Genomic DNA, 288,358 nt, shown 5'->3' with positions numbered 1-288,358 from the left:
CCGACTTGAGGGTTGGGGAGGGGGGGTTGCCGTGGTCTATAGGAATTCAATCTCCCTCTCCAGGCTTCCTGCTCATTCGAGTGCAGATCTTGAGTGTCTGTACCTTGTGTTGGGTACCCGGGACAGATTAGGGATTCTGTTGGTGTACCGCCCACCCCGCTGCCCATCGGACTCCCTGCCTGAGCTGACGGAGATGGTCTTGGACTTGGCGTTGAGGACCCCCAGGATGATGGTCCTGGGGGATCTCAACTTCCATGCCGAGGCCGCTGTATCCGGGGCGGCTCAGGACTTCATGGCCGCCATGACAACCATGGGGCTGTCCCAACATGTCATCGGCCCAACGCATATAAAAGGACACACGCTTGATCTGGTTTTCTCGACTGGGCAGGAGGATGGTGATCTGAAAGTGGAGGAATTAACATCTGTCCCTTTGTCATGGTCAGATCACTTCCTGCTGAGGTTTAGACTTCTGGCGGCCTTCCCCCTCTGCAAGGGTGGGGGACCTATTAAAATGGTCCGCCCCCGGAGATTAATGGATTCCGATGGATTCCAGAGGGCTCTGGGGGATTTTCCTGCTGGTATGGCTGGTGCTCCTGTCGAAGCCCAGGTCGCTCTGTGGAATGCAGAGATGACTCGGGCGGTTGACACGATCGCGCCCAAGCGCCCTCTCCCTCTGAGCAGAGCCCGGCCAGCTCCTTGGTATACACCTGAGCTGAGGGCAATGAAGCAAGAGGGGAGACGGCTAGAATGAAGGTGGAGGAAAACTGGTGCTGAGTCTGACCGAACACAGGTAAGAGCCCACTATCGAGCCTACTCTGTGGCGGTGAGGGTGGCAAAGAGGCAGTTCTTTTCCACCAGCATTGCATCTTCTCAGTGTCGTCCGGCGGAGCTTTTCCGAGTGGTTCGCGGCCTGTTACATTCTGGGCCAGGGAGAGAGACGGTGGAACCCTCGGTAGCACGCTGTGACGAGTTTGCGCGGCACTTTGAGGATAAAGTCGCTCAGATTCGTCATGAATTGGACACCACCATTAATGCAGTTCCATTGGTAGAGGCGTTCAGAGCACCGTCTGGTCCAGTTTTATTGGATGAGTTTCAGTTACTGAGGCCTGAGGATGCGGACAAGGTGCTTGGCCAAGTCCGATCGACCACTTGTGTGCTTGACCCTTGCCCTTCATGGCTTATTAAATCAAACAAGGAGGGGTTGTCTGGCTGGGTCCAGGAGGTTGTAAATTCCTCCTTGAGAGAGGGAGTGGTGCCTGCTGCTTTAAAAGAGGCAGTAATTAGACCACTCCTGAAAAAGCCTAACCTGGACCCAGAGGATGTTAACAATTATAGGCCAGTGGCCAACATCCCCTTCCTGGGCAAGGTGCTTGAGCGGGTGGTTGTAGGACAGCTCCAGGCACTCTTGAATGAAACGGATTATCTAGATCCATTTCAATCGGGCTTCAGGCCTGGTTTTGGAATGGAAACTGCCTTGGTCGCCCTGTGGGATGACCTCTGCCAGGAGAGGGACAGGGGGAGTGCGACCCTGTTGATTCTCCTGGACCTCTCAGCGGCTTTCGATACCATCGACCATGGTATCCTTCTGGATAGGTTGTCTGGGTTGGGAGTTGGAGGCACTGCACTACAGTGGTTCCGCTCCTACTTGGATGGCCGATTCCAGAAGGTGGTGCTGGGGGATTATTGCTCTGTGCCATGGCAATTGTGCCATGGGGTTCCGAAGGGCTCTATTCTATCCCCCATGCTGTTTAACATCTACATGAAACCGCTGGGGGAGGTTATCCGGAGGTGTGGGCTGAGGTGCCATCAATATGTGGATGACACCCAGCTCTACCTCTCTTTCTCATCAAAACCAGGTGAGGCAGTGGCTGTTCTGAACCAGTGCCTGGGCACGGTAATGGACTGGATGAGGGCTAATAAACTGAAACTCAATCCAGACAAGACGGAGGTACTGTTAGTGGGTGGTTCGTCTGCCCGGCTAGGTGATACTCAACCTGTTCTGGAGGGGGTTGCACTCCCCCTAAAGGATCAGGTTCGTAGTTTGGGGGTGCTCTTGGATCCAGAACTGTCACTTGAGGCACAGGTGAACTCAGTGGCACGGAGCACTTTTTATCAGCTTAGGCTGGTATACCAACTACGCCCTTATCTGGACAGAGATAGCCTAGCTACAGTTATCCATGCTCTGATAACTTCTCGTCTGGATTACTGCAATGCGTTATATGTGGGGCTGCCTTTGAAAACGGTCCGGAAACTTCAGCTGGTCCAAAATAGGGCAGCAAGATTGTTAACAGGGACTGGCCTGCGAGCTCATATTACGCCAGTACTTTTCCAGCTGCACTGGCTGCCAGTCCATTTCCGGGCCCGATTCAAAGTGCTGGTGTTAACATTCAAAGCCATTAACGGCTTGGGGCCAGGTTACCTGAAGGATCGCCTCCTCCCATATGTGCCTGCCCGGACCTTAAGATCATCATCAGCGGCCCTTCTCCGTGAGCCCCTGCCAAAGGAAGTGAGGCGGCTGGCTACTAGGAGGAGGGCTTTTTCTGTTGTGGCACCCCGGCTCTGGAATGAGCTCCCTAGTGAGGTTCGCCTGGCGCCTACATTGTACTCCTTTCGGCACCAGGTGAAGACCTTTTTATTTTCCCAGGCATTTTAGCATTTTAGCTTTCTAAATTTTTAGCTTTGCTGTTTTAAATCTGTATTTTAAACTCCTGTACTGCTGCTAGGTTTTATTGTGGTTGTATTGTTATATTGTGGTTTTAATGTTCTATATATTTTAAATTGTTTTATTGTGTGTTGTTTGTTTTTAGTTTTTGTGAACCGCCCAGAGAGCTTCGGCTATTGGGCGGTATAGAAATGAAATAAATAAATAAAGAAAGAAAGAAAGAAAGAAAGAAAGAAAGATAAAGAAAACCTATCCACCAGCCCCAACCTCCAGTCTGCAAGCCATTTTAGGTTCAGAAGCCATCTTCAGTCATGTGCACACATAGCTGTGTGTGTTACAATGCTTAGGAATGCGATAATTCTGAAGTCATTGCCAGTTTTGATACCAAAAGAGCAAGAGCCAAGTTTGACACTAGCAGAGAAGGAATATCTCAACTTGGCTCATTCCACCCAGGGATAAATTTATTTTATCAAGAATAAAATATTACTCCAGTTGATGGACTATTGATCAAAGGGCTCTCCATAGATGAGATAAAGTCATCGACATGAACAACGTGACGCCTTATACAACGTTGGTTCCCTGTGTATCAGCAAAAACGAAAATATATGTGGATTTTATTGGATTTTTATTTGCTTTATCTGAGGACAATTTGTTGTAGGACAACTAATACATTGAATAAATAAACAGCTAAAATAAAATGTCCCTTTAGTTTTGGGAAAGCAACATCAATAGCTGTTTATTTCTACTGATATGGTCTCACTAGGTCACTCCACACCATGTGCCTGTCCAAAGTGATCCAAAGTTCAGCTGTATGAGCTAAAATGCCTTTATTCGGCCATATTTATAAATTATACATATTTTTTGTCAACACATTCCCATATTCTTTCTCTTTTCAAGAATTTCATTTTACAACTAGTGGTAGCACTTGGAGTTTGTGTGTGGGGTTCCCCCCCCCTCTTTTAGGGGACATATACAAATAGATACACACAGAAGCAATGGCCCTGATCTAAAGATACTCATGTGCAGCAGCCTACTTTCTCAGGAGAGGGAAGAGGGATGGGAGGAGTTGCTCATACTGAGTGTCCACCCCTCCCAATTTTGCCATGAACATTATCTGTGAAAGAACTTTGAATTTTGGACAGAATTTTACTGTCTATATTGGCCCCAGGAGTGTAGCCAAGTCATTTATAGTGTTAGAGGGGCCTAGAGATCCATAATGCTTGCTTAAGTTCATTATTAGTGCAATTCCCTTGCTAGTAAGCCTCTGAGCATGTGAAGATGATTCAAAGTTCAAAGAGAAGTTGGGGACTTTTCAAGTTTCTCTGGAATTAGTTAAGACATCAGTAATTATGTTTGTAAGAGGGAGGCACTTAGATTTAGAGTAAATGGCTTAAACAAAGCCAGACGACCTTATAATACCCAATAAGTAACCCTATAGCATAATTGATACTAAGTATGGTATTAGATATAGGGCTGGAATAGGACTTATGGATATAAAATAATTTTTTACTTGATGGGCAAGGTTCCTCCCTTCTATCTCAACTCCTAAAGAACTTCTTTTTACGGCTGACTTTGGAAATCTAGCCGTGATAGGCTACGTAAATCGTTACGTAGCCTATCACGGGTGTGTGTTGTTGTTTTTTTACTTTACTTTTTTTGCAATGGCGCCAGCGGCAGCCGGTCGGGAGACCGGCCACCGCCCCCACCCCCGCTGAAACGCCGCCGAACTGCCGCCGGGACCTGCCGCTGAGAGGGACATTCGGCCACGGTAAGTCCCATCCCGGGGGGGGCGGGGGGCTGGCGGAGAATTTCCCCACCAATTTCGGGGGGCCAAATGCGTTGGCATTCGGCCTCCCAGAGATTCGTGGAGAAATTCTCCGCCATCCCTAATTACAGATTCTTGAATTTCTGATTTATGAGCCAAGCCAAAAAAATGGTATGTCTGTAAAACTAAACATTCACTGCAGTGAAATTTATTTTTGTCCTGAAGAGAATGCCTGAGAGCATCTAGAAATCTGCCATTCTCATGCCCACTTGTATGTAGCTCTCTTTTTGGTTCGATGACTGTAGCATCATTTCAAAGGAAAAGTTTAAAAGAAAAATCAATATTAAAAAGACTTTCTACATGCTTTTCCTGCCTTACTAAGCATAAATGACACTACTCTACCTCCTCCTAAATTCTCTGGAAGATATTTACCAAGCAACCACTGGGCTGCCTTTTAGTCATTACTTTCCAAAACATCCCTGTGTTTTCATTTAGAACGAACCAGATCTACAAATAATAAATCTAGCCTCCCTTTGGGCATTCAGTTGGGCAAACACTGTAACATATACATAAAGCAGGTGCGGTTTTGCCTAATTAACAGTATTCATTTCAGTTTCCAAATATGGGATGTTTTTCAGATTTGAGGGTTGGAAGGGCAGAATAACTGACTTTGTGATATGTAGAGCAGGTAGTTTACAACTAACTGGTAAAAATAATAGGTACATGTACTTAACAGTTTGCCTAACTTCATTCTGAGATGTGCCAGTTAGGGCAGGGATGGGCAACTTTGGGGGCTCTGGGGGCTGGAAATCCTCCTGGGGGGTACACACCTGCTGCTGAACATTACTAAATTTCAGTGGCAGCATTATCAAAGCACTTGGTAGCCTTAAAAGGCCAAATTTAGCTTTTAACCAAGGCTTTAAAGCTAGATTTAATGTTTTTAGGCTACCATTGCAGTTTGCCACAGAAATCTGGTGACAAACCACTGACTGTTTTGCTTCTGCTGCTGCCACAGCAGCAAATTCGGGGGTGGCACAAAGCCAGGGGGGCCACGTGCAACTTGTGGGTCATGTGTTGCCCACTCCTGCTTTAGGGAATTCCAGTCTCCTAATCATAGATATGCAGCATCTGTTCGTTTTTACTCAAAAGTGACAAGTTGCTCTGCACACATTCAGGACAATCACTTCTTTCTTATAAGTTCATTTGTTCCATTGGTTGAGCCTTTGAAAATCGATACATATTCTCAGGGTGCTTCCAAATGAAGCTATTTTTTTTTTTTTTTTTGCAATCTCACTGTCTTATTTGTGGATTTTTATAGGGGGTCCAGATGATAGCGGCTTCCAATTCCCTGTCATCCCATTGCTTCTTCCATCCTTTTTCTTACCAGAAATATCTGTTCAAGAGGGAAAAGACAGAAAAGGTATGCAAAAAGCCTTTTGATTGATAATGTTAGGAGGCCTCCATGTGAAAGCCCCCTAAGACTGAGCTCTGGTGCAAATGAAGCCCTAATGTTCAATGTAAGGTAATGTACAAGAGGATCTTCACTTATGTAATTTTGAAACTATGGTACCTTTGAAAAATTGGATATGGCCTTTTCTGTGGCTATTGGAAGATTCCTAATTAGTCACAATCATTTCCAAGTGCAGCGTTTCCATTTTTGATGCAAAAAACTTACACTGTGAGAGATGAACATAAACATTCTTGCTCTAAAATAGACTATCAGTTGCCTGGTTCTTAACACTCACCATGACTGCCTAGAGGAGGGTATTTAATTTTGTTTTCGGGCACAGCCCAGTGAACAAAGGAATACAGAAAGACTCCTGTGAATTGTCACACAACAGGCTGAAAATCCTTCCTTTGAGCTAAAAGGATTAATTGTGCCCGGAGGAACTTATCTGCCTCCTAGTTTGTTGGGACTCCTGCCATCTAATGAACACCACAAAATCCACAACCATAAATTGAATCAGCAGGGTGTTGCTCTTGTTGCTTAATTTTACCCCAACCAAATCCACATATGATTTCTCCAAGGATGCATTGAGGAACAATCATGCCTAAACACATTTGAGTAGCCACATTTAAGGATGATCCAGAAGCAATCACAAAGCATTTAGGCTAAAACTAACAAGGATGTGGTATTAAAATGGGCATTCTAAATTATAAACCAATTGTTCGAGTTATTTGAAAAGGTAATACAAAACTTAAGCATTTCTGTAAAAACAGACGAAGAAGATGCTTGCCACAATGCCACGTAGAGCGAGGCATGCTCAGGCCAATCGAAATCAATGGACTTAAGCATGCTTGACTCTGTTGAATTATGGCCCCCATTCTTCTTACATTCAGGTCTTGAACTTCTTTTGGCTTGAGAGCCAAATTCCATTTCAGAGATGTTCTCGGGGGCCATATTCCAATGGTGGGTGTAGCTGAGGGCAAAAGGGGTGGAGTCAAAGGGAAAAAGGGCAGGGGCAAAAATACCAGCATATTTTAACTGAAAGCTCTTCCAGTGAGTAATAAGCCTTAGGAGAGGCATTTCAACCTTTTACAATGGGGAAAAATTGCACAAAAGCTGGGAAACCACCAAATACTCGGTGTTTGGGAGAAAGAGGACAGAGCATCTAGGGAACCCTAGAGGTCTGGACTGGGACCCCAGGAGAGCTGAATTTGACCCTGGTATAAAGTAATAACGTGGAAAGAAATGAAAAAGAAAACCTGGAATATGGACCTTAACAAATAAGAGCAGGTTGGAATTGTAGGTTAATTTCTGCACACAGTTCCCTGTTCCAAATAGTAGTTCTTTGTTGAACGAGGAATGACTGCAGTAGTAGTAAATCTTAACCCAGCAGAAAGCAAAACTGTCCTGTTCATGATTCAAGCCCTTTTCATACTGTCTCCATGCATACCCTACAACAGCTTTCCCCCTTTTTTGGACTACAACTCCCAGCCTTCCTAATCGTTGGCCATACTGGCTGGGGCTGATGGGAAATGGTCCAAAACAACTGGAGGGCAGCAGATTAGGGAATGCTGTACTAACCTCCTGGGAAAGGATGGGGGGAAGTGGGACCATGTCATTGCCTCTACCTCCACACCCCTTTCTGGTCTTGTCCCTGACCTTTGTCTGTCGAGCTGACTGAGGGCTGACAAGGGCCACATACAGCTGAACTTGTGTGGGTGCTCTGTATGATCAGGAACCCTGTGTCCTGCAGGGTTTCTAATCCTGTGGAAGATGTATGTCTACACACTTTGCAGAGGACAGTCCTCTATTTGAAGGTGTCTGCTATTTGATGGGCCGTCCAGTCCAAGTCTGGGTAACAGTCAAAGAACCATAAGGAGGGAGTGCAGTGGGGGCCTTGAAGTTACCCACAGCAGTAAGCACCTGGACAGCAGACTGAGCAGGCACACAGGTCACCCAGTCAGTCTTCTCCACTATGGTGAGATGTCTTATATTTCTACTGAAATTAGTTATCCTTTCTAAATCTGCATACATTTGCATATGCAATGTATGCAAATTGGTGTCCTCTTTTTTGGTGCTATATCCCCCCTCCTTTTTTTGATGATGCATATGTGGCCACCCTAATGCATACAGCTATACACATAGCTTCCCCCTTTTAGGCCCTCCAGTCTGTGCACAAAGATTGGCGGCAGGGCTAGCACTTCAGTCCCGCTCCTCATTTCTCCACTTGTTAGCTGTATCTGTCCAGAATATCTGAGCAGAGCTATGCTTCTTTCACATACCCGCATCAAAAGTACATAGGCTGGCGCCTTAGCTGTCAAGCCTTATCACACATACAAGACTGTATTATTAGTCGAATATATCTCAGCAAGCCTTCGTTAGATTTCACCCAACCTGACACTTTTCCTGCATTTGTGCTCTAGTGAACACAAGCCGGCGCATAGTTTCCTGCGTGATGGCGATAACATATGTCTGGCTTTGTTCTCGGCTGCTGAAGTGTAGGAGAAGACATTCCCCTCTGACCTAGGTGAAGCTGTGTGGTCTTATCAGATCCTCTCCAGATATTGCTGAAGGAAATTGACAACGAGGGCTGGTCCTAGCTAGGAAACATATTTTTGTTATGTCAGTAATAATCTGTTTTATAATGTCGTTAGATAAGCACTTTTGTACACTCCAGCCAGGTCCCTCTAGACAATGCACTTGATAGCATGCAAACTGAAGAAAAATAGCAAGACAAATACTTTACTCAGCACATTGCATATCGTTTTACATCTTCTCTGGTGACAAGTTGCATCATACTGACATTTATTTCACTATATGGTGCCAAAATAAATGGTTGTTAGCTATTATTTCCGCCCTCTCCCCACTTATTCCAAAACTTGATAAAGCATTTTAAAAGGTCAAACATTTTGCAAACCATTTTAGTCACTGGGACTTTCTTCTGGGTACATAGACAGAGGATCAGGCTGTTCATCTTTATTAGCAAATTGAAAGATAGAGAGATGGAGAGATGAAAATCTGGCTTTCATTCAAGGTCACGTCAGTAATGCTGAGAGAAACACCCTGAAGCAACCAATAGGACAATCTGTGATTTCGGGACTACCTAGGGGCTATTCATCTTCTAAACTGGCAAAAATTCTAATATTTAAAATCAATTAAACATCCAACTTGTATGCACTTTGCTTATCTTAAGGAAATTATGTAGTAGTAACAAGTCTCCGTATTTTTCTCATGAGGAATGCTTCTGATAAAAATAATACAATGGAATAGGATTCTATTTTTAACTTTGTTGCCTGCATAACACCTAGTCACTTTCACCATTTCCTCTTTGAGTAGCCTCATAAAACTGACATTACTGGAAATAAAACTAGTAATTTTGTGAACTGCCCAGAGAGCTTCGGCTATTGGGCGGTATAGAAATGATTTTTTTTAAAGTAATTTCAATGAAAATTGGAAGGGAATGGATACAGGATACAGTTAGAGAGGCATAAAATGCATGGCACAATCTCTCTCTCTCTCTCTCTCTCCTGTTTTGTCTGTTGTAACCAGAAGAAACTCCTAAATCCTTCTTGTTCTGTGATATAACTCTAAGTGGAACTCACAGAACATCCCAATGTCTCAAATGGCAGTGATTTAAGCCCCTCCCCACCAAGGGATTCCAGTTAATAGCAGAAAAATTGAGAGCCAATCTACATATTCAAAGTATTCATTTGGTAGAGCAGCCTTCCCCAACCTGGTGCCTTATAGATGTTTTGGACTTCAACTCCCATCAGTCCCAGCCAGCATGGCCAATGGTCAGGAATGCTGGAGTTGTAGTCTAAAACATCGAGAGGGCACCAGGTTGGGTAAGGCTGTGGTAGAACACTGTTAAGACTGTATCAGTTTGAAATGCAAATGAGCACTGAATTATTAAATTGTTGTTGTTCAGTCATTCAGTCGTGTCCGACTCTTCGTGACCCCATGGACCATAGCACGCCAGGCCTTCCTGTCCTGCGCTCTCTCCCGGAGTGTGCTCAAATTCATATTCATTGCATCGGTGATGCTATCTAGCCATCTCATCCTCTGCCGTCCCCTTCTCTTGTTGCCTTCAGTATTTCCCAGCATCAGGGTCTTTTCCAGAGAGTTTTCTCTTCGCATTAGGTGGCCAAAATATTTCAGCTTCAGCTTCAGTATCTGTCCTTCCAATGAGCACTCAGGGTTGATTTCCTTTAAGATTGACTGATTTGATCTCCTTGCAGTCCAGGGGACTCGTAAGAGTCTTCTCCAGCATCACAGTTCAAGCATCAATTCTTCGGTGCTCAGCCTTCCTTATAGTCCAGCTCTCACAGCCATACACTACTACTGGGAAAACCATAGCTTTGATTAGATGGACCTTTGTCGGCAAGGTGATGTCTCTGCTTCTTACTATGCTGTCTAGGTTGGCCATAGCTTTCCTCCCAAGGAGCAAGCGTCTTTTAATTTCATGGCTACAGTCACCGTCTGCGGTGATCTTGGAGCCCAAGAAAGTAAAATCTGTCACTGCTTCCATTTCTTCCCCTTCCATATGCCAGGAAGTGATGGGGCCAGATGCCATGACCTTAGTTTTCTTAATGTTGAGTTTCAAACCAGCTTTTGCACTCTCCTCTTTCACCCTCAACAAGAGGCTCTTTAGGTCCTCTTCGCTTTCTGCCATTAGGGTGGTATCGTCTGCATATCGGAGGTTGTTGATAATTCTCCCGGCAATCTTAATTCCGACCTGTGATTCATCCAACCTGGCATTTCTCATGATGTACTCTGCATATACGTTAAATAAGCAGGGTGACAACATGCAGCCTTGTCGTACTCCTTTCCCAATTTTGAACCACTCGGTTGTTCCATGTCTGGTTCTTACTGTTGCTTCTTGACCCTCGTACAGGTTTCTTAGGAGACAGGTAAGGTGGTCTGGTACTCCCATCACTCTTTGATCCACACAATCAAAGGCTTTAGCGTAGTCAATGAAGCAGAAATAGACGTTTTTCTGGATTTCTCTTGCTTTCTCCATGATCCAGCGAATGTTGGCGATTTGATCTCTAGTTCCTCTGCCAGTTCGAAACCCAGCTTGTACTTCCGGTAGTTCTCGATTCGCATACTGCTGAAGCCTAGCTTGTAGGATTTTGAGCATCACCTTGCTGGCATGTGAAATGAGTGCAATTGTGCGGTAGTTTGAACACTCTTTGGTGTTGCCCTTCTTTGGAATTGGAATGTAAACTGACCTTTTCCAGTCTTGCGGCCATTGTTGAGTGTTCCAAATTTGTTGGCATATTGAATGCAGCACTTTAACAGCATCATCTTTTAGGATTTTAAATAGCTCAGCTGGAATACTGTCATCTCCGCTAGCTTTGTTGTTACTAACGCTTCCTAAGGCCCACTTGACTTCACTCTCGAGGATGTCCGGCTCAAGTTCAGTGACCCCACTATCATGGCTATCAAGGACATTCAGATCTTTCCTGTATAGTTCTTCTGTGTATTCTTTCCACCTCTTCTTAATCTCATCTGCTTCTGTTAGGTCCCTGCCTTCTTTGTCCTTTATCATGCCCGTCTTTGCACAAAAAGTTCCCTTGATGTCTCCGATTTTCTTGAAGAGATCTCTAGTCTTTCCCATTCTGTTGTTTTCCTCGATTTCTTTGCATTGTTCATTAAAGAAGGCCTACTTGTCTCTCCTTGCTATTCTCTGGAACTCTGCATTCAGTTGGATATATCTTCCCCTTTCTCCCTTGCTTTTCGCTTCCCTTCTTTCCTCAGCTACTTGTAAAGTCTCATCAGAAAGCCACTTGGCTTTCTTGCATTTCTTTTTCTTTGGGATGGATTTCATTGCTGCCTCCTGAACAATGTTACGGACCTCCGTCCATAGTTCCTCAGGCACTCTGTCTATCAGGTCTAATCCCTTAAATCTATTCCTCACCTCCACTGTATATTCATAAGGGATATGATTTAGGTCATACCTGAATGGTTTAGTGGTTTTCCCTACATTCTTCAATTTAAGACGAAATTTTGCAACAAGAAGCTCATGATCTGAGCCACAGTCAGCTCCAAGTCTTGTTTTTACTGACTGTATAGAGCTTCTCCATCTTTGGCTGCAAAGGACAAAGTCAATCTGATTTCAATATTGACCATCTGGTGGTGTCCATGTGTAGAGTTGTCTCTTGTGCTGTTGGAAAAGAGTGTTTGCTACGATCAGCGTGTTCTCTTGGCAAAACTCTATTAGCTTTTGTCCTGCTTCATTTTGTACACCAAGGCCATGCTTGCCTGTTATCCCGGTGATTTCTTGACTTCCTACTTTAGCATTCCAATCCCCTATAATGAAGAGGACATCTTTTTTTGGTGTTAGTTCTAGAAGGTGTTGTAGGTCTTCATAGAACCCATCAACCTCAGCTTCTTCGGCATCAGTGGTTGGGGCATAGACTTGAATTACTGTGATGTTGAATGGTTTGCCTTGGATTCGTACCGAGATCATTCTATTGTTTTTAAGATTGTACCCCAGTACTGCTTTTCCCACCCTTTTGTTGACTATGAGTGCTACTCCATTTCTTCTAAGGGATTCTTGCCCACATTAGTAGATATGATGGTCACCTGAATTAAATTCGCCCATGCCTGTCCATTTTAGTTCGCTGATTCCCAAGATATCGATGTTCAATCTTGCCATCTCATGTTTGACCACCTCCAGCTTACCTTGATTCATTGATCTGACATTCCAGGTTCCTAAACAATATTGTTCTTTACAGCATCGGACTTTCTTTTCACCACCAGACACATCCACAACTGAGTGTCCTTTCAGCTTTGGCCCAGCCGCTTCACTCTTTCTGGAGCTACTTGGAAATACCCTCTGCTCTTCCCCAGTAGTATATTGGACACCTTCCGACCTGAGGGGCTCATCTTCCGGCGTCATATCTTTTAGCCTTGTGATACGTTCCATGGGGTTTTCTTGGCAAGAATACTGGAGTGGGTTGCCATTTCCTTCTCCAGTGGACCACATTTTGTCAGAACCTCTGCCATGACCTGTCCGTCTTGGGTGTCCCTGCATGGCATAGCTTATGGCTTCACTGAGTTATGCAAGCCCCTTCGCCACAACAAGGCAGTGATCCATGAAGGGGGAATTATTAAATGCTTTCCTTTAAAAAAAAAATCTGATTGTACATACTGAAAGGCTACCCTAGTTTTCTCGGTGGGCCAAACTAAACGTTCCAGTAATCACACATAAGTGTAGCTTTGCATGATAGTTTCTCTTACTCTTGTGTAAGCTCATGTGGCCTGATTCAGACTGGGATCATTATGTTCCTGGGGGGCAGGTTAAACCTTCCCCATTTCCCCCCTAAATTCTACCCTCCTGTGTGTGTGGGGAGGTGTTAAGAAAAAACAGAGGGTCTTCATTGACTCCAATAGAGACATTCTTCCTCCCCCCCCCCTCCGGGTATGTGGAATTTTAAGGAAAAATGGGTAGGGGAAAGATTTAAACCCCTCTCCTGGAGTGCCAGAGTCCTGATCCAAATTGGGACCACACACACTTACACAAGAGTAAGTAAAACGATCATGCCTAGCTGTGTTAAGCATGATTAGCAGAACATTTAGTCTGGCCCTGAGATATGCTAGTTTTCTGTATGCAAGGAGGTATATTCAACTATGCAATCCATAACATGGTGTGAAGTGGTATAGCCTCAGCAACGCTATACCAAACAACAGATCCAATTGTACAGTAAACTGGCTCTAATATGAATGGTCTGACTTGACATTGTTCATGGCAGAAATCTAGAACTTGATGCTGATACTGGAAGCTAGCAGCAGCAGCTCCTACAACACTGCTGCAAGCTGGAGAAATAAAATGGCGCAATAAATTAAGTTCACATAAACTGATATAGACAATCCTACTTGCTTGTCTACTTTCCTTACATTTAGGGCGCAATCCTATGCATGTTTAGACAGAGAAAAGGCCTACAACTCCCAGCATTCCCCAGCCAGCTATGCTGGGAGTTGTAGGCCTTTTCTCTGTCTAAACATGCATAGAATTGCGCCCTTAAAGTGCAGTTCTACAAATGCAGATTCCTTGAGTTCAATGGTGTTCACTTTCAGGTAAGTAGGTACAGCATTGCTGGCTTAAGGCGCAATCCTATGACGTTTAGACAGATAAAAGTCCTACAACTCCCAGCATGCTGGGAGTTGTAGGACTCTTTTCTGTCTAAACATGCATAGGATTGCACCCTTAGCTACTTTTCAGCTTCTTCTAGATCTCAAGCCATGAATTTCCGTATTCAGAGTGCTTATAGTGAGCATCATTTAATCCAAATAATATTTTAAGTAACGGCACATTTTTTCATACATTCTTCATTGTATCAAAACATCCAGTCTTGTTTGCTTGTTTTCAGACTTCTGGGCATTTGTTTTGTGCTGCAACTAAAACAAAATAGTATAAATTACTGCTGTACTGAACATTTTGAGTCTTCCGTTTTCAGCATTTTTTGGGGGGGTGTAAAACAAAAACTCTGGCAAAAGAGGCTGGGGAGGTGAGAATTTTGAATAATGATCCTCTTGGAGAGGAGGACAAGATTTCCGCTTACCTTTTAAAGTGTAGCTGGCATCTGAGGATTGTCTTCTTCTTCTTTTTATTTAAGCACCCCCTCCCTGCACTTGCAGCCACCCAGGACTCTTTATAGAGTGGCTTTTCCAGCCCGGCAGCTCTTTCTGAACTCCCATGAGACAGCATGACCTCACCGTCTTCTATAGGCATTCAGGAACTGCTTCCCGGCTGCAGAAGCTTCTTTGCAAAGCAAGAGCAAATGGGGCTTTTAGGGCTTTAGAAAAATTCTGTTCTTCCTTGCAGCAACACGGAGCAAGCAAGATAAAGAGTGTTGCTAAAGCTCCGAAAGTCTTGTCTGCAGCATCCCAGGACTCTTTGCAAAGAGGCTTCTGCAGCCCAGGAGTTCTTCCTGAATGCCTATTGGAGAGGGTGAGGTCTCATGGGAGTTCAAACGCTGCTGGGCTGGAGAAGCCTGTCTTTAAAGAGCCTTATGCCAGGGGCATTTTTCAAGTTAAAATAAATAAAAAAATAGGAAGGAGATCCTTCATAGAATCATAGAATAGTAGGGTTGGAAGGGGCCTACAAAGCCATTGAGTCCAATCCCCTGCTCAATGCAGACTTTTCAGCCGTCTCCCAAACTTTAAAAGGTATGTAGAAACCCGGTCCTTCTCCACAAGGAGAAAATTATTCAAAATTCTCCCCCTCCCTGCAAAAGAGGCAGAAAAAACAATACGTCTTTCGCAGGGAGAGAAAAAATTCTTGAAAATAGGGGGCAGGATTCGGCACAGCACTAGTATAAATCCATTTTCGTTTTCTCTGCATCCTTTCAAAGACATCTCAGCCATCTCTTTCATCTCTGGAACTAGATTAATAATTAGCTCTAATAACTTATCAATGTGTTCCTTCTGTAAAGCTGAAAACAACTGCCCCAATTCCACATGGAAAACCCAGGTTTTGGACCCACTAAACAGAGAGAAGCCCTACTATATGTCTCCAGAGATGAACACAATGTGAACCCAACAAATATAACATCATAATTCATATTTAGTTTTATCTGCCAGACTGTCAAAGGTGATTGCATTAAGAAGACTGAAAACATGTGGATGACAAGGAAAAGTTAGATCTTCTACAGAACACTTCCAGAGCTGAGATCTCTTAAAATAGCTGGAAATGTTGATGAATTCTGCCAAAAATAGAAAATCTGTTTAGTGTTCTAGTACATTTACCCATTTAGATTTGGTTTAGACGCACGGTCGGATTCCTCTCACTGCATACCGTATTAATAATGCTCCAGTGAAAGCGGCAACATTGAACTAGAGCCACCTTTTAACTAGAATACAATTTTAAACATGCCATGAGGATAGTTAAGTGAAACTTGAAGTTGTTTGTAATAGCTTTGGATCACAAGATAACTGGGGGAAGTTTATGGAAGGAGAGTTTCTCATCCCCTCCTCCCACCCGCAGTCATTTGTGACTCCTGAAAAGCCTCTTCAGAGGATTGAGGCACCCTCCTGAACAATGTGGGATGTGGCTTGGGGGGATGCTGTAGGAGGGCAAGGATCACCCAACATTGGGCTTGGATCCTAAGATAACTTAAGGAAGAAGGAAAGTTTCCTGTCCTCCACCCAGCAGTTCCACTGTGCCACACCTCACATTGTTCAGGACCCACCCACCCCCATCCTTCAGAGCAGCTTTTCAGGGATCACAGAGGCCTAGGGGGAGGAGGAGATGGAAACTTTCCTTCCATGAACTTCCTTAAGTGAACTTGTCTTAGGATCCAAGCCTTATTTCCAGTCTCCTCCCCACCTCCACCCAACACTATTCTGAATGCCCGTCTTCCCCAACCTGGTGCCCTCCAGATCTTTTGGACTACAAGTCCCCTCATCTCCAGCCAGCTGGCTGGGGATGAAGGGAGTTGCACTTCAACCCATCTGGTTGGGGAAGGCTGCTATAGACACACATACTCCTTCAGTAATCTAAAGCAAAAAGCTGCCTTTGGGGACTTTTATAGAAGAGCTCTGCTGATTCACACCAAAGGTCCATCTAGTTTAGCATCTTGTTTTAGATTGTGTATATCAGGTGCTTCTGGGTAGTAGCCCTCCACCACTGTTGCTCTTTGGCAACTAGTATTCAGTGGCGTACTGCTGCTGAACACGGAGGGTTTATTTAACTATCATATACTAATAACGATCTCGGTTCTCTGAGCAGTGTTGCCTATGTATCCAAAATGGCACCCCACACACACACGTTAACAGAATGACCAAAATATCTTTAGAGAGGAAAAACCTGGAGAAAAACTCAGAAACAGCCCAGTGAAGACAGAGAGTTCAGTGGCTACGGAATGCTGACTGTTGTGGGGAATGGAAAACAGGGTGAGAGTGGAATGGGATGAAGTATCCTGAAGAGCAGCATTCTACACTGCAACATTCTGTTGCAGGTCACCCTAAAAGCCATTGATGGACGAATATGTCCAATCCCCTTGTAAAGCCATCTGATCCAGTGGTCATCACCACATCTTGTGGCACTGAATTCCATAAACTAATTGGGTGCTGCTGGGTGATGTTTCTTTTTTCTGCCCTGTATGTACAGCCACTTAGTTTTATTGGATGATTTTGAGTTAACATATTATGGGAGAGGCAGAAGACGTCTCTTACTGCACATCATTCATAATTTTATAAACCTTTATCATGCCCTCTGTTAGTTGCCTTCTTTTCTACAATAAAAATTATCCCGATGCTTTATCCTGGCCTTGCCCAACCTGGTGCCCTCCAGATGTTTTGGGACTGCAACTCCCAGCATCCCTGACCATTGGCCATGCTGGCTGGGGCTGATGGGAGTTGGCCCAAAACACTTTTGCAAGCACCCAGTCTTTTGCCCACACAATAGGCTTTCTGGATTGCTGCCAAGGCCTGTGATTTTCAGAAAATTACCCTAATAACATCATCAATCCTGCTGGGGACTTTAATAGTATTACTTCCTACTAGTCTGTGACTGGATGGTTGCAACAAATGGCTAAATCTGATCGGAGGACAGGAAGGCCTGGCGTGCCGTGGTCCATGGGGTCACGAAGAGTCGGACACGGCTGAACGACCGAACAACAATAGAATTGTTCCATTACTACATCACACCATCCGTTTCCGACAGGGGCCACAACCCTAAGCACGTTTTCTTGGGAGTAAATCCCATTGAACACTTTGGGACTTACTTCTAAGTAAACATGCTTATGAAGGCTACTCCATAATTATGGAGTAGCCTTCATAATTAATAATGAAGTGGCTAAAGCAGTGCTTGGATACAATCCAAAAAAATGACAGAATGATCTCAGCTCGAATTCAGGGCAAGCCATTGAACATCACAGTGATCCAAGTATACGCCCCGACCACAGGTGCTGAAGAAGCAGCAGGAGATCAGTTCTGTGAGGATCTGCAGCACCTACTGGATAGTACGCCAAAAAAAGATGTTATTTTCATTACAGGAAGTCAAACGACACCTGGAATTACAGGCAAGCGTGGTCTGGGAGAACAAAACGAAGCGCGACAGAGGCGGGGGCGGGGGCTTCGTGCCACTTAGCGGCGCGCGCGCTGCTGCCGTCGTCTCCATGGGAACCGGCACCCGCGCGCAGCAGGGGCCGAAGCCGGCTGAAATTCAGAGAGAGACGGTTGGGCCGCGGCGGCGGCCATGTCGCGGCGGCGGGTCTCCGCCAGCCCGGAGCTGAGCTGGCGGCAGGACCAAGCGCTGGGCAGCACCATGCGCGTCGTGCGGGAGTTGGGGCCCACCGCTTTCGTCCTGCAGGAGGAAGAGCAGCGGGCGGCGCAGCACAGGGTAGGCTAGGCCGCCATGAGGAGGAAGAGGAGCGCTCTCCATTTCCACGCACACCCCGCCCAAGTCGGGGCGGGTCGAAGCGGGGGCGCCGCTTGTGAAGCGCCTTTGCTATTAAAGCAGCCGCTCAAGCCCTTTCAAAACGCTTTGCCGCCTCCCGGCCCCTTTCATCTTTGTCACGGCTCCGCCCGGAATCTCCCTGTTCAACGCGGGGGACATCGCGTACAGCGAGACCTGCCCCCGACGCGGCACTTTATTTCTTCGCCTTTCTGCCCTGCCTTTCCTGCCGAGGAGTTCAAGGCGGCGGCAGAGTTCTCGCGCCCCCACCCACGCACCCCCCTTTCATCCCCACAGCAACTCCGCGAGGTATGCGGAGAGAATAACGAAGACAGCTAGTGCTGGCCCATGAGAGGGGAAAACAAACCAAAGTCCAGAGTTGGGTCATCCCGTGATTAGCACCAACCGAAGTGGCACAAACGTGTGTGAGCTTTTGAGTTTTCCAGAACTCTTCATCAGGCCAGTTGGCACAAAAAACGGGGGATGGGGGAAGGAGAAACAGAACAATTGGCCAGATGTTGTGGCTATGAGGTCCGCAGTTCAGATCCAGTCTCAAAGTGGAGATTTGCAGACTGAACGCATTGCTGGTAGGCGTGGCAGGTATCAGGTTACAGCTAGAAATACATTCAGAGACAGGGAGGCCATGGCTAATCTCCATTTCTGAGATCAGATGATCTCTGAGGTGTTAGGCTGAGACGGAGCGTGACTGACCCAAGGTCGGATAATGAACTTCATAGCTGAGCAACAAACTTGAGTCCAGGTCTTCCCAGTCTTGGTTTGATACTCTACCACTACTTTACACTGACTCTTACATTCCTTGTAGCTTGCTTGAAGAGAGGAGGATGCCTCTGAACACATGCAAAGAATCCTTCCCCACCACGGAGTTATAACCACAGCTACTTTCCCCTCCTTGGCTGAATATGGGCCTGGGCTTCTTAGAAAGGCAAAGTGCTAATGAAGTGGTCTCTTTTCCAATATGTGGCACATAATTTGTTTGCATTTTATGATTGCAAAAAAAAATTCCCGCAGTATCCCTCATCTGTGGTTTGGGTAACAGGTCCTACTTTAAACAAACTCACTCTACAATGCATGAGTTAGAACATTTTCACATGTGAGGCAGAAATAATCTCTGAGCCTCTCTCACACTCTTTATGTGAACTTGTCATTATCCTTAAGCATTTGTAATGCAAATGAACATTCTGGTCAACAGTTTTACATTCATGTTTTGAATGAAGTGAAGAAAGAAATGCTTTAAAGCTTGTGTGTGAAAACATTTTAAACCTGCAATACTATAACTAAGCCTCACTGAATACAAAAAGACTTCCAAATAAACATGCATAGGATTCAGCTGCTAGCCTCTAATGTGCAGCAGCACTGATGGGTTTTTTAATTTTCTAAATACATTTCTCTCCATGGATTTGCCACTTAATTCACCCCTTTGCTCTCTACACCTATTCCTCCCCAGAAGTCTTCTGCTCATCTATTGCAGCATCTCTATACAGCTCTGCTCTCACAAAGCCCTTCCTTTTCACCCAGCCTGCCACCCTCCAAAAACCCAGATGTATGGCTTGTGACACTCCACAATCACTGAAGCATATTATCCTCTGTTTTATAGACTTTCATTATGCCAGCCATAAGCAGATATTCATCAGCCTTGGCCTTTCCTCAACTGTCACCTAATGGGAGCTGAATTCCGTTAGGCTACAGAGCAGAGAGGAGAAGCAGGGCTATTCCATCACCTTTCCTGAGACAAGCTGCCTTTGGTTCTCCCCATCTGTCGCCGAACTGGTAACCATTCCATCAGGCCAACTGAACTATTTTCATCCCAACTGTTTGTGATAAAAATTGTAACTTTTAGAACTTGTGGCTGCACTTGCTCCACCCCACACACACTTTTTTCCACTTTTTCTTGTGTGTCATGTCTTTCTGATTATAAGTCCAAGGGAACAGACTGTCTTGCTACTGATATTTGTAAGCTGCTCTGGGATCTGTTTTAGCTAGAGAACAGGGTAAAAATGTTTTAAATCATCATCTTCTGTCTGCCCCTACGTAGCTATGGGTTACTGCTACTTGCCCAGAAAAAAAAAAAAATTGCACATAAAGTTCCATGTTGTATTTATGCTGTCATTGTACTGTTTGCCAATAACACTTCTTAGTGGTGTCTACATTTCAGAGGCTTTTTCCCTCTTGTGAGCCCAAGCTGCAGCTGTCTACCCATGCTGCTGTCAAAAACCACATTATGACCCTATCTCAGTTCTATTTCCCCACTTCTGTAAATATACAGTCTTCTGCTGCCAACCTCTCTTCCCCTCAGGCGCTATATCAGCCCTTCCACCACCCATATACACAAAGGGGCAAAGCCACAAATCCTACGTCATAAACTCCAATCATGAATCAGATTTCTCAAGTACAGCCATATGATTGACTTAAAGAGTTCATAAAATAAAAATAGCATTTGCATTTTTTCCATTAGTCATCTTCTGGTTTCCTAGCACTTGAGTAAGCTCAAGCCAGTTAAGCTTTTCAAATTTTAGATAAAAGCTTAGCTACAGAGTAACAAATCAGTGCCATAATTATAGTATTACAGGATGTAATGCTTGCAAGAGAAGTAGGGATGGTTGCACACCCACTTCTGTGTCCACAGAGCATAATAGGCCAGGGCATAAGCAGCATTGCTTATCTTGTAGTTGTATATGTATGACACTGCGTAACATTGCCCCAATCCAGAAAGGAAATCTACACGTGAGAAAACCACGTATGGATGGTCTTTCTTGATATGCTTCACTTGTACAAAAAAAAGTTTTTAAAAAATGCTTCCACTGTCTGGAGTGTGCCTGGTGGACCTAGTTAAAGCAGGTTTACGTATGCATCCCCCAGTAGGTTCTCAGGGAAGTTCATTCTAATGTTGGTAGTCATCTAGCTGAATCTATTTCCCCATTTACTACTGCTGCCCCAGCAGGTGCTAACAGCATAAGCCTATCCTGAAGGTACACATGCAGAGATCCACCCACACAGTCAGCTGTTACACAGTTTGTAAACTCAGGGCATATTTTTGTAGAGATGTTGTGTAAACAGAACTACAAGAAGAATAAAAAAGTTTTAGTAAACACATTAGTTACATCTTCATTGCAACCTTAGCCTTCATTTATCTCCATTTTGTAATATCTGTATTAGAATTTTAAAAGGTATTTTCTGTTGCTTTGGTATAAGGTGTCCCTGGGGAACCCCCACTCATGCAGCTGTTCAATATTTGTGAAAGAGAAGGACCTCTGTAAACATATCTGCTGGTAAATTGATTTTTAAATATGAAGTCATATAAATATATTATTCTGTCTCAAGGGCACAGTTATTCAGGGTTTTTTTTTAATCAGGTAATTATTCTGATATCACAAAGGGACTGGGGAGGAAGAGTGGCTGCAAAAAGGAGGGATAGGGGGAAACGGGCTTAGGAAAGGAGCAAGGGCCAAAGAGTTAAAAAAGAGGGAATGATACAGAGGGATGAGAAGATGACTGAGGGCAGGGGGATGGAAAATTGTAAGGCTACTATTCTGAACATCCTTAAGTAGATATGATGCACTGAAATCAGAGAGAGTTACTTTTAAATAAGAGGGCAGGTGTAGCAGACGTCTTCAACCTTTTCAGATCCAGAACCCACCTTTACCTGAAACCTGTATTTGGGGACTGACATATATTTATATAGTGGTAGTGCTGCTTTTGTGACCAGTATGGGTCCTGACCCACCAGTTGAAGTCAATGGCATAGTGGCAAAGAGACTAACTTATGTATTAGGAAGTCCCTAGTTGAGTCTAACCTCTTCCATGAACTAAACAGGTGATGTTAGGCAAGATACTCCCACTCATTCTCCTCCTATCTGCAATGTAGGGGTAATAATGCCTATTTTTCTTACAGGGCTGTTGTAAAGATTACAACATGATAATGCATATGGAGAGGTGCTTGTATTAAGTAAATGTCTTGTCTGGGGATTGGTTAAGAGGTAGAAAAAGAAGTGTGAATGATAGTCATAGCAAGTCATGACTTTTTTAGTATCAAAGCCAAATGTGGTGCAGATGAAACAGACAAGTATAGAATTGTAGCTTTAAGTGGTTAGAATGTTGGACTGGGACTCAAGGAGATCCATGTTCTAGTCCCCACTCAGCTATGAAGCTCACTGGGTGATTTTGGGTCAGTCACTGAGGATGCAATCCTATTGCCTCTAGACAGTGTCTAGATGGCCAGAGGATTTTTTGGTTTATGGGAACCAAGCTTGGAGCCAGTTCCCTGAGCTCGGTTCCCAGAAATCCGACTCCCTGTTCTTTCCCCTGCTGCCTTGTAGGAGGCATGGTTTGTCCCTGGTTTCACGCTCAGAACAGTGTGGAGTGGCTGAAAAGGGGAGGAGGGGAGGGGACCGTGGAAGCGCTGGTATGACGCTTCCTATGCGCAGTCTGGCACCCTCCCTCCCACTCCAAGATGCCCTAGTTAGACAGCTGAAATCAGCCATCTAGCTGCAAATGCAGGGCGGCTGGAATGTGGAGGAAAAGATCCTCTCCGTGCTCCACCCAGATTGGATAGTCACCTGCCTCCGAGTTAGGAGGCGGCCAACTATCCCCATAGGATTGTGCCCTGAGTCTCAGCTTAACTCACCTCACAGAGTTGTTGTGAGAATACAATGGAGATTAGGAGGATCATGTAAGCTGCCTTCAGTACCTTGGAGGAAAAAAGACCGGATACAGATGTAATAATAATAATAAATAAAAATAAAAATACAGCAGTTTTATAACCAAAATAGTTGTGCTTATTCTCCTTCAAATTTAAAATTGAATATCCAGCTCAACTAGGACTTCCTAATTCACAAGTCAGTCTCTTAGCCACTATACCATTGTCCTCAACTGATGGGGCAAGACCCATACTGGGTCACAACCTGACTTAAGGTGAGTCACAACGGCAGCACTACCACTATGCAAATACATGTGGGTCCCCCTTAAGGTTCTACCCTTAAAGGCAGCCTAGAAATAGTCTGAGATAGGAATAGATAGCTACATTGTCAAGTTACTGAATAACTATATTGCTTTTGCTGTTTTAGGTTACTACTGAAAAAATTCAAACTTCCAAGGGACCATGAATGTAAGTAGAAGCTAGTCTTGTATTTATTTCTTTGTTGTGGATCAATACATGAAGTGCTAATATTATATCACAGTTTTTGACTTTTCCTTTAAAAGATCACTTTCAGTTAACATGGGGCCTGTTCTTCTGATTGGTTTGCCACATGAATCACAAACAATATCTCCACAAAGGTTCATGCCTTCATCAACCCCAAGATACGTTCTCAATGTGTGGGAAATGCTGTTTCCGAATGAGCATGGAGCGGGCTACTTCTTCGATTATGAATTCATTTGAAAACCAAGTAGAATGGTATTTTATCAGAAATCTTCAATTTTGAACTTTTCTATAGATGCTTTACAATTGGGTCTTGTGGAAAGAGAAATTAACTACGTGCTTCAGGGTCCACAAGTCGCTCCCCAACCAAGAGTAACTGCAGATTCTGTGAAAGAGTTGCAGACAGCTGACGATGGGTACATTAAACAAAAAGAAATTGATAATGAGGATGTATGCCCTGTTTGCCAGGACACGCTACTCAAGAAAATGCTTCCTGTTACTTACTGCAGGTGAGTAACCTCTGTTACTGAAAAAAGGTAAATTGCTATGAAACACGAGCATCTTCACGAACGTTTTGTTTGATTGTCAGAAGACAAAAGCCTAGAAGAAAATGTATTCTTACTATTCTTACAAAAATATGCATCTTTAGTGCAGGGCTCCCCAAGCTTTTTGGATCCATGGGGACATTTGGGAGTTTGCGAAACTGCTGGGACCACCACAAACCGACTCCCACTGAGGATGTCGCTAGTCACATAATGGCTGCCATGGGGGCCTGGCTAGTCAAAAGAAACTAATTCACCCCAGAAACTAAGTACAAGCAGAGGAAGAGTCTGAACTGCAAAGCCACTCCACAGACTTGATCCCGTAGAAGCACAACAAAATACCCATTTAAAGTGGTAATCCTATGCATGCTTACATGAAACACAATGGGAATTACTTCTGAGTAGACCTACATAGGATTGCTCTGCTCATCTTCTCCACACAGACACACCTTTCCCCAGCCCCAAAAGGGAAGAAAAAGTTTCCCCTACCTCAACACCAGGTTCAGCTACTCTGTTCCTACCTGCCGCTCCTAACTTCTTCTCTGCTATCAGAGCCCCCACTTGGGAAGGTGCTGTGTGTGTGTGTGTGTGTGTGTCTGTCTGCGCGCGCGCGTGCACGTGAAGACCAATTGAAGGGTCTGGGAAGGAAGAGAAAAAGTAGGGCTGAGAGGGAGGGGGAAAGAAAGAGGCGAGGAGGGGGAGAAACAGGAGAGAAATAGCAAGGCTATATGCTGGGAGGGGAAATAGCAAGGTAAAGGGGGGGAGAGTGACGCTAGAAGGGGGAGAAACAGCATAGTAAAGAGGTGGGGGAGTGAAGAGAGAGACAGGAATGGGGAAAGGTCTGCGTGGGCAGAAAATTGGGTGGGGCCAGTAAACAACTCTTTCATTCTCTTCTTGCCTGTGGAACAGCTGATCAGCAGCAGGTTCAGGAATAGGAAGGAGAACCTGGTGCCCTAAGGGTTTTCAAGGTTTTTATGAAAAATATGTTTTTGAAGGGGGCAGGGAGTGGAAAGCTTCGCGGGCGCCATTGGAGGTCCACGTGGAGACCTTTGCTTTAGTGTCTTCGGGGGAGGTAACAGCTTTTCAGAGACCTGGGAGGTGGATGGGTACTGAGGTGCAGATGTTCATAATTTTATTTCCGCTGTGGTCTCTGGTTATTCTAGTTTTTATATTGGTTCAAGCTGTATTATGACTAATTAAGGGCTAGTTTCTAAATGGGGTTATATTTGGATGATCCACGTGCAAGGGAAGATAGGACTTCTAGAAATTCTGGTAGGCACAACTTGTGATTCAGGCAGGATGCTCTAATTTAGTCAGCATAGGATGGTAGAAGCAGAAAAACCTCTGAACTTCTACCCAGTTGTTAAGGTTGAGCATTTTATATTCTTACCCTTCCAGACCTTTAAAAACCTGAAACTCCACCCGATGGTTAATAGGTAAGATTGGGTGTATTCCCTCTTGTCTTAAACTGGGGCCTGGTGTACTCAGGACCCACACACTAAACAGATTGGAGGATACCAATATGACTCAAGTCCACTTAGTGAAAGAATGGCAGACAGGCCCCAGTTGAAGACACCTCTATACCGGTGCTATTTAGCTGCACGTGTACCTCCTGATGTACTGTGAAGTACCAAGTTGAAAAGTACTTCTCTGTACCAACACTCATCATAGTTATTATATTTTATATTGTTTTACTGTGCTTTTTAGTTTCAATTTTTGTGAACCGCCTAGAGAGCTTCGGCTATTGGGTGGTATAGAAATGAAATAAATAAATTAAATGGTTTTCAAAATTGCTAGTAATATACTACAAATGTTTCTTATATTACATAGCCCTGAACAGCTTATTAATTTAGAGAGCAATCCTATGTCCTGTAGACAGCATCTGTGGGGGCCATAGGATAGTTCAGATTCCTGGATTTGAGGTCGGAGTCCTTGCAGCTGGAGTGGAGAGAACTGCACCGGCTGCCTCTCTGAGGTTGCAAAAATGACCTTGGTAAGGTAAAGGGGGCATTCCCATGGGCAGAGAGGGGGCTGGGGGGGGAAGCGTCCAAGGAATCCTCCAGCCTCCCCAGCCTCCTTCCCTCCCGCTAGCTGAAATGCAGAGGAGGAGGAGTGTGGAGGTGAAGATCGCCTCCACCACTGCTCCTGCTCTGCATTGGATGGCCATAAGCCTCTGAGTTCGGAGGCTTATGGCCATCCTCGTAGGATTGCGTCCTTAATTTCTGTACAAATTACATTTCGTTCAGGGGTGATCTTATTCACAACCACAACCCTGTGTGGATGTACAGCTCTGCCTGCCTAAGGGGTGCAATATTGGCTGTATGGGAATTCCAGAGACAGAGCAGCATGCACAGGAAGGAAAGCAAGGGATGCGGCAAACAGTAGATGTATCCCCCGAAAACAGCTATTTAAACAATGCATACTCTGTTAACAGTAAAACAAACAGTAAGGATGACTCTCTTTTTTCACCAACCTATAGGAAAATTTCCCTCTCTGTACCTGGAATTCATTTAGCATTTTGCACTAGGAGCAGGCTACTACAGCATAGTTATGTGGTAGGCTCAAGTGCCAACGAATGGACCAGATTCCTCTCAACCTCTGTGATAGCACTGTGTTGCCACTTCTTCGCTTACATATAGAATAAGATGGATTTTTAAAAATAAACCTAAGGCTGCAATCCTATACCAATTTACCTGGGAGTATGCCCCATTGAGTTCAGTGGTACTTACTTCTGAGTAGACATGCATAGGATTGTACTGTTAAATTTTTTTAAATGATCACAACTGTGTTAGATCATGTTACACAGTTTAGTCAGAGATAATTGAGGGGTAGACTTAAAATTACAATGCATTGGCATTAGTGTCTAGTACTTCAAGTAAATTGAGGAAAGTTATCTATGTGCTAACAAAAGTGTACGTACTATTAGGCAGCGAGGCATTTTCTTATCCTTATGGTTTTGAATCTAGACTATTATATATTTGTAACAGCTTCTATAGTTTCATAGAACCCTTTGTATATGAATTTCCTCAGGGAAATAATTAATACCTAATTTTCTATAGGTTTGGTTGTGGCAACAACATACACATAGTATGTATGAAGATCTGGGCTGATCATCAGAGAGAATTAGAGAAGGACTCTTTGGTGAAGTGCCCTCTGTGTAGGGAAGATTTTGCACCACTGAAGCTCATCTTGGAAGAATTCAGAAACTGCAAAAGACTCATGACTGTAGCAGAGAAACAGCGTCTTGACAAACATCTTGGAATCCCTTGCAATAATTGCAGATTATGCCCCATTGAGGGAAATTGCTACAAGTAAACATTTTAGGCAGTTAAATAATTATATCCTTACTAATGTGTTGGTGATATTTTTTAACTTTTCCTCAGTCAAATTAAACAAACCTAATACACACAGATGCAGCCTTTGAAATTAACATCTTGTTGATGTATGTCAGTTATTTGCGTGATAAATCCATTATGCTGTCTACTAAATTATGTACGTAGGTAATTCCATTCTTCAGAATTTCCTCATGAAAATACTTTTTATTAGTAGTCTAGGTCTGCAAATCTAACCCACAGCAGGGAGTAAGTCCCACTGAACACATTGGGACTTGTTTCTCCATAAATATGCATAGGATTGAGCTGTTAGAGGAAAAGCTCTCTCTCATTGAAGTCAATAGCAAAGTTCCCATTTACATGTGGTTATGTATCTTGGAGCATAGAGTCTAATACAGTAAAACCTTGCTCACATTAATAATGTCTCTTACATAAGTGGCTAGATTAGAGTTCTCTATGTAGACCTTAAAACATGAAATTGTAGATTGAAGTTCAGTTCGTAGCTGCTTTTCCTTTCGATCTCTTGTAATTGAAACTGACCAGTTTTAGTTTAAAATATCACTAAAGCCCAATTTTAAAACACATTTATGTGCAAGTAAATCAAAGTAAAAGAAAATTATGATCACTGAAAGCAAACAATATTTTCCCCAAGGAATCAAGAGAAGCAATCAAAATTTAGAAATGGTACTGGTGAAAGACTATTGCTCCACCTAGTGTCCATTTGAGGAGAATGACTTTTTCCAGCTTCTCTCTTTTCATGTTAACAAAGACAAGTTGTACTTTCTTCCTCATGCTGCTTATCTCTTCATTTTACCTGCCCAGCTCTGTTTCCAGGGACAGGCAGGTTTGTATTAAATGAAGCCTGCAATATGTGCTTTGCAAATGATTAGTTTTGAGCTCTGAGATAAAGGAGAGCAGGACTCTTTTGAAAAGAGTCTGCACACTCATTCTGTGCGTGTCTAATGTTTTATTGATAGGATTCAAAAGCATCAAAGATGTCTAGGTAGCTGAAAGTATTTTACTCTTTCACCTAAAAATGTAATATGTAATGCAGGCTTATATGTAGTGTGCAGCTAGAATTCTGAACTGCTGACATATTCAGCCTAAGTCAGTCAGTTTTATTTTAAGATAATAAACTTGTTTATATTGAAGCAAAAATTTTTAACAATAATTTTTGTGAAATTGGGAAACTGCTGACATTATTATTTTGTTTCAAGGTGTACTGAATGCACTGAATACTACCTATGCCATAGATGTTATAGAAGCTTATGCCATCCTTCGCATACTTTTGCTTTTCGAGAGGTACAGTACAAAGCTCTCCCTTTTAAAAAATTATCTTAATCCAAGCATTTAACAAGCAAACATTAATACAATAACTGTTAATTCATCTTGTCAAAAGGGTCTGTCTACAAATCAGTTCTATGGAAGAAAAATCTATGGTGGTGTTTTCTCTTGTCTTCTTTAGACATTGCCAAAGGTCTTCCATAGATCCAATGGTCACAATAGCAGCTCCCATTCAGAGCAGTTACTGCTGCAGTTCCTGTGAAAAGGAGCTGCAAAGTGGGGTGGGGGAGCCAAGATCTCCCCTTTCTTGAGTAGCTGGAAACTCAGAGAAGTGTTGTATAGAAGCAGGACACTGACAAGTGTCAGTTCAACACTTAAAGCCCAGAGGATCACCGTGCCAAATGGGCGATCTTCTCCCCTCCCCTCATTTGGTGCACCCACTTCACCCGACTTTCCCTCCTTTTTTGGAGCTGTCAATGGCAAGTGTGCGCAATTAGCCTATATGCAGTCTTGCCTTGTCAGTTTCCTTGTATATACCCAACTGCGCTTTGTTCCCTTTGACAGCTGAAACTTAAAAGGCAAGGCTGTACATATCGGGTATAATAATAAAATAACAACAACAACAATAATAAATTTATGACCCCCATTTTTGCAAATTTCTGGGGCTGAAAAAATAATTTAAAGGGGATGGTGAATGAGTGACAGCCCCTCTAAAGTGCCTTTTGGGAGGCATTGGAAGGGCAGTCACTGGCAAGAGAGGATTGAGGTGGCACGGGCAGGTACGATTGCCAAGACCAGCAGAGTTTTTTGCTGTTTTTGGTGAGCAGCTCACTAGCTGCTTGCTGCAGCCCACAATGAAATTACTGTCCTGGGTTCAGACGACACGCCAATCCATTGTGAGTTGAACAACCTGTAGAACAAGACATGGGTTGTCAGGGTGGCTTGTTGCCAAAAATTAAGCCACCCTGTAGAAAGTGGTCTGGGTTCAGACAGCATGACAACCCACTATGGCTAGTTACTCATGGAGAACCCAGTCACTGTTTCTTTTTTTGTCTTTCAATTTTAACTGTCTGTAAGACGGATAGTCTTAATTTGCTGTGCTACATAGTTTAGTGCAGGGATGGGGAATGAATAACCATCTAGATGATGCTGGACTGCAACTCCCATCATTCCTCACCATTAGCTATGCTAGCTAAGGCTGATGGGAGCTGTAAGTCAACACATCTGGAGGGCTACAGGTTCCTCACTTTGGCTTAGTGTAATACTTTTGCAAATCACTTATCAAGAATATTGAGACCCACATGGACCCAGGCTTTTGAACACAGCTCCAAGCTACAGATACACAACCAGAACCAGGATTGTTTGAACAAACTGGACACTGCCTTGTTACCTGCAGTGCTTGTAATAACACAGTTCTTCAAGGGGCAGTGTTGTATTTAAGGACCACAGTCTGACCTATTCAGTACATGACAGCTGTGAGGAAATTTGGATCAAATCAGGAACACTCCTATTTTCTCTTCCTCTCAGGTTTAGGCCATGAGGCAGGACTCTATACCACAGTTTCATTGCATTGTTTTTGATGCTAAAGAGCAAAAATATTAATTATTCTGCTGTCAATGTCTTTGAAATACCAAATGCTGACAATTTTCCACAAGCAATTACTATTGTTGCTTAGTTTTCATTAGCTCTTTGGCCATTTTCTAGAAAAGAAATCAGAGATGGAGATCCATTGAACCAATAGCGCAACTACTCACTTCAGGAGAAAATCTGCAGAGCATTAATCCAGAGGAGCATTCTAAAGAGGAAAAGGACAAGGAGAAGTAAGATGAAAGATCTAATGCAGTTCATTTGAATCCTATTAATTAAAAGAAATGACACTTGAGAAGAGTAACTATAAATAGTTTTGGGGGAAATAGTAATTTCACATCTTTTAACCCTATCTTAAGTATAACACCTTACAGTATAAGGGATTGGCATTTATATGTATTTAAAGGGATGCTACCCAGTCCTATGGTCCTGCTGAAATTAGCAGCACTGTACTATTACACTGATTGGTATCCCAGTTATTCTGTGTAAGATTGTAGGATGTGTAAGAAATTGATTGTAAACCTTACCTTCTGATTTCAAAAGCATTTATTCAAACTATAACAATACTGCTTGCACTAATTCTTAGAGATAAGTTCGCGGGGGTTGGGGGGAAGCACAGACAAACCAATGAGACATTATATTATTTACTTTTCAGGTTCAGTTGCATACCAGAGCACATAGTAAACTCATTACCTACTGTACTGGTTAGGAAATGCAGCAGTTTACTTGATCCAGGTTTGCAATGTAGACTGTGTTTGAAGATATTTTGCCTTGGTCAAGTTACAAGATTCCTACCATGTAATCACAAGGTAAATAAAAGATGCATCCAATTAAGCAGCTGCCCACTGAGAAGTGCCTCATATGGATTTTGGAGGTGCTGTGTCTCCCAATAGATACCTCCCATGAAATGCATTACCATTACTTGGTACAACACTTGTCAAGTTAACACCACAGTGACAGGTAGCCAAGAGCTTGATTGAAAGGATGGAAAATAAAAGGAATGCATTGGCCTGTAAACCAAGAGTTCATATGAGCATCGGCAGTGGATTTTGGAAACCATCAATTCAATCATGGAATTTATCTTGATTTAAGAACTTCATGGCTATTTAAGTGTATTGATTTACAGCAGTCAATCCCATTTGAGCTAATGCATTTTCCACAGTAAATTAGTGTGCTTGAGCCTAACACTCCTGAGATAACTAGATTTGGATCAGTATTATTCTAATGAGATCATTTATGTTATGCCTGATTTTTTTCTAACGTAGAAGGAGAATCTGGCCTCTAAGCAAGTAATTTGTTGGCTTTGATAAGATTTTATTCAGTTGGGAAATGAATAGTCTTTTGGTGGAAAATTACTAAGATACAGTTCCTTATATGTTTTGTTTTGTTTGTTAGTTCCACAGGAAATGCATCGACCATTGGTTACACAAAGAAAATGCATGCCCTATTGATGGCCACATTGTGTATAATCCATTAACTTGGGAGACTGTACCAAGCAAAGGAAAAGTCAACCCATTAGGATCTCAAGCAAAGCCCTACCTTGCAAAGCGGATTGATCAGGAACTTTTTATACCAGGGACTGGATTGTTAGTCAAGCAAATGAAACCTAGCCATATCCCTGAGAACTCTCAAAGTAGCCTTCAAGGATGTAGTAACACGAAAAGTCCTTCAGAGCTTGAACAGAATTTAACACTGAATGGCTTCAGCTACACTTGTACAAGAGACTCTGGTCCTAGCCTGCATAGCACGCAGAAGATCAGAAACCTGAAGTTTTCTAGATATGTTAAGGGACTGGCTCTTATTTCAAAGCCTCATGCTGACACGTTTACTGAAAAAGCAATAGGCACCGGCCTCAGAGGTTTATCTATAAATGGAAATACAGATTAAAATTGCAATGCTGTACACATTTACTTGGCAGTAAGCCCCATTGCACTCATTTGGATTTATTTCTGAGTAAACGTGCATAGGATCAGGATGCAAGAGGTGGTTCAGTTTAATACATTTCAAGAGAAATCACAGTTTATAATCATCCTCTTTACTTTGATATTGGGAGCAGGTCCTCATGAAATAGGTTATGTTTTTCAACATTTTAAAAGTCTCAGCTACTCATACCTTTAAACTTATCTTAAATTAGTATTTTACCTTGTACCAAATTACATTAGGCTACATGACATTTGCACAAATCTGAAATATATATTTAATTCCATTAATATATAAAATAGAAAGGAAAAAAATTGACATTTAAGGTCTTTGACATTCTGTTAAGCCATTTGCCCTGATCCTGCTTTTGCAGTGCATATCCTAAGTTATACAGGGAATCATGTGCACACATGGCTGCTGTGCAGATGGTTTCCCAGCCTTATTCAGCAACTGGAGCTGCACATGTGTAACCCTTTTTTAAAAAAAAAAGTTTTGAAATCTCAGAAAAGTTGTTCAGGCAAGGGAAACAAAGAGTTGGATTCGTTCTCCCACCCCACCCCCACTAATCAGCTTTTCTAAAAGGTTTACATAGGCACTGTGTTGAATTGGAGCCATTAAAATATAATATGTACATAAATAATTTAATCAGTATTTTCTTGTACTAATCAAAAGCATGTAATACACTGTGGATAAATGAATTAAGAAATCTGCCATGGATGAGAACCAGGATGTTTCAAGCAAAGATGCAGAGCTTATAAAGAATCTGTAATTGCCGAATAAAAGATATTGGTGAAGACCTATATGGTTTTGAGTGCCTTACCTTCAATTGTGGTAGGTGAGTTTCTTGTGCAAACTTGTAGGAAAGTTGCAAGTAGAAGAGCTGCTGGACAACATTCCTGGGAATGGAAATTAAGCTTAGCATATTTATTAACTTGTTCTATTTGTATCTGTTTTATTGATTGTTTATTTATTTATTAAATTTATTAATCGCCCATCTGGCTGGTCACCCAGCCACTCTGGGCGATGTACATCATATAATAAAACAGTTTAAAATAACAACATTCTACAATAAAAACATTTTCTAAAATACCCTAACCCACCCCAAATGCCTGCCTGAACAACCACGTTTTTAATGCACAGCGGGAGCTCATTAAAGAGGGGGCATGAGTTCCCTAGGGAGGGAGTTCCACAGAGTGGAGGCCACCACAGAAAAGGCCCTCTCCCTCGTCCCCACCAGTCTAGCTGTCCTGGCTGATGGGACAGAGAGAAGGCCATCCGAGGCTGATCTTGTTAAGTGGCCTGTCTGGTGTTGCTGGAGGCGCTCCTTAAGATGCAGTTGTTACTGAGCAATGTTCATTTAAAACAAGTTTACACTTAACGTCATTTGCATCTTTAAATTCGTATGCATTTGTACCAATAAATGCAATCCCTGAAGAGATATAAAGCCTCTTCATAAAAACATGAATCTTCTTTGTTTATAGAAGTGGAAACAAAATGAATTAAAATTTTATCCCTTGCAAAGAGAGTAGCTCTTGTAATTTATAGCATAGATACAATGGCACTATAGTAAAAGGCATGTGTTTTGATTATGGATGGTAATCTTCATATGAACCAACAGAGAAACTACACATACGTGCCAATAGGAAACCTCCCTGTGTCTTGACATTACTGTAACAGTGATGAGCAATGAACAGAAAATTAGGTATGGACCAATCAATCTGGATGTACAGAGTTCAAAGGAATAGAAATTCCAAACACACAGGGGAAGAGCCAGGCTCCTAGTATATTATGAATACTGGGGTATTCAACATGGGAGCTCTATGCATAGGGCTAAACATCCTCACATTGTTTTATACAACTGGTTGGTGTTTTTATACAGCTGGCTCCTGCAGAAGAGCATTTCCACAATTAGTGCCTCCAAATTGGACCCATTGAAGAACCATCAGTATTATCGCAAGTATTGGGCTGTAAATGGACCCAAAGGGATATCTTCTTGTTGGTTTCAGGATTGTGTTGAAGGTACTCTAAATCTCAATATCTACTCTAAATCTCAAGAGTAGATACAAACTTCTAGTAGGCTAAATCTTACGCTTTTTAAGCTTCATCATGGTTTCCCTCAATTATTTCCGCCTGATTAACTGCTTAATATTACAGAGTCCCGGGTTTTCCTATTCATCTAGTGAGCAATGCCTTTTATTATTAGAAGTCTACTCATGCTACTGGATTGGTCAGGTGCACTCATTAGAAAAAAGAACCACTAACATTTGGGGGTAGAGGAGGAGCTGAAGGCAAGGGTTACAATGTAGCTGGAAACTGGATGCAGTACCTGAATTGATATTGTTATTGACTCAACAGCTGTCATGTACTGTGCACTGACCACAAGATTCAGTTCAGACCCTGGTTTGGCAATTCTGAAAACAGCCCAATTCAACTCAGTCTGATTCCGAGGCTGCATGACTACAAATGACTAGACTTTTCTTTTTTTGCTGTTCAACAGAATTGGATAAAATTTGCCAGCACAGAAGCCCCTTCTGAGGGGATGAAACCAGCCAAACGTCAGACAAATAGGTACAGGAGATTTTGTGTTAAATGCCTTTGAAATTTGATTTTTAATTTTTTTTTAAAGAGGACTGCCAATAACTCTATTTCTTGGCAGAATTCAATGGCAATTGAAAGCATAGTTGCCCCTTCAGAGGGGATCATGCCTGCCAAGGTTCAGATGCATAGGTGCAGGGGGGTTCTGGAACAGCAGCCTTTATAATTTAGGGATTTTCAAAAGGATGTATTCATCCTCCTATGTCGTTTTAGGAAATTGTTTGGTGACCATAGCTAAGAAACCTGAAAGATTTCAGAATAGATGCAGTGGTTTTTGTGGAAGAGGGGTGATTACTTTCCCCCACTCTGTGGGTTGTTTTGCAATTTGTATGAAAACTTTATTTACAATTATTTTAGGTTGCCTTTAAGGGTAGAACCCTCTCATAATGGCTGTATGTCACTGATGTCCCTAGGCAAGAAACCTGCAAAATTTCAGGGCAGGCACAGGGCCTAGAGAGTTAATGATGAATAGACAGTTACAGGGTGTTTTTTTTTTCTGCTCAGTTGTCACCAGCGTCACAGAAAGTGCAACAGGACAGGGGTGGATGATGGATGTGGAACATACAGTGGCAGAAGCAGAACTTGAAAATCTAGCTTTTTCCAAACAAGCACCCAATGCTACACCCTCCCAGGTCCCACAGACTCCACCAAACTTCGTCTTGTGCTCCTCCTCCTGGGAGAGAGAACTAGGAAAGATCACTGAACATTGGAACACTCCTGTGATATATTACTTCAACTTCCCTCCCCCAAAGCCCTGGGATTGGTAAAGCCATTCACTGTGATAAGAAACTAGAGCTGCCAGTCACAAAACAACCCCCCATCTCTTCTCCCCACCCTGGTACTTCCCTTATATGACAAGATTGGGGATAAATGCATCATTTTTTGCAGAAACACAGGGCCAGTTCACACGATCAAGTAAGCCATAGTGGTTTATTTAAGCCATGGTGGGCTGCAGCACATGCAGGCGGTTTTTGAATATTTAAGCTGTGGCTTGTCACGTTGTCTGAAAGCAGGTGGCAGGGGTTGTGCAAGAGTTATACAACCCTCACATAATCTTGCCTGTTCTAGGGTTATACAAGGATTGTTTAACCCTTGCACAACTGCCGCTGCCTGGGTTTAGGCAACATTACAAGCCGCAGCTTGAATACACAAAAACCGCCTGGTACATGCCGCAGCCCACTGTGGCTTAAACAAGCCATGTTGGGCTGCAGTGATTATGCAAACCATATCACTGAATCTCTGTGTCCCTCCAAATCTGAATTGCTTCAGGAGGGTTCAGATTTGGATTCAGTCAAATTGGAGCCCTGCTTTCAGTGATCTTTGATTTGAATCAGCCATCTTTGATTCTGGATTTGGCTGAATCTGATGTCCACCCCTACATCGATTTGTAAGGAGGCAATGGGACTCGGCTCCCTGCTCCTCCGTGGCTCGGGGAATCCCCTTACGGCTGGTGGCATCAAGAACCAGTCCAGCATGGGGCTGCAAAATTGCCATGCCCCAAGGCAGCAGAAAAGGGCTGTTAGCTCTCTGTGCTGTGGTATGAGCCCATGACTCCTGCCTCCCTACTAAGGCTTCTGGCACATGGGCCAGCATGACAGAATCAAGACAGCAGGCTGGCTGCCTGATGACCGGCTCCATGCCCTATGCCCCTGCCAAATTCCATTCCAAGCTGAAATTGATGATGTTGTGGCCAGTTGTTTTAACCCATCCAGATCTACATTTCTGTTGGTTCCCCTCTCTGCCCACTGCAACAGGACCCAGCTACTTGCTGCCCCACATGAAGTCAACAGTTGCCAGCGAGAACTTAAGGAGTTTAGAGAACCAATATGGCTGTGGCCATAGGGCTTGCCCTTGCAAGTATCCCTTTGTGCTGTCATGTCAGTGAACTTACTGAATGAATTTATTCACTCACTTGCCAATTTAGTATCAGTATGCCCACCTGGGTCACCAATTGCTGGCATGTGAATGCAATGGGCTGACTCAGAAGTGTGCTTACATGGGATGGGGGAGGAGGTACTTGGAACGCTTACATGGGAAAGCTCTTTATGTGTAGTTGCCGTCATCAATTTCAGGCCCTCAAAACTTTATTTGATGAATTTTTTCATAAACACATTACATTTCCTCCTGAAGAGGCATGCATAAGTGTAACCAAAGATGTAAGCTGGAAAAAATGTCTAATTAGATTCGTGTTTCAGATTACATGAAGTTATAGGCCCCATATCTCCCTTTTTACAGGCATTGGCGATTCAAACTCTCTCAGACGTTATTGAAAAGCTTTAAGATGAAAGTAGTTCAGTCCACTATGGGAGAGTGCCCCCCCTCCTCTGCCACAAATGCACACAATTTTCCTTCAGAGCAGAGAAAGGGATTTGCTGATTTAGAGCCATTTCACACTGCTGCATACTTCCACTGAATCATGTACACAGGCACATAATTGTATGGGGAAAAATTAGCATGAACTCTGCTGTACACATGGGGAATTGGCAGCCATCTCTGATAGCAGATGCTAGGAAAACTGCAAGTAGTCAGAGAAAAGGTTATCAGCTCCTGCTGCTGTCTAGGAATTCAGTAAAAAGGGATCAAGAATCACAAAAGCTATCAGTAAGTTTTAAAAAGTATTTTATTATATTTCATGAACTCTTTTAACATCTTATAAATTTTAAGATACACTATAGCAATAGATTCATTAGTACCATGGTAATTACACAAACATCATAAGCCCCCCCAACAGAAGAATAGAAAAATGCAGAAACGGTTTTTTAAAGGGTGGGCAACATTGGAATGAAAATTAAATAGAATTCTAAAGTGTGTGTCAAGGAATCAACGCTGTGGCAAGAGTGCTCATTCTCTATATTTACGGCTTAAATCTGATCAGCAGCGACCAGTATTGTCTTGGGAACACTTGGGCTGTAACTAGCATTTATGAGAGCCATGTGGCTTGATGCTGAAAGCAATGGCTCAGCATTATTCCTTCCATAACATGTCAAGGGCTGCCACTTTCAATGCCAGCAATGTAGGTCCCATAACATTTAGTTCCTGCCTCAGTTTCCAACAACTGCAGATCACAGAACTGGGTTCTTGATGCAATTTGTGCTCATACACTGAAGTCCTGTATGCACTAACCTGGGAGTAAGTCCAATTGAAGTAAATAGGGCTTCCTTCTGAGCAGAGATGTATAGGACTGCACCATCAGCACTGACAGAATAGAAAAGCTTCCCAGCTTCCCAGCTAACATGTAAAAATACGTTTTCTTTTTTTTAATAAAGATTCTGCTTTTGTTGAAGTACAATAAACAGTTGTGCTTTAAAGTTGAGGAATAGTATATCACCAAATGGAAAATGTACAAATCTTTGATGATTCTTTTATTATCTGCAAAGTTACTTTAAATTTCAGTTGGTAAAACTGATATAAAATTTTAAAATGCTAAGAACCATCAGAATCACTTCAGAAATACTGATTATGAAATAACTGATTATAAAGGGATGAAATGGCTTCAGTTGCTCATCAGCAATAATGCCTTTAGGGCGCAATCCTATCTGCATAGGCGTCCGCCTATCCAAAGCAAGGCAGGAGAAGCACGGGGAATCGTTCCTTCCACGCCTCTCCTGCTTTTTCTGCTAGACAGCCATTTTCGGGGAGGCTGAGTGGGAGAGGAGGCTGCTGTACGACACACAGGCACATCCACTTTCCCACCCCAGAACTCTCCCAGCCCAGCCCCCTTTCAGCCGCTCTATGCTCCTCTTCCAAGCGTGGATGGGGCTTCTCCACACTGCCTCGGAGGCAGCGCAGACATGGGGGGACGTCAGTTTTCCAGGAACTGAGCTTGGTGCGTGGGCTCCGAGGTCGGTTCCCGGAAAACAGCATATCCTATGGCCGCCTAGCTGCTGCCTAGTAGCCATAGGATTGCTCCCTCCATGTTCTTAAAAATATTAAACAGCAAAGTTTAAATAAAAATGTTTTTGCTTGAAAAATATTTCAGTATTCCAAACGTTTTCAGTGTTCGGTATAACTATACCTAACAAATCTAAAATTTGAGGGAAAGCATTAGTATTTTCTAGGCTGCAATCCCAATATTACCTGGATATAAATTCCATTTATGTCACTAGGATCTCCCCCCCCCCCCCGAAAATGTGCTTACAATAAAGTTGACATTGTCTGGGTCTTAACGTTTTGTGCATACTCCAAAGTCAATGGCCAAGAATTAATTTATATATCCAACAATTTATATATCCAAAGCTTTCTCTGGATTGTTCTATCAGGCTGCAGGGGGTGATAGTCATATATTCGAATGCTAAAACAGACCAAAAGCCCCTCTGTGCATGTAAAAAAACCCCACAACCCTATCATGTCAAAAGAGAAAATGTTCAGCCTAATCTTTCTATGTTTTTTAATTAACAGGGAAGTTTTATTATAGGGGAACTTTCAAGTATGATTACTGCCACCTGCAGCCTGAAGTGGCACAGTCCAGGAACTTTACAATTCTAATAGTGCAACCCTGTGCATTTTTTCTCATAAGTCCCACCAGGTTGGATCCAGAGATTTATTCTATCAGGAGGAGTGTCCCCAAGCAGAGTTCTACTGAGAACAAGAGGGTGGGAGATACAGTCTTTGCTGACTGCCTCACCCCTCTGCAGCCCACAGTACCACGTCCCTCACTGTTCTGAAGGGCACTTGCAGCATGGGCCTGTTACTGTGATTTGCTTATACTGTTTCATGCAAGCCAGATAAGCGAGGGTTAACTGTGTTAGGAGTGAGTGAACGGTGGGAGGGTGCCTGCAGGTTTCTGAAGTTACAAAAGGAATGAACTGACAGTTAGAAATTGAACAGGGATTGTGCAAGCAACATCCAGTAAGGGGGTTTTTGTATAGGATTTTAGAAGGGCTAGAGTAGGTAGGGAAGTTAGGACCAAGCATTAATGAATAACAACATATAACTCTTTGTTTACAAATACCTCTTTTTTGCTTTTTTTTTTAAATACGGACTCCCACTGAAGTGTTACACCACCATTATTAAATCTATTTCCTTTTTGCTTCTCCTGTAGTGGGGGTGAGAACCAATTGGGCATATTGAGTTTCTCTGGAATCCAGAAAAAGTGAAAGGTCTGAGGCTTGGGTGTTAGCGGGAACAATTGATTCAGGTGAAAGCAGATGTTTCCTGAGGGTTTTGTTTCTCAGTTTTGGGGGGGGGGGGAGGAGGCAGGAATGCCACAGTTCTCTGTAGCAGATTTTGAGGGACAAAAACCAGGCTGCAGGGAGCAGGGAAGTACAAAGATAGTCTCCTCCCCTGTTCAGTCAGCAGAAAAGCTCTGCTGGATCAAAATCCTCCCACTAACATAAAGAACCCTTCCATCCATAGGAGGAGGCTCTTGCTGAATCCAATCCAGTGTGTCCAATTGGACTTACTCCCTAGTGGGTATAGGATTGCAACCTAAATGTATAAACTACCTTTGTGAAATAAAAAAGGAAGGCTTTGGGTATGTTATCATTGTAGGATCAAACCCAAGAATGGGTAGTAAGTTATGAGTTTCCTATCTTCATACGGCCAATTAACTCTGGCCCGGTTTAACACCAATCCCGAGAGAGAATCCATATCTCGACTAAGTTACACTCCATAAGTACATGCATATTTCCATTAAACATACTGCTCCAGATTTTGATGAATGCATTATTGTCCTGGTCCAATAAGAGTAACCCAAGTGTACAAACAGTGCTCTGCATGTGCATAAGCTTTTACTCCAATTTATTTCCAATGGACTGCACGTAAGCAGGGTTCCAAAAAGCTAGTTTTGGTATGCCCAAGAGCTTGAAGCAAGCCAAGTTGGAATTTTATTTTTTTCCTTGGAATGAAGATCCGTCATTCCTCATCATGCACTGCTTTCAAAGCTCCATCTCAAAAGAGGTTTGCCATGTGATAATGAATGCTGCTGTTTAATAAATAGAAGTGCAAAACTCTCTTGGGCACATGGAACTAGTTGTAACATTTCTCTGGATCCAGGCTGTAATGTTTTAATAAAAGATACGTTGTTCAGACATATCATTCCATCTTACTTCCGGCAAATGTTCGTCATCAGTTAAAAGTGTTGTTTCTGGGGGTTTGGTTTTTGTTTTTTTTTTAAAGTTAAGAGTAAATGGACTTTTACTATCACCTACATGCAATATTCCAACAATGAAATGAATATGGTTCTACCCTTCCCCAAAACAAAAACAACAAAATCTATGTTTTCTAACAATCCTTTTTGGCTAACAGGAAACATGCATTTCTTTTTTGGGTAATTTAAGCTAACTGGTTTAAACATCTCTTCATCAAAAATTAATGGCAGCTGCACAATTATGAAGATCGGTTTCAAATTTTCCCAATTTTTACTCCTGTAACTCATATCATTCCAAAAATACAAAGGAAATGCATCCATGTGCCAAAAACTGTACTTCCAGAAATATGTCATAATGTGAAAAGGAATAATCTTTCTGATCCCGGACATTTGAGAGCGATTCTCTCTGCAATGTGTAAACCTAAACTTTCTAATCTTTAATGCTAGTCATTCAACAAGGTAAGATATTGTCTATTTGCATTCTGCAGGACCAAGGGTGGGCAACTTCGGAGGATCTGAGGGCCAATTTTCACCCACTGGACCCCACACCACTGCACACCACTCCCTGCCACTGAAATTATCAGCATGGCGGCAAAAAAAAGCCACATTTCCACTTTAAAACAAGGCGCATGGTGCAGTGACACACCTTTTAAAGGCAAATCGCACTCCCAGAAGACCTGGAAGATTTGGAGGGGTGTGTGCAAAACAGGCCAGGGGCAGTATGCATTCCGCATATCGCCCATCCCTATACCATTGCTGCCTTTGCTATAAGTCCAGGCATGTTCTTTAAAGCCTATGTACGTTTTTTCCATATGAGACATCCCTTGAATTTATAAAATGTAGCTCTCAGTGTCCCATTTGGAGTGTGTCAATTTTAACATAAAATTGAGACAAAGGAGTTTTAGATTGAAAAATATTTTCAATTAACAGCCCAATCTCCTTGCATTTTTACTTGGAAGTAAGTCCAACTGTGTTCTGTGGGGCTTACTCCTCAATAAGTGTGCACTGGATTGCAGCCTTTAAATAATCTCAAATAATGGTAAGAAAAACCTGAACGCCCAGACTTCAAATGATTGTGACCTGACTGAAAACGACTGTACAACAAACTTCCCAGCCTATAGAACAGCCTTCTCCAACCTGGTGCCCTCCAGATGTTTTGGACTACAGCTCCTAGCATTCCTGATCATGGGCCAGGCTGGTTGAGGCTGATGGGAGTTGAAATCGAAAACATCTGGAGGTCACAAGATTGGGGCAGGCTACCGGAGAGTATGGTTTTAATTTTACTTTGAGTATAGGTAATTGTTCTGAAAAAGAAAACTGACATTATTAGATTAAGTTAGATTTACTTAGAGAGCATCATCATTGCTTTCTAATTAAATTGCAAAAGTCAAAATGTTGTGAAATATGTCATCAGATAAGACTGTATGGCAAGAGTGAAATACTTCACATACACGTAGCTACTTTTCTGTTAGCCAAAGCTCGATCTATCACTGACAAAATGACCATTTAAAAACAGAAGGTATGCCTTTATGGACTTTCCTTTCCTTTATACATTTTCTTAATTACATTTCATGCAATCATTTATTTTGGTAATTCTTTTCAGTTCTGCAATAAATTCTACCCCAAGGATGGCTGTTGTCCTATAGGCCAGATCCACAGCTTGCCTTCTTCATATTCAGAAGTGCCAACAGGTAGTCCCTGAACATGTTCATAGTGCACAAGTTATGTTAGGACACACTTAGGGCGCATACAGACAAACAGAATGTGACTGGTGAGCCAGCTGGGGGAAGCACACTCCCCATGTTTTGCAGAAATGTACCATTTTCTTTTCAGGAGTGAGCTCACAAGAAACCAGTTCTTCCAGTTTCATCCTGTTTGCAGCAGAAGCTGGACATGCAGAACACTTATTCGCTAGTCCCTGTGACATCATGAGGACATGCCCCCTGCACCTCTGGCTTCCCAGAGCAGCTTTTCAACTCATAAAAAAGTTGACTTAATAATGTTGAGAGGATGAAGTTCTATACCGAGTTAAAAAAAATACAACCCACCTGAAACATGGGCGGTTAAGTGACAGACCCATTTGCGTTCAAATTGCTGATGCACTAGAAAGTACACAGTCCTTTGCACTGCAAACCTGGAGGGAAGCTGAGGAAACATGTTGTGACTCCTGATTTCAGGCGAGTCTGTATGCACCCTTAGGCCTTAATCCTGGGCAGTGGGCACACTCCCTTGGAAGCAAGTTCCACAGAAATCAACCGGATCTACTTCCAGATAAATGTGTTTAGGGTAGTTATGTCAGATATTTTACAGAGACGGCTCAGCAGTGAACAAGCCCAATACAAGTTTCCTGCAAGACCAATTCTGTGCCATCAGGATAACCCCATCCCAGCCTTGCAGCAAGTCAGACCCCTGGCCCACCAAGCTCAGTATTGCTGACAGTGCCAGCCTTTCCCAAACCTGGATCCCCAGATGTTGTTGGGACTATCAGCCCTATCATCTCTGACCATTGGCCATACTGGCTGAGGATGATGGGAATTGTAGTCCATCATGATCAGGGGCTGGCGGTTGGGAAAGGCTGGTTCTCCCTGATCGGCAGTGATTCTTTAAGGGAGCGATTCTATGTATGTTCAGACAGAAAAGAATCCTTCAACTCCCAGCATTCCTCGGGCAGCATGGCTGGCTGGAGAAAGCTGGGAGTTGTAGGACTTTTTCCTGTCTGAGAATGCATAGGATTGCACCTTAAGGCAGCCTTCCCCAACCTGGTGCCCTCCGGATGTTTTGAACTACAACTCCCAGCATTCTTGACCATTCACCATGCTGGCTGGGGCTGATGGGAACTGAAGTCCAAAACATGGAGGGCACCAGGTTAGGAAAGGCTGTGCTTGGGTTTCAGAGAGGTACAGGTATCTTTCCCAGCCCTACCTGGAAATGCTGGGACCTTTTGCATACAAATCATGGGCTCTACCACTGAGCTATGGCCCTTCTCCATCACTTTGCCATTTTTACAGGTTTGCTGCCAGATTAGGAAACTAGCGTGCTACCAAATTGGCCCCATAAAGCCAATGTTCCAATGCAAAAAGTACCTTTGTAGAGACGACTAAGCTTATTCAGATCACAGCTGAGTCCAAAAGATGGCAAATGGAGCTTTTCATAAGTAACAATGGACCTGGAGCCGAAGCTAAGGAGGCACACAATCCAATTGCTTACGTACTACTCTTTTTTCTATTCTTTTTTAAGGCTACAAAGTAGCACAGGGTGTTGTTTCTCGACAAAACGTCTTCCACAAAGTTATCCTTTTGGCCATGTTTACAATAATATGTATCTTGGACACTGAGGGCCAAACTCTGCCCTAATTATATTAGTACAAATCTAGTTATCCTAAAAAAGGAGCACAATTTGGCTCAATACATCCTGGAATAGCACATGAAAAACAAAAGTGTGCACACCTGAAATACCATTCGGATAACAAGTCCCTGATTCTCCCCCACCCTCCTTTCACAAAGTATACACAGAGAACAATGTGGTGGAATGTTATACAAAGTATCAAAGACGAGGGTCTAGACCGTGCATTTCATATGACAAATGCCAGTTTCCATCTTGCTACCTTCAGGAAACAAGATACAGTAAAATACCCATTATCTGACACCAGCTGTAAAAATAACAATAACGATCTTGTTATTCACTGTGTGTCCCTTCCCCATGGCGATGCAACTTAGCATGAGCAATGCTTCTTCCTTGACCAGTGTCCAATCCTGTATCAGATAAACAAGATTGCATTTTGGCTTTTTCTATAGGATGCATATGCACCCCAACAGATGTATCCCAGAATTTTTTTGTACATTAAAATAACAACAACACCCGATGCTTCGCTCCAAGCAAGAAGAGCTGGTTTCCAAGAAATATCTCATCGCACTCTTATGAACGTGTCATCTGTGCTGCGTTTCAAAAAAATGCAGCTTTACCTGATTCAGGTTGAACACCGTTTACAAATAAGAAGCAAAGAGCAGGGAAAGAATATGAAGCACCATACAGGCAAAAGGCGGGCAAAACTGCAATTTTAATTGATTGGAATGAGTGGCCTCTCTTCTCTCTTCTTCCAGATATTGGTTTTGCTTTCTCTCTTAGTCAGAGGTGGCCTTCCCCGTTTCTTAGCTGGAGGAGGGCTGGCCTCATGCTCTTCAGCTGTGTTTCTCCTCCTAGGCACTTCTTCCGTGTGCTGTCCTATGACAGGATCACTCCCTCCATCGGGCATATGCTTCACAGCCTGATCCTCAGGGGTACAAACTGTGGTCCCACTCTCACTGCTGCTCAGATCCAAGTCTTCCAGGTAAAGGATCTTAGAATGTTGCATGCTCTTAATGAAAGTTTTCTCCCTCTCCAGTTTTCGACTGGGATGATGCTCATTCATATCCACACCAGAATCCAAGCTAGTATCATTACTCTCAGTCTTCCTGCCCTTCTTGAGATCAATGAATGAATGCCTCACTTGAGCTATTGGCTTGCCATCCAACGAGACAAACCATGCCCTTGGATGCGGAGACTGTTTGCCTTTTGAAAGCTCGAGTAAGGTTTGCTCTGAAATGCCTTGAAGTTCTGATGAAAACGGTGTCATTACCACAGCTTCATTTAGCGTTCCTGGGACAGAAACTGACTCTAGCAAGCTATTGGTGTAGCGCCCCCAATTTGCAGCTTGAGGAGACAAGGACTGTTGCCTGTCTAACGCAGTCGCTTCATCTCTGGACGTTGGTGCTTGCAGGTGAGAGTGCACTGGCATTTTTGGTAATGTCTGGGTATAATTTTCCCGACTCATAGGCTCCATCATTGGGCTGTAGACTACCTGTCCTTTTCTTGGCAAAGTAGCTGACTTGGCTGCATGCAGCTGCTCCGGGGAGTGGAAAAGCTCAGACGTTTGAAGGATAGCAACAGGTTGGCTATAAAGATGCATTAATTGTTCTGGGAGGGGAGAGAGCCCATATATTTCCTCATTCATAGGGAGATATTGGTTCTGTTCTTGTGAGTCTCTAGAAGGGGAAATACTTCCGTTGATGTGCTTAGTTGGCTGCAAATGCCTTACTCCCATGTTAGGTTCCAAAGGCTGGGGTGAGCTCCTACAGGGAGTATTCTTGCTGGAGGACTGGTACAAAGCACCTTCTGTGTAGATTTTAAAACTGTCATGGACTTTCCTCTCTTCACCTTCTGCAGGAGCGCCTCTCTGGGGGCTATAAGATGCTAACCTGGACGAATACAACTGAGATTTGTCCTCTGGCTTCAGCGACACCTTGGCAATGCCAAGGTGATTTATGTGAGTTGTTGATGTTGTCTGGTCCTTTTTTAAGATGTCCAGTTTAGTCGTATTTTTCCTTGTATTTTTTGACTGACCACATTTATCCCTAAGAAAGGAGGAGAAAAAAACCAACCAATATTCAAGCTGTACCTTGTATATCAGCAGAAATCCTGACTACAGTTAAATTCTGATGAAATGTAAGCTGTCTGTGCTCAGGATCACAGCCTAGCTATATAAAGCATCCATTTTGTTTTCGATTTGACTAAATGACATGTGTGCTATATGTATCTGCGTATCTTTTATCTATGTATAAATCAGATTGCTCAGAAAACAAATATAAAGGACCAGCACTACACAGTCCTAGAACTAGTGAGCATCTTTTACATGTGTGCAACTGTGTGCATAGGCCTCAGCTTAACTATCCTTCAAAAGCAAAACAAAACTGAACAGTAATTCCAAGGGCAGTATCCTACATTTCTGCTCATTCTGTTGTGCCAGCAGGACCCCCTGCTAGCACAATGGGGAACTAGCACTTCCTAAAGCAACCCCACAAATGAGCAGAAATGCTTGTTTCCAGATCAGGACAAGTCAGCAGAGCTCGCTTCTGCAAGCTCTGCTTACCTGCCCCATTTCAGAAACAAGTGTTTCCATGCATTTCCAATAGTTTGAAGACCTGCAAGCTCCCCATTGTGCTAGCGGGATACTCCAGTGCTGCAAGGAAGGACTCCAAGCAGCAAGGACTGAGCATATTCACCAGTTCTTCCATAATTGCACATCACTACTACTGTCCCCCTTACCTGCAGTAGCAAAGGAGAACTACAAAGAACCCAATGATAATGACGACGGTGCCTCCCAATATGGCTGTGAGGAACACTGTGTGGTATGCAGTTATATCCTTAGTAACTGTTGTAATGATGGAGTCTATATTTTTAATCATGAAAAGAAAGAGAAAGGGGAGAGAAAGTGATTTCTTGTGCAGTAACATATTGTGTCTTCCTGTCTTTCACTTACTCTTCTCCTCCTTTACATTTTGACACGTGATATTTCAGCAAATATCCATGTTCTGATTCAAATGAAATAGAGAGGTCTCATACGGGTGGGAATGATTTTTGTAGGTAAGTTTTTTGGACTACAACTCCCATTGGCATGGCCAATAGTCAAGGCTTTATGAGAGTTGTGGTCCGTAACATCTGGAGGGCACCAGGTTTCCGAACCCGTGATGGGTATGCATTGGCCTTAGGCCCAACAGTCTTACTGCAATATAAACCTTGTATAGGTTTGTGGTACAAAGACACAAACAATATCGATAGGATTCCATCTCAGCCAAGACATCTAACAGATGCCTGGACTGGTTGTGTACAAAAGAGGAAAGAGAATGACAAAGAAAGAAAACTTTCCTTGAGCATCAAGTTGATCTTGGGGTGGGGTGGGGGAGACACCTTGTTCCTTTTCAGGAAGGAATCCCATTAGAAACAGCACCCATTCCAAGTAATGGTGATATGTAATCATGAGAAGTATTCAAAGAAATTCAAGAAAAGGGGTGGAAATGTGCACAAAAGTATTGTACACACTATAAGAGTATTTTTCCCCACCAAAAAGCCCCTTCTGAAGAGACAACTTCCCTAAAAACTGGAACAGTGCAAGAGTATTGACTCGGTCTTTTGAATTAATTCTGTGCACACACCACAGCTATTGCACACCTGAAATGTCACGAGACCCTATTTTATTATGCTATAGAATAACACACAAATTTCCTCATGCCTAAAAACAACAACACAACCACAAACTCCATCCCCACAATGAGCAGGAGCCCAAGGCTGTAATCCCAATTAAAACTGCGATGGAGCCATTTTTCTCTATCCAATGTTCTAACCTCTGACTTGCATATAACGACTGCCCTGAAAACAGTAGCAACTAAGGGCACACCTGTATACTGTTTAAACAGAAAAAAGTCTTACAACTTCCAGCATCCCTTCAGCCAGCCATGCTGGCTAGGGCATGCTGGGAACTGTAGGACTTTTTCCTGTCTCAACAAGCATAGGATTATGCCCTAAGTTGCATTCCAAGTAACTACATGTTCCTGTGGTATACCTCTAGTTCCAGGTAGTGGGGCTGCTATCCAATAGCCCAGACTTGGAGCGGTGTACGTCCACACCAGATGATCACCTGCGTCCTTTACCATGCCCAACCCACGGTTTACCCAAGCACCTGAAAAAAAGAAGGTTACATGCTTTCTTTTAGAACGGAAAAGTCCTTTAAACCAAACTACAAGCAGCCCAATGCAAAACCCTACAGAGTTCCGATGATGTTCCTGGCTGGATTAGACTAGTCCAGCATTCTGTTTCAAACAGCAGGCAGCGAGGGGTCTTTTCCCTAATGTTCATCGCCAACAACACCCGGAGCTTAGAAGTTTATGCCGAAGAACAAGGAAGTTCCGTTTAGATATCGTGCATAGGGCTTTTGGTCCCTCCCAGCCCTATGCAGCCTTTCAAAGAATGCATGTGGACATAAAGCATGGACGGGGTGTGGGCCTACACACTAGCCTTGCCCCCAGTGCCCTGGCTCCATCCTGGCCTCTGGTGTTAAGCACGAAGGTCTGAACAGGGATTCTGAGCATGATAGGCTGAGCGTGCTTACAATCCTCCCCATGATCAGGAACACCGCCACGGGGAGGATTCTAAGAGTGTTCAGCCAAACCGTGGAATCCCCCTTCAGACCTTCCCACACAATGTGGGAAGGGCGAGGCATGCACAGGACATTGGGGGTGGGGCTGGCGTGCCTGGCTCCCCATCCACCCATGATTTATCCCCACACATGTTCTTTAAACGCGTGCACAGGGCTCAAGAGTGTGTCTAATCCTTTCTAAATGCCACCTAAGCTAGTGGCCATCCCTACATGACAAGGCCTTCTGCATCCACATCTATGTTTAAATCAGAGCTGTGCACAAATGGCCTCTCAAAATTCTCCAGCCTATTTGCGGGCAAAGAAACTGGGGGGACAATTTCACCAAATTTCTCCTAGGAGAGGAGAAATACTCCAACAGTTTCTCACAGGCAGGGCTCACTATCATCAGGGACTGTAGCTAGGGATGGCAGAGAATTCCGCCACGGATCTCGGTGAGGCCGAATGCCAGTGCATTCGGCCCCCTGAAATCTGTGGCGGAACGGCCTGCCACCCCCCTGCGGATCCCCCCGGGACGAGACTTACCTGGGGCAGATCTTCCGGGCGGCGACGGCTCCGGCGGCTGGTCTTCTGACCGGCTGCTGCCGCCGCCATTTGCAGTTTTGTTTTGTTTTTTACAGAGATGCGATAGGCTACGTAAGTTTTTACGTAGCCTAAAACGTCTGGGTAAAAAAAAAAAAAAAAGGCGTACGCAAATGGTGGTGGCTACAGCCGCCATTTGTGTACGCAGTTTTTTTTTTTTTTTTTACCCAGACGTGATAGGCTACGTAAGTTTTTACGTAGGGGAATAAATAAGGGGAACGCAAATAGCATCCGCTACGCTATTTGCGTTCCCCTTATTTTCGCAGTCTTAGTCTACGTAAATATTTACGTAGATTAAGACAGCAAAAATAAGGGGAACGCAAATGGCGGCGCCTGTAGCCGCCACCATTTGCGTACGCTGTGTGTCCCCCCCCCCCGAGCCCTCCGCAGCCGAAAATCCAGCTGCAGACGGCTCTGGCCTGGCCGGCTGCTCCGCGGAGCTACCGTGGAGCACAGCCGGCCGCGGAGGATTCCGGGGGGAGGGACGGAATGCCTCCCCCCCCCACCATCAACATAATCCGCAAAAGGTAAGTGACTTTCGTACATCCCTAGCTGTAGCACAGGTTCTTTCTTCTTTTCTCAGGGTTTTTGGTTTACTGCACTGCTTCCGTAGGTGGCAACGGCATCAACTGTGTTGAGGCTTCCACTCTTCTGAGGCAGAATTTTGCATTTCTTTTGGTGGTCTTTTTGAGCTTGTGGACATTCATTGCGAGGTGGCCGAGGTGTGTGTTTTCTCTCTCTACTGTACACATTTCCATTGCTCTGCAGCCTCTCCGGCCACCTGAACTTCCTGAACTGAAAAACCGCCATGAGAGGACTTGCCTCATGACGCCTTCCTCAGGGTGGCTTTAATTGACGTGTGGGAAGCTGAGGAGGCTGCAGGCTGCCACAGCGATTACTGTACGATGACTCACAGGACACTCATGCACACTCCTCAGCCACCTCATAACATAAGTAAGGTAAGCCCAAGAACCCCAAACCCAACCCATGAGATTGTCTCTGAAATTCCTCTTCCTTTGAATTTATTTTTGGAAGTAATTTCATTTCTATCAAATTGAATGAAAATGGTTGAAAAAGTGTGGGAGAAAAGTTCAGCACAGCACTACTTTAAATGCTTGAATTGCCCTTCAGAGTCTTCATGTGAATGAAGTAGCTGTTAGATTTCAGAAACAACATGCAGTATGAAGTATGCCAATTGACATTTAGTTTCTAGGTCAGCCTTGGACAATTTTTAAAGTATATTTTTTTAAGCATCACTTGGCACAAGAGCCTGTTTTGTGTTCAGGACTGGATTAAGCACTCACCCTGAGCATAAAGTTCAGCACAACTCTATATATACCTGCTCAGAAATAAGCCCATGAACTTCAATAGAATGTGTTCCCAGGTAAGTTTGTGTAGGTTTGCAAGCCTAAATTAGGGATGTCGGAGGAATCTGTTTGGGGGGTGGTGGAGCTTGGTGAGCTTTCACCAGCTCAGCACCCCCAGACTCCAACCTGACATCTGCCAGCTGGCATGTCAAGGCCCACGCCAAGTCGGACCAGCTGGTGGATTTTCCGCCTTTATGTAGCGGTGGAGGGTGGGGCAGGAGCTTTATCGCCTATGAAGCTCCCCTCTCACCCTCCCACTGCTGCCGCCACCACACAACTATCCCTCTCTCTCTGCTGGGGCCAACCCCGACAGAGAGGGAGGGATGATGGTTGTGTGGTAGGGGCTGTGTAGTGAGTGGTGTGGCAGCAGCGATGGGAGGGTGCGAGGGGCTCATTCTGCCACTGCTTTGCTGCCACTGCTGTGCAACCACTGTCCCTCTCTCTCTGCCGGGGTTGGTAGGGATAACAGTTGCGTGCCACAGCAGCAGCAGGAGTGCTGATCGGAAGCGTTCCCCACCCACTCTTCCACTTCTGCGGTGCAACCCCTCCATCCCTGCCACTGTCTGAGACAAAGGGAACGCTGTGCCATGGTGGTGGGGCTTGGGTTCTTTATTCCCCCTAACTCGGAATGTGCGCACATTCCAGGTTGGGGGGGGGGGAGAACCCAGGCAAGTTCCCAGATTTCGGGGGTGGACTCCTGGCTCAGCTCACAAGGGCAAGTCAAATCCGGGGGCAACGTGGGAATCTGCAGGCCCTAAAAGGGCCAGATTCCTGCACGACAGGCATCTCTGGCCTAAGTGCACGTAAGCCTCCGAGTGGAACTACAAGCAACATTGTTTGCATGTGGGGACTCATCATGGAGTTAATGTTGGCAATGCTGACGTCTGTTTATTTTATGGTCAAGAGCTAGGCTCTTGCTTACAGATGTCGATGCCACAAAAAATCAGTTAGGTTGCGATCCTCTGCACACATACAGGATCGCAACCTGTTTGTTGTGGCATGCACTCATACACCCACCAACCAGACAGTAAGCCCCACTGAACTCAATTGGACTTACTTCCAAGAAAGCTGGAAGTTGCTGAGACGCCGCAGCGCTGTATGTCTCTGTGCTAATAAGTGTGAACCTTAAAGCTAACTGTGCTTCATTGTCTGTGGTAATGCAGAACAGGAAATACCTACCAGTTTTCATGTCAAAGGTCCATGCTGGGATAGGATCTCCTGCTCTTAGACCGCTTGTAGGCAGAAGAGGCAATGTAACATGAATGGGGCCATCCACTTTCAATTCTTTCCCAGCCGAAAATAGGTTTACACATATTGCAGCAAGAGGGGTTAGTTCAATAGTTTTGAAACCTAAATATATATATATATAAAAGGAGATCTTTAAAAAACAGTAAAAAAATTAAGCATATGGAATATAGGCCGAGTGCAGACATAGCACTTTTGGAGCAACCTGATAGCACCCCTGCTACCTGCAATTCATGCACAGATTTATTCCATCCCCTTGTGGGCTCTAATCAAATTGGTTTCATAGTTTTTCAAGCTTAACCCCAGAAAATTCAGTTCCTTTTCCCAGAAGAGAAATGTACACTGATTCCACAGATATGCAGAGCTATTGAAAATACGTGCTTTTATTTTATTTTTAATTAAAATGGTGGAAGATAGGTGCATTTACACATCAATGCATATGGTTCTTTAAAAAAATACAGTGCGAGGCTACCTTCTCTCTCCTCCACAGCAAGGTTCTACAATTCCATGATAATTGATTAAAGACAATTTTCTGTGAACAGCTTGCACTCGCCCTTTCCAAGTGCTAAATCTAACACCTCTAGGACTTTAAAATCTTTTAAGGAGGAGCAAATAGGCATTCTTCCCTGTAGCCAAACCACCCCACAGAAGCAAACATCCCCCCTCTTCTCTGTTAGATCTTCCCAATCATCCAGTTGCTGTTATAGACTGGAATTAGAGCTACTACCGTAATAGTGAAAGAACCCCGAAAACATGTCTCTACACAAGCTCAGTTTCAAGAGCCGTTAGCAGTGGAGGCAGTGCAGAAAGGAACCACTAGATGGAGATAAAGAGCACCAACAAGATCCTTGCATTTCCAATGTGTTAATAATAATTAAACAGCATAGCACAACCTGGTGTCCTCCAGATGTGCTGGACTATATCTCCCCTCATCCCCACACAATGGCCTTGCTAGGTGGGGATGATGGGAGTTGTAGTCTAGCACATCTAGAGGTTGCTGGGCTGGGGGAAGGCTCGTATCGGAGTATTTAGGAACAAAGGGAGTTGCCTTATAGCGAGTTAGACCCTTGGTTCGGTAGCTCAGCAGTGATGGAGTGATCTACAGCAACAGTGATCTACACTGGTTCTCCAGGGTTTCAGACAAGGGTCTTTGTCAAAGGCAAATATTTTACTGGATAAAACTGCCCTAGTCCCTATTCAAAAACTATCATGGCATTTGTATTACTGATTTTGTATATTTGAGCACACATAATGAGGAAAGTCCACAATCTAATAGTACAGTGAGCAAGATAAAGAAATAAATTCACTGTGCAGAATCCTCTGAAGGCTACTAAATACCAATGTGCAACACAATGCTGTATATATCTACTCAGAAGTAAGCCCCATTGATCTTGTTTGGATGACACAGCAACCGAGAAACTATGGGTTGTGAACAAGCAGGAAGGAGCGAGCGAGCGAGTGAGCAGGGTCCCAAGCACTTGCTCACACCCACTGTGCTAAACAACCCAAGCATGCTTTGTCCCTGGGCTGTTTAGCACAACATGCAAACATAGAATTGTGGGTTGCTGATGGAGGAAGAAACCCCAGACATGGAACCCAAGAATATCCCTGGGTTGTTCAATGCAGTAGGAGTGGTTGAGTGCCTGGGAGTCAGCATGCTTGCTAACTCCTGAACAACTCAGTTTGTTTAACCATGGGCTGTTGTGTCGTCCAAACCAGAACACTGAGTTTAACTGGATATACTCCCAGGTAAGTGTGCATAGGATTGCAGGCTTAAAGGACTTGCAAAGCTGTGTAGATAGAACAGTTTTTTTCATTTTGGCAAATAAAAGCAACAGAGGAATGCTCTCACTAATTACTTTTCTGTCTGAAACTGGAATGGATGCATCAACGTAACCAGGTTAGCACAAAAAGAACATACCACAATCTCCAGGAGGCTAAGCATTGCTCACCACTCTCTAATCTAACTATATAAGGCTACAATGGAGTAAGTCCCATTGAACTGAATGCGTGTAAAAAATATATACCAGGCATCTGTATTTAAATATACAATACATGGTGAAGACTTGCACATTATTCCATTTGTCCTTTTCCTTTTCTAGAAGCTTGCAACACCTGTGTAAAATGACTAATTCTTGCACAGCTTGTAGAGAGAGGTTGCCAAAGAAAGGCTAAAAACAGAATTATTAAGTACCTGAATCCTTCTTAAGATTTGCAGATGGTTAGATGTGGGTCGCAAGAGAACTGTCAAATATCACATATCAATTAACTTCCAACTGCCCCTAGGATAGAAGCTGTTTTCTCACAAACACATAAATAATTTAAAAGAACACATCAGAGAAGTTTCAGGAGAATCAAGGGGAAAAAAATAAAAAGTTGCTTTGTTTGCCGATTCTTCAAATGCAAAAGGTGTAAGCATACATTATTCATCTCCGTATCTCAGCATGCCTGCATTGGTCCATGGGAGAGATGGAAGAATTGGGCCACCGCATTTAAACAAACCAACATGCACCGCTGTAATGGCTGACAATAAAGCTGTGCTCAGTGAACATATGAGTACTGCTTATTAATGAAATAATAATGCTATGGGTACTGTGCACACAGACTGATTTACGACAAGGGAGAATCCACTGAAACTTTTATGAGAGTGTTCCAGTAACAAAGCTGATTTAGAACAGATTATTCTGTATTGACATTATTACTCTTTCATTCTGTACATTATTTGGGGAGCTTGAATTTGTAAGGATATGTACAATTGCACTGTAGCTGACGCAAAAGGAGATTTTGAAAATTCCATATATTGGCTAATTGAATAGAAGGCAAGAGGTGGGAGACAAATCACTCCCTCTTCTCCACAAGATGAGTCTCAGCCAGCAACAAATCTGTAAGAAATGCAGTCAGACCATGGAACATGGCTTCCAATGTATAATTTCCTCCAGCCATACTTTTTAGTCTAGAGGCAAGAGTTTCAACGATGATACTGCAGCAGAAGCTTCTAATTCTCCAGGACAAGGCACAGAACACCTGCAGTGTCTCTTCTGTGGTAGGACAACACTGCCAGGTTTAGCTTCTGACACACCCAAAAAGCTCAGTGGCAGAGCACCTGCTTTGCATACAGAAGGTCCTAGGTTTGATCCCTGGCAACTCTAAGTAGGGCTAGGAAAGAAACCTGCCTGAAACCCTGGAGAGCTGCTTCCAGTCAGTGTTGACAATATTGGGCTAGATGGACCAATGGTTGGACTCAGTATAAGGCAGCTTCCTATGTTCCTAAAATGATATTTATTATTATTATCCCCAAATGTAAGGCCATTGGTTTGGTGATGGTTTCTCTATAACTTGACCATTTGACATTTCTAAAATGATGTTGCCCTAGCTAAACATGAGTAGATTTTATATGGTTAGTAAACTAAAAAAATTCAATGAACAACTGCATCTTGCAGCAAATTAAAGTAAATTATCACAAGAGATGACTGGTTGGGAACATCTACGTGACGGACTTAATAGGAATTCCAAGAAACCCTGTTCTGTCATGCGGGCTAGGAATCTCTAATACAGAATTCTGGACACCTTCAAGATTCTTTGGTGAAAGCAATGGCAGCTAAACCGGCATAAATGGGTATATGTTATGTCATTCTTTATTTTTATGCTGCTTTTGGCACAAAGGCCCCTAAGGTGGTTTACAAACGTTAATTCAAACAATACAAGAAAATACAGCTTATACATTTAAGGCAGCAATATCTCAATAACTTATTTAAAACTAAAAAGCCCTAAAAAGCCAAACACATCCTTCCTCATGCCTAAAAGGAAAAACCAGTCTTCCAACATTCCAAAACCTCTTGTAAGGTTTCCCAGATAGGGGAGAGGAAAAGAACAGATGGAAAAGCTTGCCCCTGATGTTAACAACAGTGTCTCCCCTGCAGCGTTGATTTCTGGTGTGATACAGTCCCTTGGAGAACTGCATCCCATGCCCTGGTGAACATTGGGATCAATCATTACTCATCTGCACCATTACATTTCCAGGTCTAACCTGTGCCTACAGGCTTGAAAACAAGGGTGCATAACCAGCAAGGAATGAGTTATATATATCAGGATCACTGGGACCGGGGATTCAGCTACGAGATGTGTGTACGAGGGTACCCATCAAGGTGAGCAGAAAAAGCTCTGGGAGTCTGCATGCAACCCATGGGCCATGGGTTGTGCAACCCTGCTTTAAAGAGACCCTCTTTAGATCCCCATAGTTAGGGGATGAAGTAAGAATTAGAAATCCTCAAAAGTTTATGGCAAATCTGACATACCTGACTTGTTTAAAAGAATTCCCGTTGTATAGAGGAAATGGTCCACTTTCAGAAACTGTTGTGGCACTGTAAGGTAGGCTGTTACATTTGTGATATGATGGTTTACAGGAAGTTTAATTAAATTTTTTGGAAACTGAACACTTGGTTGTGATTTGGCATCTGAAAAAGAGGAAGAATCCAAAGTCAGCAATTTAGTAAGGCTTCATTCAAATAATTATCACTTTTGATTGCTAGCACCACCCAAGAACCCATGTTCAAACAAAACACACTTCTTTCCACTTCCTAACTAGCATTTATAGTAGTAAATGTTCAGGTTTTGGCTGAATGTTTGAAAGATAATCTATAACAGGGCTGGACACACTGCAGCCCTAGGCCTAATTTTATGCAGCCCTCTGCATGTGATCAGTTCAGACCTCTGGCAAGAGCAATCAGTCCCTTCCCTGGTAGCCTGCTGGGTAGGATGGAAAAGGGAGCAAGTGAAAAAAGTTGGAGGCAGAAAGAGAAAAAGAGTGACCCACTCACTTTTGGCTCTGGCTCTGCCCACTGCCAACATGCAGCCCCCAACAGATTATCCACAAGGGAATGTGGCCCTTGACAGAAAAAAAACATTTGTCTACCCCTGATCTACAAGATGACAAATTAATTCAAGGAAATCATGTAAGAGCTATATGACTATTAACCTGATGCAGACACAAATGTTTTCTCATCACTTCACCAAGGTTAAAAGAACAGGAGTGGGCCACGGGCTCCCTCCTGATACAAAGTTCTCCTTTTGCCCTTGTCAGCCTTAACCATAGTTCAGAATGCTAACCAGGATTCCTCCCTTAACTCTGACTTCAAGTAGGTTTTCAAACCCTGGTTAAAAAAGAACATGCTTACTGTTGGTGCAGATATAAAGCTGCATCACAGTTAACATCAACTGGAAAAGGGAGGGAGCCTGTGACCCTGTGGCCTCCTTTAATCACGGTTAAGAGATTGGCAGCATTATCTGGTTACAAGGAAGTCACTCTCACACAAACACAAACACACACCATACCATCTTTCACATTAGTGACTTCCCTATAAATGCATTCACTATAAATTTATTTATTTAAAATATTTCTTGGCCAACTTTCAGGGGAAGAGTCCTCCCAAGTTAGCATATAATAGTAAAATTCACATAATAAAAACGGATGGAGTGATAAAAACAGCAAACATTCTAAAAAAACCAAAATACACCAGCATAAGACAAAACCTATAATACACAATTCCAGCTACAACCCAGTCTGATAAAACATAATCAGCAGAAGGCCAAAGTAAAGTAGTAAGTTTTCAGGGCCTTCCTAAAAGCCTGCAATGATGGGGCCTGGTGGACCCCCAACAGCAACATATTCCAGAGATATTGGGCCACAGTGGAAAAGGCCCTCTCTCATGTACTCACTCACCTAACTTCCCTCAAAGGTGGGCAAATGAGAAGGGCCTCTCTTGCTTATCATAAAGTGTGGGTAGGCTGATATGGGTGAAGGCAGTCCTTCAAGTAATTTGGGCCCAAACCATTTAAGGCTTTAATTGTCAAAAGCTGCACCTTAAATTAGGCTCAGAAACACACCAGTAACCAGTGCAGCTGGTGCTGTATAGGTGTTATATGATCTGATTGTCTCACTCCCACCTACACTCAGGCAGCCCCATGTATAGCACATTATAGTATTCCAGCTTGGACAACACTAGATAACCAAGGCAAGCATAAGCTGACAAAAGGCACTCCTGGACACTGCAGCCACCTGGCCTTTCCCAGTTAGCGCAGAGTCCAGGAGGACTCTCAAACTACAGCCAGTTGTAACCTCCATCCAGAGTAGTTGGTTTCCCAGCCCACAGTATCTCCATCTCGTCTGGATTCAATCTGAGCTTGTTAACTCTCATCCACCCCAAAACAGCCACCAGACACTGGTTCAAGAGTTCAACAGCCTCCCTGGGACGTGTAGATGGGAACAAGAGGTAGAGCTGAGTATCATTCGCATACTAACGACACTTCAGCCAGATGGTGTCTCCCAGTGAAGAACAAAGGGGAAAACTTTCATCCAATGCATCCACTAGTAGGAACAGCAAATCAGGCATTTAATAAAAGGCTGAAATGTCTCTTACAAAATAGAAATACCCAATGGATGGGTTTACATGACACACTAAGGCACCCCGGTGAACAAGCTACGCAATGAGGGTTGTTAATGGAACAACCCACGATGCGCCCAACAGACGATTGAGCTTGCCATGGCTTATTTCCCGCGCCTTCCCCCTGCAGTCCTCCTGCCTGCTCTGGCACATTTCCCAGCTGCCTTGGAGACAGAATCCATATCCTGGAATCCCTTGCTATGTCAGCAGCCTTTTTTCTATCGGTCTGTTGCATGTTCAGGGCACGTTCTGCCTCTGCTGGTTCCTCTCAGGGAGGTTTCCCTCTCCCACCCCCGTGCCCGCTGATACCTGCCCACACTTGTCTTTTGAAATGAACGCTGTAAACCCTTTCATGTCCGCCTGTGTTTTCTATTACCATGCTGCTTTCTTCCCCTCCCCACGCCACCCCCCATGCAGCATGACTTCCCAAGGAGTTGTTCTGCCGTAGCTGCCCTCCTCCATCACTCCCTCCTTCCTCCCTCTTCTGTACCAGCCTACATTCTCCACGAGTCTTTTAACTCCAAAGGAGATCTTCACTGAGACACAAACTTTATTTGCGGCTTCTTTGCCTGCTATACAAGCTACAAATCTGTTATCTTCTCAAGGTACCATAAGGCCTCACTTGGATGAGGGGTGCTGATGACTGCAGAGGGAGCTCACACAGAGAATGATATGCTTCTACAGATGCTTAGAGGGGAGCCATGCTTATATGGTGGGTGGAAGAGATGCTTGTACTGGTGGTGGAAGGGATGCTTATATAGGGCGGGGGCTTCATCTACGTTACTCCTGCAAAAATAGCATTTACTGATGGGAAAGGCAGATCTGCGGCTTTAAGTCCTTAATGGCACTACACTCACGAGTAATGGGTTCAGATCCGCTTAGAGATTGCAGAGCTGACATTTCTGGCTTCCTCCCAAGTTGCTGATTCGGATGATGGATTCAGGAGAAGTGGTGGGGGGCTCATTCGCATGCCCATTGATGGCAATGATGTTGTTTTCAGCCCCTGATTCTGAGATGTTGGGGTTGTCCTGAAGGACCACATCGTCCCTTGACTTGCAGATCTTCTGCAGGATGCAGCAGACAACCATCGCATCTGGTGCGAGGTTTTCATCCACATCCAGAAATGTGTAAAAGGAGCACCACCACACCTTAAATGGTCAAACAGCAAGTCAGGCATGGCTGTGGTAGTAGTTGACGTTCTTCTGTTTAGTTGTTCTAGGAGCATGGTAGGGTGCCATAAGCCACAGTTGACGTGCAAAAGCCTGGTCAATGAGAATGAGGGGGTGCATGGACACGCCATTTACCATTGCTGGGGGCTGCTGAAGAATCTTCCCATGGCAAGCTTGTCTACCAAAGGTGAATTCCAAAAGATAGTTGTGTCATGGCTTCTCCCCAACACCCCAGTGTAAACATCTATAAATCTCTCTTTTGAGTCCACAAGTGCTTGTAGGACCATGCTGTCACCCCTCCATGGTGGGGATAGGATCCACATGTGTGACCCCCACAACCCAAGGGAACCCCAGATCACAAAGCCCCCTCATGTTCATACTCTCATCCCCACCTTTGTGACATGAGCAAAGTAGAGCTCGTTAAGAACATGCGTCGTTCTGAACCCACGATGGATTGTCATGTAGTGCAAACCCAGTCAATAACTCTTTCTACCTACCAATCCCCGTTATAATTAAACATGTGGTGAAACTGTGTGTACTCAATTTAGCACCAGACATAATCTTAAGAGAAAATGCTTTACAATCTTGTATATGTACTTCTATTACTTACCAGATAGTTTCCCAGTAATTAAAACTGTATCATCAAACAGCCATATGTTTGCCTGGCTTTGGGGGAACAGTGAAAGTGTAACAGATGAATATACTGTGGGAGACAAAACATCAAGAATAGGTTACTACATATGTATTATTGCAAAAGAAAACTAAAAAGAAGGTTAGCTTTCCCCAGAGCTCTAGAGTCTGGGGAAACGGTAGACATGATAGAGAGAGGAAGAAAGCATTTCAACTGGAAAAAGAATTGCTTGCAGTGATCTGGATTAAGTGTAGGATCCTGTTGCTTTCACAGAACAATTTTCAAAGGCACAGAGTGCACAATTATTTTATTAGATCTATAACTTTTTTTAAGTAATTTCACTGATGTTAAAACAGTATTGAAAATGAAATGAATGCTTTTGTTTAAAAGTTACAAAATATCAATTTTTTATAGAAGACTTATCTATGGTACTACATATGTGCTTAAATTCAGGAAATCATTATGAAATAACTTCAGACATATTTTAGCAATGTGGAAATGCTGGTGAGAATTTGATTTATACGTGGATGAAGTTATGGTTTAGGGATGTTGTTGTTTTGGAAACAGATGCTTAAAGTTATTCAAAGATAATAATTTACACCATGTCTTAGGCTCCCTTTGTATGTATTTTGGGTTTGCAAGAAAGTATTGTTACTCAAAATTATACCGTACATGTTGGGAATGTATTAATTACCCTTAGATTAATTACAGTAGAACACTGGAAAATAGGTGCCATATCAAGCATGGTGGTGGTCCTTCTTGGATGAAACGCATGCAGTACTGGCATGGTTTAGCATTAGCAGCAGTAAGCCTCAGGCTTCAAGAGCTTCCCTCTCTGGTCCCATCTTAGGCACGAACACGAGGAAGAAATCAGAAGCTTTAGAGTTTCCTCAGTTTAGATGTCAAGAGAAACTCTGGTTAGGTTAAAAGCAGGAGTGAGTGTTTCTGAGGTCATTCTTGTGGCTGCTCTGGGAGAGAAGAATGGGGAGCGCATGAGCCTGAGGCTTACTGCTACTCAAGCACAGAACATTGAACTGTGGTTTAGTGTTATCTGAAATGGGACATTATATGTATATTTGTTTGTGTATTTACATCCTGCCTTTTTTCCTCTTGCAAGGAACCCAAGGCGGCTTACACGATGCTCCTCCTCTCCATTTTCATATATATATGAATTATATAATTTGATGCAGGTATCTTCACTAGACGGTGTTCACTGTTCATTCACAGCTGGGGTATTATTATTATTATATTTATTTATACCCCGTCTTTTTCCCAGTACTGGGACATAAGGTGGCTTACAAAAATTAAAACATATACAATTAAAACATATGAAAATATACAAAGGTTAAAATATAAATTTGACAATACAATTAAAATTTTATTAAAACATTAAAATAGCATTTAAAACAGCATTTTAGCAGCTTACCCCCAGGTTCCAACTATGTCCCAAAGGCCTGCTGGAACAAGAATGTTTTAGTCTGCCTCTGGAAACACATCAAGGAGGGAGCCATCCTAGCCTCCCTGGGAAGGGTGTTCCACAGCCTTGGGGCAGCCACCGAGAAGGCCTTCTCCTGGGTTCCAACCAAACGTGCCAGTGATAGTGGTGGGACTGAGAGAAGGGCCTCCCCAGAAGATCTCAGGACACAGGCAGGTTCATAAGGGAGGATTTGATCTTTCGGATAACCTGGACCGGAGCCATATAGGGCTTTATAGGTCATAGCCAGCACTTTGAATTGTGCCCGGAAACAGACTGGAAGCTACTGAAGCTGTTTTAAGAAGGGAGTTGTATGCTCCCTGTAACCAGCCCCAGTCAACGGTGTGACAGCAGCTCTTTAAACCAACTACAGTTTCCTAACACTCTTCATAGGAAGCCCCACGTAGAGCGTGTTGCAGTAATCCAAACGGGATGTAACTAAGGCATGTGTCACCGTGGCCGGATCAGACATCTCCAGGAACAGGCGCAGTTGGCACACTAGTTTTAATTGTGCAAAAGCACTCCCGGCCACCGCTGAAACCTGAGCATCCAGGCTTAGGGCTGAATCCAGGCGCACCCCCAAACTGCGAACCTGAGTCTTCAGGGGGAGTGTAACCCCATCCAACACAGGCTGAATCCCTATTCAGGGGTAGGCGATTTCTAGGGGGCAGGGAGCAGCAATCCCTCCCCCAACCCACTAGGGGCCACACCCCACTCCTGCTGAAATGGCAGCCGCTATCTGAATTCCTGCTGAACTTGCTGCCTTGGTAGCGGAGGCAAAAAACAGCGATTTTGCAAGGAAACAGAGTCATGCTCCTGGGAGGTTTCCGGGAGTGTGATTCTGCTTGCAAACAAGGTGCGTACTTGCACAAGATTTATTTCCTTGAAAAATTGCGGGGGGAGGGGGGGCTGCCACCACCACTGTAACAGCAAATCCAACAGCAGGGGCAGCAAAGATGGCTGGGGGGGGGAACTACATGCAGCCCACAGACTGCACTGTAAAACCATGACAAAACAGAAAAGAGGCATACAACATTTTTCTTCCAAAACAACGAAAAAAAGATAACACACAGTTTACAAAAATAAGAAAAAAGTAAGTAGTAATACAAAGATTCTAGGGCAGAAGTACAAGGATGACAATTTTAGCCTCCCTGGCTCATCTGGAAAACGCATTATCATAATTTGAGATAATGACCCAGTTCACACATCATGACAACACACCATGTTTTAAGATTGTGGATTTTCATGAACAGGGCAGCTTGCCTGGTCGGTCCCACTACAAGCCTAGAACAAACCATGGGTTCTTTCTCTGGCATTTCAGGGGACGGACAAGCCAGAGGTCTAGGTTCGGATGCAACGCTAAACAACTCAGGGACAGAGTGTCTCTGGGTTGTTTGAGCTGCTCCCGTTTGCAGCAGGAGTGACTGGGTAGTGCACAGCAGCACGTTGTCTTATTCATGACAACCCACAATTTAAAATAATTGTGATTGCCACGATGCGTCAACCGGGCCAATATGTTGTCCACCCTCCTTCCAACTTTCAAAATACTGAAGAGGTTTTCAGCTTTCTTCCACATAACGTGCATATTATTCAGTGAAGAACTTCAATAATTACAATTTCATGGATTCATTTGGTATCTATTTTATATCTGTTCCAAGAGAGTGCCATTTACCTTTTCGGTTACATTCAGGCATGACCTACTTCATTAAGTCACACTCATTTGGTGACAATGAGATGGATTACCCAAGGGAAGAAAGGAAGTTCAAGTGCATTTCATTAAAAAAAGACTTTTAAAAGTGTCTTACTTACTTGGCATTCTCCCAGTCTTCCAAGGCAAAGGTGTTAACATATAACCATCTTTGTAAGATGCAATAGTTAAACTCAGACCTAGTTGATAGGGAACTCGTATCAATACTGCTCCATTATTACCAGTTAGAGTGGAATTCGTTTTTGTGTAGTTGACAAAGACTTCCACAACTGCTTGGCGTAGATATTGATGGCTGATGATGTCACTGACTTGCACTTTCAGGGTAAACATAGATCCTAAATGGGAGGAAAGGAAAAAGGTGGCCCAAACATTACAATGGTATTTGTTATATTCCAACACATGCTGTAAGAAGGTGAGCCTCTCACTTGTTAGAGATGGATTTCCCTGATTCAAGAGAAATATTTGCTTGAATTCCAGATTTAATTGTTTCACTGAGGGAAAAGAAAGCACACTACTGGGCTGCAGAGTTCCTTCCTGTGGAGGATCGCGCATGCGCCTGTCCATTCCACCACATACCTCCTGTAGGTGGTACACTGGTTTTGCACATAAACATAGGCCCTCATTCATGCAATTCCGCCCCTCCGCCCCCAATCAAACAAAGAGGGAGAGAAGTGGGGAGGAGATGTGAACTGGGCCAGTGCACATTCCCATAGCACTGCATCGGTGTCACATATTACGGGAAGTGCTTGGCGGAGGGGAAGGGAATGTATCCACTCTACTGCCATGCAAGGTGGACTAATTGCAAGAAAGCTTCCCATTTCAAAATTCCTACATATTTTTTAATAAGTACGCAGTCTTACTGGTTTCTATAACAATTAAAACATACGGGTTTGCTACAAAATCTTACCTTTATACTAGCCTTCCCCAACAACTCCCATCATCCCCAGCCAGTATGGCCAAAGAGGGAGATGCTGCTTTATACAATTTAGGGGCTTAATCCAAAACCATTGATCACACTGCCTACATGCTCTGTAGAATGATATCTGCTTAGAGAGAAGAGAGATTTCTGTTTGCTTCTTTCTGTGTACATGAGAGGACATGAAGCAAAATAAATTAAACCTCGAACATACATTTGCTATGTGATAGTCTTTTCCAGGCTTGACCCTTTCCCCTGTAACATTTTCCCACTGAAATCTCCTCCCACGAAATCTAATTGCCCCTGAATGCAGCATTTGCTGCAAGGGCTAATGCTGCAATTTGTGCCTTCAAATTTAGATGTATGCCCCACTGAACAAAGAAATATTTCCTTCTGACTAAAAGCGCATAGTTTCATGCTGCAAGCATTTAGGATGCTCCATGAGCATAGACTGATAGCAAGAGGACAAAATAGCATTTCTTTGTGACATGGAAAGGATTTCTCCATGCTGCTTTGCTTATTAGAGTCACAAGCATTCATAATTTGAGAACTGAAAACAGTATGAGGGCAAGATGAGTCTGTGGATGATCCTGATATGATACAGGATGGCATTTTCTGGATCCTAACACCTCTGATAATTGATAGTCCCTGGATCCAGTAGGAAGTCCACAGTACCTGGCTTATTTTGTCATTTATAATATCTAACTACAGAAGATATATTTTCCTCATGCTTTTCTGTTTTATGGATGTGTTTGATAGGTGATCATGACTCAGTGGGTGGGTTCATGCATCACTTTAAGCCACAGTGGCTTATAAGCTACTGTATCCTCCAAACGATCAGACAAATATGCTATGGTGTGTAGCTTAGTTTCCCTGCCCTTGCCCCTCTTCCCTCTACAGTCCTCCCACTCTGCCAGGATGGTATCTCAGCTTCCTCTGCACTGGATACCACTCCCAGACCTTATGCCACAGCTACATCACATTCCTCTCTCCAAGCCGCCCAAAGGAGCGAAAATCCCATTTGCATCAAAAAGGGTGGTGGTGTCTATAAACCCTTGGAAGTTGGCAGGATAAGGACAAAACTCCATACACAGCTTTCCCTAGTAGGGAGGCACCGAATGCTCCATCAAAACCCTGCGCGATTACACACAGAGGAGCGAAAACCCTGTGTGCACCAAAAAGGGGTGGTGTCTATAAACCCTTGGAAGTTGGCAGGATTGGGACAAAACTCCATACACAGCTTCCCTTAGTAGGGAGGCACCCGATGCTCCATCAAAACCCTGAGGCCATTTTTTTAAAAAAAAAAACCCATTCTTTTCATTTCCCCCACTGTCAGTAGTGCACTTTTGACACAGGCTTCTATTTCCAGTGTGCACTATGTCACAGTAGCAGTATTTTGCAGCAGCGCTGTTTCACCCGTTCACGACTTTGCAGTTGCACACTTGGGATATAGGGCAATTGGTGATACCTGATGCTACTCTTTATTTTTACTTTCCGCCGTTGCACTAATGCAGTAGCACTATTTTGCAGTTGTGCACTTAAGATATAGGGCAATTGGCACTATATGACGCTGCTCTTTATTTTTACTTTCCACTATGTTGCGGTAGCACAGTAGCACTTATTTGCAGTTGCGCACTTGGGATATAGGGCCATTGGTGCTATATGATGCTGCTTTTTATTTTTTACTTTGCACTATGTTGGGGTAGTGTAGAAGCGCTCTTTCGGTGTTTCAGGGGCAGTTTAGAGCTTTTCTCATTGGCTATCTATACCTGGCTGCCAGGCAGATCTCAGAAACAGAGATCTGCCACCCGGAGCAGAGTGGTGGCAGCACTTTTTTGGCCAGTCTTGCCAAGCAACTCTGTAGGTGATCTTTAAGCCACTGTGGAGCGCCAGACAACACAAGAAGCCACAATGATTTAAATAAACCTCACTGCAGTCCATGGCTGATAAAAGTGGCTTATTTTGGCTTAATAAGCCACTGTGGCAGGGGAAATCCGCTTGCAGATGACATGATAAGCCATGGTGGCAGCTTATACACCATGGCTTATCATGATGTGTGAACCCAGTCAGTTTTAAGAGATCATGGGCTGGGAAACCCATTGTGCCTGTGTACACTATTGGCGTTGTGTTAGAGGTTGCTTATGCTAGCACTACATCAATTGTGTAAATGCAGCAGCCACCATTAGATGCTGCTTTGTATGTATGTGTGTTTGTGTTTCACGCAACAGCAATTAAATTTTCCAAAGTATCAAAGTTTCTGATCATTGTGGTTCACTATATTGGAGCCATAGAGTTTTAATTGGAATTCTTGAAGAAATACATTCTTTCACTTCGGTGGTTTAATTTGAAATACGTGAATACAGCTGCTTGAAATAGTTTAGAGTATGCCATATGCTTCCCTGGCAAAACCTCAGAATGAGAAACAGAGGTTCTCATCAGAAAATTCTAGCCAACTTAAAATGCCAGTGTGGTTATTTAAAAGCCTATGTGTAGATCAAAGCAGAATAGAGAAGACTGGAAAAAGTAAAAGTCCAGAATAGAAAGGGGAAGGGTTCACTTTCCTTTTACCCTTTTCCAAGACGAAAGCAGAAAACCATGGTGACAAGTGCCAAAAGGTAAACAAACTCAGAGGGAGAAGGTTTCTCTTTAATGTGGCACCCCCACGCAAACAGACACACTTTCTCATGTTACATTTTAAAAGGAGCAGATAAAGGTTACAGGAAGAAGTCTATATAACACCAAGTGGGAGACTAAAAACGTAGGATGTAGAACTGTGATTTACTTCTCACAGGTTCACATCTACTGAAAGCAGCTTTAACAATCCTCAACACATTACCTCTTCCTTCTACATAAAAGGCAGATTTTCACTGCAACAGTCACAAAATGCATTGGCTTAGATCCAGCATTTCCTCCCATCAGTGGGAGCACTCCCTAAGTGAAGTTTTGCTCAGGACATTCTGGCTGGCGTGTGTGTGTGATCTTGGCCAATTCCCCCCTCTCACTGCAGCCTTCAACACCATTTTCTATGTCCCCTACCCCACACTCCACAGAGCAGATTTTCAGGGGAAGTCAACAAAGATTGGCTCCCCCCCCTGCCTCCCCACATTCTGCCAACAGAAACACTTCACTTAATCAGAAGCCTTCTGTGGACAGGAAGGGCAGATTCTGGATCTACACCATTTGTTTTTTGTGGGGGGGGGGCAGATGGGAAATGAGCATGGATTACTGATAAATTTTGTAAATTCAATGCATATGTAAATTCAATGCAATGTATGAAGCTAAGGACTGCGTCATACATTACAGATTAGTGGATGCACCATTAATAACCCATGTGAAGCAGGTACAGCCTTTTTTCTTTTCTCTTCAGTGGATGCTGTTGTAGCAACATTACATATTTATTCAGTAAACTTTTAAAAGGAGAATAATCCAGTTTATGAGATTTTTTTTAATTTGCTGCTATCTGAAAATGGCTAAACACCATACTACATAAAAGAGGAGGGAGAAAAACCTTCCTGCCTTGTAACTGAGGTAAATATTTTAAGCTGCTTTTCCGCAAAAAAAAGAGAAAAAAAGAAAAGGCCTTCAAAACAGCACAGAGGATAATATCAAAATCAAGTAATCCATGAAAAATACTAAAAGCATCACTTGATATACATTTAAAGAAAGAACAGCAGGAAAAAATTAAAAACCATGGTGACAGATTTTCAAAACAGAGCAGGAGAAAGAATGACTCTAAACCAAAAGTATTATGAAACAAAATACTTTTCAAGGAATGTTGGAAGGCCTATAAAATGCAGGTCCAGGTGGATCTCTTGGGGAGGGAATTCCAAGCCAAGGCATCACTACCAACCAGGCCCTGCGTCATATCACTACCAGTCACATTTCTAATGGTGGCAATATGGGACATGGAGCATTGATGATTTCAATGAGCGAGCATTCATGCAGCAGAAGGCGGCCCTTTAAATACCATGGTTTCAAACTGTATAAGGCTGTATAGGTCACAATCAGTGCTGTGAATTATGTTTAGAAACTAACCAGAAACAAGTGCAGATGAAGTAGCAATGGAATTACAAGATCCATACCATGGGCTTCTGACAGCAGCCTGGTTGCAGCATTCGGTACTAGCTGCAAATGCCAAACGCTTTTCAAAGGCAGCCCCAGACCGAGTATTTACAATAGTTCAGTCTCAATGTGACCAAGCCACGTGTGACATTGGCTAGATCTGCTTTCCTTGGAAAAGGGCACAGCTGACACCAGCCAAAGCTGCTCAGAGCTGTTCCTGTCCTGGCCACAGTTGCCACCTGAGCCTGCAGGAGGAAAACCAGTCCAGCAGCATGCCCAAGCCACAAATCTGCCTGTTCAGGGGAGGCGCAACCTCATCCAGAACAAGCTGTACCCCTAAATCTGGATCAGTTTTCCTGCTGATTAAAGGTTCTATCAGTTTGCTGGGAACTTAATTGAAGTAGTTATACTACTCCAATTATATAATAAGATGCTAGGGGGAAGCCAGGAAAAGTGGATATAAATAAATAAAATCCTAAGTGCCTTGTTACTTAACAAGGGATGCATATGCCTAGGAATTCTAAATATTTTAACTAGTTCATTGCTTTAAAAAAAACTGATGAGGGCACCAAGAATCTGAGGTGTTTGTATTTATTTATGAGATTTATTTTTTTACTCTGCCACATGATTCCACAGAGCCCACAGGATAGCTGGAAAATATGCTTCCAGCCTTGCAGCCATCTGTTCTATTGTTGTTGTTCAGTTGTTAAGTCGTGTCTGACTCTTCGTGACCCCATGAACCACAGCACACCAGGCCTTCCTGTCCTCTGCTCTCTCCCGGAGTGTGCTCAAGTTCATTCTGTTCTATACTTGCCATCAATGGTAAAATTATTTCTTTAGTTTTGGTAAAGTAACATAACCTTTGCACCTTACTCCAGTGCCCCAATTTCCAAAGGTAAAATGGCTCGGTTAGCAATGAACAGCAAGCAAGAATACATGAAGACATATTGCTATGTCAATATCCATTATTCTCTCTCCGCTCTACAGATTTTCCTTGAGGCAGGTTGGTTATGTTTAATGCACTGTATTCAGCACAAGTAACATAGTCAGCCATAAAAGGGACTGCGAGAATGTCATAACAACAAGTGACTGAATACAGACTTGTAAATGCATGCAAACATCTTCTCTTCCCCATCAACACATACATTTGAATTATATCTAATTCCACACTCTGCAACAGAAACATAAAAGTCTTCAGTTAACTATCATTGAAGGGTCATTTTGAATTAGCAAAAACTGGGTGCTTTGACTAGACAAGGTATTTTTAAATGAATAAGAATATTCATTCTGATTTTTGAGCAGTTATTTCCTTTACATATTCCTTTATATACAACACTAAATGAAGCAGACAGAAATCCTACAGCTGGAAAGATAAGTGAATTTAGCAGCTTTAGTTTGCCATAATTCACCATTCTACCTATCAAGAGACAGCAAGTGGGGATAGTCTAGCTCAGCATATTACAGCATGCAAACAATGAATCTTGGCTTTCCCAACAGGTAGCTGGGAGAAGCAACATTTGGGAAAGATAAATTCAACCTGAGTCAGCTAATACTTGATCAGAGCTCTAGGGGAAGGGAGCAGGTGGTGGAATGAAGATTGGACCAATACTAAATACCTGTCTAAGGACACAATTTTAGAAACTATTTGTAGGTTTAGTTCTTAGCTGAGCCTGAAGTATGAGGCTATGTTTTAAATCTGAATTGTAGGCTAAGACTGCAATCCCACACCCGCTTACCTGACAGCTCCACTGAACTCCATCGGACTTAATTCTGGGGTAGGATTGCACTGTTACGGTGCAACCTTATACATGTCTACTCAGATGTAAGTCCCACAGAGTTCAGTGGTGGTTATATATAGCAGAACTTGGCAATGTCACAAACCAAGTCAATAAACATAAGCTGGATATATTACCTAATTTGAGGAAATAATGGAAACAAAGAATAAGGGCACTGAAATGTTGCCAAGTACTTAGACAAAAGAAGCAATGCCATTTACAAAAATTAAAGAGCTGCATGAATAGTGCAAACCAGGCCTTTTTATTTAAGTCTGAAGTTGTTTTTACCCTACGCTATTTGATCTTTTATATCTTACTACGTTTTAATGTTTTTTTATTGTCACTGAATTTAATTTTTTTTTATTCCTTGTTATAAGCCATCCTGAGAACTTTGTTATAATCCAGCCTACAAACACAGAAAAACAAATGTTTTGGTGTAATTAAACTGTTAAATTAAGCTTCAAATTGGGTCAGATTTCTGACATCATTATTACCTGAGCTACCAACTTGACCTTTATTCTTCAACAGAGCATTTGTCAACCCTGAGCTGTCAACCCTGTGGCAGCAACCATCTTGTTTAACTGAATGGCAAGGTTTCTTCACACCATTTTAAGAAGCTAGGTCTAATTACCTACAGCTCACTGGGAGCTAGCTACCTACAGCTATAAGTCTGGAGATTCCCAGAAGACTCCTTCATTGCCCAGGAGGAACATCACATGGTGGAGTGTAGCAGGAAATCTAGACTGCTATTAGAAAACACAAATGGGAATGGAACAAAACACTGCAGTGTGAAGTGATCCTGTTCAGTGTTCTGGCTAATTATCCATACCTTCACCCAAGATTCCCCATCCCACCCCAGTCAATCCTCATTGGATTGTTTGGAGTTTTCCTCCTCACTTCAGGTATTTTTTCTATTTATTTTGGTCTTTCCACAAACCTCAGGGTTCCCCCAGTGCACTGATGCCTCCCTCCTGCTGTTGGTGGTGCCATTTTGGCTTACATAAGGACAGGCACTTAGAAGAATGAATTCACTATCAGTGTATTCATAATATTTGGCCTGAAAGACTAATTCAACATTTAGATATTCTTCTGCAACAGCCTTCCCCAATAGCTATGCTGGCTGGGGATGATGGGAGTTGTAGTCCTATCACCTCCGGAGAGCGCCAGGTTGGGGAAGGCTGTTCTACAGTAAGTAAAACGAGTGCAACACTATAATAAGCTATTCTTCTCTCCTTGAGATTAATACAACCATCTCTTTTCCTCCCTCATTTTCTTTCTACCCCTGACCCAGTCCCTAGTGACTGACTGTATTAACACCATAATCTCCTACATGTCTACTCAGAAGCAGTGCTGTAGCGGTGAATTTTTGCGATAGTCCCCACAGCCACATTCCCAAGGAGAGTACAAAAATGCAGGCACCTGTATTGATCCATATCAACAAACCAGCTCTAGCAGTTCTTATCTCCACAAGGAGCAGGTCCTTTCTAAGGCTAATGGGTCTTAATTGCCCACTGAAGGCCACCAACCACAAAAATACTTTGCATTACAACAGGAAACAATATATTGTTGCTGGGAAAATTCCCCCCCCCCCAAACTACTGTGAAGATTGCAACTGAGCTCAGAGGAAACAAGTTTGAGGGCAGTGGCAAATGATGTCAGCATCTCTGCTAATAAAAAAAGTGCGGACACAGTGTCCCTGTGAGTCCTGACTCCGCTGCATCACTGCTGGATTATAGCCTAAGGCAGTAACCCTATGAACACATGTTTAGAGTAAGTGCAACTTAACTAGATGGGGCTTATTTAGAAGTTAAGTATGTAGATGGCTGGACTGTACAGTACTTAAGGTTTGTAATCCAAATGCAGGAAAAGTGAGAGGGGGTCCAGGTGCACAGAGGAAGCTTACTGCACCCAGTGCATTTTGAATATACATCCTTTCTCAGGAGCACTCTTTATGCCCAATTTGAGTCTTGAATCAACAAACCTGACCTTGTTTGTTTCAGTCCTGGGAAATCTCTGGGAAATGCACTTCTCCTTACTACTAGTGATGGATCCTGACTGGGTTCAGTTGCACCCAGCAATGTTTTTATTTGGGGAGGAGGCGGTTATCTGCCCTTATTGGTCCCCACTCCAAAACAGGCCCCCAAAGGCATCTGAGCTCAACAATCCTCCTCCACTCTCCTCTTGGGAAATCGAACAGAGGGAAACACCAGCTGCAAAGGCCTCAGGCTTCACAAGGGTTTCAGGTGCTGCCACACGTGTGCACCTGCAGTATCTACAGCTACCACAGTTCCTGGATGGCTAAGAGGTTGTTGTTGTTCAGTCGTTCTCAAACCTGAAAGGTGCCCCTCCACTTCAGCTTTAGCAGCCAGTAACATGAAATATCTTCAGCTATTGGTCGGTGTAGAAATGTAATAAATGAAATAAAAAAGTGGTGTGCGTGCATGCATAGAAATGGTTCCATCTAGGCTGGGAGGGACAGAGCTCAAACCCCCATCATGCTTCCAGTAACATTCTTGGGAACATGACGGAGACTAAAAGCCCAGTTCCATAGTTAAGCCTTTTTAAAAAAGGACTTAATACAAAACAGCTGCCATATTGTCTTAACAGGGTGGTGTTATTTTTTAAAGAGTGATGTTGAGTCATATTTGTGTATGTTTACTCATCAGAACACTACTTTCTTAGTGTTGCTTTAGTATTAGTCTTACTTTGCTAGCAGCGATTATTATGAATGCTTGATTTGCCAGTTCTTGGTACCAAAGGCAGTACTGCTTAGATAGTTACTTCACTGGAGTTGACAGAGTAAGAATGAGCCAATGACTGTTGGGTTCATATTTTTAACCCAAGTCATTCCATTCAGGGACTGAAGACAGACTGTAAACAGAAAAGTTGGCTATTGATTATAGTCATCTTAGAAGCAAAAATGGAGCTCTCACAAGAAATGTTTTCTCTTTTACATAACTGGAGTCCCATCATGAATAAAAAAGTAACTTGTTCATTTCAAATTTTCTCTTGGATTAACTAAGAACATACCTGCACTCACCACTACATAAGATAGTGTTTAGATCTTTAAAGCAAGCAAACAAACAAACAAACAAACAAACCTACTAGTACCTGGATACACAACTGGAAAGTAGATCCAGTACAGGACAACTCCTTTAGGCTGCAATTCTACTTGCACTTGGGAGTAAGCCCTATTGAACTCAGAGGGATTTACTTCTGAGTAAACACATATAGGATTGTCCTGTTATTCTCCTAAAAGCCTTTGGGCCAAAATGCACATTTCACACAAATGCATTTATTAAAAATCCCAGTGGCTCCTTTTAGGAAAAAACAGCTCTAGGAGGAGAAATCTGTGTCAGAAAAGAGGTGTGTAGGGTGGGGGGCTCCAATATTTTGGCCACCTAATGCGAAGAGAAAACTCCCTGGAAAAGACCCTGATGCTGGGAAAGACTGAAGGCAAAAGGAGAAGGGGACGGCAGAGGATGAGATGGCTAGATAGCATTACTGATGCAATGAATATGAACTTGAGCACGCTCCGGGAGAGAGCGCAGGACAGGAAGGCCTGGCGTGCTATGGTCCATGGGGTCACGAAGAGTCGGACATGACTGAACGACTGAACAACAACAACAACAAGGGTGGGGGGAAGAGAGGGGAGAGTTGTTTCACCCTTTCCCCATTTCCAGCTTTTCTGATGCATCTTCTCGCCATGCCAAGCTGCTATCCTTCTTCATATATAAATTCCATGTGTCTGGAAACCTGCAGGGATGGGAAACTGGAGGGGTATTTGCAGTAGAAAAATGGCAGGCAAGGAAGGGTTAAGCAACTCTCGATTCTTCTCTGCTCCAAAATTGAAATTGCATGAAATTGCTTTTCTATACCACAGCCTGTTATTGCGGTTTGGACACACATATTTGCATGTACTGTTTAGTTTGGCCCTTTATCCCACCTCTCCTTCTCTGCATTTGAGATTGACATAAATCAGTGTGGATCGTTTTTCTTTTATAATAACCTGCCCTATTTTGTAAATGCCAGGCATATGCCTAAGATTTATTTTCCAGAGGCTGCCTCCAACATGTATTTCCATCTCTCATGCTAAGCAGCTGTGAGGCCCCCTGCTGGGTGATTTGTTTGGTCTTAGCTGAATGAACAACCACCATTTTCCACAATTCGCTCTTGCTTTTGTAGAACATGCTATTTCCTGCTTGGCCTTATTAGAGATATGAAAGGTGCAGTGACCTATAAAGAAGAAATCAGTTGTCCTGGAGATATCAGTCCTTCTTGCTATATTAACCCAGCATGCATAGTTATCATGTAGGGACCTCAAGGAGGTGGCTAATACTCTGTAAAGTCAACATCCTGAGTAACTCAACGGATGGTGTGGATTTAAGAAAACACCCCTGAAGTTTCCCAAATGTACAGGAGTAACTAGAATAGAATGAGGCAGCATAACTTGGAATGCACAATGCATCTTCAAAGCAGGCTTTCTTTTCATAGTCTGAAAGGTGATGTGAAAATCACAAGGTTAGAAATAAACGGAGTGACTAATATTTAACAAGTGTTACTCAGTCTCTGCAGCACATTGCTGGCCAGCTGCTATTCTACATTATTTACCACATGTGAATCTGAGAGTTTCCCGCTGTTCAGATTTTTTTAGTTGACATGCTTCTCAATAAAAAGAAATCAATTACCTGTCAACTCGCAGAACTAAAGTAAAAGTCAATTACTCCTTGATACAGGGGAAGTGTGTGAAGTTGTGTGTGTTTTAACTGACATTTGCATTTAAGTGCTCTGTACATGTTACATAGTCTTCTTCAGTTATATCATCACAAGATACATTCAAGAGAGAAACATTCTGAACTGATCACATATTCATATAGATGCAATTTGTGATTCTTGGATATATGGGCTGGTTTGATCTTTATGTTGTACACATCCTATTTTAAATCAAGAGTGAGGTGGCGGGGGAGCTTGTCAGGGCTTCCTCACTCTAAAAATGCCATGAGCAAACCACCACACAGTAAAAAAAAGAAGAAGGACTTAAGGTAAAAATCCTATGCGTGTTTAGACAGAAAAAAGTCCTACGACTCCCAGCATTCCCCAGCTAACATGGCTGCCTGGGACATGCTGGGAATTGTAGGACTTTTTTCTGTCTAAACATGCATAGAATTGTACCCTTGGTCAATCAGATGCGGTTCATAGGCTATGGACCTGCTTAAAATTATTTAATTCATAATTTAGAGCAGGTATTCTCATATTCTTATTCTACTTGAGATCCCTGAAGTAAAAATCAAAACAAAAATCAAAACAAAAATCAAGCCTCAACCCAATAGTGAGAATAAAGAACCGATGGACACCAGCTGGCACACTCAATTAATGCTACCGTTCAATATTTATTGAGCACAAAGTATGCTTGGCGCTGCATATAAGTGTCCTGGTCCCTACAGAGGGAGAGCTTACAGATTACATAAAATGGGTCTCATATTAAGTTTGGTGACAGTGAAGAAGCTGGTCCCATTTTATTCTTTAAGGTGCTTTCTACCATTACATTATCATTAGAAACAGAAGTCCAAACAGTGCATCAGCAGATCGGTACAATATTATTCACCACAGTCATGTCTGTTTTGGACTCTGCTTCCCATGCTAATTCTGCTAGATCCAAAGCCTGCCATATGGAAATGTAGGAATTGGCCCAGGGATCGGCATCATCCTTATGTGGCTTGTAGGTACTGAGCGCCTAAATCTACATGTGCCTGATATTGAAACAATCCTCTGTCTGAAGCAGCCGGAGGTAACTTGCAGTGCATAAGCAGAAAGGAAGGGAAATTCTTCCTAAGATGGCATATGGAGAGTATACAACACAATCACTGTAAGATAGATAAGTAGTAACTTTTGTCAGCAGGATACTACCAAAAATAAAGCTGTTAGAAGAATTTGTGAATAAAAGAAACAGCTTAATTCCAGCAGAAGCAGCAACACATTTATCCCATTTCTTTCAGATCAGAACACATCTCCTGGGTTAGTATAGTAATAGATGCCATTTGTGTAGGCTTTTACTACTGGAATTGGACAAATCCCGTAAAGCAGCAAGGGCTCAGTCCTGAGTGATAATGCCATTCCCTGCAACATCCTGTCATGCAGTTAGAAACAATTACCTTCAAGGGCTGATCAATGCAGATGTTTTGTGACCATTTGTTGTTGGTTGACAATACATTCTGCAAATATGCAGAAAACAAGAAGAGATAAGGATTTTGAACAAGCAGGCGCTAAATGGTGAAACTAGAGTTCGTATGATATGCAAACACCTAGCAGTTTCTAATTATTTACAAGATACATGGATTTTTAGCAGAAAATCCACTTTTGAAAGCTAGAAAAACCCACCAGCAACCCATATACACAGGTAGACACATGCACCCCAGGAAACGTGTGTATCAATAGGAAAGCCTAGGTTTCAGATTGCTTCTTTTTCTTCAAATGATCCAAATTCCATTCAGCCCTTTGCAAAAAATACTACTTCCATCCTAGGTTTGGTTTGAGGAGGTAGAAGAAACCCTACACTTCCTTAACTGTTAAGTGCTTTTATACTTTGTTGCAAGAAAATAATTTCAATTGTCCTTTAAGCTCTAAGGTAGATCTGAAAATGCAACTTTTATTTATTTATAGAAACGTTTTTGTCCTGCCTTTCCATTTTAACATAACCACCCAAGGCAGCTAACATTCATAAATTAAGAGGAAATCAATCAAGAAGTTTAAAACTTCTATAAATGAACAAGTTAAAAAATACAAAATTCTAATAGCAGACAGCCAGGGATGATAGGTTTTTGGTCACCCATATAAAATCATCTTTGGGGGGGGCGGGGGGGATTCCATAACCTGGGTGCTGCCATGGAGAATAAGTTTTGATGTGTCCCCCATCAAGATGATGGTAAGCTGTCCAGAAGGGTCTTCCCATTTGATTTTAGTGGATGGGAAGGATTATACAGGAGGATCTGGCCTTTATCCCACACCACTAGGGGTTTAAAGGTAAACAACCATCCATTGGATTTCCATAGTATCTTTGATATGCATAGGAACATTATGTGACACAACTGAAAGAAAAACAACAACATTGCCACGAATAATATAGACGTGGCATTTCTTAGTCCGTTAGGTATACCAAAACTTTATTTGTGTTTAAAGTTTTAATCTATTTTTTCCACGGGCTTTGTCTTTGTATTCCCACAGATTTCAACTTTCTCAAAACAGTGTATTATTCCAGAAATTGAACGCTGCTCTAATTGCACACTTTTCTTACATATCTGTGACTGAAAAGATTTAGATAGCAGAGGGTTGGGAACAAACACTACGGAATGTTCTAGTCCTCCAAGTTAAATTCAAGCACATTTGGGGAAAGTGTTCACAAATGGAACTCTTATCCTTACATGATTAAAAAAAAAAAGTTACTGGAAGTTTTAACTTAGCCATACATTCCCAAGAGATCATATGTCAAAAATATCACTTCATCTCACCATTCCTACTCAACCCAATTTCAATTTTACTTTGGGCGATACTACTCTTTAAAACCATCAGCTGGATAGCCCTTTTTTGAGAGCTAATTCTACAAATTTGGGATTCTACTCAAAGCTCAGTGTGGGAGGAAAAATACCTCCTACAGCAAGGTTTTACTCCTTGTTGTGTGGGCAGAAAACCACATCTCCTTGCAGGAATGTGTCTCTTTTACGAAACCCCAAGTTTCGTAAAACAACACCTGGAAGTATGGCACTTCCTTTTCTTGCCACTTCCACATCTCTCAAGATTCTAACTTTTTATTTATTTAGTTATATCCTCCTCCTTCAGCCCAAGGGCTCCCAAAGCAGTTCACCAATAAGGTAAAACAATTTAAAAAATAGCATAGTAACATAGTAAAAACACAACAGGACAGCAGCAATTAAAGCAACATATAAGCTATAAACAGAAAGATTGAAATGCCTCAGCAAATAAAAATATCCAGAAAAGACATCCAACCCAGCACCAATTAAGTCACTCTGGGGAGAATGTTCCCAAGTAGGGGCACCACAACCAAACAGGCCCTGTGTCTAGTCACCACCCAGCTCATGTATAATGTTAGAGGGTCTCAGAGCCTCTGAAGATGATCTCAGTATTCAGGCAGAGTCCCAAGGCATTTAGAGATATAAAAATCAGAATCAGCACCTTGAATGATTCTCAGAAACAGACCAGAAGCCAATGCAGACCTTTTAAGACTGGTGAGACATGTTCCACACACCCTGTCTCAGTTAGTAGTCTAACTGCTATATTTTGAATCAAATTTCCAATCAGTCTTCAAGGGCAGCTCTACATACAATGTATTACAGTAGCCCAAATGGGATGTTACCAGAGCAGAGGTAACTGAGGCCACGCTATCTCTATCTAGGAAGGGGTGCAGCTGGTGCAATAGTCACAAATGGTGAAAGTTTGTGCCACAAATGCCACTTGGGCCCCCAAATACAAGATCAGATCTAATAGCACTTCCAGACCGTTAACTTGATCACTTAAGGTGAGCACAACCCAACCACAGCAGACTAAATGTTTTCTCCCAAGTCAAATGAACCACCCATCAACTGCATCTTGGTCTTTTCTGGATTAAGCGTCATCTTTTTGTTGGCTTTCATCTAGTCCACTTCTAATTACTGATTTAGCACTTCCACAACTTCATATGAATCTGATGAAAAAGAAGAGTTGGGTACCAATGGCATACCTGAGGACAGAACAGTGCCCTGCTGAATACCATAGCATAATTGTCATGGGATAGATCAATAGTCCCCCAACATCACTTTCTGAAGCACCCAGCCAAGTAGGAGTAGAGCCACCACAGTGCCTCAAATCCTCATCCCAGACCATTGCTTCAGAAGAATGCTATGCTTGATAGTTTTGAAAGCCACTGAAAGTCCAGAAGAAATAGAAAGTTCACACTTGACTTCTGTCCTTCTCTTGAATCCATCAGGGCAACCAATGCTGTTTCTGTGCCAAAACCAGGCATGAAACCAGACTGAATGGATCCAGATAATCATTGTCATCACAGTAACCACTGACTTGCGCACTTCAAAAAAGGTGATTTCCAATCAGCGGATAGTTTGAAAAATCAGTGAGCTCCAAAGATGTCTTTCTTTTTTTTAAGGAGTGGCTGCATGACCACCTCCTTCAAGACAGTCAGGACTATCACTTATTACCTCTAGGATCCAACTGGGCAACCCTCTCCTGCTAGTTCTTATAAGCCAAGATGGGTAAGGTAGAAAAACAGGTGGCAAGCTGTACCCCTACAAGCACCTTGTCCACATCCCAGGACCTCAGTAATTGAAATTCATCTAGAAACACTTGACAAGACATTTGAAGACCATGTGCTGCACTGTACATCCATGCACACACAAAAAGACTGCATTCCAGCTCTAGCTAAGGGGTTGCACGTGAGTAGTGACCACTATGCCACAATGGGATAAGCGTTGTTTGTCCGGACTATGCTTATATAAGGACTAAATGGACCCACAATTACTTCTGAATTATTTTTTATCTCAACCATTACAATAGCTAATGCGTTAGTGTAATATACTCTCTGAACTAATTTATTCGGGAGAAATGAAATGGTTTGGAAGTCTTCCAAGATTTAAGAATATATTTGTACACTATGAATACTGCACAACCACCAAAATTGTACTGAACATCTTGACATATATAAAAGACAGGTCCAGGACTCAATCATGGCTATATAAAAGAACTTTTTTAAAAAAACTGGCATCATTTTAGTGACCTAAAAGCCAATTAATTTTTCTAACTTCTAAACTACCAATTTAACAGCAAGCACTGAAGGAAAAGACGGCAGCAGAAATAAAACAAGGAATATTTCTTCAAAACCCAGAAGCAACAACTCCTAACAATAAGATGTGCTGCACTAGGCCTGTGGCGGTTTGCTTCCCCCACACCCCTACTAGGATCTCCCGTGGTCCCCTGATATGTTTTACATTACAAAGGAAGTGCACATACTCAAGATCTCATAATAAATAGCAAGGCATAAATAATCTGTGCAGTGTGATCCTGAGAATGCATTCTTGTGTAAGAACATAACCAGGGCTGGCTCCAAGTTTTGAGGGCCCTTTGACAAGACAGACTCACTGAGGGAATGGGCCCATTGAGGGTATCTTCCTACCATTGTCACTACTAGCTGCTATTGCTCTTCATTCTCTTGTGTTATCATTGCTACCACTTGCTTGCTTGACAGGCAGAGAGCCAGTGAGTAAGTAGGCAGTGGCACCTACTGCTCCTCCTTCTCACCACCACCATTGCCTGGGCCACAGTGAAAGGCAGGTGAACAAGCAGGTTGCAATTAGGAGGAGCAACTACTAGGGGGCCCTTGCCAGTGGGCCCCTGCTGGGGTGTGGGCCCTTGGCAGGTGCCCAACCATACCTACCCTTGGTGCCAGTCCTGGACATAACAACTGCCTTGGTGGATCCACTGACAGTCCAATCTAGTCCAGCATTCTTTGAATGAATCCCAGTAACTATGAGGCTGAATGTGGTCCATCAGAAACTGGACAGTGGTCCACCAGTGGACCACAACTGACCCTCTGCCAGGAGTCTGGACAAAGTAATGGCAATTCATATCTATTTATTTTCCACAAAACAAAAGGAACCAGACACAACACTAGTGCCTTTGCATTCCTACTTCATGTTGCATGTGTTTAAGTAAGAAAAGCCCAGTGCGCGGTATTCCTAGGGGTTTAGAAGAGAAGGTACCATGTGCGCGCGCATGCACAGGTGTACACTTAATGCTTTTCTGGAAAAAGCAGTTGTTTAGGTTCTCTTCTATGCAGCTGTATTCCAATACATAGTTATGGCTCTTTAGATGCAGCTCTTAGAAGGGGAGGAGACAACACTCACTGATGGCTGGCTGGGGAATGCTGGGAGTTCTAGGACTTTTTCTGTCTAAACATGCATAGGATTGCACCCTAAATAAAATGAAATGTGTGCACGTTTTTAGAAATAAGACTTCCAAGCCAAACATTGGCATGAATGCTGGAGAGGAACAGGGATGTTTTTCTATAAATCTCCCAGCCAAGACTGAGTGCTATTTACAAGCCAGTTTAAACTCTTGAGATTGTATACACACACACACACACCTTCTGAAGAAAGAATTCTAGGCACTAGCTTTGAATGTTTAAGTGCTGGCTGGAAAAGACCAGTATGCATGAGCCTGCAGCCCTTATTACATTTTTCAACAGAAACAGATGATCACCCTACAATTGCCATTTTAATATGTCCCTTGGGCACATTTTGGCCATCTGTCGATGTCGCAGGAGTGCAGTAATGTTCAAAGCCATGTATGACTGGAACCTACCAACTGGCTCTCCATGCGGTGAGAACCACCATACAGGACATGATGCTAGGCAGCCATAACTATTACTGGAGAAAAACAGAAGGTAAAGCACTGATTAGGAACAAGCGACGAAACATGTGATGAGGTATGAACTCTTCCAGCTCCTCCTCTTTCTTTCAGTGTGACGTTGATATGAAAGAGCTGCAGCAGACATAACCTTGGTGCCCAAAGAAGCTGGGACCAGATATATTTCCAGACTCAATCAGAATTGCTCACGTGCTTGCACCAAGGCATTTGGCATATGTATTGCCATTTATTAGATCTGAAGATCATATAATATATCACTTTATACTGTGCTATTCATAACCAGAGTCAATTGCAGTGTATATATGCACAAAGTGTGCTGTCCCTTTAAAAAATGGCCATTTCCTGACATTCTTTTTTTGTCTCAGAATGTACGAGGCACCCGCTGTCAAATTAATTCACGCACTGCCCATGAAACTTAAAAGCTACATCCACTATAATAAATAATATATGTCTGATAAAATATTTAGAGGCCAAAGTTGGTATTTACATGAAAGCAGGCTAATTTGTGGAAACAGTGTTTTCTTTCAATGTTGTTCTCTAAATTTTTCATAGAAGAATAATCAATGAAGACAAATATAGAAGCATGAGTAAAGAAGAGGGCAGGCAACCAATAAGCTTCTCAAAAGAGCTAAGATAATTCATCAGCTTTACTCCTTATGTACAATCCTCATGAAACAGACTCTGTTAAAAAATAATTCAAGACAAAATATGAATTATGCTCTCGTTTCAAGGCTGCCTTGAGAAAGTTTGTGTAATATCTGAACAAAAACAAGATTAAAACAGTAAGTTTTATCAGATCATGTTTTCAGATAAATAATCAAGAAATTCCCCACACAAATCATTTTTTTCACACAATAAAGACATAGTGATGACTTATTTGTTCTGACAGATTCAGGCATCTTCCATCAAGGTATTATAGCACCTCAGTTGTAGAGCTATCTCTTTTTTTGACTATTTATATATAATGTTCTGTACTTGGGAAAATGTGAGTGCTAGTATGGTGTACTGGTTAGGCTTCAACAGGATTAGGCAACCCAAAACCCTCCAGATGTTTTAGACTACAACTCCCATCAGCCAAGCCAGCAAGGCCAAGGACCAGGGAATATGGGAGTCTTGGACACTGACCAGGGAAAGCTTGGTTCAAATATCTCCTAAACCATGGACGTCATTGTGTGGGCCATGGGTTATCTCTCAGGGCTGTCAGATAATAAAATGGGTTAAGCTCCTTGGAGGTACAGCAGGGCACAAATACAAATGCCATATAACCACTGGCATTGTTACTGCAACTGCAGTGTAGAATGAAAGTGTCACAGGCTAGCACACGTTTAGCTAATCCTATGCTTTGCGCTGCTGCATATGCAAAAAGAGTCCGGAGGACCCAATTCAGAAACCCTCCATTCCTCTTTCTTGGTTAAAACTTGGTTAAAACTGTGCTTCATGCTCTAGTCCGGGGGTGACCTTAGGCTTATGGGACCTAATTTGTTTTTCACTAGAACTCTGGTCCACTAACTGGGTAGAAAATAGTGCCTCAAGGAGACAGACCCAGAATTGCAGAACAAGGTGCCTCTCAGTACATTCTCAGCCCAGGAATTAGTTTCCACTACCAGAACTGGTAGTGGAAACTACCACTTCTATCCCCTTCATGGATACTATCCCCTTCATGGATCACTGCCTTGTTGTGGCGAAGGGGCTTGCGTAACTCAGTGAAGCCATAAGCTATGCCGTGCAGGGCCACCCAAGACAGACAGGTCGTGGCAGAGAGTTCTGACAAAATGTGGTCCACCGGAGAAGGAAATGGCAACCCACTCCAGTATTCTTGCCAAGAAAACCCCATGGAACGTATCACAAGGCTAAAAGATATGACGCCGGAAGATGAGCCCCTCAGGTCGGAAGGTGTCCAATATACTACTGGGGAAGAGCAGAGGGTATTTCCAAGTAGCGCCAGAAAGAGTGCCTGGGCCAAAGCCGAAAGGACATTCAGTTGTGGATGTGTCTGGTGGTGAAAAGAAAATCCGATGCTGTAAAGAACAATACTGTTTAGGAACCTGGAATGTTAGATCAATGAATCAAGGTAAGCTGGAGGTGGTCAAACATGAGATGGCAAGATTGAACATCGACATCTTGGGAATCAGCGAACTAAAATGGACAGGAATGGGCGAATTTAATTCAGGTGACCATCATATCTACTATTGTGGCCAAGAATCCCTTAGAAGAAATGGAGTAGCACTCATAGTCAACAAAAGGGTGGGAAAAGCAGTACTGGGGTACAATCTTAAAAATGATAGAATGATCTTAGTATGAATCCAAGGCAAACCATTCAACATCACAGTAATTCAAGTCTATGCCCCAACCACTGATGCCGAAGAAGCTGAGGTTGATCGGTTCTATGAAGACCTCCAACACCTTCTAGAACTAACACCAAAAAAAGATGTCCTCTTCATCATAGGGGACTGGAATGCTAAAGTAAGAAGTCAAGAAATCACCGGGATAACAGGCAGGCATGGCCTTGGTGTACAAAATGAAGCCGGACAAAAGCTAATAGAGTTTTGCCAAGAGAACACGCTGATCGTAGCAAACACTCTTTTCCAACAGCACAAGAGACGACTCTACACATGGACATCACCAGATGGTCAATATCGAAATCAGAGTGATTATGTACTTTGCAGCCAAAGATGGAGTAGCTCCATACAGTCAGTAAAAACAAGACCTGGAGCTGACTGTGGCTCAGATCATGAGCTGCTTCTTGCAAAATTTCGGCTTAAATTGAAGAACGTCGGGAAAACCACTAAACCATTCAGGTATGACCTAAATCATATCCCTTATGAATATACAATGGAGGTGAGGAATAGATTTCAGGGATTAGACCTGATAGACAGAGTGCCTGAGGAACTATGGACGGAGGTCCGTAACATTGTTCAGGAGGCAGCAACGAAATCCATCCCAAAGAAAAAGAAATGCAAGAAAGCCAAGTGGCTGTCTGATGAGGCTTTACAAGTAGCTGAGGAAAGAAGGGAAGCAAAAAGCAAGGGAGAAAGGGGAAGATATATCCAACTGAATGCAGAGTTCCAGAGAATAGCAAGGAGAGACAAGAAGGCCTTCTTAAATGAACAATGCAAAGAAATCGAGGAAAACAACAGAATGGGAAAGACTAGAGATCTCTTCAAGAAAATTGGAGATCTCAAGGGAACGTTTTGTGCAAAGACGGGCATGATAAAGGACAAAGGCAGGGACCTCACAGAAGCAGATGAGATTAAGAAGAGGTGGAAAGAATACACAGAAGAACTATACAAGAAAGATCTTAATGTCCTTGATAGGCATGATAGTAATGTCCTTGATAGCCATGATAGTGCGGTCACTGAACTTGAGCCGGACATCCTCGAGAGTGAAGTCAAGTGGGCCTTAGGAAGCATTAGTAACAACAAAGCTAGCGGAGATGACAGTATTCCAGCTGAGCTATTTAAAATCCTAAAAGATGATGCTGTTAAAGTGCTGCATTCAATATGCCAACAAATTTGGAACACTCAGCAATGGCCGCAAGACTGGAAAAGGTCAGTTTACATTCCAATTCCAAAGAAGGGCAACGCCAAAGAGTGTTCAAACTACCGCACAATTGCACTCATTTCACATGCCAGCAAGGTGATGCTCAAAATCCTACAAGCTAGGCTTCAGCAGTATGCGAACCGAGAACTACCGGAAGTACAAGCTGGGTTTCGAAGAGGCAGAGGAACTAGAGATCAAATCGCCAACATTCGCTGTATCATGGAGAAAGCAAGAGAATTCCAGAAAAACGTCTATTTCTGCTTCATTGACTACGCTAAAGCCTTTGATTGTGTGGATCACAACAAACTGTGGCAAATTCTGAAAGTGATGGGAGTACCAGACCACCTTACCTGTCTCCTGAGAAACCTGTACGAGGGTCAAGAAGCAACAGTAAGAACCGGACATGGAACAACCGAGTGGTTCAAAATTGGGAAAGGAGTACGACAAGGCTGCATATTGTCACCCTGCTTATTTAACTTATATGCAGAGTACATCATGAGAAATGCCGGGTTGGATGAATCAGAGGTCGGAATTAAGATTGCCGGGAGAATTATCAACAACCTCCGATATGCAGATGATACCACCCTAATGGCAGAAAGTGAAGAGGATCTAAAGAGCCTCTTGTTGAGGGTGAAAGAGGAAAGTGCAAAAGCTGGTTTGAAACTCAACATTAAAAAAACGAAGATCATGGCATCTGGCCCTATCACTTCCTGGCATATAGAAGGGGAAGAAATGGAAGCAGTGACAGATTTTACTTTCTTGGGCTCCAAGATCACCGCAGACGGTGACTGTAGCCATGAAATTAAAAGACGCTTGCTCCTTGGGAGGAAAGCTATGGCAAACCTAGACAGCATAGTAAGAAGCAGAGACATCACCTTGCCAACAAAGGTCCGTCTAATCAAAGCTATGGTTTTCCCAGTAGTAACGTATGGCTGTGAGAGCTGGACTATAAGGAAGGCTGAGTGCCGAAGAATTGATGCTTTCGAACTGTGGTGCTGGAGAAGACTCTTACGAGTCCCCTGGACTGCAAGGAGGTCCAATCAGTCCATCCTAAAGGAAATCAACCGTGAGTGCTCATTGGAAGGACAGATACTGAAGCTGAAGCTCAAATATTTTGGCCACCTAATGCGAAGAGAAAACTCTCTGGAAAAGACCCTGATGCTGGGAAAGACTGAAGGCAAAAGGAGAAGGGGACGGCAGAGGATGAGATGGCTAGATAGCATCACCAATGCAATGAATATGAACCTGAGCACACTCCGGGAGAGTGCGCAGGACAGGAAGGCCTGGCGTGCTATGGTCCATGGGGTCACGAAGAGTCGGACACGACTGAACGACTGAACAACAACAACCAGAACTAGAGCTTGCACAAACATTCTTTTAACACAAATTTATTCCTATTTTCCCCACGCTTTCTTGATTTCAGCAGCCTATTTTAGCTGGGGGTGGGGAGGGCTTTTTGTTGTTGCTATTGTTAAACCATTGGGAGTTGGAAACTCCTGGTGACTTACTCCAAATCACCTAGAAATCTACCAGTAGATCCCAATCTGCCCACTCCTGCTCTAGTCATCTCCTACCTTGACTACCACACTTCTTTTCTTTGGTCTTCCCGTCACACCTCAGCCCTCTCACCTCTATCAGAAACCCCATTGCCAAAGTCTTTCACCAGTTTCTACCGTCAGAAGCCTTTCACCAGTTTCTACCGTTAGACGCCATGGCCCCTCCTCATCAAATTCCATCACTTATCTTTAAAGTTCTTTGTGTTCCATTTAGTTAGGTGCTATGTAATGGCAATACATTGTTAAAGTACCCTTAGGGTCTTTGCAAGGGAGGAGGAGAACACTATATCTAGTTGGTGCCACCTTCCGCAACCCCTTGGCTCTGCCTATCATTAGCTTCCCTGCCCTTCACCCCACCAGCCCCAATGGACACCAGCTGTCCCTGGACAGAGACCTGCCTAATTTTGTTTATGAAATTCTGTAAAGCCTCATGCATAACCTAAAAGAATAAATAACAAAACAAACCAAGATGGAGTGCAGAAATCTTGTTAAATTGTAGGTACCTGGGCAATGGGAATCATTGCCCAAGTATCCTAGTTGCCATAGCAGCTTTTGATGAAATTCTAAAATGCAAGTGTTCTATAGCCAGATGACGGATGATTAATTCTTTTTGTTATGACAGCCAGAAGATTTTCACTGCTGAGGACAAATGCCATAAACAAAAGGGCATGACTGGAACATCAGTTCAGAGAACTTTTAAAGCTCTGCAGAGGATAAATTTATTTAGCCCAGAAAAACATTTTCTGTTACCTTAAATGACTCCACATTTCTGATGCAAGCAATTTTCAGTATTCCATTAATACTAGTGAAGACAGAATCATGTGAAAGACAAGTTAATTTCATGGCTGGCTGAGTGAGATTTTTAAATGTTATTTTAATGAGCAAGGTTTGGTATGAGAATCTGTGAAATAGGTTGGAAGTAAATTTAAACATTAACTGCGGACACTGGAGGTTTTAAACAGAAATTTACCTTATTTAGGCTGCAATTCTATACAAACGTCTTCGGGAATACACTGCTAGAATTCAGTGGGGCTTACTTCTGAGTAGACTTGCATAGGATTGTATCTTAAAAGCTGTTAGTAAAGGTGTATGTGTCTTGATTTTGAAGCAATTAGTTTCAAAGGTGGCTACTGATGCAGATGAGAAAAAGGAAGGACACAAACATTTTCTTTATTAATTACATTTCTGTAGTAGCTAATAGACAAAGCTCTCTAGGCGGTTCACAAAACAGATCTTAAAACCACAAAATAAAATAACATAATAAAACCTAACATAAAACCCTACAATAATTAAGAAGAGCTACAGAATAAAATCTGAATAGAAGAAAGTTAAAGTGCTTTGGCCCAATTCCAAGATGCTAAAAACATCAGGCTGATTTCTTCCAAATATTGGAAGATACTGTCATGGAAAAGGTTTGCCTAACATGCCATGCAGCAAACTCCACTTGAAATGGGGGTGGGGGGAGGTTGCTAGGGTGCTTTCAATAGCAGGTTGTCATGTGGCATGAGGGTTTACTCTTCAAAGAAGGGTTTTGAAAAATCCCACTAATCATGCCCAAGCCTCTGGGCGCAATTCTTTGGATCCCAAGCAGCATATTTTTTTTAGGTGTCAGTGCCAGTAATTTCACTGGAGTGTACTTCCAAATCAAGCCTGCTTAGAATTTCATTTTCTAGCGTGTTTTTAAAGCCGTTACTTGTTTTCTTTCTTATGACCTTTTAAGAACCAGAAAGCATTATAATCTGAATGAGCCTATTAAAATAACTAGTTACAAACAATAATGGGGGGAAATACAGGCCGGATAAAACCGTATTAGTGTGGACTACAGTGATCAACGAGAAGAATGAGAAAGCAACTCCTTAATGGGATAGTACGTTTTCTTCATCTATTTTAAATGCTTCATCTTTAAATGCTTCATGCCTTGAGGCAAGTTGTAAAATCTGGAAGCAGAACACACACACACACACACCAAAAGTAGTATGAGAACTTAAGAAGAGTCCTGCTGGATGAGACCAAGGGTCCATCTAGCCAAGCATCCTCCTTCCTGCAGTGGCCAACCACATGTCTCTGGGAAGCCTATAAGCAGGGCTGTTGCTCCCCAAGTATTAAAATATTGAAATGAAACCAACCAGAATCACCCCCAAAACTCACAAAATCCAATATCTTTAAAATGGAAAAATACCACTTGCATTGCTAGCATGGGGATGTGCGGCTGAGGTGTGGAGCATCATGGAGGACATAGCGATTGGATTAGTTCTAGAGGATGGTGGCTGATTAACTTACTGCACATGAGTCACAATGCCTAGCAGGGCCCTTGCCTCTGGAAAGTGGAAAACTTCTTCTGAAGGAAGTTTGTAGCCCCTTGACTCAGTGCTGCACCAAATACTGACCAAAGCTTATGTCATGTGCCTTGTTTACTTGTTTGTATAAGCACCAAAGTTGCCTATTGTTCTGGGTCCAGTCCCTAGGGGCCACATTGGCAACTCTTGACTGCACCACACCTTGGTATTCTGGTAATAAACACCTGCTCAAACAAAAGTTGGTGTCTGTTCTCTGGCCAAGCCTGGCAGAAGGGTAAAATTCTGCAATATCCTTCATCAAGATATCATACTTACTCAAAAATAACTGAAAAAGACCTTGGGTGCTATTTTGCTGAAAGCCAGCAGACATGTTACAGCAGACAAGGGGACGCCACTAAAACAGGGGCACAGAACCTCAGACCCAGGGGCCAAATGTAGCCCTTCTCAAGTCCAAATTTGGCTCTCTGTGGGTCCCCAGGTGGCCACACCTTCTTTCCCCTGACCCCACACCCGTTTCCCTCAACCTCTGATCATTTGGTGGTTTCCCGGCTTTTCTGCAGTTTTTTCCATATTCTAAAAGTCTGACATGCCTCTCCTAAGGCTTAACCGCTAGCAGTAAGAGCTTAAACTAAAATATGCTGGTATTTTTGGCCCAGCCCCTTTCGCCTTCGGCCCCACCCACCACTGGAATGCAGCCCCCGAAAACTTCTAAATGGAATTTGGACCTTGGGATGAAAGAGGTTTTGCACTTCAGCACTAAAAACTGCCTCCCCTGTTCCCCCCCGCCCCCCGGGATGTGTCAGCCATCAGAAAATGGAAGTTTACAATGTAGTGGAGGAAAGAAAGTTGTGAGGCCAGTACTTGCAATTGACAACCTCCAACCCACTAGGGGGTGATTTTTTTTATTTTATTTTTTACAATAATCAGTCACTAACAGCAACACTTATAGTGTCTGGCTCATACATAGCACAACCAGAAAGAACATACTGCTGATTTGAGAATGCATGAGAGAGGAAGAAGTGTCTTGGGTATGTGGAGTTCAAGTTGACTCATACCTTGAACTGATACACAATGGGAACCACCACTGGAAACCATGGAGCACCAGAGATGAGCTGTCGTGCTTGTCAACAGCTAAAGTATCTGAAAAACCTTTGAAGACTGTCCCCACAAACACTTGCCAGTGACCAAGCGGCTCAGGTACTTACAACCATGCTAATACAGATGCAATGTTTGCACAAACCACTTCTTCCACATCATGGTTGTATATGCAGCTGCCATGGTTTGTAGCAGCAGCACTTTTCGGTCTGCCAGGATCATGCAGGTTTGCAGAGGTCATAGTACCCACATGGAAGCTCTGTTCTGTTCTCTTTTCTGTTCCACACAAAAAGTTCCTTTGTATGAACCCTGCCTAGCCAAAAGCTTGGAAACAGTCCTGTACACAACCAAGGTATGTGAATGGGGGCTTCTGGCAAGAACCAGTCAAGCCTCAAGTTTTCAATGACATGAATAAAGGCTGACAGGCCAGAATCTGGAAGAATGGGTCACAGGTTTGTTTAACAGGTAGAATCTTCAGTTCAACCGGTGAAAAGTGTTTCTTGTTGCCACAGTAACCCAAACATCCAAAGAAAGAAGAAGTGTACTGCACCTCTGGCACCAAGCTGGAGTTTATAATGTAGAGAAAGCAGATTGGGATAAAAATATTTGTCCCATTACACCGGGGTGGACAACTTGTGACCCTTCAGATGTTTTGGCCTACAACTTCCATCATGCCTCACCAGTGGACATGCTGGCTAGGGCTGACAAGAGTTGTAGGCGAAAACTTCTGGACGGTCAAAGGTTACCTACGCCTGCATTACACAGTTCTCCTCCCCAAAGGATAAAAAATATTAAATCTGTATAGCACATATAATACTTAAATCGTCTGTATAGCACATTTGAAGTGTTCAACTTGAACCCTCCCTTTCCTTACCACTTCCCTGTATTGCAAAGTGACAGTACTAGATAGCAGTTCTTTCACAAGTTCTATTGCCTTTGACAAATATAACAACCGTGTTATTGACCGTGTTATTTCTGCCAAGATGAGCTGCCACAACATAGTGAACTAGTTGTTGTGGTGTAGAGCCCATAAATTTCCAAATAGACTGAAGGGGGGTCCTGCCTAGTTATTTTGAAGTGGAAACAAACCTTCCAAAGAGCACAGGCTTGTGAATCCCCAGTGTAAACAAGCTTGCTAGAGTTATATTTTCATTGACTTGTATAGATTAATGTTCTTACTCTTGTAATGGCTGCGAGAGGCAAGTACTCACTTCTCATGAAAAAGAATACACACCCACACAGTGTATTATCCTTTACAACAGGAAACTATTCCATATTCTCTCCATCATTCCCTTGGGCCACTCCTCAGTTTCTCTTTCTTTATGTGGCTTTTATAATACCTTGCCTTATTTCTTTACTGCACTAATCTCCTCTCTTCACCAGGGTTTCGTGTTCTTTTCTTACTAATAGTCTGACTTGACTAATTTTCTGACTAATAGCGAACCTTATCTTCCATTTCTGATACCGAAGCATTCTTTAAATGGGTTTCAATTATTAATGAGGTCATACAAAGACCACCACTAAAATCTCTGCTGCAGATATCCATCAAGCTGAACAGTTTGAAAAACTTACAATTACAGCTTCTCATGAAGGAGGAATCTGGTATCATGTCAGACACAGTGACCCAATTCCACCGTCTCACCAGGTGACATGAGATGTATGAAGCTTAGTCTGAGGCAACATGGGCCTAGGATTCCACCCCTTCCCCTTCTTTTATAAAGAATAATATCTATGGAAGGAGTCACTGAAAGTTCAATTTTCTGGATCCTTAACTGATCTCAGAAACTCAGCTGTGCTCATGAACAAACACTTAAAGCCAAACTGTGAGTGGCTTTATGTGAGTGGCTGTGAGCATCATCACCATAGTGCTTCCGCATATAATGCTTAACAATACTTGGCATTTATATAGCGCTTAAGAGGGTTCAAAGTGCTGAACATACATTATGTTGCTATTCTCATAGTCCTCCAAGGTAGGTGATTATTAACATCTCCTAATTGCAGATTGGGGGGTGAAGGGTGTTAGAGAGAGTGGAGTGTGTGTGCGTTTTATAAACACATCTATAAAAGCATGGCTTCGGTCCCTGGTTCACACTGGGCTTCCAGTGCACGGTGCGCTCCTGTCTTCTAGGGGGCATGCCCATAACGTGGATCAGCATGGCCAAGAGACAATGAAGGCAATGCAATGCCTCCACAGAAGGCCAAAAAGAAAAGAAAAGCAGGTCTTCTCCTTGCACAGGTCTATATAGTGTAACTATGACACCAGCTATCAAAATCTATGTCCTCACACCCACCAGGCTTTACAAGCGAAGCCTCTTGAGAAGGTAATGGTGCAGCTGACCATGTTACCACATTATTTTATTTTTTCCAGAAAAGGCACAAAACTTCCCTATCGTTGCTCACTCATTTTGTTCTCATGCAGTATGTAGCGAACACAAACACAGCAGGCAGTATGCCATACTGCATCCATGCGCAAATTACAACTCCTCTTTTTATATGTCATAGCCTCTTCAACCACAGACTGAGGCTTTAAGAAACTGACCCCTATCTGTGAATCATCTCCAAAATATGAACCAAGCAGGGCAGGAAAGAAACACGTCCAACTGAAGTAAGTGTTCCAGGAAAAAAGAAAGAACCTTTTCTTACAGGAGACAATGAGCGTATATAGCCAGCTCTGCCCTGCATCTGGCTATCAATCACATCGATAAGAACCTAGGAATCTAGCTGGCTCAGACTGAAGGCCCATCTTTTACTGCAGTCTTCCAGATGTGTAGGACTAGAACTCTAATCATCCCCAGCCAGCACAGCCTGCTCTCTGGGAATGATGGGAGTTGTAGATACATCTGGATGGTGCCAGGTTGGGGAAGGCTGTTCTACTCCAACCACATGTGTCTGGGAACCCCCAGACACGGCATGAAGCCAAGAGCTCTACCCAGCTGCTGCCCCCACTTCCAGCAACTGATATTCACTGGTATACTGCCTCTGAACATGGAGATGCCTAATAGCCATTGACAGATCTATCCTCCATGGATTTGCCCAGCATCCCTTTAAAGTCATCTATGTTAGTGGCCATCATCACACCTGGTATCAGTGAATTCTAGATATTACAGGTTGTGTGAAGATATACTTTCTTTGTCTGCCCTGAATCTATTGCCCTTCAATTTCACTGAGTGACCAATAGTATCAGGAGAGGATTCAACCCGAACTGGATGCTTCACAGCTTGCTCGCTTCCCCCCAGGGTTGAGTTTAAAAGCTGCTCTGCCATCTTTTTTACATTAAGCGCCAGCAGTCTGGTTCCATTCTGGTTCAAGTACAGCCTATCCCTTTTGTACAGACCCATATGTCCCAAAACATTCCCCAGTGCCTAACGAATCTAACCCCCTTCTCACTACTCCACCACCTCATCCACATATGCCTTGTCTAGCTGACCGTGTACATGGAGCAGCTAGCATTTCAGAGAAAGCTACCTTGGAGGTCTTGGCTTTCAACCTCTTAGCTAACAACCTAAACTTGGATTCCAGGGCCTCACAACTGCATTTCCCCCGTCATTGGTACTGAAATACAACACAACACCAGCACTATCTCCAAAGCATGACATCCACAACCTTCACACCAGGCAGGCTACATGCCCATCACAAACCCTGCTGTCTATGTCTCTGATGATCGAATCTTTTACTACCACAAGCCCCTCATCTCCACACTGCAAGAGGATATCTGCTCATCCCCCAAGGAATGAGTCTCTTGTAAGGAATCATTCCTCTCTTCCTTGCAATGACACCCTCCTTCCCTGAGACCCACATTCTCTGTGACCACAGGGAAGCTGTCACCGAGGGATTGGGGAGCTGCTATCAGGTCTCTGAAGGTCTCATCATGAACCCTCTGTCTCTCTCACCTTGAGAACATACCCATAACTTCTGTCGAGCAGACAGATAGTCATACATTTGTCATTCAGTGAAATACACTGGATAACCCACAAACTCCCTGTTTGCTTTCTACCTGCATAGCTGCTTCTTTTATTGTTATTATTGGGTTTGTTTACCTGAAAACCCAAGTTATTTACAAGGAGAGAGTGAGGAAAGGTTGACTGCTCTGACCTTGTCACCGTACTGCTAAACCTGTACAGGTGCTTAACTTGTGTGGGTACTTCACTTCTTTTTACCTTGATACTTTGTCACTGGGGCTCTCCCTCACGCTCTGTGACTCAGGCTCCCTCTCAAGCCAGTTTACTTTTATAGCCCTGGCTAGCTTCCTGCAATTGCTGCTCCAGCCAATTAGATTAGAAGGCCTCATTTAAAATAAATAAGGGAGCATGTAGCTCAACTTCTGGTCTGCACTAGCCTCCGATGCAAGGAAATCTATGTCAATTTAGTCCGTTGGGAATCAAGATTTTTTATTAGGGGAGGACAATGGTAAGGGATTAACTCTCTTCTCTTTAGCCAGTTACAAGTCTATAAGAGGACTCGCCCTCTTATCACATGACCACTAACTTAATTCAAGAGTCTTTGATGAAGCACTTTGTTAAAAGCTTAATGGACAAGTATATAAAGTCTGCTGGATCACCCCTATAAACATCCTTATTGATACTCCCAAAGAACTCCAGAAGGCCAGTGGCGGAGGCCTTTTCTTCGAAGTATTTAATAATGCCCACTTCGGGGTGCAATCCTATGAGTTGTGGCCTCAATGACTGTAATCCCCCAACTTGGAGGCTTATGATCATGCTATGCAGGGTGGGAGGAGCAGCGGAGGCAATCGTCGCCTCCCTGTCCTCCCCCCCCCCTGCATTTTTCGCTAGAAGAGCTGTTTTGTGCTTTGGAGGGGGAGGAAATGAGGCTGGTAAGGCCTCAGCATAACTCGTATCCTGGCCTCTTCAGTCTCCTCCCCTCCCCGCCCACCTTCTCCCCTTCTCCAGGGTCAAGCCCCTAACCTTGGAGAGCAGCCAGCATGGTTCTTTCTGCACCGGCTGCAAGGCAGAGGGGGGTTGGTGCTCCAATTCCCCCCTCCAAGGCCGGAGCACTGTCTCCGACTTCAGATCGGGGAATCTGAAATATCCTATGGCCCCTCAGACACTGTCTAGGAGCCATAAGATTGCTCCCTTAAGCAACGCTTTTCACCATTTTACACATCTGGGCCCAGTGTGAGGCTAACAGATCTGTAATTGCCTGGATCCATCTGAATCCCCGTTTAAAAATTGGTGATAACATTGGCTACCTTCCAATCCTATGATAAGGAGTGGAAGTTGTATGTTTTTGTTAGAAAATAAATAATTTCATATTTGAATACTTTAGCAGTGCTCAAAGGGCTAGATGCGTCTGATCTTGTAAGCTAAGCAGGGTTGGCCCTGATTAGTACTTGGATGGGAGACTGCCTGGGAATCAGGCTTCCTGCATTGAGCAGGGGGTTGGACTCGATCATCTTGTAGGCCCCTTCCAACCTATGATTCTATGTCTATGCCATCTAAACCGGGTAAATTATTTTTTTAATTTGTTGGCAAGCTACTGAACATCTAATCTTGTCCATTTGACTTAGTTTTTTCAGTATCCCCTGCTTAGCAGAGATGGAACAACCATTGCTCAGCTGAACTCGAAAACCTTTAAGGTCCCTTCTTTCTATGAATATTTCATATACTGAAGACAGGTTGCAATGAATCCATTCACCTTCTCTGCAATCTCTCTAGCCTCCTTCATTAATCCTTTCACACCTTTGTAGTCCAGGGGCCTAATTACCTATCTGCCTGGTTTCTCACATACTGAAATAAGTTATTGTCTGTCTTAATGTTTTTAGAAATATGTTCCTCATTTTTAACATGCCTTATTTTAAGTCTACATTTTTTCCAGAGTTTGTGCTCCTTTTTATTCTCCTCATTTGGGCAAGCTTTCTATTAAAGGAACACTTCTTGCATATGATACTTTATAATGATTAACCATTCTGGGATCCTCTTGGAATTGTTTCCTAATATGGGGTATACATTCAATCGAAGCTTCCATTATTATGATTTAAAATAATTTCCAAGCACCAGGCTGTTCTGAGTTCACTTTTAAAAAAAAAAACTTTAAAAATAATTTATGTGGTTTATAAACCAAGCAGATGTTCGGGAAAGGCCTTTAAATAACCTCTCTTTTGTTGTCCACTGTAATTTATTTGGCATCCAGGGTGCCAAATGTGATATCACGAGCAAATAGGCTTGGTCCCCTCCTCTATTTTAGCCATATTATCCTTAAATTTGCTTTACAGAAAAGAAAAACAAACTTCCCACTATTAAAAGCAGAATTATTTTTCTCAAGTTCAGCATAACTCAAATCACTCCATTTTATCTGGAATAAAGTTGGATAGGTTTTGGAATAAAACATATCTTAGTTTGAGATGGACAAATCAGTCTATTTCCAGTCTGTGTCGGTTTTAAAATGTTCAGCCATAAGGCCCTTCTATCCAATTTCTACCTCAGTCTGCAAAAATTGTTTAGACTTTACAAAATTTTGCATTTGTTTTCATATGCAATTTCCCCTAATATATGCTGTTTTGTTCCAAACTTTCCTTATTTTATGTATTTCTGCATGCAATGTTTGAGCTGTGAACTGTATCGCGAAATTTAAAAAAGTGTGCAGTCTGAAAGACAACTGTGTTCCAATCCCCATATTAAGTCCAGGAAGTATGAATTAGGTTGGTTTGCTTAAAAATAGGGACCAAAGTTCTCTCCCTCCCTAATCTTAGTTTTAATGATAATGGCTCCATTTAGTCAACCCAATGGGGCTGACTTCTGAATAGACACGAATAGGACTGCAGCCTAAGGAAACCAGTATCCCCGTGAAACATGTAATCAAAAAACTTAGGTTGCAATCCTAATTTTCTTTAGACAGAAAAGAGTCCTACAATTCTCAGTATGCCTCAGCAATCATGGCTGGCTAGACAGACGAAAGTCCTACAACTCCCAGCCTCCCTCCCTCTAGCCAGCCATGATTGCTGAGGCATACTGAGAATTGAGAATCTTTTTTGTCTAAAGATGCACAGGATTGCAACCTAAGTCTTTTGATTACATGTTTCACGGGGATACTGGTTTCCTTAGGCTGCAATCCTATTTGTGTCTATTCAGAAGTCAGCCCCATTGGGTTCAACAGGACTTCCTCCTGGGTAAGCATGGATATGATTGTGGCCTTAAACATTTAAAGATAGAACCAGCTCCTTGAGCCTCTTGTCCAAGAGATTTAAGACTCTGCTTATGTGCTCTGTTCAATTAGGACTATGGTGCCTCAAGGCTTAAATAACGATTGTCTGAAAGAAGTCTGAATCTACTAAAAAGTATTTTATGTTAACATCAGCTACTCCTGATCACAAACATTAACAATAAGGGTTCACAACACAGCTTCAAGCATCAAGTCTTACACAGCACTCCTGTAATGAGGGAGCACTTGCGATGCAAGGCTGATTCTAGAATCAAGTCTGAAACATTGCCACATTTTTGGATATGCTACTGCCTGGAGGGGGGAGGGATGACACATTTTCTTGCTCAACAGAGTGTGCCGAAAAACAAGTGAGCTCATAGATTTTGCCAGTCACCAAAACGGTTTGGACATGCACTAGCCATTACATTCTAGATGCAAGCATAAATTTGTTGAGCTTCCCAGGTATCATTACCTTATGGGAAAAAGACCACCCACCTCCCCACCTACAAAATAACCTTCCAGTTCTTGACCTATTCCCCCCTGAAAAATGCACTACAGAATCGGAATAGTTGAAAGACTGAGAGAGGCCAGCAGTGAATTAAAAAATGAATTCTGATTAGAAATTAAAACAATTATTTGGCATTAGATGATGAAGACAGATGTGCAGAAGCTAGCATTTCATCTCTGCAAATTAGATCACCAATGATGCATCACGGATCACCTGATGCGTAAGTTCCGTACTGGATGTGTCATACACTGCCTATATTTGGGTCCATGCCAAATAAGAGCACAAGAGCAGTTTTTTTTTTTTCAATTTAAACTCCAACATTTCTCCGGACATACAGTGCTAAAATAAAAATCCAGGTAAAGAAAAAAAAGGTAACATGAAATTATACACAATGCATTTTTGAGCTGCAGAACATTCAAGCCCTTTCCCTGCTTAAACACCACTCCATCCTTAAAACCAGAGGCATCTTCCATGAGTAAAATAAGATATTTTCCTTTCCGTGGTTTCAGGGGAATTGTGAAGGAAGGTCTAGTCACAATATACCAATGAAGCCACTTTCATATCAGCTTTAAAGTATAGCAGCTGCTGCTCTAGGGGAGCTATTAAATCCCATAGTGGGGAAAGAAGAGCAACCAGAGGGCTAATTCACATCCCCAAGAGACTAGAAAGCCGCTTCATTAAACACACAGTAGCCAAGACCCTTCCCCAGCAACGCTATCCATAAATAACAAGCAGCACATGCATGTCTAGGGCACTCCACTGGGAAAAGGGGAGAGACTGCAAGATTTAAAGGCACAGAGAGCAATAAGGGAGTCTACCAACGGAGGAAAGCAGCAGTATACAGGTGCAGCGTCCGTGGGAAAAGGGGTGATGATGATGCAACCCACGGGGGCACATACAAACAAGGCGGCAATTAAATAAGATGAAATTAATGGTGCAGCTAATCAAGGAAGGGACTGCGTTCTCGCGGTGGGGAGGGAAGCATACGGCAATACTGGGTGGGGAGAAGGCTTGTGCAGGCGCACCGCTAGATTCCTCCCACTGAAACTGTACCCCCGTTTCCCTGGAGAGAGAACGCAGCCCCTTTGCCTTCTCGTGATCCATAATCATTTCCCCCTTTTACAGCATGCAAAATGTGTTTCACCATTCTGACCTCACTCATCCAAGAGACGGATCTGATGGTAAAAGTCGTGAAAGAGGGGGAAGAGAGGGTGGTGTGTATGGGGGGGGGGTAGAAGGAGGAAGGAAGGAAGGAAGGGGATCTGGGGTTGCTGCGAACTCTGCGAGAAAAACAAGGAGACCGTGGACACAAATTGGGGCAATGTAGCGCTGCAACTCTCGAGCATTCCCAGAGAAACGGCGGGCTCTCTCTCGCTCTCTGCAAACCACGCATTCATCCAGTCGAGGGGCATGCTGCGACAAACCGCCCGAGAGCTCAAAAGGTTGCAACAAGCCATCGACGCGAGGCTGTAACCGCGCAAATCTTCCGTGTGCATTAACGATGCGAGCGCAAGGCTACCAAGCGGGCTACTCCCGATGAATGCAGAGGGAAGCACGTTGCTAAGTCATAAACCAGAAGCAAACGGGCATGGTTTCTTGGAGGAGGAGGAGGAGGAGGAGGTGGGAGCAGGGGGCGCATTGCAAGCGCCGTGGGCATCTAAGCCAACCTTAGCCCATCTTAGAATAGACCCACTGAAATGAATGGGGCTGAAGTTGGACGAACACTGCATACAACCCTATGGATGCAAGCCCTCCAGTGGGGGAGAAATGGGGCACGATGCAATAGGAAAGCGTTGGCGGGGCTGTTCCAACAGGGCGCGTTTGGGTCTAAGCTGCAAATGTTTGCACGCTGCGCGGCGCGAAAGGAAGAGACGTACCTGGCGCAGCCACGGAGGAGGGAAGAGGTGCCCCCGGCGGCGCGGCTCGCTGCTGCTGCGGAGAGCGCCTGCCTAGGCTCCGGTCGGCGGCGGCGCCCGGCCGGCCCTTCAGCCACAGCACCAGCAGCAGCCAAAGCGACGCGGCGGCCAGCCGCCCCGGGAGCGAGGAGGACGGCCGCAAGCGCCCGCAAGTCCCCGCCATGGCGACCAGCCAGGGGGCAGCGGAGGCATATTGCGGGTGAGGAAGAGCGGCCGAGAGGAGGGAGCGCGCAGGCTCCCGGCGGCCGCTGAGGAGCCGCCGCGGCGAGAGCGGGTCTCTCTGAAGCCCGCGCGCGCGCGCCCGCCCGCGCGGGCTCCCGCTCACCGCGGGGCAGCGGGAGGCGGCTCCCTACGCCCACGTGACGGAGAGGGGAGGAGGAGGAAGAAGAGGGAGCCGCCGGCCCGGCCAAGGGCCCCCCTCGCGACCCTCGCCTGGGTTTACTTGCCGAAGGTGCCCCGCGGAGCCCACGCCCGGACTGGCCGTCGCGGGGCGCTTGCTGGCGGAACGCGGGAAGTCCCCGGAATGTTGCTCTTCTGTGCCCCCTGGACTTTTCTTCCCAAAGCACCAAATGGCTTTCCCCGAGGGGCGTCTTGCCCCGAGTTCTCTTGGCCTCGGCAAAGTAGCTGGGGACGACTTTTGGGGTGGCTGCCGTCTTTCCCGGCAGGGCTCCTGCGCGTCTGTTGATTTATGGATGGCACGGCTTACCCGCTTTTCATTCTGAAACAATCCCGAAGGTACAAGCAACAGAATACGGGAAGGACGCAATCCTGTGCATGTTTAGACAGAAGAAAGCCCTTCAATTCCCAGCATTCACCCTAAGATGCCCGAAACCTGTCTCTTCCTCTCCTTCCCTCTTTGTGTGGGTAATAGTGGTCTATTATTTTAGGGCGCAATCCTGTGCATGTTTAGACAGAAAAAAATCCTACAACTCCTAGCATGCCCCAGCCAGCAAGGTTTTTGTGGACCGTTTGTGTCTTACTACATCACCCCCATCTAATCGTGTGTGTCTGGTGAATTTGGTTGATTTGGCTCACTTGGAAGTTGGCGTTCTAGCCATTTTCTGGAATAGGGATTATAGCCTGGAACAAGTATCCGAATGTGGTTTTTGTGAAACTTTTGTGGCTTGTTGCATCCCTGCCATACAGTCATGTGTGACTGGTGAATTTGGTTGGCTTGGCTTGGCTTGGCTTGCTTGGCATTCCGGGCCATTCTGTTCTGGATGGGTTCTCGGCATCATGGGGTAAAATATAATTTTGCAAGGGTTTTAGTCCTAAAATATTGTTCTCAAGTGTCTGTAACACATGCCATTGATATGGTTTCTTTTTAAATAAAGGGCCTGTTCTGTTCTGACTTTTATACCATCCGGCAATCCTATGCATGTTGAGAAAAAAGTCCTACAACTCCCAGCAACTTCCATCCAGCCATGTTGTCTGGGGAATGCTAGGACTTGTAGGAGTTTTTTTCTGCCTAAACACGCATAATACTGCTACCTTACAGGCGGAGTGGTGCCCCCTTCCCCCACCCTTAGTCAAGGTGCAGAGCACCCAGGTACCTGAAACAGAGAATCTCATGAGCAGTATGCCTATATATGCCAGTTGCTGGGGGACACAAGCAGGAGAGTTCTGTTTCCCTCATGTCCTACTTGTTGGCTTCCCACAGACAGCTGGTTGGCCACTGTGTGAACAGAACGCTGAACTAGATAGAACTTTAGTCTGATTCAGCACAGATCTTCTTATGTAAGCAACTTTCACCCTCCCTGGCAGTACAAATATAACAGTCACAAATGAAATGATTACCAATTTGCTGCCCTTTCATGCATGACACACCAAATCAGCCCCCCCCCCCCTCTGCCTAAAAGTGATTTTATCACCCTAATGTTTGTATTACCTCAATATGGATTTTGGAATTTCCAGCTGTATGAGTCTGTTGAAGCAAAAACAGCAAAGAGTCTGGGAACGAGTATTTAAGATGCCACAAGACTTTTCATGGATTTTGGAATATTTGTTGTGGGCCTACATGTCATCAGGTGTATTAAGTGTCATCATGCATCTGATGAAGTGGGCTCTAGTCCACAAAACTTATGCCACAATAATTTGGCTAGTCTTTAAGATGCCATAAGATTAATTCACATAATGCTTCTTTGACACAATAATCAGATCCAGAACATATAATTAATATGATGGATTTCTGGAACCCATTCGTTACTTTTTAAAACAATAATCAGTTTATTACATATAATCAAGCATCAAAATTCATTAAGCACATTTTAACAGTAATCAGTTAATTACATATGATCTGGATAATCAAAATACATTAATGGAGCAATCCTGTGGCCACTAGATACTGTCTAGAGGGCCATAGTATTTTCAGTTTCTGGGAACTGAGGTCGGAGCCAGGTCTCTGAATGTGGTTCCCAGAAACCGTGCTCCCGTCCTCTATCACTTCTCTCCGCGGTGGTTACGTCTCCTCGCTCAGAAATGGAGCGCGGAGACAGGGCACGGGGGGCGGTCGAGGGCGGGGGGGGGGAAGACCACAGAAGCCACTTTATGCAGCTTCCTATGTGCTGTGCAGCCTCCTTCCCTCCCCCTCCCCAAAGCTGAGGCTAGACAGCCAAAACTGTCCATCTGGCCAAAAATGCAGGGCGGCCGGAGCACTGAGGCGAGAGCAATCCAGGCAGAGTCCAGGAGGTCATAGGATAGTTTGGATTTCTGGATCCAAGGCTGGAGACAGCGCTCAGACCCAGGAGTCCGAGCTCCCCACCCCCTCACAGCTGGTGCAGAGAGAACTGCACGAGCTGCCTCTCTCATGTCGCAATAGTGACCTTGGAGGGTAGGTAAAGGGGGCATTCCTGTGGGCGGGGAGAGGATGGGGAGGCCAGCTTATACCATTTCCAGAGGCCCCCACAGCCTCCTTTCTTTCCCCTCTGATGTCTCAGCTAGATGGGTAAAAATGCAGAGTGGGAGGAGCGTGGAGGTGAAGATCTCCTCGCCGCTCCTCCTGTTCCACATTGGATGGCCATAAGCCTCCAAATACTGAGGCTTACGGCCATCCCAATAGAATTGCACCCTAGGTTCATTTTAAAACAATAATTCATTGAGTATAATGGAAACAAAGTACTCAAAATTTGTTATGTATCAAAGATAGCTTCATACCCCAGTGAAATGTATTAACTAAAATTGAGAAACAAATGTAGTTAGTTGTTTCACCTAGATATACAAAATGTTCACGCTATAATTGGGTAGATATATTAACTTCAGATATATTCTTAATGCGACCAAATTTCTGAAGCCACAGCCACAAAAAAGAAAACAGACCCTAGTAGCTTCTGTCCTTGCTCCCTTCTCAAGTGGCATTTTCAAAGTGGCGGGCCCCCTCTGTGTTGAGCATTGCATCCAAGTCCAGAGTAGATCTTTAACCAGTTCACACAAAGGTCCCGTGCACTTGCAAAGAAGCCTAGAGAAGCAGCAGCAACAAAACACATATCTCCTGAGTTCCAGGTAAGGCAGTGATTTGCCTGGAGCGGCAAACTAGAGGGTCAGATATCCTCTGTGAGGCTACAAGTTGACAGTGGAGATTTCTCTTCCACCTGCTCTTCTCTCTCTCTCTCTGGCAGAAAAATGTCTTTGGCACAAGAGAAGTGCAAACCTGAAAACACCAACCTGCTTCCTACTAGCAACTTCTCTTCCCGCAACACTTTGCATTCATTGTTTTGACTAATACTGTTGTACTGGAGTGCAAAAGACATCGAGTTTTAATGCAGAAGCTTTTCAAACAACTTTCCAGCACTAAAGCAGGTGTAAGAAAATGTAGAATGCAAAGAACAAGCAAACTAGAGCAGGAGTCTGCCACATGGCATTAAACATTGCAGATCTAGTCCAACCTCCTGCTCAGAAGCATGAACATCCCAAACAATTATGAGAGAATACTTGTTCAGTATTACTAGTGGTGTAGGGAGCTGTGACAACAGGCAGCAGGTCCCAGCAGCTCACCTCACAGAACAATCTAAGTAGTCCAGGTCTAGATCAGCCTTCCCCAACCGCTGGCTGGGGATGATCAGCATTATAGTACAACACATTTTAGAGGGCACCAGGTTGCAGAAAACTGTTCTAGACAATATTAAGAGCCTTCAGTGTGTCTGTATTAGAATTCACTTGACAGTGATGGAATTATGGCATAAGCACTTACATTGCTCAGTCCTTTTTGTCTGGCACTTAATGGTTTAGGATGCTCTGAGCAAAGGATGAATCTTTCAAACCATCTGGCTGTGAAGACACTAATGGCTCTATAAGCCAGGCATTTTCTTTAAGCATTTTGAGCCAGTTTCCCCTACAGAATCTGGTGATTCGAACTTCTCAAACATGCAGTTTTAAGTTGAAAGAGGCAACAAAATGTTCCCTCAAAGCAAGCATTTGTTTTAAGCTTCAGGCACAGAAGCAAATCAAAAAGGAAGACTACAATCCAACTGCTTTAGGACACCAGGATTTTGAAAAGATGCAAATGATACTGTGCACACAGCCTAGAGCTCTGCATCATCTTGACAAACTGAGCAAATTTTCCATACTTCTAATAAAATTCCCTTTGCTAGTATAGGACAGTACTGTAAACAACTGGGTTAGCAAGGGCTACATGCAAGCTGTGTCTATTACACTCCGATCCAACCTTTCTTCCAAGGAAGCTGTGGCCTACATGGTTCTCTCCCATTTTATTCCTGCAACAACCCTGTGAGGTAAGTGAGGCTGGGAGACTGACTGGCCCAAAGTCATCCAGTGAACTTCATAACTGAGGGGGATTTGACCCTGGGTCTCCCCAGTCATAATCTGAAACTCTAATCACTTGCTACTCTTCAACTGACTGTAGAAATTTACCACTCCGTAAAAGGTTGTCTGTATTTATCCATCTATCCACACATACTGTCTCACACACATTTGAAAGAACAGTAGGGATCAGTAGTGTAGGGATCTGGGACAAGAGACAATGGATCCCACCAGTAGCAGATAGTGGTACAGCTAGGGATGGACCTTGGGGCTAAAGTCCAGACCTCCTAACTGCCTCTCCCCTCACCCCCATGAGCACCCAAAGAGTGGCAGCTGATGAGGGCATCAGCAGAGCAGAAATCAACACCATTTTGTTCCTGTAGTCAAGATGGTGGTAATAATTTAAGTGAGTTTAAAATGCAAACTGCACGTGCACAGAGTATTGTTTTAAAAATATCAGGGTTGGCAAACGGTTTTGTTATTATTTTCCTACCATAACAGGAATGTAGAAGCTGTTAAAAAACATGGGGAGTTGGAGGTGGGAAGAGAAAGGTTAGCTGTGTGTTTCCTTGACAAGGCCTTCTGCAGGCAGGACGACATCAGTGGGGGTGGCCATTCCATTGACATCATTGCAATGCCCTACCCATTTTTACTCTCTCTGTGCTGAGAGAGGCTCAGAATTCCATGCTTTTCTCTCAGCACAGGCAAAGGGACCCAGCCAGTGCTATGCATGCGTCGTACCCATGGAAGTGTACATGTATTACCTCATGGGGCTGGAGAGGAAGAACATGTTGGAATTGGGTCATGTGTGGAATCAACACACATAGGCTTGCATGATAGTGAGCAGCGCATCCTTTTTTCCAGCTACTTACCAGTCTGACTTTCTAAACTAATTTCATGAATTTGTTCCGGGCACTCCCACATTTTACAGATCCAAAGCGAGTTTTATCTTGGGTAAAAATACAAAGCATTGTTGTGAGCTTGAAATCATATCCTGAAATTTTGTGCTTTGCAGAATATGGACCCATTAAATAAATCCAAATAATAGACTGTGAGAGGTATTTTATTCACCATTTAAAAACTTTAGTTAAGCTACTATTTACAATAACAAATGGTTAATTGATTTATGTGAACAATTTAAAAATATATCTGATTTTCTTTTCCAAAATAATAAAAGTTTTAACATCAATGGATTTGCAGGATTAAAGAACGACCAATTTAGAAAGACAAATAATAAATTGTATCTGCCATAGACTATTTTGATTGCTGCTGTGTGCTACAACATAGATTTTTATTATTTGTTAACAGTTAAAAACTATCCATTCACACAGCTTTATATAAGGCTTACGTTGTAAGTGCTGGTGGATTTTGCTTGTTGTCTCTCCTATATGTTTATTCCAGAGCATTACCAGTGTGACCATGCTGTTCATGCTAAATCAAACCCAAATGAACATATCTGAGGTCTCAGTGTATTGTTCCTTACATACCCTTTTAATTTCTAAGAAATTGAGGGTATAAAGTGCATTGAAGACTTCACAGCCAAAATGAGTGAACACAAAATGTTTTAGGATGTACCTGCTACAGACTTAAACTGGGTTAACAGTCATTCCATCTTCACAGGGAACCATGGAAATTGGAGTTTTGGGGAGGGAGAACTAGGGATTTGTAAGATCATTCTCAGTACCCTAAACAAACACACCAACAATAACAATTCCCAGGGTTCTTTGGGGGCAGTCATGACAGATAAACTGATATAACTAAAAACAGGTTTTCAGCGTAGGTGTATCCTTTCAGTTCATGTACTGTACAACCTCATGTATCAAAATAGTTTGGGAGACATCTGAAATGTTTGGATAAACCAAAGGATGTATTATTGTACACAATACACAGTCAAAAAAGGGCACAGGATAATCAGGAAATGCATATTATCAAAGTGTGTCCATCATATGGATGACGGGGTGGGTGGGGAAACAGTTCCACAAACGTGTAGCAGTTACTTTGTCAGTTACCAGCTTGTGTATACTATGCTATAGGTGTTTAACAAATAAGCACTACCTATGCATAAAACAAATACTAGGGAATGATCGAATAAAATATACGTACTAAATATCAAGATTACAAACTTAGGCCGGGGTCTAAAAGTTCTTTTGGACTGGCTTGTACCCACCCATTTGGATTTTTTACTGTATTTTTGAACTACAGACCTCCTGCTTCATAAAATATCTAAGCTGCTTTTCCTACTTACTGGAGGATTTGTCAAGACATTACAGGAAATTCCCTGTCTCCTTTCTTCTTATGTCTAGGTAAACACAATACAGTGCTGTCTTGCCGTGTGTTGTGCCACCGCCAGCTCACATAACTAGCTATTGGCAAGCTGGGGTGAGGCAACGCACAGCGCAATAGATTATGTCATGTGTTTATTCCAACATTATGAGGAAGAGGGGAAAGGTAGACACTGAACTCCAACAGCTCTATGTCTATTGTAATTACCAATTCCTCCCCAAGTTCAAAAAGTTTTTTTTACCATGCAGCATGGACAACCGGTTAAAAAAATTAAAGTCCAAAGCAAACATGCTTAGGCACACAAAACTACTTGAGTGAATATTTGGATTCAGTCCATAGTCTCTCACATTAGAAAGGATCACTGTTAGCGTTAGGTGATAGTGTTAATGTTAAGCAAAACTTGTCTTGCTTTTTTAAATGATGGGTTAATTTATGCTGAAATGACACGGAAAATCATTTTACAAGGACAATATATTTAGAGATATATTCATTTGAGACAATAGTAGCTCTGTTGGATCAGCTTAGTTTCTGTACAGTCATGAGTCCACTTGCAAAGTTTACAAACTAAATCGTAACAGTGGCAACTAGCAAACTTTAGAACGTACATGGTGCCTTACCCAATGTGGGCAATCAGAACATTTACTGGAACAATTGCATATGGACACTGAGTCTACAATCCTAAGCACTCTTACTAGTAAGTTCCATTGAAATCAGTCACATTTACTTCTGAGTAAACTTGCTTAGGCTCACGCTGTTATTTTTTGCTCTCTGCCGAACAAGTCTTGACCTCTGGGAGATAATATATGCTACATCCATTTCAAGCCAACTTGAGTAGGCTGTACCAGATTTTATGCTTTTCCTGGACTTGGCTTTGGCATAATATGTCACACTGGTACCGTTTCACAGGGCGAGACTCTTGCACTATACTAGTACAGAGTGTCCTGTGGCAGGGAGAAGTAAGGAAAGGGAAAGTGGATGAGACTGATCTACAATCAAAAGGGTTTGTCTCAGAGCTCCAAGAAGCCCATGAGGGGCATTAAAGTGCAATCACCTCCTCTCTGGGATCCTGGAAGTCTTTACGCTCACAAAAAATCATTGGTAGAGTGAATTCACACATTCACATTCAACGTCAGTGATGAGTTGCATGACCAAACCGGGTTTCACATATTGAAGAATACAAAAAAGAGCTTTCTTTGCAGAATTGTTTTGGTTAAAAATCAACACTACACAGTAATTTTCATCTGAGTCAGTTCATACATTCAGGGTGTAGTTCATACATTTAGAGATTGCACATGTGTGCTTATTGGATGTGTTCATATATGGATACATTCCACATCAAGTTCACATCAGCAACATTAATATTGAGCAAATGACTTGGTATTGTCTTTGGAATTGCCATCACAGATCAAACAGAATAAAGGCTTTCATATGACCTCAGACACAATGCTTTTTTAATGGATTCCCTGTGGCACTGAACAATGAACCTGCATGTATGAATCAGTTTTTAAGTGACTGGAAATTATTCATAACAGCCACTTCCATAGGAGAGAGTGCCCCAGCAGAATTACAGGATCAGGCTTCTCATTACTTGGGCCTGTGTTGATAATTTGGCAAGTAATTAATTAAAACCAGTTATAAAAGATGTATTGCACTTAAGTTCTATCGAAGTCAAAGAGAACTGAATTAACTGAGTACCTTTAAGACTCTCCTTTGAAAATGAAGCAATAGTGGACCAATATTAAAGTATAAACTCATCATCAACAAATAGATACCACCCCTATCTATAAAATTGTGACGATGTCTTAGGGAGACTGGGTAGCACTGATTACTGGAGGAGTTTATGAAGAGATCATACAGTCTAAATACAGTATTTAGACTACTGGGGTAGTCTACAGCTGTGTACCGATTTTAGCTTGCAAGAAATGTGAAGGAAGTATCACACAACCACAGTTGCCCACAGAACACACACTTTCATTTTTTCCCCATCCTGCTGTTGTTTTTGGTTAAACAGATTTTGCAGGTTTTTAAACTGCTTCAAAAGTCAACAAAACTTGTTTAACCAGAGATGCTAGCAGGACAAAAATAATGATTCAGCAAGAACGGCTGTCATACTGAATAACTACCACCTATGCAAAGTTCATTTGATTATTAAGTAGTCCATTATTAGCATCAGCTATATTTTGGCACAAAGCACTGATTTTACAAAATAATGGCTTTCAAAATGCAAAACCTCTCTCATATCTCATATTAACAGCCAGGATTGAAAATAGTGTGCAGCCACATTTGCTACCTAACTTAATCCCTTTAATGCACTTTTGTTGGTTTCCTAATTCTTGCCATTTTCAGGGATTTAAAGTAACAAAACTCCCCAAACCCATCAGGTTATAGGTGTTAAGTACTAGTAGTAGATAGCCAGGAAGATTCATGTCAACAAGAAGGGGGTTCACATGAACCCCCCTCATGCACTGAAAGCATGCATAATGGGATCGCACTGTTGCACTGACTAGCCCCATTCCTTGCTGCCATTTGCTAGCCGTGCCCCACTGCCAACCACATATTCAGCAGCTGTGCGAAGCAGCACCTTGCACATACCCTCCATGTGAGGGGGAATCCAGGGCCAATCAGGATTCCACCTGCATGGAAGAGCCCTATGTGCATACATAGGAACCCAGGAAGATGCCCTTATACTGAGTCAGATCACTGGTCTGTCTAGCCCAGTACTGCCAACACTGACTGGCAGCAGGTCTCCAGGATTTCAGGAAAGATTCTTTCCTAGCTCTACCTGGAGATGCCAGGGATCAAGCCAGGGACCTTCTGCTTGCAAAGCAGGTGCTCTACCACTGAACTACAGACCCTCCCTTATTACATCTGTTTGTGCTTAGGGCTGCTGCCCATGGCTACTAAATGTGCCGCCAACAAGGAACAGCGTTAGCCAGCAGGACTCTCTGACCCCCTCATGCATACTTTCAACAAGTGAGGAGGATCGTGCAAACTGCCCTATAGTCACAAAGTCTCGACACAAATGCAGACACGTTCTCATCTTACCTCACCTCTGCATGGTCACTTGAATGGAATAAAACTGTTCTGTGAAACAAACTTGTTAACAAAAGTTTCTCAAGTGTTTCCAAAGTACCAAGATCCTTGAGCCACCTTTCTAAGATGCAGGAGGGACAGGGGAAAGAAGTAAACTCAAGGTCCAAAGAAGCACCCAGCCATTGTTTCATGAACAGCCACCACCATGCCACACGGCAAACTTGGGAGAATTCCAAATGTACACCTAGAAGAGCTCTCTGGATTGTAGCATTTCAGTATTTGACTTTTGGGGGCTTGAACGGTGGATGTTGCCAGTGAATCAGGTATTACATCTTATATTTAACCTATAATATTCACAGAGGCCATTGTGTATATCACATGATCTTATAATTATTTCTACTACATCTTTTAAGCCCTCCCCCCCCAAGCAGACTTAAAGGAATACGATTTTTGCTGCCGAAGTAATTTCAGGATTATCTATTAGATGGGAGGCAACTGCATCAATTTAAGTTTATCCACTGAGTACATTAAACTGTGGGTAAAACAAATGCATGTCTACATTCACCTAACAGTTACTAATATAAAATGGATAACAGACTGCTACTTAATATACCATGTGGAAATATATGCATTTGCTTTTTGAAATATACTGCATAATGCTGAATACAGTTAACAACAAACTCCCAATCTGATTGAGAACTCAGTTTAGGCTGCAGTTCTATGCACACTCTGGCAGAAAGCCCACTCAACAAGACAGGACTTACTTCGGAGTAGACTTGCATACAACTTTACTGTTGAGAGGGAGGATAACTTCACTGACAGCTATGTTTAAATATGGGGCAAAATAATATTTTTTATTTGAAGGGGTCCTGTTCTTTGCACCTTTTGATGGATTGGGTTCTATTTTGTACAAAATATATATTCTTTATGAAAACATGTTAACTGGAAAGGACTTATCACTGTAAAGGAACATTTTCTTTTGCCTAATGTGGTGAACTTTTTTCCCTTTAAAAATATTTACATACAGTACAAGCTCATTCCCCTGAATGGCCTGGGAGATATCCAAGAAAGAGGACCTTTAAGTAAACTAGAGTGCTATTTACATAGAGTTACAGTGTCATTGGCCTATATGGAAGAACACAGTGTGAATGTGGTAGGCCAAAAGTATTAAATAACTCAAAACAGAAAGTGATAGATTCTACTGCATTTTGCAATGGAAGTTTATGCCTATAAAACAGGATCTTTCTTTAGTACCGTATCTGTAAGAAAAGTGCTACGCTGAGCCACAACAGTTCTCCTTATTGTCTTGAAGCTGTTCACACATGTATACTCATCACCTGATAAACTGCAGTGTCAAGTGACAGTCTGAATGCAGATAGAGCTTTATCATCTCTTCACACCACTTCAAACCCAATGTTTTTCAGTGCCAGTTCATACATTCAGCTACTGGTTATCAAGTATACAAGTATACAGTAATCAGCAGCAGAAAAATAAAGTGATGTATGTGCATGTGTGAACTAGGCCCAAGAACAACACTGGAATTCAGTCATTTTATAATTCTCCTCTTATGCAAAATACAGAAGAATATTAGGAAAGCAGGTAAAAGTTCTCAGTGATATAGAAACACATAAATTTGATAAATGGCCTTTGATAACTGTGGCACACAGTGCTTTTATAGTCCCGATCGATAGCTGTTTTATTTCTATACAAAGGCATACCCTTACAATTTCCTAGTAAATAACCATATGACACTTGGAAGAAAAAACCAAGTGCTTAAGTCCAAACCTTAGAACTCAGCTTTTCAGTCACCCTTTTGTGCTTGGCCTCAATGGTCTCTCTTCTCCATAAAAGCTCTTCGTGAGAGCTCTTGAATTCCTGGACAACTTTCTCCCCTGAGCTTTAGGCTTCCTTGCATAGAGCAAACCCTGGCAACATTCCCAGAAAACTTAAGGTTACGCTTCACAGCCTCTGAAGTCCATGGCAACACACTCATTCATTGTCATGTTATAAATCAGCCTCTAAGGCTCTTTATTGGTAGGCAATTCAATGGGCTACATACCTACACATTTCCTGCAAGCTATTCTGGAAGAAAGTTCATTCCCTCCGTTACTCCACTGCTTTCAGCTAGAGAGGATTTGTAAAATGCACACTGCAATTTTTTTTTTCAGAGTTTTACTTTCTGATGACACTATTTAGAACTTGGCAAATCTCCTGGCATAAAAGCCATGGAGTGGGAACAATGTGCAGTCACAATGTCCAAGAGAGAGTTCCAATAGAAACAGCATCACGCTGACCCTTTGTATCCCCCAATGGGTCACAGTTAGGACTGTGTGACCATTACCATCACCTGTCTACTCCCTTCTTCCCTTTGTTCTAAACTGGGATTTATTTATTTACATATCTGCCAATGTAAAATCCAGTATCTGGTTAGTACAGGATGTATCCTCTTCAGCTTTATTTTGAAGGAGGAGAATTCTATTCCTAAGGTTGTGGAGAAGAACAGACAATTGTGGGACATGTCTGATGAAGGGTCATAGTTTAGAGTGGGGCAGAGCTGGATGGTAAAAGGGTGGCCTTTACTGCTCTGTACAGCTTCCTAACGCTTTCAATAGTTACAATTACATCTCATTCAAGCATCTTCTTCCTTCCATCTATTCCTCTTGTTTGTCCTCTGATAAACTTAGTTTGGCTAGAAAGAATTGCATTCTGTTTGAAAACCTGGATTTTGAAAAGCAGAATTAAATTATGCAAAGTAAAGACAAAGCAAACATATAATTTGCATAATTTATTCTGAATTCAGAACCTGGGTTTACATGCACAGAGTTTGAAATGTCTTAAGTGCAGAAGACACAAGAAAGACTAGAAATGGTATCAAAAAATTGTGTGAATCAATCAGTTCCTGACGCTACATAGAACTGGGATATTAGTGCCTAGAAAATGGGCTAATGATCTCCCATAAAAATCTGGAAGCCAAAGTGCATCTTCCATATGAAAGACTCTATGAAGTGGACAGCAATTCCTTACATGGATACCATACTACAGGACACCATAGTCCTCTTCTATGATAGGCTTACTGACAACTGAAGCAGATCTGTGCAGTAATCCATTGTACGTTTTGTACAATTAGGTATTTCTAGAATGAAAATGTAGTGCCAGGTAAGTACTTCAAAGAGCAGGTGAGTACCTTGGAAAAGTCCAGCTGGGAAGGTTCAACAGCAGGTCTTCAATTAGTGTCCATGTAGTTCATTAAACAGATGTAGTAGCTGCAGGTTTGCGAACTCTGTAGCATTTCAAGTTCTACCAATCAATAAACTTAAAAAACAACAACAAAGGCTTTTGCCTTCTGGAGCTGGATATGCAAAATTGTGGCACTAAAGTATGCTCATCAGTGCACATGTATTAGTCACATATGTGAACATGATTAATAGGAGGGAAGCTAAAATATATTGCTCTCATTTTGCAGTTAACCGTAGACTATTGTCAATGCCACAAGACATTTGCAGTGCAGTTCTGGACTGTCTGCCCCTCACGGGCGAAAATACACATTTTAAAAGGTATTAAAAGACCACTCTAAACCTTTTGGTAAATGACACAGCTAAAACACTGCTTAAGCCTCTGATGTCCCTTCTCCATTTTCATGGGGTTGCAGCTGTTCCCTTTCTTGTTCTTCCTGAGGTGGCCGCACACGTTTGAAGAAACCCACCTGTAGTACAGAGAAAATATAGTGCATATTGGGAACAAAATCACATCATCATCACCACCCCACCACCACCACCACCACCACAGAAAATCCCAATGTGCAAAACCAGTTCTTTGGTTTGATCTCTAATATGAACAAGAAATGGAATGGAACCATGAAATTGGAGGGATTGTTCCATTTGCTAGACAGTTCTGAAATTGGAGATTACATTTTTATGCAAGCTGTAGAAATGCCTTAACTATTTTGATACCTCCACTAGTCAGCCAGTGAGTTAGTGAGGCCCAGGGATATTTATACAAAGAGATATTTAACTTCTGATTTAGTATTGAATTAGAACTGTGGCTAAAAAAACATGAACAAGAATTAATTAAATACACAACTTACCTTGTGCATTAGAAAGACTAGAAGGCCCAAAAGTAATAATCCTGCTAAGACAGCTAGTGCAATTACCCATGCTTGCACTGGCATAGGTGCTGGCTGAATACCCCACAAGATATTTGTGGTAACCTACAGACAAAAAATATATATATATATAACATATTTTACAGAGAAACAATGTAGAATTGTATCAGGAATATGCTTTAGAAATTCATCATGATCCAATGCAAGGTTTGTAAGTCACATGGCATACTGGTAGTTTGAAACAAAAACTATAATGAAGGGCAGGAAGGGAGGTTTTACAGGCCTATGACTGAGGCAGTGTGTAAGTTGCAATTCCTCAGGAGCAGAATCTGGTATTCTCTGCAGAATTCAAATTTCTGGGAATGTCAGCTTTCATGTTAAAAAAAAAAAAAAAGAGTAAGTTTCTAGTCCTTAAGGTGGAGAAGATATGGTTGACAGCCTGTGGATAATGCCTGATGAAGTCTCAAGGTGGCTGACATTTTTTTCTAGTGGTTGGAAGCAGGGCTTTAGTGCCCCTACATAGCTCCTTGCTCTCCCCCATGAACAGCAGTCAAGATTAAGTAAACAATAAAATGGGCTGGTTCACACAATTGCATGGAGGGAAATAAGCCACAGTAGCTGGCTGGATTTCCCTAATCACCCTCGCCAGCACAGCTTGCTGCGTTGTCTGAACCTGGGCGGCATGGCTAGTTATAGGTTATGCGAGGGTTACTACCCCCTCAAACAAATCATGCTGCCCAGGTTCCAACGACACTGCAAGCTACACCAGCAAGGTAATTAGGGTAATCTGGCTGACACGCAGGGCGGGGTTAACACTAACCCATGTGACCTGGGTCAATGAATGACATAATAAATTATGCACAATAAGCATTTGCAAACTTGTTTGATTTCCATAGTTTATACAGGTTGCAGAACCCAGTTTTTGATGGAGAAATTTTACTGAAATTCTGTTCTATTGTTACAGACGTTAGGAGGTGTTTTACTGTATGTGTTCTGTAAATACAAATGAATATCCCGTATACCTATTTGAAAGATAGCCTAACCTAAACTCTGAAAGGTTAGAAGCAATCCAAGCAGACGTTAATGAGCAAACAGACAGGAGAAGTAGTCAAATTTAAAGTAGGTTTCTGTTTATTTCAAGCCTTTATTTATTTATTTATTTATTTATTTATTTTTATTAAAATATTTTTAAACTGCCTTTCATCAAATAGATATCAGGTTTGTATACCAAGAAGACATTAGAATCGGGACCTAACAGGTTTTTGTCAGTTTTTATTTCTCATAAAATGAGATCTGATCCATGTTACAGACTTTGACAGGTTTGGGATAAATAATAGCTTGATAAGTGCCTGGTACAGTGCAATCCTATGCATGTTTACTCAGAAGTAAATCCTACTGTGTTCAATGGAGCTTAGGTGTGCATAGGACTGAAACCCTAAAATGCTTATTTACAAAGCATAGCACTATAGAAGATGCAGTGAGGTTGGTCCATCAGAGGCTGGAATAGCATAATTATAATCCTGCAGTTTGCTCAGGATTGCATTAGGAAATGGTGACACTTGCCTGATGCAATTCATTACACAAAGCATATCCTGGTGTGCACGTAAGATGGGCCTGTCCCACTTGTCAGTGCAAGATGATACTATAGGTACATTAGCTTGGATCCTGAGTTTGCTCCTGCCTGTAGCCCCTTGTGATCCAGAGGGTTGGGGAACCCCCTGGAATGCGGGGTGGGGAATCGGCAAAAAATTCACCTGTGGGGTCCTCTGCTGGATTAAAGGCCACCACACTGAAAGCCTCCCATCAACGGAAGAAGCTCTTCCTTTTGCAGAAGGCTATATTAAGCGCTAAGCCCTTGGCATGAATGAGGGCCAGCCAGAAATCACTGAAGTGATTTTCACTGATTTTCTGGTTTGGGCCTGTTGGCTTTGATGGAACTAAGTTTGCTGAAGTGCACCTTTTCCAGTTCAAGGCTGCATTCCTATCTACATTGACTGGGAGTTAACACAGCCGGACTCCTGAGTAAACATGGATAGGATCACGCTGCATGTGATTTGTGGATTGCACTGTCTGGCTATCAGAGTCCTATGCTAATGTTATTCTGTATGCCAGTGCCCGTCCTACTGAAACAATACAGTTCAGTGTGGTGCAGCAGCCTGAAAACCACATCGAAAGCTTTCAACGGAAGGCTAAAATTTAATTAAAAGCTTCAGCAGCATGCGATCTAACTGAATAAGTCCAATGATCAACTATTTAATATTGCCTAGTAAAAACGTCGGAAGCTGTTCAGATGTATGTTTCATTTTGACTACTCTTTTCAGCTTAATTATGCTGGCCTGGGTCAAACTAATTTTAAATATCAAGCAGCTTACTATTGTAGAATTGTGGACATCTTCAGGAAAGGGAAGATTCTTGTAGGGGAACTCGATAACGCTGAAAGAAGCAGATGACTTGAGAGAATAGGAATGGTTCTGATTTTCTTTCTGTGATGGGAATAATGAAGACGACATGTCAGATCAAAACCTGTATCCGACAGAGACAGGCAGAAGTTGTGGAAATAGTAAGAAATGCTCACATTCATGAAGGACTGAGCCCAAAGGCGAGATTTTAAATACAGAATTGCAGTCTTCCCCCTTTCTAGACGACCAACTTGGCAGACTATCTTTAAACATTCTGCTGTTCCACAGCCCTAAGATTAAAAAGAGAGGGGGAGGGGAGAAGGGGGAAGCGATGGTTAAGCATAAACTTTCACATTTTATCTTCAAACAAAACTGGTAACACACGTTGATCCACACTTATAAGGCTTCTAAATTTATTTCTTATGTCTTTGGTGGTTAAGATAGCTACATATTTAAGCTATGAGTTCCTTAGAAGAATGGGCTATACGTTCAATAAATGAAATAACAGCAACAATAATAATTATGATAATAATTAATTGTCCTCGTATTTAAGGCCACTGAATGAATTCATTGTTGTGGTGAGATCTAAACCAGGGATTTTCCCGGCTCATGGTTCACCATCTTAGCCACTATACACACCCTGAGCGATCACCTCGATAGCTGCTTGGAATGCCGAAGTTGCTACAATGGTGACCCAACATGTTCTCTGGCATTTTGCTGGTGTAAATGTTGGGCACACACCACATGCACAGGTTAAGCAAGTCATGGAATTGTGATGCAAACTATGTTCACGCTAAATGTTGAGGTCTTGATGGATGGGTGAAGCGTATATTAAAGAAGGAACATTTATTCAGGACTGCTAGCAGAGGATAGAAGAGAACAGGAAAAGCTGCTGAAACAGTTTTAGCAATGAGATCTCTCTGACTATAGGACATTTACCTACACTTCCACTGTGGCATTCATCAAAAAGCCTGGGAACAAAATCAACTTCAAGGCCCTAGAAGTTTTAGGACAAGCAAACTAGCATCAAATAACATTTTGGCCTGGAGTTTTTCTCCCTTTTCTGCTCCAATTTTATTGGATGGAAAACAGACTTTCAGAGCTACTCTGATGTTTCAATGAAGCAGCGAGAAAAGACATGTGTTACTTGTGCCTCCTCTTTCCATGCTTCCAGGTCTTATCTGTACATGTATAGTCTATCAGTACAGGGACAGAATGCACTCTCTCAACTCTGGATGAGACGTGGACACTTAGGAAGAAGAAGCCCAAATCACTCCTGCTTTCAAAGACCTAGTTTGCACAACACGGCAGGTTATCATGGTTTAAATAACCCACAATGAACTGTGGTGTGTGTGGCCACCATTTTGAATATGCAACCCCTCACTGGGGCAATCAGGGGTTGCGCGGTATCGTGCAAACCCAGCTACCAGGGGTTATTTGAGGGTTAATCAACCCTCGCATAACCCTCAATTAATAGTAGGGTTATGCAAGGGTTCACACTACACGGTGGGCGATCAGGGATTGCATATTCAGCCTAATGGCTGCACACATCCAGCCATCTTGTGAGAACCGGCCTAAAGCATCTCACAGTATGGAATTGTTTTCATAAGAAACACTGGAAATTCAGAACAGAAATTGGTTTTGTCCGTTTTTCATTCTCGGTTAATCATCCATGCTATGTAATCTTATGCATTATGTAATCTTATGAATCTTGTCAAGGAGAGAAGAGTAAGGGCGCCTCTATTCCATGCTTTTCCCTTTCATCCCACCTACAACAATGATGCCCTTTTTGAGCACAGGAGGCATCACCCTTGAACAGAGAGAGCACAAGGTAGAAAGATAAGTCATCAGCACATTCTTTTAGAATTCCAGTGTCCTTGACTTTACCATTCCTGGAAATGCTTGGAACAATGAGTTATTTGTCAAGCCAGCGAATCAGTTGTAGAGATTTGCACATCATACATCACAGGCTTCTGAAGTGCAATAAACATGCGGCATTAAATCATCTCTAGCAAGCACCATTAAATTCCAATACTGGCTACCCTGCAGTGGAGGAAGTAATGCTGTACCTCCTCCATTTCCTCCTGATCATGGAAAAAAAGGTTGAAGTGGCTGCAGATATGCATGCTGCATTTCAAGTGCCATTATGATTCAGAGGGAAAGGAGGACTTGCCAGTGTAGACGGCGATATTATGAACTGGACAGAACTATGTCATCTGTGTATGTCTGGTCTTAGGATTTTGTTGTTCTTGTTGATGCAAATCATGCGTATGATGAAACTTGTCCTGTGCAAGGTCTGTACACACATGTAAACCTGCAAGTTACACCCATGTATTCTGAGACCCCAGAAGTGTCTTTGCTTGCTCCTTCTGACTCAAATGGAGTAGTGATTATAAATCATCCACTGTAAGGATTTTTTGTCACAGGGATCACGAGCTGAGCACTTTAGGGAGTTAGAACTGCAATACTCAGGACCTAAGGGGTTTTGAACTGCAGAAAAGTAGTAAAATAAGCAATATATGCTATGCTAGCATCACGGTAAATGCCCTCAAGAATCGTTCAGAGAATCTTAAAGCCAGTACAGTCCCGGATGTCCATTTATTTTTCAACCCCTGGCAAATACTGGTGGCAACTCCTGCATTGCCGGTTGGGCACTTTAGGACCAAAGCAAACGCAGGGCCAGCAAAAGAATGGGTGCATAGTTACGAGTGCTTTCTGCAACAATTTGGACTGTACCATCCCCTGCCGATCCCACTAATTCACTGAGCTGTCATTCAGAATGGTAACTTAGTAGTTCCCTATGTAATTCGCAGGTTTCAGGAGTGCTCAGCTACCACAGCCTGGCATCACACACCCGGAAGCACCTGAAGGCAGAGTTACCTGTACTTCATAAGTCTCCCTGACAGGGGGACTTTCCATGTCAACTATCTAAGGAAGGGGGCTAGAAGACTTTCTGCTCCATGCAAACAAATACACACAAACACACGAAGCAAAGGTAGCCATGTTGGCCAAAAGAAAAAGTCCAGAAGAAAAATTTCCAAATCCATATCACTGTGATACCTTTATTAGGCCAACTCAAAGGCCACAAAATACTGTGCAAGCTTTTGAGCCCTCCAGAACTCTTCATCAGACAAGATGATAAGTAAAGCAAGAAAAGAAAAGAAAAGAAAAGAAAAAAAAAGAAAAAAGAAAAAGGAGGGGGAACACACGCTCCGAAGTAAATGCAGAGGTCCCCAACCTCTTTGGATTGGAGGCCCCATTTGGAATTCTTAGTGCTGGGGGTGCTCCCACAAAATGGCTGCTATGGGGGGCTTGCCCATTCATAAAATGCCAGCCATTGTGGGCACGGCCAGTCACAAAATACTAATTTCCCAGCAGGCAACTAGGAGGTTTAAAAGGAAACTGACTTGCCCAAGAACCTAAGTAGAAGGCAGAAGTGGGATCTGACCTCCAAAACACAAAACAACTGTTTTGAACCCAAATAAAGATGGCGCTGGAGAGCAGCACTTCTCTTTGGCACATGCTCGCCTGCAAGTTAAAAACAAAAAAAGTATCTTAAGAAATTAAATAAAAGTTAGGAGGGGCAAGGAGACTGGCAGGCCCCAAGAGATGTGTCCTCAAGCACATTAGTGCCCATGGACATCATGTTGGAGACCCCACTCTCCTTGCTTCTCCAAGCAATGCTGCATGTTTGTGGCCGTTACCAGTAGCCCCCCACCCAAGCTCAAATCCAAGCATGATTTAAAGATGTGGTCCCTGAACCATTTAGAGGCACACTTCCAAGTCCCTCCCCCACCGACGGAGAGGTGAACAAATGTCCCCTTTTCAAGATTTATATTAGTCAGAATGTATTGGCCTACATGTGTACCAAAATTTCAGAACTCTACTCATTAGAAAGCATCCAAACAGGAATCTTTATCTATATCTACGAGAGACAGAGAGAGACAAAGAAAAGCTTCGGCAGTCATTCCACCAGCTTGCTCAGCAACCACAGTCTTACCCTTTTTTCTTACAACTCTCTTAGCCCATCTGTCAATCAAGGTCAACCAGGCCAACAAATCTATAACAGTATTTGCTTTATAGAACAATCCCTCATGGTGCAGTAAATGTTTCTAAAATTCTCAGTCTTTTCCTAAAACAGTGGAAAGCAACTATTTGCAAAGAAATCAGAATAAAGACGTTTACCAAAGTTTGCACATCTCCCTCGGCAGCACTTAGGTCCCTCCGGTTGATATTGTGATCGCGGTTATCTTCTCCATTAATTGTTTCATTCTTTTCATCTTGTTGAGGAGATGACATCTATAGCATAAGGAATGGTTCAGTTATTGGTACAGATCTTGAAGCATCCCTAAACGCTTTATGAATTGATGAACAGTGAACACTGAAACTTGCGAGCTAAACAAAATACAGTGTCTGTGAGCATTTATTTGTTTGTTTGTTTATTTCTATACTGCCCAATAGCCAAAGCTCTCTGGGTGGTTCACAAAAATTAAAACCACGAAGTACAATAGCTGTGTATAGAAGGCACGGTAAATCATTTACTGTAAACTATTGTAAATCATGGTTTATCATGACAGGAATGAGTAGGCAAATGCACCTTTCCAATTGTGTTCTGAAGCTGAACACTTCAGCCACCTTTTACAGGTGGGTCAGTGCTTATACCAACACGATCAGATACATTTATCAACTCAGTGCTGGAGCACCGCAAACTGATGTCCCATTAAAAATGCCTGATTTTTTCCCCCTCTGATGATGAAGATTAATATTCCCTATCATTGTAATTATTAATAATCATCCCTCCTGCTTAAGACATATAAAACAGATTGCTCCATATAAAGATCGTCTGGAGACTTCCGTGTTACCTTAATTTTTAGTGGGTTAATCTCCATATCAGAAGTGCAGTTCATGGGCCCTTCGATTTCATAGCTCATAATATACAAAAGGGTGTTATTGTTGTACTTATAAGGCCACTGAAGATTGAGCATCACCTTGCTGAAGGCACTTGGGCCATTGTTTCTGAGCTGGTGAGAAGAAAGGAAAAGGAAATGATCGTGAAGAACTCTGGTCTTTTCATTCAGCCTTGCAATGTTGTTCTCTCTCTTCCTGTGGTCATTGTGCCCACAAGAGCTGGCCTATGTGCATAGATGGACAGTTTGACACCTTTTATGTCTTAAGGCAGTGCAGGCCCCCTTGCTATAGCTCAGCCTTCCCCAACCTGAGGCCCTCCAGATGTGTTGGACTGTAACTCCCATAATTATGGGAGTTACGGTCCAACACTTCTGGATAGTGCCAGGTTGGGGAAGGCTGAGCTATAACTCCTAGCTATCTCAAACTTGTGTGGCGTTAGTCAGGAATTGTGCCATCCCACTTCTACAAGCCTTAGAAAGGTGAGTCCTGCCCTACTCTTATTCCCACCCCCACCTCCCATGACTCAAATTTTCATGGTGAGAAATGCCCTTCTGGACCAAGGGCTGTGGGTGCATTCATGCAGGGGTTGAGATTAGGCATGATGCTAAAATATCCCAGTAGTCTCTGCTATGTTGCCCAAAGCAGATAGGGATGGGTCCTCAATGGCCCCTTAGGGCATGCTTCCCCAACGTGGTGCCTTACAACTCTAGCTTCCATTAGCCCCAGGAAGCCCGGCCAATGGACAGGGCTGGCGAGAGTTGTAGTCTGAAACAATCTGGAGGACACCACATTGGAGAAGGCTGCTGTAGAGGCTAGTGAATTTGAGGAATTTGACTTGATGTGAAAAAATGTACCTAACACACCTGAAATGTTTCTCGTTCTTAATGCAACCAGTATTTGCATCACCATCATAACGTAAGAAATACGAATTGTGCCTCACAAGAGCTAAAACCAAAGTTACAAAGGAAAGTGTTTTTGTTTAAGGCAAAGTAAGCGTTGTTTTTTTAAAGACAGGCACCTGTTGTTAGCGATGCTTTCTGTATATCCTATGATAAGAAATGGACAGCTGGCCCTAAAGATCCATTAATTATTATTTTTTTACTTAACTGTATGATTTTCTTCTGTATTCAGACATTCTGTGCTACAAACCTAACAAGATGCCCGAAACCCAAAACAGTATTAGCCATGTGTGATATTGAGGCCCTAGGATTTAGCGCAACATTTCCGCACGCTGCAAAGCCCCAAAAGCAAAATGTGGGAGTGTGCTATGCAAATTATGGAATTATGCAAATATGAGGTCCATATGACTCCATCTGCAGCAGCTGTGCCACTTCCATCATGCACGGTAACCCTATCATGGCGTCATGATGCACATCAGAATCAAAGCTCCCAGTGCTGCTGACACGAAGGACCCCTCTGCATCCAAGCAACAGCCATCCTCCACTCTTCTCTGCAGGAGGGGAGCTCTTATGCGCCATAAAAGTGTCTCGAAGGGGCACTGGGGGAGCTCAGAACACATTCATGAACAGAACACCCTTCGAAGATGTTTTAGAGCAGGCCGGCACCACTTGTGACCCACCAAGCCAAAAGCAGCTCACCAACCACATGTGGCAGGCAGCAGAGGCTTGGCAAATGCCCCGTTTCACTAGCTTCCTGGGACAGCATAAACATGAGGACTGCTAAGCACTTGGCAGGCCACAGCAGAGTAACTGGTAGGCTGGATTTGGCTTGATGGGCCACTTAGCATCTTTAAGGCTCTCTATTCCATCACTGGGGGAGAGGGAAGGGTAGAAGCAGTGCCGGTTCCAGGCTTTGGGGGGCCCTTGGGCAAGACGCCCACCATGGGCCCCCTCCCTCAGTGAATCTACCTCCTCTCCATCATTGTCACCAGCTGCTATTGCCCCTCATACTCTCTCTCATCATTGCTGCCACTTGCTCCCTTGAAAGACAGCGAGCCTGTGAGTAAGTAGGCAGTGACGCCTGCTCCTCCTCTTCCTCCCCACTACCATTGTCTGGCCAGAGTGAGAGCCAGGTGAACAAGCAGGTTGCAGTGGTGAAGAGGAGGAGCAACTCCAGGGGACTCTTGTCAGTGGGACGCTGCTGGGGAGTGGGCCCTCAGCAGGTGTCCAACCATGCCTACCGGTGACGTTGGCCCTGGGCAGAAGGGTAGTTTTGGTGCATGATGACAACAGGATTCAACATCACTACATACGGTATTAAAGGAGTAGGTATCTCAGCCTTCCCCAAGCTGATACTCTCCAGACGTGCTGGAAAGCAACTTCCCTGGAAGACACCTGCTTGGGGAAGCCTGCATATCTGGAGTAGGTATCTGGTGGACCTGGCTCTGCTTAGCCTCTGAAAGCAAGTCTGTAGCCCACAAGGTCATCTGGTTCGCTCAGTGTCGTTCCAAGAGAGAAGGAACAATTCTTCTGAACTGACAGCATGTCTCAGTCCCAGTCTTGAGCGCAGACTTACCTCGTAGATGTGTTGCACCAGAGGCCCTATGTCATCCTCTGTTTCTGGATTCTCCTTGGGTTGCCAGTTGGGAATTGGGAGAAAGATGTGATCAGGAGAAGAGACCCTACATTGTGCAAGGAAGACACAAAGATGATCAGAGACTGAGCATGTGGCTCAAGCCATGAAACGACACAATAAAGACAGGTAGTGGCTCAATTGGCATCAGGATCAGTCAGCACTCACCCTCTGATCTCAACAGCTGCCAAGATGGCCAGGTCCGCCTGATACGATGCCACTGGGCTTAGATTGTTGAACAAGTTAGAGCTGTAAAGCAACACAATTACATAGTGAGAGTCAAGTTATGCACTGCTGTCAGAATCAGTGGCCTGACTGTACAAAGGGTATGCCCAAAACACACTTTGGAAGTCCAGCAGGGTATTTCAAGTGAGTTGTTATTCCTGTGGTGCCTGGAGAGTGACACCTTTCTGATAACATCCTTCTTTTATGTGGTTATTGTTTTATGTGGTTACAGCTTTACAATCATATTGTATCCAACACCTTACTGCAGGGGTGGGGAACCTCTTTCAGTCTGAAGGCCACATTCCATTTTGGAAACAGTCTCAGGAGCCGCAGGCAAAGGGTGTGTGGCCAAAACAAATAAAAAATACTAGCATATTTTGGCTTAAAGCTCTTACCATCAGTGACTAAGACTTAGGAGAGACATTTCAGTCTTTTAGAATGGTCGGGTGGCAAACTGCACAAAAGCAGTTCTCCCATTCGAGCCTGCCTGCGTCTTCGGGAGAGGCCCTTCTTTTGAGTTCGCCACCTTCAGAGGCTCATTTGGTGATGACCCAAAAGAGGGCCTTCTCAGTGGCTGCTCCCAGGCTGTGGAGGCTAGGTGCGCTTCCTCTCTGCTATCCTTCCACCAGCAGGCAAGGACCTTTTTATTCAAACAGGCCTTTAGCGTGTAAGCGTGGCTGTTGGGCAGGATGCAATTTTTATTCTGTTGCCATGTTTTTAAGTATTTATTTTTATTATTGTTTTAAACAGGTTTTATTTGTGATTGTAAGCTGCCTTGGGAGCCATTTTCCTTGGCAGAAAGGCGGGGTACAAATAAAATACCAATAAAACCAGCAAAGGATCAGTGGTTGGGGGGAAGGGGGCATAGGGAGCCCAGGAAGGGCAGATTGGGGCTGTAGGAGGGCTGAATTTGCCCCGCCCCAGACCTGAGGTTCTCCACCCTGCCCTACTGACCATGACAACTATGGCAGGGATCAAACCGTGCATTTAAATATCATGTGAAAGAAGGGCCTCTTGGAAATATGCAGGTCTGCTGCCATTCTATCTCGCTTGACCCTCTGGCTGCTTGTGTGTTTTCTCACTTCATTTGTGTGCCCCAGTCTTGGATGTGGAATCACTACTGCTTGAAGGCCACTGTAAATTGCTCCTCAATCGTGGCCGACAACCTTCATGCAGCAAGTTGTTTGGGCACGGCAGCTGGCTAAGGGAATTTGGAATGTCTGTTAACTTCGTTTCAAACCTCCCATGTGCACACCCAAAAGGTTTGCTGTGGGGTGGAGAAAAATCTCTCAGTTCCTGTGGAGAGAGGCTGTACATCAACAGTATGGTTCATGGAGACAAGTCCCATGGAGCACTTGCAGTGGTCAAAGCGGGCGTTCCCAGCGCCATGCCCACAGGTGCCATCACGCCCACTGGAACCTCCCACAGCACTCATGAAGGCCTCCACTCCTTTCCCCTTTCAAACGTTTATTTTTTTAATGAAAACCTTGAAAAGCTTTCAAGGGTGCCAGGTTCTCTTTCCTGTTCCTACACCTGCTGCAGATCAGCTGTTGGTGGGCAGGCAGAGAAGGAAAGAGTTGATTTCTGGCCCTGCCCAATCTTTCGCCCATACAGACCTTTCTCCTTTGGTCTCTCTCTCCCCACTTCCAGTCTCCAGCCTTGCTATTTCTCTCCTTCCACCCTCTTTCCTTGACATTTCTCTCCCTTCCCCATTCCTAGCCTTCTTCCTCTCCTTCCTAGCCTCTAGCCTTGCTCTTCCTCTACCCCTTTGCTTTGCTGTTTCACCTTCCACTTAGCCTCTAGCTTTGCTATTTTTCTTTAGCTCACTATTTCTCTCCGCTCCCAGCCTCTCACCTTGCTTTTTCTCTGTCCTCCACCCCTTTGCCTTGCTATTTCCCTCCCAGCCTCTAGCCTCACTATTTCTTCCTCCCCAACCACCACCTCTTTAGCTCACTTTTGACTAGCCAGGCCATCTACGGCAGCCATTGTGCGACTAGCCACATCCATTGTGACAGCCATTTTGTGGTGGCGCCCACAGCAGTTTCTCAAATGCCCAAACGTACCCAAAAAGGTTGGAGAAAGCTTGGTTAGAGTGTTGGGCTGGGACTCAGGAGATCTGGGTTCAAGTCCCTACTCAAGTCATTAAGCTCACTGGGTGACTTTGAGCCAGTCACTGACTCTCAGCCCAACCTACCTCACTGGGTTTGAGGATACAATGGAGAGGGAAAGGATCATGTATGTCACCTTGGGCTCCTTGGAGGGAAGGCGGGATATAAATGAAACAAATAAACAAACAAACAAACAAGTAAGTAAGTAAGTAAATAGAGAGCCTCCATGTGACCGCAGCAGAGCCAGCCCTACCATTAAACAGACTGCATAAGGATATAAAAATTGCCCTACTGGATCAAACCAAAGGTCCATCTAGTCCAGTATCCTGTTTCCCACAGTGGTCAATAAAATACCTCTGGGAAGCCAGCAACTAGGATGTGAAGGAAAGAGCCCTCCCTGCTGCTCCTCGTCATCAAACGACTAAAAGTCAAGCTTCTGAACCTGTACATTGCTTATAGCCATCATGGCCCATAGCCATTGACAGACTTCACTGACGGTGGGCCTCTCTCTCTCTCCATCCTCTGAGGGAGATTTGAAAAATCCTACAGCCCCTGGATTACAGGATTGTGTGCTTAGTCATTATATTGGTATTTGCAAGGAGCATCATTTGTTTTTTTGGGGGGAGGGGTGCTTCAGGCACCAAATGTGTCTGACTGTCTTTGGCCAGATGTTTCACTGTCATTAGACTTAAGACAGTAATTTGAAATAGGAATTCAATCCATTACACACACACACACACCCCTCCCTCCTTCTATATAGCTCCCATTTAGGAGTCATGCAAATCAATACCTTCCTTTTACAGTGTACATGGACAGAGATGTTGAACATCTATATCTCTGTGGTTAAAAATAATGCATTAGCCATGCAGGCCCAACTGATGTTACAGACACTGCATGTTTTCAGAACAACAGGCTTTAGAACAGAGACAGTGCCTACCCTTTAAATACAAAGACTATCAAAGGCCACAGGCAGAAGAAAACCCTCATTATTCTAGTGATGACACTAATGGGCAAAATGGCTGCAAAGGCAAGTTGATGGTATTAAAGTGGAAATATTTGAGTTGGATCTAGTCTTTGTCGTACTTAAGAAAGGTACCCAGGCATTTCATGGCACGTGATGAGGCTCAGTTGTCTTTACAGGTCCAGTATCTTATTGAAATGGTTTTAGCTGTTTAAATTGTTTTAAATTGTGTATGTTAAAAATTTTATGCTATGTTTTATTATCTTGTATTTGTGGTTTGTAATTTTGGTGAACTGCCCAGAAAGCTTTGGCTGTTGGATGTTATAGAAATGAAAATAATAATAATGATGACGATGACAATGACAATGACAATGATGAAGATGTTTCTGCCTCTTTTTCAATCCACCTCAATAGCAGCTATAGTTACTAGGCAGGTAAGTAATCACACGCAATGTCAGTGCTTCTTACCTACGGATCTGTAGGTCAAATTTCACAAAGGTGTCCATCTCAGATTCTTGATGAACGCTAAAGTGAAGACCAGCTGAGAGCTTTAACACAAAAGAAGATGTATAGGAATTAATACGCGACAGGCAGAGAGAGGCTGGCTCAAACCCACCGTGTGACTTACCTAACTAACCAAATGTCAAAATATGATGATGCCTCTTTTTAGATACCGGCCCCAATCCAGCAAGCCCCTTTGTATGTATAGACATTTCTTTCCTTTTGTTAACAGCAACAAGCACGCACTCGTTCTTACTTTTGTTCCTGCTTTCATAGGATTTCCAAGGTCACAGACAACCAGCCGAGTTTGATTCTCAGTTTTAAATGCACATGAGAGTCTGGCAAAGGCCTGCAGTGAAACAAAGTGGAACATTTTCCAAGGACAGCACAATACTTTCATTCCCTAAAAAAGTCACAACAAGTCCTAAATACATACACACAATTTTCCAGTCTTGTTAGTCTGGATACAAAAAGATCTTCACAAGCATGAATAAGGTGGTAAGAAGCCATTCTGTTCTCAATAACAAATTGTACTATTACTTTGTTCAGGCATTCAAAAACACATATGAGGGCTCAAAGTGAGTAGAGTGATGGGGCTGTGCATGCTGGTCCCACTCCCTGTGTTTGAAGGCATGCGGGCCCCGCCCCTCTCAATTCAGACCTTGCTGAGTTGAACCGGCAAGGTCTGAACAGGAGGTCTTGACCGCAAGTAAAACTCCCCATGTGACCACGGGCCCTGTTCTATCAGGGTTCCTGATCAAGCTGAGAGTTCGACTCATGTTCAAGCAAATGTGAGTAGTACTCCCTTTCAGACCTTGCTGGTTCAACATGGCAAGGTCTGAACGGAGGGGGGCCAGCATGTCCGGAGACGTAGACGTGCCAGCATGCTAGCATGCCAGCCCTGTACTAGTACCCACTTTGAGGCCTCATGTATTCTCCTGAAGGCCTGAACTGGACTAATGTAGTCTAATATTCAATCATTCTTTCATTCATACTGAGGACTGAACTAGATGAGATGCAATCATATCTCTCTCTCTGTGTGTGTGTGTGTGTGTGTGTGTGTGTTGGGGTGTGTGTGTTTGTGTGTATATATATCATGGGGAAGCTATTGTTGGGATTGCAGTGCACAGGTTGGAAGGTTTAATCCTTCTCCTCCCCCACTGCAATCCCAGTGAAAGTCACCCCCCTACACACACACCTGCTCTTAGTCCTGGGAGGGAAGCCTCCATTGATGCCCATGGAAGATTCCCTCCAGGGGTTAACACAAGCATGGGGGGATGTTAGAATCACAGGGGGGGAGTAAAGAGTTAAACATCCCCAAATGGTTCCAACACCACCCACCCTGCAATGGCTATTAAAGGGGGGGCCCTTAGGAAGGATACGATTACAAGTGAAGCATTTAGCATCACATTTTGTTTGCCCCTGCATTCAGTGAGACTATATACTGAATGAGAACAAAATATTACAAGTGAGTGATGGAGCGTATATGCCATTTATTGAATTCCTTAACAATCTCAATGTTTATGAGTAATCCTCTATGAAACATGACATTTTGTAGTTTAGACATTTTTACTACTAGCCTTTTACAGACAAAGATATCAAGTATTCAGAATCTATTTCCTACTGATTGTGGCTACTGGAGTTCAGAAGAAAATCAATCAGTTAATACCCTCACTTTGAAGTTGGAAGAAAGAAAAGAGGACAAAAGCATGTGCATGTGTAATGTGAAAATAAATAAATAAATGCGATGTATTTTATTTCAGCAAACTCACTTCAAACCTTGGGCAAGATGAGAAACCTGGCTAGTGTTAACCATGGTTAGCGCTGGTACAGATGTAATGCTGACCCATGGTTAATGCCAACAAGGGAACGAAGAGGGAAATATGCACCATAGAGGGGAGGTGGGAGGAGGAGATGTCCATGAGGTCAGCTTCTGATTTGCAAATCCTGGTGCCACATCTGTGCTAGATTTTGGTTGCTTGTTTTGGAATCCTTCTTTCTCTCAAAATAAATAAATCAATAAATGAATACCATGCCCACACGATGGTGATGTGTGTGGAGAAAAAGATTAAGGTTTGTGTTTTTTCCTCCTTTGGTGAGGCACGAGTTCCAAAAGTATTGCTACATCTCTGCCTAATTCATAAACAGCCCAAGCTTTTTATGATTTAGACATAGATATTTTATCTTGATAATAAGTTGGGTTTGTGAATTAGGCAATGATACTGCCAACTTCACGAGCAATTTTTTTTATCATCATCATCATCATCATATATGTAGTGATTTCCCAAATCTCACGTAACATATTTTAAGATAGTAACAGGGTCTGTCACTAACCCTGTAATAAATCCTGGATATGTTGTAGGGATGAACTCTTACAGTGGCAGAATTTTTAGGTAAATTCACTGAATGTTACAAATGTAATTACTGTCATTTTAGGGAGACAGTACTGACAGCTTGACACTGGTGCCAGTCTCTTGGGGTTGCTCTGTTCATTTCCCAAGCTATAAGAGCCAGTGTGGTGTAGTGGCTAGAGTGTTGGACTGGGAGTCGGGAGATCTGGGTTCTAGTCCCCACTCGGCCATGGAAGCTCACTGGGTGACTTTGGGCCAGTCACATACTCTCAGCCCAACCTACCTCACAGGGTTGTTGTTGTGAGGATAAAATGGAGGAGAAGGAGGACTATGTATGCCGCCTTGGGTTCCTTAAGGAGGAAAAAAGGCGGGATATAAATGCAATAAATAAATAAATAAATAAGAGGATGAGCCTGAATTAATTTAATTACCAAATGTGTGGCTCTAAGCACCTCAACAGAAATAGCTTTGTCTAAGCAGCCTGGCTTGCATACGCAGGCTGTTCATTGTTGCCAGACGGACACCTCTCTCCCAGTTCAGAGCGAGGGTCACCCAGCCTTATAGCTCCAGCTGGCCAATCTACACTGGTCATAAGCACTGGATGTTTAACTTAAGGGATGAAACAAATTAGCTCTAACGAAAGGGCATTGGCGCACTTTGTGTAATAGTTTCCTTATTTAAATGCCATGTAGGCAAAAATAATAAAAGGGAAAATGTTATTATACTTGTACATTTGAAATTACTGAGGCCTATCATGAAGATGTAGGACTCAAGGGTTGAGAAGTCAATATACGGGTTGCTTGGAAACATTCTGTCATGGTGTGCTTCTTTAAAAGTTTGGGACACATTGAACTAGCACTTGATGTGAATGTGTGACATGGTGGATAGAGCACTGGATTTGCACGTGAAAGACCCAGGTTCAAATCCCTACTTGAGAGCCTGAAGTTCAATAAGGGGTCAATCCTTTGCATGTTTGGATAGAAAGAAATCCTACAACTCCTACTATGGCTTTTTTCTGTCTAAACATAGCATTGCACCCTAAGTGGCCTTGTCAAAAGCCCATTCTGGCCTTGTAATTGCCATTCTATATCTCCCCCTACCCCCGCAAAAAAAAGAGGGCAACATGCAGATATGTGCTAATTGCATGTTTGAACTGTGGCTTTACTCATTCTTACAACAGTCTCACAATGAAAATTACTCTTTCCATTTTATACATGAGGAATTGAAGCCAAGACAGTGATCTGCCCATTGGATCCAGAGTTCTGCAGGGGCTGGTATCCAGATCCTCCCAGTTCAAGTACAATGGTCTGTCTCCCGGACCAGTCTTGCTACCGCTGGCAAACTTCATTGGCAAACTGATCGCAGGCCATCAAACCGCATTCCTTCCACGATATCATTTTTGTTATCAACCAGACACCCAATCTCAAAAACGCAAGGAGCTTCCAATAAACAGAAGCATACTATGAATTTGGTTTGATAGTTAGTACAAGCCTAATTTTACAACAACTGCCCCACCAAGTGGCTACAATAATGTTGCTCACACATGTTCACTAGACTCACCTCATTGTTACGAACTATGCCAATGAAGTCTGCTTGAGGTGGGACGGTAACGAAGAGTTCAGCTTCATAGGCTCCTTCTCCTCGGTTCTGGGCATTGACAATTAGGGTTAAAGGGTTGTCATCTCCAATATAGATTTGCTTCTGATCACTGCACAAGAGCAATATGAAACAAAAGTAAGACCAAAATGGAACAAACGTAAGACCAATATGCAACCATATGAGCCCTCTAGATCAGAAGTGGGCAATCTTTTCAGGGTTGGGCGCCATATTGGCCCCCGCAGAACCTTTTGGTGGCCGCATGTGTGGGTGGGGTAGGTGGTGAGTGGGGCAGCAGGATGGACACACAAACACACACACATTGTCTCCCTCATACACATACACACACTCTCTGCCCCAGCAATCTTGATGAGGATCGCTGGGCGGGGAGACAGATTCCCCCCGCCCAGTGATTCCCCAAAGATCCTCAGGATCATTTGGGGAAGTTTAAAGCCCCCTGCGGAAGATTGCTGTTTCCCCACTGTTAATAACAACATGAAAGATTGCTGTTCCCTGTAACCCAGCTGATTAGCTGGGCGGCAGGGAAACCCAGGCAGGGAAACTCAGAGAGCAGCCAAAGGCCGTGGGTTGTCCACATATGCCCCAGATCAAGGAATGCATTTCCCTGGTGATGTTAAACCTTAGTGTAGCATCACCCTAGCACTGCACTCCCTAGATCAGCAGAGCTCCTTTCGGGAGTGTTCCTTAACCACAGACACAAAAAGCACAGACAGTGATCAATTAAATGCCATATGCTGTTCTTGAAAGGCCCTTTCTTCATGACGCACAAATTCCATTAAAACGCAAACACATTTCTTTGACACCAGAGTATTACATACCACACAGCACATTGTCCTGGTGAAAGGCAACGGCCTAAGCATGTGACATTTGAATAAACTGTGGCACATCTTCCCTAGAAGTTCCCAGAAATAGCTTCATTTGCAAACTACAAAGGATGTTTACACATAACCATATGGATACAAAACAATTTAGGGACCAAAATATAGCACAGGACAGAGCTCCTGCAGAGCTCCAAGCATTGCCCTTGGGGGAGCAGACCACAGCCTTTCTCCTCTACTTTTCTGTTTCTGTCGGCAGAGAGATGCTTCTGAAAGCTCCCAAGCACAGCATAAATAAGACGGTCTTCATTGTGGAGAAGAGGGAGCGTGGATACACGCAGTTTGTCAAAGGTGTAAGACCTCTTGACTTCTATTGAACCTGGACACTCCAGGTTTAATCCTTGTAAAACACATATATACAAACAGCGCTGCCCTCTGCTGGATAAAACTACACAGGACCATCCCTGTATTTAGTGGAAAGTAACGAAGATGTGATATAAGGGGACAACTACACATCACACACAAATGTGTGTTAGAGCATCCCAATGTTTTTGTTGTTGTTGTTGTTTGTTTTTTAAAGCAAAGGCACTTTGGGATAAGTGAATTTAATCTGGAGAAATGGCCGAGGAAGGGGATGATCAATCCTGTAGCTGCCTGTCATACTCCAAATTCTGCCCCCTCCCCCTAAGCAGTTCTATGGTGGTAAATATGTATTTGAAACCCTTCAGGAAGAACAGCCACACGGGCAACAATTCGGAGTGGAAATATAGCAGGTGGCTAAAGCACCCCTTGCCTTTCTTGCAATTTCTTTGCTCTAAATCCGCTCTCCCCCCTGCCCCGAGTCTCTTTTCAAAATGCTTTTTTCTTTAAATAAATACCTAAAAAGTACAGGATAATTTTATATGCATTGGCATGCAATGTACAGTTTACCCCCAACTCTGCATCACTGGAGCCCAATATCCCAAATTCACTTTTCTCTTGTATCTGAACAGGCTTAGCTTACACACCACCACAATGGCTGCATTCAGATCACCATACCTCAGCTTAATATGCCAAGATACAAATAAGCCCTTTACCAATGCATGCAGCTTCTTTCCTCTAGGAAGTTTCTAACAGATTATTGTGTTTTTTTTCATCTGAACCTGGAACCCATGGTTACTAGCCTCAGAACAAGCCAGCTAACCATGATGTGGAGTTGGTTTAATATCCTGACTTGTTATTAAGCTGATAGCCATAGTTTCCCAGTTGAGACAAAATGGGAAACTATGGTTAATTAAAGGCTTCCTGGTTTCATTGCTCATGCCATGAAGCGAGGAGCAAAGGGGCTGCATGAGCGGGCAAAAATCTCCGTTCGTTTCTTGGCTTATTAAGTGGATATATGATTGACTGAACCAGGTCAATGGGTTTACAGTCATAATTTTCCATTTTCCACAATCGTTAGACTTTACCTGTCAACTGTCACTTGCAGATTTGGACGGCAGATATTGTCCTCACCACAGTCCAGAAGAATATGAGCCTAAATTTGACAGGGGGAAATTAAATAACTGAGGCTTTATTTCTTCAGGCTCATTCGAAGTATTTATGGATGATATAGCACCCCCACCCCCACACCCCTGCTTTTTACCCTAAGTACTAAAATAACTAGTAACACGAAACCCTTTCTGTTTGGGAATGAACTTCGTGGGAAGGGGGAACAGCAAAATGCAGTTCCCCGCTCTCTTATTCGCTTGCTTTTTAAACAAAAGAACAGCGTACATATATGCTGTATATACGCCCTTTTCAGCACTGAAAGGGTGGTGTAACATCCGAGATCTTCTTTTTCCTTTGAAAAGATATGATTGAGTGGAGAATCTATCCCACGCTCCCCCCAAGGAAGCAAACATGGTTTTTATATGGAGATACATCTTGTCAGCTGCCCACACATTTGGGGGAAAGCTTGCTGTGATTTGTTAAGGATCACCTTCTTCTTCTGAGGTGTGGAAATTGGACTGCTTCAATCTCCACCCCAATACCACCTCCAAGGAATAAAAGAACTTGCATCGGCCTGGTCATTTAAACATAAGTACTGAATTGCGATGCACCACAAATTAGTGCAGTTAAAAACTTGAAAGAAAAAATGGGGGGGGGGAATCATTCTACTAAATTTTTTATATAAAAACACAGATTAAAATAATCAGTACAGCCACAATATGGAATAATATAAAATGACCAAATGCATTTCGACAAAGGTCTTCCTCAGTGGTCAAACTACAAAGATTTTTATACACATAATAAAACAAATACTTAACAGAAATAAATAAATCTGTGAATATAAATACAAATGAACTTGCTGGTGCAGAAGTGCATTTGGCCATTACATCACTCAGCACTGTACCTGTCTGCTAATATTTGCAGGAGTAAATTGGTTGAGGATGGGCTGTAAACCAGTAGTATCCGAAGCTGTTCTGTAATCCAGTTGATATTCCATGAATATGGTGATTGGAGTAAGCTTGTCTCTAAATTCAGATTCATCCTAAAAGGGAACAAAAAAGGGAGGTTGTTTTTGCAAGACAAAAAATAATAACCGGGACTGAAACAATTGTACTACATCTAGTGAATCTGAATTCCATCAAATATTTACTAGGAAGGTTTGTGACTATCCAGAATTTTAATGGAAATAGTATTGGAACAGAAATCAGTATTTCAAAGGAGGATTTTTTAAAGAAGTCATTTTATAGATTTTCTAAAATAAAAATAATGGGGCCTGCCCAGTGAAAAAGAGGGACACCACAATCCCCAAACTTTTGGAAAGCTACAGTAGCACTGGAATCAATTAGTCAAATGCTTAAATATACTGTATGCTAAAGTCCATGTTTTCAGTGTAATATTTAGCATTCTCTGGATGGCATTGCAAAAATGAGATAACTGCAACAAAGCATTTCAAGGCTGATTTGGGGGTAAACACTTCTTTCTTTAAATGAAGAAACTGGCCAGTGCTAATATTAATTAGCTGAACCATCTGCAGTTGTTAGCAGGACCATCTCCAGTGAAAACTGTAGGCCCAGTGTGGCAAAGCCAAAGTTCTGTCCCAAGCCACTGGATGAAGAAAAATGTGTGTTTATGTCCTCTGGCACATGAAACAGTAAAGAAGCCAGATCTGCAAGCAACTGTTCTAAATGCCCCCATCCTGAAGGGAGGGGGCATAGCTCAGTGGCAGAGACCCTGCTTTGCACACAGAAGGTCCCAGGTTCAATCCCCAGCATCTCTAGACAGAACTAGGAAAGCACCCTGCCTGAAACCCCGAGGAGCCATTGCCAGTCAGCATCAACAACACTGGGCTAAATGGAACAATGGTCTGGCAGTATAAAGCAGGTTCCTACGTATGGACCATATTCTACACCAGTTACAATTGTAACTCCTGGAAACAGCCATCAAGTTTAACAAACGTAGAAAAAACTTTTCCAGGTAAAAGTAGGCCTGCAAGCTATGTTGCCTGTCCCTCATTCAGATACCCCAAAAGTTTAAACCCATATATACGAAGGAGGCCGTGTGGTGCAGGGAATCAGGTGTGTATTCTTACCCTTAAAAACGCCTGAAGCTCCTCACAGCTCATTCGACCCCCCTTTGGGACAGTCATGTTCTTAGAGTGAGTCGGCTGTCTGCTGTGGAGAAACAGGGCTCTCCGGATGGCACCTTTTTGCTTAAGTTTGTCCAAAAGCAGCTCCACATGGAAAGCTATCGCCAAATGCAAAAGCATGTTTGTTAGGCGGCCTTGAGGTCTCTGAGGCCCTGCAGAAGTAGCTGGTGAGGTGGTGTGCTGGAGGTCAAAGGTGCTGCCACAAAGCAGCAACCAAGATGGACCCAATGCTCTTATGGGTGGCAGGTGTGAGTTGGGCAGGGGATGCAGGGAGAGGTGAGAGTCAGCACCATCCAGGTCTGTGGCTGCTGACTGGCTAAGAATGCCAGCACAGGTGGCCAACATCCGCACCCATATCTCCACTCAAGTGTTCCTCGGTAGTCAGCAGCTGTGCACCTGCATGGTGCAGACTCCAGCTTCTCTCTGCTTCCAGTGCTGCCTCGGGACTCCCACTTTAACTGTCACTCAGCAGGGATGGCCTCTTCCTGGGTCTTATCTCCCAGCACACTAACTCCCTGCTCACCAATGTTGCTGGTTAAGACATCTCAATCATTCCCTTCGTAGCTACTCTTAGGCCTTGTTCTCACAATGGTGTGGTATGTTCTTGCCTAGTTCCAACATGGAGGCTTTCTATCATGTCAGAAAATTTTTTTGATGGAGGAACATTTAGTCAGATAATGTCTCTCCTGCAGCCTGAGGTGATACATCCCAGAAACAGGTTGTGAGAGCAAGATGTGCCCTCTTAAAACCCTGTAGAACAACGGTGGATAACTTTGGGGCTCCAGGGGCCATTTGGGGGGCCCTGGAACACCCCTTCCTGAGCCACACTCTGCAGGGTGGTGCGCACTCTGAGAGGCATCTGAAAAGAATCGTCAATTTTGCTGCCCAATTTCTGCGGCAAACCACTATGGTTTAACCACACTGGAGGCATTCAAGATGAAGCTGGACAGCCATCTGTCAGGGATGCTTTGACTTGGATTCCTGCACTGAGCAGGGGGTGGACTCAATGGTCTTATAGGCCCCTTCCAACCCCACTATTCTATGATTCTACGAAACAGCTGTCTCCCATACACTGAAGACAACTTTGGTGTGACTTCTGAACTGGAAGATTTAAATGGCACCTGTGTTTTGTGTATGGCTGATACTGGAGAAGCTTTGAGCACCCAAAAATGTTTGACAATTCAAGTACTGCCGCTTGAATGTTGATGCTATGAGCAATGTTAAGTGTATAGTAAGTAAATCTACAGAACTTACTGAGTTCCCTGGGAAGACTTCCTTTGCCATCAGCTTTTAAGCAGAACTTTACTTTAAAACTGTTGGGTGAAAATTAAAGAATGATCAAAACATATCACAATTTAGTGAAGATGGGCCAAGTTGCAACTACCAAATGCCACAAGCACAGGAGGAACTTTGCTGCTGCAAGAGAGGGAATAATGTGCTCCCAAATCTAGTTTCCCATAGCTGTCAATAAGACTCAGTTGCATGTGCAAGTTCCTGGGTCAGTGTTATTGAGTTTAAAGAAACCTTAAAAACAATTTCTTCCCACTTCTTCGATTTCTAGTTATTTAATATATTTTCCTAAGAGATTAACTGATCTATGCAGCAAGCTTCTACTCTTATTTTTGAGCAGCTCTTATTAAGGCAAAGTGGAGCCCAAGAGCTGTGTTGGACATTTGAAAGAAATGGAAAGAGAGGAAGCACAATCAGCTCACAACCAGAGAGCTTTGACTATTGGGTGGTATAGAAATGTAATAAATAAATAAATAAGCTCACACCTCCTTCCCACGGGTCTAATCCAAGTACTTGCTAGGTCTGGCCCAAGGGCAGGGGGACAACTAAGCTATATCCTCCCAAATGGAGTGGGTAGTTTTCCCCAATTCCATTTAGTGCTGGGTCTGTGGGTTGGCTCTGCCCCATGTTCTGCTCCACCTATCTTCCAGAAACTGCTTAGAATGCGGACTAATGAAGTTGGTCAGGGTTTAAATGGGACTTCACATCAGGCACAATGAATCCACTTCTTTCCCCATTTGGAGCCAGCCTTTGATGATTTTATAAAAGAAAAGAAGGATTTGTGCGTATGCTTGCTGCTTTGGAAAGAGGGAAATTCAGAAGCAAACCTACTCCCAATGTAAGTGTCTCCCCAAGCGGGGAAATAATGCACCGTGCTCCTTTGGATAAAACCAGGAAGTATGGGAAAAGGAAGGACACACCACTTGTTCTTCCTCTCTCATCGTTACCTTGGATCCACTGAAGAGGCCCCCTCTCCATTAGTCAGCCTTTCAGTACTGATTTTAAACATTTAACACAGAAGCACATCATCTTACCAAGAAACTTTCTGGCCATTTTCTTCACAGGCTTTGTTCTCTGGATTGAGAATGGTTGGGGTAACTTCTAGTCCAGCATTTACAGTAATGACTGGCCGTGCCCTTTTAAAAGAACCAAACAGTAAGCAAAAAGGGTCACCTGCATGAATAAACTTCACCTTCCTCTGTGTAGTATATCTCAAAATACTCCAGTCACTTAAAGCAGGAAGACAGAGGCTCAAGCCATATCATAAAAGATGTGGGAAAAGGAATTAGGAGGGGGAGAAAGTAGAAAACAAAAGAGAAGAAATGTGGGACACAAATCTAACCTTAAAAACTTGGGACCAAGTCTCATGAAATTCAACAGCATTTTTATCGGCATATACATGTCCAGGCCCAAGCTGTTATGAGCTTTCTCAGGTTGTGCTTATTTTGAGCACACTGTGCTTTCCTTGAGCTTTGACAAAAGGTATAAACTCAAGGAAGGACATCCATTCTTTCCCAGTACCACCCTGCTCAGAGCTTTGCTTTCAAAACAAACCCAAGCCTTGTTAGCAAGGCCTGGTTTCTGGTGGCAGCTGCTGCTCTTTACACTGTTGGCTTGAGGCATATATGTATGGAGGCAGTTATGTGCAAGACAGAGTAGATAACACAGTACAATTTGCCTCCCTCACCTGCTGTTGGCTGCAGTATTGTTGTGGCAGAGAGAGCAAGGGAGGAGACATTCCCCACCATAAGAACATAAGAAGAGACATGCTGGATCAGACCAAGGGTCCATCTAGTCCAGCATTCCATTCACACAGTGGCCAACCAGCTGTCGATCAGGAACCCACAAGCAGGGCATGAGCAAAACAGCACCCTCCCACCCATGTTCCCCAGCAACTGGTGTACATAGGCTCATTGCCTCTGGTACTGGAGGTAGCACCTAGCCATCAAGACGAGTGGCCATTGATAGCCTTTTCCACCAGGAATTTATCTAACCCCCTTTTAAAGCCATCTAAATTGGTGGCCATCACTACTTCCTGTGGTAGTGAATTCCATAGTGTAACTATGCACTGTGTGAAGAAGTCCTTCCTTTTATCTGTCCCGAATCTCCCACCAATCAGGTTCCTAGGATGACCCTGGGTTCTAGTATTTTGAGAGAGGGAGAGAAATGTCTCCCTACCCACATTCTCCACACCATGCATAATTTTGTATACCTCTATCATGTCTCCCCTTACCCTCCTTCTCTCCAAGCTAAACAATCCCAGCTGTTATAACCTTCTCTCCTAGGGGAGATGCTCCAGCCCCTCAATCATTTTAGTTGCCCTTTTCTGCACTTTTTCTAGCTCTATAATATCTTTTTTTAGGTGTGGTGACCAGAACTGTACACAGTATTCCAAGTTCGGTCGCACCATAGATTTGTATAGGGGGAGTACGATGTTGGCAGTTTTATTCTCAATTCCTTTTCTAATTATGCCTAACATGGAGTTTGCCTTTTTTACAGCGGCTGCACACTGGGTTGACATCTTCATTGAGCTGTCCACCACAACCCCAAGATCTCTTTCCTGGTCAGTCACCGCTAGCTCAGATCCCATCAGGCTATACTTGATGTTGGGATTTTTTCCCCCAATGTGCATCACTTTACACTTGCTTACATTGAACTGTATTTGCCATTTAGATGCCCATTCTCCAGCTTGGAGAGATCCTTTTGGAGCTCTTCACAACCCCTTTTTGTTTTAACCACCCTAAATAATTTGGTGTCATGGCTACAGAACAAGCAAAGCACCCTGTCAGAGGACACTTCTCATCTGGCCTGACATAGCACATAACATCATTTATATTTAAGTATTTAATACCATTCATCTTTTTCTTTCTTTTTCTTTGAACACTTACCTGTATAAGGCAACTTTGTCAACGCCAAAAGCTCCTACAATCAAGTCTGGAAATAGAATAAAATAATGTAGATTTTAGATCTGATACTTGTTTGAAATTCAGAGCTTCCCATTCTGATCATCAGCATCTCTCCAGTGTATGTGTTAGAACAGATCCCTCTGCAGCAACAGCAAGGCAATCAAAATTTAATCTTGGATCGGGGACGCTTATCAAATCCACATTTGCTGGATTCTGTCCTGGACTTTGAGGAGCTGCTTTACTGGACTTGTTTAGCAGAATGGAACTTAAAATGTCGTAATCCATTATTACTTTGGAGGTATATTTTCACAATTTTGCAAGCTGAGCGAAAGGGGATCCTTGCTTCTTTTTCCTGTTTTTCTCCGGTCAAATACACATCGTAAGTAAATAAAAAATCGAAAAGAATCTCTCCCCACAAAGACTGCTTAATGTTTATTTGTATTTATATTTGTATAATCATGCAACTGCAGAGTTCCATTTGCTGGAATTTTTTCCCCGTTCAAATGTGTTTCTTATTAAAAATTAATTAACTTTTAAAAACTGGAAAGGTTACTGTGTTTCCATTCTTCTTTTTTAACCGCCAAACTTTCTAAACAAGATGAAGTGCAGACAGTGGGGGATTTTGCAAAATCTGGAAGTAACATTCTGAAATCTGAAATTCCTGCCGGAATTCAAATGGAGCAGAACCTAAGAGATATCAGAATGTCAGAACAATAACGAAGTGAAATTGAGAGAATCTGCAGCGAAGATCCAAACACAATGAAATCAGGCTCTCTGAGGGTTAAATGCTGCATTAGTTTATAAAACATATAGGAGCCTGCATTGCCATTACTGAAGCATCACCTGGATAGCCATTTCTGTCCACGTCAGTATCTCCTTTCAGCGAGTATCCAAAGCTCGGTGGCATTGTCTTGGAGACCCACTGTCCGTCAAGGACCTGCGATGGCACTCCATTCAAACCTGTGGCTCTCCCGTTGTAGATGTAAACCAACCCTTTCTTGTCTTCCCCGCCATAAGGAGCAGCAACTGCAACGTCTACAAGCCAAACAGAGAACCTTTAGAGTTTCCAAATATAAACAAAGATGTTTTATGAAAGCAAATATAGGTGTGAGCATGGAATATGGAATATGTTATACTGACAAAATATATGCCCCGAACGATACTTTAGCAACCCATTTGACTCAGTGGGATGCTTTGCATCCAGTTCAAATCAATGGACTTCATCCACTGACTGTGGAAGGCTGCCAATGCAATTTGCAACAATGCTGTCAAGTGGGATATGAGAAAAACTATCAGGAATATGAAAGAAAATGTTCAAATCCATTAGGGTTTGAGCTTCCTCATTAAGTCTCAGCAAGACCAGGGCCCCTATCATGAAAATACAATATGCTTCAAAGGAAATTGTATTTGAAGTGTAAAGGGCTTCAGCAATAGCTCTGTCAATTAAAGGTTAAGAGGCCTGTAAAACAAAAAAGAGCCTGGACAGACAGGTATAGCAAGCCCACTGCTCATTCACTGTTTACAGTCAAGGATGCCTTGCTACCCAAAGGGTGTTGTAACTTATGAGCATAAAATTGGTTTTCAAAATTTTGGCATGACTGGTGGCTACCAGCATTATAAAAGGAGCTTTAATTAAGAACTTTACCCATTTATTTATTTACAATATTTGTATACCGCTCCACATCAAAACAGATTCTGGAGCGGTGAACAAGAGATAAAATGAACAAAAGATAAAAAGAAGAAACATAATATTACTATTATTCTTTAAAAAACAGAGTGCCAATAAAACCGAAGCTGGTTAGCCAAGGAAGGCTTCCTGGAAAATAATTGTTTGTTTATTTACTTACTTACTTGATTTGTACCCTGCCTTTCCACCAAGAAAATGGTGCTCGAGGTTGCCTTGCAAGGTCCTTCTAATCTGGCATTCTGTTTACAAAAGCCGCCAGCCTGAACAGAACTCTATGAGCTAATCAAGAAATAACTAAGGGCAGACGTTTTCCTTTCTAAACATACATAGCATTGCATGTTTAGACAGGAAAAAGTCTGTATAGCATTGTGCCCTAAAAAGCTGAAGTTCCCTACAACAGTGACAAATAATTGAATCAATGCAAAAATAACGACTTTACCATTGAAGCCATCCTGGTCAAGGTCTCCTAAAGGCGCAATGGAGCTGCTGAATCTTGCAAAGACCTCAAAGCCAGTCAACTTCATTATCTGACTCTGAAAGCCTCCAGAGGCTTGTTGAAGGTAGATAGATACCTGGCCCACTTCTAGAAGTTTGCCATCAGAACCACGATCCATAAAGAGTGGGGCTCCGATAAACAAATCTGCATAACTGAAAGGGGGGAGAGAGAGAAGCTTTTGAATCCCTACAGAAATCCCTGCTTTTAGAACCATGGGTTTACATTACTGATATCCACAATCCAGTCATCAAACATCTTAAGTTCTGTAGGTTTTCATGGAAGAGTTGAGCATGCACTTAGCTTTCCCACTGAAAACAATGGGACTTACAAATGCCTAACTCTGATTGACTCATACCCACTGTCACTAAATAAACTTTTGTTTTATTCCCGAAGAAGACAGGCTATGTCAATTAGAATATTAGAACATATCAAAATCTCAGAGCTAATTATGTTAATGAAATCAATTCAACAGTGAACATCCACTTATTTATTAATTCTAAAAGCTAAGATTCCAAATGTTCTATATGCATGCATAAAATACTTCCACCCACTACCCACAGGTACGGGGTGGCTGGGTTTTGTCAGTTTCCTCCACCAGGGGTGGCTTTGTGGGCAGTGGGGAGAGAGCAGGAAAGCCCCAGCATGCACACGGTACAGTACGTGTGGCCCTCTGGACTGCAGACAAGGGGCAATATCCATTGTTGACCACCTGCAAGCGAACAGCCGCACAGATTCCGTTGCCCAAGTGGTACCCATCGCTTTTGCAACCGAGATTTAGCGCTTTGCGGGGCAACTTGAAATGAGCTGAAATGCTCGCTTCTGAAATGGGGAAGGTTGGTGGAGCTCATATAAGGGAGCTCCGCGAGCAGTGGGTGCCCCTTTGAATCAGCGGGGCTGGCTGCTCACGGATACTGCCCAATATTTCTTCATTCCATTCTCTGCCCACAGACAGCCAAAGCAATTAAAAAGCCATAAAGACAATTAAGGCTACACTGTAAGAGAACAAGATCTGTGCTTGGGAGCCCCTAAAACAGCCTTCGCCAACATGGCGCCCTCCGCATGTGTTGTACTACAACTCCCATCACCCCAGCCAGCGTTATGGGAGTTGTAGTCCATCATACCTGGAGGGTGCCAGGTTGGGGAAGGATGTTCAAGCATTACCAAACAAGCAGTGGGTTGAGTCCAATGGGTTGCATCCAATATTGTTGTTCAGTCGTTAAGTTCTATCCGACTCTTCGTGACCCCATGGACCATAGCACGGCAGGCCTTCCTGTCCTCAACTCTCTTCCATAGTGTTCTCAAGTTCATATTCATTGCATCGGTGATGCTATCTAGCCATCTCATCCTCTGCTGTCCCCTTCTCCTTTTGCCTTCAATCTTTCCCAGCATCAGGGTCTTTTCCAGGGAGTTTTCTCTTCGCATTAGGTGGTCAAAATATTTGAGCTTCAGCTTCGGTATCTGTCCTTCCAATGAGCACTCAGGGTTGATTTCCTTTAGGATGGACTGATTTGACCTCCTTGCAGACAGTCCAGGGGACTCGTAAGAGTCTTCTCCAGCACCACAGTTCGAAAGCATCAATTCTTCGGCACTCAGCCTTCCTTATAGTCCAGCTCTCACAGCCATACGTTACTACTGGGAAAACCATAGCTTTGATTATATGGACCTTTGTCGGCAAGGTGATGTCTCTGCTTCTTACTACGCTGTCTAGGTTTGCCAAAGCTTTCCTCCCAAGGAGCAAGCGTCTTAATTTCATGGCTACAGTCACTGTCTGCGGTGATCTTGGAGCCCAAGAAAATAAAATCTGTCACTGCTTCCATTTCTTCCCCTTCTATAAGCCGGGAAGTGATGGGGCCAGATGCCATGATCTTCGTTTTTTTAATGTTGAGTTTCAAACCAGCTTTTGCACTCCCCACTTTCACCCTCAACAAGAGGCTCTTCAGATCTTCTTCGCTTTCTGCCATTAGGGTGGTATCGTCTGCGTATCTGAGGGTGTTGATAATTCTTCCAGCAATCTTAATTCCGACCTGTGATTCATCCAACCCGGCATTTCTCATGATGTACTCTGCATAGAAGTTAAATAAGCAGGGCGACAATATGCAGCCTTGTCATATTCCTTTCCCAATTTTGAACCAATCGGTTGTTCCATGTCTGGTTCTTACTGTTGCTTCTTGGCCCTCGTACAGGTTTCTCAGGAGACGGGTAAGGTGGTCTGGTACTCCCATCTCTTTAAGAATTTGCCACAGTTTGTTGTGATCCACACAATCAAAGGCTTTAGCACAGTCAATGAAGCAGAAATAGACGTTTTTCTGGAATTCTCTTGCTTTCTCCATGATCCAGCGAATGTTGGCAATTTGATCTCTAGTTCCTCTGCCTCTTCGAAACCCAGCTTGTACTTCCGGTAGTTCTCGGTTCACATGCTGCTGAAGCCTAGCTTGTAGGATTTTGAGCATCACCTTGCTGGCATGTGAAATGAGCGCAATTGTGCGGTAGTTTGAACACTCTTTGGCATTGCCCTTCTTTGGAATTGGAATGTAAACTGACCTTTTCCAGTCTTGTGGCCACTGTTGAGTGTTCCAAATTTGTTGGCATATTGAGTGCAGCACTTTAATAGCATCATCTTTTAGGATCTTAAATAGCTCAGCTGGAATACTGTCATCTCCGCTAGCTTTGTTGTTAGTAATGCTTCCTAAGGCCCACTTGACTTCACTCGCGAGGATGTCCGGCTCAAGTTCACTGACCGCACTATCATGGCTATCAGGGACATTCAGATCTTTCCTGTATAGTTCTTCTGTGTATTCTTTCCACCTCTTCTTAATCTCATCTGCTTCTGTTAGGTCCCTGCCTTCTTTGTCCTTTATCATGCCCGCCTTTGCACAAAACGTTCCCTTGATGTCTCCGATTTTCTTGAAGAGATCTCTAGTCTTTCCCATTCTGTTGTTTTCCTCGATTTCTTTGCATTGTTCATTTAAGAAGGCCTTCTTGTCTCTCCTTGCTATTCTCTGGAACTCTGCATTCAGTTGGATATATCTTCCCCTTTCTCCCTTGCTTTTCTCTTCCCTTCTTTCCTCAGCTACTTGTAAAGCCTCACCAGACAGCCACTTTGCTTTCTTGCATTTCTTTTTCTTTGGGATGGATTTCGTTGCTGCCTCCTGAACAATGTTACGGACCTCCGTCCATAGTTCCTCCAGCACTCTGTCTATCAGGTCTAATCCCTTAAATCTATTCCTCACCTCCACTGTATATTCATAAGGGATATGATTTAGGTCATACCTGAATGGTTTAATGGTTTTCCCTACATTCTTCAATTTAAGACGAAATTTTGCAAGAAGCAGCTCATGATCTGAGCCACAGTCAGCTCCAGGTCTTGTTTTTACTGACTGTATAGAGCTTCTCCATCTTTGGCTGCAAAGGACATAATCAATCTGATTTCGATATTGACCATCTGGTGATGTCCATATGTGGAGTCGCCTCTTGTGCTGTTGGAAAAGAGTGTTTGCTATGATCAGCATGTTCTCTTGGCAAAACTCTATTAGCCTTTGTCCTGCTTCATTTTGTACACCAAGGCCATGCTTGCCTGTTATCCCGGTGATTTCTTGACTTCTTGCTTTAGCATTCCAATCCCCTATGATGAAAAGGACATCTTTTTTTGGTGTTAATTCTAGAAAGTGTTGTAGGTCTTCATAGAACCGATCAACCTCAGCGTCTTCAGCATCAGTGGTTGGGGCATAGACTTGAATTACTGTGGTGTTGAATGGTTTGCCTTGGATTCGTACTGAGATAATTCTATCGTTTTTGAGATTGTACCCCAGTACTGCTTTTCCCACCCTTTTACTGACTATGAGTGCTATTCCATTTCTTCTAAGGGATTCTTGCTCACAGTAGTAGATATAACGGTCACCTGAATTAAATGTGGCCACGCTTGTCCATTTTAGTTCGCTGATTGCCAAGATGTCGATGTTCAATCTTGTCATCTCATGTTTGACCACCTCCAGCTTACCTTGATTCATTGATCTTACATTCCAGGTTCTTAAACAATATTATTCTTTACAGCATCGGATTTTCTTTTCACCACCAGACACATCCACAGCTGAGTGTCCTTTCGGCTTTGGCCCAGCCGCTTCACTCTTTCTGGCACTACTTGGAAATACCCTCTGCTCTTCCCCAGTAGTATATTGGACACCTTCCGACCTGAGTGGCTGATCTTCCGGCGTCATATCTTTTAGCCTTGTGATACGTTCCATGGGGTTTTCTTGGCAAGAATACTGGAGTGGGTTGCCATTTCCTTCTCCAGTGGACATTTTGTCAGAACTCTCCGCCATGACCTGTCCGTCTTGGGTGGCCCTGCACAGCATAGCTTATGGCTTCACTGAGTTACGCAAGCCCCTTCGCCACAACAAGGCAGTGATCCATGAAGGGGCATCCAATATTAGCCCAACTTAATTGCCATGCATTTCAAAAGGTCTACTCTAAATAGGACTAACATTGGATACAACCCAGTCTCTGCTTCCAAGGACTTCATAGGTTTACCGTGTAGGATTTCACAAGACAATTAAGTAATGCCTGAAAATGTTTAGATTTATGCCAAGCAGTTCAGATAAGATGTTGTTCAGGGAACTTAGCAGAACAAGTCAGCAAGAAGAAAAAGGTAGACATATGCATCTGATTGGTTTTCAATTACTTTTTAAAAGATCATATTTTTTAACCTACACAAGATTTTAAAAGATAGCCAACTCTTTCCAGAAAGCAGAAGAAAAGCATAACTTACCCATCTCCATTGATATCTGTGGCAGCTACAGAATATCCAAAATATGCAGCCATCTGAGAGGAAAGATTAATTAGAAATAAATTAAATAGAAAAATGTGGCATTAAATAAAGATATGGCGAGAGCAATCCCATGGTCCCTGGAGAGTGTCTCAGGAACCATAGGATTCTTTGGAGTCCCCCCTTCAAGGCTATAGACACTGCTATGATCTTGGAAGGGTGACTCTCGCAAAAGCAGCCTCAGAGAGGTCTGAAATGGAGTGTTGTGGTGGGCAGGGAGAGGAGGAGAGAGGAGAGGACAGGATATGAAAAATCCTATGGCCTCTCCAGCCTCAGCCCTGCCCCTGCCAGTGTGCCTCCACTAGATGGGTTCAGAAACCTGACTGGGGGAGGGGACAAAGGAAGACGGAGAGGTGAAAGTCACCTCCATAAGTCCTCCTGCTCTGCCAGCAGCAGCTTCGTAGGGCCCTGGATAGTCAGAAGCCTCTGACATCGAAGGTTTCCATCCAAGGAGGGCGCAACCCATAGGATTACGCCGTTAGGTATTAGTGACTGTAAAAGCTCCCTTGCCATGCATACTTCAAAGGTGTTCCTAAAACAGTAGCTTTCATTTTTCTCTTCCATACTTCCTCTGCCAATCCGTTATTTCACTGTATAGAGAAAAACTGGGTATTTACCCCTCTCCCTCACCCACATAATTAGCACAGCACAGAAATGCATCCTTCCCCATTCATTCATAAAGATTCTCTTTAGGGGGGAACCTAAAGAGAGTCACTGAGCATTCTCTAATAACTTTTACAACCAAACATGGGACTTCAGGTACCTAACGGTATGAGCTGTTCAACAGTGGAACAGAGTGCCTTGGGAAGTGGTGGGTATTTCAACGGAGGCTGGATAGCCCATCTGTCAGAGATACTGTAGCTGCATCCTGCACTGCAGAGCCTGCATTAAGCACAGTGCTGGCCTGGATAATCTCCAGGGTCCCTTCTAACTCTATGATTCTAAGAGGTGAGACAACAAGGCCCCTTTCACTGGCCTGGTTTGGACCAACTGCCTTTCTCTCAGTACTGCCACCACTGGAGGCATGTTTGGTGGCAACGCGAGAGAGGGCCTTCTTGGTGGCTGCTCCCAGACTCTGGAACTCTGTGCCAAGGGAGGTGAGGCTAGGCTGGCTCCCTCTCTACTGTCCTTCCAGCAACAGGCTAAGACATTTTTATTCAGGAAGACCTTTGTAGTTTAGTTTATTGTTGTAACTACTGGTCATAACACATTAAGTCAAAACATAAAGATAATACAACATATATACATCATACATAAAAGCAACAGTAGGTAAGTACTAAAATGCAGATAAAAACCATAAAAACCTAAATATCGAACTGTGGTTATGACTACAATGGAAAGAAACCCAGCACTAGAACTAATCCTGAACTACAATTTGGCAGAGTGTCTGACAAAATTAATAGATACAGTTCTCTTTCTAATTTTAAGAGTCAGCAAAGCAAAAATGGCCACTTGGCAGCTAACGCAGGGAAGTGCATCCACCAGTAGATAGTAAACACATTCCGTTTCAGAGCCCGTGACCTTAGCGACAATCTGGCCCAGCATTTTGCCTATTACTAATTCATAAAGTGGGCAGTGTAAGCAGACCTTTGGCATGTAAGCTGGTCTATTGCTAAAGGTTTTTAAAAATTCCTATCTTTTATTTTATGATTTGAAGTCCACTGTCTTCTGCTGCTGCTGTTGTGTTTTTAATGTATTTCTGTTTATGCTACATTTTAATTAGGATTTTGTTTTTAATCCAGATTTTATTGTTTGCAACCTTGAGAACCATTTTTTGGGCAGAAAGGTGGGGCAAACAAATAAATGAATTTGGCTCCTCTCTTTGCAGAATGGCCACTAGGAGCAGCCATTCCTTCTGGCTACATTAGGGAGAGATGTGAGATGATGAGCCCCCTCCCCTTCCTTCAGCTCAGCTCAGACCACCTACCATTCCGCACCTTTTTTCCCCAGAACCGTCTTGGGCACTGGCCGTGATGCCTGAATCTGCTTATTTCCCTCTCGGGGAAGAAGGTTTACGGCCATGTTTTCCTATTCTTAAAAAAATCTACCTTCCCCCAATTTGCTCTAGGTTCCTTTGTGAGATCTCCTACGCTGGCCAAAACAGATACATATATCAAAACATTGTCCTCTTATTCAGAGAAAACCATACCTGTTCTCCAGTAAAGTTATACATGGATGCCATGGTTTTTCCATTATAAATGGACACCTACACAAGAGATATAAATTAAGTTCTGTATTGTTCTATATTTCAGTGGCTGCTGGAAAAGTATCTACTACTATTGAACGTATCTTATTAAAGCTCCCTACCAGGCCCAACGTTTTTGCTGCTCTTGGGACACCAGACACAAAATCTGAAAATAAGAGAGAAAAGGCAGTTTTCAGTGACTACATACAGATAGAAACCAATGCCCTTCAGATGCAAAACTGGGGATAGGATTCTAGCCTAGGCAATCTTGATTATATACTTCCTTGCACTTCCTCAAATCTGCTTCCTGCCAATCAAAAGCCATCATTTCTGGACACCCTATAAAAGTATTAATGAGCCATACCTTCTATGCCATCACCACTGAAATCTCCCACAGCTACCGAATAACCTGTCAAACATGGAAAGGTCAGTTAGGATTCATCAGTGCACAGGAACTATTATAATCCTAAATAAATACCAAGATACATTTTCATCATCTGTTCAGGTACATTCGCCCAGCTGCTTATATTTAAGCCACTCTAATGTAGCTAATCCTACCATCCTGTTCTTGCTACTGGTGAGAGGGAAGGAGAAGGAAAGGGTGGCACAGTGTGTTGGTAAGAGTAGGGGGTTGCTATCTCACCTGCAGTGGGAGAGGAAGTGGGATACTCAATTGCCAGGTTGGACTTTTCTATCCAACACATTTTAGACAGAGAAGTAAGAAAATTCAACCATAAAAATGGCCAGCCGGTTAGGTAGCTGCCTTATACTGAATCAGACCACCATTGGTCCATCTGGCCCAGTACTGTCGACACTGATTGGCAGAGGATCTCCAGGATTTCACGCAGGATTTTTTCCAACCCTACCTGGAGATACCAGGGATAGGACCTTCTGCATGCAAAACAGATGCTCTAACACTGAGCTATGGCCCCTCCCGAAAATCTGGAATGCTTCATAAATGTGTGTCCCATCCTTGCCCAGGGGCCATGCTAATCTTCTCTGTATCACCCCAATTTTAGTATACATGTTGCTAAAGCATGCACAGTTGATGCTTTGCATACTCCAATGTCTGTCCCAATAAACAAAATTGTCCATGTGTCTACATTTAAGCAAGAATGGGAAATATATATAACACTAAGGGACACGTAGAGCATTAACTTTTAGACATGCCATTATATGCTGGGTGTGATGAGTTTGGCTGTGTAATAAAGTACCTAGGAGGATCCTTTTCTTCTTTTGAAACCAGTGAAAATAAAAATGCATTAACTGATGTCACCAGATGTGGGATGAGGAACTGTAACCTTGATCTTACCATGAACACAAATTGCTATTCTTTTACTTTCAAAGCAACCCACCCAAGTAGCTGTCATCGAAAGCAGCACTGGCCGGCCCCGTTGCTAACTGGTTGTTATATTTGGTAGTGAAGACTTTAGGGTCGTATTTCGACACAATCTCAGCCACTTGATCAGAAATTAGTTGGCCTGGAGAGAAGCAGAGGAAAGTTCATAAAAACACAGATAAAAGTTCTGAGGGGATATTTGTAGGCTCTTCAAGAAAAACACATTGATGCACGGAACTGGGAGTAAAACATAACCATCCGATACAGCTTCATTATTATTCGGGGGGGGGGGGGGTTAAGCCCCTGATACAGATAAATTGGGCTACAGTAAAAGCAAAGTTTATGAAGCTTAAAGAAATACAGGAAAGTTATAGTTACTGAGGAGTAAGATTTTGGAAGTGTAGCCATGTTAATCTGTTGCAGAAAAACAACAGTTTTGTGGCACTATTAAGACTGACATGTTCATTATGGCATAAGCTTTCACAGGCAAGAGCCTCATTCATCAGCTGGGTAAAGGCCTAGCTACATGTTAAACATGCGCATACTTGAATCCCAATGGCTTCCCCCATCCACCAAGCCCAGAAAAAACCTGCTTCACATTTTTGAGCAGAAAAGCACCCAGGATCAATGCTGAACCCTTTCCCCACTCACCACTTCACCCACCCACACTGGTAGCTTTTCATCCCTGCATGGGCAGTATCCAACAGGGCCTCTGCACTCCTGCTGATCGTGTTGCATCAGCAGGACCCACTGCTTGTGCAGTGGGAATTTAGTTCTTCTCAAAGGAACTCTAGAAACGAGCAGAAATGCTCATTTCTGGATGGGGACAGGTCAGCGGAACTCCCTTCTGCAAGCTCTGCTGACTTGGCCCATTCTGGAAATGTGTGTTTCTGCTTGTTTTGGGCTGCTTTAACAACTGCTAGCTCTCCGTTGTGTTAGCAGTAGGTCCTGCTGGTGTGCAGGCAGCATAGGACACTGCTCCAAGTTTGCAAAGGTCTTACAAGGGTCAAGGACCTCATGATGGGAAAAGCAGTTGGAAGGGGCAAGTTGGAGTGGAGAAGTGGCAGACAGGAAAAGGGTTATCCACCCTGCCACTTCTCTCATCTAAATTTCCCTCTCATGAAGCAACTTTAACAGAAGACAATATCATTATTTTTTGCTTAACATGCCGCTAGGCCCTGAGAGGACATTAGAAGACTAATGAGATCATCATTTTGCTAACCACATGCCTTTTCTCACCTTGCCAATAAAAACTTCCAGGTCCTCCAAGAAGCACTCTATCTCCCTGGAGAGAGAGAGAAAATTAAGTTTCTTTTTTGTAATATTGAAGGAAACATCTATCCCAACAGGAGTCTTCCCGCTTATTGAAATCATCAGGGTCTGGGGGTGCTCCAGGTTCTATCTTTGTGTTCCAGCAGGGTTCTGAGCAGGTCCTTCTCAGATATGGCCCCAATCTTATGGAATTCCCTTCACAGATAATTTCTCTGAATTTTATTCAATTAAGCCAGTAGTTACCTAGTCTATGTATTATTTTTCATTGCATTTTTATTTCATTAACTCTGACTTGCCATTATTCTTAAATACTGCATTTATGTCTTCACATGTGAACAATCTTGATTTTGTTTTTAGGAAAAGCTGGTTAAAAGACTGCAATATATACCTGTGTCTGTGTGCGTGCGTGCGTGCGCATGTGAGTGTACCACAGTGCCTGGAAGACTGAGTTATGAACCAGGAAGTCCATGATTCATATCTTATCTCTGCTATGAACTGAATAGTTTGCCTTACACAAGCTATTATCTCTCAGGCTCAGCCCTGTGCCTGCAATACAGGGATCATAATTCTGAGTGACCTTACAGAGTGGTTGTAAGGATGGTTAACAGCATACTCCAATACATGTCTAGTCAGAAGTAAGCCCCACTGAGTTCAGTGGGACTTACACCCAGGTAAGTGAGTATGGGATTGCAGACCAAGACAACAGTCTCATTTAGACATTAACACTAGACCACAGTTCAACATTATGGGAATGAACATGCTCCAGACTTGGGCTCAAGTGCTCCCTCTTCTGTCTCCTCTTCCAGTGCACACGAGAAAACTGGAAGTATCTTCTCCTGGGTTTAAACTAACCATAGTTTGTCATTATGCCCAACAAGGACAAACTGTCATTAGTTAGCAGGGAGCTCAAAGGGAACTGTTAACCCAGCAAAGGTCTGGGAGGAGCCTGAAGGCTTATATAATATGCTGTCAGCTACTTCTTCTGTGGTTGCAGCTGGATCTGCTTCCTCATTGTCTGCAGCTCCTCCAAACCAGACCTTTCCTCCTGAATACAGCCTATGCAAAAGGGTCTTCTGGAGGCTTGCAAGTACTCTGACAATGTCTCAGAATCCCCCACCTGGTCTACCACTGTGGGTGCTCTGAAGAGCCAGAGGACCAGGGAGGAGAATTAGGAAGCAAGGTAGAACTGAGGATGTGGTCGAAGGGATTTGGGGGGGACCCAGGCAATGCAATGCTCAGGGTGCCCCATGCTGTCTGCGGGAGTGGGGTTTACTATGGAATCCCAATCATCCTCCTCTGAAGGGTCAGAGTTGGCCAGAAGCCTGACATTAGTTTAACCCAGGCTTCCCCAATCAAGTGCCCACCAGATGTTTTTGAACTTCATCAACCCCAGTCCACATGACCACTAGTCAGGAATGCTGGGAGTTGTAGTCCAAAACATCTGGATGGCACCAGATTAGGGAAAGCTGGTTTAAACCATGGTTCCTTGAAACAAGCCAAGATCAAAACTGTGGTTTCTAATTCTGGCCTGTTTCAATAAACTATATTTTAAACTAAATGCTATTTGTGATTTGGACATACTGGGTGCATTTGGACAACACTCTAAACTATGGTTTATCACTATAGGAACAAGTTTCTCGGGCTCAACTGTTTTCTGTCCCTGTCCTCCTAAGGTGTAACTGCAAGGAGATGCGAAGGTTATGTTTCCATTTCTGATCAACTGCAGTTCAGTGTTGTGTCTGAACCCTAAGCTATGATTAATCTTAACTGTGCTTTGTTGAAACAAACCAGCTTCATAACCCACAGTTTGAACAAATGATAGTTAAGATTAAACACATCTTGTTGGATTTGTAAAACACAACAAGCTGTGGTTGATGGAAAATGGCCGCAAAAGCTTCCAAACTCCTCAAAGTTGCACCGGATGAAAAAAGGGAATGGGGAGCACTTGAGCCCAAGTTTTGAGCAGGATTGTTCTTGTAATTGTAATTGTAAACTATGGTTTAGTGTTTCATCCAAACAAAGCCATTTTATGTAAAACACTTCTAACTCTCTAACCCACTATATAAACACGCATCATTATTAACCATTTCTGTAGTAAGAGCCTATTCTCACCCATTCTTACACAGAATTCATGGTGATGGGGAGAAGGGCCAACAAGCACAATACCACTCGCCCTTTATGAGCTCACTGTATGCAGGGACATTATTTGATAAGAGGGCTAACATGTGTCTTACTGGATCAAGCCACAATACCATCAGGTTCAGGACTACACCTCCAATAATTGCCCTTTCACATGACCCTGGAAAGCTCACAAGCAAGGTATGATGGAAATAAACTTTCTCTGTTGTTATTTTTCATCTCCAGTATCTGGTAATCAGAGGTACACTGCTTCTGCATATGGAGGATCCATTCTTACATCTCATAGTTAAGAACGTGCACAGCTTGTGGCTGTCAAATAACTGCAAACATTTTTTTTTGGCCACAGCATTTTAAATTATGATTTTAGATTAAGCAGGCTTGTTAAAAGACAAAAGCAAATGAAATTCTTAAATAGTTTTTTTATTCTATAACAGGATTAACAAGGTAGAAGAGATTGTATGTTCTTTTAATTAATTTCTTTTCTTCCCCAATTTGCTCACATGTCCTTTGAAATTCTGAACGGAATACATTACTTCAGTCTAGCAGCGACTTCCAGAACTATAAATTTAAGACAATGGGAATGAAGTGATAAGAAGTCCCCTGTAGAGGTGCTCTGACAGATACTCCTGTACAGAATTGATTTCTACAGACTCTTTCTCCTTTTGCTGTCAAGTACTGAGAAAGGGAGAGACACACAGTAACGGCTTCCAATACCTGGGTAAAGTCAATGCTGAATCCACCTTGACAAAAGCCCTGTCCTTCAGCATCATTGTCGGCTGTGGGAACAAGACAAACGGGAAATGATTGTAAGGATGGGCAAGACAAATTCCAGCGGCACAGTATGGAGCCCTTGTGTGGGAATGGGGATGGGAGCAATTGCAACTCTGGAATAAGCTGCCATCAGGGGTCCGCCAGGCCCCAGCACTGAAGGCTTTGACGAAGGCCCTGAAGACTAACTTCTTTACACGGGCCTTCCCGATTATGTTTTATCACACTGGGTTATAGCTGCAATTGTGTTGTAGGTTCTGTCTTACGCTGGTGTTTGTTGTTTAGTGGAACTTTTGTTGGGTTTTTTTTACCACATCAGGTTTTATGAATTTTATGAATTTTATTATGAATTTTATTATATGCATTTTATTGTTGTATGCTGCCTTGGGAGGGCTCCTGCCCTGAAAGGTGGCCTATAAATACTGTAATCAATCAATCAATCAATCAATCAATCAATTCATTCATTAAAGCTGCTTTGTGGGAAAGATAAGTGGTGTTGCTGAGGGGCTTTCTCTTCTGTGCTGGGCTCCCTTAAGGGCAATGTGGAAAATATAATAATGGAAGCCATTAAGGTCAAGTCAGTGTTGCCAGATTATCGATATGGAATCCTTGTACCAGGCCGTAAAAGTTCCCACTTTCAGAACAGAAGTCTCATACCAGACAGAGGAGGGGAGAGGGAAAAAATGCCAATTTTAGCCTTCCTCTTTCTCTCACAGCAGCACCATAAGCCACTTTACTTCAAGAAAATGCCTCAGAGGAACACAGCTGCTACATTCTTGAGCAATTTCTCAGAGGCAGCACCCCCCTAGGCTATGTCCCTCATAGCAAGCCTAATTTAAGGGGAGGGGAGGTCCCCCGCTTTTCTGCCTTTGGGCAAAACACATTGCCATTTCCACTTTACTCCCTCAGGGTCACTGCAAAGGAGAAGCGGTCTACAATTTAGTCTAACCTTCTCCCTGAAGTGCCAGTCTTCTTTGCACAAGGATCTTTTAAAAACAATTAATTTTTCATTTTCTTGGTATGGAGACAAATTCAGGTATGTGAGCCCACACCTTTAATCTGAAGCGGTACAGTTCAGAAATAAATTTACCGCCTCACCTCAGGTATAGCACCTCAGACTTGGAGGCCAAATCCAACCCTCCTAGAGTCCCAATCTGGCCTTCTGGGGTTCTTCAGACAGCCATACCCACTTCCTCTGGCCTCACACCCTTCCCCCCAATTGTTTAGTATTTTCCCAGCTTTTGTGCATTCTTTCCCACATTCTAAAAGGTTGAAATGTCAAGGCTTAGTTACTGGCATTAGGAGCTTTAAGCCAAAATAGGCTGGTACTGTTGGTATGTCTGTCCCCTCCCCTTTGTCTTCAGCCCCACCCACCACTGGAATGTTGCCCCCGAGAGCTTCTCCAAAGTAGAACTCAGCCCTCGGTTTGAAAGGTTGAACACCTCACCTCTTGTGAGAATAAGGCTTCCGTGTAACCCCATGTCAGTTCTACATGGGTTGTACTGCTTATTACAGCTGTGGCATCACTTTTAACCTGCCAAGGAGAACATGGCCCATAAGCCACGTATTTTAGCCTGCCAGGTGCTTGACAATTTCTCTGTTTTTGAAGTCCAATTTGGCAGCATAAACAGGTTTATTAGACCCCGCGTCAGCTGACAGGCTTTGTGTGGCTTTGTGGTTCATATGTTCTACAGGCCTATGTTGGTGAGAACAGAAAGTTCTGTTTTATTTTTTTAATTGCTGCAAACTATAATAAAATAACACCATTGATTTAAACGTATTGCCTATTTCAAAATATGCAAGTGGAAAATCTAGAATGACAAGTATTTTTTTTTCTGTTTCTATATTTACAGATTGGCTTTCCACACGCACACAGCACTGAGATATTGCTTGTCTTTAAAACAGGAAAAAGAAAGGGAATTCCAGAGCTGATCCCTTGCATGCCACAAGTGAGCCCAAGGAGACTTTTTATGATGTGGTTAATCCTCTGAGTACAGAGCTTTACAAAAGAAATGCTAACAGCCTCTTATCGTTATCACTGACTACAATGAAATGTTCATTTCACTTGGTGCATTTTTTTTATCTCCCTTTGATCCTGGGGAATGATTTTGGAATGTGTCCCCTCTCTCCTGGTTTTACTATTTAAATAGAGGGTGGGGAAAAGGCCAATAGTTCCAGAATGGATCTCTGACTTCTTTTGATCCCTCTAGGGATGGGAAAAATATGTTCATTCCAATTCACAAATAATTTGGAATTACTGGATTATTTTTTATAAAATCTGCCAGATGTCCAGCTTGTGGTTCCAACTCAGTTTGAATAATGGCCCTATATTACATGGAAAGTCACTGGAGTTGTGGAAGATGGGACAGAACAAACAGGATGCAGCTTACTCCCCAGCTCTTGAAGCCAAGCTTCATTGTATCTGCTACCAAAACGTAGCACTGGATGTTCCCTTGTGTAACATGTATACTGCACATACATTAGGAAGATGTTTCTAGCCTAAACTTTTCTATGATCTGCTAGCTCTGAAACATGCAAGGAGAAATTTATTTTTTAGGAGGGAGCACATAAACCATCCTTCCCCAACCTGGTACCTTCCAGATGTTTTGGACGTCAACTTCTATCAGCCTGGGAATGCTGGGAGTTGTAGTCCAAAACAACTGGAGGGCATCTCTTTGGGGAAGTCTAATCTAAACATTCGAGTCTCTACCTGTTAAAGCAGGGGTGGGCAACACACAGCCCCTATCCCCCCACCCCCGGTGTGGCCCCTGCCATCCACTGAATTTTTAAAAAAACTTAAACCCCCCCCCAAATGGCACTCATAGAAGCTACAGAGCACCAAAAGAGGAAAATTTAGCTGGGGGGGGGGCTTTTAAAAAACTTGGGGGGCACCCCACAGACTGTACAGTGCCTGATGGAGTATACCCATGGGGAAGAGCAAAAATGGCCCCTAGACCTCCCTTAGTTGCCCACCCCAGTCTGGGGAGTGGCTGTCCTCAGGGCCATGGCATAGGATTAAAGGGTTAATCCCCTCTGTGTACCATGTTCCTGTTTGGGCCTCTGATGGCTGTTGTTTGCACACCCCCCCACAATGAAAGTTTTCCTCCATAATTTCCATTAGGGATGCTTAAACAGGTAAGTATAACTTAGCACTGGTGATGAGTAACATCAATGAACAATACTTGAACACCCCTCTAAGGGACTGAAGGCTGCCATCCTCCCTCGAGGACCATTTCAGGGACATACGGGCTAGAATGCACCCTTTGCAGTTGGCAAACAGAACATTGTCCCCTATTTTCCTGAGTTTCCACTTAATGTTTCTCATTAGACCAGTCTGGAGTCCAAGTCCCACCATTACAGGGCTCCCACCTCCCTCCACTCAGGAACAGGTGAGGCAGTGCTGTTGTAATAACCCCAAAGTCAAAGGAATTATTTCTTAGGAGTTGTCAAGCTACGTTTTCCTCAGCTTCCTGTACAGGCAAGTGCTTATATAGAGCCTTCTGCTGAGGGCCCTGCTCCTCCAGGAGGAATCTCCCTTCGCCTTCTACTCTTCCCTTCTCCCCTTTGTATCTCCCTCCTGCTTGCCAGCCCTTCCACTTTCCTTCTCCTAATTTTTGGCTGGGTGTCTAATTCTTTGCTCACTCCTGCTGCCTTGTTCTTCAACTCTTTGCCTGTTCTGCCCTCCTCCTCCTATTCCCGTATGCCTTTCTACCTCCTCTCAGACTCCACGCTGCATTATGGGCCACATCTGCACTTCTTCCACCAAACTGGGCTGGCCAGCATGTTGTCAGCACTCCAGGCAAATATTATTTCCTGGCACTGTGGCACATGGCTGTCCTGGCCATAGTTGTCCCACTATTACATGGAGCCAGAGAGTCCGGGTGGTGTCTCACACTGTTATTTGCAACGCTATTAAATTACACATTTAATGTCACATTTTGTCTGGCTCTAGGTCAAACTGACCTGGTCCCATCAGAGTGACTCCACATTAAAAAGATAAAAGAACCTAAGAAATCCTTGTTATCATCACTAACTTTTAGGGATGTCAGATATATTTGTTCAGGGGTAGAGTTCAATGAGTTTTCCTAGGTTCATTTCGGTTCCCACTGCAGTGCCCAGCTCAATCTGTAGCGAGCCAGGCCAGTTTGTGGATTTTTCAGGCATTTTGTGCATTTTTCCTTGCAGGGTCTACAATCTGCACAAATCTCTGAGCAACTTGTGCAAATTCAGCTGTAATTTGTGCAAATCACTCGGAAATGTGCGCAAATCGCTCGGAAATTTGCACAAACTGTGGAAAGTGCAAAAAATGAACAAACAATTCCTAGCATTCGGGGAAACCACAGCATAGCTCACAAACACAAATCAAGCCGTACATGCTACAGAACTCTGTCGAATAAAAAATTAACTGGATTTCCCAGCAATGGATACCCCCTACTATCTTCACTACCAAATTCAGATTTTTCTATCTGCTATGAAATCTGGATCCAGACTGCATATTAAAGAGGATTCTGTATTCTCTCAATTTTTTTTTTCCAGAAGAGTACACTCCTAAATCACTGCTGCAGAGATGAGGAGGAGAGAGAAAGAAAGAGTGAGTATAAGAGACATCCCTACAAGTTAGGCATAAAATATGACAGCACACAGAGAACAGTAATTACAACAGAAAGACATTCTCTACATACTTGACCTGCAGGGAGCATATTCAACAGTTTTAGACCCGTCATGAAGATAACATGTTCCCACAGGTTCCCTCTCCGCTTTCTGTATAGTTCTCCAGTGATACAATGGGGCACATGCCTGCAGGAGAAGCAAAATGTCAGCATTTGGAAAAGCTCGTTAAAAAAAAAAAAAAATCCAGCACTACAACCTTGGGGGTGGAAATTAACAGGAAATAATGGTTCTGAAAAACAAACGAAACACTGTGCCTGCATCTTACTTACACATAGTGGGCAACTCTTATCGAGAACAGAGGGGGAAAACTCTGCTTTATTTATTACTTGAACAAAGCTACTTAGCTTAGTGAAAGCTCTCATAAATTATGTACTTTGTAAAGTAATTGGACTGGAAGTTTAAAAAAATTAGCCTGTTCAATTCCTAATGTCAGCTGACTTTCAGTGAGCCATAGCTGTTGATTTTCTGGCATCCCCAGCATATGGCACAATTTGCACCTCAGTTGAGCATCTATTATATGTCAATGCTCCAGGCAAACTCAGGGAGGAGTAGCTGTGGATCTCTGATGTGCAATGCAGCTATGGATCTCTATACTTCTAAAGACTGACCTTTATGTTCTCAGTCAATACTACTGATGTCAGGAACCCAGGATGAGAGACAATGTGTTCAGCCAGGGATGACAGAAATTGGATTTTTGTACAGACCACCTGAAGCCAATGCTCTAAATCTTTTATTGCTGTGAGCTACCTTGGGAGGGCTTCTGCCTTGAAAGGCGGCCAATAAATATTTTAAATAAATAAATAAAATCTCTGATCTGCAATTCACTTTAGAGAAGGAGCAGGCGGAGAATGGTGGATGAGGGCCCCAACGTGGGCTACCACCAAATCCCATCAGCTTCCACAACCTTTACACACTTCCCTTGCCTCCAAATTGGCAAATTGGAAAAGGGGTACATGGTCCTCAGAGGGCTGGATTTGGGCCAGAAGCCTCCAATTGCTGATCTATGTCCTCCAGATCATGCAAGCTCTCTATGGACTTATTTGATGGTCTCACAGAACTTTGCTGATGTTGCAGAATTCAACAGAAAATGCCAGTAGTCCCAAAATGAAACAAGAACTAAGCACCTGCACATGAATGATGATATGGCAGGAATATGATATAGGAGTGGTTAAAGGAGGACAAGGCTAGAAGGCTGCACCCACAATACTGACAGGAGATTTTACACCACTGTTTTTAGTAGTCCATATTTCAACAGAATTTAAATACAAGACGGGGAACTGCAGCAAAATGTTGCAGTGGGGAATGCTGCTGTTTGGGATTCCAGACACTCCATTCCATTCCCCTTCCCCTTTTCAGTCCCACCTCAACAGTCAGTGATCACTCCATGCCCACTGAGCATGCTCAGTCCTAATTTGGCTGTATTCCCCCCCCCGGTATACTTTGCCCCCCAAAAGGTTTTTGGTACTTCCCTAAACCTTGGGGTTTCCCCAAGCCTGCTGATACCTGCCTCTTGCGTGTAAATTGCCTACATAAGGAGTAGAACTTGGGAGAACGAAGAACACTTTTAGTGGGTATCAGCCTTCCCCAACGTGGTGTCCTCCATATGTTTTGGACTACAACTCCCACCATTCCCAGCCAGCTTGTCCAATGGTTGGGGATGATGGGAGTTGTCATCCAACAACATATGGAGGGCTCCAGGTTGGGAAAGGGTGGTATATATGATGGCGGTGGTGGTATGTTAGAAGTATTAAAAATGAAGACTTACCAAAATTTTATCATCTTTAGATCTCACCGATGCGCCAAACCATTGATGTGACTTGAATTCCAAAGGATCATTTACAGCAAAATCTCTGTTGCCTAAAAGACAAACAATTCAGTTCGGTACTGTAAAAATGCCTTTGGAATGTTGCAGCATCTAAACACCTCAATGAATGCTGTCATGTCTGAAGTATGTTGGTCCCACGGAAAAAGAGATCTAGGGCTGATTAACAAATGATGTGTATATTCATTCATATATATATATATATACACACACACACACACACACACACACGCGCGCATCAGTACTTTTCTCCTATCTTGATTTCTGCACACTTGATGACTTTCATGCTAAGTTTGTGAACTGGTTCCATTGAAAGATACTGTGGTCGAGGCGATGTGAGATGACGTCGATGTTCTTTCTGTGGTGTCTGACCTGTGATGGTTCATTCATAAATGTAAAGCACACATTCTGTCAGGGTGGACACTGAGCCCATAGAATCCCAGAGTAGTTCTGATTCTGAGGAAGAGCAGTCGCTCCTGGGAGAGGAGCGCGCTCCTTTTTCCCAGGGCCAACAGCTGATGGAGATTCCTCCCACCAGCATTTCTAGCTTAGATAGCAGTCCTGGGAGTGACAGCGCGCGGGAAGCAGACTTGATGGACACGCAACGCCGACGCAGAGAGCGGCGCCAAATGGAGGGCGCAGAAAGGAGGTGTAGTGCCTGGTTGGCGTGCAAACAACGGCTGTGCCCAGAGGATCCAAGGGAAAAGGGGAGGGACTCTCCCTAGTCCTTAAGTTCAGGGGTCTGCCAGTAATTCCCTTTCAAACGGGGACCAACTGTTCCAACTTAGGTCATAGGTATTCTGCTGCTCAAAATCTAGTTGCTAACAGTAGAGTTGTTAAGTTGTAAAAGAGGAATAAAGCTTTGAAAAGAATCCCTTTGTCTGTGTCTGGACTTGGCTACTGGATTAGACTGAGAGAGGCCTCCAAGGAGCCCTTGACAGCTTGGTCCCCGTTTGAAAGGGAATTACTGGCAGACCCCTGAACTTAAGGACTAGGGAGAGTCCCTCCCCTTTTCCCTTGGATCCTCTGGGCACAGCCGTTGTTTGCACGCCAACCAGGCACTACACCTCCTTTCTGCACCCTCCATTTGGCGCCGCTCTCTGCGTCGGCGTTGCGTGTCCATCAAGTCTGCTTCCCGCGCGCTGTCACTCCCAGGACTGCTATCTAAGCTAGAAATGCTGGTGGGAGGAATCTCCGTCAGCTGTGGGCCCTGGGAAAGAGGAGCGCGCTCCTCTCCCAGGAGCGACTGCTCTTCCTCAGAATCAGAACTACTCTGGGATTCTATGGGCTCAGTGTCCACCCTGACACATTAATCAAAAGTGATGATGTTACCCATAGTCAGCCTGCTTGCCAGCAAAGACCTGAACCAAGTGTCATCTATTTAATGAAAGGAGGCATCTTATGGAAATCTTCTCATGAAGATGGAGCAGCACAATAGAAGCTGCACTGAGCTCTCTGGGACCACTGATAATGGACAAAGCTCAAGTCCCATTGAATCCAATGGGTCTCCTCTAAGTATGACTAAAACTGGATCCAAATCAAGGTCTCTATGATCTCAGGAAATGGCTCCAGTTTCCAGGTCCTCATAATCTTGGAGTAATTGATCCTCATAACATGCTCACAATGTTAGGAATACAGGAAGCTGCCTCAGACCAGAGCAGACTAGTTCTCTGTGAGGAGAACTATTCACGAGATGAACTACTGTGTCTCCATGAGAGATGTTCACTATGTTAGGAGCATAAGAAGCTGCTTCAGACCAGAGCAGACTAGTTGTCCATCTAGCCCTCTACTCTGACTGGCAGTGGCTCTCCAGGGTCATAGGCAGAAGTCTTTCCTGTCACTTGCTACCTGACTCTTTTATCAGGAGATGCTAGCGACTGAATCTGGGACCTTCTGAATGCAAAGCATGTGCTCTACCATGGGACTGTGCTCCCTGCCAATAGGGGAGTATGTCCTAGCCAAATTATTTAGGGCCAGCCCTCCCATTAGGCTGCGTAAATCTCCCGCCTCAGGCGGCGGAACACGAGGGGTGGCAAATCGTGCCCCCCTCCCTGCCAGAAAGGCCCACCACTGCCTCAATGGACTCACTTTCCTGCTACAGGGTTCCCAAGAGCAGCCAGCTGCTTAATCTCTTGCTCTGAAGGAGTCCACTCATGCAAGCTGTCTCCAGGGCCACCTTGTCTACCATGCTTCATAGTGAGGCCAGACCCCTCCTCAAAGTGAGGGATGCAGGGGGAATAGGGTGCCAATGGGGCAAGGAGTGGCCGCATGCATCCTCCCGCCTGAGGCAGTGGAGCATCTTGTACTGCTGCGTAAATTATTACACATATTATGAAAATGTCCTTCTAAATATGACTGATTAATTGCTGCTGCTAAGGGAGGAGAAATCACTCAAGAGGTAGTGACCGCCCCTCCTCAATGAAAACAGGTAGGGCCTTGAAGCCTGTTCGAACTCTGTATTTGTTGGAAATCTGTATTCCTTTTAAGACACCACAAGACTCGTGAAATACTTTTGGAACCTTGGCCAAGGAGGAATACATCTGGATGACTCACCAACTACATCGGCTTGACTCTTTGCAAACTTGCTCCAGAGATTAGCTTCTATTTTAAATGAGCTTCATTTGTTTAACAGCATCACTGTATTGTGACTAATTGCAGCTCTACTTCATTCCTGACTAACAATGAGCATGCATGCCTGTGCTGGCAAGTGCAGTTATAAGTGGCATTATATTCTATGTATTTATTTTATGAAAATATTGATATCCCAGTTTTGCCCTCTCCTCTCAGGACAGGTCACAACGTCAACTAAAATAATATACAGCCCAATAAAGACTACGCACACACACAAAAACCAGAGCTGAAAACCAGAAGCCAAATATTAAAATCATGGGGGGCGGGGGGGGGAGGAAAACAAGTTGTGGTTTTGGTAGCACAACAAAATGGCACTAAAAGTGTGTGTGTGGGGGGGGCGATTAGCTGTTCTGAGGTAGGGAGTTCCACATCTTTTGTTGGAAAGTCTGCAGTATCCATGCAAGATCTTTGTTTTAGCTCTAAACATCTATGCCTAGGAAATGAAATGAAATCTGTATAAAATGTAACATTTGGATAAAAACAGCCAGAGGTCTGTGCGTTGTCTATTATTAGATACAAGCTAACAAAAGATTCCTGATGACAGATCCATATTATAGTTGCAAGCAATGGTAAAATGTAGGACGGACAGAGAACCAGTTGACAAAATTCTGGAAGCATCCTTCCTTTGTATTAAATTGAAAATATGAATAAAACTTGTTTTAAATGGGAAAGGTATGCCTGGTAAACCTCTCATACGCACACCTTTGAGATCTCTTTCACTCCTTCTCCACTGCACTGGAGAAGGGATGACATCTCTTTTTCTGGCAGGGCTCCTGCGCCTATATCATAAGCAAGCATAAATTCAATAGGTGAAGTCTTCTCTATTGCTACATCACCTGGCAGGGTGAAGCTCTGCCTACAGAACAGCTGTGCAAGGCACAAGAGCACTGCCAGAAAGGAATGTGACAAACTTCCCTTGGAGGCATGCAGCAACCCCTTAGGGTAAATACAATTTCTCAAAAAGCCCCTTGGTAATCTTTGGGCACTTAATTCAGCAACCACTTGCATTCACTGATTGGGGTACCCACCTAATATGTGAAATCCTGGAACAGATGGACACACACAAAGCCCTGGGTTTTCTTAGTTAGCTAATTCATTATTTGTTAATTAAAAGATTTCTAACCTGCCTTTCAGGGCATAAGCCTCCCAAGATGGCTTACAACATTTTTATAGAAATATAAAACAATGTAAATACATATAAACAATCCCACCCCAAACTGAAAAACAGCATTTAAAAGAGAGAGTTCCAAAAGTCTGGTGTCCCTACCCGCCCATCTGATCAACCTTGATGATGGGCCAGCCAGCAGGGCCTCTAAGGCCCATCCTAGGGCCTGGGCAGGGTCATATAGGTACAGGTGGTCTTTCAAATCACCTGATTCCAAATTGTTCATGACATTAAAAGTTATGAGCAACACTTTAAATTTCCAGAAACAAATAGGCAGCTATATAACTGGTATAGTATCAATATAAAACACCTCAAACACCTGGTCCACACAGGCATCCTGCATTCTGCTGCATTCTGTACCACTTGAAGCTTCTGAACCATCTTTAAAGGCAGCCCCACGCAGTGTGTGCTGCAGATGCAGATCAGCAGGCTTCACCACTTCTATCCAGATCAGAGGGTTTCACAACCACAGTACTTCCATCTTATCCAGATTAAGTTTCACCTTGCTTGCCTTCATCCATCTCAAAACTGCTGCAGTTTAGGATTTCCACTACCCCCCTGTGATTAGAAGATGGAAAAGAGAGGTAGAGCTACATATCATCTGCATGCTGATGACACTTCAGCCCAGCCTCTGGATGATTTCTCCCAGTGGATGTAGATGTTCAAAAAGCATGAGGGCTTTTTAAAAAAACTTTTTTTTTAGCTTGACTAAAAAGCATGTCGACATTTGCCATCATGTAGATGTTAAAAAGCATGGGGGAGAAAGACAGAACCTTGAGGCGCCCCAAAGGCCAATGGCCATGAGGTGGAACAGTAGTCCACCAACACCACTATCTGGACCCACCTCTCCACAAAAGACCAGAGCTGCCATAACTCGATGCCTCCAAGTCTCATCTTGGATAAATGGTCCAGAGGGATACCATGGTTGATATTTTCAAACGCTGCTAAAAGGTCCAGAAGTACCAACAGGGGTTGCACTCCCCCTTCCATTCCAAGTCATCCACCAGGGTGACCAGGGCAATTTATTCTCCCAAACCCAGTATACAACAGATCTAAATAACCAGTGTCATCCACGACTGCCTGGAGTCCAGAAGACACCACCCACTCCAAAACCATGTTCAAAAATTGTAAATCTCACACTGTCGATCTCTACTCATACTTCTCTGGATGCAACCCAGTGAGTTCAGTTGGATATTCTCAAGTGAGCGAGCAGAGCTGCAGCCTTACGTTATCTGCCTTGAAGATCCTTTGTACAGAATGCAATGTAAGGCAAAGCCATCTCCAAGATTATACAGACATTGCTAAATACTGCTATCATTATGCACAGAGGGCAATGATTAGAAGCATCTTTCCCATGAGTCAGCAGCTCCATTGTTACTCAGCAGACTGCTTGCAACTAATCTAAACTCCTTTGTATGCTATCCACCTTGTAAGGAAATCTCTGCCTTTTTAGGTGTATTATTGCTTCCTGATCAGGAAATCCCGGAGTAACAGATTTCCTGTCTCTGCTGGCAGCCAAAACAAAGAACAACTGGTTTAATATCTTACTAGGATTTTATGTCCATGTGGCAGAAGAGTGCTTGAAGGTCTGCCACTTTGCATTGTACACTGTCATGTGTACAAAACTTCTAGAAAGAGGCTGCTAGGTCCCTTCATAGACAGGATGCAGGGCTGACCATCTCATCGAATGTTAGGGTTTTTTTAATTGATAAAATGTTGTTTTTAAATTCACATAATTTGCTGTATTTGATGCTAAAAATTTATTCATCTTGCAGTCCTACTGTTTTCAGGCGTGGTGCTAGGTAAGAGGGGCCCCTGTGCAAAGTACTTCTGCCTCCCCCAAGTGCCACCCTAGCACCCCCTGACAGCCCCCCACCCACCCCAGTGAGCTTACTGGGAGCTTACAGTGAGCTTTTCCTTACTGGGAAAAGAGAGCAGGAGAGACACCACTGTAGTCACTCAGCCTGGTGCTTCTCAGATCTGGGCCTGTAAAAGAAAGAAAAAAGTTGTGCCGGGTGCATTAGCATCCACCTTACACCCAGGAAGATTGTTCGGGGAGGCCAACCAAGGTGGCACTTTGGAGAGGCACAACTTTTTCTTTCTTTCAAGGGCCTCGCGCTGAGAATGTAAGCGCTGGGCTCATCGGCTGCAACAACCGCCATCTTCTTTCCCTAAAATGCCTCTGTGCCCCAAGGTGGCATTGCAGAGGGACACTACATTGGACGAGAAGCCTAGAAGGATTTGGAGGAAGGAAGATGGCAGCTGCTGCAGCCACCTGCCCCTTTCCCCCTCAGCATTGGTCCCTTAACTGTCGCAAAAAATTGAAGAATTGATGCAGGTGTCAGCCACAGTGGTCCCTCCAGGGCTCTGGCACTTATTGGACCATGCTGTGTGTAGACACCAGTCCTGACTGCATTCAGTGGGGCCTGAGTTTGGACTAGATGACTGGGTTCAGACAACATGATAATCCACACTCAAGGGTTGAGTGTGGGTTGTCATTGAACTGTGGGTTGTTTTGTAAACGGGGGCTATGATGTTGTCTGAACCGAGCCACACTAACAAACTATAGTTTGTTAACCACGAACAATCCCTGAAGAGAACCCATGGTTTGTTGTTGGGCTGTGAACTGTGGGTTGTTCGTGGTTAACAATCCATGGTTTGTTAGTGCAGTTGGGTTCACACAACACAACAACCCTTGGTTCAACAACCCACACTTAACACATCCTCAACCCTTGAGTGTGGGTTATCGTGTTGCTTGAACCCAGCCAATGTCGGTTTTAAAAAGTTGTACCCACTTCCCTTTCTACCAGTTCTGTGGGTTGTATCCAGCTGGTGTTGCTCCACTGACTGAGGGCTCTTTGAACCAGTGGAGACTTCCCTCAGCAGAACAAGGAGGAAGGCTATTTTCAGCAGTTCCCCAGGACTGTACTGTACGGAACGGTTTCAGTGTGAAATGTTTCACTTACAAATGTTTTTCATGCAGCAGAGAAAGCAGAAGACAGGGGGGGGGGGAATTCACCCCCCCAATCAAGTATATTTTCTAGTCAGTGTATGTTCTTCATTCAATTCACAACTACAAATACACCAATAAAACAATTAAAATATTGGGTAACATTTCATAAAATGCCAAGTTTATTGCCCTTGCATGAGAAAACACTTGTAGAAAAGACATGATCCTTGCATAGGTCACAGTCCCAAGCACAATTACTACCAGGGAGTAAACTCCGTTGGAACACTGACTTCCAAGTCATCATGTATAGGAAAGACTCATACATTGCAAAACACATTAAATACAATTCAAAATAGTGTTTCATGTATGTATGCATATGAATTGGTACTGACCAAATCATAATATTCATAAAAAGTAAGCAAGATGGGAAATGGAAGAAGGAATGGGACGTCTGGCCACAAATGACATTACATCTGCGAAGATGCTTCCTCTGCTTTTGTGTCAAGGAGAAATAACAGTCTACATTGCAATTGCCTCTGTAGCAGTTTGTTTGGAGTAGGGTGGGAACCTTTTTCAGCCTGAGGGCCAAACTGTAAAATGGGCAAGGTCTTGGGGTCTGTGGGTGGAGCCAAAGGCAGAGTGGGCAGGGCCAAATGTGATTATTACCATTTTAAACCTACTCAGAAGTAAGCAGGACAAAGCTTACTTCTACATGTCTGAGTAGCACGTCTATTCAGAAGTAAGCAGGACTGAATCACTCAGAAGCACTTTCAAATAGCATCCCCAATAGTAAGCCTCTGCAGGTCTACCCACAAATAACCAGGTCCCCTGCCTGCAAAATGGACAGCTCAAAATCCTTGCATCAGCTTGATTCTTTGCAGGGGATTTAATGGTTAATTGCCTTTAAATACCCTCATATCTCCGATCAGTGATGGGAGAAAACAGCAAAAGAAACTTGTCTGAGATGGCAATTAAAATGTTAATGTTTCCAGAGCACATTTTTTAGCATAACAGTCGCTGCAATGTACACAAAATAAATAAAAGCAAATGCTAGCCTTCCAAAACATGTCAAACAACATGTGTTGTGGCAGATCCGCATTTTTTATTCTACATTAAATTACAAAAACTGAGGAAATGTTAAACAATTTGGCATAGCTTCCTTGAACTACATCTGTAATAAACCACCTGTGCCAATAACAGCTGGACAATACCACACAAACCAATGAACAACTACCTCAGTTCTCTTTCCTTTCCTGTTCTTTCTTTTCTTTCCCTCCCCTATCTCTATCTTCTCCTCTCTCCGTGTCTCTCCTCCCCACTTCTTCATAAGAATCAAACTGTAATAAGCAAAGCACACCAAGTAAAAACACAACACTGCAAAACGTAGAGATTGGGGTGGGGAACTGGGGGAGGGAGAAACTGGGAAATTGTAGTTAAAGTTGTTGTAAAATACGAAAAAATCAGAAATAAACTTTTAAAAACAACACATGGGTCAGCCCCAGTCAAATGTAAAGCAGTGAGTGGGATAAAATTTAAAGTGGAAAAGGAGTGGGTAAGGTGTGCTGAACCCTCCCCCTGCCTGCTATTTTCTCCCCCACAGTCCACCCCCCTAGGATTGGTATCTGAGCCCACCTTCCAGCTGGGCTCAGATACTGGAAGCAAATTCAGCTATGGGAAAAGCAGCTGAGGGAGTGACACTTTAAAAGTGTCCCTTTTACACTTTAAAATCACATCCTCTGCTTTGCACGATTGGGATGGACCCACACTGAAAGACACACTGACTCTTATAGAATCACAGGAATTTTGTGATCACAATTTAGTCTTCAGTTAGGCCAGATTTAAAGTGTATACAGGCAGTGACAGTCTTATATGGTGGAGGGGCAGGCAGGGTATCTCCTCCCCTCTGCCATGCAGATAACACTGTGTATGATGCAGGCATTCCATGTAAATCATAGAGATACATCCCACTGATGTGATTCTCCTTTGTCAAAAAAGAGGAAGAAGGGGAGAATCAAGAAAAGGAACACCTGCATAATGTGACATTGTGTCACGTTCTCTGGCCTTGACACACACCCCTCCCACACACCCCGGCTCAGAGGAGGACTCTTGAGATGGAGGAGGCATTGTCCACTGAGTCATCTGTTGCCCTGGGACCTTCCTGGCCAGAGGACTTGGCTTTACCGGACTCAGAGGCCACTGCCCCCAATGCAGTCCTCACCGGCAGCTGCAGAATCAGTCAGTGTCCCTTTAAGAGAAAGACAGCTCCTCAGAGCAGGGTGGGTTTAACAGCAGGCCTAGACTAGGCAGCCTTCATAAAGCCTCAGAAGACCTCTGCATCTTGCTGAGACAACAGCTCTTCCTAAGTGAGCTGAAGCCTGTGTAGATCTGTTCAGGGTCCTGTTTCAATGGATTTGTCTCTGCTTTACCCTTCTAGTAAGTGAAACTGCTTCAGATTGGTTTCCTTGGGAACTTTGAGCTGAGCTCGGCAAGGCATAGTGTATGTGTTGTGGAGGGGAGGAAGTATTCCTGCTCCTAACTATATCAGGGCCTTTAAATACCTGAATTGCGCCTAAAAAAAAGCCCTCTGGCATGCATGCAATATTTCCATGAAGTCCACTAGTCATTCCCTATGTGTTGGTTTATTATGTAGGTCCACTGTATGTCAAATGACATAGCAATAGCACATGAAATGCTCAGGAACCAATCATGGTGCCATTTCCTCGTTCTCATTTTCAACACGTTTCTAAGGTCTCCCTGTCCTGCCAGTTCCAATCCTATGTTTGGATGGAATGATGGGGAGGATTTGTGACTAGGTGTGGCTGCCCAGATACTGGACCACCCAGTCCAGGGAGATCTGTTTTGCTCGCTCCTTGCCGGCCTTTCACTGCTGCATTAAGACTTAACTTTTCAGGACAGTTTTTGGCCTTTAAATATGTTATTGTACTACTTGGCCTTGTCATATTTAGCATATACTCCCCCTGCTAGAATGAACTGCATTGCTCCCAGGGATCTCCCTGATATTTTTATTGCTGTTATCTTTAATTGCTTGTACTTGCTGGCTTGTTATTCCTATAGGCTTTTTTATTTTGGTTTGCATTTTTATTGTACTTTATTATTCTCACTGCAAATGCCTTGAACTGTAAAAGGAGGGATATATATATTTTAAATAAACAAACATTACTTTGCTTTACAGCCCCCTTTAAAACTGTGGCTACGTCCTGAGCAGCTGAATGAAATCAGAAGGGCTCTCTATAGTGCCACTTCGAATCCTGGGAGTATCACCTAGCCAGTGGGCTGCTAAGCTGCCTCTCTGTTCCTCCCCCTGCAAAGTGCAGGAAATGGTTCTCTCCCCAAGACATTTTGATAGCTGGGGTAGCTGCCCCTGGAATAGTGGCACTCCATAATTTGCTTCTATGGTTGGCTTGGCCTGACACTCAGTAGTCTGTTGAACACCATGTGCATGCCACCTCCCACGGCCAACCAGTTATGTGCAGCTGCCTCCACGTGCAAAATAAAGATTTATTCACACCATTGTGAAGATACACAAAAAAGCAAAGGAAGCTGTGGTGGTCATAAGCAAAAATCCCAAATCCATATGTAATACTTTTATTAGGCTAATCAAAAGATCACAAAATCTCCCGATCTCGAAAGCTTGCACGTTTTTGTGGTGACCTTTTGGCTGGCCTAATAAATGTATCACACTCATATGGATTTGGGAATACAGCAAAGATAGTTTCTCAAGCACTCACTGTAGCATGCAGAAAGCTTAATCGCACATCTGGTGATGGCTGCTCATGACCAGTTGGCCATGCACAAAAGAGGTGCTGCATGTAGGATTTTCAAGCCTTTTCCCAGCACAAACTATGCACCCAGTATGAATCAGCCCTCACTGAAAATACAAACCTTGTGAAAAGATGGGTGCTGGTCAAAGGATCATTACTTCCTCCAGCAACTTTTTCTAAAATCATTATGTCCTGATTAATATGTGCAAGTCCTTTCTCCTCCATCTAATTAGGACCTATGAAAGCCCAGTTAAGAACTATCCAGGAAGGAATCAGCGTAACAACATGCACAATAACTAGCATTACTAACATTAGTAATAATATTACTAATGTCGGGAATTGCATGCTGTGGTGGGGGTGGAAAAGAGGCAGATTTCATGCCCTTGCAACTTTGTCTAATCAGAGATTTGTTTATAACAGTATATATCATAAATGCATCAGTATAAATCAGAGCTAGTGTGGTGTAGTGGTTAAAGTGTTGATTTGGGACTCAGGAGATTTGGGTTTAAGTCCCTACTCAGCCACGATGCTCATTGGGTAACTTTGGGCCAGTCACCGACTCTCAGCCTAACCTACCTCACAGGGATCTTGTGAGGATAAAATGGAGAGGAGGCAGACCATACAAGCTGCCCTGGGTTCCTTGAAAGAAGAAAAAAGGCAGGATATAAACCATATAATAATTTTTTAAAAATGGCTTGTTTGAACCAAATAGGTTGTCAGAACCTTAGATGTTTTTCCACAAAATTCTCTTGCTATATCACTGCAAGAGAATGAGACAGGCACCCAACTATTGCTTTCCTCTCCTTTCCTTTTTATTGCATCATCATTTGTTGGTGAGAATACACTGTATGGCTCCAGTCTGCATGAAGAAGAGTAGGAATCATAGAATCATAGAATAGTAGGGTTGGAAGGGTCCTACAAGGCCATCGAGTCCAACCCCCTGCTCAATGCAGGAATCCAAGTCAGAGCATCCCTGACAGATGGCTGTCCAGCCTCGACTTGAACACCTCCAGTGTGGGAGAGCCCACCACCTCCCTAGGGAATTGGTTCCATTGTCGTACTGCTCTAACAGTCAGGAAGTTTTTCCTGATGTTCAGATGGAATCTGGCTTCCTGTAACTTGAGCCCATTATTCCGTGTCCTGCACTATGGGATGATCAAGAAGAGATCCTGGCTTTCCTCTCTGTGACAACCTTTCAAGTACTTGAAGAGTGCTATCATATCTCCCCTCAGTCCTCTCTTCTCAAGGCTAAACATGCCCAGTTCTTTCAGTCTGTCCTCATAGGGCTTTGTTTCCAGTCCCCTGACCATCTTTGTTGCCCTCCTCTGAACCCTCTCCAGTTTGTCTGCATCCTTCTTAAAGTGCGGTGCCCAGAACTGGACACAGTACTCTAGATGAGGCTTAACCAGTGCTGAGCAGAGGGGAACTAGTACTTCCTGGGATTTGGAAGCTATGCTTCTATTAATGCAGCCCAAAAGAGCATTTGCCTTTTTTGCAGCCACATCACATTGTTGGCTCATATTCAGCTTGTGATTGACAATTCCAAGATCTTTCTCGCTTGTCGTGCTGTTGAGCCACATATCCCCCATCTTGTAACTCTGCCTTTGGTTTCTTTTTCCTAGGTGCAGAACTTGGCATTTATCCCTATGAAATGTCATTCTGTTGTTTTCTGCCCAGCGCTCCAGTCTATCCAGATCACTTCGAATTTTGTTTCTGTCTTCCAAAGTATTAGCCATCCTGCCCAATTTTGTGTCATCTTCAAATTTGATCAGCATTCCCTGCACCTCCTCCTCCAAGCCATTCATAAAAATGTTGAAGAGCACTTGGCCCAGGACTGAGCCCTGCGGTACCCCACTCGTTACCTCTCCCCAGTCTGAGAAGGTCCCATTGATAAGCACTCTTTCAGTCCGATTCTGTAGCCAACCGTGGATCCACCAGATCGTTTTTTCATCTAGCCCACTTTGAGCTAGTTTGCTCATCAGGAGATCATGGGGCACTTTGTTGAAAGCTTTGCTGAAGTTGAGGTATATGATGTCTACAGCATTCCCACGGTCCACAAGGGAGGTTACTTGATCAAAAAATGAGATCAGATTCGTCTGGCAGGACTTGTTTTTGACAAATCCATGTTGGCTTTGAGTAATCACTGCATTGTTTTCAAGGTGCTTACAGATGGATTACTTTATCATCTGCTCCAGAATTTTCCCATGGATGATGTCAGACTGACTGTAGTTCCCAGGTTTCTCCTTTTAACCCTTTTTGAAGATAGGGACAATATTAGCCCTCCTCCAGTCATCTGGCACTTCCCCCATCCTCCATGATTTCTCAAAGGGAATAGACAGTGGTTCTGAGAGTTCTTCTGCCAGTTCCTTTATTACTCTAGGATGCAGTTCATCTGGCCCTGGAGATTTGAACTCATTCAAAGTAATTAGGTGTTCCTTGACCAGATGCCTATCGATCTCAAGCTGCAATCCTGCCCCTTCAGCCTGTACTTTGCCTTTGCCAGGGGGGTCATAGACCCTCTTTGGGGAGAAGACTGAGCCAAAGTAGGAATTGAGCACTTCTGCCTTTTCTTTGTCATCTGTTATCATTTTGCCATCCTTATTTAATAGGTGAACCACCATTTCTTTCCTCTGCCTTTTACTATGCACGTAGCTGAAGAAAGCCTTTTTGTTGTTTTTAGCATCCCTCGCTAACCTCAGCTCGTTCTCAGCTTTAGCCTTTCTGACACCATCCCTGCAATTCTGTGCTACCTGTCTGTACTCTTCCTTTGTTACTTGGCCTTCTTTCCACTTCCTATAGGTGTCCTTTTTTGTTTTCAGGTCATCCCTAAGCTTTTTGTGAAGCCACATTGGCTTCTTCTGTTGTCTTCCACCTTTTCTTCTTGTTGGAATTGTTTGTAATTGTGCCTTGAGAATTTCCTTTTTTAAAAGCTCCCACCCATCTTGGACATGGGACCTTACTGATCATTGTTCTGAGTTTATTAAAATCAGCTTTCCTAATTTTAATGAGGAAATGAGGATGTTTAAGCAAAAAAAGCATTTTATCGGGCCAGGTCAATGATCTGCGTCAGCCTTGAATCCTACTCCTGACAGTGATCAGTTCCAGACACTTTTGAAGTGTGTAAGGAGAGAGAGAAAGCATGAAAAGATCACCACTGTTTACTTCATAACATAACTGTGACATCCAGTGAACCATACCATAAAATTATTGGTTTCTCAAACACAGGCTACACCGATTTATTTCATATAAACACACATACAATGCAGAATATTCTGAAGGCATATGTATGAACCATACTTGGAGAGCAATCCTATGGGCCCTAGACAGCATCTGGGGTGCCATAGGATGCTGTGGATCTCCTCCTTTGTGCCTGTAGACAGAGCTATGAGCATGGAGGAGATCTGATCATGGATCTTCCCTCCCCCACTCAACTGCCATGGAAATGCAGACCCTCAGGCCTGGGGGCCAAATCTGGCCCTCCTGGGTTATCAATTCAGCCCTCCGGGATTCCCCACAAGGCCATGCCCTTTCCCGGCCACACCCCCTTTCTCCAATCACTGGTTGTTTGGTGGCTTCCCAGCTGTTGTGCAGTTTCCCCCCACCCCAATATTCTAAAAGGTTGAAATGCTTCTCCTACGTGTTATTTAGTGGCAGCAAGAGCTGTAAACTAAAATGTGCTGGTATTTTTTGTTTGGGGCCCTGCCCTTCAGCACCGGCCACTGCTGGAATGTGGCCCTTCAGAGCTTATTCAACATGGAATTTGGCCCTCAGACTGAAAGAGGGTCTGTACTCCTGTGCTAAAGGCGTCACTGTACCTGCTTTGGTTCCTTCAGTGGAATCTTAATAAAGAGCATCAGACTCAGCCACATTAAGGCTGCATTCCTAAACCCACTTACAAGTGCATAAGTGCATTCAGTGGGTCTTTCTTCTGAGTAAATGTGCATTGAGATTGTGCTGTACACACAGACAGCTTGGGGCCAAGATACCCGAAGCACCACTCACCCCATGTGTGTCCCTCCAGGCCAGCCAGCCTTCCCCAGCCTGGTGCACTTGTGATGTTCTCACAAGACTTCAACTCCCATCAGCCTCAGACAGCATGACCAATGGTCAGCAATGCTGGGAAGTGTAGTCCAAAACATCTGGAGGGCACCAGGTTGGGGAAGGCTGCTCCAGGCTCCCAGACCTTCGGAGGGCATTCTGTTCTGGGTGGCATTCTGACACCATGGTCTAAGCCGGGAGGCAGTGAGAGGTCTTCTCCATGTGGGCGTCTCCCTTCAGAACTTGCTATCTAGGGAGGCTCATCTAGTTAGTTTGCTCATCTAGTTAGTTTGTGGGTTTGTATGTTTTCTGTTCGAATTTGCTGTTGGCTGCTGCAAGAATCTTCGGTAGTCTGGTTGGCAGGATAACATTTTTAGAATAACCTATAAATAGGAAGAGGACCTTCCTGTGACCCCTAAGCACAGTCCTTCAACAATGACTCATTGGATTGGTTCAACCTCATTTTTTGCCAGCTTATTTCCCTGTGTGGTGGGTGGGGGGACCGATTTCCCCTTTCCCAGACCCCTGACACACATTTTCTGCATGGCTTCTCAACAGCAGCAGCTCCTGGGCTGGAGAATGCTGAAAGGATGGAGCTGCACAAGGCTCCTGAAATATGCTGGATGCTAAATGGGTCACAGAAATGTCCATGCCTGACCGACAGTGTAGGCTCTGGAACAAAGCTTTCTATTGTTGGCCCACCCACACAAGCACAAAGCTGTGTTGGCTGGTGAAGGAAATTCTTATTATTTTAAAACCCCTATTAACACAGATCAGAAATGGAATCCGAGCTGCAGAGTTACTCCTTGTGGATATATCAATACTCAAATGAAAGGAAGTAGAACTAACTGGGCATGTGCCACGCTGCATCCAACCAATCTCAGCCTGTTTTAGGGAACTCTCAGGATACAGCTGGAGCCAGATGACATGACGCTTTGGAGGGAGGGGTGTGTGAGTTCCTTCTTTTGATTCCTTAGTAACAGTTTTTGTATATGAATTCTTTCCCAGTTTTAGGCAATATGAAAAGGAAGTGGTTCAACGAAGCTCTTCCCACTCCCCAGGCCAAAAGAATGAAAACTTGATACTAGCCAAAGAAATAGCCCACAGCTCATTCTTGGGTTATTTCTCTGGTTTGTTGGGGAAGAGATAAACCAGAGGTCCAGGTTTGCACATAACACTAACCAAACCACAGACAGACGGCCAGTGGTTTGTTAAGCCGCTCCTGGTGGCTTGTTCCCCAGATGATTTTTTTTTTAAAAAAAAATCCAGGTTATCGTGATGTGCAAACTGGCCAGTATCAGGTTTTCATTCCTTTTGCCTGGGGAAGTGGGGAAGAGCTTTGCTGAATTACTTCCTTGTCATATTGCCTAAAACTAGGAAAGAATTGCAGTAGCACATTGCCTCCAACATGATAATCTAGGGTTTTAAAATATCTTGTGTTATATCGCAGCAGGCTGCGAAATCAAAAGCTGAAGTTTAAAATTATCTACTAATTTGAAGAGGGGAAATGACGGGATATTATAGAGGCACAGATGCAGGCACCCATACGTGTACACGAAGAAGTGTGCTAAATTACTTCTGCTTGTTCAGTGTGGGTTTGGGCCCTGTGTTTGTTGAACAGCAGTTTCCCCACACACATGGCATAACTCTTTTGAAACTACTGGCAGTTTCAAAAGCAGTTTATGATATGGGGGGGGGGGAGCTCCTTCTCAAAGAAAAACTCCCCAAAGCCACTAGGCATGCTGCTGCCCCTATTGTACTTAAAATGGCTCTTTGAATCCCAGCTATTTAGGCCCTGTGTTGGCAGTTTGCTTGGCACAGAGGAGAGGAGCCATTTCACTGTGGTGTTTGGCATAACTTGACCCTGTTGCTTAAAGAAGTTCAGCAGGGCACCTGATATCGAGGTGAGTCAAAGGGCCTTGCATTTTGGACTGAATGGAATGCATTTTGCAAGTGATCTTATAAATAAGATCTTGTTCCTGGTCACATATGCAGGAAGAGATTCAAAAATATGAATTTATCAAAGCAGCACTATATCAAATGCCTCATGATTAGCTTAAGGCACAGCGATCAGGAAATAAATCTGAATATACCCATACCCAGCATGGGTTTGCATGGTCACGGAGGGAAAATAAGCCACGGTGACTTAGTTTCCCTCCCTGTGCATGCCAGCCACATGCTGCCTACGTAGCATAATTACCCTCACAAGCCGCTGGTTGTCGTGACATCCGAACCTGGCAAGGGTGAGTGGCTGGGGTGGTTCACAAACTACACAGCAACCCTAGAACAAGCCATGATTTTCAGGGTGATTGTTAACCACCACAGCCACCCAATTTCGCCGGGTTCAGACGTCACGACAACCCACGCCTGGTGAGGATAATTATGCTAGTTAGGCGGTTTGCCATACTGGCTTATTTTCCCTCCATGATTGTGCAAAGCTCCCCACTGTCTGACAGTGCACAAGGCCATTCTTCCCTTTTTGGTTTGTTTTGTGTCTCAGTTAAACCCAGACCTGTTTTCTTTGATCCGTTTGATTGAACCTTATAAAAACTCAGGGCTTCAAGCCTTCAGGGACCTGATTTGCATTATCAAAACAGCCCACAGTACATTGCTTAAGCCACAGCAAGCTGCAGTGCATGCCCGTGCATCGGTTGGCATTTTGAACATTCACAGACATTGATAGGCATTCACTTTTAGTTTTTTCTCTCATGAAAATGGCTCTGTCCTCCAGGCTAACTGCCAGTTCTTACTTCTTGAAAGTTCTGGGCTTTCAGTTTCTCTAACTAAAGTCATAGGTTGTAATAGGAATGCTGTTGTTCTGTGCTTATATGGTGACTGAGTTGGGCCAAGCAGGGCAGAGAAGTTAGTTAGTTAAGACGGAAAGATGGACGCAATGGATAAAGATAACACAGTGGATAAAAATGGATAAAAATTGGCTTTTTAAAAATTTGGATCAGATTTTTTTTTTAATGTTAATACTAAGTTTCTCTTAAATAATAACTAGGTTAACATCAAATAATCTGGATATTAGCACGTTAGCCATACAGTTAATCTCTAAACTCAATCAATGCTTCTACCATACAAATTGAGTTAAAAGAAGCATTTCTATCGAATGAAGAACCATTCTGATAATTTCTCAGATGTGAAAATTTACACTTTACCCAAACACAGGCATTTAATTTTCACCTGATGAAAATAAACTGTTCTAGTCCGCCCAGTAACAATCAAACTTAGCTTTAACTAAGTCATGAGCATTCGATTTTTGTTTGCTACTTTGTTTTTTTGTGAACACAAGACTGGGCCAGGACAGAGTTAAACAGAAAGGAGCAACACTGGAAAGAAAAGGAGAAGGTGCAATGGTCCAGTATGCATCTTCCTGTATTCCCATACTTTGGCTGCAATTCCATTACTAATACTAGCCTGGAAGAAAGCCCCGTTGAACTCAGTGGAACTTATTTCTGAGTAGACATGTATAGGATTGCACTGATAACTTCAAACTGTCAGGAGTATTGCTCACAAGAACGACCCTAAATAGGAATATTTTAAAGACTTTCCCTCTATAGGTTAAAAAGGAAAGCATGCAAAATATATACACTGCGACAAATATATGCAAAGCCTGTTTTTAAGGATGAAACAGTATGTACTCTATCTAGATGTAAATTAACATGGTTTAGTGGTCAGATTTGCACCATCGTTCAGGAAATATGACAACGTTTCAGCGGGAAACTTTATCTAAATCAGTGATTTAAATCAACTTTTTCTCTTGCCAATTTAAATCACTGATTGAAATCACCTTGGCTTAAATCAATCCACCCTGGCTCACAACATAACGGACCTTAACCAGCAGAGACATGTCAGTTATGAACGTCTGTGCCAGGAGTTAGGCAACCTGGTGCCCTCCAAATGTTTTAAGACTACAGCTCCCTTCAGCCAATTGCGAGGGATTATGGGAGTTGTAGTCCAAAACATTTGGAGGGCACCTGCCCCTGGTCTATGCCATAAGGACAGGCCAACACAATGTGGCTTGCTTATGGTAGTCCGTATCGACTTACTTCCACCTTTGCAATTCATTCAGATCCCATGGGAAGTGAGCCCATCGTGAAATCAGACATTACCTGTAGCATCAAATATGATAGGCTGGCAGTCCCTTCTGTTGGAGTTCCAGTTACACCTGAGCACCTGGCCTCCTTGTACAATACCAGGCTGGGTTGTGTTTGCCTTTGGAGCACCCACAAGGAGAAACACCCTGCAGAAAATAAACAATAACAAAGCTCAGGAATGCCAATTAATTTGCTGAAGGAAACTGATTAAGCACACAGACTGTGAAACCAGATAAATCAATATAAGGGGCTGGATCCAGTTTTAAGCTGGATCAACTGCACCAGTGGAAGTGGACTTCCTTCCGCCCTCCTTGCCACAGCAGCCCCCTGAAAATGCTACACAGACAGTCAGGAGACCCTGCTGAATGAGGTGAGCTGTGGTGTAGGGGTGTGTGTGTGGGGGGGGGGAGCCCCCAAAACTGGGCAGAAGGACCTTCCATGATCCAAGCCCTTCCTGTTGTGGAAGGCAGATCCTGGATCCAATCTCCAGGTATAGTAGGACAGCTAGCGTGATGTAGCAGAAATAGTCGTAGTAGGAAAGCTGGTGTAATGCAGGGGCCAAGAGACCAAAGGTCAGGTTCTTATCAGTGAGGTGGGATCCATAGAGGATCTATTTTCCCTGCTATGGGAAGATTTGCTGCATAGATCAAGCCTGCACAATTACGACCCGCCAAGCCAGTGCAACTCAGCAGCCATGTATGAATGCCCAGCCTGCTAGGGACTCAATGAGCATCCTCTTTCTGCTGCCTGTCTGACATGGCAAAAATGGGGACTAGCATATGGGTGTGTCAGGCACCCAGCAGGACACAATGCACAGCTAGTGGGCTGCAGTCAGCTTGGAGAGTCACCAGTAGTGCAGTCCTGTTCCATGAGCCTTTCTACCCCATACCAGCTATCAAGGTCAGTGCTAACTCTGCCATGGCCATATCTTGTAGTACAGGGGTAAGCAACCTTTCTGGCCCCACTGGCACACGTGACAATTTTTACAGGGCAGCAGGCATATTTTATGGTTGTTGGGTTTTTTTTTTACTGCAGTGTAGTACAGGACCTGGTGATTGCTTGTCAGGTAGATCTTTTGTGGTCATTTACACATTGCCAAAAAAGATAAAATGCATCCCCAATAAAGGAAAAGAAAAAAGAGGACAGGAGAGGAGACAGATTTGCATATACTCATTGCTATGTATAAATGCAAATGCAGAAATAATTACTATAATGTAAATAGAAATCTAATATATCTCCCCATAGTGAGGAAGACTGAGGCCAGGAGACTTGTGTGCTTGCTCAGTCTGCTCTCTGGGTGTTAACGGTTGATGGACAACTTCAGGGCTCCAGTTTGCTCTCCCTTCTTATGGTTCTTTATCTTTAAACCAATCTTGGACTGAATAACCCTCCAAACAAAGGATGACTTCAAGCAGAGGACTGCCCTCTGTAAAGTAGGACATATGGCCACCCACTTTAGCAGAACGGAACTGACTTGTCTCTAGACTGCAAAGCAGGGATAGGGATTGTCTGGCCCTCCAGATGTTGTCAGACTGCAACTCCTATTATTCCTCACCACTGGTTAGGGCTGACGGGAGTTGCAGTCCAACAACACTCGGAGGGCCACATGTTCCCCACCCTTGCTGTAGAGCTTGAATCCATTTCATGACTCTGTACAACTCATGTGTTCCACCTGCATCCAAGTCAGCTGGAATGGCAAAAGCTATTCAGTTCATAGCAGTCTATAGAGTTGGGCTGTAAGGCCAAAATGAGAAGAGAAACAAAGCAGAATTCCACACGATAGCTGGGTCTTCTGGAAACTCAGATGTTTCCATGAGCCACATTCGAGTAACCAGCATCACATGAGGGTTAGTAACTTTCTAACTTTACAGGAATTATTCTTTAAATTCCATTTCATTCAACATATTATAAAGTCATTCTGACCTTCAGCTCCTCACCCAGCAAACACACTTAAGCACAAACAAATCTATGCCAAAAATAAAATAAATGGCTTCTGGCACTCATTACCTTATATCATATTCCCAATACTAAGGGAAAGTCTCTCCTGTCCCACCCCTTCCAAGTGTTCTGCTTCTATAAATTATAAGGCCTATTTCCCTTAATTTACAACATCACCATTCCATTAAACTCGATAGAACAGATACTCCTGCTATTCAGTCTCACTTATTTTTGATGTTTCGATTTGATGAATCCTGGCCATGACAGGATTTAAATGACAGTTTAAAAGAGAAAACAGCCAAAGCAACACACACACACACACACACACACCATAATATCCCATTTCTAATACTTGCTATGCCAGCAAATAAATGCAAAACATATGGTGTAGGAACTGCTCTACCCAACACGGCATCTCACAACATAACATTTTGCCAGGGACGTTCATGTCGGCCAACACAAATGTTTAGGATTGGAGTGTTACACGTTCATCCTACAGATATAAACAGCTGTAAGGGTAAGCCACAGAGTGTGGAGTGGGCCAACACAAGATGACTATATTCCAACAGGAACGTGGTTGCTGTCTCTCTCAGGGGGTCTGAGGAAGACAGGAGTTCTGCTGGTACCATTTTTTTCTTAATAAATGCTGTATTTGCAAATGGCTTCTGTCTTCAGCAGAAATCGGGAACATGTGGCCCTCCAGATGTTCTTGCCTACAACTCACCATTGGCTATGCTTGCTAATAAGAGCGGCAGTCCAGCAATATCTGGAGGGCCACACCTTCCCCATCCCTGGTCTTCTGCAATGGGAACTACTCTTGGGGGTAGGTGGATATCCAATAGAGTTTCAGCTATGTGCACACATTGCTTTGGGGGATTGTTGCCTTAAGCTTACAAGCTGACCCTACTCTTTTCTCTGCCTTGGAACTGAAAATACTGCAGTCATCATTGGGCACACACCACGACCTGCCCATTGAAGTTAAAGCAGGTCTTTTTAAAAAAACTTAATCCCTCTATTTCTGATGTTCAGGTGGTGAGTGCCATTGCTTATGTAGCTAAATACACCACACTCATATGAGAAGGAGGTATCAGCAGGGAATCTCATGGTTGCAAAAGTACAAAAAATTTTCTAGAAAAAACTCTAAAGGGGGGGGGGATTCCCAGAAATAGCTCAATGAGGATTGAGGGTGCTACCCTCAATAACTACAGAACACTGACTATTGGTGGGGAGGGGTATGGAAAGCTGGAGTCCTAAACAAAAGTATTCCATACTGGAACATTTTGCAAGTCTCACTTGTATTACTATTAATAATAATAATAATATTAATAATAATAATTTCATTTCTATACTACTCTACAGGTGAAGCTTTCTGGGCAGTTTACAACAATTCATAAAAAAATACAACAGCATTACAAAATACAATATTATGATACAAATAGTCTAAAAAAATTAAACACACAAAATTTAAAACAGTATAAACAGGTAAGAACAATTTCAGCAAAGAACGTTTCCATAACAGACCTGTTCAAGACAGCGGACATAAATGACCCATCATATGCCATTAAATGCCTGGGAGTAGAGGGTAGTCTTAACCTCGGACTGAAAAAATGACATACATTGATATAAACCAGAAATTAGAAGGGCAAGAGAACTTCACCAGCTCTTCTCATTTTACAGTATTCATGTATTTTAGTGCTGCAGAGAGTCATCGATTTATCTAATCAATCGAAGCACCCAAAAGGGCAGTGATTATATATATATATATATATATATATACACATGCTTATGCATGCTTATGAAAACTGCAGGTGAAAACTGCCCCATCTTAAAAGAAGCATTCTCCATTCTTTCTCATAGAGAAAGCCTCTTCTAAGGTGGTGCTTGCTGTGATGCATGTGTGCATCAATGAGGAACTACAAAACTATGGGCCCTGCTTCATTAATGCTGTTCTTATCAGCCTGCACATTTAACTTAATAGACTGAGGGCACGATCCTATGCATGTTTAGACAGGCAACAGTCCTACAACTTCCCCAGCCAGCTACTTTTGTCTGTCTAAACATGCACAGGATTGCGCCCTCAATCAACAAAAACTCCAATTAACGTTTCTTTAATGTTAGGGTCACAGCCCTTATTTATTTTAAGTATTTGTTTTCCTCTATCGAGGCAACGAACAACAATAAAACCAAATCCAAAAATATTGCCAAACATAAATGCAAATAAATAAAATTAAATGTTCAGACTACTGCCAAATATCTCATAAAAAGAAAAGTTGCTTCAAGCCAAATAACACAAGAAAGGGAGAGAAGGGTGCCTGTTTTACAAATGCCATGGTCCTATTTGTTGTTGCCATCATGAGGCAAGGTGAGGTGGCCCCCTCAGGTGATGGAGTGTTGGTGCCAGTGTGGGGAAGCAGGGTGGGAGACAGACAGATCTGACTGACTCACAAGAGAAAATCCCCCAAGAAGTTCAATTGCACAAGCCCATGTGAAATGAACATGAGCTGTGAAACAACACAATGATGTTAATTACTCATGTAAATTAGAGACAGGGAGTGCCATTTGGATTGTCAGCCCGAGACATTAAAAATCTCTTGGTCTGGACTGCTATCATAAATCCTAAGAACTAGCTTCTGCGCAGGCTTAGTGAATCTTGGACATGAACAGCCTACTCTTACACCATATCACAAACTTCTTTTAAAAACTCCCCTAAATTTTAAAAGTGATGTGCCATGTGTCATGGAAAATTGCAGTTCAATACATACATGTCCATCCAGCCTGCCCCTGCCCTTTGGCATGTGGAAGTAGTTTCATGATTCATTGCATCCAGTTCCTTTTAAATGACTGTCAATGACTGCAATAGAACTTACTGTCGTGGGCCTTTTTTCAGTCTAAACATGCATAGGATTGCACCTTAAGAGCACCCACCCTCAAAAAAACCCCTCCCCCATGCAGTTCGGGAGGCAGAAAATATGGCATCTTTCAAGTGCCTCCTAAAAATTCACCTTTTCACCCAGGCTTTCCTTAAGTTGTAACTGCTGTTGGGTTTTACTTGGTTTTACATGCTACTTTTAAAGTCTTATATTATGTTTTATCGTGAAAAGCATTTTATGGTTTTAATAGTTGTGAACTGCCCAGTCAACCTTGGCTGTTGGGCAGTATATAAATGTAATAAATAAATAAATACTTCCAAGTCTCTTTTTTGTGTCATCAGAATCCAGAGTATCCAGAGTAACCAACTATGAGTAAAACTGTTCTAAAAAAATGACAGGAGGAATCAACTTTGGCCTTGTAGGCCCCTTCCAACCCTACTATTCTATGACTGAACTGTCTAAGAGCATTTATTTGGGTTTACCTGGCTGCAACATAATGCCTGAAAAGAGCAACACAGCTAAACGGAGAGCTAATATCTATAAACAGGAAGCACCCAGTTCTGTGGGGATTTGATAGGGCTTTTTTCCACCCCTCCATCTAAGTCTTTGATCAAAATGTTGAAGAGCACCAGGCCAGAGTCCTGCAACATCCCACTGAAAACGTCCCTCCAGTTCAATGAGGGCCACTGATTAACATTCTTTGAGTATGGTTTTCCAACCGGCTGAGAATCCACACAATGATTCTACCGTCTGGCCCACATTTAACCAGTTTTCTAACCAAAATATCATGGGGACTTTGTCTCTTGAAGTCAAGATAAACTATGCCCACAGCATTCCCACAATCCACTAAGCAAGTAAGGGTGCAATCCTATGCAGGTTTAGACAGAAAAAACACCCTACAACTCCCAGCATGCCCCAGCCAGCATGGGTTTTTAAAAAAGCAATATTGGTCTGGCAGCATTTGTTCTTGACAAATCCATGCTGGCTTATACTAATCAGTGCAATGTTAGGAAGGTGGTTACAAACTGATTCCTTTTTCATCCAGTTTAGCATGTCCACTGGTATCTAAGTCAAACTGACCAGTCTATAATTTGCCAGATCCTCCTTTACCCGCTTTTTGAAGACTTTTTGAAGAACATTTGCCTGTCTCCAGTCCTCACCCATTCTCTGGGATTCCTCAGATGACAGACAGAGGTTCTGAGAGCAGCTCAAAAAGTTCCCTGAGAACCTTCACATAACAAACTCCATGTAACACGTTTTACATGGGAATTTCCCAAATTCGTTTTCTAATCTTCATGCAAAATAGCTCTCCTGAGTTTCTGCAGAACAGGCTGCTATAGCATAAACTGCTACTTTCCTGTTTACGTTTCAGCACGCCCTAGTTTTGGGGAATTGACATCACTTTCCTGCATGCATTCATATACATAGTTGCATAATATAGGTATGGTCATTGTATTGTATTTTTACAAACATAACCACTTCAATTTTATGTGATCATTACAGGTTGGATGCAGACTTGGCCATACTTAGTCATGACTAACTTAAGTTCAGTGGGTCTACTCTAGTCGTGACTAACTTAAACCCTATTGATTTCAGTGGGTCTACTCCAAGAATGACTACGTCTTGATCCAACCTGTCAGTGAGCGGTGTAACGGTGGCAGAAAAGGCAGAAAATGGTATCCCCACAGTAAAAACAGGAAAATTACACCACAAAAGAGATGCAGTAACTTTTCCAATTGATTTTTAGGAGTGTTTTGCTTTGTATTATTTAGTTCAATCCATGCTGCAACATTAACATTTTTCATTTTAAGTATCTCTATAATCTGGAATACTACATAAATCTGTACGTCACCCAGACAACTTTAGTTATGGGGCAGCACAGAAATATTGCAATTAAATAAATATACAGTACAGTCCTATGCAAGTCTATTTGGAATTTAGCCCCACTGTGTCCAATGGGTTAACCTTCAGGTAAATCTGCATAGGACTGCACCCTTAGGTTGTAATCCTAAACACACCAGCTAGGGAATAATCCCAACTGAATGCATCAAGACTGACTCCCAGATACGTGTGTATAGGACTGCAGTCTTAATTGATCAATCAAAACTCATGTTCCTTTCCAAATCTCTCGTCCTATTAACAGGAGCAGGAATCATTCCTTTAATCAATGGGCAATACATAGGGTCAGAAAAACATCTGACTGGCAAAATCTTATTATACATAAACCTACCCTTTTATCTTATAATGAGAGAAAGTACTGTACCATTCCTAAAAATAATAATACCCTTTATGCTCTTCATACTAAAGGAAGATGGACTACTTTTACCAAATGGTGGTTGGGTATTTAATGGTTCAGAATTAAAAGCAGAATTAAAAGGAATAATTCATAACTGCCTCCAGAGGCTCTGCATCCATTGATATCCCCCATTTGGAAGGACAGCTAATGCAATTTGATTATAGGGAGGTGTTAGTTTAGAGCCTTACAATGACCTGGCTTGCAATTAATAATAACCCACAGTTATTTATTTAACCCATGGTTTATTGCCCTATGCAGGGTCTGACTGGCAGACAATCGAACAAACCGTGGCTTCTCAATCTCTGGGTTGTTTATTTACCTCCTCCTTCACCCGCTCCCTCCCTGTATTCCAGATGCCTTCGCACCGGCATGTAGAGCATCTGGTGTTTTTGACCACCCTTGACCTCCACCTATATAGCCTGGCAAAGCAACCCATGAACAACCCACAGTTCTGGGTTCACATGTTAACAACAACCCATGGTTTAAACAACCAAGAGTTCACAACCCAACAACAAACCATTGGTTCTCTTTCTGGGTTGCTCATTGTTAACAAGCTATGGTTTATTAGTGGGGCCACATTCAAACATTACTATAACCCAGAATTCAACAAGATACACCACGGGTTAGTGTAATGTGCGAACTGTGAGTAAATGACTAATCTCACTGATGTTAAATAATATTGCTGCTGCTTCTATGTTTGTATTGTTACAGTTATGGCTGTATTTTAAACCCATTTAGGGCACAATCCTATGCATGTTTAGACAGAAAAAAGTCCTACAACTCCCAAAATGCCTAGGACGTTTTTCTGTCTAAACATACATAGGATTTCACCTTTAATGATATATAATTTTGCATACTAAGCTGCCCCTAGTGTGCTTGCCACAGGAGGACAGAATAAAAAAGTGAATATAAATAAATGTTCCTTTAATCAGGTGACGACCCAGATTGATAAGACATTCACACCATTCCCAATGTTCTACCTTTTTGTTATACTGTACGTAGCACATCCACACAAGAGAGTATAGATCAGGGGTGGGTAACTTGTGGCTGTCCAGCAATTTTGGCCTACAACTCCCATCAGCCCTAGCCAGCATAGCCAATGAGATGATGGGGATTGTAGGCCAAAACATCTAGAGGGTCACAAGTGGCCCACCCCTGGTATAGAGAAACAGGAAACTGGCATTTAGAGTTCCTCCTTCATGGGAAAGGGGCACACATGGGACAGGTTGAATCATGCCTACATCATGGGATGAATTGGATCATTTACCATGACTAAAAAAATACTACTTGTTATGCTCCGCATACGGACAGAAGATAGACTACTTTTACCAAATCATGACTGGATACTGGTTTTGTTCTTAAAACATTTCAGAAATATAATGCTACTAACAATTATTGCTCTTCATGAAACCTCCATGTTCAGGAGCAGGGTGCTAAATGCCAGGGATAAACAAAAGGAGAAGGCTATATCCATCGTATAGTGCCCTGCTTGCGAACTTCCCAGGGCAGGGACTGGCTGCTACTGGAGTCAGAGTTGAGCCAGTTGACAAATAAGCATGGCTAGGCAGCCCACCTCAGATAGCCCATTTTTGGAGCATCATTCAAGGCAACACATAGTCAACTGTTTATGGTTATATTTTTTGCCAAGATGAGCCCAAGACATTTTGCGGCCTGAAGAGAAAGACATGATGGTGCCTCAGACCCCATTCCACATATAGAAGCCAACCAGACCAGCAACTGAATCTTCAACACTGGCAATGAAACAGCATCCTCCAATGTACCTAAGAGCAGCAAAGTAGCTTAGGGGACAGAGGACAGGCCGTATGGCACACAGCTCTTTCCTCTAACACTCCCAGCATCTGTCCCCTAAGGCAACCACCTCACTCTGCCTAACGGTAGAGCCAACCCTGGTTGGTGGTGCTATTTGGATTTACCATCCCAGGCACCAAAGCATCTTTGTCCAGCTCTGAACAAAGACCTGGATGTGGTGGGCCTTGGATTTGACCCATCAAGGAAATGCATTGGTTCTTTCTGTTAAAAACTCTTCTCGCTTATGTGACATTTTCCATTCTAATAGTTTCCTTTTTAAGTTTCAAAGTATTTTGGGAAATAAAGTAGCCTTACAGAGCAATCCTAAGCATGTTTAACCAAAAGTAAATCCCTTTGGTCTCCATGAGCTTACTCCCTAATAAGTGTGCTTAGAAATGTAACCCTAGGACTTGCTCCCCTAGGACCCCTAGGAAATGGGTGGCCATATGACCTCACCAGCAAATTCAGCCATTATATAGAGCACCTCAGTTCCATTCAAAATGCTGCCTCAGAGTTATATTCTTTATCATAAACATTTAACTAGGAAGAAAGTCCCATTTTAAGTTTAGCCATTAAAGAAACAAGCAGGCCTGAGGCTAAGGCCCTCTCTTTGGTGGGAGGATTTTTCCTCTTTCTTTCTATGAGACTTTAAACAAAAGTCTTTAAGCAAAGATCCTGAAAAGATCCTTTAAAAAGATCCAAATGATCTCTTCTATCCATAATTGTTGTCACAGCAAATCAGAACTCGTTAGATAGAAGTGATTTCAACTGGATCGATGTCAATATGTGAATCGCACACAACATTCATTGGCTGAAAATCTTCTCTGACACAATTTGTGTCACACCAGATAATGGATCAGATGTTCAAGCAGGCATTGCTTAGGAGGGAGTTAGTATATGGGTGTATTATTTGTGTTTTAACAGCACAATCCTATACATGTCTACTCAAAAGCAAGTCCCATTGAGTTCAATGGGCCATACTCCCAGGTCAATGTGTATAGGATCACAGCCTAGGACATATCAGCATCTTGTTGACTTATCTTTTTCTATTTAGGAGTTTATGTATTTTATTATATAATTGCAATGTGTAGCATTTGTTAATATTATTCTATTGATATAATATGCCTGGGGGGGGGGGAATCTTATCTAATCACAATACCGTATTCTTAGATACATGCACCCTTGCTTAATCACTCTAAAATAAGTAACTGTATGCTTTTTTAGCTTTGCCCTAGAAATGAATTGTATTTTAATTATTTTATATTATATTATAATAATTATATTATACTGAGCATGACTTGTATCTTAATTATTGGGGGCAGGATGCAAATAAATAATATATTGCTAGCCACTTTGAACACATCTTGGGAAAGTGAAGTAGGTCACAAATTATATTACCAATAAAATAAAGCAATCACCCTGCTTCCAGTTTTCCTCTGGTCTATTTTGCAGCATCAAAACGGCTCACCATATAGCACCACTATCTTCCGTTGATATAAAGTATGGATTTCTTTGAGCAGGATAAGAAGAGGCAATCTTGTCTTAATTCAGTGGGAGAGTAGGGAGGAATGTGAGTTAACGCTTCCATCTATAAACTAGAGTACTCGGATTTTAGCCAAATCCTCTTATCGGCATGTATCTCTTAAGGATTTCAATGGGATTTCCCCCCTCAAATTCAGGCTGCAAAAGTCTACGCGCACTTACTTGAGAGTAAGTCCCACTGAAATCGGTGGGGCTTACTTCGGAGCGCACATAAATCGGATCTGGCTGCACCGCCTCCTTAAGACTGAAGTATGTCCCCCTGAGAAATCAATGGGTTTAGGTATGGACCTGGCTGAAACAGAAGAATAACCCTGCTAGGCGAGGAGTGTATCTGACCGGGGTGCAGTAGCGGGGGGGGGGGGGGGTGGCGGCGGCGGCTGGGGGAGAACCTACATCCCAATTCCAGACACACATTTGCTCGGAAGTCCAGTTCCATTCAGTTCCATGAAGCTGACTTCCAAAGCGGAGCTGTGCTCGGAATGAGAGATCAGAAGGGGCACATTTCGGTTTCTCTTCCAGAGCTCCATCACGAACTTCCCTGGGGCTCGTCCGAGGGTCTCCGGCGCCCGCTCATGCCCTCTTGGAACCGGCCGGAGCCCGCAGCGATTCCGGGGGCTGCGCGCGGCGCCCCTCGCGCTCGGTGGGCGAGCTACTTACGAGGAGCGATCGGGGGCGAAGAAATCCACCGCGAAGCCAAAGTAACTCCCCACAGGGCCGGTGTAAACAGCCGGGCTCTCCGCATCCAGATTGAAGGCGCCGCCCGGCGCCAGCAGGCGGCTCACGAAGAAGAAGAGGAGCAAGGCGAGCCCAGCCATGGTCCGCGGAGGGCGCCCAGCGATGCCCAGCTGACGCCCTGCAGCGGCGCCGCTTCCCACGTCCCGGGCCGCTGCCGCCCCCCGCGCAGCCTGCCGCCCGCAGCCGAGGGCGCGCGTCGGCGGCAGCTCAGAGCCCAGCAGGGCCGGCGGGCGCGGCTGCGGGCGCTCTCCGCGGGCGCTGCGAGAGAGCTCCGCGGCCGGCGCGCTCCGCTCTTCCTTTCTGTTTTGTTCCCTGCTTTCCCTCGGACGGGGATTGGGCCGTGGGCGGAGAGCGCGCCGCCGCCAGCCTCGCGCCGCGGGACCGCCCCCATCGCGGGCTCTCTCCGGGGCGGAGGGAGGAGGCGGGAGCGGGGGGCGGCGCGTCGTCCTGCGGCTGCCCAGCGACGGGGCGGCGCGTGTGCCTGGGCGCCGCCGCGCGGAGAGCCGGCCCGGGCGCCCTCGGGGCTGCTGGCCCTGGTCCGGGGGCGGGCATGCCTCGGCCTTGGCCGCTCGCCGCAGCGGGCTGCGTGGAGGGAGCGTCCAGGACGAGGAGCAGAGGACTGGCTCGTTCTCCCCCCGCCCCGCCGCCTTTAAATGGATATGGAGAGGGTGTTGGGAGGCGGCTGCCGGAAGACCAGCATTCCCCATCCCGGTTCGAGCGTGCGCTGCGTGGCCTCAGTTTCCCCTCTGTAAAATGGGGGCTCTAGTGGTTCCCGGCGGTAGTGGAGCTTTTGAAAAACGCGCCTGTTGAAGCAGCGCCCCCACGTCCAGGCGGGCAGCTCAGTCGCCCCCGCCGCGTCACCGACAGGGCGAGCCAGCGGACCCTGGCGGCGCCTCTCTCGCCCTGGCTGGCACGGTGGGGAGGAGCGGGTCCCGTGGCGCTGTCCGGGGAGAGGGGAAGAGAGGCGCCGCCTCGACGCGCTCACACGCCCTCCCGGACGGAGCGCGCAAAGGGAGCTGCGCCGGCCCCCTCGGCCTGCTCGCTCGCTCGCTCCCTAGGATTTGTCGACTTTTGTGGCCCAACTGCTCAGGCTTAAACGCAGACCTCTGACAGATTCAAGTGTGCATCTTCACGGGGAGTGTGAGTCACGGGAGCAATCTGGCTCTCCCTAAGAGAAGCTTAAATATTTACCAAAGCCAGCCCAACTACATGCATGTCCAAAAATGGTATCAGAATTTAGCAAGTAACTTATTACAACGCCCCCTTTGTCTGTGCTTTTACTTAACTACGTCATTGTCACGTATAATTTGCCACGGATGGTTACCTCAGAGGTGCTTCTTTTATTTATTTATTTATTTATTTATTTGAAGGAGCTTCTTATTTTTTACCCCAGACTGATGGTGAAAAGGGGTTGAATGCCTGAAGCCTCCTCCCACTTTCCATCCTACGGCTGTGACCAAATGCAGATTCTATGGGTAGAATCCAACAAAAAAACCCTACTTAGAGTAAACCCATTAAAACAAATGAGACTTGGGTTAATCATGGCTAACTTAAGTTCCGTTTATTTCAATGGGTCTCCTCTAACTAGGGCGTACTTTGGATTTTATCCCATGGCTTAAATATCAGCCACTTTCCCCCTTCCACCCCCCCCCCCCATGCTTTATTTACCATTTTGCATCACAAAGAGTTCTGGAGAACTCAAAACTTGTACAGTAGTTTGTGACCTTTGATGTGGCCTAACAATAACTGCATTACAGTAGTACAGATTTTAGAAATGTCCTTTGGAGTGAGAGCAGGAGAGGAGAGAGAAAGCAAGGCCGTTCCACCAGCCCTGCTGAAGACTGCTGATTTCCCCATCACCTTCCCTTTTTCGTTGTGTGCCGTGCGTGTCTTTTTAGATTTTAAGGCTGTGGGAAGGGACTGTCTTATTTAACGGATTGTTAGCTGCTTGGGGAGACTTTTGGGCTAAGGAGCAGACAATTAAAAACTTTCAAATAAATAAAAGAAATGCATTTAAGCTAGTACTCCTGGTCACATATCCTGGTTTGGAGGGAGCTCTTAAACCACAGTTGCTTGGTTTGGATGTCACAGCAAGCAGTGGTTTAAGAATCCAGGATGACTTTGCCAAAGCCGAATGCATGAAGGAAGGGACCAAGAGGGAACAGGTGGGCACACACCTCCTTCCAGGTCCAAAAAACCATGGTTTATTGGATCAGGACTGTTATTTCTGAACCGAGCCATAGTGCTGTGGAATGTTCCTGTGTCTCTTTAAATCAGCATCTGGATGCAAGGGAAGGTTGCATTTCAAGGGATCTGCTTCCAGTTTTAACTAGTTTTCCCATGAAACAGTTGTTTAGTACAGTGTTCAGGGTCCCGCTTATTAAAAAGTTAATTGAGCAGAAAGCATACGAGATTTGAGAAAAATGTTGATGGTTAATTTTACTGACTTTATTTACCCATCTTCCTCAAATCCCCACCTTAGTTGTTGTTTTTTTAAAATGGGTTTTCTTCCCTAACGTTCCCCCCACCCGTGTTTTGATCTGTGTCAGAAGAGAAGTAACCAAACTAATTAAGGCAGTTGTTGTGCTGAGTCAGCGTACTGCCTCCCACACGTCTCCAAACATGTTTAGTCATCATGTCAAGGAAACAGAAGTCACAGAGGAAGTCACAGAGTCATTTCGGTATGGGCTTCAGTCACTGCACATTTAAAAAACAACAACCTCTAGCAGTCTAGACATATTCAGGGAGTAGCCATAAATCATTCTGTGGGATATGTATGTCTCCTCCACCCCCACCCCACCACCAAACTAAAATTTTAAAATTTCCAGAGAGGGCTACAGTTAAGCCAGGTAAGTTTTCTGCTAGCGTAATAACAAAGAAGAACGATCCTAGGCCAATAGGATCACAGTTTTTCTTCCCTTGCAAAACAGATGAATTCTAGACATCCGTTCTGCTATTTGGAACGAGTAACTAAATCTGACAGATCAGTGGCTGACAAAGGATTATGAATACTAATTTTAGTCTGAATAGGCAAGAATGACTTGTGGTTAAGTGCTGTTCTTGCAAGCAAAATTCTTAGATCGCTTGAGAGCGGTAGAAAAATGCACTTCTGATTCTGCTTGCTCTGTTGAGTATGGCTGCAAAAAATGAATGGGCAAAGGCTCTAGGATGAGGTTCCAGACAGTAAACAAAATGTGCTGAGATGTTTATGTTTGCTCTCCTCTTCAGTGTTAGGCTCAGCTGCCCAACTGAAAGTGGCAATTAAGATCAAACTCCCATTTATGTTGTCATAACAATAAAAAAGGAACAACTCCCAGAGAGGTAGTTGTCTGTTGTAGCAAAAAAACAGAGGCTGCAGTCCTATACCCACTTACCTGAGAGTAGACACCACTAAACTCAATGGGACTTACTTCTGAGTAGACATGCATAAGGTTGTGATGAAAGAGTCTCCTATCTTCAAAATCCCAGAGCTGTAGCTCAACCCTCTTCAGGCCAGAGCCTCCGTGGGCGGGATTAGACTGCACACCAGAGGTTCCTCATCCCTGCTATAGGGGTTACATTCAATATCACATTTTGCTAGCACAGCCTCCCCCAACCTGGTGCCCCATGCTGTCTGGGGATGGTGGGAATTGTAGTCCAACACATCAGGAGGGCATCTGGTTTGGGAAGGCCACGCTAGTGCAATGAGACCTTCCCTTCCTCTCCTCCCCCTTGAAATCTGTTTCAGGGGGTCCCGCAATTCTCCAGAGCAAATTTTGGAGGGAGGGAGGGTAGACTACAGGAGGGGAGAGGGAATCCTGTCCAGTAGTGGACGGATACAGATACAACCCAATTACCGCAATTTAAATTGAACTGGAATTCATATTTATCTGGTTTGTAAGAAGAAAGTGGAATTAGAGGATAAATAGACACGAAGGTGCTATTTAGGGAGGGCAGCTCCTTTCTCTCTTTCTCTCTCTCTCTCTCCCCCCCCCCAACCCCCTATTTCAGACCATATATGAATATTTATCAGGAGCACCATTTTGTTCATCTCACTGATTCTACACTCTGAGTGGTTATTGGAATGAAAATAAAGGAATTATACTGGTCTATGTAATAGATATGTATACCAAAGTAAAAACTGAGTGTGGGTGACTTTGACCTGTGTTGATGACATCATTATTATGTGGCATTAAAAATATAAATGCTCTTAAAATACACTTTTCTTTTCTTTTTTGCAATTTAAACGTTAAATCTATCCAAGAGTGGACTTTTGTCAGCCAGCTTCAGTATTCTCTTCTCCCAGTACTGAAATCCTCCTCTCCCCCCCCCCCAAATCTTAAATGGTGGTGACTTATTAGAATACATGTTATATCCTTCAGTACTGTTGCAGGCAAACAATGAGGAAATGAAGCTGATGTGATTGTGACCAAGTCTGGCTGCCTATTCACTACCAGGCAAGGTTTCAGGTATTAGTACTAGTGTACAAAGCCCTAAACAACTTGGGACCAGGATACCCGAGAGAGGAATCCTTCTTTACCAACCTGCCTGGTCACTGAGGTCATCAGACAGCATGTTCCTGGTGGTTCCACATTGACCCATGGCCAGGTTTGAGTCCACCAGGAAAAGAGCCTTCAGTGTGGTGGCCCCCCTCCTGTGGAATTCCCTGCCTTTAGAGGTCAGGCAGATGCCAACATTGTGGTCCTTCCAGTGCCTCCCTAAGACGTTATTTCTAGAGGCCATCCTTGCGTGGCCAGCCACAGTTTATTAAATTTTACCTTACTAGGATTTGCCTTTTTAAAAAACGTTTTAACTCTTTTAACCTGGTGTTTTATTCTTTTACCTTGTTGTTCACTGCTCTGAAATCTTCTGATGTGGAGTGCTATATAAATAAATAATATATATTTAAATAGATAATCTTGTCTAAGCTGGAAGGTTCAGTACAGGTTTTGAGAGAGAGAGAGAGAAATGTGCTTTTATACCTTCACTTTCCATATACACTAAAAAAAATGGTATGAATACATACTTAATAATCACCCCATATTTTCCCCTTACTGCTTGCTATCTGTTTAAGTTGAACACAGTGACGACATGATTTTTTTTTTTTAAAGATCTGTTGCATCCTCAGCATGGTTTATGACATTTCCTGTGGCATTGGTTGCTGTTATTCCGATTTGAAGAATGGAGGCATATGGTGTGAGATGCCATTTCTGGTTTCAGCAGGGGAAATGGGGGGGACAAAAAGATTTCATTGAATGGTAGCAAGATTGACAGCCTGGGTTCAATGCCTGCTTTTAAACAAATCCATTTTAAACCCAAATATACTCTTCAAAAACCAGGTGTGTGGATTACTTCTTGGGACAGCCCTTGGGGGCCAGATGACATCAGGGCAGGTTCAACGTACATGAAGTCCCACCCTTCCCCCAAATCCCTTCACCCTGACATCATTGGACTCGTTTGTCCATGCAGAGAGGCCTGGAGTACTCAGTCCATGCCTCTCTCTGCAAGACAAGGGGCAGAAAATCCCTGCTCTTATGTAAGAGTGGGGCCCGGGCTTTCCCGGTCAGCACCAGAGAAAGGCAGCCTTTCTATAATGTTGAGCATTGGGTGAGTCCTGGGAGAAAATCTAGCAGGCTGGATGGGGAACCACTATGGGGCAGATCCACCCCATGGGCCAGACATTTCCTATCCCTACTTCAAAGAAAGCATAACTTATCTGAGACCTCCTTGACACAAAAGAGGCACTTCTTCATAACCACCCACATTTGCCCTCCCTCTAAAGCTCCAACCTAAAAGTTGACTGAGGGCAGGTCTGAAAAAAGCAACAATGCTTCTCAAGTCATATAAAGCATATCATCAAAGTGTTATGGCCTAGCAGGCACTCTTAGGCAACTGTTTTTAAGGACCAGCAAACCAGTAGGTCAGACAAATGTACGAGCGGCATGGGAAATTATGGCAAGGGGTGAAGGCTGCACAGGTTTGACATGGGCCTCGCTCTCTGGCCTTATGACTGAGGCAAGACCATTTGGAGTAAGGACATGTCTTGACAAGAACGTTTACTTGGATTTTCTCCTTTACACTTGAAATTTTTTGTTTGTATTGTAAAATTGCTTTGGGAGCTGTTATTGCTGGCAGGCCATTTATAAACATTGTCATTAAATAAAAATAAATACATCATGCCAAAGCTCGAGTTCCTTACGCGACTGCCTTGAGGTTAGCATAGAGGTTAGCACTGAGGTTGAACAGATGAGAGAGAACACCTTGCTCAGACTAAGTATGAATTTGGAGTGCCATTTAAAGCAGGGATGCAGAACCTTGGGGCCAAATCTGGCCCTCCTGGGGTTCCCCAGGTGGTTCCACCCCCTTTCGCTTAACCACCTATCATATGGCGGCTTCCTGGCTTCTGTAAATTTTTCCCCTATTCTAAATGGTTGAGACGCCTCTCCTAAAGCTTAGTTTTTGGCAGTAAGAGCTATCAGTGACAATAAGTAATAATAGGCTGGCATTTTTGGCCCAGCCCCCTTTTGCCTTCAGCCCCACCCACCACAAGAATGAGGCCCCCAAGAGGTTCTCCAAAATGGAATTTGGCTCTCTCGGCCTGAAAGAGGCTCTGCACCTCTGGCGTAAAGGGAAGGTACGAAAATGGACGTTTATTTTATATGAGGAGATTGTTCAGGCTCCATATTCTTATATGATGTCAGCTTGTGGTGGGGTTCAGACTGCGACAGCAGTTTAAAACCACTCCTTTTCCTCAGGAAGCTTGTTAATGGGAAGGAAGAGATTCTGAATGGTTGGCAAGTCCTGAGTCATGCCAAGATAGGCTTCAGGGTTAATCAAACAGAAAGGGGTCTTTGAAACAGGGGATTACAGTAAGAACCTAAACTGTAAGGCTGTTACTTGGAAGACATCACGGTTCTTGGTCAGTCATAGTTCCTTTTCAAAGCCAGCAATCTGATTCATGCATGGCTGTAGACCAGGGGTCAGAGGGTTTCCTAGCCATTTGTTCTTAGATGCCCTAACTGAGCTATCACCAATCTGGTGTCCTCTGGATGTTTTTGGACTACAACTCCCATAATCCCTGATCGCGGGCCATGGTGGCTGTGGCTGATGGAAGTTGTAGTCCCAAACATCTGGAGGGTGCCCGGTTGGGGAAGACTGCGCTAAGTGATGCAGCTTATATTTATAGCTATTTATTTCTTTGTTACAGTTGTAACGAGGGCTGTCTCAAGAAAGGGCCCCTGTTCGCATGATTGCAAGCAATATCGGGATGAACAGGGTCCTGCTCACCTCGATACTCTGAATGCTGCCACCATGGCCTTCCCCAGGCCCCAGTAAGGGCAAGGGAAGGAAGTGGGCAGTGGGGGTTGGAGTTTCCGAGGCTCTGGCAAAGCATTTTCTCTTGTTGATAATGGGACTGGTAGTCCCAGTAACAGGGTCCTTGGCAGGGAAAGGAGTCCCATCACTGGTGGGAGAAAGTGCTCCACCAGAGCTCTGGGACTGACTAAACCCTGCCACTTCTGCCCCTGGCAGAAGCACAGGAAGGGGCAGTGGAGGTGGCCACGCTGTGGGTGCCCTCAAGCGCTTTGCAAGGAGCTCAAATTGGGCACTCACAAAAACTCGATCCATTTCAGGTTTAACACTGGGGTGCTTATGCACCCCACAGTTGTAACTGGCCTTCCTTCCAAGAAAGTGGTGAGTCTCAGACAGTCTTAGGGCGCCATCATATACACGTTTAGACAGAAAGAGACCTACAACTCCCAGCATTCCCCAGCCAGCATGGCTGGCTGGGGAATGCTGGGAATTGTAGGACTTTTTCCCTGTCTTAACAAGCATAGGATTGTGCCCTTAATTACTGAAGGGCTGCCACTATTTGCAGTGGCTGCGTGGGTAGCGTCTTTGTCAATGCACTGGTTCCTCAGCATCTCCCTAGGGCTGCGAAGTGTCTGAACTGGACTTATGAGTTAGAGATCTCCTGTGCTTATAGCTCTAGCTGTTCTAGGCATGGCAACAACGCACTCAAGAATTAGCAAACACAGCCACTTGATTAGTTACTTTCAGCATCCACGAGGGATAGGGGTGGAATCACAAATCTGGTTGAATCCATAAAACAAAGGCAATTGTATTATTTGTGTACACCAAATAAAGCAGAGGTAGGCAACAGGGGTGGTTTGGATTACAACTCCCATAAGCCCCAGCCACTATGGCCCAATGATCAGGCATTATGGGGGCTGTAGTTCAACCCCTCAGGAAGGCACCAGGTTGCCTACCCTGAAACAAAGTCTTCAGAGTCATCCCATGTTGTAAGTTACTAGAACTCCAATCACTGCCTGGCCATCCATGTGATAATGGTCTGTACTAGGAAAACCAGATATAGCCCAAGAAGGCTTAAAGATAGAACTTGTCAAGGCAGAAAGGTCAGCTTTGATTCCTGTTTGCTCATTCCATTGATAAGAAACAATATCTCACTCTTCCTCCTTGCCGTTCCTCCTTATTTCTTTTAATTCTGATAAGAATAAATGATTCACCCATACTTCATGACCAGCCGGGCTGGGAACAGTCAGACTCACGTACAATTCCATTGGCTTCTAAAATGGAAGAGTGACTCTGCTCAGTGAGGTTAGAATTGTATCATCAAAACTCGTGCTCCTTAAAACACACTTCTTCATGCCCCCACCCCTCCCCGAACAGTCCTGTAGAAAAACACATAGTCTATACAGAGGCATTTCCCTTCACTTGTCTAAAAAGCAGCAACAAAACACTATCAGTTAACACCTAGCATCCCAAAGGGGGAAACATTGGTGGATGTTTGAGATCTTTGCTGTATTGAGAGCTCTCGGTTGCTTACAGAAAACTACCAGCCTACAGAAGGCTTGTATATTCGTGTTTTTATTGAATCTGGATTAAAATGTGGCATACGCCATCTGCTATTTTTAGTTTTCCTTGTAAAAATGGTAACACAGAATGTGATGAATGTGACAAGCGGGGATGCCATGAAGTTTTGAGCCAAAATGCATATTTTTACAATGAGTAGGAGATGTCTTATGGGCCAGTTTTCCTAGTTTACACTGAAATAGCTTTCTTTTTTGTGTGTGCAATTATGATAACTAGGTGTCATGGCTAACTGTGGCCGATATTTGCTCTTTGCACCATTAATACCAGTTTAGCAACAGCATACTTGAAATGAATAGATTTTGCAAAGTGTAGTCCAGAGGTAGGCAACCTAGTCCCCTCCCAACGTTTTGGAATACAATTTCCAAAAGCCCCAGCCAGCATGGTCAATGGTCAGGGATTATGTGGTCCAAAACAACTGGAAGAAATCAGGTTGCCTACCCCTGCCATAGCCTGTTACATTCATAGTAGTATGAATGTACATATAATCTGTTACACCTTAGGCAGCAATAATATAAAATACTTCTCTTTTTCAAAAGCAGTGGAATGTAGTGGGAGAAGATGAGGTGAAGTACATTTAATTCTTATCCCAGGGTTGTAAATAGCCACTTATCTAGTCACCAGAGGTAAGCAAAAAAAAAAGGAAAGAAATCCTCTAGCTGACCAGGCAGAGCAACTTAACCCCCCCCCCATTTACAATCACAAATGACTTGTTGTTGTTTATTCATTCAGTTGCTTCCAACTCTTTGTGACTTCATGGACCAGCTCACGCCAGAGCCTCCTGTCGGCTGTCGCCACCCCCAGCTCCCCCAAGGTCGAGTCCATCACCTCCAGAATATCATCCATCCATCTTGCCCTTGGTCGGCCCCTCTTCCTTTTGCCTTCCACTTTCCCTAGCATCAGCATCTTCTCCAGGGTATCCTGTCTTCTCATTATGTGGCCAGAGTACTTCAGTTTTGCCTTTAAGATCATTCCCTCAAGTGAGCAGTCTGGCTTGATTTCCTGGAGTATGGACTGGTTTGATCTTCTTGCAGTCCAAGGCACTCTCAGAATTTTCCTCCAGCACCACAGTTCAAAAGCATCTATCTTCCTTCGCTCAGCCTTCCTGATGGTCCAGCTCTCACAGCCATAGGTTACTACAGGGAATACCATTGCTTTCACTATGCAGACCTTTGTTGTCAGTGTGATGTCTCTGCTCTTAACTATTTTATCAAGATTTCTCATTGCTGTCCTCCCAAGAAGTAAACGTCTTCTGATTTCCTGGCTGCAGTCAGCATCTACAGTAATCTTTGCACCTAGAAAGACAAAGTCTGTCACTGCCTCCACGTTTTCTCCCTCTATTTGCCAGTTATCAATCAAGCTGGTTGCCATAATCTTGGTTTTTTTGAGGTTTAACTGCAACCCAGCTTTTGCACTTTCTTCTTTCACCTGCGTCATGAGGTTCCTCAGCTCCTCCTCACTTTCAGCCATCAAAGTGGTATCATCTACATATTGGAGATTGTTAATGTTTCTTCCAGCGATTTTAACTCCAGCCTTGGCTTCATCAAGCCCAGCACGTCTCATGATGTGTTCTGCATACAGGTTGAATAGGTAGGGTGAGAGTATACAACCCTGCCGTACTCCTTTCCCAATCTTAAACCAGTCCGTTGTTCCGTGGTCTGTTCTTACCGTTGCTACTTGGCCGTTATACAGATTCCTCAGGAGGCAGACAAGATGACTTGGTATCCCCATCCCACCAAGAACTTGCCACAATTTGTTATGATCCACACAGTCAAAGGCTTTAGAATAGTCAATAAAACAGAAAGAGATGTTTTTCTGAAACTCCCTGGCTTTCTCCATTATCCAGCAGATATTGGCAATTTGGTCTCTAGTTCCTCTGCCTTTTCGAAACCCAGCTTGTACATCTGGCAATTCTCGTTCCATGAATTGCTGGAGTCTACCTTGCAAGATCTTGAGCATTACCTTACTGGCATGTGAAATAAGTGCCACTGTTCGACAGTTTGAACATTCTTTGGTGCTTCCCTTTTTTGGTATGGGGATATAAGTTGATTTTTTCCAATCTGTTGGCCATTCTTGTGTTTTCCAAATTTGCTGGCATATGGCATGCATCACCTTGACAGCATCATCTTGCAAGATTTTAAACAGTTCAGCTGGGATACCATAATCTCCTGCTGCCTTGTTATTAGCAATGCTTCTTAAGGCCCTTTCAACCTCACTCTTCAGGATGTCTGGCTCTAGCTCACTGACCACACCATCAAATCTATCCCTGATATTATTATCCTTCCTATACAGATCTTCCGTATATTCTTGCCACCTTTTCTTGATCTCTTCTGCTTCTGTTAGGTCCTTGCCATCTTTGTTTTTGATCATACCCGTTTTTGCCTGGAATTGACCTCCGATGTTTCTAATTTTCTGGAAGAGGTCTCTTGTCCTTCCTATTCTGTTATCTTCTTCCGCTTCCGCGCATTGCTTGTTTAAAAATATTTCCTTATCTCTTCTGGCTAACCTCTGGAATTTTGCATTTAATTGGGCATATCTCCCCCGATCACTGTTGCCTTTTGCTTTCCTTCTTTGTTGGGCTGCTTCCAGTGTCTCAGCAGACAGCCATCTTGCCTTCTTGGTTTTCTTTTTCTTTGGGACGTTTTTTGTTGCCGCCTCCTGAACAATGTTGCGAACTTCTGTCCATAGTTCTTCCAGGACCCTATCTACTAAATCCAGTCCCTTAAATCTATTCTTCACCTCCACTGCATATTCATGAGGAATATTCGTGAGCTCATATCTGACTGATCTGTGGGTCTTCCCTATTCTCTTTAGTCCGATTCTAAATTGTGCAATAAGAAGTTGGTGATCTGAACTACAATCAGCTCCAGGTCTTGTTTTTACCAACTGCATAGATGTCCGCCACCTTTGGCTACAAAGGATGTAGTCAATCTGATTTCGGTGTCGACCGTCTGGTGAAGTCCATGTATAAAGTCGTCTCTTAGGTTGTTGGAAGAGAGTGTTTGTTATGCACAGTGAGTTGTCTTGGCAAAATTCTATCAGCCTATGTCCTGCTTCATTTTGTTCTCCCAGACCATGCTTGCCTGTAATTCCAGGTGTCGTTTGACTACCCTCCTTAGCATTCCAGTCTCCTGTAATGAAAATAACATCTTTTTTTGGCGTACTATCCAGTAGGTGCTGCAGATCCTCATAGAACTGATCTACTTCTGCTTCTTCAGCATCTGTGGTTGGGGCGTATACTTGGATCACTGTGATGTTAAATGGCTTGCCCTGAATTCGAATTGAGATCATTCTGTCATTTTTTGGATTGTATCCAAGCACTGCTTTAGCCACTTTATTATTAATTATGAAGGCTACTCCATTTCTTCTGTGGTCCTCTTGTCCACAGTAGTAGATCTGGTGGTCATTTGATGTGAAGTGGCCCATTCCAGTCCATTTCAGTTCACTGACACCCAAAATGTCTATATTTAATCTTGACATCTCCCCAATAACCACATCCAATTTGCCCTGGCTCATAGATCGTACATTCCAGGTTCCTATGGTGTGTTGATCTTTAGAACATCGGATTCGTCGTTCATCACCAGCACCATCGGCTGCTAGCCGTCCTTCTGGCTTTGAGCTAGCTGCGTCATCACATCTGGGGCTAGTTGAACTTATCCTCTGTTCCTCCCCAGTAGTATTTTGACCATCTTCCGACCTGGGAGTCCCATCTTCCGATGGTATACCGACATATCTCTGGTTGTACTGATCCATGTAGTTTTCATGGCAAGAATACTGGGGTGGGTTGCTGTTTCCTTCCCCAGGGATCGTATTTAGTCTGACCTCTCTGCCATGACCTTCCCGTCTTGGGTGTCCCTTCACGGTTTAGCTCATGACATCATTGAGGTGCTCAAGCTCCAGCACCACGACAAGGTAATGATCTCCTTTACTGAAGCACAAATGACTAGCATAGGCATATTTAAGCAGTCAGGCTGGTGGAAGGTTTGTGTGCACTAGTAGCTTCTGTGAACTTGTTTGCAAGGCTGGTGTATCCCATTTCATAAGCCTTTCTCCCTTCCCTCTTCTCTTGAATTTCCAGGTTGGCCAGTAGGACAGAGCGAGAAGATGGGTCACATGGGGAGGATCATGTGTAGTTCAGCTGCCATTGGGCGGGTCCAGGGGTACTGAAGGCAATGAATGGAAGAAATCTTTGGTTTGGGTCATAAACAGCTTGACTCTGTGGTGATTTGAATACATCTTTCAGATTTATTGCACTTGTGAATAGCCTCAGGTCATCTCTGGTTACAACCCCCTCTTCCACTGGGGCAATGAAAGAACCTCAGATTCAACTGGATGAATCACATTCAAGAAGATGTGATGGCTGCATCTAGAACCCCAATGTATGTATGGCGCTCCTCTTGCTAGCTATAGCAAGCAGAGCTCCACAATCATATGCAATGCTTTCCCCTCCCATGACCAATGGGGTAGCCCCAGTCCCACTTGCATACACTTGGCTGTATCTTTGGTAGGGACGCATTTGTCCATCAGCCCTTAGAAACGCAATTGCAGCTGGACAATAAAGAGTAATGTAGGCTATAAAGGAAAAAATGGCTTAGCAAGGTCAGTGTTCTGTTACCTTTTAGTTATTGTTAGAAAAAAATGAGAATACTCCTGTGAAACACATTTAGATATAGGAAGTTTTCCATTGGCAGACACCTCTTAACAAGCAATGATTGGGCAGGGGGAAGGAAGAAGGGTGCTGTACAGTGTAATCCTATGTGTGTTTACTTAGAGGTAAGTCGTCCTGTATTTAGGGGTGTGTATTCTCAGGAAAGTGTGTTTAGGATTGCAGCCTGACAGCACAATCCTATAGCTGCCTACACAGAACTAACTGTCGAATTCAACGGGACGTACATGCGAGTACAGGATTGCCGCCTCAGTCATGTTTGTTTCTTTTGGCCCATGACATTTCTTTGGAATAGTACCTACTATATTTGATGTAAATTTATAGAAATATGTTTTGGCTATTACACACGTTCCAATCTGCTGAAGTTTCAAGTGCATGCCAACATACCATTCTGGAAGTTGTGGAGGTCGTTTGGGTATGTTTAAAAACAGAGCTCCTTGCTCTGTTCCTAGCTCTTAAGGAAGCTGCTCAAGTTTTCAGCAGAAAGGAGTTTGAATGGGGAAAAAATCACCTGTGGAGAGCCCCCTTGTGGATGGTGCTTTGTGATATCACAAACCCACCTCCGATCAATTCCCGAGCAGCTATGCAATTCTTTTTTTTAAAAATGTGCACTTTTTAAAAGTGAAGGATTAACATATCAAAGAATAGGCTGAGATATGATGCTTTAACAAATCAATTATCATTTACAACAACAACAAAGGCAATCTTCTTGAAATATGATGGGTGTTTAGTATGAACTGGTGTTTAGTATGTCTGGCATGCACATTTCAAAGCTGGAAGAAATCCTCTTTTTGTGTTTTTTATATTATATGTGTCTTTCCCCTTTGATGTTTAACCGCTAGTGCTGTTTTCCCAAGCAGATCTAAAACTTTGTCACCCCTCTGATTTACAGTGTTGTTTTCCTTCAGCTTAGTGCTGTAATATTTGTAGCAGATCTGTTATAATAACAATATCTTAAGCAGGATTAGCTTGCTTATCACATTGCTTTCCAGGAATATAATGTTACATCAGGATATAACTCACAGACTTTACAATAACTTATTCATTCGCCACAAGATTAAACCCATGTTCTTACCCAGAGCCACTTAGAGAAATTTTGTGATTCAGCAACAAGGTAACTGTTCCAATGGTTTGGGGCTTAAAAAAATACTGATTATATATTGTGAGTTTATATCTCGAAAGCTATGCTTTAAGGGTTTGACCCTTAAAGGCAGCCTACAATTTTTTATAATCATTGCTGACATACGCAGATAGGACAGGGAAAGATGCTTGTCTGAAATGCTAGATAGCTGCTTCTAGTTAGTGCAGAACAGGGATAAGGAATGTGGGGCTCTCCCAACATTGTTGGACTGCAGCAACCAGGGAACCAGCGAGAGGAAAAAGATACTACAACTCCCATCATCCCACACCATTAGCTATGCTGGCTAGGACTGATGGGAGTTGCAGTCCCACAACCTCTGGTGGGCCATAGGTTCCCCATCCCCAGTGTAGACTATACTGAGCTCAATGGACCCAATGCTCTCACTTTCTGAATTCCGAAACACCAATTCTACTGCCAAATAAGTACTACCATTTCACTCAAGGCATCTGAGAATGATAAAGCCATCATTCTTAAGCCCACAAATGGCCAGGATTGCAGGAACCAAAAAAGTATTTTTAAAAAAATGCTTGGATTTTAGGACATACATAAGTAGCTGAGAGTACATCATCATTCACTACATTTCATGAATCCACATGGTGTAAACTGAAATTTTCATAATGTTTAGAAATTTCTCATCAAGGGTTTACAAAGCCTTTTCATTTGTATGTCTTTTGTGTGCCAATTAAGCAGCGAGGACCTATAGTAGTAACAGTGCAGCTGTCCAGGATCAGAGGAAATTATTGCAAATGACACTTCCTTTGAGAATCTGCTCTATGTACAGAAGTGCAAAGAGGTGCTTGAGGTCTCATTCCACAGTGCAAACTGATTTTGAACCCCCCCATTTCCCAAAGATTTGCCAAGTTACATGGTAGTAGTAGAGGGAAGTGTGCTGTTTTGAGAAACAAAAGTTTATACCTTCCAAGTATAAGCCAGTGTGGTGTTGTGGCGAGAGTGTTGGACTGGGAGTCAGAAGATCCGGGTTCTAGTCCCCACTCAGCCACGGAAGTTCACTGGGTGACTTTGGGCCAGTCACAGACTCTCAGCCCAACCTACCTCATAGGGTTGTTGTTGTGAGGACAAAATGGAGAGGATTATGTACGCTGCCTTGGGCTCCTTAAAGAGGAAAAAAGGCAGGATATAAATGTAATAAATAAATAAATAAAAAAGTTTCACAGATCCTTCAATCCAGGCCCTCCTCTGTACATGGGATCTCACTGCCTCCTTCCATAAACAGAATTATATATTCTCACAGGGTAATTTCCCCTTCAATGGGAAAGCCGCTGTGCAATGGGAAAGCAGCCCTGTCAGTTCCTCCCACTCTGGATAGCAAAATAACTTGACTGCTAAGAGGAGGAGGAAATCTAAAGGCCTGTGAGCATTCAAAACCGGTGCTTTGTTAATAGTTCACAACATTCACTGCAGCAGCGACATCCGTAGGATAAAACAACAAGCTTACATTTCTTAGATTCCAGCACAGTGACCAACAGCTAATAATTAAACTGAAGAAAAAATTACAGACCACAGCATGGGTAAGCTGGCAATTAAAGCAAAACCAACAGGACAATAGCAGTTGTGATCCGTCTCTTATTTTTTCTTTTTCCCTAAACAGGAACTGTTATGGGGGGGGGGGAATCCTTGGAAACTTAGGGAAAAAACAGCAAGAGCTCCTTGGCATATCTTGTTGAAATTGACATGGATGGTTCCTTTTTGTTGTTGCTGTGAATACAGCACAGAGCTTGAGCTAATTCAGGGCTTTGGCGGCTCAGCTAAAAATGAATCAGGGTTTGATCAGAAGACTTGCGCCATGCCCTACTTGACACCTTGGGGCTGGTGTATACACTATGGCATTGAGGTGAAGGCTGCTCTGAAAGTGCTCCAAGTGATGGCTGTGTTAACACAGTGTGAGCTGTTCAGGTGCATCACAACTGCTTTTCATGGTTGCTTGTGGTGGTGTGGCAAAAGCCACACAATCCATGCAGGGAGCTCAACTTGCAGCAACAGACACCATTACACGGCTTGATTTAAAGCAAGCTCTATGTGCAGATCTTAGGCATGGAGCACCTTCAGCTTTATCTTTGTGGGAAAACACATTACCTTGAAAGAGCTGTGCCATCTTACACTAACAGCATCATTGTGGCACATGCTTTCACAGGTAATGTCAGAGTATTTCAGATGTGTAAACAAAAAAGACTGAGAAGATAGCATTGTCATTTCACTGAACCCAATACTATTTAGTGGTACCGTTAAGGGCTCATAAATGTGCACATCAACTAATTTCATGTATACCTTCATCACCAATCAGCAATGTCCAACTGTGAAATGGAAAACAAAGGAAGAGCTGCTGCATCAGAGAATGATTGGATACAACCTGACATGGAAAAATGGAATATAACAGAAGCTCAGGGGAATACTTCAGCAGGTTTTTCAATAAAGATTACAGCTGGTTCTCACTACAAAAATGTAGCCTCCCATTTGTTTATGTAGTATATCTGTTTTGTTAGTGCTACAGTAGCTAGACCATATCCATTACTTGGGGGTACCAACAGGGTTTTAAGTTGTGCACTGTATTCTCATCAAGCATTCCTATTAAAGTGCATTTTCATTGTATTCTGTGTAACTATCATTTCCTAGCTTTATTCTTCAGTGTGTTCTCAGTTTATAATGCATATTACTGCTACTATTGTAATTCATTATGTTGTACATCCAATGAGGATTGTGTCAGTGTCTGCTACCAAACACGTAGGCCCCAAACAACAGATCATTATCCAGGAAAGCCACTTGGAAAACACTTGCTGACATTTGTGAATGTGCACTCCTGCCCACATCAACAAGTCGAATGGAGCCATATATCCACATCCACCCTAAATATGGATGATTCCTTCGCTCCACTTACATGCATATGCAAATTCACATACCAATATGCTTTTTAGTGGATCTGTGTGTATCTTTCACTTTAAAAGGATGCTACAGGATCCAGTGTGGTAGTCAAGATCTTCAGATCTGCCCTTTTTACTGGCCATCAAGGGCAGGTTTGCTTGTATGAGTGACTATGAGTGACTATGTGACTATGAGTGACTATGCCCTTATAAAGTTCTCATGGGCAAACTGCTGGATACTGAGAACTGTTTCTACGGTGCCACAGCGCTGTTTGCTGCTATCATCAAGGATAGCTACTCTCTGAAGAACTGCCATTATTATATATTTGATCATAGGCTAAAATCTTCTACTAATAAAGCATGTTAGGAGTATGTGAGCTTGGGAGAGACTGCAAGAAAGGGAACCACATAGCATTCAGGCCTCTCCCAGACCAAATGTACTATGAGAGAACCACAAGGTCCCTCCTTAGGTGAAATCTAATTGTGTCTGTCTGCTGATGGAACAGCATCAGTGGAGCAAATTCCCCTTCCCCACCCCCCTTGAATCAGCTGTAAAGGGTAAGGGGACCCTCTAGAGCAGATTTGGGGACCCCATGCAACACTGGATGTAGCCCTTTGTTTTTCCTACTAACCAACCATTTATAGCTACAGCACAATCCTATACATATCTCTTCATAAGCAAGTCCCACTGTGACACTTATTCCAAGTTATGTGTGCATAGGATTGCAGTCTTAGTCCATCAGAAGTAATGATATGATTTCAGTACAGAGACACAGGAATTTTCAAGCCATCTTGATTATCAGTACCTGCCCTAATATGCTCACTGATGGATCCCTTTTCTAGCATTCCATGGTAATGAATTATGCAAAGTAGGATACAGATTACAATCAATGCAAGATGTACAGAAGTAGAGGTTTTCTCACTCACCTTTTCAGCTGTAAAATGTAAGCCAAGCGTTGCTTCTTTAAAGATTTTATATAGTTGCCAAATGATGTTGGCCAACGTCTGAATGGATGAAGGCTCACTGACACTTGATCATGAACTAAGACAGTGCTTTTCAAACTCCGCCCCCTTCTAAGTATACCTCCTGCCAGATACCCCCCAAGTAGCTGTTCCATATGAGCCTACTGAGATCTTTATACACAGCTGCAGGTTGCTACTATGTGCAACCATCAGTGAATGGGATTGTTAACCCAACACTGGCATTGGAAGGGGACATATGTAAACCTCTTCTGAAACTATGTACAGGGAAACATCCTAAAAACAAAGCAAGAGGGAGACAGCTAACAAATTTTAATGTGACTTGATCAAGATTCTTTGCCAGATGGGATTCAAACTATCCAAGGCCTTAGGTGATGGGTGAGAAAGGCTGCACTTGCTGAATAACTGGAACCCACACAGGATTTTGGCACCCTGCCCTCTAGCCATCTCGCCCTCCTGCTGCCAGGGATTCTTCTCCCACCCCCACCCAATGTGGAACTATCACACTGGCTCAAAATACCCCACTGGGTTTGAAACATCTCTAGGCGTTATTATAACTCTATCATTTCTTCAGAATGGGTGTGTAACATGTGGTGTGCCATGACAGTTTGTGTGGCCTCCCCAGCTGCTGCCACCGCTGAAATCACAGCATTTCTATCATGAAACAGCAAGCAGGAACCATTCACCTTGTTTCCAGGGATAATTGGGCTCCCAACAGCCTACAAAACAGCTGTTGGTTGGCTTTGGGAATGTAATTCTGCCTGGAAATGGGACAAATCCTCCCCGCATGTCTTCCTTCCCAGCTAATTCTTGATTCTGCCAGAAACAGGGCACATGGAATGGCTTCTTTGTACATCTAGTTTCTCTGCAGAATGGGTCCGTTTGGGGGGCTGTTGGAAACCAATGAGACACCCCCCACCTGGATGTTGCGTACCCCTGCTCTAGCACAATCACACGGGACATCGGCTAAATCACTAGCCAATGCAATCCACACTGTGACATGACTAGTAAGATACAACACACACCACCACCTGACTAGATGACTTTATGTTCTCTGTATTTTACAAGCTTGGAAGTATCTCAATAGTTGCTTTATACCAGTGGCTTTCAAGCGGTATTTCAAGGAATCTAGGGGTTCCTTAGAAGCTTCTCAGGGATTTGTAAATTAAAACATCAGTTGGGGCAAACAAGTTTACAGCTGCAATGCACACTTGCAGAGTAGTGGATATATTCTACAGTAGGTCACCCTCAGTGCAAATGAATACAAAGGTCCAACAAGCCACATAAATATTTGAAAAACACTGCTCTATTAACTTATATTTACAGTTCAAGGGTGCAACTCTATGGCTACTAGACTGAGGCTGGACGGCCTTAGGATTATTCAGGTTTTGGGAACTGACCACCGACCAGGGAGCCTGCACCAGCAAACCGCTTCCCCTCCCCTTCCCAGGGCAGCACAGATTGTCCCCAGTTCCACACTCATAAAAGCAGTGCTGAGCAGGAGGAAAAGGGGCCCTCCTGGGGGCAGAAAGTGGACCTCGGAAGGGCTGGTACAACGCTTCCTATGTGTTGTCCAGGCAGGGCCCCCCCCCCCACTCCGAAGCGCTGTGGCTAGACAGCCGAAATTGGCCATTTAGTTGCAAATGCAAGGCAGCTAGAGCGTGGAGAAGATCCCCTTCGCGCGCCCCCCATCCTGCATGGGATAGGTGGCCACCTATCCCCATAAGATTGCTCCCTCCTAGCACTATCAAATTTAGTGAGTACTAATGAGACGTACATATGTTACTATGTTTCTGTTTTACTACTTGATAAGAATTTTAGGGAAAATCATTGTCCAAACAAGCCTATCTAGCGATAATTTGCTAGTTGATTAAAATATTGCCATAGGCAAAAATGTTGATATATATACACAAATGTGGCTGAAGTGCATATTTAGTCAAGAAACATTTTATAGTTCTGGACAAGAACATTTCATTACACATATTACATGTGAAAATTATGAACTAAAATGCCACTGCCCTGCATTAATTCCCATGTTACGCAATCTAGATGTAGCTTTATTTTCGATGTGAGTCACTACACACTGCATAATGCAACTTAGATGATCCAATACCAACATGATCTTGTCTTTTCCTTTGCCATAACTGAGCTTGAATACAAAGTTATTCAATATATTTTGAAAAAATAGGACAAGTATAAACACAATCATCCACTACAATCCAAAGGCCAAAACACTTTCAGGAAAAAGAACACACATCAGTGGAACCATTTTTATCTCATTAAGGTTGTTTGGCATAGCAATAATGTAAAAAAATACTACAATGCTTCAAAAATAAGTTGAACCATCACATTTTAAACTTGCCACAAATAAAGTGGTTGGCCTGCTGCTTAAAGTCAAATCTACTTTTTAGAGATGCAAGGTTTTTCCAAACTTTATTTGAAAAACGAGAGAGTAACATCAAGTTGTCCAACAACTTCATACGTCCTTTTCCCTTGAAAATAAGCATGTTGTAGTGCTTAAAAAAACTTTTTTTAAAGCAGCATGTATAATAAACTTAAGTCCATAATGCTGCTTTGTTCTGGAAAAATTAAGGCAAAGAAGCAACATATATAATCCAAAGGACTTTCAACTCCTTTGCAAGGAGGGCTGTAGGATGAAAAATGAGTGACAAAGGAGAGCAGTGAAAAATAATTTATACATAAAATATATAGTCAACCCTGGAAATCCATTAGGTATAGGTTACACCAAAATTTTCTATTTTAACCCAGCCAGAATTTGGTAGAATCCCAGGAAAGACATTGATGACTGGCCCATAACCTTCAATTCGATATATCATTAAAGTTGTTGGTCTACAATTCCTCTCATCATCCCTCCCCATTGGCTATGGCTGGCTTGGGCTAACGAGAGCTGTAGGCCAACATCTGGAGGATCACAAGCTACCCACCTGTTTTAAACACATTTTTACATGGTGGGTGACAAATTGCCTTTCACCAACTGGATTGACCAGTCAAGGCATTTCTAACTCCTGGTGTTCACAATCCTACCCTCCAAATGTTTTCCAAATCTACAGCAGGGATAGGGAATGTATGGCCCTCCAGATGTTGGTGGACTGAAACTCCAATCATCCCTCATCCTTGGCTTATGCTGGCTAGGGCTGATGGGAGTTGCAGTCCAACAACATTTGGAGGGCCACACATTTCTCAACCTTGATATAGAATTTCTGGATTTGATGCAATATATCCTGCTCAACCCAAACTATGGAGCTTAAACCATTTTTGAAATTAAGGTATGATCTTCACATTCTAAGCCAGAAATCTAGGGCAAATGAAAGCTAACATTAGTCTGAGAGCTCTCCCCACCTGACTGCTTTGCAATCTATCCTACCTGGAAAACTTCTCAACTTTGCTACAAAACAAATGCAAATCATTTGCTTTACCTATTGTTGATCCATCTGGCTGAAACAGTTTATCTAAAGTACCAGGGTAAAATGGTAATTCATCTTTCAACTAGATGATTGAAGTTGCATACCTTGGTCTCTAGATACTAAAGAATGTAGGAAAACCCTGCTCCAAAAGATTTTTTAAAGCAGAATTCCAAAATCTCACAAATGTTACACTATGTACAAATGGATACAAATGAAATACGCATGAGAGTAGGGAGGAGCTTAATCCAGAAAGAATGATGAAGTCATGGCAGGTAACATTTGCAATATACTGGGATTGTTTGGTAGGGATAAAGGAGTATGTCTTTTCACACCAAGTGGCAATCTAGAGACTGCAGTATAAGCTGAAAGTACTGTAATTAATGCTAGCAGAATTGCTTTTGTTTAGGTCTACTGCATATTTGCAAAACATGCATATACACTAGAACCAACATGTTGTTCAATCAGATAGTCTTTATTTACACTTTTGTGGGTTAAGTGTAAAATTCAGAAGCAGGGCCCCATACGTTAAGTGTCACTTTATTGATCTCTACTTTGAGCATCTGTTTGCTTTAGATTATTTGACCAATTTCAGCACTTGAAAGATCATAGCCATTTCAATATGTGTTATCACTTCAATTTTACAATACATAGCTCAACCTTAAATCAGTCAAATATATTTCAAATGTAGTTCTGCTGAAGGATTTCACTTAGACCTCCTCATGGACCTGGTAACAACATTCCACTTCACACATCCTGGAAAAGTAGTTAGACTTCCTACTTTTGGTTGGAATTTGTTTACAATGTCGTTGCATGTTAAGCGAATCCTCTCAGTGTACTATCTGGGTGGCTTACTGTGAAGATGGTTAAGACTGGATCAGAAAAAAATGGGGGGGATATTTCTGTTTAATGTTCTTTCCAGAATCATGTGAGGAACCACGAACACTCGATTTAAGAATTCTAGATAAAATAGATGGAGCCAGTATTCACTTTGTCAGGTAGATTTAAATTCACATTTGAATCTGCTTGTTCATTCCTCTAAATCAAGTGTGTTTAGTTCTTCTTCTAGTTCTTCCAAGTCCTCACCAGTAAAAAGATTTTCATCAACTGGTACTGCATCGATTTCTCCATTTTCCTGGGGGCTTTCCATGTCACTGTCAGCTTCCAAATCACTTTGCTCTCCATTCTCTAGTCTGCCCCCTGAAGCTTCACTCAGCTTGTTATCTGAAAGTTAAAACAATTCGAACCATGTACCATTTAAATACACCTACAATCTTTTCTTTCTGATGACATTAGACATGGTTGCATGATCAACCTAAGCCACTGTGGCTTATTTAAATTGCGGCACGTGCCGGGTGCGACTAAATAATCACCACCTTGTTGTGATGTCCGAACCCAGGCAGCATGGCTTGTTGGAGGGGGAAACAACCATCTAATAACCCATGGGCTGTTGTATGGTTATCAGAAGGTTGTTTCCACTTACAACAAGGGGAACAGAAGAGAGAACAGGGACACTAGGACACTCCATTGGCTTGTTTGAGAGTAGCTGCCATTTGGCTCCTCCTCTCCCTGAAGAACTTCCATTCAAGATAGTCATTTTAAGAACTCTGTGACTGAAGAATTGGTGCTGGAGTTCATTTGTTTTCCTTTTTCCACCCCCAGCCTTTTCCTTTCATGTTATATCTTTTAGAATGTACAACTGTAGACAGGGGCTGTGGTTTTAATCCATGCACAGTGCTTAGTACATTTAAGGTGCTTTAGGAATAATAGCAAATAGATATGTTACGGATTCAGCTGTTCCACAAGCATGTAAAAAAAAAAAAAAAAGAAAGAGCTAGAGCAGGGATACACAATTGGATGCCAAATAGATGCCCCTTCCTCTAGTTTTCAGAAAGAGTGGAAATGATAGCAGGGAGAAGAGGGGAAAAGAAACATTGTTCTAATCCTAAATTCTAAATGTGAAATTTACTTTTTATGCTGATAACTGATACAATTCGTATCCCATTGGAATAAATCAATGATTTGTATGGATCTAGGTGGCTCATAATAAATGTAATAGTGTACACAATAATGCATGCCCAAGCCTTGTACATCTTGCACACAGAATAGGTGCCAAGCAGTACTAAAAAAAAGGCATAACCTACCCAAGTTAGTGTTTTTGCAAAGTCTATTCTCTATATTGAAAGACACAAACTGCCAGGAAAAATTATAAATGTAGTATATTTTGGCACTAGAAGTTAAAATATTGGTTAACTTTCAAAATCTAAAAACTACCAATTTCTTCACCAAATAGCAAAAAAGGGGGTAAAATCCAACATCCTGTGAGCAGACTTCCACTCACATGCCAAGACTTTCTCCTCCTGTCCTCCCCTGTGCCCTCCCAATATCCGCTCTGAGGATTCCTCCAATCTTCTAGAGCAGACTTTGAGGGCATGGGGGTGCTGCAGAGGGGAATGGGAATTGCCTCTACCCAACTTTTTCCAAAGCCTTACCATCTTTCTCAGCTGAGGCGTATGTGCTAAATCGTTCCAGACTAGCTACGGTAATTCCAGTCTCATCCACATCTTTTGGAACATACAGGTTCAAGTCCACATCATTTACACGCACAAGTTCATCAACCTGAAAGGGGGGAGGGGGGAGAAGACACCTTCCGGTAAACAGCCTTTCGAACCTTGCTCACAGCAGAACACTCAGAAATTAAGACCTGCTGCAGGCTTAACCTACTGAGTCCAAATGAGCAATGCATCTGGCACATAACATTCACAAATAATGCTATATTACATAATTATGGGGCTCTTGGACTATGGAAGGTTATTCCTTGCCAGTTTCTGAGAGAACGTACAATGTCCTTGGAACTGCTTTACCTCATCTTCACCTGTTCCTTGAATATAACGAGTGTCATCTGCTTCTTCATCATCGGCATCAACCAGCTCTGGCCGGAACTCAAACACTTCACGCCCACTGATCTAGCCACAGAGAGAGTGAGTACAGCATTAAACAGAAATATGAAATTTAAATGAAGATTAAGTTCAAGGCATCTTCATGGAAAATGATTGCCCTTGTCTTGTTATATTGTTAATGTTATAGATCACACTACACAGAAGAGCACAGCTTACCACCAATGCTTTGCCAGCCTTAAAGTCCGCTTTCCTTCTTTCCATATCTTGCTCTGCCTTATTAATCTTTTCTTGTCTTTTCCTTTTCTTCCACGCAAGAAAAGACTCTAAAGTAATTTTAGTAACGTTTGGTCCTAAGGCAGCTCGCTGTAAGATAAAAACATTAAGTCAGTGAGAAGGCTTTAGAAGGCTAGCTTTTTTCTCCAGTGCATTTTAAAAAAAGCCCCACAGCTCTTAAACCAAGTCCTTTTACGGTAGCTTTCAAATTATACATCTCTTTAGCAATATGGGCTGCAACACTGCCACTGCAGGTGTGTCAGCCCTTTTGAATTTCCTGCAACTTGCTTGGAATGGAAGATCTCCATTCTTTTTATCATAGTTTCTGCTGACCCTACAAGGAACTATGAATTAAACATAAATTAAAGTAAAAATTAAGATTAATCTCATATTAAAAAAGCCTATACTCAGCTCTAACATCATTAAATATTCCTATCTAATTAAACATTTTCAAACCAAATCGGATGAAAATATTCAGCTATATTCAGTTTTGAATATGTGAATAGCATAGCTAATCTTTTACCATTAATCATGGGTGCCCCCTGGAGTCAGGAATTCAGTATTTCTTTTCATTCCTGACCAAAACTGAATGAAATTGAAACTTTAGTTTAAAAATATCCACTAGAGTATTACAAAGAAGTTTAATGTGATCTGCTGTAATCCTACTAATCTATTCCAATTAAGAAAAGAGACAGTAATTGCAAAACTTTACACCAATCTTTTTTTCTTTTTTAAAGTGTCAGTATTAAGGCTCAGCTATATAGAAATCCAGATAACTAAACAACCTCTTGCTGCTAAAATCACCACCAACATACTTGCACTCTCCCCCTCTGTACATCTCAGTGACAAACCAGTTTATACAGCAAACAACTACTGCATTACCTCTTTTTCTATTAGATCTTCTAAAGAAATTTCTTCTTCTTTTTCTTCCTTCTTTTTGTCCTTTTTGAGTACGAAACCAGGAGGAAGCGCATGGCGGTACATACAGTTGTCTCCTCCACCAGGACAGACCCAAAACCATCCATATTTATTATTTTCAATAGCATCAAGGAAATATTTGCAGACCTGCATTAAACATTTAGCATCAAATTCTGTTTTTCCATCCTCCATTTATATTCATGACATAATGCATCTTAATTTCTGGTGACCTCATCCAAATTAAAAGCAAGAATTTGCCTGTGGTTATACCAAACCAGCTTTAAGAAATAGTCTTCCCTACCCCTGTTTTGCCTCAAATTTAAAACAATATTAAAAGAACTGTAGAACAAATTTAAAACCCTAATACATGTTTTCTATGCAAAGACCATGTAAGTATCAAGTTGAAGTTTAGGTCTGTAAAGATTTTAGAACCGGGGGGGGGGGGGGGGGAGGGGGGAGGAATCATTTTTGGTCCAGGAGCCAGATTGCCCCTAAGACCAAACTTGGTAGGCTGGGTCAAGGGGCAGAGCCTCACCTGAAGCCCCTCCCATGATGTCATTGGTGCCTCATCACCCACTTTTTTTCCTATGCAGAGAGAAGCATGGAGTTCTGTGCCGCTTTCTGCGTGGAAAGTGACTTGGCCAGTGCGTGCAGGATCTGGCTCCTGCAAGCAGTGTTTGGGTTCCTCCTTCCCGCCCCACTTGTGTCCCAACTGGGGAAGAAAGGAGAGGGAGGGGCTTGGGGGGGCAACTCCTGCAAGCCCTGGCTGAGTGGTGTGAGGTAATCCCCAGCTTATCACCTACCTCTGGTCAGAATTAACGAAGTGATTCCCTTCGCACCACTCACCCTCTCACGGGGATGAAAGGTACAACAGGGAATCCCTTTGTTATCTCTGATTGGATAGCATTGAGATTCCTCTCCCTGAGGGGGGGGGGGGGCTTGCAAAGGGCAGGGGGCAAGACCCACAGGGGGTGCTCAACCCTTTGTGGCCTGGATGGGGAACCAGCGCGACCTGAATTAGGCCTGTGGGCTGGAGGTTGCCATCCCTTCAGATGAAATTACCATGCCATATTAACCCATTCTCCATTCACATTGTCATAACCACCCATTCACTGTACCTATTTTTAAAATGAACTGACACCTAAATGAGTAAATCTAACACAACTGAATGCAGTCAACAGAACATAATAGAACATAGAGGCAAAATCCCAAGAAGGTGGTGCCCCTAACTGTGGTGACAAGTTCAAATAAATGGTATAATGAGACTGAATGCCCAGCAAGGCTTTGGACTTGTGTTTCCCAAACAGAAGCCCTCTCTACCACACTCCAGCTATATGGCAAACTCTTTAACACCCCAAAGAGTTTCACAGCCATTTGAGAAATGGCATAGGAGGGCTGTATCTCAAACCACGAAATCTCTGAGGGCGTGTAACACCTTGGGTACATTTGACCTAGTTCTCTAATTTATGGCCTGTGGGCTAGTTTTCATCTCCACTTCTAAAATTTATATGTTTCTATTAACATGGATAAGTATCATCTCCACAACACTTTTTTTTAAAAGTACAATTAATACTATGTCTTAGTCTTTTTTCAGGGTTTTCAGTTTACAATTATCTACTTTAAAATAAAGCTGAGTTGGAGATATCTGGGACACATACATATCGAACTGCACCAGATACATGTAGCTCTGAGCTAGTTCTACTGATTGGATTAATTATTATTCATTGCATCTTAATATCATCATTTTTGTCACTGAGTGATCCCGAGCTATTTTGTCCAATTAAAACACTCACATCATACTCTGGAATCAGGAAAGTAATACAGAAGTTCACCTATTGCCATACCAGCTTTTCATAGTGCAGTGATTTTTGTTTTCATAGTAGCTTATTTATAGCCACAAATCACATACATAGGATGTTCATACTATCATTTTATAAATGGCTTTTTCTACTAAAAGAGTCTACATATTGGGAGAGTAAAAATGCACGAGTCCTACATATACTAAAAAATTCACTGTAAGTTCCTAACAAGATTTGCGATACAAAGCAAGAAAAGGACATACTATTTGCGTTTTGGGTTTTTTCTTTTCAGCCTCACCATGCTTCTTGTTCACTACCTCCTCCAGTTTCTTTTCATCCCAGTTATCCATTGTGTCTAGATATAGCAACAAAAGACTTCACTAAGCAGAAGGGGAAAAAAACTCAGCTTCCTCAAGACCACCAGCAATCGTTCATATATATATATATATATATATATATATACACACACACACACACACACACACACACACAAATAAAGAGTTGGATTCCTTCTTTGGGTTTATGGAGTAGGAAAGATATAAAGAAATATACACCAAAAGAGATTGATACTACAAAAGGCAGGGTTAAAAGATGAAAACAAACACAAATAGGAAATATTATAGTATAACCATGTTAGCCTTCTGTTTACAAATTCAAGGGTAAGACTGGTATGATGCAACAACAGGAATCACTGAATTCCAAGAAAGATCTACATTATTACCTATGAAAAGAGAGTCTAAATAGCACTGAAACCATTTAATTTGAATACATTACCAAAGACACCAGTACCTTCCATGGTGTTTTCCAATTTGGGTACATGACATCCAAACCTCTCCTGAAAACCCACCTTCTCTACAAATCTCTTTGTCCTCATTCCCTACCAGAACCAAGCCTAAGTATGTGTACCCAAGGCATGTGTGTGGATTTTAGTTTTAAAAGAGTCAACAGTGAATTGAATATTGTTAGATTTGGACCAAGGAGATCTAAATTAAACGCTTCTTTCAGACACTGACTTTGTTAAGTCAATACATCACAATTTCAGTTCTTCATCTCTATTACAGAAAGCTGGTAACCTGCCTTAAAGAGTAACTGTGAAAGGCAAAGATTAGAACTGTAGGACAACTCTGAACATGCAGTTGTATAAAAACAAGGCAGCATGTATTAATAATATGGTCAATACTTCATAGTTGTGGAGGTAGGATTGAAAAATAGGAATGCAACATATGTCAACTCATATGGCAAGATGAACGAAGAATGTGAGTATTATTTAAAATCTCATAATTTCTAAGCCATTGCTTTCAGATGTTGGTTCTCAAAATAAGGCTTTGGGGGTTAACCATTCCACAATAAAGGTATCATAGGGAAAGTTATTTTCACGTACATAAGATACATATTTGCCTTGTTCAGATGTTATGATTTTGTGTTATGTGAATGACTCTGTGCAAGCATTGGGCTCACATGCTTCCCATTCCTCTCCTCTTCTTGTGCAACTGCAAGATCAAAAGCTTTTGCTTCTATTTTTAATTAACCACATCTTAGCATGTCTGAGCCTGGACAAACTCTGGTTAGTCTGAAACTCTGGTTTACTGAAACAAGCCAGCTTTGTGGTTTGAAAATGGCTTTTTTCAGTAAGCCATATTTAAGCCTACCAGTTTGGGTTTGGACATAACTCTAAACTGCAGTTAACCGAAAATGGAAGTGAAAGCCTCAGATCTTCTCCTTGCAGCAGCTTTGGAGAGGGAAGGGAGGAGCACACAAGCCCAAGGCTCATTCATGCGACACTAAAGAATTACAGTGTTGAAGCTAAGTAAGGCCATTGTTCACAGCTTTTTTCTTCATGTTATACTTATAATATGGCCCACTGATCCGATCACTCTGTACACCTCTAATCTTAAGTTAGTTACCCCACAGTAAAAAAACAGAAAAGCGCCATGAGACATGGTTATCTAGGAGTTCCATTTCTTGATTTTAAATAATTTCAACACTGGGTTTGCCACTGTGAGGTAACAAAATTGCAACAACCATCTAGGGTTGGACGCAAGATCTGCATGACTCCACATGCAGAAGTTCCACTGCCCTGACTTTTGGGGACCTCCTTCCCCTCTACCACAGCTCACCCCATTTCAGCAGGGTCTCCTGACCCTGTGTAGCATTTTCAGGGGGCTGCTGTGGGAAGGAGGGGGCAGGGAAATCCACTTCCACCAGCAGTTAATCCATCTTAAATCTGGATCTGCTTTAAAAAACAATTGTATAAACTACAATGAATTATTGTGAAAACATAATTACATGTAATTTGTCCTTCTACATAGGCATCTATCGAAATTGAAGAGAGTCCTCCTCAGCTAATAAGTCTTGTACTTATATCTACATCCACAAGGCATAATTTGCTCTAAAAACTACAACAGAAAAATATTTATTTATTTGTTCAATTTATTCAAGATAATTCTTCTGCCATTTCCCAAAAGTAATGTACCTTTTTCAAGATCTTCATCTCTTGCATCAATGTAAACACTTCTCTTTTCACACTTTCTCTCCAAAGTCAAGTCATGAGAAAATTTGCACTTGTCTCCTTTTGTGCACTGCCCTTGCTTAAAGAAAGCACAGACTACTGATTTTGGATCGGCACCTGTAACATATGCAGCTTATTTAACATCTTTCTGGATCAAATGAAAAACAAATCTGAGACACACAAGGTAAGAAAATACAAGTCCGCCAAAGAAAGCTTACCTTTACTGATTTTCTGTGCAGCAACCACAGGTTTGAAAAGCTCATTCAGTTCTTGTAATTCTTTCTTCTTATCATCCTTCTTTAATTTCTTGTCACCATCTGTTTGAGCAGCCTAAAAAAAACACACATTATTATTAGTAAAGGATAATTACAACACCACCCAAAGTGCACAACAGCATATTACAGCTTTCAAGATGCAGCACTTTATACAGAATCTATAAGCATTATTCAGAATGGCCTAGTTCAAATGTAACAACAAACAATGCTTTGGCATTATGTGAATAAGCCTGTCCAAGCCTTGGGTTCATGTGCTCCCCCCGCCCCTCTCTGGCATAGCCACAAGGAGCTTGGAAGTGTTCACTTCCATTTTTAGCTAACTGCAATTTGTCATTTCAACCCAATCTGATAAACTGTGGCTCATCTTAACTATGGTTTACTGAAACAAGTCAATCTCAAGCCCTGGCTTATGAAGCTGGCTTGTTTCAATAAACCATAATTAAGATTTAACCACAGTTTAAGGCAGAGCCTAATTTAAATGTCTACTCCCTCCCCGCATATTAAGATTGTGACTAAAGGCAGACTCCATGGCTTCAGCATCAGCCAGCTTTTTTCCTTTCCCACCCACCTCGCTTTGATTACCATCTGTTCTATTTTGTGACATTTTGGTTGGCCTAATAAAAGTACTGCCCTAATATGGATTTTGGAATTACTCTTAACTGTAAAATTGTGCGAGTTCTAAGTTGTTTTAAATCTGTTCTCCAGAAACAAGCTGACATTGTTGTTGTTCAGTCGTGTCCGACTCTTCGTGACCCCATGGACCATAGCACGCCAGGCCTTCCTGTCCTGCACTCTCATTACTTATCTGAAGTATATATTTGTTTTACACTTTTACCAAAGCATTCAACTTGGAGCTAGGCACCAAACCAGCAAACAGCCTTCCTATAGCCCACCGCCTCTGTTTCGTTGGGAGTCAAACCCAATATCACAGAGCATTGTACCTGCCAAGAACTGGGATTGCCTCTTACCCATAAAATGCATTCAGTGAGCAAGGCCTTACAAAGCTCATAGGTAACAACTATCCAATCTTCTGAAAAATCCCCACTCCTTATTATGCAACATAATAATACAGCAAGCAATTGCATCATGACATGTGCAAAGAAGTAAGAGCAAAGACGAGTATATGTTTGCTTACCTGCCGTGGGTTTTGCTGACCAAATTTAACTTGGTGGGTCACAGCCTTGATAAACTTTTGCTGCTTTGCTCCTTTCTTATTCTTTAAGCCAAATGTTTTGTCCTACATTGGAAAGATTTGTTAGAAAGTTACTAGCATTAAATTTCATTTAAAACAGTTCCATATAATACAGTTCAAAGATCATCCACTTTTATTGCACACTTACGTTTAGTCGACCACTTAACAGTGACTGAAAACTTTTCATTTCTATTTTTACTGGAATATATTTACATTTTAATATGCTGTCTAGAAACTAATTTCTAGGATAAATACCACACAGAAGGAACCTTACAGCTTTGTTTTGTTCCACGTGCATCAGTCTACAATTTCTTGCAATGTATATTCAATATTCTCTCCGGTGATAAGATCTGTTGATTCAATACAGCCATACCAATAAAAGTGGGCTGCAGCCTATCTAGTTAACAAGGAATTTAACTAATCAAAGGATTATGAGAATTTTAAAAAATAATAATTATTTTTTCCAAATTTAAGCATTAAAAAAACACCAACCGAGGATTACAACTAACAAGTTTAGACGACTGATTAAAACTAAGGTAAACTATTCTGATGCAGAGGGCATTTTAACAAGGACATAAAAATGTATGTGACTGATTTGTGTGCAAGTATCCCACGTATCTACCTACCCAGACCCTAAGTTCATAAGAACAAGGACCACAGGTCCATCTAGGCCAGCATTGTTGACACTGACTGGCAGCAGCTCTCCAGGTTTGCAGCAGGGATTTTTCCTAGCTCTACCTGGAGATGCCAGGGATTGAACCTGGGATTTTCTGCATGCAAAGCATGTGCTCTACCACCAAGCTACAGACCCATCCCACATGATGTATAAAGCCATGTATGAATGGTGAGGCATCCAAATGAGGTAAGGCAGGTGGCCACAAGAGAGAGCGCCTTTTCAGTGCTGGTGCGCCATCTGTGGAATGCCTATCCGGAAAGGTTTGCATGGCACTTAAGTTAATTTTTTTGGTACCAGTGAAGACCTTTTTACTCTCTCCCAGACATCTGAAGACTGTTTTTTGTTCTTTTAGAACTCCACACTTTTATTTTGCTGCTAGTTTTACTTCCATTTTATGAGCAGCATTGTTTTTACCTTTCACTGCTGGTTTTACCTTGGTTTTATTATGTGCTGTTTATTCCGGCAACAGTTATCCATGCCTTGGTTACATCATGGTTAGACTACTGCAACAAGTTCTATGTAGGCCTGAAAAGCATCCAGAAGTTTCAATCGGTGCAATATACAGCAGCTAGGATGCCAACTATTGTGGTCATATCACCCCTGTATTGAAAGATCTGCACTAGTTGCCAATTGCTTTCTAGGCTCAGTTCACGGTGTTGGACTTAACCTGTAAAGCATTAAACAGTTTAGGCCTGGCTATCTGAGGGACTATCCGTCTTGTTATAAACCAGTTAAGTTATTGAGATCTGCAGGAGAGGTGCTTTTGCGGCCACTCCCACTTGCAGAGGTTCATTTGTTAGGCACATGTGCAAGAGTTTGCTCCTGCATCACTCCCACGTTGTGGAATGCTATCACTTCAGAAATAAGAGTGGGCCCCACTCGCTCAGCTTTTCAGAAAGGAGCTAAGACACATCTCTGTAATTTTGCTTTTAAAATTCTGAATTATCAGTTTTAATGTAGCTTTAGTGTTTTAATATGGTTTTGTATATTATTGCTTTATTTACAATGGTGTACACTGCTTTGGTGACATTTGAGGAAAGGCAGTATATAAATACTATTTTTAAAAATTATCATTGTTTATATGTTTTATCTATACTTTTAATATCTCTGTACACTGTCCAGAGAACTCTGATTGTTGGGCAGTCTAAAAGTGCAATAAATACATATTCCACCATTACCCAATTTCTACTGCAATAGCAACAAAGTGATACAAAAGTGGATGGAGGAGAATACTGCTACCTCTAACCTTCTACCATTTTAATCTTGCTCAGTATAATATGGCTTATAGTTTAAAATATACCTCACCCACACCCCTTGGATTTTTCTCTGTTAACTATAGCTAGGCATACAGAAGTATTAACCTGAAAAACTATTTTTTTAAAAGTAAATGTACTGTATCCAGCTGTAGACTTCTTTTGCAAGTCACATTGCTCCAAGATAAAATGAATTTATGTCTCTCTCTAAATGATTTACACGATGAACACCACATGGAGTATTTGCAAATAAGGAAAGACCTTTATATCTACATTCCTGGTCAAGAACAAGTTTTCCTATAGGGCTGCTTTGAGGGGAGTAGAGAGTGGAAGGCTTGCACCTTACCATCCCATCCCCTAAAGAACCTGCCAGGGACTGATACTATTAGATGTATCATTTTCTTATGCAAAAAGCCATAAATTAAATCTTCAAGGAGCAGTACTGTGGATTAATGTCCAGAAGACGCTAAATGACCTCCGATCCCACTGTGAGAAGTATTTCATTTCATAAAGAAAACCACAGCAGCCCAATGAGAAATTGACAGTATTTTTCAGCTCCTTTTATTCATCACTTCACAGCATGTTTTATTGTGACTGATATTTCTAATGACAGCCTTAGATGATATACATCACTATGAAAGACAGTTGGCATGTTTTTACTGCTGCTGCTTTTGGTACTTTAGGGCGCAATCCTATGGCTGCTAGTCAGCAGCTAGACGGACATAGGTTAGGTCGGTTTCCGAGAACCAATTTCGGAACCCATGCTCTGAGGTCGGTTCTCTGAGAACTGACCTCCACCCCCTCCTGCACTGCCTCACAGGCAGCACAGAATGGCCCCGCACTCGGAAGAGGAGTGCAGAGTGGCAAAAACGGGGCATTTCTGGGGGCATGTCGGGGCAAGGAAGTCAGAAATGGTGGTACAACACATCCTATGTGTTGTCCAGCTGCTGCTTTTATGTCTCTGCATAAAATATCCTGCTGCACACAGCTGGAGAAAACCATTGTCACCTAACCTACAACACAGTTTTCTACAAGTGCAGAAAAGGGCAACTAAAATGATCAAGGGGCTGGAGCATCTCCTGTATGAGGGAAGGTTACAAGAGCTGGGATTGCTTAGCTTGGAAAAAAGGAGGGTAAAGGGAGACATGATAGAGGTCTACAGAATTATGCATGGTGTAGAGTATGTGGATAGGGTGACATTTTTCTCCCTCTCTCAAAATACTAGAACCCAGGGTCATCCCATGAAGCTGACTGGTGGGAGATCCAGGACAGATAAAAGGAAGCACTTCTTCACACAGCGCATAGTTAAACTATGGAATTTGCTATCACAGGAGGTAGTGATGGCCACCAATTTGGATGGCATTAAAAGGGGGCTAGACAAATTCCTGGAGAAGGCTATCAATGGCTACTGATCCTGATGGCTGTGTGCTACCTCCAGTATCAGAGGCAGTGGGCCTGTGTACACCAGTTGCTGGGGAACATGGGTGGGAGGGTGCTGCTGTGCTCATAACGTGCTTGTGGGTTCCTGGTCGACAGCTGGTTGGCCACTGTGCAAACGGAATGCTGAACTGGATGGACCCTTGGTCTGATCCAGCAGGGCTCTCCTTATGTTCTTAAGTTCTCAGAAGCAATTCTCACTGTGTTCGAAGAAGCTTCAAAGCTGTACAGGAGTACAGTCAGTCCTAAGCAGCCTTCCTAGTAAGTAAGCCTCACTGAATTTGTGGGATTTACTTCCAACTAAACATGTATAGGGACTGGTTTGTTAAAGACACTGAAGCATACTCAACATTAAAACTGGTAACTTTTTCTGAGACATCTGAGGAACAGTTCTTGCATCCCATCTCATCTTGGACTTTTCTACATAATAATTAAATTGATAATTAGAAGGGTACTTTTTGCCAGCTTACTGACTTGAAAATATACATCAGCTTAACAAATCTTTATCAAGGTTGCCTGCTGATTCACCTTTTGCTACTAACACTGCTATACTCACACTAGGAAATGGCTTCTTCAGATGTCATAACACAATATGATGCTTCATGTCTAAAGACCACATTATTTCAATGCCAGTCTTTAAGTCCAAAGAACGGAATCTTTTTTTATTATTATGGGACACATTAATGGTATTTTGTTTTGGTTCAAATCCATCTGTCAGTCTCACACCAAGTCCAAGGGGCTTAGGCCCCTACCTAGTGTCCCACCAGTTGAAAGTCATTAGAGACCTGGTACATTTAGCTAACGCACCAGGAGTCATCAACTTATGCTTCAAAATGACAAATCAACAAAAGGGAATTTCATCCCAAATGAATGGGGAGATAGGGGGAGCGTGGCCCTGTTGATTCTCCTGGACTTAGCGGCTTTCGATACCATCGACCATGGTATCCTTCTGGATAGGTTGTCTGGGTTGGGAGTTGGAGGGACTGCACTAGTTCTGCTCCTACTTGGATGGCCGATTCCAGAAGGTGGTGCTGGGGGATTACTGCTCTGTACCTTGGAAATTATGCCATGGGGGTACACAGGGCTCTATTTTATCCCCTGAGCTGTTCAACATATACATAAAACCATTGGGGGAGGTTAAACAGAGTTGTGGGCTGAGGTGCCATCAATATGCGGATGACACCCAGCTCTACTTCTCTTTCTCATCAAAACCAGGTGAGGCAGTGGCTGCTCTGAATCAGTGCCTGGGCATGGTAATGGACTGGATGAGGGCCAATAAACTGAAACTCAATCCAGACAAGACTGAAGTACTGTTAGTGGGTGGTTCATCTGCCCAGGTAGGTGATGTTCAACCTGTTCTGGAAGGGGCTGCACTCCCCCTGAAGGATCAGGCTCGAAGTTTGATGGTGTTCTTGGACCCAGAACTGTCACTTGAGGCACAGGTAAACTCGGCAGCACAGAGCACTTTTTATCAGCTTAGGCTGATATACCAACTACACTCTTATCTGGACAGAGATAGCCTAGCTACAGTGATCCATGCTCTGAGAGCCTCTCGTCTGGACTACTGCAATGTGTTATATACATGGGGCTGCCTCTGAAAATGGTCTGGAAACTTCAGCTAGTCCAAAATAGGGCAGCAAGTTCATTAACAGGGACTGGCCAATGAAATCACATTACACCAGTACTTTTCCAGCTGCACTGGCTGCCAGTCCATTTCGGGGCCCGATTCTAAGTGCTGGTATTAACATTCAAAGCCCTTAACAGCTTGGGGCCAGGTTATCTGAAGGATCCTCTCCTCTCATATGTGCCTGTCCAGACCCCTAAGACCATCCTCAGTGGTCCTTCTCCATGAGCCCCTGCCAAAGGTAGTGAGGCAGGTGGCTAACAGGAAGAGGGCCCTTTCTGCTGTGGCACCCCAGCTGTGGAATGAAAGGTTTGCCTGGCACCTATGTTGTACTCCTTCCAGCACCAGGTAAAGACCTTTTTATTCTCCCAATATTTTAACATTTTAGCTTCCTAGTCTTTAGCTTTAGTATTTTAAATCTGTATTTTAAATCTCTGCATTGCTACTAGATTTTATTCTGGTTGTAATGTTACATTGTGGTTTTAAGCTTTCATATTTTGTATTGTTTTATGCTGTGCTTTGCGATTTTAATTTTTGTGAACTGTCCAGAGATCTTTACTTATTGGGTGGCATAAAAATGAAATGTTTAAAAATTGGTCTACTGGTGTTATATGGTTATCAGCCTATATTTACAACCCACTCCAATGCATGCTCACTCAGAGGTGTGTACCCAGGGTGTTGCAACAGAACTTCTTCCTAAGCATACATAGGATTGTGGCATCAATCCCTTATTACATCTGTACAGGTTTGTAGCTGTGCAGTATACCCCTATTTAGGAATAAAATGGGCTTTACTCCCAAAGGTTTATAGGACTATAGACTTAATCCAACCATTCAAAACGTTTTTAGTCCTTTTCCATATTTAATTTCTATGAAAGGAGATACTGGGGCTCTTGTTTGCATGGAAACATTGCCTTCTGATTGGGAGACCCTTCAACTAATCCCTGATGCATCCGAATTTTACCATCATAGATCAGTGGCAGAGCAAATGCTTGCATGCAAATTTATTTAATTATTTCTGTTTCTGTACCGCCTGATAGCTGAAGCTCTCTGGGCGGCTCACAACAATTTATTATTTATTTATTGCATTTATATCCCTCCTTTTTTCCTCTTGCAAGAAACCCGAGGCATACATAATCCTCCTCCTCTGCATTTTGTCCTCACAACAACAACCCTGTGAGGTTGTGACTAGCCCAAAGTCACCCAGGGAGCTTCCATGGCTGAGTGGGGACTACAACCCAGATCTCCCGGCTCCCAGTCTAACACTCTCGCCACTACACCACACTGGCTCACCAATTTGAGCTGAGGTTCAATCCCAGGCATCTCCAGGTAGGGTTGGGAAAGAATTCTGTCTGAAAGCCTAAAGAGACACTGCCAGTCAGTGTAGATCAGCCTTCTGCAACCTGGTGCCCTCCAGATATTTTGGACTACAACTTCCAGCATTTCTGACTACTGATGTGTTCAGTAACATATTCACGTGTTCTTCATGTAGCCCAGAGTTACACGCTGGCATTGTAACAGATACCTGGGCTGCGCTCTGGCAAAAATCAGACCTTGACTATCTTTCCATACCTCCTGATTCATAACCATGCCAGACTTCAAAATAGCACATGCCTTCTGGAACCTTCTACAATAACAAGCACACCGTCCTGTCTATTGCCCTAAGGTTGTTGTTTTTAAGGACCTTATGTCTTTTAAGATCCCAATAAGCGATAAGAAACAGTAAAGAGAATACAATTGGGAACTGCAGTACTAACTATTCTAAGCCATTCCTACCAGCTAAGGATTTTGGACCTCGTTCAGTACCAAAGTCAACCCCAACAGCCTCCTAAAGCTTTATTCCCTGTTAATTCCTCAGCTAAGGGGGTCCTAAGTCAGCCTTCCCCCAGCTTGGGGCCCTCCAGCATTACAGGTCTAAAACTCCTAGGATTCCTGACCACTGGCCATGCGGACAGAGACTTCTGGGAGCTGAAGTCCAGAACCCCTGGCTGGGGAAGGCTGGCCTAAGTTCTCACTGCACTGGCCGCCCTGGGCCTGGGTCGCACCGCTTCGGTCTGCAGGTGGGGGGTTCACATGCCTGAATGTTTGTTCCTCCACATAAAAAGCCGGCAAAAAAGGCCGCTGGCCTCTCAGGGAAAAGGCTAGGCTAGGAGAGCTCCTTCCGCGGAAGTGCGCCTTTACCAGCGGCAGATACAGCCTCGGAGAAGCGGGCAGCCAAACGAAACCTCCACCGGCAGGCCGAGGTGGTACAGCCCCCCCAGAGCGCGACGTCGCCCCACCCGGTGAGCGCTTAGGCCGGAGACTCACCTCGATTATCTTCTCCTTCTTCTTCTGATCCGCCTTTTTATTGCCCGCCGCCGCCGCCGCCGCCGCGGGCTGTTTCTTGGGGGGCATTTCGGGGGAAGGGGAGAGAAGGAAGGAAAAAGGGGGAGCCGCGGGGAGAGGGAAGGAGGCGCCGCTGAGGCCCAGGCGGAGAGGCGCCGCTCGCCTTTGCTCAACGGCCGGGCGGGGCGGGGGGCGCCGCGGAGGCCAACAGAGGCGAGCGGCGGCCGAACGAGCGCTTCGCGCTTGCGACAAGCCGTCAGTGACGGAAGCAGCGGAGCATTATGGGACGGGGAGGGAAAGACAATTCTACGGAAGCGCGCGCGACGGCGGGGGCCGGCTCGCCTCCCACAGTGCATTGCGCGAGCCACAGGCTGTCGGGACGAGCCGCGGGGCGGGGCCGAGAAGGAGCGCTGGGAATTCTCCCCGTCGGCGGTTACGTCACGCAGTTCTAGCCCTTATATGGAAAGGAAAGGTTCCTTTTGTGCAAGCTACGACAGTAATGTGTCATTACTGGCCCCTAGAGGGACGCCGCTTGCGCTGGCGTTTTCATGGCAGACTGTAGCGGGGTGGTTTGCCCTTGCAGCAAGCTGGGAACTCATCTTACCGACCTCGGAAGGATGAGTCGACCTGAGCCGGCTACCTGGGACCCGGCTTCCGCTGGGATCGAACTCAGGTCGTGGGGAGAGGGTTGCAATACTGCTGCCCACCACTCTGCGCCACACGAGGCTCAGCCCTTATATGACCGCGAGCAAAGCTTGCAAGCGAGCAAGCGGCGGCGCTAGTTTCGCGCGCCTACCTGGGAGCGAACTCAATGGGGCTTCCTTCTGAGGCCTATATAGGCTTGCTAAATTAATGACCTTGCCCCTCCTAAGTACTTCTGAGAACAGACGGAGCCACAAAAGCCAAGAGATGTTTTAAAGGGCGGGTGCTCTGTTTTGTTAGAGAAAATTAATGCTTCGGAGGGAATCATACAAACAATGCAAAAATCACATTCGCAGATCCAGGTAAATCCACTGTTGGAATTCAGACGGTTCACTTACAGCACAATCTTGTCTATATGCCCACCCAGAGAACATTAGTTATTGGGTGGATTAGAAAATAAATAAATAAATAAATACTAATTGAGTTCAATCATAGAATAGTAGGGTTGGAAGGGGCCACAAGACCATCTAGTCCAACCCCCTGCTCAATGCAGGAATCCAAGTATAGAATCATAGAATAGTAGGGTTGGAAGGGAAACTTTCGATGGGACTTTATCCCAGCTAAGTATTCATAGGATTGCAGACTGAAGCAAGTGAGAGGATATTTTTGCTTCACAAACAGAATCCGTCTCTAATGTACACTTACTAGGAAATAAGCTGAGTAAACTTATTGCTGAGTAAACAAGCATAGAATCAGGCTGCACATGTTTCTCTTTCTGCCAGAGATTAATGCAGATTTCCCTTTTAATGATACTTGAGTTGACACCTTGTGGCTATTGGTGAGTATAACAAGTACTTTGCTTTGAAGCAGTATCATGCTATGCTCTGAATAGTGTGGCCAAATGGTTATGGCCCTAAGCAAGTGGTTAGACTGTACAATCTCACATGTGAGATAGAGACCTCCTATAATGTGGGCTTGAGTCTTTTAGTGCCGTGGTTGATGCATCTTAGAATGTTTCTTGTCACAAAAAGCATAAGGTTTTAGGGGGAAATACTTGGGCAGATTTTTTTTGGGGGGGGGACAATACCATATTTTAAATTTTCTTTTCCTACAAATCAGTATGGCCCCAGGGCCCCAGAGTATTGCACATTTTTTTTTACGCTTCTGTCAGTTAGAAACAAAAGCAGAAAGTAAAGCATACAAGAAGCAAGAAAAGGTGTAAGCCAGATGAGTAATACAAGTAAGTGAAATAAGGCAGCAATCTTATACACACTTGAGGCACAATCCTATGGAAATGCTGCTCTTTAAATGGAAGCCTCTGAGCTTGGAGGTTTCTAAAAATCCTGTGCCCTGCCAGGCTGTTGCTGGGAAGGTAGGAGGAGGGTGGAGGCAATTTCACCTCCTGTTCCTTCTAACCCCTCTCCCCACCCCCCACCCCAGTTAGATGGGCCTCTGAGCTCATCTAGCTCACTTACCAGTGGTGGCCAGAGATGGGCAACGGAGAGGCCATAGAATTCTATGGATCCTGGCCTCTCCTTCCTTCCGCCACTGGAACACCCCCTTTTCAACCTCTACAAGGTCACCCAAGGTTGCAGCCTTGGAAAGCAGCGGCTGCAGTTCTTTCTGTAATGGCTGTGAAGGGGCAAGGGTTGGATCTGATGCCAGATTCCCTCTCCTGGGGTTGGAGGAATGTCTACCCCCTTAGGAGAGGGAATCTGAAATGCCTATGGTCCTTGGGATGCTCTCCCAGTGACCACAGGATTGCTCTGTTACTTGGGAATTAGTTCCATTGAAATCAATCCGGCATACTTCTTAGAGATAGGATTGCACTGTAAAGAGAATAAGCTAGGTATGTGAATAAGGAAATATATGCCCTGGAGTTTTCTGGAAAAGAGTGCTTTGTTTTTCATATTCTTCACTTCTTACAAGCTATATGAGCCACAGGAAGCATGGTGCAGTAGCTTAGGCTGTGCAGTCTTAGTTGCATGATCATCGTGGGTTCATATCCTCTAGTCTTCCTACCATCTCTCTAGTCTGTATCTTAGATTTTTTTCCCTTGTGCAAAAAGCATAAATGAGGGGATATGTGTCAGTCCCACAGGTCTTGCTGCAGGTACAGACTGGAGATGTTGTAGAATCTAGTCTAAAATGAATGTGAGAGGGGATGCAGGGAATCCCCCAAATCTGGGCAATATACACATGTTTTGCAGAGTTTGTCAGTATCTGTAATAATTTAATCTTTGGTTGTTTTCTGGAAAAGCATCAAAAACAGTCTATGCTACTGCTGAAGATTTCAAATGGGTTTGAGGAAACCCACTGAAATGAATGGGACAAGTTAGATGAACATTGGATATAACCCAATGGGGCTGTTCGCATGTCATGGCGACAAATCATGAGTTATTTAACCCATGATCTGCAGGGACATGCGCAGTACACAAGCCACTTTGAATTTACAGAAACAACATTTGTATGTTAGCACGACATCCGAACCCAGACACTTTGGGTTGTTTGTGGGTCAAACAACCCAAAGTTAACCTAAGAACAAATTTTAGGTTAACATTAGGTTGTTTAATCCACGAACAACCCAAAGTGCCGGGTTCGGATGTCATGCTAACAGCCTACATATGAGCCGTTGTAGGTTGTTGATTAAAAGCTGAAGTGGCTGGCATGTGGGGGCAGCACACCAGCTCTCTACTGCTAATTCACAACTATACACGGACGGTTTAAACCATGAGCTGTCATTATGTGCAAACCAGGTCTATGAATCTTGGTCTTATCTTTATGCTCTGGCACAGCACCAATGTGTGTTCAAATGAAGATAGGTTTTATAGGATTAGACAGGAACAATTTCTGAAAAGACTGTCCATGGAAATTTGGATATTGGATGAAGAGAGAAAGCCAGCTAACACAGCTGGTTAGCCAGCTGGTGGAACTTTTGATGAACAGCATCATGAAGTCTTATTTAAACCATGTTTTCAGCATATCTCCTCCACCAACTTGATCATGGACTGCAGGTGATCCTCACTTCAAGATGTCTATCTTCTCCACCTTGGAACCAAAATTGAAGACATCTGAAGTTTAAATCATTACATGACGCAGGGAAAGAAGTGTTGTCTGCTTGTTGTGATTGTTTCATAGCCTTTAATTATAAAATTATTGTTGTTGTTGTTGTTCAGTCGTTCAGTCGTGTCCGACTCTTCGTGACCCCATGGACCATAGCACGCCAGGCCTTCCTGTCCTGCGCTGTCTCCCGGAGCGTGCTCAAGTTCATATTCATTGCATCCGTGATGCTATCTAGCCATCTCATCCTCTGCCGTCCCCTTCTCCTTTTGCCTTCAGTCTTTCCCAGCATCAGGGTCTTTTCCAGGGAGTTTTCTCTTCGCATATAAAATTATACAATGTTTCAAAATATACTTTTTCTGTAAACTAGTTCTTCATGTACACATAACACAGACTAAACTGCCTTTGCTAAAATTCCTAATCCATCCTGAAGATGAGGAGGGGAGGACACCAATGTGGGGTTTGTTCTTTTTTAAAGTCAAGTATGAGTGGTGGGGTGGGACATGCAAGGATAGGAAACTAGGCAAATGGAGCATTGAGGAAAGTCAATGTATGAAATGTGTTCTGCCTGGTATGTGTGTGTGAGGGGGTCTACATGTGCACGAATCTACAGGTGGTTCTAGATGAAGCACTCTTGGCAGTACCAATTACAAGGCATTGTGCAGCTATTCTGTCTTCCTTAGGGCACAATATTGTGCATGTTTAGACAGAAAAACATCCTACATCTCCCAGCATTCCCCAGCCAACACTGCTGCTTGGAAATGTTGGGAACTGTAGGACATTTTACAGACTAAACATGCATAGGATTGTGCCTTTAATTGATTTTCTGCTGTAAAAACATACACACACACCCCGGATGAGAGGGTTACAAGTAGAAGATGGCATCATCTGGACCTTCCTAAAAATGAGTGCCGCAGGACGATGGCATGATAAAATCCTCATCTGGAAGCATCCTAGGTGTCCAGCAGTCTGGTAGAGAATTCAGGGGTTGATGAGACATAGTTGAACGGCCAAGGTTAAGAGCTAAGGGTTGTCTTCATGTGGATGAATAAGCACAAAGCAGCAAGGCTGGAGAATTAGTGGCTGGACAAGGCACAAGGACAGGTAGTAGGGGGAAAGTCTGAAACAATACACAACCTCACATCAATGCACTAACAACCAGACTTTATAAAGGTGCCTGAGTCCTGGATCACGAAATTCCATCAAGCCTCCTGCCCATGTTGCTGTTCCAGCTTGCTGTTGCTGTCTGCCCGGATTCATTATTTCACTTACCCAGAAATAATGAATCTGTTTTCCCTGTACAGATGTCAGGGTTCCTTATGGTCCTCCCACCCCAACCGCTAATCTTAACTCACTCTCAGAATTGATTTAGCATCCAGCCTCTGTCCCATTTAATATCACTCCTTCCCTTGCCCTAGGAAGAAAGCAGATACTTTTCAGTTTGAAAAATTCCGCCCAACACCAGGTATGATAACTACTTAATAATAATAAAATAACGAGAACAACAACTTGTGGCCCTCTCCATTGGCTATGTTGGCTAGGAGTTGTAGGTCAAAACATCTAGATGGCCACAAGTTGCCCACCCCTGAACTAGAAGGATGTGGGGATCTTCCACACTGAAACAACGGTCTTGTTTTTAACAGGGTTCTTAACACTGCAATCATGTATACGTCTACTCAAAAGTAAGTCCCACTGAATTCAACTTACCTAGTCAACTTACGTAGTCTTACTCCTAGGTAAGTGGAGGGGGTAGGATTACAGCCTGAATACAAAAGGGGATGGGAACAGCTAACAATATGGCAGAGAAAAACCTTAAAGCACCTACTCAGAAAGAGAGTCTCTGGCTATCTGATACCTCATCCAGCAGGGAGGAGCTTTTACAAAATGGCGGGCATGTCACAGATAGCTGGCTCAATCGTGGACTGTATTTCCTTTGAATCTTAATATGACATTCTGTTGTTTTAAAAAATGACTTTTAATAAATTGTTAAGCCTTCTGTGCATTACAGATGTGCAACCCTTCTGCGTGACCCCTGGTAGTAAGAAATGGGTCTACTGGTGGTGACAAGGCAAATGATTTCCAACTCACAAAAAGAGAATATTCATTTTCCTCTGTCTTGCCAAATAATGGTGTGAGGGCCAATCTATGTTACACAGAATGGCCCTGTTCTTACATTATGTCCCTGGCCTGGGAGCTATTGCAGTGTGGCTTCTTCCTGCACCATCGGGGTAATGTGAGAACTTCTGGACTATATGGAAGGAACCCCACTGTGGCTTTTCTGCTCCCCACCCAACCTGCCCCACTCTTCAGCAGTTTTTTCAGTGGTCACTGTTGGCAGTTGGTGCTGCTGCTAGAGAGGATCATTTCAGGGTCTGGAAGTGACGATTCATCTACCTCCTGGGCAGAGCTCCATAGAACCCATCACCACTTACTCCACCTGGGATTGAGCCCTGCTCCATACATTGTAACATCTTTGGAAGAAACAGGCATTCAACAGCTGCAAAAGACACTATCCTTTGGCTTTTGGGACTGGTTGTTTCTGGTGTTTTTGATTGATGTTTTTTAAAAAGTGTGTTTATATTTTTATTATTTATTATGTCTTATTTCCCTCTTGCAAGGAACCCACAGTGACTTACATGATCCTCCTCTCCATTTTATCCTCACAACAACCTGTGAGGTAGGCTAGGGTGTGAGTCAGTGACTGGCCCAAAGTCATCCTGTGATCTTCATGGGCCAAGTGGGGACTACAACCCGGATCTCCCAAGTCCCAGTCCAACACTCTAACCACTACACCATGCTGGCTCTCCTTTACATTGACAGTGTCATTTTAATTTTATTTGGCTTTTTAAAATCCCCCCAAACCATTCAATTTCCTTAGATTGTGAACCCATTAGGGCCAGAAGGTTTTAACTTTTAGAAAAACTGCTGTAACTGCTCAGAAAAACTGCTCAGAGCCCATGGGATACAGCAGATAGAAATCAAATCAAACAGTGATGATCCTGTTTCTTATAATGGCGGTCTGATATGGGGAGGAGCCAATGGCTCCTTTGTGGCTCCAGACTTTTCACATTACTCCTGTGGTGTGAGAAGAACCTATGTTGGCTGATACACCCCCAGTGTAGTAGCCGAAGGAGAGCAGTGAAGTGGCAGAATATGATGGTATATTTCTGGTACATTTCCCTTCAGACCTCTCCACCACATAAAAATCTCTCTGCATATAGTAAATTAGTGCATCAGCGAGAGGGCTAAACCTCTCTTTCAGATGTGCTAGTTTACTACATGCAAGGAGGTTGGGAGTGCAGGGGTTTGTATCATAGGGAAGCATTCAATACTATTTATCTTTGTAAGCTGCCCTGGGAGCCTTTTTGGGAGGCTGAAGAGTGGGGTAAAAATGCTGTAAACACACAAATAATATGAACCCCTCCACCTGGAGTCTGAAGTGGTACCATCCAGAATTATACTACAACCGTCAATTACATCTTTTGGCATTGCATAATGTGTTGATTGACTCTCTGAGCTGTTGAAAAGGCCACACTGTATCTAGAGATGTGAAGCCCCCCTTCCCCAAATATAGAAAAGGTGTGGGGGAACCAGAAAAATTTGTGGGGGGAACCCCCTCCCATTTCCCCCAAACCCTTGCCTTCACATCTCTAATTTGGTCTAGCTAAAGGTGAAGCAGTTTTCAAGGATCTCAGCAGATGGCAGTCCTTACCTGCTCTAAGTAACTACGTTCGCCGGTTAGAAGGCAAATAATTATGTCTTTAAGTGTTTCATTTTAATTCCCTTTATTTCAGTAACCCAAGGATGCAGCAATGTTCAAATAACTGAATTGGTGCTTAAACATGCAGAATGGAAGGAATATACCTCACGTTTCTTGGTTTTTTTATGTTGTTATCTTTTGCGCTGTATGGTCAAGGGGGTTAGGGAAATTATTTACTTTGCGGTTTGGGTTCACAGTCATTGCTAAGAATAAAAGCCACTGTACTGGGAACGTTTCAACACTTTCATTTCTTTAAAATGTCTAAAAATACAGCAGTGAAGTAATCCTTTTTTAATACATTGGCATCAGTGTAATACTTCATATGATATAAGGCTTGTGTGCATTTTGCTGCAGGCACATTCTTATTTTGTTCAGCACTAGCAGATAAGTAAGCAAAGGCCTCTTCACCTTATTGAATCTGTTATCCTATCCTGTTGGTTCTGAGAATGACATGCTTCACGCATGGTTTACAGTTCACATATAGCAGGGGTAGGCAACTTTTGGCCCTCCAGATTTTTTTTAGCCCACAACTCCCATCAGCCCTAGCCAGCATAGCCAATGGTGCAGCATGATGGGAATATAACAATATAAGGAGATGGATCAAGGGTCCATCTAGTCCAGCATTCTGTTCACACAGTGGCCAACCAGCTGTCGACCAGGAACCCACAAGCAGGATACAAGTGCAACAGTACCTTCTTGCCCATGCTCCCCAGCAACTGGTGTACATAAGCTTACTGCCTCTGATACTGGAGATAGCACACAGCCATCAGGACCAGTAGCCATTGATAGCCTTCTCCAGGAATTTGTCTAACCTCCTTTTAAAGCCATCCAAATTGGTGGCCATCACAACATCCTGTGGTAGCGAATTCCATAGCTTAACCGTGCGCTGTGTGAAGAAGTGCTTCCTTTTATCTGTCCTGAATCTCCCACCAATCAGCTTCATGGGATGACCCCGGGTTCTAGTATTATGAGAAAGGGAGAAAAATGTCTCCCTATCCACATTCTCCACACCATGCACAGTTTTGTATACCTCTAGGGAAGTTGTAGAAAATTATGGGAGCTGTAGGCCACAAGTTGCCCACGCCTGACATATAGGGCTTCTTCACGTGGAGCTTTTATCCTGCTATTGGGATTGGTTACTCACGGACGTTTGCGGGTGTTAGATAAAAAGTTCTTGCTTCCGGTTTAGAAGAAAAGGATGCCAGGCAGGCAGCAGTGGATCCAACACTATTTTATTGAAACGTTTTGCAAAACGGGTGCAGAGCAGTCTGGACCCCGAGACACATGTGCAAAAGCCTTTTATACCATATCACTTCTATTGTTCTTGCCAGTAACCAATGAAACAGTCAATACATCAGCTTACCAAGTCAATAGCCAATAAACAGTATCAGCTTACCAAGCCGTTAGTCATGAGCGCGTCATTATGGTTCTCCTTTTGGCTCCGCCCACATTTTTCCCGCCACTCGGGCTCCTACGTAACTGAGGCGCCAACGGTTATGGAGTCTCTTTTTCTAACAATTCCCTCCTTTAAGTCTTTACTCATGTCTTAAAGCGTTTAAAACGGAGCCTCTTTATTGGTACAATAAAGCCAGAGCATCTGTTTTGACAGAGCGGTTTCTATCAGTCGCTGGGATAAGCCTCTAACACAGGGGATAATGCAGCAACCAAATAATACCAGAACTCCTACTACCACTACAAGCGAGATAAGGATTGAGGCTGCTAGGTGTTTCCATTTTCCAAACCACTTTTCTAACCAGGCGGTCACGGGGTTGTTAATTTCTGAATTCTCAGCTAACTCCTCGGATAAGGCGGTGAGGCTCCGCAAGGCCCTTGTTACTGTGCCATCTGGAGCAGTGTTGTTAGGGATGAAGGTGCAACATCACCCACCTAGCATAACACATTCCCCTCCTTTTTCTGCTAACATCATATCAAGAACACGCCGATTTTCCTAGGCCATTTGGCTAGTGGCATCTAGTTGCTCAGCCAATCCCTTTACAGCATTACGGGTATAGTTTATTGCGAATCTGGCACTCCTCTTCTCCCCATGCGTTAGGGTGCTGGAACAAACGGATCACACAGGTGAGGAGGGAGGGAGTGTCCTATCCCAGAGGAAAAGGCTGTACCCTTGCTACCGATCTTCCTGCAGCACAAATAAAACAGTCAGACTTATTTAAGGAATTCGCGGTGTACTTTACCCATTCTAGCCACACATTATCAGTTTCTTCTGTTATTGGGACCCCTAATCTGGCTTTCCAGGGACGCTTTTCCACCTCAGGAATTTGCACCAAAGGTAGTTTGGGAGACGCAGGTGGTCAAGGGTCTCTTTTGACGGGGATTAGTTTACCTTCTTTTTCTTTTGCCTTCCGTATTAGCTGATTGACGGTTTGGTGAACCTGTGATGGACTCCACTCACCTAACTCCCATTGAGGAATAGTCCTCACACTCCCTGGTTCTGGTAGCTCCCCTCTGTGGAGGCAAACTGTGCTACTTACTGGTAGAGTGCCTCTCTTTTCACCAGTGTAAAGTGGCTTAATCAACTGTACTTTATAAACCCCTATCCCATTACAAGTGGTGGATTTCTTGGACTTATAGTACTCCACTCCCAAAGAGGACCTATAGAATGCCTCTCCCCAGTGCCCATTTTCTTGGCAACAGTTCCTTGTTGCCCCGGCTGTTATGCAGGACAGCAACATCAGGATCCATAGCCACTTTATTTTAACAATAGTGGTTATGTTATCAAGCCCAATTGAGTCGGATCCCGGCCTTTCTTAGGTGCTGAGATTTATAAACAAGAGGCGATTGTGGCTCCTGGATGGCTTCTTTGCCTGTGTCTCTGGCAGCTTCCAGTGGGGTGCCAGGGAGCAGAGGACCGTTGCTCGTGTCCTCCGGTTCTCTCCAGGTGACAGGAGGAGGCAGGGGTCGTCTAAATGGCTCTAATCGACTGCAATGTGTCCATTTGCTAGAACCTACAAGTTTTATACATGAATGGCTGGTTGGTCCCACTAGGTAGGGCCCTTCCCACCCTTCTTTTAAAGCTTCTTTATTTTATTTTTTCAGCAATACTTCATCTCCCGGTTGGAAGAGATGGATGGGGGCATCCAGCGGCAATCTCTGGAACGGGACAGAGTAGGCTCGTAGCTGTGAAAGAACAGACTAGAGAAGTCAACTGGCCCTTTAACATTTGATCTCCCATTTGACCTCCTCCCTCTTTTTGCAGTGTACCCGAGGCGGGAATCCAAATATTCGTTCAAAGGGGGACAGCTTTATGTCTTTTCTTGGCATTTTTCGAAACTTTGTTAGGGCTATTGGCAGAGCCTCAACCCAAATGAGTCTTACCCCTTGCTGGAACTTGGTTAGAGTCTCCTTAAGACTCTGATTGGTTCTTTCAACCTGCCCACTCACCTGGGGTCTCCAGGGGCAGCGTAAGTGCCACTCTACCCCCAGGGCTCGTGCCAACCCTTGCGTAACAGCTGAGGTGAAATGTGAGCCCTGGTTGGATTCTATAACTTCAGGCAAGGAGAACCGGGGCACCACCTCCTGTAACAACTTAGCAACTACAGTTTTTGCTTGACAGTTTCTGCATGGGAACGCTTTTACCCACCCCGTCACTATTACAAGCAAATACCTGTAACCCCTACACGGTGGCATTTCAGCAAAATCAATCTGTACCCTCTGGAAGGGATAGTACGCCCATGGTCGCCCTCCTTTTGGTGGAGGGGGTGCCCTGGGGGAGTTAGTTTTCTGCCAGACCTCGCAGGTTGTGGCTAGTCGATAGGCGCATACAGTTAGGCCAGGAGAGACAAATAGCCTCTTGCAATAGTCCATCATGGCTGATGCCCCAGGGTGTCTAAGAGAATGATGCACTTGTTCTAGGATAGCTCCCTGCAGGGTCTGCGGGAGAAGCAGTCTTCCATCCGTCATCTGGATCCATTCATCGTTGCGGGGACTCACTTTGTGTTCTTGTGCCATTTGCAACTCAGAGGGGGAGTATGTGGGGCGCTCTTCCCTTCTGGGTAGGACAAGGAATGTCCCTTGGATTCCTTCCTTGGCTGCTCTCTTTGCGGCCTCATCTGCCCTTTGATTTCCCCGCTTCCACTTTTCTTCTCTCTCCCTTCCATGGGCTCGGACGTGGATAACAGCTACTTGCAAGGATAGTTGGAGGGCATCTAGAAGGTCCACTATTAAGCCGCCATTGGCTACCGGGGATCCATTTGCTGTAAGGAATCCCCTCTCCTTCTACAGTTGTCTGTGAGCATGCACAACGGCAAAGGCGTTTTTGCTGTCGGTGTACTCGCTTCCCTTTGCCTGCCTGCAGGGCTCTTGTTAAGGCTACCAACTCAGTGGATTGGGCGGAGAAATGAGGAGGCAGTCGTTCTTCGTGTACACTCTCGTCTTGGGTAACGACAGCCGCTCCTGTGTAACGCTTTCCATCTAACATGTAACTAGACCCGTCTACAAACAGATCTTCGGCTCCCTTTATTGGTTCATCTTCAAGATATGGCCGGCCTTTGGTGTCTAGGTCTAGTACTTCGAGGCAATCATGATCTGGGAGCCCCGGTCTACTTGTGCCCTGTATTGTCAGCAACAGTGTGGCGATATCAACTTGGATTTGGTATGGCCAGGGCAGGTGGCGACACAAGGGCAGCTTTGAGACTGAGGAAAGACTTATTTATTTCTTTTTAGTCCATTTTCATTTATTTAATTTATCTTTTTGCAGCGCCTCATATAGCGGTCGTGCCGTCTCCCCATCCATGTAGACAAGAGGGTGGGCAGCTGGCTGGGGTTGAGGCACATGGAGATCCACCCAGGAGGAGATTTTACATCTCACAGAGTTGCGTTAGGGCAGGGCCCCTAGAGGTCTTCATCACCAATGCCCTCAAAGGCGTAGTTGCCATGGAAGTTGTTGGCCCCAATGTCAGCAGAAGAGCTGGAATGGCTGATGGCACACAGACTGACGGAGCCCAGTTTGCTTGAGACCTTTGCAATAGACTCCCTGCTTGCATCAGGAGAATCCAAAAGAGGGGGAGCCTTTACTGATTGCTGGCTGCTTAGTCAATAAGTCCCTTCTTAACAATGCCACCGGACAGGAGGGGGTACAGACAAACGCGTGTTTTAGGTGTGTTTTCCTAACCTTGGTGAGCAAGGGATGAGAAAGGGGCACTCGGGTTGCCCTTCCCTCGATCCTCATTATGGTGGTAGATCCCCCACTTCCTGTTGGTGGCCTGCTAAGGGGGAGGATGGACAAGGCGGCCCCTGTATCTACAAGGGCATCGTAGGAGCGGCCCCCAACTTTAATTTTGACCATGGGGTTCCCTCTTGCCTCGGAGATGGCCAAGAGGGGGCCGGGCCCCTGTCTGTCCTAATCTCTTGTTCATACAATACTCTTTGCTCTTCCCCTCTACTTTCTTTCTCTTTCTGTTTTAGGGCTTCACAGTCTCGCTTTCAGTGCCCAATCTTTTTACAGAAGGCACTGATCTTTTCCTAAGGGAGGCCCTTTTCTGTTCCCCTTTCCACCCTTCTTAACCCCTCCTTGCTCTGGCCTGAGAACGGCAGCGAGGAGTTTTGCTTGCCTCTTGTCTTTCTTAAACATTCTGAACTACCTCTAGTAAAACACTTAGGTCAGCCGCCAATCCTTTCTCAACCTTCTGCAACTTCTTTCTGATGTCTTGGCAACTATTTCCCACGAACTGAGTCGTGAGGATCCTTAAATTATTTGGGTCATTCAAGTCAACATCAGTATACTTGGCGAAGGCTTCCCTTAGCCTTCGGAGGAACACGGCAGGAGGCTCGTTTTTGTCTTGTTTTAAAGTCAGAACTTTTTGCAAATTGGAGGCCCTCTGCGCGGCTTGTCTCATGCCTGCTAAAATGAGCTGAAAATACGGCATGCCTCTGCCTTTGTGCAGCGGTGGCTAGTCTCTGATCAGGCTGTCTTAAAGGCAACACCGCTGCTATCTCATCTTCGGTCACAAAGGGGAGCTCCTCCCTAAGCTTGGCACGCGCACCGGCAAGAATAGTCCATTTCTGACTAAGGAAACAAGTGTTTAACAACATCTGTGTGTCGTCCCAGGTAGGACTGTGTGTGAGCCTCACATTTTCTATTAAGGACACCAATGGACCGGGGTCCTCCTCAAAGGGAGGATTGAACTGTTTCCAATTGTACAGATCAGACGTCGTAAAGGGGACGTAAACAAACATTGTCCCCTGAGGGTGTTGGGCGGTAGGATCGGGGACCTCTCTAATAGGGAAAGTCAATTTTACTGGTGACTGAGGGTCCTTTCGTAAATTGTAATTAGGCCCTCCTTTGGTTTGCCCCTCTTTATCAGGCGCCTTTTCCTGGGTTCGAGGTCCCCAAGCACCCTTCATCTCTTTAAAATCTTTCTCGAGGGCGTCCAAACGATCTTGGAGAGTGTCCTTGAACTCAGTCATAGACCCAATCTCAGGAATTTTTAACGGTTGCAACTCTTGGGCAGGCTCCCTTGGGGGAAATGGAGGCTGGGGCGGGCGTGGTCCCCTCCTGACAGCTGTCCCGTAGGGAGGAGGAAGCAACGGATCCTCGGGGGCCGTAGCTACCACCCTAGGTGTTCCCTTCCTCGTCAATTTTTTTCTCAGTTATCACAGGGAGGGCCAAGGACATACATTTAACTACCCACGGGGCGGGCCTGCTGCCGAGAGGTACGCAAGTTGCCCATGAATCAATATAGGGAAACTGATCCCAACTTCCCCTTTGCGTTACTATTATGCGCACAGCAGATACCAAGGTTGGGTCAAAGACCCCTCAGGTGGCCATCTGGGTTCTAATACCGGCCATTCCCGGGCACAAAGAAGGACAAGTCAATCCTTCGTCATCTTAGTTCCGTAATCCTGCTTAAAATGTGACCAGTTGCGCAAACAACACTCCAAGGGCGTATGGGACTCTTCCGTGAGCCTGGATTGGGACCCGCCCATGACGGTGGGATTTCACTCAACAAATCTCGCGCTTCGCCCTCCTCTGACCCAGCCCGTCGCAGAGACAAGGAAATGCAGATCGGGGCTCCTCACTCGCTTCGCCCGTAGGCGTCTCACACAATCACAAACACACCACCGTCCCGCGTGTGTCCCCTAAAGTAAGCTGTTTCACTTACCCCGAGGCCTCCTCTGTCCCGCCCGCAGCCGCGTCCAGCTGCCTATTGATCCACTGCCGGTGCCAAAAAGGAGTGATCACGTCTCCCTCTCCCTCTGGCGTTGGTCCCCAAGCGCCTCCGCCGCCGCCATCGTGAGGAGAAGGCAACGTAAAACAACCGCCTGTGGCCACTTCTCCTCTGCGGCCCCTTGGCTCAGCACGAAGGGGACGCGCCCCGAAGCAGGATCCGAGTCATGGCACCAAATTGTTAGATAAAAAGTTCTTGCTTCTGGTTTAGAAGAAAAGGATGCTGGGCAGGCAGCAGTGGATCCAACACTATTTTATTGAAACGTTTTGCAAAACGGGTGCAGAGCAGTCTGGACCCCGAGACACATGTGCAAAAGCCTTTTATACCATATCACTTCTATTGTTCTTGCCAGTAACCAATGAAACAGTACATCAGCTTACCAAGTCAATAGCCAATAAACAGTCAGTATCAGCTTACCAAGCCGTTAGTCATGAGTGCGTCATTATGGTTCTCCTTTTGGCTCCGCCCACATTTTTCCCGCCACTCGGGCTCCTACGTAACTGAGGCGCCAACGGTTATGGAGTCTCTTTTTCTAACACGGGTCCTTTAGATGATGTTGGCAACCTCCAGGGTGTCTCCCGCATCAAATGACCTTTATTCCCTTTATAAAAAGATCAGAGATGAGCTATCAAATTACCCCGCTTAAGTTCTGCTTGAGTTCCCTCTGTGAAAAGAGAAAAAGCCGCAATAAGAGGAGCTAGACCAATGAAACATATGGAAGATTCAGATGAGGGGGGGAAAGGGTGGGTGGAGGAAACGTGTGTAAAGGGAGTCTGTCATGATCATGCTTTTAAAATGGAAGCAGAAAGCCCCATTTAAATGTGGGATTTTAGGCTGGAGTAGAGATGCTCATAGTCTTAGTGTATAGGATGCATGTTCAACAGAGTTTGGGAGCAAACCTTGGCTTGTGTACCTTTTCTCTGTGTAAAGGATGTTAAGTGTCAGCCAGGATGTATACATGTAGATTTCTACACAAGTATGCCCCTCTCATGCAGGCCATCTGCCATGAAAAAAGGATGTCTAGATTGCATGAGTGTATCAGTGTTTATGCTCCCAGGCCCCCATTCATGATAAAGGGTATGTGTGTGTATAGGACATCCAAGTTCAAGGTTCATTTCCACACCTTGGCTTGGGCACTGGCTGCATATCTGTTGAATTGCTATAATTCTCTTTGCGTGAGGCTGCCATTGGGAGTTTACCACTGTAACTCAGTGGCAAAACACCACAGAGGCACAGAAGAGGCATACTTAGCTTGAAAATCAGAAAATCAGTTTCTGTGGACATTTGCCAGTGAAATTTGGTGGCAAACAGCTGATTTTTTTTTGCTGCTGCTGCTAAACTTCAGCAGCACACGGGTGGCACTGGGGGGCCACCTGTTGCACTCCCCTGCTTTAAAACAGGAATGGGCAGAATTTAGGTCAGGATTTACTGGTCGATTCCTGTGTGGTATACATTAGATCTCCAAGGGTTTCTGACTTTAACAAGAGCAAGGAGATGATAGATCGCTAGATAGCTACATAGATAATACTAATAAGCTCTGCAATGTCGGGCCTTGTATTAATTGCTTATCTCTCATCCTCGGTGTTCCTCATCTGTACAATAGAAATACTAATTATTTGCTTTTGACCAGGTCTTTGTTCAGCTCTGCGGGCCAGTTTTAGAGTGATGGATTAGAATCCCTGATCTCTGCTAACTCAAAACGTGTAAATGTGTATTCAGAGGCCCTTCTCACTTGCCCACTGCCAAGGGCAGTTAGGCTGGTGAATATAAGGGAGAGGGCCTTTTCAGTGGTGGTCCTGCACCTCTAGAATCAACTTCCATCAAGGATTTTTCAGTCTCCTTCTTTGCAGGTCTTCAGAAAGGTTCTGAAGACCCACCTGTGTTCACTGGCTTCCCCTAATATGTGGGCTGCAGGTTTTATTGGCAATCTGTGATTATAGTGCTTTATAGTGTTCTATTGTATATTTCTCTATTGCCTATATGTATACTTTTTAAAAAATCTTGCATGCCACCTTGAGAGGATCCTACCCTTAAAGGTGGCCTAAAGATAATTTTAAATAATAAAAAGAAAGAATATATCCTAGTTCATGGGGTGCAGTAGATAATTAACTCTGCCTGAGTCACAATTTTGTGTCGGGCTATTGTTGATAGAACTCAAAAAATACATCCCAGAAGCCTGAAGTCTGCCCAGCCCTGCTCTAAATGGTTGGGGTTCAGGATGTCTCAGAGATTGCATCCTCCCATATGAGTCTACGCAAGAACTTTGCACAGCTTGAGGCCCTTTTTCTTGCCTCCACTCCCGAAAGACGTTTGGTTGGTGGGGATGAAAGAAAGGATCTTTTTCATTGTGACACCCAGATTGTGAAATACTCTCTCCAGAGAGGTTTATCTGCCCCCCCCCCGCCTTTGCAGGTACACTGCCTGCAGTAATAGAAAACTCTTATTTCAGTGGGCATTTCTTAGTTAACTGCCTTCTGACTAGTTTTTTGCTCTTTTCTCTCTGCTGTTTTATTGTTGGTGGTGTATTGTTTGATTATATTTTATCTTGTTTTGTCATCTTGTTTCATGTTATGATGTTGTAAGCCACCTTGAGTGGGCATTTTTTCTAGAAAGACAGGAAATACATTTTGATATAAATATATATATAAATGTGTGACTAAGATACCAAAAAAAGGAGGGATATAAGGGAAAGACATTCCAAGCATCAGCCAAGATCACCGCTGTACTTCAAATAATAAATTAACAACAACAAAAAACCTGTCATGCGGAAAAGTATATATTAAAAAAGCCTTGGGATTCTTAGCCATTATAATATATATCTTACACCTGAGAGATTTTGGGCAGTGATTTATTATATAGTGGTGATCTTGTATAATATCAGGGCTTTGTGGGAATCAGCCCAGTGTATCACATTTGGTTAACTACACAGCATATGTTTAGTGAGATGATTAAGAGGGATAGGTCAGCCATCTTTTTTCCTGGCTACCGACCAAAAAGAGTGAAGTTGGTCCTTGGGCAGCCCTTTTAAGCTCACTTTGGTACTTTTATTACAGAGCAATCCTATGGCTCCCAGGTGGTGTCTGGGGAGCCATAAGATGGTGCAGATCTCTGCGGCAGCCATAGACAGAGCTACGACTGCAGAGGAGATCTGGGGCACCATCACACAAGGTTTTTATTGTGCGCTCATGGAAGTTTGTGGGTCTGTTTCATGATGTTAACCTCCAGGGCACATCCAGTGGTATTTCCCAGTTATTCCATGTTAAAAAGATCCGGAGATAATGAGCTAATAAAATATTCTGGATTTTCCTTACTGTGGGTAGTCGTTGTTGCGCTATTAAAATAGCCACGAGATGGTGCTATTTCATTGACGCCTATGGAACACTGAAAATTAAAAACTTCCCCTCTCTGCAATCATGCAGTCGCTGTCTGGGATCCCGTGGTAAAGGCTTCACAATGGGAGGACTGCAGAGTTTTTTCTTTAATGTAGAGATGCCCCCTATCGTGGATCTTTCCCCCTCCCTCCATAGCCACTGCGGAAAGCTTCATGATGGCCTCTCTTCCGAGGTCGTAACTGTGCAACCTCGGAAGAGATGTCAGAGAAGAAGAAAAGGGGGCAAGACGGTGGGTGTGGAGTGGAGGAGGGCCTGGATCCCCTTGTTCAGGCCCAGTGTCAGCGGTCACCATGGCATGGGCAGACAGCTGACAGGGCCCACAGGCTCAGAAGGGTCCGTCTGCCCCTGAGCCTGCCACAACTGCTGCCATTCCCTTCTTGCCCTCCCTGCCAACCCCACCAGAATCACCATGGCCAAGCCTGCAGGCCCTGTGGCACCATATTTTAAAAGATTAAAAAAAAAGCGCTACATTTTGAGTAGTGGCAATCTGAACCAATCAGACCCTACCTTGGCGGGGATGGGACACAGCTAATGAGGGCACAGGGCTGTCTCGATGTCACTCCTGTACCCTCATTGGCTGAGTCACCCCCCCCCCCCGGCAGCATCTGATTAGTTCAGATCACTGCTACTCAGAACATAAGTTTGAAAATCCAGCTTTCAGAATCGTGCAGGTGGTGCCTGTGCTTGGTGGGCTGGGTGCCATGGTGCTTTGCTAGCGCAGCTGGTCTGGCCAGGTGAGGAGCTGCCGCCACTGCCACCAGGTAAAAAACGACAGAGGTTGGATGGGCAGGTAGGCAGGGTGGGCAGATGGGGAGGTGCATGTGGATGGACAACTTCAGCGGGTGGGTGGGTGGCTTGGTTGGGACGTCGGGTGCGTGGCAAGGGCGTCAGAGTGGTGGCAGCCTCAGTGGTGGCAGAGGCTGATAGATGGCCCATTAGAGTCTGGCACCAGCCCTTCCCTTGATCCAAGTGTCTCTCTTTCGCCACCCCAGCCCACTGCCTGGTAAGCAAGCTAGACAGGCAGTGTAAATGGAACTCCTACACAATAATTAAAATGACATGATATTATCTGGCAATGTCCTTTCTTATATACAAGTTCCTGTTTGAAACAGGTAAGTCTGGTTCAGATAAAGCCCTTCCCAATATTAATCGCATTCTCCTTGTAGGTTCAGCATGTGTTATTAGTTTTGCATACGTGGAAGGTGAGAGATTACTTGTGACGAGCCTATTCATTGTCCCTTGGGTGACCTCTCTTAACTGCCACAATGCCAGTTTTTGTTCCTGACGTTGGGGAGAGGATGTCAGGGTGGAAACTGAGCCCATAGAACCCCAGAGCAGTTCTGACTCTGAGGAAGAACAGCAATCCATGGGAGAGGAGCTCGCTCATCTCTCACAAGCACAGCAGCTGGCAGAGATTCCTCCTGCCAGCATTCCTGGGAGAGATAGTGACCCTGGCAGTGGGAGAGTGCTGGAGGGGGGCTTGCTGGATGCTCGGCACAGGCGCAGGGAGCGGCGACAGATGGAGGGCGCCGAAAGGAGGCACTCCACTTGTTTGGTCCTCAAACAACGGTCGCGTCCCGAGGACCCAAGGGAAAGAGGGAGGATCTCTCCATAGCCCATAAGTTCAGAGTCTTTCTGCCGTTCTCCTTCAAACGGGGACCAACTGCCTTACCTGGAGCTTAGGCTACTCTGCTAACTACCCCAGTGCAGTTCCTTGCTTAGTCTCTAGTGATTAGTATCTGAAAGAGTCATAAAGTAATAAAGGAATAAAGCCTTGGAAAGAGTCCTCGTCGTCTGTGTTCTGAGTTGGCTATTGGAGGGGACTGTAAGAGGCAGCTACGGCGCTCCTGAAAGAGGAAGACCAGGCTCCTCTCTGTATTTACCCCCCCTTTTTAATAGTAAAAAGGCACCATTTCACAATAGTACTGTTTGCTGAACCTGCAGACAGGAAGGGCAGTATTCTACACTGCTCCCACACTAGTGAGACCTACCACTAGCACAATGGGAAGCTAGCAGTTCCTGAAACAACTAGAAACAGAAGGGAGTTCTGCTGACCTGTCTGGGAAACCAGTGTTTCCACTAATTTCCAGAGTTGCTTTAGGAAGCACTAGTTTCTGTTGTCCCCTGGTGGGTCCCACTGGAACAACAGAACTAATGGAGGTGCAACGGCAGTATAGTGTAAAGTTATTAAAGACAAAGTGGCTCTTAAATGCCCCAGTAGCACTTTGCTTGTCCACATTAGACAGACTGGTGCTGATATTGGGCTTAAAAAAAAAACATTTCCCATGCTAGAAATCAAGTTTGAAAACCACTGAGGATGACACAGAAAGAACAGGAATCCAGGTGGACAACAAAGTCACCGTGATGCTCCATAAAAAAATGAGTGAACAAAAGATGGCAATTGTCCATAAAAGGGCAAGCATGGAAGTAACCTCCAATGCAGTATGGAAGTATAAGAATACCTATATGGAACTGATCCTGGTTGGACGCTGTCCTGCAGTAACGGTGTCTTATTTGGGAAGACTTGACAACGCTGTCAGGAGCAACGGGCCAGCTTTCTCCAGCCATCAAGCTAGGCCCAGCAAGCACGTATGATGTAACCACCTGGGAACAGGTGTCTTGTAGCTCCCAGTCCCTGGTGCTCAAGGTCAGGCAGAGATTCTGTTAATTGGGACCTGATAACAGCTAGGCCTGGTGGGAAGACTCTGTCCCTTCTGGGGTGGGTTGCCAGGGCTGGGGAATGAAGGGAGTCTGGGTGAAGGTCTGGCTGTCTCCCCTCTTCCTAGCTGTATTCTGATGTGTTAGGCTCCTGGCAAGGATCCTATCCTGGGAGGCCCTTACTTCCGTAGTATATAGGAGGGTAGCCAGCTCTTTAGTCTTTTGCTTGGTTGTACTATCTTGATGGTTCTCTGAATGTTGTACTTTACGTAATTTTTTATTCCCCCTTAACTTTTCCCTTTTAACGTTCCAGCCGTCCTTCTCAAATGTCTAACCAAACAACAGTAACAACAACCTCATTGCATGGGCTCCTTCAGGACTACTCAATTGGCTAGTCCGCATCTTCCCATTTTGTCCATCAGGGTCAAGGGCCAATAGAGCAGCTGTTCCATATCTATCAGGGAGGATAGTTTCCCTCAGGAAACAAGCCCAGGGCAATTCTGAAATGTACTCTTGATTGCAGACAGCCCATAGTGTGGATGATAATGGGTAACGTTGCCATAATGAAGGAGTAGTTTTACTGCATGGTTAACCGAAAGTGGTGGAGGAATTATCAGAGTATGACATTATGACTACTGGAGGCCTTATGCAGTTGCTATGGTCTTTGCAGTTGGTGCATTATTACTGCTTTGCTTGGAGTTCTTTTAATCTTATTATTGAGCTGGTGTGGTACTGCTGCTAGCTGCGTTGAGGATATTGGCAGGCTTGTTTGAATGGAAGCAGAGACAGAGTGGCAGCCATCTTAGCTGGACAGTAAGACCACGTTGTTTTATTTGATTCTAGTCTTTAGAATAGCAGGATGCCCAAACCACTTGTGGGTGGGAAGCAACGTTCTCAATTAGCCAAACCCCTTTGAGGCCATAAAAGATTTCACGTATCATTTTCCTTAACTGGATTTAAATGGGGAGAAATTAAGCGTCTTCTTCCTGCAAAGTTGGCAAATGTGTTGATCTTCACAAAATGACTTGGGATACATCTTCAGTAATTTTGCCAATCAACTGCCTGAGATTCTCTCCCCATTCCTTCCTTTTGAGACTTCACTTTAATTTTGCCGCTGCTTCTCATCACTTCCAGGACTCTGACTATACTAAAATAAAATGTACTTCTAGTAATTAAATTTACTTTTACTGTGTGTCATCTTTTTGCCGCTTGCCTGCCTGTTTATATCCCTCTGAAGAGCTACTGTAACATGGTGCCCTGAAGATCAAAATGGAAGCAAAAATGCAATTCAGCAGAGATGTCATATTCCACAAATCACGTCTTACATATCTGAACCCAAATATGTGCACATAAATTAACCACACATAACAACAGAGAGGAATCAATATATGGTCTTGCTCTAAAAAGAAGCATTCACCTTTTAGGAGAGCATTTAATCAGTTCAGTTAGGATGGTTCAGCCCCACGTCTGACATGCCTTCTCTTACCTGTGCACTGCTCCTTCCCCAGTAACTGTTGTATTTTCTTTAGGGCAATAAACCTTCAACATTTTTAGACCTTTTAATCTCAGCCTGCACATTGGAACCACTTTTCTTTTTTTAATTATATAACCCTCTTTCTCCATTCTCTCCCTCTTTCTCTTTTTTTCTCTATCTTTCTCAAGACCTGCAGAATATTGGTTTAACAGTAATTCCTTCTCCTAAGGAAACCCTGGGAATTGTAGTTCCTGGGGGGCGGAGGTGAGCAGGCAGAGATGGCACAACCAAAGTTGACCCATGTATGTAAAAATCCAACATGCGCAGGCCTCAGTCATGTGGTCGCTTCCCTAGAAAATGTCTAGGGACTGACCGCAAGATTGACGCCTATGCACAGTGGCAGCTGTTGTCCATCAGGGCTGGTGGAGAACAGTGAAAGATCATGTGTGGTACTCATCAGCTGCACAATGGAACAAATGCCCCTGTTTTGGGGGGGATCTCTCTGCCACAAGTGAGTTGGGACAGGCGGGGGGGAGGGGTCCCCACCCCGCTCGTCCCAAACATAGAACTGCCTCTGCCTATGCACGTTGGATATTGTGCTTGTAGACCCATTTTGGACATGCTGTCCTTGTGGAGGGCTGGTGGAGGCAGAGCTGGCATGTCTGGGAGGCATGGTGGATAGGTGCACCTACACTCCACTGCGCCCAATAGGCCAGATCAGCCCAAAGATATCCAAACCGGCCCACAAATGCATGGGTACTGCCAAAAGTCACAAGCCTTCTTCCTCGTCCCTGTGACAGCCAGTAATAGAAAATAATGCTGAAAATTACCCACCCCTGCAAGCAACGGCTGATAAAGCGAAGCAGGATCAAGGAAACTTGGGTTCAATGGTGGCATAGCCTGCATTTTGTGTTACTAGATGTTAGACGGAGAGGAAGATGCTGTGGGGTTATTTTTGCTTGCGGCCACACATCTCCCATAATGTTTTAAGTCCTGAGCTTAGGGGTTATTTGTGAGAATGCCAGTGGGGCAGCCCCCTGAGAAACTTTCCTTTGGGCTATTTACATTTGCCTGGCTGATCATCTTAAGATTTATACGGAAATGATTTTATTTCTAAATTAACCAGCAGGCACAGTGTGTAATGTAATTTAAAATTGATTTCATTTTTCAGCGTAACTGAAAAGTATTAAGGGTGTCAGATTGATGCATGGCATCTAATCAAAGGGAGAGTATCCTATTGCAGATTGGTATCATTAACATTTGAATGTTTTCGTATGACAATAAATCCTCAGTGCTTGCAAAATTCTTTGATATTCCAATGGTAGCAATAATAATCTAGCAGCTTCATTGTGATCGTTTAATGTGTTTTCCTTTCTAGGCTTGTTTGAAAAGCAAATGATTGCCATTATGAACGCTGCCAGCATAAAGGAAGAAAAGTTTTAAAGAAATTCCCCTATCTGGGTATTTGAAAATTACACAGCGTATAGGAGATTAATCTAAAAGTGGGGGATTTGTTAAGTGAAATAACCTTTGGGTCACTTACATGATGCAATTTTTTTTTTTGTTTGGTATGAATTAACTCCTCTGAGACTCGAAGAATTTTTTTAGAAGTTATTTAGTAATAATATACTATTTCACAATTGCATAGCAACTTACAGGGGGTGTTCGAATCATCACGGCGGGTGTGTGTGTAAAAAAAGTCATTTTGGCTTCTCCCCCTGCCATGTGCGTGACCATCAGTTACATAATTACTCACGCTGCAGCGTGGGTTACCTTGTCCGAACCCGGCGCATGGCAGGGGGTGCTTCGTGCCCACCCTACAACCCCGTCTGCAAGTCACGGCAACCCGTGCTGTAGTGCAAGTAATTATGTAAATTAGGGCAGTGGAGGCGAAGGCACAATGGCTTCTTTTACCCCTGTGATCGTTTGAACCCAGACATTTAGAATGCTTTTTATATTTCAGTAAATCTTTTACAATAGTCTTTTAAGGTACGTCAGTAATATTAACCCCGTATTGTGGAAAGGCCATATTATTAACCCCATATTGTGGAAAGGAGGTTCAGAGACAGTAGCTTATATAAGGTTCCCTACTTAGCTCATGGTGCTAAGTTACTGGTTCACAGCTTAGTCTCATCCAGTGTGAGACAGTCACTCCTTTAAAAAAAACGTTATTCAGAAGGTATAATAGAGGTTTGAATGCTCTGGAATGGAATAGTTTTGATGAAAGAGTGAAGACCCGTAAGCTCTGGGATCAGCCTTCCAGTTCTAGAATCCATTACTGTGTTTGGTGCAATCGATTCCAGAAATGAGTTGTCAAGACTTTTCTCTTCAGGCAAGCCTTTTATAATGACAGTGCAAGGCTCTGCATGTCTACTCGGAAGTAAGTCCCAGTGAGCTCAATGAGACTTACTCCTAGATAAGTGTGTATAGGATTGTAGCCTAAGATTTTTTATGTCTGTTCTCTTTGTAATCTGTCACTCCGTTGGATCCAGATTTAATCATACTTAGAGAGAGTAGGCCCACTGAAATCAATGGAACTTAAGCTAATCATGACTAACTTAAGTCCCATTGATTTCAATGGCTCCTCTCTAAGTATAACTAAATCTGGTTCCAACCCACTGTTTTCATGTATTTTTGTTATTGCAGTCATTCTATTGACACTTTTTTTTTATTGTAGCCTGTTAAAATACATTATAAATAAAATAAAACAGGGAAGATCAACTTCTAATCTACTGGGGACCTCTCTATTTTTCAGAGATGGTCCAGCACTTTAGCATCTTTGCCACACAAACTGACACCCTCATGAGTGGTCAGGCTTCATAATAAAGTTGACACCATCCAGTAAAGAGCAGCGAACTCATTCTCCGAGTGTCGATCTTTTTGTAGCCAAAATGGCACCATCCAAGCACAAGGGGAAGATGTCAGCGTGCTCAAGGTAATGCTCCCCAAGGTTTGCAGAAGTAGAAAAAATATTTAGGAAAGTAAAACAGCCAAGAGGGCTACTAAAAGAAGCTGAGGACAGTGGGCAGTATCCATCTGTGACATTCAGTTTGCGCAAATGGTGTTGCGCATACTTTGGAACATAGTTTCCAGTAGTGCAAGAGGAGAACCCAACTAAAGTTTTGTTTTTGCAAGCACAGTTGTGCAAGTGGCTGGCCATTACACTTGCACAACCTGTTGGGCAACCGGTTGCACATAACTCTTGTGCAACCCATTGCGTAACCTGTTGAGCAACTGGTTATGGATTCTGCTTGTGCAGCTGCTTGCACAGTCAATTGCACAAGCTTAATGGATAACCACTTGCACATAGCAAGATTCAGCAGAGATCTGCTAGTGCTCTTTCAGTTTGCAGAATGACACTGTTTGGATACTGAGCATGCTCAGTAGCCACAGAATGCTGAGTGTCTGTTGGAAGGAATGGAAAACTGGAAGGGAAGGGGAAATAGAATGGGATATCCTGAAAGAAGGCATGGCTGTCTGTCTGTCTGTCTGAACACTGCACCATTTTGTTGCAAGTCCTTGTTATATACAAATGCAGAAGGGAGCAGTAATGTTAAACTAGGGAGTATCACTTTTACTTACAACTTGAATATTGTTTCTTTCCTTGTAAGAGAAATTCTGGGCAGGCTTTTAACCAAGACTTGATTACAATTTGGTAGGACCAAGGGGGAGGGGAAGGGTCAGAAAAAAAAATCTTTGAGGCCAAGCTCCACCTACAGACCACCAGGTGGCCAGTCATTCCTACTTTAAGGTATGGATTACTAGAAACAAGCACATACTGTATGACGTTAATGAAATCTAACTAGCTTCCCCAGTCCGAATACCATATTCCTATTTGAGAATATTGTACTACATATTGTGATAATACTTAGTTCTCCTTCCTTATTATTTATTACATTTTCATACTGACCTTTTTCAATAAAGCATACATGGTCCCATGGCCAGCCCAAAACATTTTGCTGTCTGAGGTGAAGCACAAGATGATGCCATTCCACTTACAGAGGCCAGCTGGACTGGCAGTTGAATCTTACTTCACCACTGCCAATGGGACATTTTCTATTGCACCTCAGGGCAGCAGGCTACCTTGAAGACATAGGGTAGGCCATCTGACATACATAGTTCTGTCCTCCAACACCTTGCTCGCTACTGTTCCATCTGGTGGCTGCCCTCACTCCCCAGCATCCACTCCTGAGGTGGCCACCTCACTCTGCCTAATGGCTGGGCCAGCCCTGCATGATCCTCCTGTATTAATTTCATAATTATCTTGTGAGTCAGGTTTGGCTGGCAGTTTGGTTACCCATGTGTCAAAGTTACTAAAAAGTTTTTATGTTTATAGGGATTTGAATCCGTATATTCCTAGTCTAAGCTCACCATGCTATCACTACATTTCACTAGCTATATGGATTTCTGGATTTAAACATCTTTATAGATCAGTGTTAAAAACCAAATGTAGGTTCTGTTTTGGAGGCAGCTATGGAATAATTTATGCCCTTTGGAGTAAAACTTGGACCAGTTACATAATGATAACTAATGAGCTACTTGATCAAAATGTTTGTAATGGCTCCTCTGAGCTATCCCTTCTCTGTCTCTTAATTAAGGTTATTTAGAACTTTTGAAACTGTGGATTAATTTTCAAAGTAGGTTGTCATGGAATAGAATGAATGCACACATCTTGCTTGATCATGAAGAGAAATACATTATCATGCTGCAGAAATAGACCTACTGAAACAAGCAATCTATTGTGACAGATTTGTCCATGGGGATGTCTCTGTGGTCGATTTGCTGCGAGCTGGATCCATTTCAAAGTCATTCAGGGCACATGACGTCATGGCCAACCCGCAGCCACCTTGGAGCTTTCCATGGAAAAATGGATTTCCTGAGACTACTTTAAGTCCAATTCTTTTCCTTAAGTCGGGTTCTCCGTGGTGTAGTTGTTGTGTGCCCCAAGCCCCGCATTTACCTCGAGAATACTAGCCCTGCCCAGCGGTGTGCCTTTCACCATGACCCCAGTCAAAGGGTGTTTCCTGTCCCTGTGTTTCCCGTCCCATTAGTGTCTACAAAACAATTAGTGTCTGCTCAGAAGTAACTCCCATCATGGTTAATGAGGCTTGTCACCTGAATGCACACTTCAGAATTTACAGAGATTCCCCCTCAATCAAAATGGTTGTTGTTGTTGTTCAGTCGTTCAGCCGTGTCTGACTCTTCGTGACCCCATGGACCATAGCACGCCAGGCCTTCCTGTCCTGTGCTCTCTCCCGGAGCATGCTCAAGTCCATATTCATTGCATCGGTGATGCTATCTAGCCATCTCATCCTCTGCCGTCCCCTTCTCCTTTTGCCTTCAGTCTTTCCCAGCATCAGGGTCTTTTCCAGGGAGTTTTCTCTTCGCATTAGGTGGCCAAAATATTGGAGCTTCAGCTTCAGGATCTGTCCTTCCAATGAGCACTCAGGGTTGATTTCCTTTAAGATTGACTGATTTGACCTCCTTGCAGTCCAGGGGACTCGTAAGAGTCTTCTCCAGCATCACAGTTCGAAAGCATCAATTCTTCGGCACTCAGCCTTCCTTACAGTCCAGCTCTCATGCCATACGTTACTACTGGGAAAACCATAGCTTTGATTAGATGGACCTTTGTCGGCAAGGTGATGTCTCTGCTTCTTACTATGCTGTCTAGGTTTGCCATAGCTTTCCTCCCAAGGAGCAAGCGTCTTTTAATTTCATGGCTACAGTCACCATCTGCGGTGATCTTGGAGCCCAAGAAAATAAAATCTGTCACTGCTTCCATTTCTTCCCCTTCTATATGCCGGGAAGTGATGGGGCCAGATGCCATGATCTTCGTTTGTTTAATGTTGAGTTTCAAACCAGCTTTTGCACTCTCCTCTTTCACCCTCAACAAGAAGCTCTTGAGATCCTCTTCGCTTTCTGCCATTAGGGTGGTATCGTCTGCATATCGGAGGTTGTTGATAATTCTCCCGGCAATCTTAATTTCGACCTGTGATTCATCCAACCCGGCGTTATAGCACATTTTAAAGCACTAATTCCCTAAAGGCTACAAAGTGCTATCTTGAAGCTGCGATGCTCTGTTGTTTGGTTTATTGCTGTTCAGAAGTAACTAATTCAAACCTTTGATCATGTGCAGTATCAGGTTTGAAAGGGGGCTGTTTTCTTGTCCCTGTGTTTCCCATCCTAGTCTTTCCCACCACAAACATATACGTCTGTACTCAGAAGTAACTCCCATCGTGTTCAGTGAGGCTTGTCTTTGATGTTTACTTCCTTTCTTTTTGGAAGTAATTAATTTGCAGCTTTGCTCCTTTGCAGCAGCACGAGCGAGCATCAGGACAAAAGAGAAAGGGCATGAGAAAAAGGGCTGGTTGGAGCAAGGGTGCTTCAAGCATTCACAGGGTTAAGTCTCCTGAAGCCTCTGAGGCGCTTTGCCAGCTGTAAGGGAGTAGTTAATGCAGAGCTTCCCTGTATGGCAGCATGGGGAGCTTTAACAGAGGGAGACAGATCTACAGCTGTGTTTCTGTAATGTTTTGTGCTGTACAGAAGTAATTAATGCGGGGTGGGGAGGGGAGAGAAGGAGAGTGCTTTTGTTGAGACACAGGAGGAAACCTCCCAGGATTTTATAGAAGAAGCGGGGGGAGAGCCTCTCTTATTGGTTGAGTAGCCCCTGCCAGTCAGATGACATTCACCCCAAACCCACCCTCCCCACTGTAAGGCCCCAGGCCTGAACCAAGGCTATTAGTAGTTTTAGAGGGGCTTAGATGCCCCATAATGCTCTCTGACTTTGGTTCAGAAGGCTGCTGTTTTCCCTAACAGGCCTCTTGATTCACCAGGATGAGTCAAAGGTCGATAGTGCCTCCTCAAGCACATTCCATACTAATGAGCAAGAGGGTCTTATCAGGATGTGCCTGGGAAGTGAAGCTTGTTTTGCCTTAAAGCTGCATGTGTCTGTGCTGGGAAAGTTTCAGGTTGTTTTCCTTCTGAACAAGCACTGCTAGTCTATGATGGGAAAGTTGTAGACAAATGCTAATTAATGCTTGCTGTTGTCATGCTGCCTCACTGCTGACATGTATGGTATAAAACCCATTTTACCCCATGGCTCTGGGTTCAGAGAAGCTGTCTGATCCAACCATTGGGTACGCCTGTGTGCTGATTGTACTCAATAAAGTATCTCCTTGTAAGTAAACCTGGATCTGATTTATCACTGTCTTGGCGCCTCTAAATTAAGAGTTCGAAGCCTACTGCAGGGGCAATACAATCACCCAGAAGTATGTTCTGTGAAGAGACCTTTGCTGGTGTGGTGCACTCACTCGTGGAGCCCTGTGCAGACCAAAGTGCACCAAAGCCTATTCCTAGGAAAATCCAGATAATCCTCCCTTTGTTTCTCCTTCTGTTGTCATGGAGAAACCCCCCACGTCTAGGGATATTATGATATAGGATCTTTGTATTTAATGATCACGGATCAGCAGGTAACATTATCCTATGCCATATTTCAGGTACAAAGTGTCACCTAGGAATTTGTACTTTTACAACTTTCCTAGTATTAACACACAGTGTTTTTTTTTAAATAGAGTATTCTGAGATCAGGCAAATCTTTTTATCTTTTACTTTAAAATCTTATGCAGTTTTTACATGTCATGATAGAAGAGCATTAAACATACAGGAATACAAAATAGCTGCAAACAAAACACATCTTTTAAACCTTTAAAGAATTATTTAGGTGCATTGCTTTGTTAAAGATTAAAGTAACTCACCCAATAACAAACCTGAGCAAGGAGCAAAACAGAGCAGAGAAATCAATGAGGACTGGTGCCATTATCCTCCTGATGACAGTTTGTAGCATCCTGTGAGAACCAATGTTGGGTTCTGTGAGGACAGGTGGAATGTCCTGGAGTTCCTGTATTTTTCCTCTCATATTTAAATTATTTATTTTGAACTGCTGACATATGTTTCTCTTCCACAGAACAGAATTTCTTTAACTATTAGTTATTATTTGTCCCCAAATCCTCAGCTATGCTTTTGAGAAGTAATATATTTACTGCATTACTTCTCAGCTTTTATGAGCCACACTTCCCTTCAAAACAGGCTACCTTCTGCTTCTCTGTCATAGGTTCTGTTTACTTTTTACAATATTTCATGGCATTTGCAATATAAGCAGGACATATATGTGGACCATAGTCCAGCTTTCTTATCTGAAACACATTTTTCCTGACTTTAGGTAGGGAAACCTTGCTTTTCCTGAGTTTAGCTGGGAAGATATTCTATGTTGCTTTTAACGTGTCAGCAAACTTAGAGGTCAGTGAAGTTCAGTCAAAAGTTACAGCATGTCAGCAGAAAATTAGAATGCCTTTGTTAGAATCAAACTGATTCAACCTTCATATGATAATACATTTTAATATATCATTTGTTACTCAATGAGTTTTGCAGCTTATGAGAAAAATGTGGAAAACCAAGATCTCTATTTGGGAGGAATATTTGCAAGGTAGCCTATTATGCAGATGGGTGTTTGAGCCTTGCCCAGATGCAAAGGCTTCTGGGGCAAATATCTGTCACACCCTCTCCTTGGTCTTCTACATTTTGATAGTCTTTATTTAGAGACTGTAATTAGGTTTCTCTGTGCTGCTATTTCTGTAACAAAACCAAAACCAAACATGCAGGTTCACTGCATCCACACAATTGTCACATCCAGTAAACTGGCACTAAATGGTCTCCTTCATAGCATCATAAAAGTTAGAAGGGATCTCAGAGATCATCTAGTCCAACCTCCTGCTCAATGCAAGATCTGCACCGCAGGATGCAGCCACACCATCCCTAACAGATGACCATCCAGCCTCTGCTTAAATTCCTCTAGCAAAGGAGAACCCACCACCTCCTGAGGGCGGTCCGTTCCACTTCTGAACAGCTCTCACTGTTAGGACATTTCTGCTAATGTTAAGTCGAAATCTGCTTCCCTGCAATTTCTACCTGTTGGTTCTAGTCCTACACTTGGGAGCAATAGAGAACAAGTCTGCTCCATCTTCTGCATGACAGCCTTTCAGATATTTTAACACTGCTACCATATCTTTCCTTAATCTTCTCCTCTCCAGGCTAACATACTTAGCTGATTCAACCATTCCCCATAGGACTTGGTTTCCAGATGCCTCACCATCCTGGTTGCTCTTCTCTGGACCTACTTCAACTTGTCAATGTGTTTCTTAAAATGGGGCACCCAGAACTGGACACAGTACTCCAAATGCAGCCTGAGTAACACAGAATAGAGTAGAACTATTACTTACTGTGATCTGGGCACTATGCTCCTTTTAATGCATTAGCTTTCTTAGCTGCTGCATCGCGCTGCTGGGTCATATTCAGCTTGTGATCCACTAACATTCCTAGGTCTTTTTCACATGTACTGCTGTCGAGCCAGGTCTCCCCCATCCTGTACTTGAGTCTTTGATTTTTTTGTACCTAAATGCAAGGTTTACATTTATCTCTGTTGAATCTCATGTTGTTAATTCAGTCTAGTGTTTCAGCCTGTCTAGATGCTTTGAAACCTCGAGCTTGTCTTCTATGGTGCTGGCTATCTCTCCTAGCTTTGTGTCATCTGTAAATTTGATAAGCAACCATTCTGAATCCTCATCCAAGTCATTTATAAAAATGTTGAGCAGCACAGGCCCTCGAACACAGGGCCTCATTTCCAGAACAACTGACCATATGAATACCAGCAGGGTTGGTTTTGTTGCTTCATGGAGTTCATACTCAGCTTTCATAGAATCATAGAATAGTAGGATTGGAAGGGGCCCATAAGACCATCAAGTTCAACCCCCTGCTCAATGCAGGAATCCAAGTCAGAGCATCCCCGACAGATGGCTGTCCAGCCTCGTCTTGAAGGCCTCCAGTGAGGGGGAGCCCACTACCTCCCTAGGTAACTGGTTGGTTCTATTGTTGTATTGCTCTAACAGTCAGGAAGTTTTTCCTGATGTTCTGCCGGAATCTGGCTTCCTGTAACTTGAGCCCATTATTCCGTGTCCTGTACTCTGGGATGATCAAAAAGAGATCCTGGCCTTCCTTTCTGTGACAACCTTTCAAGTACTTGAAGAGCGCTATCGTATCTCCCCTCAGTCTTCTCTTCTCAAGGCTAAATATGCCCAGTTCTTTCAGTCTGTCCTCATAGGGCTTTGTTTCCAGTCCCCTGATCATCTTTGTTGCCCTTCTCTGAACCCTCTCCAGTTTGTCTGCATCCTTCTTAAAGTGCGGTGCCCAGAACTGGACACAGTACTCCAGATGAGGCCTAACCAGTGCTGAGTAGAAGGGAACTAGTACTTCCCAGGATTTGGAAGCTATGCTTCTATTAATGCAGCCCAAAAGGACATTTGCCTTTTTTGCAGCCACATCACATTGTTGGCTCATATTCAGCTTGTGATGGACAACAATTCCAAGATCCTTCTCACTTGTAGTGTTGTTGAGCCAAGTATCCCCCATCTTGTAACTGTGCATTTGGTTTCTTTTTCCTAGGTGTAGAACCTGGCATTTATCCCTATTAAATTTCATTCTGTTGTTTTCTGCTCAGTGCTCCATTCTATCAAGATCACTTTGAATTTTGTTTCTGTCTTCCAAGGTATTAGCTATCCCGCCTCATTTTGTGTCATCTGCAAATCTGATTGTCAGGGTGGAAACTGAACCCACAGAGGCCCAGAGCAGTTCTGATTCTGAGGAAGAGCAACAACCCATGGGAGAGGAGCTCGCTCATCGCTCACAGGCACAGCGGCAGGGAGAGATTCCTCCTGCCAGCATTCCTGGGAGAGATAGTGACCCTGGCAGCAAGAGAGCAGGGGAGGGGGGCTTGCTGGATGCTCGGCGCAGATGCAGGGAGCGGCGACAGATGGAGGGCGCCAAGAGGAGGCGCTCTGCCTGCTTGGCGCTAAAGCAACGGTTGCGTTCTGAAGACCCAAGAGTAAGAGGGAGGACCTCTCCATAGCCCATAAGTTCAGAGGTTTCCCGCTCTTCTCCTTCAAACGGGGACCAACTGCCTTACCTGGAGCTTAGGCTACTCTGCGAACTACCCCAGTGCAGTTCCTTGCTTAGTTGCTGGTGATTAGCATCTGAAAGAGTCATTAAGTTGTAAAGGAATAAAGCCTTGGAAAGAATCCTCTTCGTCTGTTTCTTGAGTTGGCTATTGGCGGGGACTGTAAGAGGCAGCTAGGGCACTCCTGACACTGATCAGCATTCCCTGCACCTCCTCATCCAAGTCATTAATAAAAATTTTGAAGAGCACTACCTCTCCCCAGTTTGAGAAGATCCCATTGATAAGCACTGTTTGAGTCCGATTCTGTAGCCAACTGTGAATACACCTGATAGTTGTTTCATCTAGCCCACTTTGAGCTAGTTTGCTTACCAGGATATCATGGGCCACTTTGTCGAAAGCTTTGCTGAAGTCAAGGTGTATTATGTCCACAGCATTCCCATAGTCTACAAGGGAGGTTACCTGATAAAAAAATGAGATCAGATTCATCTGGCAGGATTTGTTCTTGACAAATCCATGTTGGCTTCGAGTAATCACTGCATTGTTTTCAAGGTGCTTATAGACTGATTACTTTATCATCCGCTCCAGAATTTTCCCAGGGATTGATTCAGACTGACTGGTCTGTAGTTCCCAGGTTCCTCCTTTTAACCCTTTTTGAAGATAGGGACAACATTAGCCCTCCTCCAGTCATCTGGCACTTCACCCATCCTCCATGATTTCTCAAAGAGAATAGGCAGTGGTTCCGAGAATTCTTCTGCCACTTCCTTTATTACTCTAGGACGCAGTTTATCTGGCCCTGGAGATTTGAACTCATTCAAAGTAATTAGGTGTTCCTTGACCAGATGCCTATCAATCTCAAGCTGCAATCCTGCCCCTTCAGCCTGTACTTTGCCTTTGCCGGGGGGTGGGTGGGTCATAGACCCTCTTTTGGGAGAAGACTGAACCAAAGTAGGAATTGAGCACCTCTGCCTTTTCTTTGTCATCTGTTATCGTTTTGTCATCCTTATTTAATAGTTGAACCACCATTTCTTTCCTCTGCCTTTTACTCTGCACGTAGCTGAAGAAAGCCTTTTTGTTGCTTTTAGCATCCCTTGCTAACCTCAGCTCATTCTCAGCTTTAGCCTTCCTGATGCCATCCCTGCAATTCTGTGCTACCTGCTTGTACTCTTCCTTTGTTGCTTGTCCTTCCTTCCACTTTCTATATGTCTGCTTTTTTGTTTTCAGTTCATCTCTAAACTTTTTGTGAATCCACATTTGCTTCTTCTGTTGTCTTCCACCTTTTTTTCTTGTTGGATTGTTTGTAATTGTGCCTTTAGAATCTCCATTTTGAATAACTCCCACCCATCTTGGACTCCTTTACTCATTACAGTCACTTGCCATGGGACCTTATTTATCTTTGTTCTGAATTTATTAAAATTGGCTTTCCTAAAATCCAGGGAACGCATTTGGCTACACTTGGCTTTTGCTTCCTTTAGAACCAAGAACTCAAGTATAACATGGTCACTTCCCCCCAGAGTTCCTGTAACTGCTACTTTATCCACTGAGTCATATCTCTGTTGGTTAAGGTCAAGTCAAGTCTCTTTCCATAGAGAGTTTCTTTTGTAGAGAAACAATTACTTCTAAAGGGCACCAAATATTCAGCCAAGATGTGGCCTTCCATGTTCACATCAGCAAGTGTTGTTAGATTGTGAGAACAACCTCTGAGTCTTGATGATGCAAACAAGCCCTTTGGTAGGCTGGTTCCAACAAATATTTGCAGCCCCTTGAGCTTAATGTAACAGCTGCTTGTCTTCTGACTGGGGGGTAAAATGGTCTTCCATTAGTCATGCCCTCCCTATCTGTCAGAGTCAAAGCAAAATTCCAAAGTCCATATTAGTGTAATACCTTTATTAGTCCAACTCAAAGATCACCAAAAATGTGCAAATTTCTGAAATCTCCAGATCTCATAATCATGCAAGATTTTTTTTAAAAAAGCAGGTGGTGATGGGGAATAGGATGAGGGGAGGGGACGGCTAACTGGATGTTGTAGTCAGAATGTGTGCATAGTTAGAAGCCCCGTTCAGGTGTTTGCCTGAAGATGTGAGGGATTAAAATTGATAGAGTAAGGGGGCTGTGCAAATTGGCCCCGCCCCCTAAGTCTGAAGGTGCACAGGTCATGCCCCTCAGTTGAGACCTTGGGACTGAACAGGAGGTCTTGAACGAGCAGAACTCTCTGCGCGACTGCAGACCCTGCTTTATCGGGGTTCCTGATCATGCTGAGACTTCTACTCATGTTCAAGTAGAACTCCCTTTTAGACCTTGCCGATTCAACATACCAAGGCCTCAACTGAGAAGGTGGGGCCCATACACTGGGAGACGTAGGGGGCAGGGCCAATCAGGTGATGTGATGGTTTCAGTGCCCCTAGGACCACTGGGAACAAGAACATAGCTTGTTGCTCTACCCCAACCCAGTTCTGAAAATATAAAATCCAGCTGTTGACTCAAAACTTCCCCTCTTTGGAGTACCTATATTTCTGTTTTCCCTGTCCCTACTTTTTCATTCCATGAACTCAAAATAAACACTGGACTTTTAAATGTGTAGCTTCTGAAATCATTACTGCCTCTCATGGTATTAGAAACTAAGATGTACTTACGGTGAAATCCTGTGCACATCCACTTGGAAGTAAGTCCCAGACAGCTATGCATAATTGCAGAAGTGGGCCCTTGTAGCCCTCCAGATGTTTTGGCCGACAACTTCCAGCATCTCTCACCACTGGCTGTGCTGGCTAAGGCTGATAGGAGTTAGAGGCCAAAACATCTGGAGGGCCACAAGTTGCCCACCCTGGTGTACAGGCTTGCTGTAGGGTAGGAAACTGCATTGGTGAGCACTACTCCCTTTAAGCTACGTATTGGACTCTCTAGAGGGGATTTCACACAGCTGAGGGAATTCTTCCACTGTCAAGAAACTTACTAAATACCACAAGGGAGAAAATGTATTGACTGCAAATGGGCGGCTCACAGTGTCAGACCAGTCGTCTGTCTAAAACTGCCAGAGAAGCAGAAGGGGCTGCCAGAAGCTCTGCAGAATAATTTGCACGAAGGCCCACATGCATATTATGCTGTCTTTTATATTAATTACAACTCTGTTCCATAAGGAATTAAAATGTGCACATATACATTGATCACCTTCTTGGGGCACACGCTTAGCAAAGTTTCCTAAAAAAAAAATCTGTTGTGGTGTTGTTAATGCAAAACGTTTTTTTAAAAACATTCCCATAATGATCAAATGTTTTGCAATATTCATACGGTCTACATTATATATAACAGAAGGAACAAGCTTTTAAGCTTATTGAATATTACTAATAGAAATATGCTTAAACAAATCACATTACCCCTAACAAGGAATAAGGTTGTAAGTCACCTTAAACTTTATCATTTCAATGTATCCATCTTTAGTAAACACACACCTGCCATTGTAATGCTCCATTGTGATTTGCCTCATCTGAAACTGACCCACTCACCATGAGATGGAAGTCCTGATCCATTTTCATCAATTGGGATTTTGGCAATGAGAAGTGGTTTGCATCCCATTACCTGTAAATATATATTACATTACAGGAAACTGCTAGACTTTTGGATCCGCAATCTAATATACAATAGTGATGTCAAATGTGAAAGCATGCTAATTTCTCAGCAACTATATCATTATGGTGATACTTCGGTAGTGGGCTCTCCTGTGTTACAGCTTTTTATGAAGATGTTATCAGGGATGCTTTAGTAGCAGATTTCCTGCTTCAGCAGGGGTTTGGAGTAGATGCCCTTTGAGATCACTTTCAGTGCTATGAATCTGTCAAAAGTCCTCTAGTACAGACTGGCCCATTAGTTCAGAAATAAAAACACACACATAAGAATTGCCTTGCTGGATCAGGTCAGATCCATCTTGTCCAGCATTCTGTCTTATCGGGGTGTGTTTTTTGGTACTTCATAAGAATAAAACAGAAATATACATGGGATCTGCAAGAAAATGTTGCAGTGTGGAGCCAGCCAGCCATGCCTTCTTTCAGGATATTCCATTGCATTCCTCACCACCACCCTTTTCTGTTCCCCCACCCCAATACACTCAGCACATTCTTCCTCATGCAATTGTATTTGATTTCGAAATAAGGTTAACAAAATAAAGGCAACAAAAGAAAGACGAACATACATAATAATAAATCAAAATCACTAAAGAAACAAAGGAATTCAGTAATTATAAATTTTGGTCTATAGCAGATATGCTTATGGAGCACCTACAATAAAAAGACCCAAGTAAGAGCTCAATTTCTAATGAAAGTAAAAATACAAGTTCTATAACATATAAAAGGAACATGTGTAAGAGTATGTCGTTTTGTGTGTTTGTGAGTATTAATCAGAAATTCTGTGACCACTGAACATGCCCAGTCCTCCTCGTTGATTTTTTCTCCTTCTGCAAACCTTGGAGTTTCCCCAAGCGTGCTGATACCTCCCTTTGCAGACGATACCACCCTAATGGCAGAAAGCGAAGAGGATCTCAAGAGCCTCTTGTTGAGGGTGAAAGAGGAGAGTGCAAAAGCTGGTTTGAAACTCAACATTAAAAAAACTAAGATCATGGCATCTGGCCCTATCACTTCCTGGCATATAGAAGGGGAAGAAATGGAAGCAGTGACAGATTTTACTTTTTTGGGCTCCAAGATCACCGCAGACGGTGACTGTAGCCATGAAATTAAAAGACGCTTGCTCCTTGGGAGGAAAGCTATGGCAAACCTAGACAGCATAGTAAGAAGCAGAGACATCACCTTGCCGACAAAGGTCCGTCTAATCAAAGCTATGGTTTTCCCAGTAGTAATGTATGGCTGTGAGAGCTGGACTATAAGGAAGGCTGAGCGCCGAAGAATTGATGCTTTCGAACTGTGGTGCTGGAGAAGACTCTTACGAGTCCCCTGGACTGCAAGGAGGTCAAATCAGTCAATCCTAAAGGAAATCAACCCTGACTGCTCTTTGGAAGGACAGATAATGAAGCTGAAGCTCCAATATTTTGGCCACCTAATGCGAAGAGAAAACTCCCTGGAAAAGACCCTGATGCTGGGAAAGACTGAAGGCAAAAGGAGAAGGGGACGGCAGAGGATGAGATGGCTAGATAGCATCACGGATGCAATGAATATGAACTTGAGCACGCTCCGGGAGAGAGCGCAGGACAGGAAGGCCTGGCGTGCTATGGTCCATGGGGTCACGAAGAGTCGGACACGACTGAACGACTGAACAACAACAACAAGCCCCATTTTGGCTACATAGCCACAACGTAGCACCTGAGTTTGAGATCTTAGGCTGTATCCAACATAAATTACGTTGCAGACATAAGCAGCTTCTAGCGGAACACCAATAGCTTTTGCTGGTGTGACAGGTTTTCCCAGACTTAGTCATACATAGAATAGACCCATTGAAATCAATGGGACTTAAGCATTGATCCAACCATTCTCTTTTCTTCTCTTTCTCCCTCAGGCTGTAATGATTATATCCTCCATTCACATAAAACTGGACCTAAATATATATTTTTAAAGATTGCCTATGAATAGAATGCCCATTCGTGGATACGGCAGTGAAATCTAGTTTAGTCAACGTTATTTGATCTGTTTTCTTAAGTGTCAGCACTGCCATCGGAACTTTTAGGTCTTTGGAGCGTGCATTTAATTCCCTGTGTGAGACCTTGCTTTAATTAAATGCTGATCAATACTACTAATTATGTCATGCATGGGTCCTGGCTCGCGTTCAGTTGTGTCCTGTATTCAGAGATAATAAATGAGAATGGCTAAGTAGAGATCAAAGTGACAGAAGGAGACATCATTTGCATGATGTACTGTATTTCTCTGATCTGTCTTCATTAAGCACAAAATAGGCACAAACTTTGCTGAGAGATAGAAGTATGGCAAAAAACACAGGACTTAAAAATTATCGCTGTTCAACATGGACACAATCTACACTAGCATTTTATGTTGGTATTATAACATCTGGCTCACTCACACAGCATACAACACACTCGCCAAGACGTTGTTCTGATGGTCCCTCAATATTCTGTTTTTTTCCAGACCATGTTTATGAGGTTTTCTCCCCAGTGATTGTGGTTTCTGTGAACTACCACGTTATTCTTCTGCAGAGAGCCAGTGTGGTGTAGCAGTTAAGAGTCCTGGGGCTTCTCCACATGGGGCTTTAATCCTGTGATCGAGATTGGTTACTCATGGAAGTTTGTGGGTCCTTTACATGACATTGTCAAGCTCCAGGGTCTCTCTTGTGCTTTCTGACCTTTATCCCAGTTTTTTTTAAGATCGCGGAAAATGAGCAGTTAAATAACACAAGTTGAATTTCTCCACAAAAAGAGGAAGTGGTGCCATAACACAGTGCTATCTAGTGGCTGTATAATGAAACTTATAGAGCTTGCAGATAAAGGAACTCCCTGGGGAAAAAAGCAGAAGTGTGTGAAATGGGGCAATCTTAATCCCACAAAGAATATGGAAGCAGAAGCCATGGTAAAGTTGTGGGATAAAAAGCCTCTGTGTAGAGAAGCCCTTGGACTGAGACTCAGAAGATCTGGGTTCTAGTTCCCACTTGGCCATGATGCTCATGGGGTGACTTTGGGCCAGGCACTGACTCAGTTCACATGTAATGGCAAATCCTGGGTCAATTAACCCATTTTTTGCTTGCCATGAGTGGGACTGAGCAAGCGCACTGCCACTTTCATTTTACAATTATGATTGCCCTGATTGTAGGTTCCTCTCATGATGTCCAGTCCCAGGCACTCTGGGTAGTTTAGGGGTTGAACAACCCAGCACTAACCCAAGAACAAATAGTAGGCTTGTAAAATGAAAAATGAAAGGATTTGTGAACTGGAATTCTGTGTCTTGTCCTTAATTTCCTCTCCTTCAATGCCTGGCGTGGTTGGATAGCCATTATACATTTTGCACAGCTGACAATAACTACGCTGTCTTTATTTGAAAAGCTTTCTTCCTGCACAACTGTGCATGCATTTACCAGGCTTAAACGAAAAATAGCAACCTGAAACAGCAGCAGCATCTCTCACTTCTCTTGCAATTACCACACTATGCTGTGGCTCGTGGCATGTGCTGGTGCTCTAAACGCAAGTGATAAAACACACGTGGCCTTTCAAACTCCTCCTCCCACAATTATAGCACTATACATTGGTATGTGGGCCCCTGACTGCATTATCAATGGAGCGAATACTGTGATGTATTCATTAACGCATGCCCACAGAGCAGCTATTGCTTTTGAAAATAAATAAATAGTAATACCGGTACAGTGGTGCCTCAGAACCAAAAGGGGCTCCAGTGTAGATTTTACCCCAAATTATTGTAATGGTTTTATACCAAATATGTTCAGTCATCTTAGCACAAGTTAAGATTGCCAGGACTTCACTGGGAGATGATGCCTGGCTTTAAATGTTCTGCAGCGTGAAGAAAGTATGCAGTCTCTGTGCTTGCTGCTCCTCTGTTCCCATTACCCACACCCCTCTCCTGTCTGCTGTAGCATGCAAGATGCTCGTTTTGCCCCACCGCAGATGGGTGGGGGAATGTGGACCAGTGGGTAGCAAGGCACAGAGGCTGTTAGAGTGGGCTCTACCATCAGGTAGAATGAGGCGTCCACCTCAGGCAGCTGGTTTGGGGCAGAATTAAAGGTCAGCAAATGGTTAGTTATTTCATTTAGCTCTTGGGATCCTCCCCACCAGAAAGGATGAAAAGAAGTCATTTTTCCTAGCCAGCAGAATGTCGTAATTCTGCCTGCCAGGGTTTTAGCCAATTGCCCTGGTAACCCCACACATTCCCAGAACTGCTCTGGAGTGACTCAACGTCTCACAGACGGATTGATTAACCGGATTTGATAACGACATCAAACTCAGGATAACTGCACCATCCCATATCAAGTATTGCTAGCTGGCAGCTTGGCATTGGGGAGATCCAACAGTCAAGAGTCATTTATTTCAGGCCAAGTACATCTGTTTAGTATTGAACCTGTGGAACAGGGCTGGGGAATTTCAGACCCAGGGTCCCAATCAGTTCCCTAGATGGCCATACCACCTTCCACTGGCCATGCCCCCTTTCCTGGCTTTTGCCCAGGTTTTTCCCCATTCGAGAAGCCTGAAATGCCTCTCTTAAGGCTCAGTTACTGGCAGTAAGAACTTTAAGCTACAATATGCTGGTATTTTTGGCCCCATTACTTTCGCCCTAGGCCCTGTCTCCTTGCCCACCACTGGCATGCGGCCCCCAAGAGCTTCTCTGAAATGGAATTCAGCCCTTGGGCTGAAAGATGTTCCCCAGCCCTGCCATAGAATTACAAAATGTGAAGGATTGCTGAGACTAGTCCCAACAACCCTGCAAGGTAGGGCAGGCCAAACCTGGCCACAGATAGCCAGAATAACCCAGTAGCTTTCCACCCGCACCAATAGGCACTGAAATTACTACTGAAGTTATGCAGAACACATCACACACACCAACTTGAAGTTGGAGAAAAGTTTATTGAAGGAAAAGGGACAATTGGGGAACGGAAGGGGAGAGGCGGTAGGTTGTACAGAAAACTACAGGCAGGATTACAGCAAACAGAACACTCAGGAACACAGAGAGCCTTTATACGCACCCCTAAGCAAAATAACAAAGCCAGCTAGTTTATCCTATACCTACCAAAGCATGGGCCTTCCAAGATAGTTTCTAGCCATCAACATATCCAAGAGCCATCAGGACCAAGGAAGATGGCCTGCCTCTTCCTCAGTCCCCTGTTTAATGCCCGGCCCTAGCAACTCAGGGCAGACTTTGTGTAACCCGTCCAAGCTCAGCCCCGGGGCAGACTACCCTCACCTCCAAAGAGGCAGGATCTTGCCACCAGACACAGCTGTTATCTCTTTCCCAGTTAAGACGGCTGGATGAAGGGAATGGGCTGAGATCTGATGAAGATAATTAGTTGTCTGGCAAGAAAAACTGAGTTAGGTTCAAAGCAGAAATGAGAGAGTATGAGATATGAGAGTATGTCTTAATGTGCATTTCGGAAACAAAAGTCAATTCAATCAGGAATGCATGACTTTTTGCTTTGGTATGGACAGGATTTGCCAAGACAGCTGCTTTGCTGTCAAGGAGGCCCTTAGGTTTATATATAGTATAAACACGTTACATCTTTATGTCACTACACCATACTCGGCCTCTTAGCATTCTCATCTCAGGCTCCAGTGAATGCTAACTCAAGCAAGTGCTGTATTTTCAAGCCTACACAATTGTTTTGGTACATGTAACAATTTCTACTACAGGGCCTTGCTTGCAAATGAATAAAAATGCACAGTCACTTAGCATCAAGGGCAAGAGATGCCTCTGACAAAGTAACTTTGATTGGCTAACAGAAAGTTTAAAAGCATGTCACAGACCAGTTCTTTTTAAAAAGAGAGAGAGAGGGAGAGAGAGAAGCTTCTAAGCCACCGATTTAAATGCTTTAGGAATCTGACAAGGCACAGGCTCTTGAGGAAGAAAAATCATTATCTGTCTCATCTGACATATTTTCCTTGGGACAACTTGAAAGGAGAGAGAAAGAAATAATGCAGTAGACTGCGATATGCTGGGATTGCATTTTTCTCATTTGCAAACTGCTCCTTCGTAAAGAAGACAACACTGTTTATAATGTGAGAATCCCTGTTGCTTTAGCCTAACCAAATAAAAAGTAGACACAGTGTTATAATGATTTTCTGAAAAGTCATGGTCCTGAAGAATGATTTTGGATCAAAGCAGATATTTGCAGTCCTTGTGCCTGTTCTTACCCTCGGGCATTCAAATTTATCCTTTCTTCATGACGCATTGCTGGCTGGAGAATCTTTTTTGTGGGCCAGACTTACTACATATGAGCAGTAGGCATAAACTAGTGTTGAAATTTGACGAACTGGACAGCCTTTACCTGAAGTTCATTTATGTTTTAATACAGTGTGAATATTTGTTTACCATTTTATATGAATAAGAGGGAGATATCATGTCTCATAATTCGTGGTGAGTCTTGGAGTGGTGTAGTGGTAAATTTGGAAGGGCAGGTTCTCATCATGAGAGTCCCCATAACCATGCCCCCAAGGAGAGTCCAAAAATTCAGGCAGTTGTGTTGATCCATACCAGCTCTAGCAGTTTTCATCTCTACCAGAAACAGCTCCTTTGTAAAGCTAATGGGTCAAAATTGCCCATTCAGGACCAACCCAACCCCAAATCCTTTGCTTTATAACAGGGAGGAATATATTGAAGGGATATATATATTTGAAGGGATAGAACAACCCCCTACTCAATGCAGGAAGCCTGATTCCCAGGCGGTCGCCCATCCAACTACTGACCGGGGCCGACCCTGCTTAGCATCCGAGATCAAACAAGTGCGCACAGGAAAACAGCAGGAAAACAGCACAGCGCTTGAGTGTGACCCGAGCTTGCACATTCGATGAAGCACTGCAATGGGGAAAATGGGTGAGTGTGAATAATCACGTTTTAATGTGAGAGCGTTTAACCCGACGGGACACCGAATTCATTGCGATGGTGGGTGCAATGTAGATGGGCCCTATAATTTCAATAGACATGCAATACATCTCACCATGGTAGAGAAGACAGTATAGGTTTAATTTTATTAAATGTTTATTGTACCTATTCTGCATTGTTTTATTTTGTATGCTATCTTGGGAGGGAGATGCCCTGGAGGTTGACAACATATAAAAGATCTGCAAACTTTCATGAGTGACCAATCATGGGCATGCAATAAAAGCCTGGTGTAGAAATGCTCTTTAAAGTGTGTGTGTGTGATTTTTAAAAAAAAGTAACAGCAACTAAAAGTTGTTGGTGCCAGTTTGAGGACACATTTTTAATGTTTTATTTTAATCTATAAAATTAAACAAATATAAACCAAATATACTATAAACTATTCATTACAAATGTAGTATTTAAGGACCCATTGCTCCAAATTTTAATACTGTCCAGCCAGGTTTCCAATTTGTTTTACACCATAGCCAGAATGTCTTAGGCTACAGTTTCTCTTGGTCTCATCTGGTTCCAGTAATGTATAGTCAAGGCCCATTTTTTCCTACGAATCTCAGTTGTGTGAATTTCCCCTTCCCAGAGATATTTATAACAGATGAGTCCTTTCATTTACATACAGTGCAACCCTGTGTATGTTTTCCTTAGAAGTAAGACTCACTATGTCTAATGGGACCTATTGGGTTAAATCCAACATCACACTAGGGCAGAGGTGGGCAAGTTGTGGCCCTCCAGATGTTTTGGCCTGCAACTCCCATCAGCCTTAGCCAGTGTAGCCAATGTTGAGAGATTATGGGAGTTGTAGACCAAAACATGAGGTGGACTGCAAATTGCCCAATCTTGCGCTAGCAGAACTTCACTAGTGCAACAGAACTTTCTCCCTCCCCCCTCCCCCTGCAGCCCTCCATGATGCCTGTAAATCTGTTCCAGGGGTTTTCCCCAGATTTTGAGGGATTGCCCCCCACTCCCAGATCCACTGAGAGAAGCAATTGGACCCAACCTGTTCTAGGGATGTACGAATGTTTTGTTTTTGCTCGCAAAACATGCAAGCATGCCTTCTTCACCTCTAATCTTCACAGGACATCTGGACTAAAGGATCTGGGTAACTATGGATCTTCTCAACACTTAGGGCGCAATCCTGTGGGATGCACCCTGGGCACTCGTAAGTCTCTGAACTTGGAGGCTTATGAGTATCCAGTGCAGAGTGGGAGGTGCGTTGACCTTCTGCTCTGCATATTAGCTAGATGGGTGTTTTGGCCCATCTAGTGGAGGCTTCGGGGAGGGAGAGGGAGGTTGGCTGGGAATGGCTGGGGATACCTCATATTCCCACATCCCCAGTCCCCTCCCGCCCCCGGGAACACCCCTTTCATCCCCTATGAGCACATATTTGTGAGGTCGTAACAGCAGCCAGTGTGCTGCTGTTCACTGTTTCTCTGCGCTGGCTGCAAGGGCGGCAGGTTAACCCTTTGAGCTCCTCATTTAATTAGCCCTTTAAGTGCCATTAACCACATGGACATCAGGTTTAATCCTTCATATACCCCAAAGAATTTAACAGTGTTTTAGCTTAGCTTTTTAAATTCAGGTAGTGTGCAGGAGAAAGTCAAGGAGAAGTTAGAAATTTTAGCATGTTCTAGTTTAGCTTTAAAACGGTAAGTAGAGTACAGGAGGGTGCTAAGGTTATATTATCCAAATAAGCAATGCTAGGAGCTCAATTTACTATCTTGTTTACTGCATTTGTAGGGCCAGCGTTGCAATTTCTATGTTCATGTAACCACCAAGCTAATTTGCTTTTGCAGTTTGCTTAAATAAATCATTTAATACATTTCAGTTTACTTCTCAGTCTGTTGTGATGTTTGCCTGTTCGAAGCTGACTTGGTAAGCCACCAGGGTGTCTCGAACCCAATTGGTATAGGTCCTGAAGCTAAACAGGATCTAATTAACACTGAGGGCTTCTCCGTGCCAGGCTTTTTGTCCTGCAACTTACCAGGGCTTCTGCTTCCGAATTCTTTGTAGGATTAAGAACAGCTCCTTACATGGGCTGACACGGGCTTTTTTCCCTGGGACTTCCTTTGTCTGCAAGTTCTATGTTTCACTATACAGCCACTAGATGGCACTGTGGTATAGTGGGACTGCGCAATTGCACACAACCATTAAAGCAGATTAACATTTATTACCACATTATCTCTGATCTTTTAAAAACTGGGATAAAGGTCAGAAAGCGTGGAAGATGCTCTGGAAGCTGAGATGTTGTGTAAAGGACCAGCAAACTTCTGTGAGTGACCAATCATGTGTGTGCAATAAAAGCCTCATGTAGAAATGCCTTGAGTGCCGTTAGAGGCAAAATATTAACTTTCCTTTGCAATATGCCAGTGACAGAATATTGAAAATTGAGAGGTTGGGAGCAGATGGACTGACATGTATTTCTATACTGCAATGCAGGAGACATTTATGGAGAAGAAGTTGTAGTGTGTTTCTTGTTTGTCAGACTAAAGCCTTTGGCCTTCTTTCTAGCTCAGGTTTTGTCAACATGTTCCAGAGAATGTTCTGAGGTTGCTGTGAGTTCAGGGTGAGGATAGCATCAGTGTGTGTGCGGAAAATGCAGAGTTCTTAGTCCTCTTTCTGTAACTTGAGGATAAGTGAATGTCTAAATAGCAGCAGGGGTTATTTTCTTAATGGCACTGTGGTCACCACAGAAATGAAGATTTGGGAATGATCCAAGGTTGTTAGCAAGGATGTAATGCTGAGGCACCCTGGCACTCTATTTTAGCCAACAACTTTGGAATTATGCAATCAAAAATCAGAAGCAATTACACAGCTTTGGGTTTCCTACGGCTTATATGCATGTGGAAAATTGAAAATTCCAGCAGGTGTTGTAGCCTCTGCCAAAACTCTTCCTTTTAGCAACTTGCACTTTTAAACAAACAAATTAATACATTTTAGCTTTGATATAATAAACTTGTTGATTAGTTTTAAATGGAAAATAGGATTACCAGGAATGGGACACATGCACTCTTTCTTCGCTAGAATCTAAAATGTTCTCCGGAGCATTTCATTGCCCTTGATTGTAGCACATTTCCGAGTAGGGTTGTCAGGTTGCAGTCCACAGATGATGGGTGTGTACTTCACATCCACAAAAAACAACAGAAGACCTCACTTGGTGTTACAGTAGGCTCAGGACTAGAGCAATGGTATCTGAAAAGGGGACAGTATCTTCCATTGTTCAAAAAGTATTTTGGGGTTGGTGGGCACATCTGGAATTTTGGGAGAGTTTTGTGGGTGCTCTCACAAAATGGCTGCCATGGGGGCTTGCCTGTGCATAAAATGGCTGCCATGGAGGCTTGCCTGTTCATAAAATGGCTGCCATGGTATGCATAGCTGGGCAGAAATCACTCACTTCCCAGAAGGCAAACTGGTGCAATTAAAATAAAAGTAACTTGCCCAAGAACCTCATTACAAGACAGAGGTGGGGGTCTGAGCTCCAAAACACAAAAACACTCTTTTGGACCCAAATAAAGATGGGACTAGAGAGCAGCATTTCATCTTGCAGCATATCAGCCTCCCAGTAAAAATAATAATTTAAAAAATCTTAAGAAATAAAATAAAAATCCAGAGAGCCAGGAAGGCAAGAGAGGTGTCCTCAAGCACATTCGAGCCCTCAGCATTAGATCTACTTTCACTTCCATTTGCATCGATAGAAGCAGGTTGTGTTGTGTGTGAAAAGATAGCTTGAAATTTGGTTAGCATTTGAAGACAGCCAGCATGGTGTAGTGGCGACAGTGTTGGGCTGGGAGCCAGGAGATCTGGGTTCTAGTCCCCACCTGGCCATGGAAGCTCACTGGGTGACTTTGGGCCAGTCACAGATTCTCAGCCCAACCCACCTCACAGGGTTGTTGTTGTGAGGCTAGAATGGAGAGGAGGAGGATAATGTAAGCCACCTTGGGTTCCTTGCAAGTGGAAAAAAGGCGGGATAGAAATGCAATACATAAATAAATAATAAATAAATAAGTAGGCTGGAGAGTTAAATGGTTGAGCTTGCTAGAATGTTCTCCTGAAGCCCAGTCTAGATAAGTCCAAGGTATTGTTGGTGGGCAGTTCATTTGACTTGGAAAGTGGTATTCTGCCTTTTCTGGATGGGGTTACACTCTCCCAAAGGATCGAATTTACAGCCTGGGGGTGCTCTTAAATTCAGGCTTATCTTTGGAGGTCCAAGTGGCTGATGTGGCATGAAGCACCTTCCAGCAGCTTAGGCTCTGCCCTAACTGCAACCTGAGAGAGCCTGGCCATGGTTATCCTCATTTTAGTAATTTCCTGCCTGCATTACTGCAATATACTGCACATTACAGCTGGCCTTGAAGACCACTTGGAAGCCTGGTTCAACATGCAGCAGCCAGTTTACTAAGTCAGTCAAATAGAACATTTCTCACCAGTCTTGAAATAACTGCTCTGGTTACTGGTCCACTCCTGGGCACGATTCAGGATACTAATTCTGATTTATAAAGCCCTGAGTGATGTAGGGCTGGAGTACTACACTATCATCTTCTGCATTAACCTGCTGAGTCTGGTCATAAGAAAATCGTTGGAGGCCTTCTCTGAGTTGCCATCCCTTCTGAGGTGACCTAACCAGAGCTGTGCAAAAATGACTGCTGGAAATTGTCCACCCGATTTGTGGGCAGAGAAATTGGGAGGCAATTTCACTGAATTTCTCCAGCAGTTTCTCACAGGTAGGCCTCACTCATGGCTACATTCATGGGGGATGTAGCACAGCTTTCTTTGTTCCTAAAGGGTTGGGGGGGGGGGGTGTTGTGTGCTGCCACAGCAACTGTGTTAGCAGTTTAGCTCCTATTTTGCACCATGCACAATGTCCCATAATTAGCATTGTTCCAGGGCATTGTGGGGAAGGGGGAGAGGGAAGACATACACACACCCTCCAGTGGTGGAGAACATTTGGAGAAAATTTCTCTAAGTGGCATTTAATTTTTTGGAACTGGGGGGTGGGTAAGCAAAGAAAAATCTCGAGTTTTTCTGAGAGAAATGTCTTCTGAAAGGGCATTTTATAATTTATTTTGACTTTCTTTTGGTGTTTTTGAGTTTACCAAATCGCTATGGGTGTTTCTACATGAAGCAAAAATTCTGCATCCTTACTGGGGATTTCTGCTTTCGGTTTCTTTGCAGGATTAGGATGGGCTCCTTTACCCAAATCAGGTTTCAAATCAGGATTCAAAGCCCTGATTTGAATCGAGGGAGTGCCTCCCCCTCTCCCTGGCATGTATACAAAGGAGCCTGGGTGGGATGGAAGAGTCTTGTTTTCATTGCTTAACTTCTGCTGTGCCGTTTCCTCGCAGCGCCCCAGAAAACTATGACTTACTTCGAAGCAGAGAGAAGATTGTGCTGTGTCTGCAACCCTCGGGACACTTACTTGGGAGTAAGTCCCTTTGAGCTTAATTCTAAGCTGCTCTGAAAGTTTTGGGAGCAGAACAGCAGGCTATCAATATTTGTAATAACAAATATTTATGAGCGAGTGCAATTTTGGCAACTGCAGAATTCCCACCCCCACCCCAAATCTTAAAGATGGCAATCTTGGGCAAGAATCGTCTCCTGTCTAGAAGCTGCTGTTCAAGGATCAAACATCTTGCTGCCTCCCTCTGTACATCCTCCATTTTCCCCGGATCACATCTAGTGAAGGCTGTTAAACATTTTCGGTCTTTGTCACTAGGTTCCTCTTGGAACACAGAAATTATTTATTTATTTATTTATTTCATTTCTATACCGCCCAATAGCCGAAGCTCTCTGGGCGGTTCACAAAAACTAAAACCAAACAACACACAATAAAACAATTTAAAATATATAGAACATTAAAACCACAATATAACAATACAACCACAATAAAACCTAGCAGCAGTACAGGAGTTTAAAATACAGATTTAAAACAGCAAAGATAAAAATTTAGAAAGCTAAAATGCCTGGGAAAATAAAAAGGTCTTCACCTGGCGCCGAAAGGAGTACAATGTAGGCGCCAGGCGAACCTCACTAGGGAGCTCATTCCAGAGCCGGGGTGCCACAACAGAAAAAGCCCTCCTCCTAGTAGCCACCTGCCTCACTTCCTTTGGCAGGGGCTCACGGAGAAGGGCCGCTGATGATGATCTTAAGGTCCGGGCAGGCACATATGGGAGGAGGCGATCCTTCAGGTAACCTGGCCCCAAGCCGTTAAGGGCTTTGAATGTTAACACTAGCACTTTGAATCGGGCCCGGAAACGGACTGGCAGCCAGTGCAGCTGGAAAAGTACTGGCGTAATATGAGCTCGCAGGCCAGTCCCTGTTAACAGTCTTGCTGCCCTATTTTGGACCAGCTGAAGTTTCCGGACCGTTTTCAAAGGCAGCCCCACGTATAACGCATTGCAGTAATCCAGACGAGAAGTTATCAGAGCATGGATAACTGTAGCTAGGCTATCTCTGTCCAGATAAGGGCGTAGTTGGTATACCAGCCTAAGCTGATAAAAAGTGCTCCGTGCCACTGAGTTCACCTGTGCCTCAAGTGACAGTTCTGGATCCAAGAGCACCCCCAAACTACGAACCTGATCCTTTAGGGGGAGTGCAACCCCCTCCAGAACAGGTTGAATATCACCTAGCCGGGCAGACGAACCACCCACTAACAGTACCTCCGTCTTGTCTGGATTGAGTTTCAGTTTATTAGCCCTCATCCAGTCCATTACCGTGCCCAGGCACTGGTTCAGAACAGCCACTGCCTCACCTGGTTTTGATGAGAAAGAGAGGTAGAGCTGGGTGTCATCCGCATATTGATGGCACCTCAGCCCACACCTCCGGATAACCTCCCCCAGCGGTTTCATGTAGATGTTAAACAGCATGGGGGATAGAATAGAGCCCTGTGGAACCCCATGGCACAATTGCCATGGCACAGAGCAATAATCCCCCAGCACCACCTTCTGGGATCGGCCATCCAAATAGGAGCGGAACCACTGTAGTGCAGTGCCTCCAACTCCCAACCCAGACAACCTATCCAGAAGGATACCATGGTCGATGGTATCGAAAGCCGCTGAGAGGTCCAGGAGAATCAACAGGGTCGCACTCCCCCTGTCCCTCTCCCGGCAGAGGTCATCCCACAGGGCGACCAAGGCAGTTTCTGTTCCAAAACCAGGCCTGAAGCCCGATTGAAATGGATCTAGATAATCCGTTTCATTCAAGAGTGCCTGGAGCTGTCCTACAACCACCCGCTCAAACACCTTGCCCAGGAAGGGGATGTTGGCCTAATTCAGTCATGGCCTAATTAACCACTGATGGAATGGGGACTTTGTCTGAATACAGACTGGAGTGACAACGCACATGCTTTAGCAGTTTTTGTCTTGATATAAGTAATCACTTTGGCTGCTGTAATGAAGATGTTGGATTAAGCGGGCAGTGGCGGGAGTGGGTGGGGAGGGAATTACTGGAACCTTTTTTCCCTTAAGGACTTTTATCTAAATATGAAAGCTCTCATTAGTAAAGTTACACCACAGAAGAAACGTTTGCACTGGTACGTTTATTAGCATAGTGTCTGTATCTTGGCCTTGTTTTACTGACAGTGCTGAATAAAACACTGTATTTGGAATTTTGTGTCCTATCCTCAAGGCTGTTAATGTTTGCTATACAAGACTATGCAGAATCCCATAGATTTTACTGATACTTTTTTAATTCATTAAATTTATATCCTATCTTTCCTCCAAAGACCCCGACATTCTCCCACCCCTGCCACCACGTTCTTCTCAAAACAACACTGTGAGGTAGGCTAGCCTGGCCTAAGTTTACCGAGCCAACATCATGGCAGAATGGGGATTTGAACCTGGGTCTCCCCAGTCAGAGTCCAAGAATTTCAGGCAGCATGGGGAATGTATGGCCCTCCAGATGTTGTTGGACTGCAGTTCCCAGTATTATTCACCATTGACGATGCTGGGTAGGGGTGATGTGAATTGCAATTCCTCAACATCTGGAAGGCCACATGTTGCTGATGCCTGCTCTAAGCACAATGCCAAGAATGCTTTACACAATAACATTCCCTGGTTTTCAGGCCTCATTTCATCTGGTTTTGTTAAATTCAAGAGTTCACCTTCCATTCTAGGATTGGTTGGTAGTTGTTGGGGAGACTAGTTCCAAGTAAATCTGAGGGATGTCCAATTTATGAAACATCAGACTTTATCTCTCCATTCCACTGATGTCAAAATACCCAAGGTCAAAGCTTTTAATTAAACTGGGAGAAATGGAAGAAGTCCTCCATTTTTAACAGTTGCATAATAAGCATAAATAACATGGAGCCCAGACATCACTGCAACCCTGTGCTGGGAAGAGCTTCATCTGTTGATATTCTTATTTTAATTTTAAATTACTTTTATATATTTGTACTCTGCCTTTTAGAATAAATCCCTACAAGGCAGATTCAAAGATTTGAAACAACGAAACATCATGTAATAAATACAAAGCAATAAAATCACAATATAACAAAATAACATAAAACAGCACAGCCAAGAAAACTTCTTAAAAATCCTGCCAGCAGATCCAGATTAAAATTCATCATGAATGGCTCTTTTATCCTTCCTGTCATGTGGCTGAGAAAGGCACATAACCTTCCATCCTTAAGAAAGGGTGGCAATCTTCTCAGCTAACACAACTGCAAGCTTTCATTGTCAGATGGATTGACTTAATTGAGTGAGATGCCACTGTACAAAAAACAAGAACTCCACAGCCACTTGCGCTTGCCCTCAGCATCTGCCATTTTCTTTTAAGGTCCATAATTGGCAATGTAAAGGCAGATACTTTAACAGCACAATCATATGTATGCCTACTTGAAAGTAACTCCCATTGAGACCCATAGGACTTACTCCTATGTAAGTGGGATTGAGCCTTAATGATTCCTTCTTTGCCACATTTGAGGAAGAAAGAAAAATATATTTAGCAAAGAAAAGAGATCCCCCCCTTTTTTTGTTTTGCTCTATTCATCGATGATAGATTCACTCAAAAGACATTTGGAGTGGGAAAAAGCAGTATCTTCTTTTTTGTTAAGTCATTCTTTTTCAGTTTCTTTTTCTGGCATTGTTTCAAACCCTTTTTTGCTCACAGTTGGGGTGCCTCAAGGGTCTGTCCTTGGATCCTTTCTTTTTTCTCTCTATATCCTTCCCTTGGGCTCTCTTATTTCTGATTGTGGTTTTCAGCATCATATGTAAGCCAATGATACCCAGGTTTATCAGTCCTTTGACTAGCTTGGGGAGAGGGAGTGGCCATCAGTGGGAGATTGTTTACTAGAGATTTCCTTGTGGATGTCTGCCCACTGCCTCAAGTTGAACATGGACAAAACTGAAATCTTGGTTTTCCGCCTTGATCGTCCTTCTCCTTACGCCCTTTGCCTTCAAGGTATTCAGCTTGTCCCAGTTCCCATTGCCAGGGTCCTGGGGGTCCTGGTAGATGATCATCTCTCGCTGTGCTACTTTACTGAGAGCACAGGGGAGACTTGTAATTTTTACTTAATGAATATCTGCCAGATCCGCAGGTTCCTGTATCAGGTGACTGTGGACATTCTGGTTCGGGCTTTAGTTGTTCCACGTTTAGACCATTGTAATAGTCTTCAAGCAGGCCTCCCTCTTTCTTCTCTCTGTCCTTTAACCCTAGCTCAGAATATGCTGTTAGGACTGTTCTGGACCTTCCCCGTTTTGTTCATATCACGTGTTATCGCAGGGCCTTGCATTGGCTTCTATTGAAGGCCAGGGCCCTTTACAAGGTTTTGGTCCTGGCCTTTAAGGCCCTAAGGTTGTATTATCCAGCCTGTCTATCTACTGTTCTGTCCTGGTATGTCCCAAGGCAGGCCACTAGATCCATGGGCCAGGCTCTTCTGACCCGTTCTACTTCACGGATTGCAGTGTCCCGTTATTGCGCATTCCAGGACCTTGTCCCAGAGCTGTGGAACTCCCTTCCCCTGCCATTACGGCTGACAGAGTTTGGATGTGTTTAAGAAAGGTTTGAAAACTTACATTTTTGAGTAGGAGGGGAGTGGTTGGTTGTTTTTGAGATAAAGTATGCTGATGGCTTTTATGTTTATCTGGGTTATTAAGACGATTGTTATAATATTATAATTTTGAGCTAAATTGTACTAGAATCATTGTAATTATGTATTTTAAATTGTCAAGTTATTTCTTTTATGTACAGCACTGTGTAACAAAGCGCTTTATAAATTATTACTACTATTATTATTATTATTATTTGGTTTCTTCATGAAATTGGGCTGGATATTAGGGTAGCCATGTGATCTACTCTACAAACAACAGTCTCCAGTCCACGTCCAGTTTAAAGATAAAGCATAAGGAGGGAGAGCTTGAAGGGACCTTGAAGTTGCCCATCAACAGGGAGCACCTGGACAGCAGACTGAGTAGTGGGCACATAGGGGGTCACCCGGTTAGCATCTTCCCCACTGTGTTGAGGTGTATGGTATTTCTACTTCTAGGCTGAATCTACACATAGCAGTTATACCAATATCATAACTAGTGGTGCCCATTGGTGTCATGTGTACCAATAGTTACGATAACGGTATACCTGCTATGTGTAGAATCCGCCATAGTCATTCTTTCTAGATTTGCACCTATACATGTAAATTAGCATATGCACCTTTTATGCAAATCACTGTCCTCTTTTTGGTGACAAGGTAAATGGTCACCATACCGGTCACTGGATTGGATCTTCTAGCGTTCAAGCACTTTGTCCTTTCTTATCATGCACATGAATAGTAAACTCATTATCTAAGTGTGGATCCTTATGTGAGGAAAATGGCACCATCCATGTACAAGGAGGAGATATCTGTAGGGTTTGGAAACCCCAAGGTTTGCAGAAGTACAATAATTTGTTTATTTATTTATTAAAAATTCTTGGCCGCCTTTCAGGGCAGAAGCCCTCCCAAGTTGGTTCACAGCAATAAAATACATAAGAACAGTTAAAATAGTAAAAGCGATAAAACATAAACACAATAAAATAGTGATAAACGCAACAAGAGCAGCCTACAAAAAAACCAACAACAGCAGCAAAAACCAACAACAACAGCAGAAACAGCAATCATCATCACCATCATCAGTTTTTTTTACAAGGCCTAAGGGGGCCGGTGGAAGGGGTAACCCAAAACAACTCAGTGAGGGCTGAGCACACTCAGTGGGAACAGAATGCTGATTGACTAGGGGGCAGGGAAGAAAAAACCTGGGGAAAGGGGGACATGGAGTAACTGGAAAAGGGCATGGCTGACTGGCCGGCTAGATCCCTGAACAGAAGCATTCCGCAGTGCAACAGTTTGTTCCAGGTCCCACCTGTCCTGGTTTTGTTTGCCAATCATGAACCAATAATTTGGGGAATTTTTTACTAAGGCTAATAGTGGGTCACAAGCGTGGGGAGAAAGGATTTTCATTGGGATCATGGGGCAGGGCAAGGAAAGGGTTAAATCTGCACACACTGGTCCTGGTGATAATACCCCCCCCCCCCACACACACACTATTAAATAAATAGAAAGTAGTTTCTAATGACACACCTAAGCCCAGTGGTTTTAGTGGGCCTATGGCACATAGGATTGGATGCAAAAGTCCAACAACAAAAAAGTGCCATCTTTCATGTATTAAAGCTGTTTTTAGATTTCTACTTGTGGCATAAGTCTTCTGATTTAAATGCTTCTCTCTAACTTTAAAGGGATTTTAAACAAATTGATTCTGGTTGGATTACATTAAGTTGCCTACTGGGAAATATACCAGAATGTTACAGCTATTTATAGAAAGGCCACTCTCTCCCCCACTCAGCTATTTCCCTGTGAAACAGTTTGATCATAAGTAGAGCGGTGCTCTTGTTAAGGCAATGTTTGATTTTATATAGTATGTGACTTTTATAAAAATGTGTTTACAGAGCAATCTAGAAATCCCATTTTAATGGAAATACCACAGAGCTTGAAGGGACAATGTCAAGATAAAAATTGAGTACTTGGCAATAAAATTTCTGTGTCAACAAAATATCAGATGATAAAAATTGCAAGAATTCAGAAAGATAACTTTTCAGACTGGGATAACTTTTGCTCCTCAATTTCAGTTCACTTATGAATGGCATAGTCTTCTGCCTGCAATCCTTTACAACAGGGATGCATAAACTGCGGGCTGCATATAGCCCTTGGCCTTTTCCAGTGCAGCCCACAAAGCCAGTGGCGCCCCACCCACATTTCCACACAGCTGAGCTGATCTACCCATAGGCTTCCTCCCCAGGCTCCACCCGGCCTCCCAGCAGGGAAAAGTTCTTATCTCTGATCAGCTGCAGATCAGAGTTAATTTTTCCCTGCCTAGAGGCGGGGTGAGACCTGGGGAGGAAGCTGCTGAGTTATTCAGGCCTGCTTGCTTCTGAGTAGATATGTAGAAACTCACTGAGTGACTTGGGGCCAGTCACTGACTCTTAACCTAACCTACCTCACAGGGTTGTTGTTAGGCTAAAAATGGAGAGGATGAGGATCATGTACACCGCCTTGGGTTCCTGGGAGGAAAAAGGCAGGATAGAAATATAACAACAACAACGAAAGGACTGCAATTTAGGATTGCATGCCGATGGCTTGTGGCCTATTTTCTCCCTATCACAGTAGGTGTCTGTCAGTCTTTCAATAACAAAAAAGGAGTCTCTGAATTACTGCAAGCTGGAATCCAGGTTGATTCTTTCCTGCTGTGGGTCTATTTCAGTTTATTCCAGAGTGACAGTATTTATTTCAGGTGACTTGGATATTGCCAATTAATGCTGGCTTTTAAACAACAATGAAAAAGTTGCACCTTGAGCTGTTTCCCCCTGAAAAACCTCCATCCTCTTTGTTTGTCTCAATCACTTTCCTGGGCGCACGGCACATCGGGAGTGATGGATCTGCTCTACGCCCTGTATGGTCATGCTGGCGTCCTTGTGGCAATTTTGGCATGAAATGACTCCAAAATGATGTTCATTCTGGAAGCTATTAGTCTTCATAATTGGTTTGGCACATACAGTAATATCACCTAGAACAATGAGCTAGTATTGTGGATCACCCCCTTGAAGATCAGTTAAGCAAGCTTAGCCATAGCCTGAGAGTTCTTTGGCTAGGAAACAGAGACTGTATAATGTGGTGTGGTGTAGCCAGTGTGGTGTAATGGTTAGACTCAACTGGGACTTGGGGGATCTAGGTTCTAGTCCTCATTCAGTCGTGAAGCTCATGGGGTGACTTTGGGCCAGCCACTTACTCTCAGCCTAACCTACCTCACAGGGTTGTTGTTAGGATAAAATGGAGACCATGTAAGCTGCCTTGGGTTCCTTGCAAGTGGACAAAAGTGGTAAATAAATGTGATGGTGGTGGTGGTGGTGGTGGTGGTGATGATGATGATATGAATGCATTTCTCCATCACTAAGTACACAGATTCTATATCTGAAAAATTAAGTTATCTTGATACCTTTCGATAGCCAAATGTGTGTTAATACATCACTGTCTCTTTCCCCCCAACCAGTGGCCAGTGCTATATATTCGGTCCAGCCCAAATCTGGTAACACAAGCAGTGTCAAAGGCTTCATTGTTAACTCCTCTTGCATGTACGAACGTACCATTTCTTACCAGATCTTCATTCCATACAAATAAGGGAAAAGCTGGAGCACCAATGCTTGTCTTTTCCTGTCCTTCTAAGACAGGGATGTCTTTCAGCCCAAGGGCCAAATTCAGTGATGGAGAAGCTCTCAGGGGCTGCATTCCAGTGGCAGGTGGGGCTGAAGGCCAATGGGGGCAGGGCAAATTCTTTTTTTTTTAAATGCTTCCATATTTTAACTTAACACACTAAGCTTTAGGAGAGGCATTTCAATCAGTTAGAATGAGGAAAAAAAACACCAACACTGGGAAACCAAACCGTTGGCAGTCAGAGGGAAAGGGGTGTGGCCCTCTGGGGTTCCCCAGACTGGGATCTCAGGCAGGCCAGATTTGGTCCACAGGTCTGAGATTCACCCCCCCACGCCGTTTTAAGATATAATTATTTCCCCATCCCCTTAGCCTGTCTCTTTAGCACAATGTCAAATAGCTGTCCCTTCTCTGGCTCATCTCCATCCCAAGAACACAAGAGTTCAGACAGATACATCCTGGGAGCCATATGTAACTGGCGACCCTGTCTGAAAGAATGTATCCTGGTATCTGTTTGGGCTGGGTGAAGGTTATGGTAAAGCACCTATCGTAATGCACCTACATCCCTGAATCATGAACAGGGGAAGGTTTCTCTGCCATAGCTCATCATGCCCCTCACAGAGAAGGCATGCATGGTCACTCACCTGTGTCGGGACCTGCTAGTCTGTGGTTTAGCTGGCACATTGACTAAAGTCTCCCAGGTTTCATTGTGAGCCCCAAAGTCCAATTTGTGGGGCATTAGAACCACAAGGGTTTAGGGATGGAAGGATCAGTCT

General features: G+C 43.6%; 4 protein-coding genes, 1 long non-coding RNA gene and 1 other non-coding gene across 8 annotated transcripts; 2 read left to right on the top strand and 4 right to left on the bottom strand.

The window, feature by feature from the left end:
- Positions 1 to 18,031: 18,031 nt before the first annotated feature.
- On the top strand, positions 18,032 to 33,614 carry ZSWIM2 (zinc finger SWIM-type containing 2). Of its 2 annotated transcripts, XM_084815621.1 has the most exons (9): positions 18,032 to 18,223; positions 21,488 to 21,564; positions 23,358 to 23,398; positions 23,727 to 23,940; positions 27,033 to 27,284; positions 28,523 to 28,607; positions 30,294 to 30,409; positions 30,832 to 30,985; positions 31,572 to 33,614. In XM_084815621.1, exons 1-9 carry the CDS (start codon positions 18,080 to 18,082, stop codon positions 32,061 to 32,063), a joined length of 1,575 nt encoding a protein of 524 aa, XP_084671747.1. In that variant the 5' UTR covers positions 18,032 to 18,079; the 3' UTR covers positions 32,064 to 33,614. The 2 variants fall into 2 exon arrangements, with proteins under 2 accessions (XP_084671747.1, XP_084671757.1); XM_084815631.1 differs by lacking the exon at positions 27,033 to 27,284 and having other exon boundaries at positions 31,572 to 32,914.
- A 7,196-nt stretch (positions 33,615 to 40,810) lies between these two features.
- Positions 40,811 to 99,911, bottom strand: FAM171B (family with sequence similarity 171 member B). Its single transcript, XM_084815606.1, has 8 exons — positions 99,570 to 99,911; positions 63,463 to 63,696; positions 60,159 to 60,251; positions 56,235 to 56,393; positions 51,874 to 52,044; positions 48,155 to 48,271; positions 46,861 to 46,984; positions 40,811 to 46,169 (listed from the first exon to the last, which is right to left on the bottom strand). Exons 1-8 carry the CDS (start codon positions 99,769 to 99,771, stop codon positions 44,837 to 44,839), a joined length of 2,433 nt encoding a protein of 810 aa, XP_084671732.1. The 5' UTR covers positions 99,772 to 99,911; the 3' UTR covers positions 40,811 to 44,836.
- Positions 99,912 to 105,410: 5,499 nt separating this feature from the next.
- ITGAV (integrin subunit alpha V) lies at positions 105,411 to 191,555 on the bottom strand. Its single transcript, XM_084815592.1, has 30 exons — positions 190,993 to 191,555; positions 179,896 to 180,026; positions 161,158 to 161,249; positions 159,404 to 159,518; positions 154,668 to 154,729; positions 151,782 to 151,827; positions 150,559 to 150,684; positions 149,568 to 149,612; positions 149,326 to 149,369; positions 149,168 to 149,224; positions 146,962 to 147,014; positions 142,140 to 142,348; positions 140,857 to 141,048; positions 139,996 to 140,041; positions 138,142 to 138,243; positions 137,072 to 137,130; positions 135,761 to 135,915; positions 134,576 to 134,713; positions 133,650 to 133,717; positions 131,327 to 131,474; positions 127,672 to 127,764; positions 127,383 to 127,462; positions 123,789 to 123,869; positions 123,564 to 123,669; positions 121,043 to 121,201; positions 120,366 to 120,479; positions 116,357 to 116,470; positions 116,154 to 116,264; positions 113,764 to 113,886; positions 105,411 to 113,382 (listed from the first exon to the last, which is right to left on the bottom strand). The coding sequence occupies exons 1-30, from the start codon at positions 191,148 to 191,150 to the stop codon at positions 113,287 to 113,289; spliced, it is 3,123 nt and encodes a 1,040-aa protein (XP_084671718.1). The 5' UTR covers positions 191,151 to 191,555; the 3' UTR covers positions 105,411 to 113,286.
- On the bottom strand, positions 150,140 to 150,242 carry LOC146358597 (U6 spliceosomal RNA). Its single transcript, XR_014787089.1, has one exon. It is a non-coding gene; the product is annotated as a U6 spliceosomal RNA (small nuclear RNA).
- Positions 191,556 to 211,528: 19,973 nt separating the features above from the next.
- LOC146358595 (uncharacterized) lies at positions 211,529 to 214,104 on the top strand. The gene is made up of 2 exons (XR_014785126.1): positions 211,529 to 212,687; positions 213,291 to 214,104. It is a non-coding gene; the product is annotated as an uncharacterized LOC146358595 (long non-coding RNA).
- ZC3H15 (zinc finger CCCH-type containing 15) lies at positions 213,481 to 230,465 on the bottom strand. Of its 2 annotated transcripts, XM_084815447.1 has the most exons (11): positions 230,187 to 230,465; positions 229,173 to 229,239; positions 222,834 to 222,935; positions 221,642 to 221,753; positions 221,388 to 221,540; positions 219,178 to 219,269; positions 217,080 to 217,262; positions 216,141 to 216,287; positions 215,889 to 215,990; positions 215,517 to 215,643; positions 213,481 to 214,248 (listed from the first exon to the last, which is right to left on the bottom strand). In XM_084815447.1, the coding sequence occupies exons 2-11, from the start codon at positions 229,200 to 229,202 to the stop codon at positions 214,055 to 214,057; spliced, it is 1,242 nt and encodes a 413-aa protein (XP_084671573.1). In that variant the 5' UTR covers positions 229,203 to 229,239; positions 230,187 to 230,465; the 3' UTR covers positions 213,481 to 214,054. The 2 variants fall into 2 exon arrangements, with proteins under 2 accessions (XP_084671573.1, XP_084671564.1); XM_084815438.1 differs by lacking the exon at positions 229,173 to 229,239.
- Between the last annotated feature and the right edge of the window lie 57,893 nt (positions 230,466 to 288,358).

The sequence above is a fragment of the Heloderma suspectum genome, chromosome 1 (genome assembly GCF_057233095.1).
Source record: "Heloderma suspectum isolate Gila_16-S chromosome 1, 16-S_ref, whole genome shotgun sequence".
Classification (NCBI taxonomy): Eukaryota; Metazoa; Chordata; class Lepidosauria; order Squamata; family Helodermatidae; genus Heloderma; species Heloderma suspectum.
Note: the sequence above shows the minus strand (reverse complement) of the source record. Positions and strands in the feature narration are given on the sequence as shown.

Coding starts and splice junctions, on each gene's coding strand:
- ZSWIM2 (XM_084815621.1), top strand. CDS start 18,080: ATGTCGCGGCGGCGGGTCTCCGCCAGCCCGGAGCTGAGCTGGCGGCAG. Junction 18,224..21,487: donor AGCGGGCGGCGCAGCACAGG/GTAGGCTAGGCC, acceptor CTTTGGTATAAG/GTGTCCCTGGGGAACCCCCA. Junction 28,608..30,293: donor ATACTTTTGCTTTTCGAGAG/GTACAGTACAAA, acceptor GCCATTTTCTAG/AAAAGAAATCAGAGATGGAG.
- FAM171B (XM_084815606.1), bottom strand. CDS start 99,771: ATGGCGGGGACTTGCGGGCGCTTGCGGCCGTCCTCCTCGCTCCCGGGG. Junction 63,697..99,569: donor CTCCTCCGTGGCTGCGCCAG/GTACGTCTCTTC, acceptor CCTCCCATTTAG/GATCTATGTTTACCCTGAAA. Junction 48,272..51,873: donor GACCTTTGACATGAAAACTG/GTAGGTATTTCC, acceptor TCTTTTTTTCAG/GTGCTTGGGTAAACCGTGGG.
- ITGAV (XM_084815592.1), bottom strand. CDS start 191,150: ATGGCTGGGCTCGCCTTGCTCCTCTTCTTCTTCGTGAGCCGCCTGCTG. Junction 149,370..149,567: donor CAGTGGTGATGGCATAGAAG/GTATGGCTCATT, acceptor TCTTATTTTCAG/ATTTTGTGTCTGGTGTCCCA. Junction 142,349..146,961: donor ACAGATATCAATGGAGATGG/GTAAGTTATGCT, acceptor CCCCCCTTTCAG/TTATGCAGATTTGTTTATCG.
- ZC3H15 (XM_084815438.1), bottom strand. CDS start 230,273: ATGCCCCCCAAGAAACAGCCCGCGGCGGCGGCGGCGGCGGCGGGCAAT. Junction 222,936..230,186: donor AGAAGGAGAAGATAATCGAG/GTGAGTCTCCGG, acceptor TTTCCAATGTAG/GACAAAACATTTGGCTTAAA. Junction 215,991..216,140: donor AGGCTGGCAAAGCATTGGTG/GTAAGCTGTGCT, acceptor CTCTGTGGCTAG/ATCAGTGGGCGTGAAGTGTT.